Here is a 268,278-nt window from a genome sequence, read left to right on the forward strand (position 1 = left end):
ACAGCCTTCAAGGAGTTTTTCAGTGTAAAGGACACCACCCATGATGGTGGCAAGTGAGGAACTGAGTGACTAATGCAGTCCACCTGCATACCAATGAGAACCTGAGTAAAGGTCTGCTCGATTTCACCTTCAGAAACTGATTAAAGGCTCTAGAATGCTTGTCTGTGACCTTTACTGTGGAAAATGCCCCTGTAATGCTCAGGCTACTCCGTACAGTTTTACAAAGACCGGTTAATGAATGGAAACTGGCTTATGCTTAGTTAAAAACAAAACTAGCTGTGGTGGTTCACGCCTGTCATCCTGGCTACTCAGGAGGCTGAGATCTGAGAATCACAGTTAAAAGCCAACCCAGGCAGGAAAGTCCATGGAGACTCTTTTACCACCCAGTGAACCACCAGGAAACCGGAAGTGGCTCAAAGTGGTAGAATGCTAACCTGGAGCGAAGAAGAGGTCAGGGACAGCGCCTAGGCCCTGAGTTCAAGCCCCATGACCGACCAACAAAAACAACAACTGGACTGTAAAAGGCAGTCAGTGTGAAAGCATCCACTCTGGAGCCCTGTCTTAATGTCGTGGGAGCTTCCCAGTTCCCACACAATAATCATGGGTCTTTGAAATTTCAGAGTATTCCCCAAGAAAAGGAGTCTCACAAGACGGGGCGGGGGCTTGCACTCAAGGCCTTGAGGGCGCCCCACTTCCTGTGCTCAAGGCTAGCTAGCGCTCTACGTCTGGTTTTCTGTTGGAATCACACGGACTTTCCTGCCCGGGCTGGCTTTGAACCTGGATCCTCAGATCCCGGCTTCCTGAGCAGCTAGGATGACAGGCGTGAGCCACCAGCGCCCGGCTAAAATTCCGTTTTATTGACAGACCTAGGGAGCCCAGCGCGTGGACTTCCCCGCTTAGCCAAATGGCAGCTTCCGCTCCGTCCACCTTCCAAGCAAGATCCGGGGGTCACAGTGTGAGAGGGCGACGCTCAGGCCCGCTTCCGCATTTGCCTACAGTTCTTTCCCTTTCTGGGCGTTTCCGGCCCTCCCCCGCGCCTCTCCCTCCGACTACCGGAAGCTGCCGAGGCGGAAGCCACAACTCTGAGTCAGTCTCCCCACGGCCGAGGTCGAAGGCGCAAAGTCTCGCGATGCGTCTTAAAACCCACCGCGAAAAAGGGCTGGAAAAGATCTTCACTGCCCCCGCCCCAGTGCTTACGTCACCCGCCGGCGCTCGTTGGCGTGCTCACACACGCGCGCGCGCCTGCGCACTCGCCCCACCTCCGTTTCCCCCCCCCCCCCCTTGCCCCAGCGCGCGCGGGCTTCTCTGTAGCCAGTCGCGCGTGGGCTGAGGGCCCCGGGCGGGCGGTGCGAAGAGTTTGTTTGCTCGGAGGTTGTGTGTTGTGTGAGTGCGTGTGTCTTAAATCTCGGGACAGCTCGGGGTTCCCTGCCTTTCTTGGGAGGGCACACCCCCGACGTGAGGTGAAATGGGCTGTCCGGTGAGCTGCTAGGGGGAAAGCGTAGGAAGGTTGGGCGGGGGGAGGGCGGGAGGGGGGGCGGCCATGAACTCGCCCGTGGACCCTGGCGCTCGGCAGGCGCTGAGGAAGAAGCCGCCGGAGCGGACGCCTGAGGTGAGAAACCCCGGGAGGACCCGGAGGGAGTGTGGGGCGGGGTGGGGGGGGGAGAGGGTGACCCCCGACGTGCGGCCCGGGCTGGGTCCGGAACCCGCCGGCGGCTGTCGCGGGCTTCGCGGGAGCTGGCACCTGCCGGGTCCGCGGGGCGCGGGGCGCGGGCGGCTGGGCGGCCCCCGTTCCTGCCGGCGTTTGCCCGCACCGGCCCGAGTTAGGCCAGAATGTGAACTCGGGAAGTTTGTCCGAGTAGACATGGTCAGTCGTGTCAAAGGTAACTGACCCCGTACTGGAGTTTAGAACAACTCCCCCCCCCCAAAAAAAAAAAAAGATTAAGAAAGAAGTTTTCCAGTCCCTTCACAGCTCTCGCCTGCAGTCTGCAGTGCCTCGTGCTCCTCCTCTTCGGGTCCTCCCATACTGTCAGTTGAGTGGAAAGCTTACAGGACTTGATGATTGGATACCAGTTTCTTTTTTCCCCGTAGCTGTAATAGCACCAGCTGTTTTCGTTTGCCTAAAACAGTGTGTTTTCAGGCAGATAACAAAAACCTGTTAAGTCAATTGGAGTCTCCTTTACAGAGTATTCGGAGGTTTTTGTTTTGTTTTTGTGTCAGTCTTGGGGCCTGAACGCTGACCCTCAAGCGCTCTACCTTTTGAGCCACAGCGCCACTTCCGGCTTTTTCTGCTTATGTGGTGCTGAGGAATCGAACCCAGGGCCTCATGCATGCAAGGGAAGCGCTCTACCACTGAGCCACCTTCCCAGCCCCTACTTGGAGTTTTTGGAGAGGCGATTTGCTAGAGAAGTTTCCTGGTAAAGTTTCTACATCCAGTTGTGTGTTTCCTAAACCAAGATAAAATGCAACGCCAGGGTGAATGGGTTGTCTTATTTTAAATTACAGTAATTGATATAGTTCTCTCTGTCACTTGAGTTTCAGTTTTACAGTGCTTCATTTACTTAAGTTTCAGGAACTTTGGGCCCAACTTTTGGGACATGACATTTTTTTTTTAAGCTATCACCAAAGCTATAATAGGTCAAAATTTGTTATTGGAGGTCCTGAACTGTGCATTGAGCTAGGCAAAATTTACCACTTTTCTCTTTGCAGTTGTAATCTCATGTGTCTTAAATTTCCCAGTGATGACTTGGAGTTACTGCGAGCCAAGTGAAAGCAATCAATTTGAAAAGTAGAATTCCCCCAGAGTTTTTATATCATTAGGTAATTTGCAAGGTTTATGATGTAGACTGCTGGTTTTACTTTTAAACATTACTTAGGCTAAATGAGTGAATTAATGGCAAATCCTACTTTTTATGGCATAATTACCTAGTTTGAAATTGATATTTTAAAGCTAAACTGTGCAGTTATAGTTGCTAGTAGTGCGTGCTGTGGTAAGTACTGTGTCTTGTTTTACTGGAAGAGCAGCGTCGTGCAAGGGAATACTAAACAGCTGGCTACATACATAGTTCATTAAATAGAGCTCTTTCATCTAGCAGCAAAACATGTTAACTGCTTCATTCATTGGCTTTGCTTTTGAATGAGTTTAGAATTTGTGGCAAAGTGTCTGATATACGAAAATGAAAATCTGAATCCTAGTGATGATTATTTCTGGTAAATAATTTGATGGAATTCTCACAACTTTCTGCTTGCAGAAGATCCTTAGTAGTTCTGTGCACTTGAAAAAAATTGTTATGTAATTGTACAAAGCCAATGACTTTTAAAGGTCTGTTAAAAATACCTAAGCTCTGTACTTACCGAGAACCTACCTATTGAAGGTACTATTCTGTGTACTAGGACGTACTAGTAAATAAAATAAGTTCTAGTGGTTCTGACAGTCTATTGGATTGACAAGCAGATGATAAATAAGTTAAATAACATTGTGTGGGGGGGGGGAGGGGGGTAATTGATGTTTGATTTTAGAACCTCACACTGGTTGGGCTGGTGTTCTAATGCTTGAACCAGTTCACCAGCCCTAGTGTGATGTTTCTGATATTTGGATCTGATTGAATTTCTTAGAATTTATTTCCCACTACCTACATATAGATGAACACTATAAGCTATTGCTAATCGCTTTTGGGAAGTAAAAGAGTAGCTGTTTGCCATGCCAAAAGAACAGGTTAAAGAGGAAGTTAGATGAATTTAGATTACTCTAAGCATTTGAAGATGTACTTAGGGTTGTGTGGGGGGAAGGATTTAAGAAGCAGGGAGGTTTATAGTAGATACAAAGGATGAACATACAACATTTGTCTAAATTGGTATATGTTACTTTGTGAAAGTAAGATTCTTCCTGGACTATTTAAAGATAATAGGGAAACTACCAGATAGTTTTGTTTAAAGAAGTACATGCAGTAATTCAGGTGTCCTGGTTACAGTATCAGCAACTGATGGGATAATGAGATAGTAAAGAGGTAAAATGAGCCCAGCCTGGTCAGTGATTGGGAAGGGAGGGTCTGCTCTCCACTAAACTATTTTAACTTTGAAATTGAGTATAAAACATATTTAATAAAGTCTGCATACTTTTAAGTATACAGATAGATTACCTCTTGCAAATGTATTTAACTGCATAGATCCCAGTGCAGATTATAGAATATTACCAATGCTCCAGAAATTTAGCCTTTCTTTCTCTGTCAGTATCCTTTCCCAAGGGAAACTACTTTTCTGCTTCTATCACTATAGATTTGTTCTTCATGGTTTTGAATTTCATTTGAGTGGAATTGTGTGTATTCCTTCTGAGAGCCATGAGGATTGTAAGGCATCTTTGCATTTTGCCTCTGGACTGGACTTTGAATCTCCTTTCCAGGAGCTTTCCTAAGTCTTAATCTGCACATCCTTTAGCTCCTGACTTACTTTGGCCTACTTTTTGTATTGTCTACCTCACTCTGTGTAGACCTAATCTTGGAATAAGATGCTGCATTTGTCCTACATGCACTGTAGTAGGGCCAGGGCAAAGTCTATGGTAGAGTTGTCATGTCGTTTTCTTGGATTTGGTGTCAGAACAAAACAGTAATCACACGAGTTTTAGGTTTTTGAATTGTATAAATAATAGTATGTTCTTAAGATTGATCAAGGAGCAGAGTATTAGTGGATTCAGTTTTGAAGAGTTTGCAAGTCTCCCACAGGGAATGCTCAGTAAGCATTTGGAGCTTCATGCCATACCAGACTATGGGTATGAATTTGAGAGTCTGCAGTATATGAGTTATAGGTGAAATCTTGAGTGTGGTGGGAATGCCCATGGTGAAAATGCAAAGTGAGAATGTAAAAGGGCCAAGGATAGATCTCTGGTGTGCTCTAATATGAAAAGGATGGGAGGTGGGCACTGGCGGTTCACACAGGCCTGCAATCCTAGCCAGTCAGGAGGCTGAGATCTGAGAATTGCCCTTCAAAGCCAGCCTGAGCAGCCAAATCCAAGACACTTATCTCCAATTTATCAGCAAAAAGACAGGAAGTGGAGGTGTGGCTCAAACACTAAAACTACAGCCTTGAGGAAAAAAAGCTTCAGGGAAGGCCTGAGGCACTGAGGTGAAGGCCTGTTACACGGAAAGAAAAAAAAAAGAGGAATGAAAGATTATTTTGGAGATTAGGAGAACAGAAGAGTGCTATTATGGGAAGGCAGTTCAGAAAGAAGTCACTATTCACTAATGTCAGTTTCTGTGGGCAACTCCAGAAAAGTGAAGACTTTGTAAATACTTGGTACTGCCCTTGTCAGAATGATTTCAGCAATGGATTGAACAAAGAATAAGTAAGACACCGGAAAGTTCAGACAACAATTATGCCATTTATGAGCTGTATACCATTTATGAGTTTGGTTCTGTTAGGAAGAGGAAAAATACAAGGTGCTCTGTGATCCTCTGCCTGATACGTGTGCCTTACCACTCCCCACCTTCAAATACATTCATATGTCAAGTTACCAGACTCCGTAAGTGGCAGGGGTTCTATACGTTAAATTTCCTAGTAACCGTCTTAGTTTGTGTATGGCAACTAACACTTGCATGATGACACAACTTGCAAACGATAGCATTTCTGAGAACATGTCCCTTGAGTGACGTACAACTATATTTGTAAATATGCTAACACACTTTTTCTCAGCTAGGCCATATATATGGAAAATAACACCCAGGCTTACTTTCAATGCCCATGTTCACCTTTCACTTCTTAAATTAGAACCTGTACCTGTTGGAATGCTTTAATCAGCTTTAATATTTATAGATAGCTCAGTCATTTTGATTGAATGTTTCCCATTGTGCCACGTTCTCTCCTGTCTGCTTCCTATCAAATGGGAATTGTACAGTGTATTTTTATAAGCCCTGGAGATTGGGGGTTGAGAGGGTTTGTTAGATATAGGGGTCTCACTATGTAGTCCAGGCTGGTCTTATTATACCTAGACTGGCTTTGAATCTGCCGTCCTCCTGCTTTAGCCTCCCGAGTTCTGGGATTGCATGTGAGTGCCACCAGTCACCACACCCCTTGAGCCTTGGAATTTTTACTTAGAAAAGCAGAGCTCACATCTGGTGTCCAGTACTGAGAATTTGAATGACCCTAGGAAAATCCCTAAAAACAAAATGACTTTTTTGTGATTGTCTTGTGAGTAAATGAGATACTATATGTAAAGCATTAGCAGTGTGCCTTCAAAATGATACTCAGTGAACATTAGCCATGTGTATTTACTTGCTGTTTCCTTGCTGTCTGGATCATTGTCCTCTTAGCAAATTCTGGCTGTGCAGTAAAATCTTGTCCCTAGTACTGCTCTGTAGATTTGGGTCTCCTTCCTTCCTTTTCCATCCCTCTGTGTTTCCAGGATACCTTTTCACCTCCTACCACAGTGCTTACTGTGCTATACTTGCTGTTATTGCCCTTATCTCCCAGTGTGTGCCGCGTATTTACAGAGTAAATGACTTCACAGAGAAAACCAACGTGGGGAAGCACACTCGTTACTGCCTGTCTACTGCTTGAAGTGCTGGGGGGAAAAGAATTGAAGCTTGCAAATCTTGCTATTTCCTCTTATTAGAAGTTGCATAAAATAAATCATACACTGCTTTAGCTGTCAGCTCTCGAGAGACAATTCAGATGAAGGAAGCTTAAGTTTTATTTTGGAACAGGAACTAGTGTATAGCTTCAAAACAATGCAGAAAACAGAGATATAAATGTCAGTTTTCACTTTTATATTTTTTCACCAGATAAGTTAAAACTTCTGCTGGGAAAAATTTCATGCTCAAATAGGTGCTTATATAATGCCTATTAAAATCAGAGATAAATTTTTAAAAGAACAATGTCTTATTTTCAAACCAACAGAGGACAGCTAGGACTGAAAAAAACCAGTAAAGTTTAGTATTTTTGTAATCATTAGTCTGTGAGAATTTAAAATAATAGTCTTTGACTGTAAACATGTAGATGTTTCATTTGTTTCTGAACCGGCAGAAGGGTACCATTGTACTTGGAGTCATTTTTGAGTGAGTCACTGCATGTCCCTGAGGGTGGCAGAACAAAGATTCTGTTGTGTGTTTCCACAGCAAATGTACATTCAGAGGGTTCCTTGGAAAGCAAAAAACAATGTTTTTATGCTTCTAGGCCCTTGGGCCCTCATTGTAAACACAACTGGATGTACAAGGGAATGTTATCAAAAAACTTTTTTTTTTAAGTACCTTGTTCTACATGAATTGGAAATCTCCAGTGTGAGGCAAAGCTGTGGTTATCTGGGAGTTTTGACACCAAGTGGTTCTGTTTCTAAGAGGCTGAAGAACTTTCCCTCAGAGCCCCCAAAGAGGAAGAGCTATTAGTGTCCTGGCCTTGAAAGGTTAGAGCTCTACAAATTGTGTTTGCCACTTGTTTTTACCTTGGACTGGCCTCAGTAAACTAAAGGGTGGCTGTAAATAAAAGCAGGATGAACTACTTTGTTGAAAATTCTAAAGCTGGGTGCTGGTGGCTCACGAATGTAATCCTAGCTACTCAAGAGGCCGAGATCCGAGGATTGTGGTTTGAAGCCAACCCAGGCAATAAAGTCCATGAGACTCTTTATCTCCAGTAAACTGCCCAGAAAAAGCCAAAAGTGGTGCTGTGGCTCAAGCAGTAGAGCACTAGCCTTGAGTTAAAAGAGGCTTGGGGACAGCGCCTCAGCCCTGAGTTCAAGCCCCAGGACTGGCACAAGAAAGAAGGGAAAGAGAGAGAGGAGGGGAGGGAGGGAGGGAATTCTCTGTTGTGGAGAAATAAGCAGTGTTTGATGTTAGTGTTCATCTAAAAGTGAGACACATTGCTCATTACTTTTCTGTAAACTTTGGCAAATGGAGGGCCTTGGGACTTTGGCATGTGGCAGGGTCATTGGGTAGGACACTTCTTAGTATATAGTGAAAATGGCAGGTATTTGTGAACATAGCACTTTCAGCAGTACTATAGTTGTGTGTGTGTTGGTGGTGACGGGAAGCATGTCAGTTCATACAGATTCAGAAATGAACCCTGGAGACAGAAAAAGTCTTGCTTAAGGCCACATGACTCATCTGACTTCCTTAGTCCAGTAAAACAACCCTGCTGGCCTTCCCTTCTTCAGAACAGTGCACTTTAGGCTACCTGTTGAACTTTGAACTTTTGATACTATTTGACATGGCTGCATTTTCCCCCTACAAATACATATCTGTTTAGTCATGTCTTACATGTGCTCTATGATATTGGTCTCTGAGTAGCCACAAGTTTCACATCTGTAGATTCAACTAACCATGGATTGGAAATTCTTTGGGAAGAGACTGGGTACGTAACTCAGTGGTGAAATGCTTATCTGTCATGTGTGCTACTCCCTCCCCCCAAGGTTTGAAAATATTCAAGGGGAAAATTGTGTCTGTACCAAACATATTCTCCTCATGTCCTCATTCCTTCCAACCGTACGTACAGTGTAACAGTGAGTTATATAACTGTGTGTGTGTGTCTGTCTGTCTCTGTCAGTCAGTCAGTCAGTCGTGGGGCTTGAACTCTGGGCCTGGGCGCTGTTCCTCAGCTCTTCATCTCAAGGCTAGAACTCTACCACTGGAGCCATAGCGCCAATTCCGGTTTTCTGAGTGGTTTGTTGGAGATAAGAGTTTCATGGACACTCCTGCCCAAGTTGGTTTTGAACCACAATCCTCAGGTCTCAACCTCCTGAGTAGCTAGGATTACAGGTGTGAGCCACCATTGCCCAGCCTAGTTATATAACATTTTTATGGTGGTATAGGTAATATCCCAAATACTTTAAATCATCACTGATTTTTTAAAAAAAATATGAGCTTGATAAATGATTTCTCTCTCTCTCTCTTTTTTTTTTTTTTTGATCGTGGGGCTTGAACTCTGGGCTTGGGCGCTGTCCTTGTGCTCTTCAGCTCAAGTTGAGCATTCTACCGCTTGAGCCACAGCACCACTTCCGGTTTTCTAGTGGTTTAATGGAGATAAGAGTCTCATGGACTTTCCTGCCCTGGCTAGCTTTGAACCATGATCCTCAGATCTCAGCCTCTTGAGCAGCTAGGATTACAGGCATGAGTCACTGGCTCCCAGCTCTGATAAATGATTTCTTAATAGCATTATGTATTTTTGCTTTTGGATCTTTAAGTTTTTAAATCAGAGATAATTTAAAGTATTTGGGAGAAGCTGGCCATGTCTGTAGTCCCATTTACTCAGGAGATGGAGGAGAAAGGATTACTTAAGCACAGCAGCTCAAGACCAGATTGGGCAACATAGTGAGATTCCCCCTGCCATCTCAAAGTATATGGGGTAGATTAAAGGCAAGTACTGCACATTTACACATTTTGTATAAGAAACTTGAGCATCCATGAATTTTTATATCCAGCCCCAAGGATTTTGAGGTTCAATTGTGTAATTTAAGATAACTCATGTTAATTTAATAGAAGTTTTTTTTTTTTTTTTGTTAGTCATAGGGCCTAAACTGTAGGCCTGGGCACTGTCCCTCAATTCTTTAGCTCAAGGCTAATGTTCTACCACTTGAGCCACAGTGCCACTTCCGGCTTTTTCTGTTTATGTGGTGCTTAGAAATCGAAGCCAGGGCCTCATGCATGCGAGGCAAGCACTCTACCATTGAACCACCTTCCCTTAATAGAAGTTTTTAATTCTCAAGTTTTATGTAGAAAGAAAATATATGCTAGTGGCTTACACATGTAATCCTAGTTACTCAGAAGGCTGAGATCTGAGGATCAGCGTTCAAAGCCATCCCAGGCAGAAAAGTCCATGAGACTTGTCTTCAATTAATCACCAGAAAACTGGAAATGGAGCTGTGGCTCAAAGTAATACAGCCCTAGCCTTGAACAAAAAAGAGCTTAGGGACAGCCAACAAGCCCTGAGTTCATGCCCCATGACCAACAAAAAGAAAAGAAAATATATGTGCTTGATAAATGATTTCTTTTTTGTCGGTTGTGGGTCTTGAACTTTGGGCCTGGGTGCTGTTTGTGAGCTATTCAGCTCAAGGCAAGTGCTCTACCACTTGAGCCACAGTGCCATTTCTGGTTTCCTGGTGATTAACTGGAGATAAGAGTCTCATGGACTTACCTGTCCAGCTTTGAACCATGATCATCAGATCTCAGCCTCCTGAGTAGCTAAGATTACAGGCCTGAGCCACCAGCTCCCGGCTGATAAATGATTTCTTAATAACATTATGTATTTGTTTTCTGGATGTGTGTGTGTGTACGCATGTGTGCATGCATGTGTGCGTGTGTGTGTGTACGCGTGCACGCGCTGGCACTGGGGTTTGAACTCAGGCTCTTTTCATTCACAGCTAGGGCTCTGTCAGTTGAGGTATACCTCCAGTCTGCTCTTTACTGGTTAATTGGAGTGAGTTGTTTGGATTTGTCTCCCTAGGCTGGCTTTGAACTGAAATTCTCAGAACTCAGTCTACTGAGTAGCTAAGCTAAGATTATAGGTGTGAGCCTCCTGTAACCAGAGTATTTTGTTTTATAACTTTGTTTTCAGGTAGAACAGGTAGCTGGTTTTAATTTAGCTTCTTAAGAATATTCAGTTAATATAGAAAGATTTCATCACAGTAAGTTTTGTTTTTTTGTGTTTTGTTTAATAGAAGTTGGGAGTGTTACAGGCCTGGGGTGTGGATTATTTATGGACTCATCAGACAACTCTATGAAGCACACCGAATACATGGGTTTTTGTGTTTGTTTTTTTTTTTTGGAAGAAGACTTACAAATGCTTTGTAGTAAATAATTTTTAAGCACTTGTTTTTAGTGCCAGAAATAAGAGATGAAATGCATTGTTTTCATCAAGTTTTGATATAGACAAGTTGCAGACATTTACAATAAGCACCATAATATACTGTGATAATTATAAGTAGCAAGTATTGAAGAGTTTGTAGGAAGCCTGTTGGAGGAGAAAAATAATGGGTAGCAGATACCATTGGAATTGTTTGTGGAAAGAGAATCCTTTTGGGATTTTTGAGATATGTAAAAAATTAGATGAAGAAGAGGTGTGTCTCTTGAAAAAATAACATTTTTGTTCAAAGGCCACAAAATGAGCACAGTATGTACATACGGGTCACCTGGGCAGTTAGAACATTGGGCTAACTATCTAGATCATGAAGGACTGGGTTCTCTTTTCTTTTTTTTTTTTTTCTTTTTTGGGTCTGGTCGTGGGGCTTGAACTCTGGGCTGGGCGCTGTCCCTCAGCTCTTCAGCTCAAGGCTAGTGCTCTACCACTTGAGCCACAGCACCACTTCTGGCTTTTTATCTTTTTGCTTATGTGGTGCTAAGGAATCAAACCCAGGGCCTCAGGCATGCAAGGCAAGCGCTCTACCACTGAGCCACCTTCCCAGCCCTGGGTTCTCTTTTCATTAAGCAGTTTGGAATTGGCTTTCAGGAAGCTCACTCTGGCAGCCATGAAAAGAATGGTCTATATGGGACCAGAAGGGTGTATTTACTTACCACTGAGAAATGATGATTTCCTAAACTGGACTGATGAAGGTGCTAAACACTGTCACCTAAATCAAAGAACTGATCATGGAATTCTTTGGATATGTTGTGCTTGAGATTAGTCAGCCAGGTATACAGCGTTCTCCAGCAGCATCTCCTGATCCTTCTCTTTTTCTTCTGTTCTCCACTATCAGATTCTGCCTGAATCATCTATCATTTGACTGCCACGCTGATAATTTTCTGATTCTCTATTCCTTCTACATTTACTGTTGTGTGTGTGTTTTTTTCTTCCTGTAAAAGAGCTTTCCAGTTGTCATCGTGTTTCCTCCTCTTTCATCACATGAATTCACGGATTATTCTTTTATATTCACGGTTGTCATTCTTTATTTATTTATTTATTTTTTTGTCGGTCGTGGGGCTTGAACTCTGGGCCTGGGCGCTGTCCCTCAGCTCTTCAGCTCAAGGCGAGTGCTCTACCACTTGAGCTACAGCGCCACTTCCGGTTTTCTGGTGGTTTATTGGAGATAGGAGTCTCATGGTCTCTCCTGCCCAGGCTGGCTTTGAAACTCGATCCTCAGATCTCAGCCTCCTGAGCAGCTAGGATTACAGGCCTGAGCCACCAGCGCCCGGCACGGTTGTCATTCTGATTGTTAAATTGTCCCAAATTTAGCCGGTGGAAGCATTGTGAAGTCAGCTTTCATGTGCATTTCACATGGGTTCACTAGTCTTTTCAGTACTTTTTGCTCTATTGCATAAAAAGATGTTCCAAATTTACAATTTCTTTACTACTGAAATCAGCTCTTTGTTCAAGAAACTTGTTTCTATTTCTTTAGTCAGTTGTGGGGTCTGAAATCTGGGCCTGGGCGCTGTCCCTCAGCTCTTCAGCTCAAGGCTAGTACCATGGCGCTACTTCTGGCTTTTTCTGCTCTTTAATATTTTAGCTCTTTAATCTTATTAAACATTTAAAATTTTGTATCCAAAGGAAGTTATGTTCTCATTCTCATTGTACAAATAATTTGTTTTGTGCTTTATTTTGACACATAAAATTGTGTATGATATAGTCATATTTTTGAATAATAGAATTCAAGTTTGTTTTTTAATTTGTGTTCTGATTCTGAGGCTTGACTCAGGGCCTAAGCACTGTCTCTGAGCTTCTTTTTGTTCTAAGTTAACGTTTTACCACTTGAACCACAGCTCCACTTCAGCTTTTTTGGTAATTTAGTGGAGGGTAGAGTCTCATGGGCTTTCCTGCCTGGGCTGGCTTCCAACTGCAATCCTCAGCCTCTTGAGAATTAGAGTTGTGAGCCACCTGCTAGCTGGACTTTTTTTAACGAATACCCAAAAACTGCATTATCCAGACTGAAGATTTGGCTCACATCTTGCCTGCCTAGGGAGCAGGCAAACCCAGAAACACCAAATAAGTGGTATATATTTATGGGGTACCATGTAGTGTTTTAACATGGCCATTATGTAATATTCAAAGGGGTAATTTCTCTCTTCATGTTTCTTTATGGTGAAAACATTCACAATGCTTTCTTATAGCTCTTGAAATAAAAAAAAGATACTATCATCTATACTTAACCTACTGTGCAACAGCACACCAGCCCATCTTATATCTAATTCTAAGTTAGTGCCTATTATCAGTGTTTCCCAGACCCCTCCCTCCCTCTCAGTGTCCACACCTCTGCTATCCACCGTTGTACTCCCAGCTTCACAGACCAACTTCTTTAGATTGTTGTTGTGATACTTGTAGTGATGTCCTCGTGGTCTTGGCTTATTTTGCTTAACATAATGAGCTCCAGTCCCAGCCATATTGTTGAAAATGGAACATTCCCACACTTTTTAGGGCTGAATAGTTACAGTGTTATGTATCTGTCACAGTTTGTACAATCATTTGATAGAAACTTACACTGTTTCTATTTCTTGGCTGTTGTGAATATAGCATTTCAATTAATGTGGAAGTACACATGTTGAGCAGATTGATTTCATTTATTTTAGGTACATACCCAGTAGTGGGATTACTGGACCATGTAGTCATTCTTGTTTTAGTTCTCTGAGAAGTCACTATATTCTCCATAAAGACTGTACGGAGTTCCATTTCTACTACAGCATGTGAGGTTTGCTTTCCTTCACCATGTCCTGTCAGCACTTTTGGTCCTTTGTGTTTCTGATAGTTGCCAGTCTCCTTGGAGTGAGGTGGTATCTCATTTGTGGTTTTGATTTGTAGTTCCCTGGTGGCTAGTGATACTGAACATGTTTTTCACAGTCCTGTTTCCATTTGTATGCCTTCTTTTGGAAAATATCAATTTTAGGTCTGTTGTTTATTTATTGTATTGCTGTTGGGCTCTGTGAATTCCTTACATATTCTGCATATATCAAATGTATAGTTGAGAAATATTTTTTGTAAGTTGGCTCTTTACTCTTTCCTTTGGTGTGCAAAAGATTTTAAATTTATGATCCCATTTGTCTATTTTTGCTTCTGTTTCCTGTTCTTTGACATCTTATTCAAAAAGTTCTTGGCCATTTCAATGTCCTCAAATAGTTGTCTTTTCTTGTTTCATTTCTAGTTTCATGACTTATTTAGAAGCTCCCCCCCCCCCCCCCCCAGTATTGAAGTTTGAATTAAGGGCTTTAAGCCTCCTAGCCAATCACCCACTGGTAAAACCTGCTTCGATTTCTTTTTGCTCTGGCTATTTTTGAGAGATAGGGTCTCAGATTGTTTTGGCCAGGATTGCTTAGAGCATAATTTATTTATATCTCTCCCATAGCTGGGAAAACAGGTGTGCATGACCACATGTAAGTTTTTCTGTTGAGATGGGGGGTCTCATGAACTTTTTTTTGCCCAGGTTTGCCTGGAATTGTGACCAGTCCATATAGCTGGTATGACAGAAACATGGTACTGTACTCCTCTATTGGTTGAGATGGGGATCTCATGAGCCTGGGCTAACGCCAACCCCAGTCCTGCCCATCTTTGCCTTCCAAGTAGCTAGAATAAGAGATGTGAGCCACCACAGGTGGCATATTTAAGTCTTTATACCATTTTGGTTGATTTTCCTAACTACTATTGGTGGGGTCTAGTTTAATTCTTCTGCATCTGGACATCCAGTTTTCCTTACATTATTTACTGAAAACTGTTCCTTTTCCAGTGCCTATTCTTAGCATGTTTGCTGAAAATCAGCTAAAGATACATGAGTTTATTTTCAGGCTTTTTATTCTATTACTCGGGTATCTGTGTTTGATGTTATGATACTTATTTTGCGTGGATTTTTGTTGTTGTTGTTGTTTGATATTTTATTTTGATGTAACCCAGTCTATGCTATCCTGGAATTTATCATCTTCCTGCCTCAGCTTCCCAACTATTGGGATTATAGTGTTTGCCACCATTCATGCCTGTTTTTTTTTTTTTTTTTTTGTCTGTTGTGGGGCTTGAACTCTGGGCCAGGGAGTTGTCCCTCAGCTCTTCAGTTCAAGGCAAGCACTCTACTACTTGACCGACAGCACCACTTCTGGTTTTCTGGTGGTTTATTGGAGATAAGAGTTTCACGGACTTTCCTGCCTGGGCTGGCTTTGAACCGTGATCCTCAGATCTCAGCCTCCTGAGTAGCTAGGATTACAGGTGTGAGCCACCACTGCCCAGCTCATTCATGTCTGTTTTGATGGCCACTGCCATGTAACTTGATTACTGTATAGCTTTCTAAGTATGTTTGAAGTCAGGTGCCATCCTGAAACAGGACAAGAATACCCTTGCTGATCCTGTGTATTACTTTGTGTGTTCATTTCATCTCATCTTCATTTATTCTTTCCTTGGATTTCTTATTTTCCAGTTCTTTTAGATGATAGTGATAGATTGAGATCTTCCTACTTTTTTTTGTCAGGGAGGGCTGTCAGTCAAGGGGCTTGACCTTGGGGCATGGGTGCTGTCCCTGAGCTCCTTTTGTTCAAAGCTAGTGCTCTACCAGTTTGAGCTACAGCATCATTTCCCTTCTTGCTTTTTTGGTGAAGACAATGATTGCTATAAATGTCTCTCTTATCTCATAGGTGTTGGTATGTTGTGACTCCATTATCATTTGTTTCAAGAAATGTTAGAGATAGGTGCCAGTGGCTAATCCTAGCTCCTCCAGAGGCTGTTACCTGAGGATTGTGGTTCAGAGCCAGCCTAGTTAGGAGAGTCTGTAAGATTTCGATCTCTAACCACCAAAAAGCCAGAAGTAGAAATGTGCCTCAAGAGGTAGAATGCTAGCTTTGCGTGAAAGCACTCAGGGAGGTAAATGAAGGAAGGGGTTATGTTGTCCGAAAAGAAATGCAATCATTGAATTGTGAAACTGTAATCCCTCTGTACAACACCTTCAAAGCAATAAAATTATATTTAATATAAGTTAAAAAGAAAAATAAATGATTAAAAAAACGCACACCAAACGCTGAAGGACAGTGCTCAGGCCCTGAGTTTCAAGCCCCAGGACTAGCACCAAAAATAAATAAGCTTAAGTAGAAATATATATTCAAAAGAATCATTAACCTCTCATAGTGCAGAAGTCTGAATTTAATATTCCATTTAACAAAATGCAATTGGAAGTTCACAGACTGTTTCTACACGTGCTGAAGGTCTGGATTGCTTGGAAGGTACAGAAAGAGTTGTTCTGTGGTCAGTGGCAACCGTCTTGCCACCTGTTTACCCACCTTCACTCACAGCTGCCTCACTGAGAGAGTGTGGCTGCCGCACGTTAGAAAGTACAGTCACATCTGTTAACGACAGGGACGTGTTTTGAGAAATACGTTCTTAGGCAATTTTGTGGTTGTGTGAACACCACAGAGAGTACTTACACAAACCACTTGCTCTTGATAGAGTGGACAGATGTAGCAAACTGGTATGAAAGTATTCCTAGTGTAAGGTGACATAGTTAACCTTTTTTTATTATACAGGTTATGTATTGAGGGGTTACAGTTAAATCAGTCAGGCAAAGAGCATGTTTCTTTTTGGACAGTGTCTCCCCTTCCCTTACAATATTTTTCACAGTGAGCACTGTGTGTGTGTGTCTCTGTCTATCCGTCTGTGTGCACATGTGTTCACACTTGCACTAGGCGTTGAACCCCAAGGCCTTATGCTGGGCAGACACTCTGTCTGAGGCATATCTCCAGGCCATAAACTTAACAATATAATGTAAGGAGAAGTGAACTTTAAAATACCAATAAAAAGCATAGTATACATACCTCAATTGGTAAGAGTCATTTTCATTGTATCTGCTATACTTTTATATAGATGGCAGCACACTGGGTGTGTTTATTCTAGAATCATTGCAAATATAGCGCTAATGTATTGCACCACAACACTGCTACAGCTGTAAGGTAATCAAGCCCTAGGAATCTTTCATCTCATTATCATCTTACAGGCTCTCATTGTATATGCGGTCAGTTGTGGACTGAGATGTTATATAGTACATGGCTGTTCTGAGTCATCACCACCCCCTTACCTTTCTTACTGCTCAGGCGAAACCCATTATTTTGTTCTTAATCTTTGCCTGATGTTTGTTCTAATATCCCTGTATAATTTCCTCAGGGCTTTATGATTATAGTTACAGAAACAGATGTTACTTATCTGGGATATCATCACACCCTAAATGGTTATTTTCTATCTTCCTCATGACTTCCCTTTTTTGGGCTCCACAAAGTAGTTTCCCAGTATTTTCTCCCTAAATTATTAGTTTTCCCCTTGGGTCCCCTGTTTAAATTTGTGACTACCAAGACTTTCAGTCTCTGTCTCTGCCAGGGTTCTTTCTTTTCCTTTCTCTTTTTTGGAGTGGCTGAGAAGGCTTTTAATAGATTTTATTGATTTAAAACACATCAAGAACCTTATATAATGCAGTATCTCAAGCCTGTCTCACAAGCAATTTGAACAAAAGTCTGAAGAAGCCCCTTTCTAAGCCTAATATTACATTGTCAACAGCTCTTTGCTGTCCTGTATATATTGAATGCCACACCCACTCCACATTAAATAAGAGAAAGAATCAGATTGTTACTACAAATATCCTTTGCTCTAGGAGGGTTTTTTTTTTTTTTAATTATGTTTTTAAAAATTTTGTGCTGGTTCTAGGGCTTGAACTCAGGGTCTGAGTGCCATTCCTGAGCTATTTGGCTCAAGGGTAGCCCTCTACCACTTGAGCTACAGCTCTACGTCTGGCTTTTTTAGTGGTTAAGTGAAGGTAAGAGACTTTCCCACTTGGGCTGGCTTAGAACTACAGTCCTCAGATCTCAACCTCCTGAATAGATAGCCGTTGCCCAGCTAGAAAGGTGTTTTGTTTGGCCTTCTTTTGAAGACAGCATTGAAAAGCATAGGATTTACTAGTGATAATTTCCAGTCTTCAAATCTAGAGCAACACAGTCTACTTATACAGAAATGTCTTTCAAACTGTAGTGCATAGGAGCCTCTGGTAGGACTTATTAAACCACTGATTTTGGTGCCACATTCCCAGAAATTTGCAGGTAGGACCTGAGAATTTGCGTTTTTTTTTTTTTTCCTTTTATGCTAAGTTCCCTAGTGTTGATGATGCTGGTTCAGGCTTACAAGTGTTGTTACTTGTATTCAACAAAATTGAATTCTGTTAAAAGGATTTTTGGGGAGCTGCAGAGTAGCTTGGAGTACTGAAGAAACAGTCTTGGGCTGTGCAACCATGGCCCATTCCTTTTTTGTCACTATAATCTGTTGTAGTTACTATAGCACTGTATAGTGATTCCCACAGCTTACAGTACTGGCCATCTGTGCTACGTGCTGCATATGTTGCCAGACTTTACTACTATCACTAGCTGCCAAAGTAGAGTTCTGTGTAGTGCTTGTTTCTTGGTATTACTAGCTGTTGCTGCTTCCTCCTTCTTTCTTCCTTCTGTCTTTTTTGCTGGTATTCAAGTTTAAACTTGGTTCCCCATACATGCTCAGTTTGTGTGCCCAGTCAGCTGATAGTCTTTATCACTTGAGCCTCTAGACAGACTACTTGCTGGCTATTTTGGAGATGGAATCTCGCAGACTTTTCTACTCAGGCTGGCTTTGAACTACAGTCCTTTGGGTTTTGGCCTCCTATGCACCTTAGATTACAAGTGTGAGACACTGCCACCAGGCTGGTATCATTAGCCTCAGATTCAAAGTTCAACAGTGATTTATCTGATGGGTAGTAAATACTTGGATAATTTGTCCATGATTTAGTCATACAGGAGGCTTAAAAAAACAAAGTCTGTCCAGATGATGGCTCAGACCTGTAATTCTGAGAGATTGGGGGATTGTGGCTTAATACCAGCCCAGTTATAAAAGTATATAAAACTTCATCTAAATCCATGGCTGAGCATAGTGTTGTGTGCCTTTCATCCCAGTGACAAAGGGAAGCACAACTAGGATTGTAGTGCAGGCCAGTCTGGCATAAAGCAAAACTTTATCTTGAAAATACCCAATGCAAGGAAAATGGTAGGATGCCTGTTTAGCAAGTGGGAGACTCTTGATTCAAAACCACCAAAAAAACAGAAAGAAAAAGTAATGGCAAAGAAAGGGAAAGAAAAGGAAGGAAAAGTGGGTGTTTTCAGTTTCCATGTGGGAGATAGATCTTTACCAGAACTTATATGGCTTATCTTAATTGGTAGATATTTTTTATCATATATTTCAAAGATTTTGTGAAGTACTGTCTGAAGGCTGAATTAGCCTACCGTTATTTTGTTAATAAATTAGCATGGGGGTGGAAGTGGTACTGGGGCTTGAATTTAGGGCCTCATATTCCCAGTTGTTGGGGGTTTTTTTGCTCACAGCTGCTAATCTACCACTTGAATTATACCTCTACTTCTTGCTTTTTTGATAGTTAATTGGAGGTAAGAATCTTATAAACTTTTGTGCCTAGGCTAGCTTTGCACCTTATGACTCAGATCTCATTCCCCAGAGTAGCTAGGATTAGAAACATGAGCCGCTAGTGCCTAGCTTAATAAAATTTTATAGAGACATAATCACAGGCATTCATTTACTTATTATCTGTTGTCATGCTACAAATGCAGAGTTAAATAGTTGTCAGAAAAACAACATGTTTCACAAAATTTAGACAACTTTCCATCTCGTCATTTATAATTGGTCAACTCTGGATAGGAATAATGCAGATATTTTAATTAGTATGTGGTCATGTTATGAATTTTGTGGGGAAAGGGACTTCATGTTCACATGGCCAGGATGTCCATCTGCAGTAAGGAGATTTCTGGTGAATAACTAGATGAACTTTCAGATACTTGAAGAGATTCTAGGACCTTGAGTGGTAAACTTTATCCTTTTCAGGCAGAGAAATAAAACAAGTGAAACTAAGGTCACCCTCAGACTTGTGTGTGATAGTTTCACCCAGACTTTAAAACTGGGAAGTTACTTTCTAGTTCTTTGCCAGGTATTGAGTGGCATTCTTAATGATGAACTGAAGATATTCTCTCACATGAAAATGAAAATAGAAGAAATTGTATGGCATATGTTTAGTTGAGAATCTCGGAAAATTATAGTGATCTTTAATGCTAGCCTACTCTCAGCTAGTAGGTCCAGTTATGGAAGTTCTGCACTCCACAAGGCCACTTCCAGTTTTCTCCTAGTTAATTGGCGGTGAGTCTCACAGACTTTACTGCCCAGGCTGGCTTTGAACTGTGATCCTCAGATCTCAGCCTCCTGAGTAACTAGGATGACAGGCGTGAGCCACTGGCACCTGGCTCCAGGGGCTTTTGCTGAATTAAAATAGCATTTGCTTGAAGGAGCCAGCCAAGTTATTGTCTGGGTTGAACATCATAATGTATATGTCATTTACACAAGTGTTATTGTTTCATCACCATTATTCTTTCTGCCAAATTTGTGGTCTGTATATAAGTACATTTGGGATGGAGTTTTGCTTATCCAAAAACTATGTAGAAACATGGCACAGAAGATAGGAAAGTGGAATAGTAATTTTTGTGCCAGTGTATATCAAATCATAGAGGAATTTTTTTTTTAAAGAGCAGTGTGCCATGAAGAAAAATATTCTCCAAGGAGAGCATGTCCCTAAAAGAAAAAGAAGCAGCTATTCCAATGCAGCTCAAGACTCAAACTATAGCTCATGGCCTTGAAAGTCCATGAGCTCTTGCAGACTATTTTCTTGCAGTTACTCATTATCTATCCCTTCAAAACACTTAAGATGTTGAATTTTCTTTATAGTTTTTCCCATTTTAAAAATTAGCAGTTTTGGGGCTGGGAAGGTGGCTCAGTGGTAGAGCGCATGCCTTGCATACCAGAGGCCCTGGGTTCGATTCCTAAGCACCACATAAAGCAAAAAGAAAAAAAAAAAGCCAGAAGTGGTACTGTGGCTCAAGTGGTAGAGCGCTAGCCTTGAGCTGAAGAGCTGAGGGACAGCGCCCAGGCCCAGAGTTCAGGCCCCATGACCGGACCCAAAAAAAAGAAATTAGCAGTTTTCTTTTTTCTTGTTCTTTTTTAATACTGCACTTTGCATTATGCTGTATATTTATGTTTGCATCACTTCTGTTACTAAAGTATAGAAAGAGAATTCTAATTCATTATATATATGCAAACTTGGTTTCATGAAATGCATTACCACAACATTGATTCATGTAAAAGTAGTGTACATGTGCGTGGAAATGTTGAAAACAGTAAATAGAGCTTTTGTTTTGTTTTTGGATTTCTGAATTTATAAAGTGTAAAATTTCCCAAGATCTTCACTTTCTGAAGTATACTTACTTATGTTATGGTAACCCCTCACAGTTTTGTGTACATCAGAGTGGTGTTTTGTTTTTCTTTTTCACAGTACTAGAATTTGAACTCAAAGCTCCAAAGCTTGCTTAGGCAAATGCTCTGCCATTTGAGCCATGCTTCCAGTTCTTTTTTTTTTTTTTTTTTTTTTTATTGTAAAGCTACTATACAGAGGGTCACAGTTACATGAGTGAGGTTATGAGTACACTTCCTCTTGAACATTGTTACCCCCTCCATTGTTTTCCCCCTACCATCCCCTCCCTCCCTCCCTTCCCCGAGGTTCTTTTTTTTTTTTTTTTTTTGATTGTGATTAAATGATTACATAATTTCAAAGTCACAAGTTCATTCTAACTTCCCTGGAGCAAATTGTCTACCACAGTCTGTAATATATAACAGTGTTCACATGTTATATACCATATTTGTGATCAGCAGCATGAGGATATTTAGTAGTGGTTCAACCAGATGAGCGGGAGTTCTTTGTTTCTTAAGTCCTGTTAGTTTTGTCGTATCACTAACCTTTTGGATTTAGCATCCACTTATGAGGGAGACCATGTACCGTTTGTCTCTTCGTTCTTGGCTTACCTCGCTCAACATGATTCCTTCTAGCTCCATCCATTTCCCTGCAAATGCCATTATTTTGTCATTTCTAATGGCTGCATAATATTCCATTGTGTATAGATACCACAATTTTTGGATCCATTCATCTGTGGTGGGGCACCTAGGTTGTTTCCATATCCTAGCTATTGCGAACAGTGCTGCAATAAACATGGAGGTGCACGTGTCCTTGTATATTGGTTCCTGTTGTTCAGGGTAGATGCCTAGAAGTGGTATGACTGGGTCGTAAGGGAGGTCAATCTTTAGCTTTCTAAGGACCCTCCAGACTGCTTTCCAAAGTGGTTGTATAAGTGTACATTCCCACCAGCAGTGTAATAGGGTTCCTCTTTCTCCACATCCCCTCCAGCATTTGTCGTTGGCTGATTTGTGGATGTGGGACATTCTGACTGGGGTAAGGTGGTATCTCAGGGTTGTCTTTATTTGCATTTCCTTCACCACCAGGGATGATGAACATTTCCTCATGTGTTTCTTTGCCATTTTTATTTCTTCATTTGAGAAGTCCCTCTTTAGTTCCCTTGCCCATTTAGTAATTGGTTTGTTAGGTTTGGGAGGGATTAGTTTCTTGAGTTCCCTGTATATACAGGATGTTAACCCCTTGTCTGATATATTGCTGGTAAATATTTTTTCCCAATTAGTTGGTTGTCTTTCTAGCTTAGTTGCGATAGATTTAGCTGTGCAGAAGCTTTTTATTTTAAGGTAGTCCCATTTGTCGAGTCTCTCTCCAACTTGTTGTGACCCTGGGACTCTGTTCAGGAAGTTCCTTCCTGTGCCTATTAGTTCAAGTGTCTCTCCTACTCTGTCCTGCAGTAGTTTCAGAGATTCAGGTTTAATGTTAAGGTCTTTAATCCATTTTGAGTTGATGTTGGTGCATGGTGATAGGCTGGGGTCCACTTTTAGTTTTCTGCATGTGGCTGCCCAGTTTTCCCAGCACCAGCGGTTGAAGAGGCTGTGTTTCTTCCATTGTATGTCTTTGGATCCTTTGTCGAATATCAGCTGGCTGTAGGCCTGTGGATTTATATCTGGATCTTCTATTCTGTTCCATTGGTCTTCGGGTCTGTTTTTGTGCCAGTACCATGCTGTCTTTGTGATTATAGCTCTGTAGTAGAGTTTGAAGTTCGGCATGGATAGCCCTCCCATATTGTCTTTATCCCCTAGAATTGTTTTGGCTATTCTAGGTCTTTTGTTGTTCCATATAAATTTTTGGACTGTTTTCTGTATTTCAGTGATGTACGTCATTGGGATTTTAATAGGAATTGCATTGAATTTGTATATTAATTTTGGAAGTATCACCATCTTTACTATATTAAGTCGGCCTATCCAGGAGCATGGGAGGTCTTTCCATTTCCTAGTGTCTTCTGCAATTTCTTTCTTTAACTTTTTATAGTTCTCATTAAATAGTTCTTTTACATCTTTGGTTAGGTTAATTCCTAAATATTTTATTTTTTGGGAGGTTATTGTGAATGGGGTTGCTCCCTTTATTTCCCTCTCTTCCTGTGCGTTATCAGTGTATAGGAAGGCAACTGATTTTTGTGGGTTTATTTTGTATCCTGCTATTTTGCCGAAGTGACTTATGATTTCTAAAAGTTTGGGGATGGAGTTTTTGGGATCGTGGAGGTATAGTATCATGTCGTCTGCAAAAAGGGATAGTTTCACTTCTTCTTTCCCTATGCGGATCCCTTTAATGTCTTTTTCTTGCCTTATTGCCCTGGCTAAGGGTTCTAGGACTATGTTGAAGAGGAGTGGAGACAGTGGACATCCTTGCCTTGTTCCTGTTTTTAGGAGGATTGGTTGTAGCTTTTCCCCATTAAGTATAATATTGGCTATTGGTCTGTCATAAATGGCTTTTATTGTTTTTAGAAATGTTCCTTCTATTCCTATTTTCTCCAGAGCTTTTAGCATGAATGAATGTTGAATTTTATCAAAGGCCTTTTCTGCATCTGTGGCGATAATCATGTGATTCTTGACCTTGGCTCTGTTGATATGCTGGATTACATTTATTGACTTACGTATGTTAAACCATCCCTGTGTCTCTGGGATGAAGCCTACCTGATCATAGTGTATTATTTTTTTTATGTGTTTCTGGATTCTGTTAGCTAGAATCTTGTTAAGGATCTTTGCATCTGTGTTCATCAAGGAGATTGGCCTGTAATTCTCCTTTTTGGTTGGGTCTTTGCCTGGTTTGGGGATGAGTGTGATATTGGCTTCGTAGAATGAGTTTGGGATAGCTCCCTCCTTCTCTGTTTCTCTGAAGAGCTTGAGGAGTATGGGTATTAGTTCTTCTTTAAAGGTCTTATAGAATTCTGCTGTGAATCCATCTGGTCCTGGGCTTTTTTTTGTTGGAAGACTTTTGATAGCTTCCTGTATCTCATTATAGGATATTGGCTTATTTAATTGGTTAACTTCTTCTTTGCTCAGTTTGGGTAACTTGTATTTCTCTAAAAATGCATCCATTTCCGCCAGATTTTCTTCCTTTAGAGAGTATAGCTTTTGAAAGTAGTCTGTTAGAATTGTTTGGATATCTTGGGTACGTGTTGTGATGTTTCCCGTGGCATCCCTAATCCTATTAATATGGGTTTCCTCTCTTCTTTTTTTAATTAATCTTGCCAACGGGCCATCAATTTTGTTTATTTTTTCAAAGAACCAGCTTTTTGTTTGGTTTATTTTGGTTATGGTTTTCTGATTTTCTAATTGGTTAATCTCTGCTCTCAATTTGGTTATCTGGCTTCGTCTAGTAGCTTTAGGTCCCATTTTTTCTTGTTTTTCTAGCTGTTTTAGTTGCAACATGAGATTATTTACTTGGTCTGTCTCCATTCTCTTGATGTGGGCACTGAGGGCAATAAATTTGCCCCTCAGGACTGCTTTTGCTGTGTCCCACAAGTTTCTTTGTGAGGTGTTTTCATTTTCATTGAGTTCTAGGAAATGCTTTATTTCTTCTCTGATCTCTTCTGTTACCCAGGCCTTGTTAAGGAGTGTGCTGTTCAATTTCCATGTATTAGAGAAATTTCTGCGGTATGCTTTGTTATTGAGAGCTAGCTTGATTCCACTGTGGTCAGATAGGATACAGGGGATTATGTCGATCCCTTTGTATTTGCTTAAGTTCCTTGAATGAACTATGATATGGTCTATTTTGGAGAAAGTTCCATGAGCTGCTGAGAAGAATGTGTACTGTGTTGTTTTAGGGTGAAATACTCGGTAGATGTCAGTTAATTCCGCTTGAAGTATGGCCTCACTTAATTCGGTAGCTTCTTTGCCAATCCTCTGGTTGGTAGACCTGTCCTTTGGTGAGAGTGGCGTGTTAAAGTCTCCTAGTATTATCGTATTGGGATCTATTTTATTCTGTAAGTTTGAGAGCATTTGTTTAACATATCTGGGTGCACCGATATTTGGGGCATATAAGTTGATGATGGTTATATCCTCCTCTTGGATTGTTCCCTTTATTAATATGTAATGTCCGTCCTTGTCTTTCTGTACTGATTTTAATGAAAAGTTTATTTTGTCAGATATCAGGATAGCTACACCTGCTTTCTTATTGGGGGAATTTGATTGGTAGATCCTTTTCCACCCCTTCACTCTGAGTTTGTTTGTATGTTTGGCTGAGAGGTGGGTCTCCTGAAGGCAACAGATGGATGGGTCTTGTTTTCTGATCCAGTCCTCAGTTCGTTTTCTTTTAATTGGCGAATTCAGCCCATTTATATTAAGAGAAAGTATAGAGAGATGCATTGTTGTCCCTGCCATTCCGTTTTCCTAAGTTTTTCTTCTTTCCTTTCCTCCTGTGCTTGCTCAGTTAGACTTTGAGTAATGCCTGTTTGGGGCAGGTCCCAGTTCCTGGTTGCTTTCTTCAGGTTGTGTCCCCCCTCTTAGAATTCTTTGTAATGCTGGCTTAATGTTTATGTATTCATTTAGTTTTTCTTTGCTATTAAAAGTTTTCAGTTCTCCATCGAATGTGAATGCTAGCTTTGCCGGGTATATCAGTCTGGGTTGGCAGTTATTGGCTCTCAGGGCTCGTATGGTGCTTTCCCAGGCTTTTCTTGCATTCATTGTTTGTGTGGAGAGATCTGCAGTGATTCTAATTTTTTTCCCGTTGTAGTATAGCTCCTTCTTCATTTTTGCTGCATGCAGGATTGTTTCCTTATTATTCAGATCCATCATTGTTACTATTATGTGCCTAGAAGTGTTTCTCCTGGGATCTTGCTTGTTGGGTGTTCGATAAGCTTTTGTGATGTAGTTAAGATGGTCGTTTTTGAGGTGGGGAAAATTTTCATTGACTATCTTGTTAAATAGGTGTTGCATTCCCTTGCTCTGGAATTCCTCACCTTCGTCCACTCCGATTATGCGAAGGTTAAATTTTTTAGCATTATCTGCTTGCTCTTGAATTTCCCTTTGGTTTAATTTGAGTGATTTTTCCATATCTGTCACTTTTTGGTCCAGTTGGTGTATTCTGTCTTCTGTATCTGACACTCTACCTTCCATTTCATTCACTCTGTTGACCGTGGCTTCTATTGTGGTTTGCATGATGGAAATGGATCCCTTTATGGATTCAATGTTGGTTCTCAGAGTACTGATCTCACCTCTCAATGAGGTGATATCAGTATGCATTACCTCTAATTTGGCGTTTATCTCACTTCTTACTGAGGTTTGTGCAGCTTCTATTTTTGCATCCAATTTTTGTTTGATATCCTGTATATCTTTTGATAGTTCATCCTTGTGCTCTTTCAATTTCTGATCCATTTCTCGCTTTATTTCTTGAGTCATTGCCTCCAGCAACCCTTGGATGTAGTTTTTGTCTTCCATTCCTGCTTTGCTCCCACTGGGGCTCTCCCCTGCGTGGCTGCTGGCTTTTGAGGTGAGCTTGCTGTCCTGGGTAGTGGTAAACCTTGTGATTTTTCTCTGTGATTTTCGCATGGGGGTTCAGGAGACTGCTCTTCAATCTTGTTTTGGTGTGTCTGTCTTTGCTTGGTTGCTGATTCTCTATTGGTAGAGAGAGTCTGTGTCTGATCTGGATTCTGTTGGGAGCCTATTTCCAGCTGCTATTCACTTAGGATTCTCAGCTCTCTGCTGTAGCAATTCCCGCCTTTGGAAGGGATGAGCAGCCTAGACTGCTTGTGTTTGCTCCTGCGGGTGCTCTTGGGAAGATCAGATGCTCTGGATGCACTCTCCCAAATACTGGAGTCTGCTATGGGCTCCTGATGTGTTTTTGTTTGTTTTGGGCTGGTTGTGGGCTTGAACTCTAGGTTTGGGTGCTGTCCCTCAGCTCTTCAGCTCAGGGCTGGCACCCTACCATTTGAGCCACAGCCCCACTTCTGACCCTTTTTGCTTTGTTCAGGCGCCGGTCCCCTGGCCTGGTTCCGGCCCCAGCCTGGAGCGCGCTCGTTAGGCCTGTGCTAATGTGTATACCACCTTGGTTATGCAGCCTGGAGGACACAGTTCAAATTTCTTCTACTGTTGGTAGTCTTGACCCAGGGGCACTGTTCCTGGCTTGAGCATTTAAGCTCCCTTCCCGGGGCGCTCTTGCTCTGGCCTTGCCAGCAGAGTGTGCTCCACCGGCTGGTGGGGCTCTCGAACAGTTCCCAGTTTTAGTGGGTCCTGTGGTCCGGGTGTTGGGGTAGGGAGTCTAGGTCAGGGTCTGGGGATTCCCTCCAGCTCTGGTCTCCCTTGATGGATTCCCTGTCCCCTGATGGGTACTCACCCTGTAGGTCGTCAGTTGTTGTTGCAGTCCGTCAGTTGTTGTTGCAGTCCGAGTTCAGTTGGGGTGGTTGCGGGCTGGGTTGGGCGGCCCCCCGCCGGGTCGTTGCGATCGCGACAGGTCCCTTTGTGGCGCTGCTGGTGCCGGGCGGCTTCGGCGGGATGGAGCCTCTCCGCTCCGGTGGAGAGTGATGGGTGGGGTGGGATCCTCCTGGAGACTCCCGGCTGGTAGGTTTCTCTGTTCCTGGCGATCCGCTGTTCTGCAATCCGGTACCTGGTGATCTGCAAGCAGTCCCCTGTGTCTCTGTGGCTCCGGCAGCCCCCGCCGGGCCGGCTGGCCGGCGGCTTGGCGCACTGCCGCGCGGCCAGTAAAGGTTGGGGGAGGGGTCTTCGCTCTTCTCTGTTCTGAAATTCTTCTTTTCCTCTCTTTCTTTTTTTGTTATTTTCCACCTCTGGTTTTTCTCTGAGTGTTCGTCTTTTTGTTGTTGTCGGTCTCTTGGGGAGATTAAAGGTTGGAACTCGAACTCTCTTTTTGGTTGGAGAGAGCTGTGGCGTTTCCCTACTGCCCCGTCGCCATCTTGAGAACTCCCCCGCTTCCAGTTCTTTTTATTTGAGCTTGTTTTTCAGATAGGGTCTTGACCAGCCTTGACCACATAAACAAGTATATTGGTTCAATCCCCAGTAATACCAAAAAGAATTTAAAAAATTTTTTTTAAAAATGAGTTTTCACAGACTGACCTGCCAGGGCTGGCTTCAGATTATAATGCTCAGATTCTAGCCTCCTGACTAGCTAGGATTTCAGGCATGAGCCACCAGCACCTAGTAAGGACACTGGTGGCTCACGCCTGTAATCCTAGCTGCTCAGGAGGCTGAGATCTGAGGATCGCTGTTCAAAGCCAGCCCGGGCAGGAGAGACCGTGAGATTCCTATCTCCAATAATCCACTAGAAAACCAGAAATGGCATTGTAGCCCAAGTGGTAGAGCACTCACCTTGAGCTGAAGAGCTGAAGGACAGCGCCCAAGCGCAGAGTTCAAGCCCCACGAACGACAAAAAAAAAAAAATAACCTGTCAGTAAAGAACACATAACTGAAAATAGAAAAAAACACCTTAGCCTTTTCCAGCTTTCTTTATTCCTTTGTTTAGATCTGGATTCCCATCTCGTATTGTTTTCTTCCATTATAAAGGACTCTAGAATATTTTTATTGTTATTATAAAGATGATGTACAGGGGGGTTAAAGTTATATAAAAAAACTCAGGTAAAGAACCCATTTCTTCTCAGTGTCACCCCTTCCCTCTCTGTTTTTCCCTCCTGTCCCCACCCTCAAGTTGTATAGTTCATTTTCAACATAGTGTCTAGTGTCTGCTAATGTAGGACTTTTAACTTTTTTTTTTTGTAGAGCAGGTCTGCAGATAACAAAATTTTGTTGTCACTTATTTGAAAATATTTCATGTTGAAGAGTATTATGACTAGGAATAGAATTTCAGGTTAGTAGTGTCATCATTCTCTCTTTGCATACACAATCCATAATCCTCATCTCCCCCCTCCCCGCATGCCAGTCTTTAATGATATTATTTTCAGCATCTTGTTGATTGAGTTATTTTTGACAACCACTGTAATTTTAATTCTCGTTTCTCCTTATGTAATTTGTTTTCTTTCTCTGCTGCTTTTTTAGTCTTCTCTATTACTTTTACAGCAGTTTGGCTATAATGTGAAACCAAGCAGGTTCTCTAGCCCTTTTTTGCTTTACTTCTCAGATTGAGTTTTGCATTTTTGCTTGGGCAGGCCTAGAATCTCTTAACTATGCCTTCCCCATAACTAAGATGACAGGTGTAAGTGCTCAGTCGAGATGAGGGTCTTGCTAACATTTTGCCTGGACTGGTTTGAACCGTAATCCTCCTGATCTCTGCCTCCTAAGTATCTGAGATGATCGCTATGAGCCACTTCATCTGTCCCTCCTCTGATTTCCTGTGCTTGCTTCGTAGATTATTTGTGGGATTATAGTTTTCATCAAATTTGGAGAATATTTACTATTCTAAAATTTTTACTGTTTTGTCCCCCAAGTTGTGACTAGTTATGTTAGGCTAAACAAAGTTAGCCCATGTAGCTCATTGGTACTGTGTTTATATTTGGTCTTTTTTTTTTTTTTTTTTTTTTTTTCTAATTTCTGTTTTTTTGTCCTTATTAGTCTTAACACCATTCTTCGTTGTTAGTCCTATCCAGTGTATGTTTCTTTTTGTGCATTTTTTAAAATCTTCAATAGTATCTTTGTTCCCTTTTGCTCGTCTCTTTCTTTCTTGGAATTTAACCTATGACCTTGTGTAACTTAGGCAAGCACTCTATCTCTTTTTTTTTTTTTGGGTCTGGTTGTGGGGCCTGAACTCTGGGCCTGGGCACTGTCCCTCAGCTCTTCAGCTCAAGGCTAGCGCTCTAGCACTTGAGCCACAGCGCCACTTCCGGCTTTTTTCTTTTTGCTTATGTGGTACTGAGGAATTGAACCCAGGGCCTCGAGCATGCAAGGCAAGCGCTCTACCACTGAGCCACCTTCCCAGCCCCAGCACTCTATCTCTTGAGTTACACCTTTAGCCCTAATTTTTAAAAAAATGCCTCTTACATGTTTACTCTTCTTTGTATCATCTTAGAATAAGGACTATACATATAAAATAAACTTTGAAATGTCTTTTTCCCAGTTCTGTTGCCTTAGTAATTGAGTTAATTGAGTTTTTTCTTCTTGTTCATTTTCTGTTTGAGAGATCTTTATATGTAGTCCAGTTTGATCCTTCTACCTCCTCAGGGATGATAGGTATATACTACTATGCCTGGGAAGTCAGTTTTGATTTATTTTCCTTCTAAGGCTAGCTCTTTTTTTTTTTTTCTCCTGTTTCTTTATATCCAGAGTATTTGATTTGGTGCTCCAAATTGTGAATTGTATCTTGAAGTTGCTAGAAAGATATTTTTGATTCAAGTAACTTGGAAGCAGTTTGGAAGTGTAACTGTTTGAAAGGGCCTTAAGTAACTAGGAAGCCAACTTTTGGATCTTGCTTTGAGCTATGTTGTCTAGCACTAGAGTACTATTTAGCCTGGACTCTCTTGAGTCCAAAGCATTCTGAATATTCCAGGAAGAATGGTGTGAGTTTTATAGTCTGGCTGATGAGAAAAGGAGCTCTTACTGTCTCTGTGAAAGTTTTGGTCATTGTTTCACTAATCTAACAACATTGACATTTTGGCCCAGTTAATCCTTTTTTCTGGAGCCCTCTCCTGTCCACATGATTGTGGCTTGAACTTGGGGCCTAGGTGCTGTTACTGAGCTTCTGTGTTCAAGGCTTGCACTCTACCACTTGAGCCTCTGTTCTCCTCTGGCTTTTTGGTGGTTAACAGGAATTAAGGGATTTTCCTTCTTGTGCTATCTTTGAACTGCAGTCCTCAAATCTCAGCCTCCTGAGTAGTTAGCATCACAGGCATAAGCCTTTGGATTGTGGCTTTATTTTGTTTTTTGATAGCCCAAGCTGGCTTCAAACTCCTTATGTAGCCTGGGCTAGCCCTTTAACTTAGAATCTTGTTTGGCTTCTGTTTGTGCACCACCACACCCTGCCTGTTCAGGAGTTTTTTGGTTTTTTTTTTAACCTTACTTTAGATATTTGGATGTGATCATTACTACCCACTCCAAAGAGAATTTCCGTGGCTTTCTGGAACCCATTGTTTGAGTAGTACCCTTTCCTGTACCTCCTGCTGTGTAAGTTCTAGCTACTTCCTACTCCCCAACTGACAGATCACTTCAAAATGTCACCAGGCAGTAAGGTAGGGTAATCATATGAACCATCTCATTTGTTTATTCCCTCACATTTGTCACTGTCTTTTAGTTTTTGTTATTCTCTCGATTTGAAAAATAGAACATGGTTTATATATTTGTATTTATTTTTAGCAGTTTTGGGGGAGAAGGACTGCCAAGACAACTCCTTTATTTGGCTGTCTGGTCAGGCTGGAGCAGTAGCTGTAGCTTGCTAATTCACAGATCCCACAAGCCTTCACTCATACACAATTACATTGTCACACAGAGCCTTCCCCAACCCTGGGAGTCAACATCCAAGAGGAATCTTGTCTCTAACTACTTGTTACCATTCAGCACATACTACCTTTGCTCAGGCCCAACACCAGCAAGCCTCGAGGCTTGCCACCTTTTCACTGTCCAGCCCTGGGTAGGAGGAGGAAGACAAGGACTCAAGAATGCCTAGAGGCAGCTGTGTCCCGGAAGCCAGACTCAGATCCAGGAAGCTGTGGCAGCTTTCCCCTTGACTCCAATGATACAGACCCCTCAGTCCTAATGGGAGTTAGTAACACAGAAAAGTATATACTCTTTAACCTCATATAAATTACTGACAGTAGACATAGGGAACATGTGCTACAGGAGCAACATAGGCAGAGGTAATGGATCCTTATCTCTGTGTAGTACTGCTCTGTCCTGGCTGGCCACATAGCCTCTTCAGCAGTGCAGAAGCCTGTACCTTTTTATGAGAATGGTGAGTTCAATCCCTTTTCCTCCACTTTGACCTAATGCTCAAATCCCAGCAGTTGGTATTTTTCTTTGGATGGGATGTTCTGACATATATCCCACACAGTGTAGCCTTAGAAATTTCTAAGTGTCAAGTCTTGAGTCTTTTAATGCATCTATGGAGCATGTGGATGCTATCAAGTACACCAAGGGTTCCAACCACCACTGGCTTATTCTTCTGTTCATCTGCATGAGGCCATCTGTGTAGTAGGTGAGGAGATCTACATGTGTTTAGACTGTTACGACAGAATAGGAAAGTTAGAATAGCTTTAACCCAAACTCATACGTTAATATTGCCCCCATGTGAATGCAAACTGTTTCTGATAAAATGTAATTAGAATGGAAAAAATTCATTAGCCAAATATCTTCAGGAGGTTACTTCTCAAGTAGCTATGATATATAGGTCTGAGAGAGAATATGTCTGTGATCACTGCTAGAATTGGATTAAGTCTATGGTAGTTTACACAGTCATTTTACAAGGGTTTTATTTTCTCCAAGGCCCCCACAAATTACATAGAGTTGTTTGCTGTCTTGTTTGTTTGTTGGAGGGGGATGAGGTAACTTCAGATGTTTTCATTTGGCTTCCATTTGCCCAGCTCTTAGTATAAAACAGGTCATGATCCCACTGTGGAAGTTACTCTCACTTCCAAGTATATACAGGGGATAAAGAATAACCATTATTAGATGGATCTCTAGGTGCAGTGGATCTATTGTAAGCCAGGCTTTTGCCAGGATTATATTATTCCATTTAGCAGATTTTGTTTGTATGGTTGCATCTTTTGTCCCACAGACCTTTGAACTGGATCATTCTCAGTTCCATTCACTTGGTAGGATGGCTTGTCTAAGTTGACATCTCATTGGTATTATTACAGGGAGCCTTTTTCTTTCTCCGAGACTGGCTTGGATCTCTGTACCATGTTGCTAGTCTCACTGTATTAAAATCTCAGAAGTTATGCAGCCTTTCTGTCAGAGCAAGTCACAAATCCGACCCAGGAAAGCACACAGATTCCAGTTTTTGATGGAGGAGTGACAAGGTTCTGTTGCAGAAGTGTAGATATGACATGAGAAATACCTTTGTGGCCATCTTTGAAAATATAATTTGCTTTATCAAATATAAACTATTATCAATTAGTTTATCGGATACTTTATAGACCTATTTTATCTACCGTGTTTTCTTCTTTTTTTTTTTTTTTTTTTTGTCGGTCATGAGGCTTGAACTCTGGGCTTGGGCACCGTCCCTACGCTCTTCAGCTCAAGGCGAGTGCTCTACAGCTTGAGCTACAGCTTCACTTCTGGTTTTTTTTTCTAGTAGTTTATTGGAGATCAAAGTCTCACTGAGCCTGGGCTGGCTTTGAACCAATATCCTCTGATCTCAGCCTCCTGAGTAGCTAGGATTATAGGCATGAGCCTGTTTTCTTCTTTTAATCTATCCTTTTTGTACACTTAAAATCATCTTCAGTGTCAACTTAGTAAGCTTTTAACAGATAGATATATTTGTTTAACCCATTATGGTTAATACAGCATTTGAGTAGTGACCCTTAGCCATGAATGTAGAAGGAATCTTCCTTACCTTTGCAGTCTTTTGTAATTGAGAGATTACTGTGACTCTTCCATACTTAATATAGCTCTGTAGTAAATAATTGTGTGTTTACAATCAGAATTGTGAGTCATCATTACTTAAATGCCAAGATGAAAAGTAATCTAAAAACCTTTCTGTTCCACAGGACTTAAATACTATTTATTCTTACCTTCATGGAATGGAAATACTATCAAATCTCAGGGAACATCAACTGAGGTAAGTATGTGCCTTATTTAACCACACAGCATATGCTCTGTAGTTATTTATTAATAGGTATCTGTTAAACGTTTTTTACAAGCCTCCTCCTGTTTTAGACACTTGGAATATACTTACAGATTAGATGCCTAGTTTTCCTGTGTTTTATATCAGTTGGGGTTGATTCGGGTTGGGTCTTGGGGAAAAACAATCTAATACTTTGAATACAATAAATCATGGTAATGTTAAATTAATGAACTGGGTAGCTGCTTGACTTTAGGTGGTCATTTAATGCCTCTCTACTGAAGTATGTTTTCAGCAAGAAAGAGCCAAGAAAGACTGTTCATAGTTTAAAAAAAATAAAAATAAAGCAGAGTTCAGTGCTCTCTGAGTATGTGCTGGGTAGTTAAAAACAGTAGCCCTCTTTTTTTTTTTTTTTTTTTTACTTTGAGTTGATATTATGTTACATGTTTAAGATGGACATGGTATTATCAGAAATTTAGCCCTGCTGGTTAGTTTCAGTCCTTCCTGCTTGTGTGAGAAAAATCATGCAAGATGAGAACATTGTGAAAGTGACAGGAAAAGAAACACCATAGAGAAAGAGATTATGTGGCATGATCCCATGGAAATATGGCACTTTCATTCATCTTCAGGCATCTTTGGGGTACAGACTTGATTATTAGGTTTAAATAGAGGACAGTGGTATGCATAGTTTTAAGAGTCCTGGTTACAGGTATAGCCTGGCTGGACATTATCTCAGTTCTAATTTTCCCAGGTTTAAGAGAAGTTGTTAACCACTGTCATCACTTGAGAGGAATAATCTAGTTCCCATCAAGGTGAAATATGAGCATTATTGGTAATTATCCTCATTAGGGAAGAGTCTGTCCTACAAGACTGCTTTCCTTAGGGGTAGTTTTAGTTCCTGCAATAAAAATGTTATTAATAGAACGAAGACAGACACAAAATGTAAGCACAAGTGCCAGGCTTTCCTCTTGCTTTTAGTTTATTGATGGCAACAAAAATAGTATTAAATACCTGTTACAAATGTTCAATAAACTGAAAATGGGTTTTTCTCTCTGATGAGAGCACCAGGATTAGCCTTGGGGCTTGAATGATTATTGAGATTACTTATGAGAAATTCCTATCTCTAGGTCTAGTCTCTATAAGGCTATAGTTATCTGAGCGTTGGGAAATTTAATTATATTTTAGATTGCCTTTACATTTTTCCATCACTTATGGCTACTACTTATCACCATATTTTACTAAAGCGGAAAAAACAGGACCCTTGATGTAGTATAAGTTTCTGTGGACAAGACTAATACATTTTTTGAACCTTAATTGCTTCTTCTCTTACACTATTGTGATTTTATTTGTTAAAATACTTGAGGGTGCTTTAATGCACTAACTAGTAACTTTTTTTTTGGGGGGGGGGGGTGTCTGGTCGTGGGCCTGAACTCTGGGCCTGGGGTGCTGTCCCTCGGCTCTTCAGCTCAAGGCTAGCACTCTACTACTTGAGCCACAGCGCCACTAGTGGCTTTTTTTTTTTCTGCTTATGTGGTGCCGAGGAATCGAACCCAGGACCTCATGCGTGCAAGGCAAGTGCTCTACCACTGAGCAACCTTCGCAGCCTACTACTAACTTTTTCATATAACATTTATTAAACATGTTAGGTATCCATAACCCTTTTTTTAAAATTATTTTTCCTGTGTATATCTCAAGTTTCTGATTATGAACACACACATACACATATAATTCAAGTTAGTGTATATCAAATAAGTTGACAGAAAAAAAGAAAATGAAAATTGGAGTACTTATTAATATTAAATTGAAATGCAAACAAATTTACATATTTTTTTCCTGGTGTTAGTATGCCTTTGTTAGTAATACCAGGGCACTGTAGTAGAGCAGACAACTACATAGTTTTTCATAAAAAAAGAATATTATTTGAGGTAGATTGAAAGCTCTTACATCACAAGAATATTATAGTTGGTGCCACTTAATACTATTTTCTTTTATAAAACTATTATTTCACTATATATATTTTAAGCACTTGTACTTTAGTGAAAATTTAGAATTGATAATTTTCTGTTGATAGGATGGAATTTTGTAACAGGATTTAAGGTAAAATAATTTTCAAAATCTACTTTTTTTAATACTAGGTTAATGTCTGAAAGAGCACGCTATGAGAGATACAGTGGCAATCAAATACTTTTTTGGTAAGTATTTTCATGATTAGCTTAAGTTAACGACATTGGTTTAAATTTGACCTTTTTTTTGTGTGCCAGTTCTGAGGCTTGAACTCTGGGCCTGGGCTCTGTTCTTGAGCCTCTTTGTGCTCAAGACTAGTGCTCTACCATTTGAGCCTTTTTTTTTTTTTTTTTGAGTAATTTATTGGACATAAGAGTCTCATAGACTTTCTTGCCTAGGCTGGCTTCGAACTGCGATCTTCAGATGTCAGCCTCCTGAGTAGCTAGGATTACAGGCATGAGCCACCAGCGCCAGCTAAATTTTGACTTTTAACATTGAAACTATTTTGATGGTGGACAATTTTTGTAGAGCAAATTGAAATATATTCATGAACTATGAAGTATAAAACAAAAAGCCAAGTACTGGTTGTTCAGGAGGCTGAAATATAAAGATTGAGGCTCAAAGCTAGCCTAAGTAGACAAATCCAAGGCACCATTATCTCCAATTAACCAGCAGAAAAATTGTAAGGGGAGGTGTGACTCAAATGGTAGAGAGCCAGCCTTGAGCAAGATAGCAAGAGCATGAGCCCCTGAGCAGAAAACACATTTTCTAAAAATGTATAAAACACAAAAAATAGTACAGCAAAGTTTTTAAAGTATATACACTTTGTAACTGTTGCTGCTAATGAAATGAGCTTTCTAGAAGGGTCAGGAAAACTGTTTTGGAAAGATGGTCAAATATTCAAATTTCAATGACTCCAAGTTAATGTGTGTTATTTTTAAATTTAATTGTATAAAGGGGTTTCAATTTAACTTATCAGTTCATGAGTATAATGAATCTTGATCAATATAATTTGACTTCTTTTTGAATTTTGGGGTCAAAATAATTTGACTAACAAGATTTTTTTCATAGCAAATAGTTCAAGGTTCTTTAATGCTTTGCATTTGTTCTTTTTTATTGCTATAATGTAAATTTATTCATTCTACTGTCACTACATCTGTGGATTGCTTCTAGATTTTTACTATTGTAAATAAGCTTCATTGTGAACATTTTGCTTGTATCTTTTAATACTCTATCCATTCCTCCTATTCAGCTTTCTAGGAATTGCTAGAGATTTACAGTTTTCTAAAAGTTAAACCAGCCGGGCGCCGGTGGCTCCCACCTGTAATCCTAGCTACTCAGGAGGCTGAGCTCTGAGCATCGTGGTTCAAAGCCAGCTTGGGCAGGAAAGACCGTGAGACTCCTATGTCCAATAAACCACTAGAAAACTGGAAGTGGTGCTGTAGCTCAAGTGATAGAGCGCTCTCCTTGAGCTGAAGAGCTGAGGGATAGCGTCCTGGCCCAGAGTTCAAGCCCCATGACCAACAAAAATAAATAAATATCTATTAGTTGTGTATAGTAATATTTCAGTTGTTCCACTCCTATTATAACCATTTTTTGCTTATTTTGGAATTTAGCCATTCTGTTGATTATTCATTGTCTCATGATTTTATTTTACGTTTTTCTGTTTACAAATGGTATTGAATGACTTCCATATTCTTCTTGTTCGTTTGGCAATACTTGGGTTTGAACTGGGGCCATTGTGTTTCCTAGACAGTGTACCACTTGAACTATGTCTTCTAGCCTGATTTTCATGTTTTTATAGGTTATTTCGATAGCCTGTGAAATCCTAATTTAAATTTTTGATCATATTTATTGTGTTTCTTTTGATTTGTAAACAAGATTCTATCCATAAGTTCAAAAAGAGGTCAAATTACATTGATGAAGATGCATTGTGCTCTTAAATAAACACATTGAAATATGAAACCCCTTAGGACAATTAATTAAAAATAATAAATCTTTTATGAATTCTGAATACAAATCCTCGGTTAGATATTCTTACTGTATATCTATCTTATTCTATTTATGACACGTGTATGTGTGGGTGTGTGAAAACCATGGCCTGGACGCTGTCCCTGACCTTCTTTGCTCAAGACTAACACTCCTATACTTGAGCCACAGCCCCATTTCTGACTTCTTGGTGGTTAATTGGAGATGAGTCTCACCGACTTTCCTTCCTGGTCTGGTTTTGAACTGAGATCTCAGTCTCCTGCATAGTTAGGATTACAGACATGAGCCACCTGGTGGATCACCTATTTGTGATACCTTTTTTTGGGGGGGATGGGGTGGGTTTTTTTTGGTGGGTCCTGGTGCTCGAACTCTGGGCCTGGGCATTGTCACCAAGCTGCTTTTGCTCAAGGTTAACCTTCTACCACAATGATACTTCCAGCTTTTTAGAAGTCTTACAGACTTTCCTTCTTGGGCTGACTTTAAACTTTGATCCTCAGATCTCAGCCTCCTGAATAGGATTATAGGCATGAGCCACTGCTGCCTAGCTCTAGCATCTTGTAAAAGAAAATCTCTCATTTTCATGACATGTTTTTAAAAAAGTTTTCCCCATCCCCAAGATTATGATGGTGTGGTTTTTTTTCTTGAAAAGTTTTACTGCCAATCAGTATCATAGATGAAAAAATTAAGGCCATATTAAAGGACTTGTGGCTTTATAATTAAATTGGTATTTTTTTTCTAAAACATAAAGCCATTAAACATAACTTCTATATGATGCTTTATAATTTTCCTATTCAAGTAATTACTTTTTACCAAATGCTTTAGTTTTTCCAGATTTTTCCTTATTTAGAATAAATTTGATAAAAGTTAACAGTGAAATGTAATATTGGATAGTAAAAACCTAAATATTTATACTTTTATTATTGGTGGTACTCAATAAGCCTCCTTTTTTTTTTGGCCAGTCCTGGGGCTTGAACTTAGGGCCTGGGCACTGTCCTTGAGTTTCTTTTGCCCAAAGTTAGCACTCTACCACTTGAGCCACAGAGCCACTTCCGGCTTTTTCTGTTTAGTGGTACTAAGGAATCAAACCCAGGGTTTCATGCATGCTAAGCAAGTACTATACCACGAAGCCACATTCCTAAGCCCAAGCCTCCATATTTATGTGACAGTTTTTATCACAGCCTCTAAGATGGGCTGATTCTATATATTAAAAGTTTGTGGGGGATTTTTTGTTGTTGTTGTTGGTCAGGGGGCTTGAACTCAGGGTGCTGTCCCTGAGCTTTTGTACTCAAGACTAACGCTGTATCACTTTGAGCCACAGTGCCACTTCCAGTTTTCTTGTGGTTACTGGAGATAAAAATCTCATGGACTTTCCTGCCTGGGCTGACTTTGAACCATAATCCTCAGATCTCAGCCTCCTGAGTAGCTAGGATTATCAGCACGAGCCACTGGTGCCTGGCTAAAAGTATTTTCACTGTGTTCATTGCATTTCTTTTTCAAAGTAATGTGTTTTTCACATTTCTGTGACCCTGTTAAGAATTTCCTAGTTTTTTTTTTTTTCCCTCATGTGATCATGGTTTATATAAGGTCTTAACCTCTGAATTTCCAGCATTCTACTTTTAATTACTTGCAGTATTATCAGTATTTATTCTGTGTTGTATATTTCAACGTGTACTTACTAAATCCATATACAGATGAACATGTTTGTTTAATCATTTACTTTCTGTCTTTGAACAGTTCAGAAACTATTGCCAGATGTTGGTATATACTGCTTTCTGGATCTGTACTTGTGAAAGACTCCATGGTCTTGCCTCCTTGCAGGTAAGTGTATATTAACTTTTATTTAAAACAGTCACGCTATATACCCCAGACTGGTCTGCAATACTCTAGTATTATTAGCCTCCCAAATGCTGAGATTATAGGCATGTCCTATTATACCCAGCTATATTAACTTTTTTTTTTTTTGGGTCTGGTCGTGGGTCCTGAACTCTGGGCCTGGGCGCTGTCCCTCAGCTCTTCAGCTCAAGGCTAGCGCTCTACCACTTGAGCCATAGCGCCACTTCGGCTTTTTTTTTTTTTTTTTTTTGTCGGTCATGGGGCCTGAACTCTGGGCCTGAATGCTGTCCCTGAACTCTTCAGCTCAAAGCCAGCACTCTACCACTTGAGCCCACAGTGCCACTTCCAGGTTTTTCTGCTTATGTGGTGCTGAGGAATTGAACCCAAGGCCTCATGCATGCAAGGCAAGTGCTCTACCACTGAGCCACCTTCCCAGCCCCGGCTTTTTTTTTCTTTTTTTGCTTATGTGGTGCTGGGGAATTGAACCCAGGGCCTCAGGCATGCAAGGCAAGTGCTCTACCACTGAGCCACCTTCCCAGCCCCTACATTAACTTTTTGCGTTAACATTATAGCTGTTTATCTTTTATATTAAACTATTTTATGTAATATGTGTATTTTTTAATACTATATATATATATATATATATATATATTTCTTTTTTTTCTTTTTTTTTTTTTTTTTTTTTTGGGTCCGGTCCTGGGGCCTGAACTCTGGGCCTGGGCGCTGTCCCTCAGCTCTTCAGCTCAAGGCTAGCGCTCTACCACTTGAGCCACAGCACCACTTCCAGCTTTTTTCCTTTTGCTTATGTGGTGCTGAGGAATGGAACCCAGGGCCTCAGGCATGCAAGGCACGCGCTCTACCACTGAGCCACCTTCCCAGCCCTAATACTATATTTTTTAAATACTTTTTTTTAACCAAGACCAGAACACATACTTGGTACTTGACCTTTTTTGCTCATTGGCAGGATCTCTACCAACTGACGCATGCCTCCAATCACTAAATATTCTTTAAGCAATGTGAAGATATTTGACAACTAATATCAACTAATGTTTCATATTTCTGAGGCTATAATCTTTTAATTTTACACCATGATATGATATCTTTTCCCTATTTGAACTTTGTTTCATGAGAGTTGTTCAGCTTCATCTAGTGGTTTTTGGATTTATTGTTACTATTGAAAAACAATGTATTATAATAGTTAAGAAAATGGGCCTGGTCACTGTCCCTCAGCTCTTCATCTCAAGGTTAGGGCTCTACCACTTGAGCCACAGCACCACTTCCGGCTTTTTCTGCTTATGTGGTGCTGAGGAATAGAACCCAGGGCCTCATGTATGCAAGGCAAGCACTCTACCACTGAGCCACCTTCACAGTCCCTCCTGGACAGTTTTTAACTTTCATCTGTAAAATATGGAAAATAAATGTTGTCATGTAGTTCTTTATAAGCTCTCCTACTCAAATTATCAACAAAAATTTCTAAAAAGGTTCATACTCTAGAGCTGTACTGCCTGAATTCATGTTGTACTCTACCACATCTTGGACAAATTACTAAAAATCTCTTTGTGCCTCAGTTTGCGCCTTGCTAAAATGGGTACAATAGGACTGGGAAGGTGGCTCAGTGGTAGAGTGCTTGCCTTGCATGCATGAGGCCCTGGGTTCAATTCCTCAGCACCACATAAGCAGAAAAAGCCAGAAGTGGTGCTGTAGCTCAAGTGGTAGAGCGCTAGCCTTGAGCTGAAGAGCTGAGGGACAGTGCCCAGGCCCAGAGTTCAGGTCCCACGACCGGCAATGAAATAAAATGGGTACAACAATGGAACCTGTTTCATAGGCTTGTTTTGGGAAATACATGAATTAGTATGCATAAATTTCTTAGGATAGTGCCTGGCTCTTAAAAGAAGTTGTGAATTATGAACAGTTGTTAATTATTATCATTAAAAGTAAAAGAACAAGGTTTGGGATGATAGTGAAATGTGGTTTTCCTAGAGGATTTTCTGTTAACAATTCTTCAGATTTTGGAGTTCAAATTATGGTTATGGAGACTTGAAATTGCAGCTAAATTAATTTAGCAGCCTAACTATTAAATATCAAGGTTTGGACCTCTCAGTCTTGATATCATTTTTAAATATTGGCATCTAAATTCCTAAAACTTTGCTTTTTGATTAAATGAAACATTCTTGGTGAGTATAATAAAAACAATTGACTATTGTTTTTTACAAATGCTATATATATTCTTGGTTATATAAGCCTTTTGAGTATTCTTTCTTTTGTATTTGTAAAATTCACATTGCTGAATCTGTATTGAGTAGCCACTGAGATAGAAATTTGTGTTGATGTTATATAGGTTATGTTTTAGGATTTATATTTAGGATTCTTTTGATTTTTTTTTTTTTTTTTTTTGGAATCAGTCGTGGGGCCTGAACTCTGGGCCTGGGCTCTGTCCCTCTTCAGCTCAAGGCTAGCACTCTACCACTTGAGCCACAGTGCCACTTCTGGCTTTTTCTGCTTATGTGGTGCTGAGGAATGGAACCCAGGGCCTCAGGCATGCAAGGCAAGCGCTCTTCCTTCCACTGAGCCACCTTCCCAGCCCATCTTTTTAATATTTTTTTCCCCTGCTTTGGTGTTCTAAATGGTCAAGATTTTTTGTAGCCATTAATTGGCTATAAAAATGTACCCATCAGTTTGTAATCAAGACATTGAAGTTTAAGTTTTTGACATCAGTTGATAAGAATGTATGGAATTTTATAAACATGGAGATATGGTATGCATTAATGTTGCCATTGTGAATTTCATAGCACATCAAAAGTTTATTTAATTTTATAAAATACTTCTAGGTAAGGGATTTGTTTTTTCATGACAGATGTTATTGTACTGTGATTGTTATGATTTAATATAAGTAAAACAAGTCTTAGCCTATAAGTCATCAAATAAATTTTGGGCTTCTGTCGATATAGTTATAAAGGAGCATAGTAGCAGTTGGCTGTATAATCAATATGATACCAATAAGATACGATCACTACCTGATACGGACAAGGAGTAATAGTTGCATCTTAGTTTATTTAAAGATAGCCAATTTTTCTACAGGTACAGTTTAAAGAATTACTAATTGTAGAAAAGAGTAGCTACCAAAAAAGATAAGGGAGAACACACTACACCTAAGGGAGAATAAATGAAAGGGAGACCCTATCTCCAAGACTGGAATTCAGACTTGAAAATGTTAGTTGCAGCCCAGTGGAAGAGAAGGTCAGTGCTGCCTGAGGTCAGAGTTGGGCCAGACTGGTAGGAGGAGAACCCATGACCAGTCCTGAGAAACAAGAACCATACCTCCTCTCCCTCACCTTTTACCCCAAGATGCAGATGGGCTTCAAAGCTGGAGAAAAGGATGAGAAAACCTTCCTCCTTGTGGTATCCCTCTACTGATAAATCTTTAACATTCTTCCTGGGAAGGAAGAACATTTACAAAATTTACTTCATCACAAAATAGAGTAATGAAGGATAGATTTCAAGCTGAGAACCAAAAGTAACTGGCACTGTTCATTCCCTTGGCTGCTTAGCTTGTAAGTGAGTGCTTGTAATCACATTTGGTATTCATTCATTGGAAGAACAGCTTTGTTTCTACATGGTAAAGTACAGGACAAATGAGACATGTGTGTTCAACAATTAATATTGTTAGAAGTATTACCAGAAATACTAATGACATAGCTCATCATTATGTCTCTGAATATTCTGTTAACTACCATATAATTTGCTCCCAACAACTTGCATATGAAATTCTTATGAGGAAAAAAATAGTTAATATACACAAATACAGAGATTAAAAAGGAAGAGAGAGAACTTGTAGACCATTTTTTTTTGTTTCATAATTAGATCTGTAGTTATCTACAATTGATTTTGAGATGTCATATTGTGTTAGATTGTTCTCCATATGGGTACATGTCTTCCCTTTTCCAGCTCACACTTCTTTTGGAAGTCAAATACCCACATATGGGTTTGCCCGTGTGAGCTTCTAACCTGATAGATTTCATCTATCCATGCTTAAAGATCACACCAATGAAATTGCTGTAGCTCTACCTTTTACTGCAGTCGAGGGGAGTCTCTTGGCACACTTTTTAAGTTCAGAAGACACACACACACACATTTTTGTTCACAGGAGGAGAGCACCCAATATTGCAATGAGATTTGGAAGCTCATTGCCCTTCATAGGATTGGGAGACCTGGGCATCCATAGGTGATTTTGGAGACAAATGATTTTAGAGGAGATTATTATGTCTGAAGAGAAGATAGTAACTTGGGACAGTGTTCCACTGGCCTTGGGGTATAATGCTTGACCTTGAATCTCTTTTTCCTGTGATAAAAATTTAGTCTTCATGGATGGACTAAGGAGAATAAAGAGGATAATAGATTGTTTTCATTTTTGGTGGAGTCTTTAAATGGATAATGGAACTTGGGAGAAAAGCTGTTCTCTGCATTTGTTGTGCTTTGCAGGTGCTTTTTGTTTGAAGTGCACTACATATTTTCAAATCCTTTTCTGAGCCCAGCAGTATCTTAATGTTTAATAGAAGTACTGTTTATGATACGCAGTAGAACCTGCAGGCATATGGCTTCAAGAAGATCAATGTTGAAGAAAAATCATGAATGCTCAAGGTGCATAGAATTCAGTGCTCTAAAATTACTCAAATTTACCTATTCCATCTGAGGCTCTGTACTGTATGGAGTAGGTTACATTACCATCACTAAAATTACCGCTGCACAGATAAATGCTGCTCACTAAAAACTAGATCTTATTCATGCTCTATTATAAGTACTCTGCTTTACTCATTTTCCACTAAATTTTTCATTTTGATTTTTTTGTTGTTGTTGGTTATGGGGCTTGAACTCTGGACCTGGGTCTGTGCCTGAGCTTCTTTTGCTCAAGGCTAGCACTCTGCCACTTGAGCCACAGCACCACTTCCGGCTTTTTCTGTTTATGTGGTGCTGAGGAATTGAACCCAGGGCCTCATGCATGCAAGGCGAGCACTCTACCCCTAAGCCACCTTCCCAGCACCTTCACTTTGATCTAAAATTTTTTCATTTCAGTTTTTCCAAACTTCCATTAAAGATATGCTGCATTTCAACAAATCTTAATACTTTCCTTTAACAGTTCTATTAAGCATGTTGCATGCCTTTTTTGGCTTAGGAAGATTGCCATATCTGTTCTTTTGTTTGTTTGTTTGTTTGTTTGTTTTTGGGTCCAGTCATGGGGCCTGAACTCTGGGCCTGGGCGCTGTCCCTCAGCTCTTCAGCTCAAGGCTAGCGCTCTACCACTGAGCCACAGCACCACTTCCGGCTTTTTTTCTTTTTGCTTATGTGGTGCTGAGGAATGGAACCCAGGGCCTCAGGCATACAAGGCAAGCGCTGTACCACTGAGCCACCTTCCCAGCCCCGCCACATTTGTTTCTTGGGCATCATTTGCTTTCTGGAAGCCACATTTTCATAAAATTACAGGGAAGGGAACACTTAACAAATCACACAATGATATAAACATCACTGATGATAAAATGTGGAACTAAGAGCTTCTCAGCATCAACTGAGCTGCATAATGTATGTATGTGTATTCTCATTTTGACCAAAACCACTTGTAATGGCATCGACAAATAAGGAGGGAAATAAGTAGGGCTTGCTGTATACCTAAATAGTTCCACAGCGTATGTATCACTTAGACTCCCAACAGCAATATGTGGGAGTTTGAGGTTCTATTTTACATATTGCTGCCACCATTGGTGTCAGTCAGCCTTTTACTTCAGCATCTTAGTGTGAGGTGATTTTCTGATGCATAATATTATTGAACACTTCTTCTTGTGCTGATGGCCACTGCTTGTTCCCCATAGGTGCTCTCTTGTGCACTCCTTCTCCCTCCTTCGCCTCTCCTTCCTTTGCCCCTGCTGTCTCTTTTGTCTTTCTCTCCATGGTACTGGCATTTGAATGCAGAGTCTACTCAAGTATCTAGATCATCAAACACTCTACCACTTAAGTCATGCCCCTTGCCCATTTTGTTTTAATTTTCATAAAAGGTCTCACTTATTTTCCCCTCAGACTACCGTCTTCCTACTAATGCCTACTATGTAGCTAGTATATATGTGAGTTACCACTCTTAGTTTGTGGAGGGAGGAACGAAGGAAATGATTGTTTTCTGGTTTTACTTATTGATGGATTTTTGTGCCAATGTCGGGCTTGAACTTGGGAGTCTTCATGCTCTTGTTCAGCTTTTTCCGCTTATGGCTAGCACTCTACCACTTCAGCCACACCTCCAGTCTAGCTCTTTTGCTAGACTGTACTTCTCTTATGGATTTCTCTGCTCAAACTGGCCTACTGTCTTTAGATCTCAGCCCTCTGAGGAGCTTTGATAACTGATTGAAGGCACTGATGTCTGGCTGCTTTCTGGTTTTTATTTGCATAGAAATCTTTCTCTCAGACTAAGAATATAAAAATAATTTTTTCTTTTAATATTCAGTTTTTAACAAAGAAATAGCCACTGGCTTAAAGCAATTTGTTTTAATAAGCTATCTTGTTTCCATTTCTTTATACATGTGAATACTAATGTTTTCTATAATTTAATATATATAGTTTTTTTTATTTTGTGAAATATGTTACTATGCTATCATTCCTTCTTAGGTAAATTTTTCCTTTAATTCAGCAGTACTGAATTACAGATGTTTGGAATTTAATTTTGTAACTAATTTTAGGGACTAATTAAAGTCAGAAATTGAAATGGAATTTTTGTATAGAACTATATTAATATTTGTTATATCTGGATAATTAAGAGGAAAGATAGAAGACCAGCATTTTTAAATTAACCTCTCAGGATTTTTTATTTGTTTCCTATATTGAAATACTTTATAACTTCTAAAGAAATTATTTTTCTGTTTTTATAGTTTTGGTAAGCAGTTTGGAGGAAAAAGAGGATGTGATTGTCTTGTATTAGAGCCTTCAGAAATGATTGTGGTAAGAACCTTAAAGAATGCTGAATTGTTTTTGATATGCTTCAGTTTTTTATGTTAAATGAAGTAGGCATGAAACCCTCAAGGAGATTCCATTGCTGTGAACTGTTAGTGATTTTAAAAAGCATCAGAACCATATACCAAGCTTATATACTCTCTTCAAACTTTGATTCTTTGCAAAATGTAAAACATGGGATAGTTAAATTTAAAAGATACCAATTTACCTGTCCCACCAGAAAATTAAAGGCTTTGGAAAGGGACCATAATTTCAAGTGTTTGTTCCTTTCCCTTTGAATTTAGTCAGTAAATGAAACATGCAGATTCTTTTCCCTACACTAGAGGGAAAGAGCTAGAGAAAAAAATAAAGAGATATACAAATAGATCCAAGTAGGAAGTGATCCAGATGTTAATATCTTATTTGGGATGAGATTTTGTTTCAGCAATAAGTTTTCACTTTTTAAGAGAGATACATAGTTGAAGTAAATTTATAATGTCATCTAATTGAGAATTGAAATAAAAATGTATAGTAATTGATGGGATCCTCATGTATAGTACAAACAGTTGTTAGTCCTGATGTTATTAATAACTGAGTTCCTGACAGTAGAATAGCAGTTAACAAGCAGTAATGATTACTTTGAAAATTCCTAAAAACTGTTATTACACCTTGGAGGCTGATATTTAGTGGAAAAAAATACTTAAGTCTCCAAGTGTGTTCTCAGAAATCATTCATGAAGGGAAAAATCACTCCATTTCTGGTGGAATTTACTTACCATCTATTCACAGACTGACACTGAGGACAGACTATCCTATCGATGGTATGTCTTGTTAGACACAAGTCATGGGGTTGAACTCGGGGCCTGGGCACTGTCCCTGAGCTTTTCACTCAAGGCTAGCACTCTACAACTTTGATCCACAGTGCTACATCTGGTTTTCTGGTGATTAATTGGAAATAGGAGTCTTATGGACTTTCCTGCCCAGGCTAGCTTTGAACCGAGATTCCTCAGATCTTAGCCTCCTGAGTACTAAGATTATAAGCATGAGCCACCAGCGCCCAGCATGGACTATACACTTTAAATATTCCAATGTCAAGATGTACATAGAAAGATTAAGAAATAGTTCAACATGAAGTGAGAAAAGAGAAAAGTAACAAGTAAATAAAATGCTTGATCTTATTTAATACTGAATAATTGAGATAATTATAAATGATACTGGTGTTACTGATAAAATTTGAATATGGATTGCAGATTAGATAACACTGAATTCCCTGATTTTGATAACTGCACTTACTTTTAGGAATTACATGCTAATATATAGTTCAAGGTCAAGAAACATACCTTCAGATATTTTAGCCATATTGTAGCCATTACCACCACCATTGTGGTTAGTAATTTTTAAATTCCAGAACTGTTTCGTGAGCATTCAGTATTGCTTAAAATGCTTTGCATTGAACAACAAAATATAGTAGGACATATTTAGAATTTTGAACGATGCTTGATCCATGTGTTTATGAAATAGCTTCATGTATATATACAAATTTGAGTAATCCAACTGGTGACTGGAGATATCTTTTGTTGAACACTTTCTTGATCACTCTAATTTAATTTGACATGTTTGCTTTAGAATTATATTTTAAAAGACCTTGTGACATAATTACTTAACTGAACCTAAAGAGCTTCTTCGGATTTCATGCGATCATTATTTTGGTTTACCTTCTAACTTGAAAATTTTTATTATCTTCAAGTTGCCATTCACCGAAGCAGTTTACAAATACAGTGCGTCTTGATCACTGTTAACCCTTTCAACATTCTCATTCACTGTCCCAACCCACCTCTTCCCTTATTTACCTTAATTTTAGGTCACGTATTGAATTTTTTACCTTTTAACAAAGCAGTTTATGTGTACAATGCACCTTGATCTGTATTACCACTTCAACATCTTCCCCTCCCCTTCAGCCCACCTCTTCCCTTATATTTCTCAGTTCTGTGGTATGTACAGTGAATTCTTGGCTGTATTCTCTTCACTTCTCTACTTCTTTTACTCCTGTCCTCTTGGCCCCATTTCAGCATCTTGCTAACATAGCATCTTTAAATAGCATAAAAGAGTTATAAAATCAAAGATGTTAAAACTCTAGTCTAAAATTTAATACAGAATGTCAACATCAAGACGTGCCTTTTTTTTCTTTTTTTTTGGGGGGGGGGGCCTGGTCATGGGGCCTGAACTCTGGGCCTGGGTGCTGTCCCTCAGCTCTTCAGCTCAAGGCTAGCACTCTACCACTTGAGCCACAGTGCCACTTCCGGCTTTTTTCTTATGTGGTGCTGAGGAATCAAACCCAGGGTCTCGAGCATGCAAGGCAAGTGCTACCACTGAGCCACCTTCCCAGCTCGCCTTTTTTTCTTAGAAGTATTTACTACCCTGATTGGATTATTACACATTGGGCCAAATAGGTATAATTGAATTACAGTCAATTAAAAAAATCAGTAAATTTACTAAGTAGATGTTGTGAAGAAATGAAGACTGACCAGTTATAGCCATGTTGTGGCTGAGAAGTGGTGGGCTCTGCACATAGACCCTGGTACCACCTTGCTTGAGGGAAATGTTTTTGATACCCAGCTGCTCTGTTTTGTTTTGTTTTGTTTTGGTCTGGTCTGGTGGTACTAGGGTTTGAACTTGGCTTCTTTTGCTCATTCAGCCTGCTTCCTTGACTGGTGCTCTGCCATATGAGCCCAACCTTTTTTGTTGATGATTTGGAAGATGGCATCTTGTAGACTTTCCTGTTTTGCTTGCCTTCAAACCACAGTCTTTCAAAGTCTCAGCCTCCTGAGTAGCTAAGATTACAAGTATGAGTTCCCAGCATCTGTCATAGTTACTAGTTTTATTAACATGATGGCTATTAATATATTACCTGTTCGATTCTTACTCTGTGAACTCCTCTGTATTCATTAGGAATCTAATGTATGTGTGAAGTGTGATGTGAAGGAACTCCGGAAATGTGTAAAAATTAGGAGTTGCTGTGTTCATAAGGGCTCTGCCTCTACTCAGTGTGTTATTGAAATGCCCAAGCTTCTATATCAGGAAAACATGGTGAGAGGATTGCAGGCCAGATTTGTGATATGTATCTATCTATAAAGCCAAAGTGAACTGGGGAAAGCAGGTGTAAAATGATCTGTCTGGTTCCTAGTTTGACTTGTACTATATAACTTTAAATGGGATTATTGTGGCAGGATGTACGGAAACTCCCTCCTCCTGTTGCTCAGGTTAGAGTGCCCTCTAAATGCCAGTATATATTGGAAGATATTTCACAAAGGAGGCAAAAATGGCTTCAATTCTAACAGTGGACAGTGAGTATCTGCCAAGTTTGGAAGGCTGAAAAGAGATCATCTAGATCAAACAAGAGTGATTTCCCCCTCTGGAAAGACTGGGGGAACAAAACAAGAGAAGATGAAGAATAATGTCAGAAGAGAAGTAAAGCCTGATTCTTTGAAGAAAGGTAAAACTAAATGTGAAGATGGAATTTAAGGAGGGTGCTGAAAGCAAAAGGGGGAGGAAGAGGAGGAAGGAGGAAGAAGAAAAAATGGACAACAACCCATTAGAATTGATCCCTGATGAAAAAGAGATCTAGGAGAGAGGAGGACTCTAATGCACACAGTTGAGTTTATAAATGTTACTCCATTTCTTTACACATTTGTCTAGATCAGAAATTATTCTAGTGTTCAAAGTATGTGCTCACTGTTATCTCTATCCTTATCCTTCTAGCATTCATTAATTCTTATTGCCTTACCTCTGTTTCTTTATTTTCTACCAGGTTTGTTAAGTCTTAATTTTAATGCCACTGTGAAAATAAAATTTAATAAAGCATATTAAACAGTGCTGGACACATTGAGAAAATAAGTATTTGTCAAGTTATTCCACTGTAAGAAAAAATGTACTTTTTAGGACAAAAGCTTGGGAGCAGTGTGATAACCAACTATTTAAAACTATTCTTAGTGGATATAGAGCCCAGGCTATGGTGATTAAATACCATTCTGTCACTAATAAGATTGAGCCTCTAGGAATAAATAGTTTATATCAGGTGTAGTGCAGGAAATGTATTAGGCAGAAATTTCTCATGTCAGGGAGCAAGGAGATTTAAAAAATTACTGAATTTGTCAAAAGTTCATAGTACCTTAAAAGGGGTTACCTTAAATATAAAAAACATTACTAAGTATTTTTATTAGGATACTGAAACTTACCAAAAAAAAAAATTCTGCATTTCTTATGGTGATTTATGGCTTTTTCTTCCTTAATCTCTTAGTATGATTTTACTTTACTAGAGTTTTCTAACATTAAACTTGCATTCCCAATGAAAGCTCAGCCTAAGCTTTGTTAAATCTTTATTTTGCTTATATTCTGGTCTCAATTTCTTCTTTTTTCTTTTTGGTCGGCTGGGGGCTTGAACTCTGGGCTTGGACGCTGTCCCTGGGCTCTTCAGCTCAAGGCGAGTGCTCTACTGCTTGAGCCACAGCGCCACTTCTGGTTTTCTAGTGGTTTATTGGAGATGAGTCTCACGGACTTTCCTGCCTGGGCTGGCTTTGAACTGTGATCCTCAGATCTCAGCCTCCTGAGTAGCGAGGATTACAGGCGTGAACCACCGACGCCCAGCTTCAGTTTCTTAATGAGATGTTTAATATGTAATTTTAATTTTTTCTGCTTTTCTGTCATTACATTAGTATTCTGTGAGTGTTATTACTTAAAGTCTGTTTGCTCTTCTATATTTTCTAACTTGGGGAAACTCTTCTACTTATATTCTTTGGTGGCTGATAGGCTTGGATTTACTTCTATCACATTACAGGCTTTGTATTTGTTTTACTTTTTTCTACTCTTGTTGCTTTGTTCTCTTTTATAGTAAAATTTTTACTTAAGATGTACCCCTACTCCTTTGGAAATAGCATGTGGGGTTTGCTAATCCTGGCTATTTTTAAATTCCTTCTTAAAAATATCTGAAGCTAATCCAGGTGTAGTATTTCAAGAGTGGAATTCTAACACTTGGGGGGCTGAAGCAGGAGGATTTTTAGTTTGTGGCCAGTCTGGGCTACTCAGACTTAAATCTAAACAAAAGAAGCAAATATATTTGTGAGTCTTCAGTGTATCCAAATGTAATTCCTATTGTTGCCTAGTTGTGTAGTCAGCCTTTGGATTTAATAGTAGTCACTGTGGATTTAATATGGCTCATAGTTTCTGCCTGTGGTCATTTGGCTATGTGGTTCTGACTCTTTAGCTTTCAAACCTGAAGCAACTCTTCTACAGATACTTTATTTTTAAAGTAATGCTGTAGTCTGTGAAAGTATAGCAGTACAATCATATATCAGCAGCACACACTTTGAAGATAGATAGGCCTGTCAATTTAGCTTTTATAAGGATTGTTGTAGGACAGGGGATGCAGCTCAGGGTTGTATTGTCAAGGCTCTGAGTTTGATCTCCAGCAAGGCACACATAACCCAAACCAAACAACCATAAAACCAAAAGCAGCTGAAAAACGATCACTGTTGTGAGCCTACAAAGTCACTAATCTTTGGGGTATTAGGGTATAGAGTAAAAGTGTCTTTGTTTCCACTTTTTAAACAGTTCACTAAAATCTTAACCATAATCATTTTCTAAGTAAAATAAGTAATCAAGAAGTTTATAATTGGTATAATTTATAACTTGTAATTGTTGAATGTGTAGGTGTAGTCGACAGCTTTCATTTCTGGTAAGAGACTACTTAGAGGATATATGTTTATGTGTGCAAAAGAGACAGTTTCCTGAGAGGAAACTGTGGTCTCCAGATCTCTATAATAACATCGTCTAATCATTTTTAACTCACATTGTCTTATGTGGCGTTTTGATTCAGTTTCATGGCAGAAGTAAATGAAGCTTCCTTATGAACCTGTTAAGACTTCATAGACTATCTTTAACATGGAACAACTGGATATTTAATCAGGAATGTGAACATGTGTTTCAGGTAGAGAATTCCAAAGATAATGAAGATAGTATTCTACAAAGAGAAATTCCTGCCAGACAGTCTCGACGAAGGTTTCGGAAAATTAACTATAAAGGAGAGCGTCAAACCATAACTGATGATGTGGACATTAATAGCTACCTTTCTGTGAGTACATTTAGAAATATTTCAAGCCTCTTCCTTAATTTTCATACATATAGTGTCTTTGACATTTGTTTTTGCCAATATTAATAATTGTTCTCCACAGATAAATGTTTGGTGCAGGTAAATGTACTAAGTACTTCTATGTGACTGGGTTATTTAGAGTTAAATCCTCTTATCAAAGAGGTGTTTTTGTTTTCAGCCTTTGTTGTTTAAGTAATATAACAAAAAGTATTTACCTAGTACTTACTAGTGTGAGAACTCAGGTAGTAGACTCCTGGGGAGTTCCTGGTATACTATAAGGTATATAAACAAATAAAAACATGGAAGCTCTTCCCTTCAGTTGTAGAACAGATGCATATTTCTCCACTAACATATATTATGTAAGTGCTGAATGTGTGTTTTCACATACAAACAAAATATCTTTTTAGTACTTTGGGGTCAGCCTCACACTCACACTTGATCAACTTTCTTCTTCCACAGGTGCTCTACACTTGAGCTATACCCTCAATCCTGCTTTCACTGTTTTTTGTTTGGTTTTGGTTTTGAGACAGTCATATGGACTTTTCTGCCCTGGCTGGCTTTGCAAATTTGTCTGATTTCATTCTCCTGAGTAGCTAGGATTTTTTTTAAAGCATGGGCTACCAGAAACTGGATGAAATAGTAGCTTTTTGTAACACTAGAAAATAAGCTATTTCTTTAGAAATCTTTACCCTTGTAGCTGTACACAGGCTCTTGTTTTAGACTAGTAAGTAGTTAAATTAAAAAGGAACATAATCTAAGAATAAGTGTATATGTGTATGTTTGCGTGCGTGTGTTCATGTTGTGTTGAAAAATCGAACACAGGCCTTCCTATATACTAGTCAAGTGTTCGGTTACTGTGTTACCTCTCTATCTCCAGGGAAGAGTTTCCCTCAAAAACAGCAATTGTCGGAGATTCATTCCCAAAGTATAAGCAGTTACTGTAGTTTTTTCTCTTTTGTTTGTCTGTGTTTAAATTATAAGATGAAGGCCGGGCACCAGTGGCTCATGCCTGTAATCCTAGCTACTCATCAGACTGAGATATGAGGTTCGCGGTTCAAAGCCAACCCTGGGCAGGAAAATCTGTGAGACTCTTATCTCCAATAAACCACTGAAAATAGGAAGTGGCGCTATGGCTCAAGTGGTAGAGCACTTGCCTTGTGCTGAAGAGCTGAGGGATAGCGCCCAAGCCCAGAGTTCAAGCCCCAGGACTGACAAAAAATAACATTATAAGATGAAGGATAAGTGGGAGTGTTGACTTTAGGAAAAGTCACAAGAGCATGTTTAGTTCTTTTGGTTGTCAGAAGCAGGAATGTATTCCTTCTGTGTTAGGATTAAAGAAGAATAAAATTTATTTGTACAGGAATAAGAATTATTTAAGGCAACTTCTAAAGATTTTTTTTTCACATTTGCCTAGTTTCATTGATTGGATACATCCTATTTCTGTCAATAAATAATAATCCCACAATTTTCCCCAATTCAGAGCCACAGTAGCTTCAATTTCTGTTTTCATTATTATTGACATGCCACTATTTAAACTAACTTGTTTTGTTGTATTACATAAGTAATATGTATCTATAATTAATAAATAGGATTCTATGTTCTGTATTGATGCTTGCATAAAGTATGCACTAATCAAATCCAACTTATTTTGTCTCTCCTTCCCTAAGTGCCCTTCAACTTCCCAACCCTTAGTAATCAGGAGTTATTAACTCTTAGTATTTTATGTTCGGACCAACTGTTATTTTAGTTTCCACATATTAAAGCAAGTATTTGGTACTTTTCTTTCTGTGTCCAACTTTCCTTACTATAATTAAGTTTCTCTGTTTTGCTACAATGAATAGGACTTATTCTTTATGACTAAATAATACTCTATTTTCTTTATTCATCCACTGATGAGTCCCTAGGTCAATTCTGTATCTTAACCGTTGTGAATAATGCCACAATAAACATGGCCATTCAGTATTTATTCTGTATGCTGATTTCTTTGGGATGTTTACCAAGGAATGGTATAGCTCATTACCCAGGCTGGCCTCAGACTTCCTGTCCTCTTGCCCGTGTGGTATATATGTGAGTGTGCCACAGTATCAACTATTTTTATTTTTTATGAATCTATACTATCTTGCATAATGACTCTACTGATTTACATGCTGGCCCATGGTATATGAGAGTTGTCTTCTTGATAGTAGCCATCCTAAGAAGAATGAGATTATTTCTGAGGATTTTGATGTTCATATGTTAGCCATTTTTGTTTTCTGAGAAATGTTCAGATGATTTACCCATTTTAAATAGCTTGTATTTTTGGTTTTTGAGTTCCTTATGTGTTCTAGATATTATTAGTCCTGTCAGATGAGTAGTTGTCCATTTATTTCTCCCCTTCACCCTGTTGATTGTTTCTTTATTGTGTAGAAACTTAGTTTTTTATAATGCTATTCATCTGCTTTTGCTTTTGCTGCTTGTGCTTTTAGGATTGTATCTAAGCGCTGGTTATTGATGTCATCTTTCCCTTGTGATTTCTTCTGTTAGTTTTCAGAGTTTCAGATTACATTTTAAGTCTCTGATCGATTTTGAGTTGATTTTTGTATAGGATGAGAAATAGAGGTCATTTCAGAAATTGGATATCAGTTTTTCTGGCACTATTTATTGAAGGGCTGTCCTTCCTACAATGTTTTTTGCACATGTGTTGAGAATCTGTTGGCTATAGATGTGTAGGTTTATTTCTGAGATCTTTGTTCTCTTCTGTTGGTTTTTATGTCTGTTTTCTTTCTTTTTGTTGGTTGTGGGGCTTGAATTCAGGGCCTGGGCTCTGTCCCTAAGCCTCTTTGTGCTCAAGGCTAGCGCTTTTACCACTTGAGCCACAGTGCCACTTCTGGTTTTTGAGTGGTTAACTGGAGACGAGTCTCACTGGGACTTTTCTGCCTGGGCTGGCTGTGAACTGCAATCCTCAGATCTCAGCCTCCTGAGTAGCTAGTATTACATTTGTGAGCTACCCTGCTTCTAGTGTGTTTTTATGTTTGTTCCATCCTGTTTTGGTTACTCTGACTGTGTAGTATATCTTGAAACCAGGAACTACTATTCCTCCGCTTTGCTCATTTGATATAGGCTTCTATGGCTGTGGTTTTGTCGTAATTTCTATAAATTAAGATTTTTTTTCTAATGTTGTAAATAATATCATTGGTATTTATAGGTTACATCAATCCGTAAATTGCTTTGAATATGGAAGTTAATAATTTTAATTTTCCCAATATGTGATTTTGTTTCTTTAGTTGCTTTAATTTTCATCTTGCAATTGTGTGGGTGTGGGTATGCCCATGCACCAATACTGGGGCTTGACCTTGGGGCCTGTGCATTTTCCCTTACCTTTTTCACTCAAGGCTGGCAGCACTGTACCACATGAGCCATATCTTCATTTCTGGCTTTCTGGTGTTCTGGTGTTTATTTGGAGATAAGAGTCTCATGAACTTGGTGCTGGGGCTGACTTTGAATTACAAGCCTAACATCTCAGCCTCTTGAGTATCTATGATTACACATGTGAGACACTGGTACCCACCTGCTTTGCAATTTTCATTGCAGAAGTATGTCCTTTTCTTGATTAAATTTGTTCATCGGCATTTAATTATTTTGTAGCTATTACGAGTGAGATTGCTTTTATGATTTTGTGTGTGTGTGTGTGTGTGTGTGTGTCCGCGCGCGTGTGCATGCACATACGTGGATGTACTGGTCCTGGAGCTTGAACTCAGGGCCTGGGCACTGTCTTGAGCTTGTTTTTGCTCTAAGCTAGTGCTCTGCCACTTGAGCCACCGCTCCACTTTTGGCCTTTTTAAGACAATTAATTACTGGTAGTGCTGAGGGGTTTTTTTGTTTGTTTTTTGTCGTTCATGAGGCTTGAACTTTGGGCCTGGACGCTGTCCCTCAGCTCTTCAGCTCAAGGAGAGCACTACCACTTGAGCCACAGCGCCACTTTCGGTTTTCTGGTGGTTAATTGGAAATAAGAGTTTCTCAGCCTTTCCTGCCCAGGCTGGCTTTTGAACCGCAATCCTCAGACCCGAACCTCCTGAGTAGCTAGGATTACAGGCGTGAGCCACCGTCACCCGTTTGTAGTGCTGAGTTTTGCGTGTTGATTTGTGTGTGTGTGTGTGTGTGTGTCTTGTAACTTTTCTAAATTTATCAGTTCTCTAGTCTTTGATAGCATATCAAGGATTTTTTTTTTTTTTTTTTGGTCTGGTCGTGGGGCCTGAACTCTGGGCCTGAGTGCTGTCTCTCAGCTCTTCAGCTCAAGGCTAGTGCCCTGCCACTTGAGCCACAGCGCCACTTCTAGCTTTTTTCTTTTTGCTTATGTGGTGCTGAGGAATAGAACCCAGGGCCTCAGGCATGCAAGGCAAGCGCTCTACCACTGAGCCAACTTCCCAGCAGGATTTTTTTTTAATGTAGAGTCATCATTTGCAAACAGGGATAATAACTTTCTGTGTGTATGGCTTATTTCTTGCCTATAATTGCTTTGATTAAAACTTTCAGAACTGCTAGGCACTGGTGGCTCATGCCTGTAATCCTACCTACTCAAGAGGCTGAGATCAGAGGATTGCGGTTTGAAGCCAGCCCAGGCAGGAAAGTCCGTGAGACTCTTATCTCCAATTAATCACCAAAACAAAAGTGCTAGAAGCAGCATTGTGGCTCAAGTGGTCCAGCAAGCGCTACCCTTGAGCAAAAAGGAGCTCAGGGACAGTGCCCAGGCCAGAGTTCAAGCACTAGGACTGGCCAAAAAAAAAACCTTTCAGAACTATATTAAATTAGAATGACAGTGAATGTCATTTTTGCCTTATTTCAAAACTTAGAGGAGGAATACTTTTAGCATTTCCTCATTCAGTGTGTTATTGGCTATGTATTTGTCATATATCACCTTCCTTAAAGTGGGCTCATTCTTAATTTGTTCAGAGTTATAATGAAGGGATGATGAGTTATATCAAATGTTTTTTTCTGTACCTATTGAGAAAAACATAATTTTTATCTTGTTTTGTTGGTAAGATGTGTTTATTCATACATTTGCTTTTTTTTATTTTTTAAGGCAGTGACTGACTTTGTAGCATAGACTGGCTTTGAGGCATAGTTCTTATGCCTCAACCTCCCAAGCTGGGATTACAGCCATGCACTACCATACATGGCTTTATTAAAAGTTTATTAACTTGTATATGTTGAACTGTTCATCACTAGAACCAAATCCCATGTGGTCATGGTGAGTTCTTTTTTTAATTGCTTTTGGATTTGGTCTAGTATTTATTGACAGTGTTCATGATATTTATCAGGTGTATTTGACTGTACTTTCCTTTTGTTTTTCTTCTGTGTCCTTACTGGTTTTAATGGTTTTAATCATAAAATGATTTCAAGAGCTCTCTCTCCCTTTCAGTTCTCTGATAGAAGTTTGAAAAGAATTGTTAACACTAAATAAAAAAATGGAAAAATGAAAGACTGGGAAGTGGATCAGAAGCCACTGAAGGTGGTAGGTGTTACTGGGAGTAGGAGGGCTAAGTAATGGGATGAAAGGATGAATACCGTGGAAGTGGTTTACTCATGTGAACTAGAACAGTGAAATCTGTTGGGAAGGAAAGAAATGGGATGGGAAAGAACCATAGGTAAGTGTTTGACACATTGTATATATGTGTGGGAAGATTACAGTGAAACTCCCCTAATATAGGCTAATAAACTTAAGCTTGAAGGAATTGATGTATGTTCTTTTTTTTTTAAGGTTTGATAAATTTCAGCAGTAAAACCATCTGGTCCTGGGCTTTTCTTTTTCCTTTTTCTTTTTTGCCAGTCCTGGGGCTTGAACTTAGGGCCTGGGCACTGTCCCTGAGCTTTTGCTCAAGGTGAGGACTCTACCACTTTGAGCTATAGTTCCACTACCAGCCTTTTCTGTGTATGTGGTACTGAGGAATCGAACCCAGGACTTCATGCATGGTAGGCAAGCACTCTACCACTAAGCCACATTCCCAGCCCCTGGGCTTTTCTATATTGGGAGTTTGTTGTTGTTTTGCTTTTTTGTTTCTATTTGTTTTTTCAGCCTCATTATTTGATCTTATTTAGGATTTTTTTTTTTTTTGGGGTCCGGTCATGGGGCCTGAACTCTGGGCCTAGGCGCTGTCCCTCAGCTCTTCAGCCAAGGCTAGCGCTCTACCACTTGAGCCACAGCGCCACTTCTGGCTTTTTTCTTTTTGCTTATGTGGTGCTGAGTTATCGAACCCAGGGTCTCATGCATGCAAGGCAAGCGCTCTACCACTGAGCCACCTTCCCAGCCCATTATTTAGGATTTTTTTTTCTGTTCTCAGGGTTTACTTTTTGTAGATTGTTTGTGTCCAAAAACTTATCCACTTTTTATAGATTTTCCAAATTATTGACTTTGCATACTGTGTAATGATCTTTAGTATTTCCTTCTTACCCTTCTCTCACTTTAAACTCAAGCCTTTATGCTTCCCACTTGTAGTGTGCTGGAGCCCTTTTTGCTTTAGTTATTTTTCACGTAAGATCTGCTAACTTGTTCATCTTGGCTTCAAACCACAATCTTCTTTTGTCTCTCAACTAGGTTGGATTACAGGTATGAGTCACTATACTCAACCATTTTGTATTTCTATGATGGCAGTTGTAATGTCTCCTTTTTCTTCTTTGATTTTATTTATTTGCCTCTAAACATTTTCCTTGGGCTGGGTGTGTGTGGATTATGCCTGTAATCCTAGCCACTCAGGAAGCTAAAATCTGAGGAGAAAGCCAGAAGAAAAGTTCATGAGATGCTAATCTCCAATTAGAACTCCAAAAGACTCGAAGTAGAGGTGTGGCTCAAGTGATAGAGTACTAACCTACCAACAAAAATACTAAGGGAGGGGCTGGGAAGGTGGCTCAGTGGTAGAGTACTTGCCTTGCATGCCTGAGGCCCTGGGTTCGATTCGTCAGCACCACATAAGCAAAAAGAAAAAAGCCAGAAGTGGCACTGTGGTTCAAGTGGTAGAGCGCTAGCCTTGAGCTGAAGAACTGAGGGACAGCGATCAGGCCCAGAATTCAGACCTCACAACCAGACCCAAAAAAACAAACAAACAAAAATACTAAGGGAATATTTCAACCTGTTTCCAGTTTTTATTTGCATGGAATATGTTTTTCATCCTTGAGTATTGCTTCTGTCTTTACTGAAGAAGTAGGCGGCATATTATTAGGTCTTATTTTTCTTACCCATTCATCCAGTCTGTATTTTTTTAAATGAATAATTTATAGTTAAGGTAATTGTTGGTAAAGACTTACATAATTTTGTTAATTTTTCTAATTGTTTTTATGTGAGGTGTGGTACTCAGTGTCAAATCCAGGACCCCTTGTATGTTAGGCAAAAGCTTTCCTGCTAAGCTACATCCCCAGGCCTTGTCATTGTTTTGACTATCCTTTGTCTACATTTTTTTTTCTGTTGTTTATCTTTGGGTTTGTTGGTCTGCTATATTGACATGGTTTGGTTCTTTTTGTATTTCTCTTCCTGTATCAGTTCTGACTTGGTTTGATAACCTAATGTGTCTTCATTATGGTGATGTCTTTCCCTAGAAGTCCTAAGTGTCTCCTATAAGGCTAGTCCCATAGTGAATTCCCTCAGGTTTTGTCTTAGACAATCCTTTCTCCCTTTCTGAAGAATAAGTGTTCTGGGTAGAGCATTCTTGGATAGCAATTATTTTCTTTTACTACTTGAAATAAGTGATATCCTGGCCTGTGAGAGATTCCTGCTGTTAGTCTGAAGTGATAACCTTTTGTTTTGGTTTGTTTGTTTGTTTTTTTGTCATTATTGGGGCTTGAACTCTGGGCCTGGGCAGTGTCCCTCAGCTCTTCCTCTCAAGGTTAGTGCTCTACCACTTGAGCCGCAGCACCACTTCCAGCCTTTTCTGCTTATGTGGTGCTGAAGAATCGAACCCAGGGCCTTATACATGCAAGGCAAGCACTACCACGGAGCCACCTTCCCAGCCCCCATGAAGTGATAATCTCATAAGTACCGTGCACTAACTGATTGTGCTACTGGAGCTCTTAAAGTGATAATCTTGAACAGTGACTTGGCACTATTTTGTTGCAGCTTTTAGAATTTGTTTACTTCTAATAGTTTGATTATAATAGGCCACTGCAAAGATCTTTTCTGGTCATATCTGTTTGGAGTCCTGTAGGCCACCTGTGTCTAGATGTCCATCTTATTTTTTTAATGTAAATATGTAATTGAACATTTTTTAAATATTTTGTTTAACAAAATCATCCTTTTTGTTTTATTAGACAGGGCCTATGTTGCCCAGGCTGACACACACACACACACACACACACACACACACACACACACACACACACACACACACACACACACACACACACACACACACACACACACACACACACACACACACACACACACACACACACACACACACACACACACGCTGGGCTCATGTGGCCATCCTTCTTTACTTATATACACACACGCTGGGCTCATGTGGCCATCCTTCTTTACTTATATACACACACGCTGGGCTCATGTGGCCATCCTTCTTTACTTATACACACACACCACAAGCATACGCCACTATGACTAGTCCATAGCATATGTGTGCATAATGCTCCCCTGTAAATACCATTATTATATTCAGTTCCCTATAGTTGGTCATTAAAGTTGTTTCTTCTATACATGCTTCTATATCTTAATTGCTTTAGAAAAAACTACAAGAAGTAGAATTGCTAAATTATATACTGTTTAGTCAGGCACTGGTGGTTCATGCCTGTAATCCTAGCTATGTAGGAGGCTGAGATCTGAGAATCACGGTTCAAAGCCATCCCAGACAAGAAAGTCCAATTAACCAAAGGAAAACTGGAAGTGGCGCGGTAGCTTAAAGTAGTAGCATGCTAGCCTCGAACAAAAGAGCCCAGGGTCATTGCCCAGGCACTGACTTCAAGTGCCATGACCAGCAAAAAAAAAGTGTTACTATTTGGTTTTCCTTGAGAGAGTTGAATTTTGTTCTTCATCTTTTCTCTAGATATCTATGTCTATGCTCATGAATCATTGTGTTCTAACCAACTGTGAGATGAAGATTGTCTTTGGATACAGGGATTTTTCTGAGTACACATGAACAAATAGCTGGCACTCTGCTTGGGATTTTATTTGGTGTTATAACTCTAAGTAAAATGACATTTTTGCATACATAGATTTGTTTGGTAGTGTTCAGTAGTTGTCTTTACTATTGAGTATTGTCAAGGGTCTGACAAATGATGGGAAGAGTAGAATTAAGTTGTTTCACTTCAGATAAAACTGAATACCAGTGATGATTCTGGGTCAGAAAAGCGTTTTTGACCATGGTACTTTCATTTGCTATTTCTTAAATGTGCAGAATTTGTTTTTATGTATTGGTTTTATTTTGTTTTTATAAAATTAATTTGTTTCTGCCAATTTAGAAAATACAGTATTCAGAGTTTTCAATTATACTTTTTTTTTTTTTTTTAAATTTTTGTGTCCTGGGGTTTGAATTCAGGGCCTGTTTGCTTTCCTTCAGCCTTTTTTTTTTTTTTGCTCAAGGCTGGCACTCTACCACTTGAGTCATGGTTCTAGTTCTAGCTTTTTGGTGGTTAATTGGAGATGAGTGTCATGGACTTTTCCTGCCTAGGCTGGCTTTGAACCACAATTTTCAGATCTCAGCCTCTTGAGTAGCTAGGATTTCAGGTGTAAGCCACTGGCTTAAGAATTTTATTTTCTTAGAACCTGTGGGGCACAAAACCCACTGAGCGATACTGCTACCCTTCTTTTCTGTGGTTATTTTTAGGATAGGGTCTTAGTTCCTACCTGGAAGTGGAACTGAGCCACATCCTGCCTACTTTAGGCTTCCCATAATTGCTGGAATCGTAGACACATAGCACACCCAATTTCCCTTCTTGGAATTGGAGTCTTGAACTTTTTATACGATTCTTCTAATATCAGCTGTCCCTGTAGCCTGCGGTGACAATTGCACATCAGTGAGAGCCCTACTATGGGTTGAAGCGTGGGATGGCAGGGGTGTGCTACTGCAAAAGGAGTCTTACGAAATTTGCTTAGCAAGCGGGCCTTAAGCTGTAATCCTCTCCTTCTCTACCTCCCATGAAGTAATTGCTAAAGAAAGCATTGCTAAAATAACACTTTGTATGGTTGTTCAAAGGGGCTCAGTTACTAATGTATAGTATAATCTGAATGCTGATGGTTTACTGCCCTTTAGTTTGACTTACTCTGTTTAATTAACTGAACTATTTTGTATTTGGCTTTGAAAGTACTAGGAAATGTATTTAAAATTAAAGAAGAGAAAGCTAGACATGATGGCTCACACTTGTAATCGAAGCTCTACAGAAGACAGATCTGTAGGATTGAAGTTTAAGGCCAACACCACAAAGAGTTAAAAAGACTCCATCTGAACTAACAAAAAATAGCCCTGTGATTGGCACAGGCCTATCATCTCAGCTATGAGGAAACTGTAAATAGGAGGATTGTGATCTAGGCCAATGGAGTGGGGGTGGGGAGGGGATAGACGAACCCTATTCAAAAATCAAAGATAGCAAGGACAGGGATATGCCTAAAGTGGTAAAAGTGCCTGCCTGAAAAGTGCAAAGCCCTTGGATCGCCAGAAAAGAGAAATAATGAAAAGGTAATCTCTGCTGTAGTCCAGGAATTTATAGAAATGATAATATTATTGATAGCTTAGTTTTAAAGTGAGATTTTATTTTCTTGTCATGATTAGATATGACCTTTTAAATTGTTGTTGAAGAAAATTAGTAGATTTTTTTTAAACAGTAAGGTATGTAATATACTTGGCTGGCTCCTAAATATGCAAAGTATATCCCTGTCTGTGTGTATAAAGAGCCTGGATAGAACCATCCAGAGTAGGGGACAGTGTAAGCATGGTGGTGCTTTTTATTGTTCCTTCAGATTCACTGGTTCTAATTATAGAAGCTTACATCACCCTCGTTGATAACAGCTTCTCTCTCCCTCTTTGCTTTTTCTTCCTGGATGACTCCCTAAGGATGGATCATATTTCATAGTGCATATGTCTGGCTGGTGGCTTTGACAGTTTTTTTCTGACAGCATATGGGTGATTGGTTAGTGGACATACATGAGAGTATGCTGAAGCCCAGTGTTTCTTACAAAAAAAGGGTGTGGGGGGTTGGTACCCTGGTTTTCCTTCTTTCAGAAAAACTGAGGATGGATAAGCTAGGCACTTTAAACACGAATTCCTCAGGGGCACCTGTGATTAGAGTTAACCATGTCTGATAACGGGAGTCACTTCAGATGTTCACATTAAGCATGGGGGAAAGAGGTTAGAAAGGCTTGCTGTTTTCCTTTACAAGGGTTTGTGTGTTACCTCTGGCCATTGCAATATACTTTATTTCATTTATTTTTCAAAAGTATTACACATTTTATTATGTATTCGGCAGTTTATATTTCAAAGACCAAGTCTAACTAATAAACAGAAATGAGTTTTTATTTTGTTCTTTTCCTTCTTTTCAGTTTGGCTTGTCTGAATTGTAATTATAATGCTTCACTGTGTATATGGAATAAATTGTGTGATTATGTCTGACATTAGTGTAGAGCTGGCTTTGTTATTGTTGGTTTTTTTTTTTTTTTTAATTTGGCATAGTAGATATATCTTAAGGTAATTATTCCTTTATCTGTGGTAAGCTTTTCTTTTTAGTGTTATTAGTATTTGAAATAAAAGATTGATTTATATTCAGTTTAGTAATAGTCAGGACTGTACCTTTGTTTTGCTGTATGGTATCATTTCAAATATTCCAGTCTGTATTCTTGTTTGAAAATAATTTATACAGTTAACATAAATTTTGCTAACATTTACATCTTTAGAACAGTATTTTGTAGTGGTTTGAAACTTGGCAAAATCCACATACTGCTTTATGTTGCTCTAGTCCAAAGACTCTTTTAAAGCTAAGGATTTCATCAAGATGATATGAAATGTCATATGTAGGGAAAACGTATGCTAAACTGGCAGCCTGTGCTGATTCTAGGTGGTGTATAGAGCACATCATTTTTTGCTGCATTTCTTCGTTTGAATTGGTAGCATAATGAGATGAAATGATAAACTTCTGATTGTGGATGCAAGTGAAATAGTTTATATACTTAGTCAAATATTTTTAATAATTTGATAAATTACCATTTTCATCAGTAGTATTTATTTCTTCAGTATTTGAAAGGTTAAGTCACCATTTCTGAAGAAGCAGTATAGTATGTATAATCTCTTCAGAATGCTGATGAATGCATAGGCTGAGTATAAGATTTGGCCTGCTTGTTACTTTTGATGGTATTGTTGCATAGGGAGATTTTGCATGATAGATTCCCCATACCATTTTCTAGAATTGCAAACACTATGAGATGATTGGCAGAACAAGGAAAGGGATGATGTCATGTTAGTTTACAAGCCAAACTGAAGGAAGAGACTGGTTCTTTTACTGAACTGGTGTAGAGTACTGGGGGTCTAACATATGGCAATAGCGGATTGCATTTCACTCATCCAGTGAGTGAAATGCAATTTTTTTTTTTAAGCAGCTAAGCGACGACTGTCTCCCTTGCTCAACTTGAGGTTCCTCTTTGTGTGGTATCAGTATGGTTTATATATAGAAAGGGAAAAGGTACCCATTCAAATTTTGCCTTTTAATTTGTCTGTACTTCATCCTCCTAATACTATAAATGAATATAACTTTGTCTGGCATTGGAACTGTAATATTCTTAATTCTTATTGCCAATTTTCATGTACAAAATGCTTGTCTTTTGGAGATTTATATTTAGCACAAAAAACCTGTCTTCATCCATGTACTAAATGCATGTTTTACATTTAGAAATCTATTCACACTATTTGTATCAATAGTCAGATGAAGATTTCTGTATATATGTAAATTTTGTCTTTTGAAGTTTCTTTGCAAAGAAAGGTAAACCTTATGTTTTTGAAAGCCTAAATTTATAGTCAGATATTTTGAAAGTGTGACTCATCTTTCTTTAGAATATAGTTTTACTTCATTCAAGTCTAGTTTTATAAGTACCAGCGTAATTCAGATCAACATTACAGTATTGTTCACAAAGTAGCTCGGACTTTGCCCAAGGGTATTGATGAACTCACTTTTCTGTATGTATGCCTAATGATGGGATATTTCTCTCCTGTAAGTGGAGTCCTTTGTTATAACACCTGTCTCTTAGGTTAAATAATCTGATAATTTTTATGTTGAAGCTTTCCCCCCCAAAAACAAAAGTATTAGATGAATAGGACAAATAGGTATTTGATTTTTTTTCACTGATTATTAGTCTCATAATTTTGTTGTGTGGGTGTGTGTGACTATTTTACCATTGGAAACTGTTCAACCATTGGGAGGCACTATTGTAAGTGTAAGTGTGTAGGTGGGAGTAGCTGCATCTTGTAGCAGAAACATAATAAGGGTGGATACTAGAAGTACTGTGATTATTCACAGGGGAAAGGCTGTGGCCAATTTATTTCTCCGTAATTTTTAAGGAAAAATTTGTCAGTTTTCTTTGCGTCCAAGCTCATGCTGGTGGTAGCAGGTTTAATCATTTTCTACTCCGATACCCTTTGAGGTTTTTCTGGCTTGTCTCTGTCTAGGAATTGAGCTACAGGAAAGTACCATATTGTGTAAATTATTCTTCCTCAGAGGAATTGATGGCACGCTACAACTGTTGTGCCTGTGGCTTCTTCAGCTTTGCCTTGAAAAATGAAATTGTTATTTAAATTAACTATTTACATATAAATCAGTACTTTTAAATGTTTTTGGCATTAATTTAGAGATGACATGAACTGTTCATTACTTGGTAAATAGATTTGTGTGCAGAAACCCTTGAATTAGTAATGCTGTACATACGTGAGAGCTAGACTGCCTTATGTATTTTGGATTGCAGTAGTGTCTCACTAGAGCTATGGATTTTCTCTTGGGAGAACAATGCTGTGTTAAATTTGAACATTAAGAAACATTGAGCGTACAGGATTAAATAAAAGTGGATTCTTTTTAAAACTGTGAAATAGAGTACTTGAGCCAATTTTTTTCTTAACTTGCAATGTGTCTCATAGAGTAGGGTGTGTTTTGTGTGTGCGTGTGTGCGCGCGCGTGCGTACACGCGCATGTGCATGCCTGTGTGTTTTCAGTAAATTGCTCTTTGGGCTACAGCTGCAGATACAGTAGCCAATTGATCTAATGCAGTTTCCGAAGGCTTTCTGTACAGGTGATGTCATCCTTTTAGCTCTATTCTCCTCCCACTCTCCTTCCTTCTTATTAGATATTTCATCTTACTGCAGAGCATAGAATCAATAGAGGAGCTTTTCCTTAGGGAGCTGCTGTGAAGCAGGCAAGGACAGTAGGAATTAAGACATTAACATATAATCTTGCTTTAGCAAAAGATGGGATGTTTTGTGCTGTATCATATATATACATTTTTAATTAGGACAGCCAGATCAAGAGTGCTGGCTTACTGATGCATCAGAACAGAAGCGGTATTGCAGAGCTGTAAAGACTGCATGTGAAAAGAAAATAATTTGACTTTTGGAGATGCTTGGACATTTGACAGCACAGACCTGTTAGAGCATATATTTTTAACTGCCAATTTGCTCAATGGTTGGCTTTTTTTTTTTTTAAGCTAGTGGTTAAAATTGTATAAAGAAGAAACTTTAATCTTCAGGTATAGTATTCTTTCTGGTTTGCCTCTGGTGCAGAAGAATCACTGCAGTGCTTGCTCTACAGAATGAAATAACCTGAAGAAAAAAACAAAGCTGTATTACAGACAAGAATCTGAGAACAGATTTGGTGCATGCCTTACTGTTTTTGACTGATACAGCACTAACTGTCGTGCTACTACTGTGCATGTCTGTGCCAGGTGCCTGAGGAAGGACGTGTATACACGTCTGCGTGTTCTTAGTGAGAAATCTAAGCGTCTTTCTTTGCTTAGAAAGTGAACATTTTAGTGAGAATTGTTTCAGTTATTTAGAACAATACTCTAACCTTCTGAAAGCTCCTGATTTCAAATTGTAAAAGGGTTTAGAGAAAGCTGCCTTTATATAACACAACAATGGTGTATGATTTGTAGAAGGAAACTTAATACAATTTTGTCAACATACTCATCAGTGTGGCTTTGGTTTGAGAAAGAAACTACCCTTTCCAGCCTAGGAAATGGCTTTTCTTGTTCGCTGTTATGCCAATTGTCTTCAGCCGTGGGCCTCTAAAGTAAGTAATTAACTATTTCTTATTTTCTTAGAGATTGATAATTCAATTGTTAAATTTAAATTGTATTTTAAATTATAAATGAACTTTATTATGCTATTCTGTTTTGTAAACTTTAAAAATTAGAACTATAAAGCAGTCTGAAAAGCTGTCTCATTGATATTTTGTTTTGAATTCAAAACAGTCATTTTGACAATAGCCTTTACAGTCATTTTAAAATTTATCCTTTAATCTACAAACTTAAACTATAGTTCATATGAGGTGTACTCTCCTCAGACTGAATTGTCATCTGGTTATGGCCATTTCTGTACTAACCTGTGGTCATACTGGTAAATATTAGCTTATACAACATTGTTTTACTATTATGGTGCTACCAAATAAATGAGGATTGAATTGTATTTAATGAAGACTGATGATACTTAATGAAATAGGAAGAAAATGCTAAACAAAAAATAATTATGCAAAAATAATTAATATTCTGAAGTATTTTTTAAAGTAGCAATAGATCAACCACTTGTCATTTTAGATATATTAACTCAAAATAGCAAAATGGTAGAATGTTGAAAAACATACACAGTAATTCAGTATTTGTATTGTTCATAGTAGCTACTAGTAATGTCTGTAATATGATGCCATTTGAGTTTTCTTTCCTGTCTTATATTAATTTCAAAATATAAAAAGAAGCATGAAATGAAGGGTTTTTGTTTTTATTTTTTTAACTAAATGTTTCAGCGAATACTTAAAATTGTAAGAATGATCATAGATCTCTTTCTGTATCTCTTGAATGAAGACAGGCACACAGATACTTCTTTGCAAGGTGTGGATCCGTGTCTTTGTTTAAAGGTTTCCCTGTGATGGTGACTAAGGGAGAAATACTATGACAGCATCATGGTGTACTGTCTTATTTGGCTTAGCTCATTACATATTTTTCCTAAAGGCATTTCATGAAAATACATTTAAAATGTGCTATATAGCTGGCAAACAGCTGATTGTAACAGATGAAAGGGAACCTGGGTGTACTTATTTGTACGTCTATAGAGAGTGGCCCCTTTAATGCAAATGCCACCTGTGGGGCCAAGATGATGCTTGTGAGTGGCATTACTATGATTTAAAACTGAGTGGAAGAGAAATAGGTAAAACTTGAATGAACATTAAGAATGAGATACAGGGGTTGTATTATCAACAAAAATAGCCTATGTAAGTGCTGATCTCCAACTTCTTGATTTAAGGTTTAACAAGTACAGGAGTCCTTGAAAATTTAAAAAACCATATTCTAAGATTTCATTAAATGTCAGCAAATACATGAGCATTCTATCATCAGTACTTTGCTGTGTATATTAAGTATTTATGAGAGTAAATGTCTCTTTCCTGTCTCCTCTATCTTTCATGTTACTTTGATTGAATCTTAACTCTTTGCTTAAACACATTAAACTTGTTACTAATTTTTCATACTTGCTACTTTTGGATTTCTAATACATTTTACTGTTTCTGTTTTTCTTTTATGATTCATGTATTTTTCCATCTTATTACTTGTATTTCACTACTTCTGAGTTCATTTTCTTGCTAAAGTAAGTTGTTCTGTCAGCAAAGTTCTATGAGGAGATGGCTACTAAGTCCTTTTAGGTCCCAAAGTGCCTTGTTAATTCATCCTTAAAATATTTGTTTAGTTTGATAGGAAGTGGAAGTCCAGGGGCTTTTTTCCTTTACCCTTTGAAAAAGTCTTTGTCTTCTGGCATCCAGTGTTGCTGATTATGCTTATTGTAGTTCTTGTTCCTTTAAATATTGTGTTTTTCTTCTTATTAGTGATTAGTTGTATCTTGGTTTTTTATCCTTGATGTCATGAAGTTTTGCTAATGATTGTGTAATGTTCTGTTTCTCCTTTTTGCTGTTTGGAGGACTCTCTCAAGCTGAAGGTTCTCATTTATCTTCAGTTGTGAGAAGTTCAGTGATTTTTGAAAATTGTACCTCCTCCTTTAATCTCTCTACATCTTTGAAGTCTGGATCTGCCAATAATATCCCTAAACATTTGTTTCCGTTTGAACTTCTGGTTCACTAATTCTTCATTTATAGCTAGTGGAAAAATCACCTTTAAATTTATAAATGTGACCATGTATTATTTATTATCATCTTAAATGATGCTTTTTTTCATTTGTTGATTACTTTTCATCTTATGGGTGCTATTTTCTGTTTGCTGTATTTCTCTAAGAGAGTTGACTTTTTGTTTGTTTTTTTTAGTTGAGAGCTTGCTTTCCTGGTCTGGTTGGGTCGTTTGATCAACGTGACTTTACTGGGTAGAAGCGGCATTACTGCTCTGCTTTCTACTTTATTTTAGATGCTCCTATAGTCACTGGTTATTGGAAGATTTGGGCACAGCTAAATCTTTCTTGTTGGCCCTTGTTGGCCCTTAACTTCCTTTACTTGTGAACAGTGTTTGGCACAGCTTGCTGATTGCTCTCCCTTCCTTAACAGACTTGTCTTCAGACTAAAAGTCAGAGTCAGCTTCATGACTTAGTGTACTCCCTCTTCCTTTATCTTGTACTGTACTCCCTCTTCAAGTCACTGAGTTCCTTATTTGTGCTCAAATCTGACAAGCACTTTTATACTGATTGCTGCTTTTGTCAGCAAGTCTGTCTGCTTTTACTATTTTAAGGGAAGGTATGGAATTTGAACTCAGGGCCTACTTAAGGAGCTCTATCACTGAGCCATACCTGCGACCCCTCTTTTGCACTGTTTTTTTTTTGAGATAGGGATCTCACTTTTGTCCCAGCACTGGACTGGACTGTTCTATACTTTCTACCACAGCTGAGATGATAGGTATGCATTCCCACACTTAACCTTCTGTTGAGATGGATTCTCATGGCCTTTGCTGCTTCAGCTGGCCTTGATCCTCTAGTCTTTAGCCTCCCAAGTAGCTATGACTACAGATGTGTGCCTCTGGTACCTGACTGCCTACACTTTTAATAAACATGATCTACGAATATTGTTATAAAGCTTCTCTATGGTTTCCAAAACATTAAAAAATGTGCTTGTTAGCCCAAGCAAAAAAAAAAAAAAATAGTGAAAACTTGTCTCTGAAAAACAAAAAGAAAACCAAGCCATGGTTTTGCATACCTATAATCTCAGCTACTCAGGAAGGGAAAGTAGGAAGATTTGAATCAAGGCCATCCCATCCCCAGCCAAGTGTGAGACCCTATCTGAAAAATGAAACTGCAAAAGCAGAAGGTCTGGGAACATGGCCCAATGGGTGGAGAGGCCCTGAGTTCACTCTCCAGTATTGCCAAAAAAATAAGAACAAACATGTCTTAGACTTAAGAACTCTAAGACTTACTAATAATTGTGCATTCCTCTCCCAACTCTCAGCTTTCAAAAAAATAACAAGGACTGCTTCATATTTCCCTGCAATTTCATATGCTTTAGACATCACACTGTGAGCTCTTGATATGTGTATGTCCAACACGATAGGTATTGTCATGCCTACTTTTTTGTTTTTATTTTTTAATTAAGATTCTACAGAACAGACTCAACTCTTGTTTTTTGTTTTTTTCTTTTTTGGCTGGTCTTGGGGCTTGCACTTTGGGTCTGGACTGTGTCCCTGTACTACTTTTGCTTATGGCTAGTGCTCTACCACTTGAGCCACAGTGCCCACTTCTGGCTTTTTCTGAGTAGTTTATTGGGGATAAGAGTTTCACCAGCTTTCCTGCCTGGTCTGGCTTTGAACTGTGATCCTCAGATCTCAGCCTCCTGAGTAGCTAGGATTATAGGCATGAGCCTCTGGTGCCACACCCAGCTCCAAAGTCTATATTGGAATATATATATATATATATATATATATATATATATAATTTCAATCTCCTTCACTTACTCCAGCTCTGCCCTACCCTTCTTCTTCCCTCCTACTTATTGTCACCTGACAGTTTTCTGTGTATGTTACTGTCTAGTCTTAGAAGCTCTCTTATAATTATGACCTTTGCTTAAGCCTTAATTAATATCTCCTTTGCCTCATCTATGTGATTTTCTTCTATTTCATCTTGTATGTTTCCAGAGTAATTTTGTGAAAGAGCAAATCTGTTCCAATTGTTTTCTTGCTTATAATTCTTCAGTAGTTCTCTTTTAGTACAGGAAATCCTAGCACTCAAGAATGCCACATCCGGACTGGTAAAGTAGTTCAGTGGTAAAGTGTAACTAGGTTTACTATTTTGAATGGTTCTGCATCTTTGTCTGTTTAGAATCTTTAGGCTTGCTAATCCACAGAAGTCATCTTGAACATTATTGTCCCTGTTCTCTACCCAGATAAAAATAGGTCTTTCTAAATTATATTTGTTACTGTGATCATTTAAATGTGTGTTTTAATTCCCACACACTAAGGCATTTATTCTTTTTTGCTATACCTTACTTTAGATCTACACATAAATGATCATTGTCCCACAAATGAGAAATTGTACCACTGAGGATGCCAAAATTTATTTATAGATACAGCAAATTAGTATATGGTAGAACTTTTATGTCTTCGTAGAAGGAGTACACAGACTGGAGACTTTGTTATATAGCCAAGACTCATCTTCACTTTTTGGTTAACAACATGATTTCTGGATAGGCAAACTGCTTCTATAATTAAGTAACTCTTAATTTTTTTTTTTGTAAAAGTGATATACAGAGGGGGTTACAGTTACATAAGTAATGAGTACATTTAAAAGTATCATCTCTTCCCTTATTTTTTCCCAGTTTTTCCCTCCTGACCCCCCTCCTCCTCCACAAGTTGTATAGTTCATTTTCATCATAGTGTCGAGTGAGTAAAACTGCTGAGTTAGTTCACCCTTTGTCCCACCATTTTTGTGCTTCCCCTTCCCCTCCCCCAGATAAACTTAACATACAAGACAGAAGGTACAGAAATAAACAGTGACAAAAGGGGAAAAAGAGGAGAAAAAAATGTACAGAAAGTAAAATAAAAAACCTCTTGTTTTTCTATTTTTTGGAGTTCATTTTCATTTTGATAAGCATAATTTTATAAGATCATATACACATAGCGATTGAGCTCTTGTGATCCTCTCCTAAGATACCTTTCTTTGGTCTCATTGTGTAAATGTTTAGAGTCCTGTTTAATTTATCGTGTCCAAATGTAATTTCTTTATTTTACTGTCCATTGGGTTTACTTATAGATTTATATGCATACTGATTGCTACAAATAAGGAAAGCCATGCAACCTATGTTTCTTTAGGTCTGGCTTACTTCACTTAATAATTTTTTTTCCAAGCCTTTCCATTTCCTTACCAATGGGGCAATACCATTCTTTCTGATGGAAACATAGAATTCCATTGTGTTTGTATGCCACATTTCCTGTATCCACTTGTCCACTGAGGCTCAAAAGTATCAATGTAAAACAAGAAACCTTTAAAATATTACAGGAAGGGATTGGGAAAATTAGGGTTCATTGGCATGGATCGAAACTTCCTAAGATTCAAAATCACAACAAATCAAAGAATGGATAAATGAGATTGCACCAAACTGAAAAGTTTCTCCATGGCAAAGGACATAGCTAGCAATAAAAAGCCCGCAGAATGGGAGAAGATCTTTATTAGCTATGCACCAGACAAGGACCTCATATCTAAAATATACTTAGAGCTCAAAAACTTAATCCCCCCCAAAAACCCAAATCCTCAAAAAACAACAACCCAACTAATAAATGGGATGACTGGGGCTGGGAAGGTGGCTCAGTGGTAGAGCGCTTGCCTTGCATGCCTGAGGCCCTGGGTTCAATTTCTCAGCACCACATAAGCAAAAAGAAAAAAGCCAGAAGTGGCACTGTGGCTCAAGTGGTAGAGCTCTAGCCTTAGCTGAAGAGCTGAGGGACAGCGCCCAGGCCCAGAGTTCAGGCCCCACGACCAGACCCAAAATAAATAAATAAATAAAAATAAATGGGATGACTTAAAAAGAGACTTCTCAGAACATGTAAGAATGACCAGTAGACACATGAAGAGGTGTTCAATATCTCTGACCATAAAAGAAATGCAAATCAAAACAATATTGAGATTCCTGCCATTATCAAGAAAACTAACAATAACAGATGGTGGCAGGGATGTGACTGAAAGAAAAGCTACTACACTGTTGGTGGGAATGTAAACTTGTTCAGCAGTATAGAGGTTCCCCAAAAGGCTAAGCATAGAGCTTTCCTATGACCCAGCAGTCTCATTCCTGAGCATTCTATCCAGTTGACCACAAACCAGGCCACACACTAAAGCCACCAGCACAGCCATGTTCATTACATCATTGTTTACCATAGCCAAGATATGGAATCAAGTAGCCATTCTTTAAAAATTAAGTTTTACTGTAGTTTGAAATTTAGTGATTTTTGGCAAATGATGTTGGAGAAATAGTTTCAAAAATTATTTTTGACTCATGGTACATATTATTTCATATTTTAGAGTGCCTTGAATGTTCTTAAACTATACATGCCTACATTCCTGCTGATACAGATATATTCAAGTAGAAATATGTGCATACATGTACATACTGTTTTTAAGTCAGAAGCATTCTTCATAGCCATAGTTTGACTTAGCACTAATTGCCTTGTGAGCATTTCTTGGTTGGACATAGGGGATTATCACAAAACATTTGCTATACTGGTAGCATACTAAGAATATTGGAGAAAAATAAATTTAGAGAATACTGTATGGAACAGATTTCTTTAATGTGAGGCTTGTTGAACCTTCCATAAAAATGTGTGTGTGTGTGTGTATATATATATATGTATATATATATACATATATATATATTATAAGGTACTGGTGGGAGGAGGGCATAACAAATAGCATTGCTTTCTAACTTATTCATGGAATCCTTATTTAAATTTTAATCATTTTTCAGTCATTTTTATCTCCTAGAATAGTGTTCTAAGGTAGGTACACAGTTTAGGAAATGTCACTCTGTGTGAAATACAGAATGTGCCTGAGTTGAAATTTCATCTGTTGAGATATCCATGGAAACTTGAGGAGCAATGACGATGTTCAGAAAGCAAATATTAATTCTATAAATATGTAATGAGCAGATATTGTATGCAAAGTAGGCAACAGTATCCCAAGCCTTTGGTAGTAAATGGGGGGGGGGCAATATTAAAATATGTTCGTATATTTGCATATAACAGAGTTTGAATTTCATATTCAAAGGAGTGGAATGGAACACAAAAATACATACTTCCCCCTGCTAGCTGCTGGTGGTTCACACCTATAATTCTAGTTTCTCAGTAGGCTAAGGTCCAGGGATCTTGGTTTGAAGACTGCCTAGGCAGAAAATCCTATAAGACCTTATTTCCAAAATAAAATAAAAATAAAGCAAAGATAAAAGAGGCAAAACAACAGTCTAGAGGCATGGCTCAAGTAGCAGAAAAAGCTGAGTGATTGTGAAGCCCTGACTTCAAACCCTGGTACCATAAAGAACCAAGGGAGGAAGGTGGGATGGAAGGAAAAAAAAAAAAAAGAGGGAGAAACGCAAGGAGAAATGGATTGTTTCTCCCTTCCCCTCCCCCCCCTTTCCCCCGGTGTATGTGGGTTAATGCTAGGGCTTGAACTCAGGTCCTCAAGCTTTTACTTTGGCTTTTCTGCTCAAAGCTGGTACTTTGCCACTTCAGCTACAATCTGCTGGTTAATTGGAGATAATAGATAATAGGCTTATGGACTCTTCTGCCTGGGCTGGCTTCAAACCATGCTCCTCAGATCTTAGCCTCCTGAGCACCTAGGATTATAGGTACTGGCACTTAGCTCCTGGGTTACACACTTAAAATAGAGGAGCCCATTATTACTGCAATAAAATCTGAGAAGTGCAGTTATACTTCCCAGAAAACTATAGTAGCCTATGGGAATGAAATGCAGAATGCCTTGCTTGAATTTGTAATCACATTCTAGCCTCTTTTCTGTGCATCTTTTTCCTTCTGTGTTTATCTACAGTCATCAGTAAATTGTATACTTCTATAGTGTTTGAATTCAAATCCTTCTTGCCCTTGCAGATAAACCTTGGTATTTCTGGACATCTAAACTGCAGCAGATTAAATCAGATAATCTATATAAAAGTCATGTAAAATATATTTGCTATCATTCCCATCCCTTAGAGAGGCTGAGGGAAATCCAACTGAAATCTTTCATAAGGTTTCCCCATGATGTAGAAATCAGGTACTGCTTGCTTATAAATGTGTCTTCACTGTCCATGGAACACCTTGAAAGCTGGACCCATTCATTCAGTTTTCATCTTTATCACCACCTGTCTCTGCTTCCCAAGTAGCTGGGATTATAGGCATGAGCCACTGCCTTAGGACCGTTTCTATGTTTTTAAATACTCTTTCTTCTCTTTGTATGACTGATTATTCCGATTTCTTTTCTTTTTTAAGCCCAAGGGCTTGAACTTGGCCTGGGTGTTGTCTAGCACTCTACCACTTAAGCCACATCTCCACTTCTGGCTTTTTTGGTAGTTTAGTGGAGATAAAGAGTTTCACAGATCTTCCTGCCCAGGCTGGCTTTGAACCATGATCCTCAGATCTCAGCCTCTTGAGAAGCTAGGATTACAGGTGTGAGCCACCAGCGCCTGGCATCAGGCATCATTTTTCACTGCATCTCCTTTGTTCCTACCCCTTCTCTCAGGATTTATATTTGCTTCCAACAGTTGACTAGAAACACTTGTAATCCTGTGTAACCTTGGTGATTGTAAAAATCAGTATCAGTTTGCTTTTAGGTAACACTCAGAGTGTAATTCATTCTCCAGGGCCCCCTTCCACTGAAGCTTATCATTGAACATTTGTCCCTTCAACCAGTGGCTCTCAATAGTGTTTTCTCTTTATCTTAATGTCGATTACCTAACCCAACATCAAAGGGGGAAAGTCACTGTGTAATTTTTTTAATACAATTTTATTGTTACTATTTAGGTGTTGTACAGAGGGGTTACCATTTCGTAAGTCAGATAAGAGTACATTTGTTTGTGGACAGTGCACTGTAATTTTTTATTATTTGTACAGAGGTTACAATTTCATAAGTTAGGAGTACAATGCTTCTTGATCAGTGAGTCAGTGTTCTCCCTCATTTTCCCTACTTCCAGCCCTACCCTCAGATTATGTACTTCATTTTTTTATGTAATGTACTTTGGCCCTAATGACTGCATTTGCTCACTCTTTCTCCCTCCATTCATGTGCTCCTCCTTTGCCCTCCCCTCCAGAACATGTTTCATTCTGCTAAACAGTGCATATGTTGTTTAATGGAGTTACACCTTTAGATTCCTCCCCTAAGTTTACCATACTTTAGAGAATTTGTGGGTATATGCATAGAGCTCTGCATAGGTATCATGCGTGTTTGCATTTTAGATCTATATTCCATATGTGAGAGTAAACATGCACTATGTAATTTATGTGTATTTTCTATAATTATATACCTTCTTGAGTTAGTAGAATTCAGCCTTGAATATTTTCTTTTAGAACATACTTGATTTATTCTGTTCAGTGACAAACAGTACTTTAAAAATTGAATGGGCGCCTCTTAATATCCAGAATAGAAAGTTGAAGAGAAATTATTCAGAAAAAAGCCATATCTCCTATGAAAATATTCATTACGGTGGACTGCAGTGGTTTCTTCAGTGGAAGAGGGGGTTCTTTTTTACAGTGGTTTCTTCACTTCTGTAGCCCTATTTTATGAGATGGCTATTTTATGGTATGAAATATGTAACCTGCATTTGTGATATGAGTACAATCATATTAAGGATGAAGAGGTGGAGTCCTTTCCTTGTGTATGTTGTATATCTCTACATATAGCACAGCCATTCATTAAGTCATTTTGATCACTAATAAATTCCTCAGTTGCCAACTACAAAGTAAAATAAAGATGACTAAAAATTGTTGGAATCTCGAATGCAGTTACTTTTCCTGCCAGGTGTTGTGCTTTAATCCCAGGCATTGCTATTTTATCTGGTTTTAGCCATAATTTTGTATAATGGGGAGAGGAGAGAGGGAAGACAACAGGGGAAAGAAGAGAAAAGAGATTTCTACTGTATATCACGAAAGCAGCTGATACTTTTGTTTGGAAAAAAGAGAAGCCAGGTTCTTCTGAAATGCTATTAGTAATGGCAGCCTGTAGAAAATTATTCAATGGGGGCTGGGAAGGTGGCTCAGTGGTAGAGTGCTTGCCTTGCATGCATGAGGCTCTAGGTTCGATTCCTCAGCACCACATAAGCAGAAAAAGCTGAAAGTGGCTCTGTGGCTCAAGTGGTAGAGCACTAGCCTTGAGCTGAAGAGCTGAGGGACAGTGCCCAGGCCCAGAGTTCAGGCCCCATGACTGACAAAAAAAAGAAAAAAATTATTCCATGGGCTTACTACGTTAGCAATATCTCATAGTTATAGAGTGCTATTGGATTCTTAATTATTTCAAGAATTTTTTTTCTAAAAATGAGAAGTTTAGGTTAGAACAGATTTCTAACCCTTTATGCACAGCAAGGTATGTAGACCAAAAATATGCTGCAGAACTTGCACTATATCAAGAACAATTTTAAAGATACAGTTTGACATTTAGAATAACACAGGTTATTTTTTTTCTTCAGCTTCCGGCTGACCTTACCAAGATGCACCTTACAGACAACCCTCACCCACAAGTGACTCACGTGTCCTCTAGTCAGTCTGGTTGTAGCATTGCCAGTGACTCTGGGAGCAGCAGTTTGTCTGATATCTATCAGGTAATACCTTAGGTGGTATGCTGTTCAGGCAGCTTCTTTAAATTTTGCGAATGTCCTGTGCTTATGCCTTACCTTTATCTTTTAACTAGGTTGCTAAATTCAAGCATAAGTTCTTTGGGAAAGTATGCAATAAACATTGTTTAATATTTAAGAGAAGATCTATCTTTGAGAATTCAGTTTAGTCCATTTATATGACTACAGAATTCTTCTGTTTCTTTTGTCCAGGTGCATCTATATTAATACAGAATGATTGCTTGGTTTAAAAATGGTTTTTGAAACAACTGAGCTTAAACTTAGAGAAGGTCTGATTTTTATTTTAATTGTTAAAATCTTCTAAAAGAAGTCATGAGGAAAAATTAAGGTGGTTTTTGTATTGTAAAGGTTTTGTAACATGAATTAAATACAAAATTCAGAAGTATACTTACAAACTTACCCATTTTTATAAACAGTTGCAAACTAATGAGATTTTCTGAGATGGCTTGTAACAGAAAAAGGGCTCTGGAAACAACCATACACTGAGAATCCTCACACAGTCCTGTTGAAATTAAACCAAAAATTACTTTCCAGCTGTTTTATGGTCCTGATAAAGGAATTTCTATGATGTCTAATTTAGTTGCAATGCCCTATGTCCTGGATCCCAGTGGTTTATTTTTGTCATAGATTATGAATATACAACAAATCACGTTGCTGATGATGTTTTAATGCCAGTCCTAAGTCTTGAACTCAGGACCTAGACACTGTTTCTGAGGTTTTTTTGCTCAAAGCTAGTGCTCTACCACTTGAACTATAGCTCCACTTGCAGCTTTCCCCCCCCCCCCCCCCCCCCCTTTTTTGATGGTTAATTGGAGATGAGAGTCTCAGGGACTTTTCTGCCCAAAAGGCTTCAAACCATGATCTTTGGATTTCTGACTACTGAGTAGCTAGGATTATAGACATGAGCCACCAATACCTGGATTAATAATCACTTTTAGTAAAATAAAGGATGAATGACCATATTAACACCGTATTATCACTGTTTTAGCATTATGAGTGAATTAACTTTGCATTCTAAATGGCAGTGGCTGTAAGGTCACTTACTTTGTCTGGCAGTTGAGGTTAATATATTCTAGCCCACCCTAAAAGACATATGCTTTACTGTGAACTGGAGAACAGAGTGTATATAACTGCAACAGTGAGGAGTCGTCTCTGAAGCAACTCACTTACATGAGTATCTATAGATTGCTTGCTAGTTTTGTTTGGAGGTCTTTCATTGCAGAATGGTACGTGTTTTTCTAGCTCAGCTGCATATTCTACATGCAATAACCAGACACCTGTGATGTACCATTGACCCTTTTCCCTCAGTCATCACATCACCAAGCTATCTTAAGTTCTGCCTCCTAAATGCTTAATTTTGTTTTAACGTTTATTTATAATAAAATTTACTGTGTTTAATATGGCCTACATCAGACGTAGAACATTTCCATTACTCAGAAAGTACTCTATGCCTCTTTGGAGTCATTCTCTTCTGATCCCTACCTACCACCCTCTAACTACCAATGATTTTTCTATCTTTACTTTCCAGAAGATCATAATAAATAGGATCCATATAGCTTTTTTATGATCAGGCATTAAAATGTATTAATTAACCAGTAAGATAAGTTAATGAATTTAGAAGAACAGTTAAAAGGTCTATAGAAGTACTGTAATTTTGGAACCAAAATAGGAAACCAGAGATTAGAGGAAATTGTGGAAGTGCTGACATCAAAATGCAAAAACATCTTTTAAGATCTGCCTTATTTATGGATACGTTATGTAATATCACTGGAGTAAATTGTGTGTGGAAGGCTTGTGTGGAAGACTTGTTTCCAACCAGATCCTCAGGACTAGCAGGGAAGAGTTAAGTATCAGTTGTAGATCCTTGGTATTTCCTTACCCTCAAGCTACCTTGAGGAGCACCTGTTAAAGCTATGAACACACCCTGTAGTTACAGCTGTACATTGATGATGTCTAATCCAGTGTTACTTGAGTTTTCTGATTATGTGTATTTCATTATTGAAGATGGTTCAGATGAGAGCCTGTAATAGTATAAGCAAAGCAATTTCAAATTATAAAAATATTTTTAATTTGGAGATTTAGAAGAGAGCTATCTTAATAGTAACTCTTAGCAAGAAAATTACTTAGATTATTTTATATATTCAGCTCTTTATACACATCACCTGAGTTTTCATGTTTTTGTAATTTAAAAACAAAAGCGTGGTATACCTCATACTTGTAATCCCCTTTAATCAGAAGGTAAAGATCAGGGCTCACCATTGGATGCAGATCTGGGGAAATAAGGGACTTCATCTCAATAAATAAGCCAAACAGTGGTGGTGTGCACCTGACATCCTACATGGGAGGCAGAGATCAGGAGGATCATCTTTGGTGGCTATCCTGGGCAAAAGGGCAAAATTGTGAGACCCTATCCAAAAAATAACCAAAGCAGAAAGGGCTAGCAATGTGGCTCAAGTGATGAAGCACCTACCTAGCACGTGCAAGGCCCTCTCCCAACCCTAGTACTGCCAAGAAAATAATTTCTAATGGAACTCAGAGAAACTTCAATTATTTATCACAGTCAGAAAAAAATGCTAGTAGTGCTTTCAGTTTGACTATGTTTAATCAGATTAGCTTAAAATGTAGTTGAAAGTGTGCATTAAGATGTTAGAATGTTCTTGGATAGAATATTTTATGCATCTTCCAAGAGTACTCAAGAGAATAAGGAGTGCTTCTTTCTAAATTCCTTTTTCTATTTCAGTCTTGTCTAAGCTGGAAAATTGTGAAATACTGACTCTTAAACAGAAGCCTTTGTCTTTTCATTAACTCATTCTTACATAGCCCAAGGCATGCATTCATCTACCATCTTGTTTTTCGTTTGTATAGTGGATAAAAGCGAATTCCTAATATTCCTGTGTTGTAGCATGATTTCCTGACTATAAGTTATGCCAGAACTCAGGTGCCGCATCTCTACTGCCATGACCTCAGCTAGCCTTGCCCCACCAAATGTTCTTCTACCTGTCTTTAACATTTCTTTTAAGAATATTATCTTGGTTTTAGTCATACTCTGTTACCTTTTTTTAAATTACCATTTCTTAAAATTCTCACTTGAAATAATTTGCAAGAATATTGTGGCTTTATTTAATCCTCTCTTTAAACATACTTAGTATCACCATTACCTAACTTGTACTCTTCACTGCAAGTTTGAAGCCTTTCACCTCTCACCACCATCTGTAGTCTATTCCCCTACTTAGACTGTAGGATCTGACAAAATGGACATGCCCTTCTTTTAGCACATGTGCTTTGTCCTAGCTTGTGTGAGTCATGTACTTCTCCCTATGGTTCACCTTAATGATACTTTAATTTGTCTCTATGTACTTTTCCGACAGAAAATGAGTGCCCTTCCTCCACCCCATTGGAACCCCACAGCAATTTTTCTGGAGCTCATACTACTTTCCCACTGTGGGGCTTCTCTTTTCATGACTTTTCTAAACTTGACATTTGGCATCATCAGAGGAAATTTATGAACATCAGAGTTTGTGTCTTACTCATAACTCTTTATCTTCTGCTGAGTCAAGCCCAGTGAAACATTGAAAGTGTGAGGTTCTGGTTTTGTACGTGCCCTAAATTTAAAACAAAGTTTTGAAAGTTTATATAACTCTTAATCCTAGCTTGTAGTTCCTCTCATTCTTGCTTCTTTTATATCTAGAGGCCCATAGAGAGAAGATATCTTCTGATGGTTTATTTGGGAAAAGACTAGCTCATCAGAAAATCACCTCAGGCTGATTGCCTCACTAAATTATATTTACATGATCACAGGTACACATAAAACAGGAGTGAAAAATATGATTAATATTTGTCTTATCTACCAATATGCTCCCCTCCTCCCTTATTTATCGGTCTTTCTGAGGGCCTACTGTATTCTAAGACAAAGCAGTTGGAAGACCAGGACTCAACTTGCTGCATACTCTATCTTAATGAATATGGAGTGTAATATTTTTATTAAAATATGGAACACTTCACCAATATGCTTAACTTGGAGCCCTGATAGTATCTGTATCATTCTAAATGTAGTATATGGGCTGTGAATGAGCACAAAATATGGAGTATATTTTAACTCACATTTTTTGTACTGTTTGTATTTTCACATGAGGCCCTAAGATTTCTGTTAATACCTTTTGGAGGCTGGGCACTAGTCCTAGCTATGGGGAGGCTGAGGTCAGGAGGATTTGGATTCAAGAGTAGTCCAAGAAGAAAAAGTCTTTGATACTTCTTCTCAGTTGTTGGTAGTAGTATGTGCCTGTCATTCCAGCTGTATGGAGACTGAGATCTGGAAGATTGCAGCTGTGCTGGGGCAGAAAAGTCTGAGACTTCATCCTGGTGAAAAGAAGTTGGGTGTGATGATGCATGCCTTTCATCCAGGCTTGGCTAAGGAAGTCAAAAATAGCTCATGGTCCAGGCATGTACCTAGGAAGGAAGAAAGACCCTTTAAAAAAATAGCACTGAAAAAATGGCACTCGTGGAGTACCTGTCTAGCAAGTGTTAGGTCTGAGTTGAAACTCTAGAACCTTTTTTGACTCCCCCCTCCCCCCCCAACTTGAGTTTGGTTTGTTTGTATTGTCCTTAATTCAAGTTTACTTTTTTTTTTTTTTTGGTCGTGAGACTTGAACTCTAGGCTTGGGTGCTGTCCCTGCACTCTTCAGCTCAAGGCAAGCACTGTACTGCTTGAGCCACAGCGATCTTCTGGTTTTCTAGTAGGTTTTGGAGATAAGAGTCTCAAGGACTTGCCTGCCCTGGCTGGCTTTGAACTGCGATCCTCAGATCTCAGCCACCTGAGTAGCTAGGATTACAGGTGTGGGCCAGCAGCATCCAGCTTAGTTTACTCATACTTTATACTTTCTATCTGAAGTTTGTTCCTTTTTTTCTTTATAAGAGCATACCAGCTAGTATGAGATAGAATTGCCTTTCTGTATGACCCTAATTTAGGCTATTGTCACAATGTATAGCTTTTAAAAAGTAGAAATTTATTTTTCACAGTTTTGAAAACAGTGACATCCAAAATCAAGGTGTTAGTAGACTTTCTATCTATACCACTGATAGTCACGTTCACCTGTGCTTTTGTGGTAGAATAAGCTCCCTGTGGCCTCATTTATCTGGTACTAATGGCCCTCTTCGTAAGTGTTCTCATGACCTAATTACTTTCTTCATGACTTGAGGCCCTCCAACAGATCTCACCTCCTAATACCTTGGGGACTAAGATTCTAGTATAAGAACTTTAGGGGGCCTGGGCCTGTATTTCAGGGAAGAGTGGTAGCCTAGCATGTGCCTGATCTTGGTTGTTAATCTACAGCACCTTGGGAGGAGGGAAGAAGCAAACAACAACAAAAAAACGTAAGGTGAAATAGACATCCAGACTACAGTAGACTGATGAAAGTCACCTTGTCTAATTTTAAAGCTCTCAACTTGGGTATTTAGTCTTGATTGTTAACCAGCTACTACTTAAAGCTATGGAGAAATCTAAAGAAAGCACAAATCATAGTCCTATAAAGCAAAACAGCTCTGCTATCACAGCCCTAACTTGAATTAACAAAAGCCAAAGGGATAATTTATTGACTCTCAGAGAAAGCAGAAGCAGCTCTGGCTGCAGAGAATCTGCCTGTCTGTCTCTTTCTGGTCCTTTGGCTCCCTGTGGCTTTCGTGGTTTTCCTCCCTCTCTTTCTGTGATACTCTGTCAGAGATGCCTTTTGCTATATATCCTATGCCTTTTGTTTTTGTTCCTGCATGCTTTGTATTGCTTTGTTACTATGTCTATCTCTTTTCCTCATTGCTTCTCTTGCTGTTTGTTCTATTTTCTCCAACCACCAATAGGCATTTCTATACTGCTATAGATTATCTTCCCTACTCTGATTGATTGTCTTCCAAGTCTGTGGCCAAAAAGGAAAGGATGTTCTAGTTTAGCTCCACTGAGAGGAACCATCCCTTAGGGCCTTAGGTTACCTTACTAGGTAACAGGGTTCTGTTTCCCACTGGAATCTCTGGGTTGCAGATGAGAGGAACACATTCCCCAAAAGAAAATAGAGCCTTTTCTGGACAGACAAAATAGTAAATGTTAAAATCAGGAGATGAGACAAAATATTTGGAAGAAGCTTCTACAGCCCTCATTGATACTTTGAGTGTCTTGGAATTCCTGTGTGTTAACTCAGTTTTTTTTTCTGTAACTGCTTTTAATACTCATTTCTTTTCATTTATGAGTAATAATTAGAAATACTATCTAATAAGCTACTTTAAGAATTTTGTTTTCACTGGATGATGGTGGCTCATGCCTATAATCCTAACTACTCAGAAGCCTGAGATCTGAGGATCAAGCTTTGAAGCCAGTCTAGGCAGGAAAATCTGTGAGTCTTTTATCTCCAGTTAACGACCAGAAAAACCAGAAGTGGTGCTCAAGGTAGTAGAGTGCTAGCCAGACAGCAGCAAGGCCCTGAGTTCAAGCCCCATGACTGACAAAAAAAAAAAAATTCTAAAAGACATCATTATTTTCTGTGAATTAAATTTCAACTTAGTTTTGACATATTTGCTAGCTCTTTTAAAGATATCTAACACTAATATATTTCCAACTTTGTAGTTGTTAAGTATAAGTTCATTTTAAAATTACTTAGTATATGGTTGGATCCAATTATAAGGGATGGGAAGTGAAGTTTTTGTTTTGTTTCATAGTGGTAATGATTTGCTTTATTTTTTATTACCTTTAATTGTACAAAGAAATTGCCATTCACCAAACTGGATATTGATCAATATCCTAGACCTCTGTGATAGGTCTGTTTTAGTATATTTCTGCTTTAGTATATAAATATTTCCAAACTTTCATTCTCAATTTAATTCTTTACAGGATAGCCTGTAAAGAATTCTCTTAAACTTTATTTATCATTTTTGTGTGTGTTTGTGTTTGCCAGGCCACAAACTCACATACTTGAGTTCAAGACCTGAATGCTGTCACTTAGATTTTTTTATTGTTGTTGAAGGATGGCACTCTGCTAGGGCCACAGCTCCATTTCCAGCTATTATGCCTTATCTTTCTTATACTTCATGTTTTAGAGTGCTTTGTAGTTTTGAGAAAGTACAACTTTGTTCCCAGCTTTGTTGGGAAATTTATTAACATATTTAATAATATTTGAATCTCCCAGAAATTTTATATTTATTGGCTCAGATTTATCACCTAGATATCACACTATGGAAAGATAAGCCTGTATTTGGGACAGAAAGAGACCTTATATAAACATTTTTTGTTGTTGTTGTTGTTGTTCTGATGCTAGGACTTTAACTCAGATCCTTGAGCTTTCACTTGGCTTTTTCACTCAAGACTGCTGTTCAGCGGGCGCCGGTGCCTGACGCCTGTAATCCTAGTTACTCAGGAGGCTGAGATCTGAGGATCACAGTTCAAAACCAGCCCAGGCAGGAAAGTCTGTGAGACTCTTATCTCCAATAAACCACCAGAAAACCGGAAGTGGCACTGTGGTTCAAGCGGTAGAGCACTCATCTTGAGCTGAAGAGCTCAGGGACAGCGCCCAAGCCCAGAGTTCAAGCCCCATGACCGACCGACCAAAAAAAAAAAACTGCTCGCTTTTTTACTAGTTAATTGTACATACAAGTCTCACATAGTTTTCTGTCCTATCTGACTTAGAACCATGATCTTCTGATCTCAGCCTTCTGAGTATATAGAATTACAAGTATGAGCCACCAGTGCCCAATGTAGTTTATTATTTTCATCATGAAGCATACATTGTCACCTAATCTCTACGATACTTAGTAAGCAGGGTCATTTTTGTTAATTCCAGACTGTACCATAATAAATGATTGAGATTTCTTTCTGTAGGCTACAGAGAGTGAGGTAGGAGACGTAGATTTAACACGTCTTCCAGAGGGACCTGTTGATTCTGAGGATGAAGAAGAGGAGGAGGAAGAGATTGACCAAACAGATCCATTGCAGGGGCGAGATCTTGTTCGAGAATGTCTTGAGAAGGAACCTGCAGATAAAACTGATGATGACATTGGTAAGATACATGCCAGTTTACTTAAGAATCTGCAAAAACTAGTTACCTATTGCAGCTTAACTAATTATACAAAAAAAAAAATTCAATGACATGAACCAGCATGTATTTATTATTTCATGGTTTTTGTGGGTCAGGAGTTAAAGTGCATCTTAGTTGGGTAATTCTGGCTCAGTATCCTAAGTCAGAATGTCCACAGGGGCTGTAGTCATCTGAGTCTTAACTGGATCAAGTTGAGTATCTATGTCCAAGAAAGCAACTCTGAGGCTCGGTAAAGAACCTCAGTTCTTTGTCAGTTGGGTCTTAACCATAGCCTGCTTACTACTTAAAGCATGGGGCAGTAGAATCCCCTCCCCCACAAACCAATTAATCCAAGAGATAATAAGGCTGAGGCTACATGTCTTTTATGACTTGGCTTCATAAATGACTTATTTTCATTTCTGCCAGACTCATCACACCAAGCAACTGATACACTATTAGGAAGAGGACTGTATAAGAATGTAAATACCAGGAGTGTGGGATGTTGAGAACCGCCATAAAGGCTGTCTGCCAGTTGATAAAACATTTTTCTTTTCTTTTTTAAATTAAGTAGTTGTATAAAGCAGTTTGAATTCCACAAGTCAGATTATGAGGACAATGCATCTTGATCAATCCCTAAAACCTAAACTTTGATTGCATCAAACTGATTTTCTTCTTTATGCCATAAGATAGTTTATTGTTGTTGTTGTTATGCATTGGTACTGAGGCTTGAACTCAGAGCCTATGTTCTTGCTCAGCTTTTTGCTCACAGTTGACCTTTTACCATTTGAGCCATACTTCCAGTCTATCATTTTGTTGGTTAATTGGAAAAGTCTCATGGACTTTTCTGCATAAGTTGGCTTCAAACCATGATCCTTCATGTCTTAGCCTCCTCAGTAACTAGAATTACAGGGCAAGCCACTGGTGCCCAGCTCCGCAAGGTACTTACATAGCAAACTATGTTACGGGTGTATGATTTTGAAGATTTTTTTTGGGGAGGGGGAGGCTTGAACTCTGGGCCTGGGCGCTGTCCCTCAGCTCTTCAGCTCAAGGCTAGCGCTCTACCACTTGAGCCACAGCGCCAATTCTGGCTTTTTTTTCTTTTTGCTTATGTGGTGCTGAGGAATCGAACCCAGGGCCTCAGGCTTGCAAGGCAAGTGCTCTACCACTGAGCCACCTTCCCAGCCCCCTGATTTTGAAGATTTTTCCAAACAACATTTGTAGGTTTCTAATCTGAAAGATAGGTATCTATCTAAAATGTTGTTACAGGGGCTGGGAAGGTGGCTCAGTGGTAGAGCGCTTGCCTTGTATGCATGAGGCCCTGGGTTCAATTCCTCAGCACCACATAAGCAAAAAGAAAAAAGCTGGAAATGGCACTGTGGCTCAAGTGGTAGAGCGCTAGCCTTGAGCTGAAGAGCTGAGGGACAGCGCCCAGGCCCAGAGTTCAGGCCCCACGACCGGACCCCAAAAAAAAAAAAATGTTGTTACAATCTCTTGTGTAATGTATTACAGAACTAGTTACTATACTTTGATTGGAAAATTGAATGCTAAAGATACTTTTTTCTCCCTCCCATCTGATTTATTTTCTGAGACAATGTCTGTATAGCCCAATCTGGCCTGGAACTTGTGATTCTCTTGCCTCAGATGCTGGGATTTTAGGCCTGCCTCACTCCTCCCAGCAGAGAAGAGCAGTTTACATGATAAATTATATACTAGCTATTTTCAGTTTTTATAAAAGTTGTGGTATATAGCATCATTATCATATACCATTGAATGGATTAAGGAACTCATGTTCCTTAACTAATAAATATTAAATGCTGTTATGAAGTTGCTTTGACAGATCTTGAGCTCAGATTCACATTTGTTAGTCCCTAATTTAATTACTTGGCATTTATTAATACTGTTGAAAAGAAGAAAAAAACCTATAAACTCATTAAGTGATATCAATGATCCTGGTTACTCAAGAGGCTGTTTGGGAGACTCTTATCTCCATTTAACCACCAAAAAAAAACTGGAAATGGAGTTGTGGCTCAAGTTGTAGAGGGTCAGTCTTGAGTACAAAAGATCAGGGATAGCACCCTGGCCCAGAGCAAGCCCCAGAACCAGCACAAAAAGAAATACAAATAAAAAGGACCCTTTCATTAATCTAGTAAAGAGCTTCCCTAAACCACCCCACAGTGGTATCTGAAGCTTACAAATTAAACTCTCCAGCATTATCTGAACCCATGTAGTTTCCTGATTTTCTCCAAGGGTTGTAAATTCTGTTTTCGTGTGTTTGTGTGTGTGTGTACTAAAAACTGATTTCTGTTTACTTAATAGTAATTGTGTCTCGGTTTCTTTTTTTTGTGGGAGGGGATGGGGGGTCCAGTTGTGGGGCCTGAACTCTGGGCCTGGGTGCTATCCTTCAGCTCAAGGCTAGAGCTCTACCACTTGAGCCACAGCACCACTTCTGGCTTTTTTCTTTTTGCTTATGTGGTGCTGAGGAATTGAACCCAGGGCCTCAGGCATGCAAGGCAAGCGCTCTACCACTGAGCCAACTTCCCAGCCCCAGTGTCTCGGTTTCTTTAGCAACATAAATTCATAAGTTGATTAGAAAACTCGGTATTGTGAATTTTGTTGTATGTATAAGGTATTCTCTTTGATGGTCTTCATTCTAGAATTTCTACTTTTCCATAGAGCAATTGCTTGAGTTTATGCACCAGCTCCCTGCTTTTGCAAACATGACCATGTCTGTGAGGAGAGAGCTATGCTCAGTGATGATCTTCGAAGTGGTGGAGCAGGCTGGAGCTGTTATTCTTGAAGATGGGCAAGAGGTAAGTTAGCAAATAAACATCATAGGTTATTGTGATCAATATCAACTGTTTACTAATTTTACTTTTAGGAGAATTAATTTCCATAAACTTGTATAAATCCTGGGCTTTTGTGTTTTAAACTATTTCAAGTACATACCAAATTTGAGGTAGTTATAATGTATTTCCTAGCAGTGTACTTTATGGAGCACGCTGAACCAACTTTTTGTTTCTCAAATTAAGTTATAAGATTTTTTTAAAACAGTGCTTAATTATCATTCTATTTGCATTTATATTGTTGGTGTTTAAAATGTTTAGGAGGCTAGGCACTGGTGGTCACACCTGTAATCCTAGCTACTCAGAAGGCTGAGATCTGAAGATTGCAATTCAAAGACAGCCCAGACAGAAAAGTCTGTGAGACTTTTTTTTTTTTTTGGTTGTGGGGCCTGAACTCTGGACTGGGCACTGTCCCTGAGCTCTTCAGCTCAGATGGTGGCTTATAGATGGAGAAAGACCTTCATGGGGTTGAAAGTATTAGGCTACTAGGTAGTGGTGGCTATTTTTATTATAAAATTAGTAAGGATTAATGCAGAGATGTTAGTTAGTGACGTGAATACTGTCATTTACTACTAATAGGAATATAAACTGTTATGGCATTTCTGGAGTCATTTAGAAATCCTTAATGTGGCACCAAAGTATTCATTCTCTAACCTTTTGTTCTAGTTACAAATTTCTCTTCTGAGGCCCTAATATAAAACTTACTTAGAGCCCGGTGCCAGTGGCTCACGCCTATAATCCTAGCTACTCTGGAGGCTGAGGTATGAGGATTGTGGTTCAAAGCCAGCCGTGGCAAGAAAGTCTGTGAGATTCTTATGTCCAATAAACCACCAGAAAAACTGGAAGTGGTGCTGTGGCTCAAGTGGTAGAGCTCTAGCCTTGAGCTGAAGAGCTGAGGGACAGCGCCCAGGCTGAGTTCAAGTCCCACGACTGACCAAAAACAAAAAAACTTAGTTATGTCAAAACATGTTCCCTTCAGTATGTTTATAATAGAAACCACTGGGCCTACCAAAATGTAACCAAAAAAACCTAACATTTATTTATTTATTTATTTATTTCTTGCTTGCTTGCCTGCCTGCCTGCCTGCCCACCCCGGTTCTGGTGCTTGAACTCAGGGCCTGGGTGCTGTCTCTGAGCTGCTTTTTTTGCTCAAGGCTAGCACTCTTATCACTTGAGCCACAGCTCTACTTCCAGCTTTTGGAGATGAGTCTCATGGTCTCATGGATTTTTTTTTTTTTGGGGGGGGGGGGAGGTCCAGTCGTGGAGCCTGAACTCTGGGCCTGGGCGCTGTCCCTCAGCTCTTCAGCTCAAGGCTAGCGCTCTACCACTTGAGCCACAGCGCCACTTCCGGCTTTTTTCTTTTTGCTTATGTGGTGCTGAGGAATCGAACCCAGGGCCTTGAGCATGCAAGGCAAGTGCTCTACCACTGAGCCACCTTCCCAGCCCCTCTCATGGATTTTTCTGCCTAGGCTACAATCCTCAGATCTCAGCTTCCTTAGTATCTAGGATTTATGAATGTGAACCACCAGTGCCCAGCATAACAAAATTATTAAATAGCCAAAAAATTATACTATTTTTCCTCAGAGACCTTGATCAGTAATGAAAGTCCTTGATTTCCTTTGATGACTAAAAATAAACTATAATGGTTTACAGAGATATGGAATACAATGTTAGTGGCAAATTAATACTATAATCATATCTTAGTTTTAAATCATGCACATTGTGCTTTTTGCTAGACTCTGGTTCAAAGTTAACATGTAAAAAAGATTATTAAAACTTTCTTTTTTCCCTATAGCTGGATTCATGGTATGTTATTTTAAACGGCACTGTAGAAATCAGTCATCCAGATGGAAAAGTTGAAAATCTCTTTATGGGAAATAGTTTTGGAATTACTCCCACTCTGGATAAGCAGTACATGCATGGAATTGTCAGGACTAAAGTAGATGACTGTCAGGTAAGCTTCTTTTTTAGTCAGATAGTCTTTTTTTTTTTTTTTTTTTAGATTTAAAAATGGCAGAAACTGTTTTTACTTTGAAACAGGAAAATATTTGGGAATTAGGAGTTTCAATAAATTAAAATTAATAAAGCAAACTAGATTTTATGTCTGCTTCAAGCTTTTGTGGAATTAAGCAAACTGAAATTTTAAGAGACTGTATCAAATAAATGCTGGTTTAATTTTGGAATTCGGATACTAGCAAGCTCAGAATCTTTTTAGTTTTGAAAAAGGAAAGAAATAGGAACTTCTGAGTTTTTTCTGACTTAGTCCTGCTTCGTGTTTTCTATGCCTAGTGTCTATTTTGAGAGAAGTAGATGTTCACTTCTCTTTTTAAAAGAGCAGAATTCAGATGGATTTGACTTCTTATGACTCTTTGTGTATAAATTGTTTTACCTTGAGTTTTGTGTTAAAGATTGAAAGAATTGAAAGAAAAAGAACTGATGCCACTTGGTTTCTTGCCTTTGTGCTCTGCCTTGGTACGCAGTGATATATTTTTGTACTATAGATTCCTTAATTGTCCCCATATTGTTCTTGGACAGTTTGTCTGCATAGCTCAGCAGGATTATTGGAGGATTTTAAATCATGTGGAGAAAAATACCCATAAAGTTGAAGAAGAGGGAGAAATTGTTATGGTGCATGAACACCGTGAGCTAGACAGAAGTGGGACCAGGAAAGGACACATTGTAATCAAGGTGGGTGTTTTTACTTATTTTTCTAGACATTCATAAACTTAAGAGTTTTCATGTTGCTTTAGAAAGGCTTTTTTAAAGTGGGGGAGGGGAGAAAGTAATAGAAGGTTAATTTGATCAAACTATGATTCATATGTGTATTAAATATGGTATTTATAACCCCCTTGTACAATTACTATACACTATTTTTTAAAGACTTTGAACTACTTTTAAATAATGTAATAATATTTGCATACTGTAAATAAATATCTTGGCTCTTTTACCTTTCTCTAAGCTTTTCTCTCATCTTTACTATGAAAGATATGTGTTATTGCCACTTAATATCCTTATAGAGTATTATTTTAGAATATATTGATTAGCATTTTTCTTCTCAAGTATATGTTTATCCATTGATAGCTAGTTGATTCCAACAAAAAATAGCCATATTTGGGGGAAAAAATTCAAAGACTAGCTACAGAGACATAGACGTAAGGAGACTGAGATGAAAATGCTAATTGTTGCTAAATCCCTATACCGTTGAAGTAGGTGTTGACTAACACTTTGATCTTAATTTTCTTAATTGAAAATGGAAATAAACAGGCAGTAATGTTAGGGCTAAATGAGGTAGATTTAAAACTTCACCATAATTATAGGTCTGAACATTAATCCCCATACTTTTCCTTCCTCTGAGTCCCAGTCTCTATTCCTTCTCTTTCTCCTCTTGTCTCTTTGAAAGCATGTGAATGCAAAATAGAGCAATTATAGTCAGAAGGGAAGAAATTAATACATAACTTTCTCTTTTTAAATGTGTCATTATTCATTGCAAACAGTATAAGGGAAAGTGGAGAGATGATATAAATCTCATGTCATAGCTTTTCTTCCTTGGGAGTTCCTCAGATCTCTTTCCATAAACGTTTATGTGTTAAGCTTTGTAGAAAAGATGTACTACCATAGGAAAATAAATATACATTTTTTTTTTTTAAGTTGTGGGGCTTGAACTCTGGGGTTGAGCACTGTCCCTGCACTTTTCAGCTCAAGGCAAGCGCTCTACCACTTGAGCCACAGCACCACTTCTGCTTCTCTGGTGGTTTATTGGAAATAAGAATCTCACAGACTTTCCTGCCTGGTTTGGCTTTGAACTGTGATCTTCAGATCTCAGCCTCCTGAGTAACTAGGATTACAGGCGTGAGCCACCAGTGCCTGGCTACATTTTTATTAAATAACAGTTATTTTTATTTAAAATTGTATTTTTTATTTTATTTTTGTGAGTGTATGCAGTACTGAGGCTTGAACTCAAAGCCTCTTGTTCTTTTTTTTTTGCTAACAGCTGGTGGTCAGCCACACCTCCACTTTTGCCTTTTTCTGGCTTCAAACCTTGATCCTTAGATCTCAGCCTTTGAATACCTAGGATTGAAAATATAAGCCACCAGCTCAGTAAATTGCACCTTACAACTCATTTTCTCTTTTGGAGGAAACTCCTCTATTTTTTAGAGAAAAGTTTTAAGACCAGTACAGAGAGAGTTCTCTGAGTCAGATTCTCCTACTTTACAATATTCCATTATATTTGCTCAAATGGTTGTTTTAAGCCATTTGAGAACAGACTGTAAATGGGCTGCCTTGTCATGTCGACATATTCCTAAAGCAAGAACACCTCCTGCGTATGCATAATAGTCTTTCAAGTTAGTAAACACTATTGTAACATTGCCCAGAGACACAGTTAGATTTCCACCAGTGATCTCATCAGTGCCATTTTTTTATTTCTGGTTCCATCCAGGACTATAGTTTATTTAGTTATGATGTCACATTGATCTACTTGAGTTGCTTAGTTTTTCTGTTACATGTTTCCTCAGCAGGCTTGAAGAGCATAGAGCTTATATCCTGTAGTAGGTGGTGGCTTTACCTAGACATATCAGTTTCATCGTGGCCAAACTCAAGTCATGCTTTCCTGAAAGGAATTCTAGAGAAAGAATGATGTGTTCTTGGCACTGGGGTATACAAATTGTTGATCTTTACCACCACTGGTGAAATTAACCTTCCTATGCAGTCAGTGTTATCTAAGTTTCTTTACTGTGAAGTCATCATTTGACTTCTTGTAATTGATAACTACCTGGGAGAGAAATGTTCTGAGTTATTACCAATATTTTATCCATGACTATAGGTTTATGGGCAGCAACAACTGTGTGCAAACCTCTACCTACTAGTTCTTATAGCCATTGACTACTCTTGCCTAACCTATTACTACCCTGTTTCCATAATTTCTTCTGTTTATTTTAAAAACAGGCTTTCTCTTGTATAGATTCATATGTTAGTCTCATAATCTGTATCATTGTGACCAGTGAACCCTTCTTTAAGCTGACTCCTGTATTCTTTGAGCACTTCTTTCGTACCTGTCAAACAATACGCCTCATTATAAATATTTTCTATATCCATCTCTCCGTAGAGCTCATATTTCCAAAGTGGATGATAACAGCATTTGTAAAACAAGATCTACATCTGACTGTATTTATTACAACGGAGGCAGCATTATTAGGAGCTTATCATTGGATGTAGCTAGGAAATGTGCATATTTATTACACATACACATCTATAAGACCTACAGCATACCGGTTGGCCACTATGTCTGATGTGTACACATCTATAACTTTGTATACATTAAGCCACCATGAGCTTATGGTTTTTCACTTCCAGTTCCAGTACTATACAACAGTTTTCTGTTTGTTCATGTTTAGTAATACTGCCATCAGCAGTACTACTTGATATACTCTGTACTTTAATTATTTGCTCATTGTAACCAATCTCTACCATGCTAATATAACCATGCCAGTCATTTTGCCTAACATCTCTGCACCCTTTGTCCAAGCATCTACCCTTCCTGTTTACCTGTGAACGCATGCCTCTGCACAAATATGGGGCTAATCTTTAAAGTTTTAAAGTATAGCCCAGTCTCTGTGGGAATCCTGCACAGGTGGTTTACCCAGTCAGAATGATGGCCTGTCTTTAATGTTGGTCAGTTCTCATCCTTGACTTTGCTACATACGCTCTAAGAAGAGTTAGATTACCCTAAATCATGATTGGCCTGAATAATAAAGCTGTTTGGTATTCTTAGGCTTAAAGTTTTGGATCATTGATACCTAGCCATAGTTGATTTTTATAAAAAGCTTTATGATCTGGTAAGCTGTGATGGCTAATAAGTTATTAAATTGGTTCAGGAGCTCATAGAGAAGCAGTAGGAAATACTGGGAACAGCCATGCATTTAAAACTGAATGGATGGAAAAATTTATTTACAGTACCTGGGTACCAGGCTCTTGCCTGTAATCCTAATTACTCAGGAGGCTGGGATCTGAAGATCATAGTTCATAGCCAGCTGGGGTAGGAAAGTCCATGAGATTCTTATTTCCCGTGAACTTCCAAAAGCAGGAAGTATAGCTGTGACTCAGGTGGTAGAACCACTAGCAAAAAATGATCAGGGACAGCTCTCAGGCTGAGTTCAAGCCCTGAGCACCATTAAAAAAATATATAAAAATAAAACCTAAACCAAAAAAAAAAAAACTATCTAAAGGATTTTTGGTTTCCTCCAAAATGGTGATGAAGCAAAGGAAACCATAGAAGAGGAAATTTCTGTTTAAGGAAGTAGCAACTGTAAAAGTAGCTGTGTTGAACTAATATATTATTCCTACAACTTGGGGCAGAAGAGAATTTGAGGTGAATTCAGTTTGGAAGTGCTTGCTTGCTTAATTTCTTGCCTCCCTTTTTCTTTTCCTTTTTTATTTTTTGTTTTATTTAACTCTTGTTTCTTCCATCTTTGTCTTGGACAAGCAATACATGCCCTCATTGTCGCAGAAGTGGTAATAACAGCCCACAGAAGAGAGAAATGAGTGAAATGCCACTGGATGCTGTTGGGTACTTAGTGCTCTTCTTGTTCTCACTCTAAACCTCGGGGTGCTGCTGAATTACAGCTTAGAGAAGCTACCTTCTCCCGGTGGTAATGGGTTAACAATGAAACTCTACTTGGGGGATTCATTATAAGGGGCTGACTATAAAGAGGAATTACCAATAGTAGTTACTTGAATCCTGAGCTGTTTATTTTCCAAATCCTTGGATTTTTAGGCAACACCTGAGCGTCTCATCATGCATTTGATAGAAGAACATTCCATTGTGGACCCAACCTATATAGAAGATTTTCTGTTAACTTATAGAACATTTCTTAAAAGTCCTTTGGATGTTGGAGTCAAACTATTGGAATGGTTTAAGATTGACAGCTTAAGGGACAAGGTTGGTTTTATAAATATACAAAGCATGAATGTGACTTTCACCTTTACATTTGATTGTTACTTTTTTGCAGTTGTTAGGTTAAATATTTAAGTTCACTAGAAAATTTTTAGTAGGCATATATATGAAACTGATTTCTTTTATGACAGAGTAGCCTGTTTAAAATGGACATGAAACTTAAAAGGCTCATGCCTGTAATTTTAACTACTCAGGAGGCTGAGATCTGAGGATCAGGCTTTGAAGCCAGCCAGGGCAGGAAAGTCTGTGAGACTCTTGTCTCCAATTAACCACCAAAAGCTGGAAGTGGAGCTATGACTCAAGTGGTAGAATGCTAGCTTTGAGCAAAAAGGTATTTAAGAACAACATCCAGGCCAGAGTTCAAGGCCCAGGACCAGCAAAAAAAAAAAAGGCAAAACTCAAAATAACATTGTAATACAGTTTGGGGTTTGTTTTTGTTTTTGGTCAGTCATGGGGCTTGAACTCAGCCTGGGTGCCATCCCTCAGCTCTTCAGCTCAAGGCTAGTGCTGTACTGCTTGAGCCACAGCACCACTTCCAGTTTTTCTGGTGGTTTATTGAAGATAAGAGTCTCATGGACTTTCTTGCTCCTTGTCCGGCTGGCTTTGAACAACAATCCTCAGATCTCAGCCTCCTGAGTAGCTAGGATTACAGGCATGAGCTCAGCGCTATAATACAGTTTTAAAGTCAGGAAATATGATAAGTACTTTAAATTTTTACCAACATGGTTGTTTCTTAAGATCAATAAAGCATTATAAAGCTGATTAATAATTTATAGAGTATTTACCAAATAAACTTCTAGAGGTCTTAGATTGCTTTTAAGCCTGAGAATGAGAATATTCTAACAAACTCTATTAATCATTCAAAAATATTTGTCAAATCCGAATTTGTCTCTCTTGTGACATATTTAAATCTTCAGTACTTTTTTGCATTAAACATCATCTGCTAATTTAAATTGGTTATTTTACCTTATTTCATGGATATTTGAATATTTAGTGAAAAACTAATGATGCCTCCACAGATAGGTAAGAAGTAAGTTATTTTAAGAAAGTAAAAGGCAGATTATCTCTGAGTTAATAATTTTTTTTGGTCCGGTCTTGGGGCCTGAACTCTGGGCCTGAACGCTGTCCCTCAGCTCTTCAGCTCAAGGTTAGTGCTCTACCACTTGCGCCACAGCACCACTTCTGGCTTTTTTTTTTCTTTTTGCTTATGTGGTGCTGAGGAGTCGAACCCAGGGCCTCAGGCATGCAAGGCAAAGCGCTCCACCACTGAGCCAACTTCCCAACCCTCTAAGTTTAAAGGAAATAAGTTGGATGTGAGTAGACTCTGGAATTCTATTATTTAGAAACTAAGATATCTAAAACTAAAGGCTCCAGCTCCATTCTCCTCCCCTTTTCTGGAATTAAATATAGTTACTTTAGTTATTGAGAGATAAGATATGAAAAAATGAACCAGGCCCTTGAACAGTATGCAGAAATGTACTCAAAATGTATCAGAATTTACTCAGACCTACTCTGGATTTTTTGTTGTCTTTTTTTTCAGTACTGGAGTTTGTGAGCTTCGTTCTTGCTAAGCTAGTACTCATCCATATGAGCCAGGCTTTTTGCTGGTTATTTCAGAAATATACTCTAATGAACTTTTTTGCTCAGGCTGCCTTTGACATCAGTCCTCCAGGTCTCTGTCCTCCCAAGTAGCTTACAGTCGTGAGTCATCAAGTTTTTTGTTGAAATTATTGCTTGCATTTTAATGTAAAGCTTGTATTTTAAGGAGATTGCATATTTCTTTTAGTGAGTACTCGGGAGTCCTACTCTTATTACTGTGTACTCAAGGAAGCAAAAGTTGAAACTAAACCATGCTACTCTCTTAGAGATGATCCTTTAGTGTACAAGGAAAGGGTAGAGGTTTGTCCATACGGGCCAGTGCCTCTTTTTAGGACATGCTTTTGAAATTGACTTAATTCAAAATGAATATTTCTGATAACCATATGTTGCCTCCTTATGTTTCCACAGGTGACACGAATTGTATTATTATGGGTAAATAATCATTTCAATGATTTTGAAGGTGATCCTGCTATGACTCGATTTCTAGAGGAATTTGAAAAACATCTGGAAGATACAGTATGTCTCAAAAAGATTTTTTTTTCAAAGTTTAGGAGTCTTCTTACCCACTCAGTAGGAACAGAAACTCAGAACAGCAGTCTCTCTGATCTTCTCTCCTAATTTTATTTTTTTCCTTTCTTTGAGGAATTTGAACTCATGACCTCGTCTTGTTAGATAGCTGCTCTACCCCTTGAGCACACATCCCCAGCCTTTCACTTGCATTATTTTTCAAGTAAAGTCTCAGTTTTTGCCTGGGGCCAGTCTAAAATGACATGATCCTTCTTCCTGCAGTCTCCTGCATAGCTGAGACCATAGCTCACATCACCATGCTTGGCTTATCTTAGATCTCCATTAAGACTTCATAGGTCATTTCCTGCATGCAATTTCACCTTTTCAAACATACACTGCCTAAAAGAATTCACTGAAGATCTTCTCAGCTTCTGCAGTAGCTATTCATGAGTCTATTCTCCCTGTCAGATACAAAACTGGATTACGTGTTCCAAGCAAATTGGAGTTGTAGGAAAGAATGTGCAGCATATTGCTAAATTAAGATCCAGCTTCCAGTGTCTACTATATATATGAATTTAGGTGCATTACGTAACCTTTATATTTTAATTGTTTTATTTGAAAGCATAGTCCTATGGCTGAGTGCATGTCAGAAGTGGTAGAACATTCTCAAAGCACTAGATTCTCTCTCTCTCTCTCTCTCTCTCTCTCTCTCTCTCTCTCTCTCTCCTCTTCTCTCTCCTCTCTCCCTCTCTCTCCCCCCTCCCTCTCCCTCTCTCTTCCTCCCTCTTTGTCCCTCTCCCTCCCTCCCTCCACAAAAGAAGGATAGATAGTAATGGTAATTGAAAGCAGACCTAACACACAGTATTCCTAGTATTCCAAGTTGTTAATGTACGATCAGAAAAAGTGTAATACTTTCCCTCTGCATTGAAAAAAAGTTACAGGTTTGATTTCATATTCTCATATTTGCTTGGCAGGAATTCTACCACTTGAGGCCTTGTCCTTGGCCCTGAAAAAATCTGTAGCTCCTTACTGTGGGCATTAGATTTTCCTTTGTTATAGTAAACTGATCCTAGAACTTGAAATTAGAATATTATTAAGTTTAATGAAAAACTGAAATAATACTAAAAAATACCTTTCTGGAAACGGTAGAGATTTAGACAGTATTTGGAAACATGGTTTTAAACAAAGGTTTTTAAAGATTCTGGTTTTATATAGCAGTGAGGACATAAACAAGGTAGAATTAGAAAATGTATTAGGGACAGCTAGAAAATGAGAAGTAATTTTGTGTGTGTGTGTACTGATCCTGGGGGCTTGAACTCAGGCCCCAAGTGCTGATCCTGAGCTTTTTTGCTCAAGGCTAGTTCTAACCACTTGAGCTACAGTGCCACTTCTGGCTTTTTCAGAATAGTTTATTAGAGTTAAGAGACTCATGGACTTTGCTGCCCAGGCTGGCCTCAAACCACCATCTATAGATCTCAGCCTCCAAAGTAGCTAGGATTACAAGCGTGAGTCATGCACGAGCCTGAGAAGTACTTTTTTCCATCCTTTTTTTTTTTTGCCAGTCCTGGGGCTTGAACTCAGGGCTTGGGCACTGTCCTTGGGCTTCTTTTGCTCAAGGCTAGCACTCTACCACTTGAGTCACAGTGCCACTTCTGGCTTTTTTGGTTTTTGTGATCCAGGTTGAGGGATTGACAATACCACTAAGCCACATTCCCAGCCCTCATCCTTCTTGGAGACATTACATTTAAATATTTTCTATATTGTGATTGTCTAAAACTCTTAAAAATTTATTAAGATTACAGTGTACTTTTTTTTTTGGGGGGGGGGGGTCCAGTCGTGGGGCCTGAACTCTGGGCCTGGGCACTGTCCCTGAGCTCTTCAGCTTAAGGCTAACGTTCTACCACTTGAGCCCAGCTCCACTTCCGGCTTTTTTCTTTTTGTTTATGTGGTGCTGAGGAATCAAACCCGGGGCCTTAGGCATGCAAGGCAAGCGCTCTACCACTGAGCCACCTTCCCAGCCCTAAGATCACAGTGTTCTTAAGAGAACCTTCTGTATAAGTGCTTCCCCTTCAGCTTTATTTACCCCAGCTCATATAGTCTGTAGTCTCTATTTATTTATAGCTCTAATTCTAGTGATCATAGATGGTTTTAGAAGCATAAAGAAATGGATACGTATATAAAGTATATATTACTCTTTCCTACTTTTCAGAAGATGAACGGTCACCTCCGGTTATTGAATATTGCCTGTGCTGCAAAGGCCAAGTGGAGACAGGTTGTACTGCAAAAGGCTTCCCGAGAGTCCCCCCTGCATTTCAGCCTCAATGGAGGAAGTGAAAAGGGATTTGGTGTCTTTGTTGAAGGAGTAGAACCTGGTAGCAAAGCTGCAGATGCAGGGCTGAAACGAGGTGATCAGGTAAGAAATAATCTGCCTCTTAAAGTAAACCTTATGTGTAACGTGTCTGTTACTTAAGTTTTCATCTCTTGTTTTTCAAGTAAGCAATACTTTCAGTATAAGGAAATAGTTTTTCTTTGACTCTTTCCAGAGGAAGTCTATAATATTAAACATTAGATTTTTTGGGGTGGGGAGGAGGATCCGGTCGTGGGGCCTGACCTGGGCGCTATCCCTCAGCTCTTCAGCTCAAGGCTAGTGCTCTACCACTTGAGCCGCAGCGCCACTTCCAGCTTTTTTCTTTTTGCTTATGTGGTGCTGAGGAATTGAACCCAGGGCCTCATGCATGCAAGGCAAGTGCTCTAACACTGAGCCACATTCCCGGCCCCCAGATAAGATATTTTTTTAAATCAACTGGTAATTTCAGAATATGTCAGAAATGTCATTATGTGAGTTAGCAACTATACAAATTTTGAAAGAAGGGATACTTCCACTTCACAGTGCCCTCTACTGTCAGTAGCTGAAGATGACCATAAATGGTGGAATCCACTTAAATAATGTTAATATAGTTTTGTAGCTATGTTTATAAGCAGAAATAAGCAGGAAAAATGGCATGGGAAGAATTTGGTACTAATTTATTCCTTTTACATAAGCACTAAGTACAGCCTATTTGAAAGTAGTGATTTGCTAACAAAAATGTAATATAAAAATGTAAATAATGGGGCTGGGAAGTTGGCTCAGTGGTAGAGTGCTTGCCTCACATGCATGAGGCCCTGGGTTCAATTCCTCAGCCCCACATAAGTGGTGCTCAAGTGATAGAGCACTAGCCTTGAACTGATGAACTGAGGGACAGCACCCAGGCCCAGAGTTCAAGTGCCACAACCAACCCCCCCCAAAAAGTGTAAAACAGTCAGAATGTAAAAAAATAAAAAACATACTACACTACTGGGCTGCTCTCAATCCTATTAATTATATTAACTATATTATTAAGAGATAAGTTCTAGAAATCTCTCTTAACAAAGCTCAATAGATGATTCTTAGGCATACCAAAAATGTTTTCCACATCTTTTTTTGTTGTTGTTGGTCATGGTACTTGAACACTGGGTCTGGGTGCTGTCTCTCAGTTCTTCAGCTCAAGACTAGCACTCTAACACTTGAGCCACAGCACAGTTCCAGTTTTCTGGTGGTTTATTGGAGATAAGAGTCTCACAGACTTTCCTGCCTGGGCTGGCTTTGAACCGAGATCCTCAGATCTCAGCCTCCTGAGTAGCTAGGATTACAAGTGTGAGCTCCAGGCACCCAGCACATGGATAACTTTCTCCTTAAAAATGTGTTCATTTCTAATGTGGCTTTATTTTACTTTTAATTGAACCATGCTTTTTAAAATTATGATCATATTTTCATTATAAAAGGCACTGTACTTACAAACAGTGGATGGATTTTGCCGTAAGTGTCCTTGGCAAGGTCTGGAAAGACACCCATGCATGAACTTTTTGGGGAGTGGTGCTGAGAATTGAGTTTAAGGCCTTGTACATGCCGGGCAAGTATTGTACCATTGGGTTACATTTCCAGCCTCTACAAGTATATTTTTATTATCATAATCTGGGGATTATGGATATAGTTAGTAGAGGCCAAGGATTCTGGTAAAGTTTAGTGCCTAGATTTGTCTCTACATACAACAAAGTAAAGGAATTAAAGCATTAATACTAAGTTGTAAAAATCCCCTTCTTCCTGTAACAGAATTTTTTATTTATTTATTTTTTGTTGGTCGTGTGGCTTGAACTCTGGGCCTGAGCACCGTCCCTCAGATCTTCAGCTCAAGGCTAGCGCTCTACCACTTGAGCATAGCTCCACTTCTGGTTTCCTGGTGGTTTATTGGAGATAAGAATTTCACTAACTGGCTTCCCGGGCTAGCTTTGAACCTCAATCCTCAGATCTCAGCCTCCTGAGTAGCTAGGATTACAGGCGTGAGCCACTGGCCCGGTTTAACAGAAATTTTTTTTTTTTTTTTGGGTCTGGTCGTGGGGCCTGAACTCTGGGCCTGAACGCTGTCCCTCAGCTCTTCAGCTCAAAGCTAGCGCTCTACCACTTGAGCCACAGCACCACTTCCGGCTTTTTTCTTTTTGCTTATGTGGTGCTGAGGAATCGAACCCAGGGCCTCGAGCATGCAAGGCAAGCACTCTACCACTGAGCCACCTTCCCAGCCCCCTTAACAGAAATTTTTGTAAACAAATTTCTGGGATTCACCCCAGACTACTCACTAAAAATGAATAGGATCCTAGAGTCACTATATTTATTATTTTTCAAATATTTCATCATTAAACCTTTAAAAACTATCATTCTTTCAGCGGAAAAAATAATAATAAAATGCAGTGATCTCATTCCTCTTCTATTAGTTCTCAAAAGTACTGTTGAAATAATTGGAATTTTTAGATTTAAATTATTGTCATTTTTTTATGTATCTTCTCTGAAGAATATTTGACGTGCATCAGATTTCACAAGCTCATAATAAATTATTTAGACATTTTCACCAGCTTTACTGATTTCTTGGTTACTGTCATTTCCTCTATACTCTTATCTGCCTGTTATTTTTATCAGAAAAATCCAATATATTCTTTTTCTTTTCCTTGTCGGTCGTGAGGCTTGAACTCTGGGCTTGGGCACTATCCCTGCACTCTTCAGCTCAAGGCGAGTACTCTACCACTTGAGCCACAGCGCCACTTCAGTTTTCTAGTGGTTAATTGGAAATAAGAGTCTCACAGATTTTTCCTGCCTGGGCTGGCTTTGAACTGTGATCCTCAGATCTCAACCTCCTCAGTAGCTAGGATTACAGGCGTGAGCCACCCGTGCCTGGCTTTCAATATATTATTTTTCATTCTTATCCTTTTAGAATTTTCATGTTAGACCTCTTGATCTTTGCTGCTTAATTTTTACTTATTATGTTCATCTCTTTATCCTTTTCCTTTGGAATTAGTATATTTTTAAAAATCAAGCCTGTATGATACTGAGGAATCTCTACTAAGTAGAACTAGCCCTGTTCAAACAGTAGTACTGCTTGTTTGGCTATCTGATTCAATCAATGATTGTAAAAGACTTTAAATGTATTTAGAGTACTCCATAGCCAACTTCTTAGCATGCTAATCGTTGTTTACATATGACATTTTATTCAAGTTCCATTTTACTTTTTACTACTAAACTTTTAAGTTTATAGGCATGAGTAATAACTTTCTGTTTTAATTTGTATTTTCCAAAATTCTTTTCAGATAATGGAAGTAAATGGACAAAATTTTGAGAATATTACATTTGTGAAAGCCCTGGAAATTTTAAGGAATAACACTCATCTTGCACTTACAGTGAAGACTAACATTTTTGGTGAGTGTGTACAAACTGTCTGAAGTAGGGTTTTGATAAAAGTGAAAAGTCATTTTAATGAAAGCAAAGATAGTAAAATTAAACATCTTTGTCTAAGGTGTTAATAGTATTTTTTAATCTGTAATTTTCATTTTTTGCATTATTTTTATATCAAAAGTAAATTTGAAAATAGGTGCACAGCTCAGTCAGAGCATAAATGCTTGCATTTATTCTGTACTGTATTCTACTGGGGTGGGGGTTTAGTATACTGAATAAAATTTAGAACTTGAGCCAGGTACCAGTGGCTTATGCCTTTAATCCTAACTACTTAGGAGGCTGAGATCTGAGAGTTGAGGTTCAAAGCCAGCCCTGGCAGAAATATCCATGACTCTTTTATCTTCAGTTACCTGCCAAAAAGCTGGAAGTGGAGCTGTGGCTCAAGTGGTAGAGTGCTAACCTAGAGGAAAAAAAGAAACACCTCAGGGACAATGCCAAGGCACTGTGTTAAAGCCCTAGTACCGACATAATGTGTCATGAATGTACGTGTGTGTGCGCACAATACACACACAAAATCCTAGAACTCAAAATCAGGTTCTTACCAAAACCCTAATAATGTGCATTTCAATCTTAAAATCTTTACAGTAGCTTTCTGAAATAATATGAATGTCACATTAGTTTCATGAAAATAAACTTAGTAAAGCATTGGATTTCTAGTAATAACAAATCTTCCTTTCTGTGTAAAAATGTTGATTGTGGCACAAAATTATGTATGTCTGTATATTTGACAATGTTGGGGATCCAGGTTGCACATGCCAGGTAATTGCTTCACCAGTAGCTACATTTATGGCCTTAACTTGTATTTTTATCATGTTTACACCTAAATAAAGCATGTGTTCACCTTGTATTTTTAACTAGACCTACCATTTGTTATTTTAATTTTTAAGCGAGGTTTACTAATTTTTTTATTTCTTATGTGTACCATAATCCTTTTAAAGGCTGAAAATCTGGGAAAGGTAACAGTAAACATAGTACAATTATTAAAAGCTATCAAGAAATTTTAAGAGTCCTCATGAGTAGGTTATTTAAGTTGCAACTAGTGAAGAGTTGACTTGAAAGTTATGCCCATGAAAGGAAGTGAGTTTTTTTCCCACATTAACTTCTCTTTATATTGTGCTTACTCATAATGAAAAGTGAAGCATTTAGTATTTTTCTTCTTTTTTTTTTTTTTTGGTGGGGGGAGGGGGGTCCAGTCATGGGCCTGAACTCTGGGCCTGGGCACTGTCCCTCAGCTCTTCAGCTCAAGGCTAGCGCTATACCACTTGAGCCACAGCGCCACTAACGGCTTTTTTTTTTCTGCTTATGTGGTGCTGAGGAATCGAACCCAGAGCCTCATGCATGCAAGGCAAGCACTCTACCACTGAGCCACCTCCCCAACCCAGTATTTTTCTTCTTTTTGAATCCTTTAGACTGAATTGAATTACATCAGGTACATCATGGTATCTAATCATCTGTTAATAATTTCACAGTAACATATTAATCTAGCATAGATAAATAAGTAGGTCTTCACAGTTTTTGGTTTTCCTGGACTTTAGGATCAGTATTTAGAAACACCAACATTTAGATTAATATTAAGTGGTACCAATTTTGAAAAACAGAAAAGCAGAATTTGCTGTAGACCCTAAAAGGAAAAAAAAGTAAATGCCAGATCTTAAGGTCCTACTTTTTGAGTAATGTGAATATCAATTCTAGATTGAATGGACTGAAGAATGTGGGAGTTACAGTTCTGAAAAAGCAGGGATTTTGCCCCATGTAGAATGCAGTCAACCAAGCAAAACAATAGAGTATCTCAATAATTGTAGAAATGGCATATTCTATAGTGATACCTACAATAACCCCTAGTCTTTATGGCATACCATGAAGTACAGTTGAACAGTCAGATCATTTTTCATGGAACTTGCAACAGAACACCTATCAAAAAAAAGTAAAGGGGCTGGGAAGATGGCTCAGTGGTAGAGTGCTTGCCTTGCATGCCTGAGGCCCTGGGTTAGTTCCTCAGCACCACATAAGCGGAAAAAGCCAGAAGTGGAGCTATGGCTCAAGTGGGAGAGCGCTAGCCTTGAGCTGAATTGCTGAGGGACAGCCCAGGCCCAGAGTTCAGGCCTCACAACCGACCAAAAAAAAAAAGCATTAATGTGATAAATTTGTAATTGAATAGGGCTGCCAAAGGCCTAACAATAAAGTGATTATGTTTATCCTCAAAATTTGCTTGCATAAAAACTTTCTACTAGAAGAAAATAAGTGACAAACTTGTTTATTTCTTCAGTGTTCAAAGAGTTACTTAGTCGGACTGAACAAGAGAAGTCTGGTATTCCTCATATTCCCAAAATTGCTGAGAAGAAAAGTAATCGCCATTCAATCCAAGATGTACCAGGAGATATCGAACAGCCATCACAAGAGAAAGGAAATAAGAAAATAAAAGCAAATACTGTTTCAGGTGGAAGAAACAAAATCAGGAAAATTTTGGATAAAACACGATTTAGCATCCTGCCTCCAAAACTGTTTAGGTAATATCAACTATAGTCATCTAGGAACTTTAAAAAATAATAATAGGAACTTTCTTTAAAAATTTTATTGTACAGGTGATATACAGAGGTACATGTCTTTTTTAACAGTGTCACCCCCTCCCTCATTCTCTCATGTTGCAACTTCATCCTAACTGTAAAATGTTATTGTGGGAAAAGGAGATATTGAGTCCCTTGTTTTTTTTCTACAGCTGATGCATCGTAAAATCCTCAAGTAATTCATAAATGAGAAAATGAATTTTAAATTTGAAGCATTTACTGAATCTTGATTTGTGTCAACAAGGAAACTATTGGTTATACTTTAAATGCACTATACTTTAGAAATTCTTACCTGGATGCCACCTCGGGACATATTTGAGTCTGGCATTGAACCATGATTCTTCAGTCTGCCTCCAAAGTAGATAATATAGGCTTGAGCCACCATGCTCATTTCCAACCTATGACATTTTGAAAATGAAAGAATTTTCCTGAGAATTACAGTGAAAGCAGCAGTCAATTGACCTGAGAATAAGTCACAGTTTAGGAAATATAATTTGATTTTTTTTTGCATTCAGCTTTTTTAAATCACTAGTTGTCTAAATGATATCATTGTAACATTCTTGGGATTGGACTGTTTTACCTGCTTACCAATTACTTTTTCCTCCAAATTTCTTGCTGATAGACTTTTTTGTTTACTCTTAATATTAGGTGGTTTTCATGTACATCTTAATGCTATTTTGTGACCTTTTTTTGTTTTCTTACTGGAATTGTGTTATTTCATTCTGATTAAATTTGGTGTGAGAAGATTACTGAAGAATTTTTTTAAACTGTCTTATTTCTTTGTTGCATCACCTCTCAGGAGACTGTTTTGGTAAGAAATGACATAATTGCTTACCAGATCAGCTTCAAGCATGAGTATTTTGCTGATTAAATACTGTTTCATTCCTATCATAGCACGGATTGTCCATAACAGTACAGTTTTCATTTATACATGTTCTCAACTTAATTTATAACCAGTATTACATGATTGTAGCTGCATAGTATTAAAACTATGAATTAAATAGAATATTATTCAGAGCATCATTAGTAATGCAAAGACTTTACTAGTACTAGTAAAAGTCCATTTACTAGTCTTATGTAGTAAATTCCAACTTGCTGCAACTAATTCCCTTTAATAGAAAATTCTGACTTGAAAATTTCTTCTATTTTATTTGTAGTACAAGCTAACAGTTTGCTTTCTTGGTTTCATTTACCTCACCCTCTGTATCTAAAAATAGTTCTTTTGTTTTTGTTTTTGGCCATGGGGCTTAAACTCTAGGCCTGGGCACTGTCCCTCAGCTCTTCAGCTCAGGGATAGCTCTCTACCACTTGAGCCACAGTGCCACTTCTGGTTTTCTGGTGGTTTATTGGAGATAAGAGTCTCATGGACTTTCCAGCTGGGAATGGCTTTGTACCATGATCCTCAGATCTCAGCCTCCTGAGTAGCTAGGATTACAGGTGTGAGCTATTAACACCCAGCTAATACAGTTATTTTTTAAAATACTTTTTTATGTTCTACATAATTTTAAGTGTCTCTTAAAGCCCTGCTTTTATTTCCCTCTTAGCTAACCTTCAACACTTAACGCTGAGAACTAGGGATGTAATCCTAATTTTAATGAGCTACTTACTTCCAGTATCCATTAAGCACAATTGCTTACACAGTAAAATACTTCCTGTGCCCTGTCAGTCTGCTGTTTCTCCATGAGAATAAATTTTCTGTTTGAATGTTACCTTTATTGATGTATCTATATTGTCCCCATGTACTTTTTAGTATAAGTTGAAGTAAATATTTCTTTTCTATGTTCTTATTCTCATTTCAGTTTTGGTTTAAAAAAAAGTTTTAATTTTTGAAAAATATGAATCCTATTTTCCTCTCTGCCAAAGTATTCACTTGCCTTACCCTAATTTGATCCTTACAATAATTTTGGCGTAGAGTTGGTATTATTCATATTTATAAATGAAGGAAACCCAGGTCCTACAAGAAAAATTTCCTGACACCTAACAGCTAGTATCCCAAGTCTATCTGACATCAAAGGTTGCTCTTGAAATACTAATCTTTGCTTTTTTCCATACCTTCTTGCTTTCGCATGACTCTGGCTGTCTCTTGTCCTGGCACTGTCTTTCTTGTCTGGCTATTAACAGTTCTTTAATCTTTCACTTAGCTGACTTAACCATCCTCTGCTCTTGATTTTGCATTGCTTCTTAATCTACCAAAAGACTGGATTTTGCTTCTAACTTTCTCTAAATATATACACCATAGTCATTCACTTTTTAACCTGTAGTAATTATTCCTTTCTATAATAGGTATGTATTCTGTGATAACTCTGTGTGTATATAGCACAAGTACCAGGAAGAATGCTGCATCAAGTAAGATGGAAATACTGTAATGGAACTTGAGGAGCACTTTGGTTTCAAGTTAAATATACAGCATAACCCTTAAAGAGAGAAAGTGTTTTGGTTATTTATGCTAATGAGAATCTCTTAATTATTTTCCTGTGTTTTATGGAACTGAAATTTATTATAAATTGATGTTTTAGGACATATAGAACTTAAATGACAACACTACATTTCTATTTTTAGTTTTTCTTTCAGGTGGATTTACAGTTATCTGTGTTACACTTATAAAATACCTTGAAGAGTTTTGTTTGCTTACATATAGCCATTTAATTAGTACTTGTCTTTGAAAACCTTAGGGAAAAAATTAACTTTTGCTAGCTTGCCTTCTGTTCTGACTTTGATGCATTGTAGGGTAGAAGGAGAAGGCTTTCTGTGCTGAGATCATGAGTGTTGGATGCATGTATTTGAAACCTGAAGCTAGCAAACTGTTTGGACTCACCTAAACATTCAGCATCTATTGGTTTCTTTATGATATAATATAATTACATATATCATATTTGAATGTAGTTATCAAAACAATTTATTTTTGTTTTCATCATTGAAATTGAAATTGTCAGTAATGAGGCTTGAACTCTGGGTCTGGTCATTGTCACTCAGCTCTTCAGCTCAAGGCTAGTGCTCTACCAATTGAGCCACAGTGCCACTTCTGGTTTCCTGGTGGTTTATTGGAGATAAAAGTCTCACAGATTTTCCTGCTGAGGCCAGCTTTGAACTGCAATCCTCAGATCTCAGTCTCCTGAGTAGCTAGGATTACAGGCGTGAGCCACTGGCACCTGGCTGGCCTACTTTTTTAATTGGAATATACCTTAATCTAGTTGTTTAAGTTACCACCTGAAGCTGATTTTGTTAGCCCTAGTGCACATAGAATTGTTTATTATTAAGTACCTTCTCATACTTTAAAGTGACATATGCCATTCTTTTGAAGTGATGGAGGCCTGAGCCAGTCACAAGATGACAGCATTGTGGGAACCAGACATTGTAGACACAGCCTGGCTATAATGCCTATTCCTGGAACACTCTCGTCCAGCAGCCCTGATCTCCTGCAGCCTACTACCAGCATGTTGGATTTTTCTAATCCTTCAGGTAATGTTTGTTAGTAGTGTTAAATAGCCAAATTGTTGTCTACACGCACACGTAGATAGCTAAGCTTGGTACAGCAAATACTAGTTACTTGTATAGCTCTCTTGTCTGACCTCTCTCTAAATTATGACCACTTGTAAAAGATTAATGAGATTATATTTTTATCTACATTTAAGTGATAATTCCTCCAAATTTTTAAAAAATATTCATTGAAAAAGACCATTTCTGACCACAAATTTAAAGATCTTTTGGTAATCACTATCCGTGGAATAAAGGAGATGTTTCTCAGCCTATAAAATGTTTTCTACCCATATGTGGAAAAGAAGACACTTATTATTTCGTGACTTCACATATCTTACTCTATGACATACAAAAATGCATTAGTAATTTCCTAAGAGCCTTGATTTTTTTTTTTTTTTTTTTTTTAACCTAGCATTGTTTTTATCATGTGTTACCAAGATACTCCATCCTTTTCAGTGCTGTTCAAACAGTTGGTTTGGGCCCCCAAGTTAATTTGTTTACATCTATTCCTGCCCAGTGTGTGGCTTAGCTGCATAATTTAAAGTGGTGCTTTTGTTTGGTTTTAGGGTTTTTTTGGTGCTAGTCTAGGGGCTTGAACTCAGGGCTTGGGCACTGTCCTTTAGCTTTTTTTGCTCAAGATTAGCACTCCACCACTTGAGCAAAGCTCCACTTCTCCCAGTTTGGTGGTGAATTAAAGATTAGAATCTCATGGACTTTTTCTGCCTGGACTGGCTTCAGACCATGACTGTAGATCTCAGGCTTGTGAGTAGCTAGGATTATAGGTGTGAGCCACCATCACCCAGTACAATGAAACTAAGACCTTGAAGAATTAGTTACAGGGGCTGGGAAGGTGGCTCAGTGGTAGAGCACTTGCCTTGCATGCATGAGGCCCTGGGTTCAATTCCTCAGCACCACATAAGAAAAAAGAAAAAAGCCAGAATTGGTGCTGTGGCTCAAGTTGTAGAGTGCTAGCCTTGAGTTGAAGAGCTGAGGGGCAGCACCCAGGCCCAGAGTTCAGGCCCCACAACCGGACCCCCCCCCCCCCCCAAAAAAAAAAAAGTTACGTAACTTCCACTTGAAAAAAATGCCTTTCTATAGACGACACTGAGTTGAGTACAAAGAAGAGGAAGGAGGAAATGCTTGAAAATATAAGTAGTGATACAGCTTATGTTTCCTTATAGCAACAAACTCTAGAACACAGCATCAAGACATTTTAATGAAGTTATTGTATACACTTTTTCTTTTATTCAGTTATCTCTTAACCACTGACAGATTACTAAACTCAAAGAACTGCTTTTGTATATCTCACTTTCTGTATGGTACCCATATTCTTTCTGGAACAAAGATTATACTGGCTTAGAAATTTCTAGCAGTTTTTATATTCATGATACAAAAATAACTAGTTATTTAAACAGAAGTTAATATAAAGATTGTTACCAGTATATAAAGTTATCAGAAAGGTAAAAATAGTGAGCATTAAAGTATCACAGAAGTAGGAAGACTACAAATTTGATTCAGATAATGACACATAATAGAAATGCCACAAGCCCATGGTGGTAGCTCATGCTTGTGTGGTTCTAACTACTCAAGAGGCTGAGACCTGGAGGATCACAGTTCCAAGCCAGCCTAGGCAGATAGTTCTTGACACTTTTTTTTCCAATTTACCAGCAAAAAGTCAGGCTCAAGTGGTAGAGCACTATTAATAAGAGAGTCAATAAGAGTTCATGTCTCAGTACCGACACAAAAAGGAAATGGCCCTACAGCATAAAGAAATGCTTCTAGCCGCTTAGCAATGCTGAACTCTAATGTTATCTCCTTATCTGGGAAGTCCATATCCCTTTACTGCACTCATTATTTCTTTTTTCAGAAATTTCCAGCTCATTTGTATGGTCTCTTATATTGTTTGTCATGTGGTAGAATAGAAATTGATCTCTTATGTTATAAAAATCCATCTATGTTATCTCTTATTACAGTGGTACTTCTTACACTGCATCGTTCACAAATAGTTTTCACACTACTCATGCGTACTTTCATTAAGATGAGTGCTTAGAAAGCACATAAGATTTTGCATGTGCCAGTACCTGTTCTTGGATCTCATGTTCTCAGTTGTCTTTCTTGCTCATGACTGGTATACCACCACTAGTGCCATACCTCTAGCGCAGCTTTTTGCTTGTTACTTTGGAGATGGAATCTCCCAGACTTTTTTTTCCTGGATTGACTTTGAACTTTGATCTACAAAGCTCCACTTCCTTAGTAGCTAGAATCATAGTAGTCAGCCATTGACACCTAATAAATTAATGTTTTTATGGCTGTATTATTACCACAGGAATATATAAACAGTTGGGCTGTGAGAAATGGTGTGTGGAGTAGAGAGAGAGAAGCATGTTGAAGATTTAGCTAGGAGGGGCTGGGAAGATGGCTCAGTGGTAGAGCGCTTGCCTTGCATACCTGAGGCCCTGGGTTCGATTCCTCAGCACCACATAAGATAAAAGAAAAAAAAGCCGGAAGTGGCACTGTGGCTCAAGTGGTAGAGCGCTAGCCTTGAGCTGAAGAGCTGAGGGACAGCGCCCAGGTTCAGAGTTCAGGCCCCATGACCGGACCCAAAAAAAAAAAAAAAAAAAAGATTTAGCTAGGAGAACAAAGAAACGAGGTTGAAGTTACTATAATTTAGAAAGGGTTTGGCCCCATGGAACTGAAATTCAGACCTGAAGAAGAGTTACTACCCAGATTGATTCATCATTATCTGCTTGAAAACACCTGGAAAGGGTCTAAAATTCCTTTTTAAAATCTGTTCTGAGAAAATCTGATATGGCTTAGTCTGCGCCATATGCCCATATCAGTAGATAAATGGACAGATGTATCATCGAAATTTAGCTTATAAATTAAAATTTTGTATATATGTAACTTTGTGTAAGGCTTTCTACCTAGTGATAGTGTCCTTATGTTGATAAACTATTTTCAATTAAGCTCAAATTCAGTTTCTTAAATATATACATGTTATATAGACATTATATATAATTACCTATATACATCATACATTTATATTGTAGTACATGTGTGACATCAGCCAAGTTTGATTAATTTTAAGTCGAGTTCAGTTATGTTTACTCTGCATTTGTAAAGGTCTTTTTAAATCAAAATGAAAATGTGAGTGAAACTACAGAACTGTTGATTAGTTTGCTTTTGATTGCTGACTTTTTTATGATTTTGCTTTATATTTGCTGCCTACAGCTGTTGGTTTTTACTGTAAGTATTTTAGTTTTCTCTTGCTCATATTTGTTTTTAGCATTTTGTTATTTTAAGAAATCACATGGGCCGGGCGCTGGTGGCTCACACCTGTAATCCTAGCTACTCTGGAGGCTGAGATCTGAGGATCGCAGTTCAAAGCCAGCCCGGGCAGGAGAGACGGTGAGACTCCTATCTCCAGTAACCACCAGAAAAACCGGAAGTGGCGCTGTAGCTCAAGTGGTAGAGCGCTCGCCTTGAGCTGAAGAGCTGAGGGACAGCGCCCAGGCCCAGAGTTCAAGTCCCACGGCCGACCAAAAAAAAAGAAATCACATGGTATAGAAATGAATGAAGTAGGAAACCGAACTTTTCTTTCCATTTATAAGATAGTAACTGGAATGTATCCTTTTAGTCATTTTCTCTGACTATATTTATGTGTTTATATGAAATCAGAGTATACATACTATGCTATAGCATGAGAAAGATGCTTTTTTTGTTTGATTTTTTGGTTTGTTTTGCCCCAGACCTGGGGCTTGAACTTTGGGTCTGGGCACTGTCCTTGTGCTCCTTTTACTCAAGGCTAGCACTCTGCCACTTTTCAGCTTTTTCTGTGATTAACTGGAGATAAGAGTTTCACAGACTTCCTGCCCAGGCTGCCTTCAAACCATGATCCTCAGGTCTCAGCCTCCTGATGAGCTAGGATTACAGGCATGACTACCACCACCTCATGCTCTTTGGAAATTTTGACCTAATACAAGATGCTTAAAAGAACTGAGAGTGGCTACAATAAATTTGAGTATTTTTCCTGAGTTTGTATGTATAATTTATTGCTTTTTTGCTTAACAGAATAAAGCTTTGCTTGGTTTCTTTAAAGTAGCAAACCTAATTCTTTATTGAAATTCAAAAAGTTACTTTGCTATTTTTCAAGAGTCAAGAGTTTTTGTTTTTAATCCAACTACAGAGAAAGGATAGGTATAACTCTATCTGGCTTTTTACAGAATAGTGTACCAATTCTTGATCTGTATTGTCCTACCACTACCCTTTATTTGCTCCGTGGCTTTTCTCACTACATAGATTGGCTTATTAACAGAATTTTTGTTTCACTTTGAACCATCTTTTACTTTCTGAAATGTCAGTAAATCAGGGACTTCATTTCATTGGCCACTATACCTTCATCACCTGAACATCTGGCTTCTAACAAGCACACCATGAATATTTGTTCAGCAATTAACCATTTAAAGCAGGATGACAAAGAAGTTCTTTATTAAAGATCCTCTTATATACCTAAAAAGTTCTTTTAATGTAATCAGATCAATACATAATTCCTTAAAGTATTGACTGTTTATTTTACTCATGCAGGATTATAGTTGGCACTCTAGAAAAATGTGGATATCCAGAAGTCCAGACTTTCATTACCTATTTTATGTATATATTAAATTTCTTAAGAGTCATGGGATCAATTAATACTGTACAAGAACTTTTTAAAATATTAAATACCACTAAATACAACCATTTTTCTCTGCATTTTAGCTTAGTCCTAAAAGTTAGGATTAGATTTTTTTTCCTTTTTGATTGACTTCTTTCTAGTTTCATGTTTACTGTTCATCCGACACGTCTACATCTGCCATGATCCAAATGCTATGCTTTGCTGTGCTTGTTCCTTCCTTACTGACAAGTATATTTGTAAAGAACACATATGTAGGATGCATATACCAATGCTAAAATAGGGCTGGGAAGGTGGCTCAGTGGTAGAGCGCTTGCCTTGCATGCCTGAGGCCCTGGGTTCGATTTCTCAGCACCACATAAGCAAAAAGAAAAAAGCCAGAAGTGGCGCTGTGGCTCAAGTGATAGAGCGCTAGCCTTGAGCTGAAGAGCTGAGGGACAGTGCCCAGCCCAGAGTTCAGGCCCCATGACCAGACCCAAAAAAAAAAAAAAAAAACAATGCTAAAATAGCTTTACACTGTCAGCGACAGCGATGTCTGTGAAGAGAAGTTTTTTCATCTGCAGTCTTTCTTTTCTAAGTTGGCATTATTACTGCAACAGACTCACCACAGTTGGGTTGTGGCATACTCTTTGGATAATTTCATTGGCAAATCTGTTCTAGAGACACCTATTTATGATGCATGACTCCCTTAGGGTGACTACAAATCAGTTTATCTTTCACATGAGGAACAGATGGCTTTAACTGAGTACAACTTTAAGCTTGATCAGCAAGATGCACAACTGTGTTCCTTCCTAGATTTTACAGCAGCAGGGGAAAAGAACATAATGTATGTGTCAACTTTCACCTTGTCTTTGTGAATAAAATCCTCCAAAGAAAGTAACATAACAGGTGTGAGGTCATCTCACGCTTCCCTCAAGGCCAGCCTATGCCCCTTCCTGAGGTTTAGCCCTCAAAGATCCAGTTTGGGAAAAAGGAAAAAAGTGGTTCTGGAGTCCAGTACCCATTTTCACAAAGAGGGTAGAAAAAGTACAAGTAATAACATGTTTGGTTCTTTTTTTTTTTTTAAGAGTTTAGAAGGTATAGAGAAATCCTTTCCCCTAGCTGTCTGCATGCAGTAATTTTCTAGTATGGGGCAGAGAAGCGTTTCTGATTTTGGTGGATCATGTAACAGTCTGACTTAAGCCTTGTAGGTTGAGAAACCCAGCACACTAAGAAATCCACAGCACACTAAGGCCTGACTCATCGATGAGAGATCTGAACAAAAGGTTATTTGATGACTCAGATCCTTGAATTCATTGAGGAAAGATGGCTCAGTACATCCTCCGTTGATAGAAATCGGATGAGATGACGCATTCTGCTTCCCACTTGACAGCAGACCCAGGGCATCCAGCATCTAGTGGCTAAAATCCTCCCCAGAATTTAGTTTGAATATATGTTCAGTTGAAGCTTCTCATCCTGGAGGCTAGTCTGTCTCTATTCTCATTCTCAAGGAACAGGGATTCTATCTTCTTCTAGATTATTTCCTTCCATATCTGTTCCATTATTCTCATCTTTCCCTTGGAGATAAATTTGTTCATGTTTTTCTCTGAAAGTATATAACGCTAAGAAGGTAATGATGGACAAGCAAAATAAAGTCATTTGAACCAGTTTTTTTCCCAACCCAGCCACATATGGTCAGCACTGTACACAACCACAATAATAAAATACCCCTAATTTTTTTAAAAAAGAAATTTTTGTAATTGTGGTTTATTTCTGTAGGAAAAATTGGCATTAATGCTATTTAATCTCTTTTTACTTTTAAAAATCTCTGTCATCAAAGTAAACATTGTTCTAGAAGCTTTAGCTCTTGCTATATGATGAGAAAAAAACCACAGGGGGGCCGGGGGGCGGGGAATATCTTTACTTAGAATTTATCTGTAGGAGGGGGCACTGGTGGCTCACGCCTGTAATCCTAGCTACTCAGGAGGCTCAGATCTGAGGATCAATGTTCAAAGCCAGCCCAGGCAGGGAAGTCCATGAGACTCTTATTTCCAATAAACCACCAGAAAACTGGAAGTGGTGCTGTGGCTCAAGTGGTAACGTGCTGAAATGCTAAGGGACAGCACCCAGGACCAGAGTTCAAGCTGCATGAATTTATCTGTAGGGACAAAGATTAAGATAGTTTATCATGTGAACATTTTAAACTTTACTGTTAAATAGAATATAAAAAGTAGAAAAATACTTGTCATCTTACAGTAGAATAAATGTTGGTAGGGAGTATAATTTAGTAGGAAAAAGTATATAGGGTACTGATAGTAGCTTATATTGTTATTGAAGGGTGTTTACTGCGATCTCTCCACATGTGTTCACACTGAATTCCAATCAGTTTTACTCCTCTCACTCTCCTGACCCCTGCTCACCAAAAGAAATCCCAGTGGGTTTTATAATTCCATTTTCATAGTTGCAAACCATCTATTCAACCTTCACCCTCTCCACCAGCCCAACTCACTCTTACTGGTATTCACCCACTGATGATCTTTTTCCACACCCGTCTCCCTACTTATGTACACAGAACGTATGTGTGTATATGTGTGCTTTTTTTTTTTTTTGGTCAGTCATGGGGCTTGAACTCTGGGCCTGGGTGCTGTCCCTCAACACTTCTGTGCCACTTTCAGTTTTCTGAGTGGTTTATTGGAGATTAGAGTCTCACAGACTTCTGTGTCTGTGCTGGCTTTGAACTGCAATCTTCAGATGTCAGCCACTTGAGCAGCTAGGATTACAGGCATGAGGCACCAGTGCCCGGCTATATGTGTGCATTTGTGTGCACACACTTGTACAAGAACTTAAGATCAAGACCTTGAACTCTTTCTTAGCGTTTTCAGTCAAGAATGGGGCTCTACCACTTGAGTCACATCTCCACTTGCAGGTATTTTGCTTGTTAAAGAAAAGACTGATTTGTCTGCTCAAGCCAGCTTCAAACACAGTTCTCAGGTCTCAGCCTCCTAAGTAGCTAGAATTACAGGCAATGAGCCACCAGCACCCAGAAAAAATACCAGTGTTCTGTGTGTATGTGTATGTGTGGCTCACACCTACAATCCTAGCTTCTGGGGAGGTAGAGATCTGGCCTATTGCAGTTCAGGATCAGTTAGGGCAAAGTTAGACCCGCCCGCCCCCCAAAAAAAAGCTGGGGTGTTTTGATGGTGCATGCCTGTGATCTCAGGATGGGAGGGTGGAGCAGACAAGAGGATTGTCATCAAGATTAACCCTCAGCAGAAATTAAGATCCTACCTAAAAAATAACCAAAAGTAGTAAAACGGCTGAGGTTGTGGCTCAGTGGTAGAGTGCTGGCCTAGTGAAGTACAATGTCCTGAAGTCTTACCATAGGAACACCCCCTGAGGGGGAAAATAGAGAATGCCAGTTACTGATCTAACCAGTAATCAAAGAAATGGAGGGAAAAAAAGATGTATTTTTGGAGAATAGGCTTTCACAGGGGGAAACAGAATGTGATCATTTTAATAAAGGTATAACCAAATTTGTCCTCTTACATTCTAGGTTTATCTGAGAAGTGATTTGGCAATATATTGAAAATGCACATCTCTTCTTAATCATCAATTGTCTTTTTAAGAGTTCCCCCTAAGGAAATAGCTATAGACAAGGTCTGGATAATTGAAATATTTAAAATGCATAATATAGTGTACTATGCCTCCATTAAAAACTTTACAAAGGAATAATGACATTAAAATACTGGTAATATATTTTAAATGTAGCCTGTGAATCATATGAGAATATGATTAGTCTTTATCTTTGTGAATATTAGTATATGTTCACTTTAGGAAAATTGATAGGTTCTTATCAACACTCAAGTTGATAAACTGCGGAAAACAGAAATGTGTATTTTGATGTCTAAAGGGATGGTTGTATTCAAAATTGCTTTTTGAAGAATTTTAAAGATACTTTTCTTGGGAATAATAAAGCACATCTTTATATTTATATAGATATTCCTGATCAAGTCATAAGAGTTTTCAAAGCAGATCAACAGAGCTGCTACATTATCATCAGTAAAGACACTACAGCTAAAGAAGTGGTTTGTCACGCTGTTCATGAATTTGGTTTGACTGGGGCAACCGATACGTATTCTCTCTGTGAAGTTTCTGTTACTCCTGAGGGTGTCATAAAGCAGAGAAGACTTCCAGACCAGTTCTCCAAACTAGCTGATAGAATTCAACTCAATGGAAGGTGAGTAAGATTATTAGTCAGTGTGCTTTTCTTTTCCAATCCTGGGGCTTGAACTCAGGGCTGGGCACTGTCCCTAAGCCTCTCTGTGCTCAAGGCTAGCACTCTACCACTTGAGCCACAGTGCCACTTCCAGCTATTTCTGCTTATGTAGTACTGAGGAATCGAAGCCAGGGCTTCATGCATGCTAGGCAAGCACTCTACCACTAAGCCATAAGTGTGCTTTTCTGTCAGTGTGCTTTTTGAAGTTTTTTTCTGTCATCCAGATGCAAAGTCTATTTGGGTTTTTAATGATACTAATCTCAGAAATCATGCCTTACATTCAGTTTTTCATGGACTTTTCACACCAAGCTATGAGCTTTTCAAGTCTCTTTGCTTTTGTTCCTGGTACTCACTATAAGCCTGCCTAAAGGCAACCAGTAATAAACCTTACAGAGCCTGGATGCTGGATGCTGACCAGATTAATTAGTCGCCATTTTATTCAGTCTCACACAAAGCTTCAACACATGGACAAGATACTGAAAAGTTTGTACCCAGGATATAATCCAATGGCCTCTAATCCAGTTCCTCATTGTGTCTGTTTCCCATCTAAAACCCAAGTTTTTACTGTCTACATTTCTGTCTTTTTGTGACTTTTTTTTTGGTGGGCATGGGGGTGGGCATGTGGGGTTTGAATTCAGAGCCTTGAACTTGCTAGATAGAGGTCTACCATTTGAGTCACACCTGCAGACCTTACTGTCCATATTTTACCAGCGTTCTGGTCTTTTGAGGCTCCCAACACAATCTTCCCTTAAGCTGAATCTCTCTATCCCATTTCTCTAATTTATTCCAAATTCCTCTTGCAAACTAATTCCAAAGGCTTAGGTTTAGACATAGCAAGAACTCACTTCTGTGGTACCAATTTTCTGTATTAGTTTTTTGTTTGTTTGTTTATACAGGTACTGGTCTTTACACTCAGGGCCTCAAGCTCTTCCTTGGCTTTTTTTCTTCTCAAGGCTAGAGCTCTACCACATTGAGCTATACCTGTTTCCTAGCTGGGGGGAGGGAGAGGTGTGGGGGAAGTGGGGTAGGGGGTGCCTTGGGGCTTAAACTCAGGACCATGTTAATATCCCTTAGCTTTTTTGCTCAAGGCTGGTGTTCTACCTCTTGAGTGACAGCTTCACTTCTGGCTTTTTTGGTGGTTAATTAGATATAAGAGTCTCAGACTTTATTGCCTGGGCTGCCTTGATTCCACAATCCTCAGATCTCAGCTCTTGAGTAACTAGGATCACAGGTGTGAACCACTGGCACCTGGCTCACTTCCAGATTTTTGGTGGTCAATTGAAGATAAGAGTCTCACAGAGGGAGTTGTGATGGGAGGGCAGGGATGGTAAGTTGAAACAAAGGAGGCAGCAACAATGCTTGATAAGAAATGTACTCTTTACCTTGCTCATGTCATTGTAACCCCTCTGTACAGTATTTTCACAATAAACAAAAACTTATTAATTAAAAAAAAAAAAAAGTCTCGCAGACTTTTCTACCTAGGCTGATTTTGAACCATGATCTTCAGGTCTTGATAGCTAGATTGACAGGTGTGAGCCACCAGTGCCTGGCTTGTACTAGTTTCTTGTTGCTGTGACCCAATACGTGACATAAGAACGTAGTCTCACAAGGTTCAGTCCTGAGAGTGGGAAGTTGTGCAGCAGAGCAGCTCACATTATGACATCCGGGAAGGAGAGAGAGAATAAAACCAGGGCCCAGTGTAACCTGAAAGGACTGCCCCGACTGATCTGCTTCTGCCAGACAGGCCCCCCTTCTCAAGTTTCTGCCACCTTCCAAAATACTACCTCCAGCTGAGGATCAAACATTTAACACATGAGCCTGTGAGAGATTCCATAACTTGTCCTCGTTCACATATACTTTTTAATTTTCAAGACTAGACACAAGAATACTGTTGACACATGATGAATAGTTGATACAGTGACTTAATCTCATGACACTACCAATGCTGTTTACACTTTTTATAAAATAGATTTTAAATGGCAGAATAAGGAGACTTCTCAAAAGTCTTCTCTTAAAATGTGGTTTTCATTTTTTCTGTTAGCTGATATTCTGTGATCTAATATTTTTGGCAAAATGTTAACAATAAAATAATTCTGAGAGCATAATAAAGAGGGAAAGTGTTCTTACAAATGCAGTCACATTTATGATCATGTTTATTTTTTTTCCTTCTTAGGTATTACTTAAAAAATAACATGGAAACAGAGACATTATGTTCAGATGAAGATGCACAAGAGCTTGTAAAGGAAAGCCAGCTGTCCATGCTGCAGCTTAGTACCATTGAAGTGGCCACCCAGCTGTCCATGAGGGACTTTGACTTATTTCGTAATATTGAGCCTACTGAATACATTGATGATCTTTTCAAGTTAGATTCCAAGAGGGGAAATGCTCACTTGAAAGAGTTTGAGGACATTGTGAACCAAGAGACATTCTGGGTTGCCTCAGAGATTTTAACGGAATCAAATCAGCTCAAACGAATGAAAATCATTAAACATTTTATTAAAATTGCACTTCATTGTCGAGAATGTAAGAACTTCAATTCCATGTTTGCTATAATAAGGTAAGTTTGTACAAGTAGGTGCACCTATCTGTATGGTTTTGTGAGGATCTTGATATAAAGCTGTTTTCTACTTAGGTATTAATTGCCTATGAAAAGAGAAGTTCAGTTAATAAGTCTTTAATGAAGATTTCATTTGTTTTCTGTTCTGCTTTTGAGGAAGAGATACTGAGGATTGAACACATGGACTAATGACCTTGTGCTTGGTTGACAGGCACTCTAGCACTTGAGCCAGGCCCACAGCCCCTTTTACTAGTAGTTGTTTTTCCAGGAAGGGTCTTGATTTACGCCAGTGCAGCCTTGGCTTTGCTTCTCCTACTTGTGCTTTCCTGTGTCACTGAGGACACAGCACATACTATACTTAGCCATTGTTCCTCCCCAGAGCTAGGGTAATGATGAGTGCACCCAGCCACTGGTAGAGATAGAGTATGGTTCATGAACTTCTTTTTGCCCAGGCTGGTCTTAAACAACAGTCCTCCAATTTCTGCTCCCAAGTAGCTAAAATTACAGGCTTCTGAGTTGTTCTAAGAATATAAGCAATATACCAAATCAGATGGAAGACTTGAGTGAATAGTCCTATTCCTGATATTAGAAGAAATGCTTTGGCAGTTTCCCCACTCATTATAATGTTTATAGGTTTGTAATATATAGCCTTTATTAGGTTGAGGTTTGGTTCTTCTAAGTGTGTATGTGTGTAAGCTCTTAATAAAGCACTTTATTTAGAAATCATGGCAGGTCCTAACTTTTATTCAGTTGTTGACCTTTTTCTTTTTGGTCAGGTGGCTCGAACTCTTGGCCTGGGTGCTGTCCCTGAGCTCTTCAGCTCAAGGTGAGCCACAGCACCTTCCGGTTTTCTGGAGATAAGACTCACGGACTTCCTGTCCAGGCTGGCTTTGAACCATAATCCTCAGATCTCAGCCTCCTGGGTAGCTAGGATTAGAGGCATGAGCCACCTGGTACCCAGCTTTGTTGACTTTTTTTTTTTCCTTTATGTTCTTTAACTATTTGTTTTTTCTTGTTTCTATTTGTTCTAAATGCTTGCGTTCCTTCCTTATGAATTATATGAATTTGAATTATATATTTCTGTACTAGTTATTTAAAGAGGTTTGTGTAAGAGCGAAGGTAGAATTCTCAGCTTCCAGGAGTTGGCCTCATGAGTACATTGTTCTGTGCTTTGTTTTCACAGGGAATAAAGGTCCACAACTTTGGGGTTATTTACAACTGTTTTTCCTTTCATTGTGAAAAGATATTCGTGCCAAAATGTATCCCTGTGTGTACTGATTTAATCTTATTTTCTGACACCCCTTGTTAAAGGAGAAGATCCACCCTGCCTTACTCCATAAGCCTATGAAGTGTTGTTAGTCCAAATAAGAAATGTTGTTTCAGCAGCTTTGCACTTTTGTTTACCTTATCTTTTGTCAGTCATTGTAATGTACTCAATATTTAGATATCTCTTAGTTTGGGTAAAGATAATTTGCATTTATTTTGCTTAACAGTTTTTTTGGGGGGAGGGATAGGTAAGGATTCTGAGAAGCAAAGGGAACAAATGTATAAACTCCATACCTTAAAAAACAAGTCAAGAGAAAATTTTAAATGTGGTAAAAAGTCAGATGACTGAAAAAAGGATTAACTGTTAAGAAAATTAAGGCATATTGTGTATACCCACAGATACCCTTGTTCAGCGACTTACCCATGGATGGTAGTGTAGAGATATAGAGAAGGCAAGAGCTGCAGCCTAAATGGCATGAATCACTTCTCAGTTTAAGGAGCATCTGAGTCTGTAGAAAGAAGACATTGACTGTCTAGAAGTTTACAAGGCAGGATTAAGACGTAGGGATATGGAAGCCTTGGAATCAGGAATACAAATGGACTAAAAAAAAAATCTTAGAAAAAAAATGCTACCTCAGTGTTTTTGTCGTTCTCCACATGGCTTAAATCTTTCTCAAATACTGTGGTGTTATTTCTAAGTAAAACAGTATTGTGGTACGCTGTTTCTAAAGTTAAATGTCTGTTTATGATATTACTACATTTATCACTTACATGGAAACTCTAGTACATGGCTCAAGTGCTAGAGCAACAGCCATGAGAGAGAAGGCTGATCAAGAGGCCCCTAAATTCAAGCCCAGTACTGCCACCAAATGGTGGGGAAAAAGCCATTAATATACAACAGGCAAGTAAGAATCATTTGAAAGAATTTCTTTTTTAACATTAAGGTAGTCCCTTCTTTATTTTGTCATACTTCTGTTTATTTCAACGTGTAAAAATATCTCTCTTTTAGCAATAGAAAATTTGATGCATGCACTTTACTGACTTGAATCTACCCTCTCCCCCAAGTCCCTTTTTACTATTTTTATTCTTGTCTTTGACAGTGGCTTAAATCTGGCACCTGTAGCACGACTTAGAGGTACTTGGGAAAAGTTACCAAGCAAATATGAGAAACATCTCCAGGATCTACAAGACCTTTTTGATCCATCAAGAAACATGGCAAAATACAGAAATATTCTCAGTAGTCAAAGCATGCAGCCTCCAATCATCCCACTCTTCCCTGTTGTCAAGAAAGACATGACATTTCTACATGAAGGTATTTAAAAGTTACCTGTAAATTCATGTTTAGCTTCAGCTAATTATACAGCACTGTAATTACAGCATTGTAACGATTAGCATGTAACTGAATTAGTTTATTCCAGTGTAGTGATTATGTCATGATTAAATGCAGCAAATTTTGGTATTGGAAAGCCACATGGTTAAAAAGAACAAGTTGAAATGCTTATTGTATACATCCAAAATAAAAACTTTACATACAGAGATCTTTTGTTATTTGAGACAGGTGTTGCTGTATAGCCTGGGCTGGCCTCAAACTCATGATCTTCGTGCCTTCTCCCGAATGCTGGTTACAGGTGTGTTTCACCATGCCCAGCGTCATTTTTTATTTTTTTGGCACTAGTACTAGAGCTTGAACTTGGCCTCGCACTTGTTCTGCTTTTTCAGTCCTAGCTGACGCTCTACCACTTGAGACACACCTCCGGTACAAAATTTTGTTGGTTAATTGGAAACAGTGTCTTGGACTTTTCTGCCCAGGCTGACTTAGAACTGCAATCATCACATCTCAGCCCACTGAGTAGATCAGATTATAGGTGTGAGCCACTGACATCCAACTTCTCCTCAGGCTTCTTTTGTTGTTTTTGTTTTTTTTTCCCCAAGTGAACTAACACAGAAAAGTGCCTAAAACAAATGAACAGCTATAATGAACTTTGACAGAACAAACACCTTCATGGTGAACATTCCCTGACTCCTACCCAGTTACTACCCTCTTCTTCCTCCCCCAGGGTAACTACTATCCTGACTTCTAATTTTATGTTTTAGTTTTAACTGTTCCTGAACTTCTATAAATAGAATATAACACATTTGTTATCTTACATTATAGTTTGTTTTGGCCTCTGGCTTATTCTGGTCAACATTGAATTAATAAGATTCTTCCATGTTTTCCTAAACTATGCATATAACATTGTATAAAAACAATACAGTAGGTTCATTTATTTGTTTGATGTTCATTTTGTAGTTTGCTTTGTTAACCTGTTAGGTGAATAAGGTGCCTATTCTTGTATGTAACTCTTCATGCATACACGTTTTTACTGGCCATACATTACATTCGGGGTGAATTTGTGGATCCTGATATTTGTATAATCAACTTCAGGAAAACATTTGGTGTCCACTGAAGTTGATGAGTGGGTTTTCTAGGACCCATTAAAACAGATGGCTTGGTATTTTTCCTTAGGAAAATTTTCAGTAATCAGGTCTGCAAAGTTTTTTTGCCCTTCTAATTTTACCTGTTAGTCCTGATCCCTGTTCCTATATTGTCTTAAACACTTTTCATTTTTTTATGCTTCATCCCAGATATTTTCTTCTTTCCCACATTCCAATTGATTGATCCTAATCAATTACTTTGGTTTAATTAATTCAGTGACTAGTGTACTGTTAAGCTCATCATAAGTTCTTTTTTTTCAGTGTCTTGTTTATTTATTTATTTTTTTTGTCTTTCCTTTTTTGGTACTGGGGATCGAACCCAGGACGTTGCACTTGTTAGGCAAGCGCTTTGCCACTGAGCTACATCCCAGCCCTCTTGTTTATTTTTTTAGTTCCATATAACTTATCCAAGTTTTCAGTGATTTTATTTTTATAGCCTTGTCTCTGATTTTCTTCATAATCTGGATCCCCTGTGAATCTCATTATTTCAGACTTTAGTTATGCACTCTTCTCTAGTGCTTTGTATTTTTTTTTCTTTTTTTGTTGGTCGTGGGGCTTGAACTCTGGGCTTAGGCACTGTCCCTCAGCTCTTCAACTCAAGGCGAGTGCTCTGCTGCTTGAGCCACAGCACCACTTCCAGTTTTCTAGTGGTTTATTGGAGATAAGAGTCTCATGGACTTTCCTGCCGGGGCTGGCTTTGAACCGCGATCCTCAGATCTCAGCCTTCTGAGTAGCTAGGATTACAGATGTTGAGCCACCAGCGCCTGGCCAGTGCTTTGTATTTTTTGACAAAGGAATAGATGTTGTATATAAAAAGTAATTTTTAAAAAAACTGAGGTTGAATGACACTTTATTTCTCCGAAGAGAATTAAACTTTGTTCAGCTGAAGGTGCTCATAATTTCAAATCATTTAATTCGTTTTCAGATTTGAGATAATTTTTAACAATAGTCTTAAATCCCATTTTACATTTGATTCATTCTTAACTCTAGTGTATAGTCCTGAGATTTCCAGCCTAAAGCATCGGAAGATTTATTTGGATTAACATTACTCTCTCTTTACCTCAACAAGCAAAGTGTTTCAGTTCATTTTTTCTTTTTTAACTTGAACTTGAGGCCTCAAACTTGCTAGGCTTGCTTGCTCTACCAGCCGAGCTTTTAACTGGTTATTTTAGAGAAGGAATCTCTCAAGACTTTTCTACCCAGACTATCCTCAAACTGTGGTTCTCTGTATCTCAGACTCCTGAGTAACTAGTATTGTAGGTTCTGGCTCATTTCCACCTTTTGAAATCAGCAGGTTACTTAGGAAGTACCTAACAATGACATTTCTGTATTCTCTGAGGTATTTGCGGTCTTTAATTAGCTTTTTACCCCTTCACACATTTTTGTGTCCAATTTTATAACTGTTCTTGGCTGATAGGTTATTCTATTTGCCTAGTCTTATCACCTCAAAATTTCATTGTCACTTAGGAGGCTGAGATCTGAGGATCACGGTTCAAAGCCAGCCCAGGCAGGAAAGTCCATGAGACTCTTATCTCCAATAAAGCACTAGGAAACCCAGAAGTGGTGCTGTGGCTCAAGCAGTAGAGCATTCACCTTGAGCTGAAGAGCTGAGGGACAGCACCCAAACCCAGAGTTTAAGCCCCACACTGACAAAAAAGGGCTGGGAAGGTGGCTCAGTGGTAGAGCGCTTGCCTTGCATGCCTGAGGCCCTGGGTTCGATTCCTCAGCACCACATAAGCAAAAAGATAAAAGCCGGAAGTGGCGCTGTGGCTCAAGTGGTAGAACACTAGCCTTGAGCTGAAGAGCTGAGGGACAGCGCCCATGCCCAGAGTTCAGGCCCCATGACCGGACCCAAAAAAAAAAAAAAAAGAATTTTTATAGCCAGGTGTAGTATCTCATTCCTGTAATCCCAACTACTCTGGACACTAAGACTGAGAGGATTGTTATTTGAAGCTAGCCCACAGAAAAAAAAACCCTGTGAAACTGTCTCCAAAAAGAAGATGCGCTGGGGTTTTGGCTCATACCCACGGAACAAGCCATGCGAGTGGAGGCCCTGAGTTCAAAATCCTAGTACTGGTGCAGTAAATAAATAAGCCAAACGTTAATTTGAAAGCTTAAAAACTTGCTTTTATTATATGATTTTATTATACATTATAGGAAACGACTCCAAAGTAGATGGCCTAGTAAACTTTGAGAAGCTAAGAATGATTGCCAAGGAAATTCGTCAAGTTGTTCGAATGACTTCTGCAAATATGGACCCCGCTATGATGTTCCGACAGAGGTATGACACCAAGAGGCATCCAGAGTGACAGATACTCATGTGTATCATTTTTCCTGCACTGCAAGGGCCTGACCCACATCATTCTCAAATAGTTTCACAATAACCTAACAGGTAGGAAGTACATCTGAAGATGTAGAGCAGAGCAGCAGAGCAGCTTCTCTGATTTGCCGAGATTTGAACCCCAGCTTTCATTATAACTTATCTGAGTGTATTAGTAGGTCTATATTGTTTTTTAAATTTCCAGCATACACACCTAAGAAAATCTGGTTTCTAATCTAACATAGAAAGTATCCGTCAGTAGTATGTCTTTTATTTTTACCTAGTTTCTTAAAAATACAGTTCTAATTCAAACTTCATTCTTTTAAAGCAGTTCTTTTTCCTCAAGTTATAATGCTACTCTTTATTTGGATGAATTTTTTCACAGGATTTAGAAGGTACAAATTTAATTGTTATCCTTAGAAAATAATTCTACTCTATTAATCTGGTCTTCTACAAATACTTTTTAAAATTCATTTTTAATAAAATACAAAGGCTTTCTCAAATATCTATATGAAATTTATAGCAAGTAGGTTGATAAGAAGTTCCTACTAATTTTCATAATTTTTAGAGTGTCTATAGATATTATAATTTAAATTTTTCTAATTTTCTTTTGGATCTCTATATAGGATATTAAAGTGGAATAATTTACAGAAGTAGATAAAAATCTCCACACATATATATTGTCTCCCCCATTGTCTCCTTTTCTCCTCTTTCCCTCCTCTTTTTCTCCCCCCTTTTTCTTTCTCCTCCTCTTCCTTTCTCCCCCTCTGTCTCTTCCTCTCTCTTCCATCTCTTGCTCCCTCTTCCCTCCTCCATCTCCTCTCCCAAGGAAACAAAAATACCTAATCCTTTGTAATACAAAACCAGCACGTGTCTGGATTATTTTGTTTTCTTACACAGCTATTTAGACATCTTTGTTTCTGCAGTTTGTTTTTGTAGTAGATCTCACCGTTTACTCTAGTTGAGCAATTGTCAAAGTTTGAAAGGAAGGAGTGTGCCAGATCTCCTCTTCTCTACCATCCTATTTCTGCCCCTTGAGATCACTGAGAGAGCTGTCATTGCTCAAAAATGTAGAAAAAACAAAAAAAAACAGTAAGAACCAGGGACCAAATCAAACTTGGAGGAGGCTTATTTGTCTGCTTTTGTTGTGTGTGTGTCCTTTGTACAGTGGCCCTTCCACTCCCTGTTGTCATTCACTCATATTTGTTACTATTCTGGTCTCTGAAGACATGAATTTGTGACCCTGTCAGACCAGATGATAATATACCAAGTACAAGATATAATCAGGAATGAACCAAAAAAAACTGTCAGTTTCCTTGGGAAAAGCCTCAATTGAGTGAAAGGTATAAGGGAAAACAAACATATATGTTTAAATCTATTTCCCAAATCAGTTTGATCAACCAATACTAAAATATAGCATCTTTCCTTAAGCAATTGCTCATGATGGTGATGTGTACTTACCTCATATGGGCAAAATAATTCCTTTTAGCATTAATCCCATTTGTAAGCGAAATGGCATCTTTATTCAAACAGTGACACATAGCATAAAGACAGTGAGGGTTTTGGGTTTTTTGTTGTTGTTGTTGTTGTTGTTGTTGTTGTTTGTTTTTGTCCATTGTGTGGCTTGAACTCTGGGCCTGGGTGCTGTCCTTCTGCTCTTCATTCAAGGCTAGCGCTCTACCACTTGAGCTACAGCGCCACTTCTGGTTTTCTGGTGGTTTATTGGAGATAAGAGTTTCCCGGCCTTTCGTGTCCAGGCTGGCTTTGAACCATGATCCTCAGGTCTCAGCCTCCTGATTAGCTAGGATTACAAGCGTGAACCACCAGCGCCAGGCCAAGACAGGTTTTTTTAAGATGGGGTTTCACCATGTTGCTCAAGCTGGCCTCTACCACATGTACCTCTTGCCTCAGCCTCCAGGTGCTTCTAGAACACGTATCTAGGCCACCACCCTAACTTGCTGATATAACTTTCTATCCATTTTAAGTTGGATTTGCAAGCCAAAATTACTGACTAAATTCTTTGCCAGAGAAATTTCCCCACTTAGGTGAAATGTAATTTCACCTGTCAGTTATATGGCTCACATTTTTTTCAAGAATAGTATTCAGAAAGACAGTATTCAGTATATAGACAGGGGAGGTAGCTCAGTGGTACCATCTACAAAAAATATAAATATAGACAGATAAAATACAAATACAGATATAGAATAATATAGAGATATAAATATAGAAAGATCCTTTTTTTAAAAATTCCCTAGAAACTCTGAATTCTAGATTTATACTAAGTAAATGTTTACCCCTAAGCTTCTTTATTATTCACATTAACTGCTTCATGAATTAGGTATTCAAAATACATTTGGACCTAGACATTGGTAGCTCACTCCTGTAGCTACTCAGTAGAAAACTGAGATCTGAAAATTGTGGTTCAAACCCAGCCCAGGCAGAAAAGTCCATGAAATTCTTTATCTCCAATTATCCAGCTAAAAGCTGAAAGTGGAGCTGTGGCTCAAGTGGTAAAGCACAAACTTAGAACCAAAAAGCTCAGCACAGTGCCCAAGCTCTGAGTCCAAGCCCTAGAACTGGCACACACACACACACACACACACACACACACACACACACACATACATGCATTTGATCTGAAACATTTAGAAATATATGTGGAGTTTTTCTGGCCTTCAAGACCTATCATAACTTACTGTAATATTCTGCATTTCCTTAAATGTCATTTTATTGTTAAGCTGTGATTTTTTTTTCTTAATAAAATTTTTCCATTCTGTTCTGTCTGCATAATTTCTGTGACTCTCAACTGTTGTCTTTTATCTGTGCTTTCCTATTCAAACACATGCTTCAATGTTTGTGGCTCTTGCTTACAGGAAGAAGAGGTGGCGGAGTCTGGGGTAAGTGTAGAGAGAAACACAACTGAAATAAAGGTTGTGCAACTCTTAACATATATATACACGTATATATTGCATCCTTTTTTCATTAATGCACGCATATCAAATAGCATGCATTCTATTAACTCTGTCAGCCTATATTCCTGACAAGTGCCTTTTGCTAACAAGGTAAAAGCAGAGATAGAACTAGCTTTTTTGTGTTCTAATGGGTTTGGGGTATTTGTTGTTGTTGTTTTTTTTCTATTGACATGCCACAAGGCCTTTAAGATTTAAATTTAGCAGGTTTCAGTTAAATGATGATAGTATTGAATATTATATACTTAGTATATTCCATATACTACTATCCCAAGCACTCTTAAATCAGTGATCTTATTTAATTTTCCTCTCATACTATGAGTAGATGCTTTTATTCTCAAGTCACAGATGGGGAAAATAGAATTATGCAGTCTTACAGCTCATTAATAGTATAGCCAAACCTAGGCAGTTTGATTCGAGTTCACTCTTAGTAAATACCATGTTTTATAAAAGTAAGAAATACCTTGTTAAAGATGTAAACATGGATGAGAGGTCTGTTGATAAAGGTTTTATTTTCTGACTTCTCCGATTATAGGCAGCTTTTCCAAGCTATATTATGACATTCCTCACATCCACAAATGCCTGAGACTTGAAGCTGATATCAGCTCTACTTACAAACTTACCTCTCTGTAAAGCTGTGAAAGAATCAAACTGTCACTTTTTTTTTTTTTTTTTTGTTAAAGGAAGTTCAGCTCCCTGCCCTTTCATAGGGGTTTATTTAGAATCATAGAGTATTGAAGATTTTATATATTATGTGCCTACTCCTTTATTTTTAGATGAAGGAAGAAATGGCTTTTATGGGTGATGAGATGCATAAGGGGGCTTTTGTTTATTTTAATGATAATAAACTGAAGTTAGTTGCATTTATTACAGGTAAGAGGGTTTTTTGTTTGTTTTTGTGTTTGAGCCACCTCCTTGAGCCTTGTCTTATTGTGGTCTTTTCTGTTAAAGCTTGGTCACCTTGACTTTCCTGCTATTTTCTTCCTCCTACTCTGTGTTTCTTGTGTACTTTCTTCTGCATCATACATTTACGTCTTGGTCTTTTCTGGTTCTTCTTACTGAACACAGAAGTTGAAACCTGGCATTACTACTGTGCAGCATACTTGACAGTATATCCTAGTGGGTGTTTGAATGCCTTATGTTAATTACCATAGTCCCTGTTCCTTCAGCTGTAGGGTTTGCCTTGTCTGATATTGATGCTTGTGTACATTAGGTATTTTCCTTTTACAGAGAGAATTTGCTATTTTGGAAATAGTTTACAAAGGTATTTTATAGTGATAATGTTTTCATTTCTTGAGGTTTTATATTCTCCATTTATTGACCTTATTTTTTATTTGTTTTTATTTTTTGGCCAAGACTGGAACTCAGACTTGGTAATTGACAACTTTGCTCATTGGCTGGCACTCTACCAACTGGCCATGCCTCCAACCTGTTTAATTTGGAATATCCGCTAAGATAAAAATCACTAAATATTAGTATTAAAGTCTCCTAAATGTTAGACTTGATTTTTCTGCATTTGAGCCCAAGATGTCACCAGTTGGTTTTATGTACTAAGAAAAATCACTGCATTCTCCTCTAACTGCTCAAGTTTTTTACTGTGTACTTATTTAAAGCAGCTCTCATAAGCCTATGAACTTAGGTTTGGATTCTTATCACACATCACCCTCATGTATATTAAAGAGGAAAATATAAGCAAAGTACATTGATTTAGGCTTTCTAAAACTTTATGATCAGAATATGAATCTTCTGGATCACTCTGTCTTTAGCTTCTGGTTTTCATCCTCCCCACCTCCATGTACAAATACATGTGCACATACTTATACACACACATACCACAGTACTGTCCAATGTGCCTTACAGTGAGTGTATTGGCAGCACATCATTTCTAAAGCACACCATTAAAGAACTAAAAGTTCCTCAGGTTGGACTCTTTAAGTTGGCTTTACAAATACTTAAAAGCTAGTTTTTTGTTGTTGTTGTTGTCGGTTGTGGGGGCTGAACTTGGCCTGGGCGCTGTCCTTCAGCTTTTCAGCTCAAGGCACCGCTGTACCACTTGAGCCACAGCACCACTTCCAACTTTTTCTGTGCTTAGGAATCAAACCTAGGGGCCTCATGCATGCGAGGCAAGCACTCTATCACTAAGCCAACTTCCCAGCCCCTAGTTTTGTGAGGTTTTTTATGCCTTCTGGCTTAACTCTTTATGATCAAGTTCTCCCAACAGGTTGAAAATATAATTCATTAATATCTCTGGACTTTTCCCCAACCATTCTGCAAGTTTTGAAGTTTCTGCATACTGGTTTCTCTACTGATCAATAGCAATAGAAAGGTTCAAGGATCTTTAAAAGTGACACCAGATGGGCTGGGAAGGTGGCTCAGTGGTAGAGCGCTTGGCTTGTAATGCATGAGGCCCTGGGTTCCATTCCTCAGCACCACATAAGAAAAAAGCCGGAAGTGGCGCTGTGGCTCAAGTGGTAGAGCGCTAGCCTTGAGCTGAAGAGCTGAGGGACAGTGCCCAGGCCCAGAGTTCAGGCCCCAGGACCGGACCCAAAAAAAAAAAAAAGTGACACCAGAAACAATGCTGTAATAGTTGTTCAACTGTTCCACTTGATTTACAGCAAAAACATTCTGATTCAGTGTTTATTTTAGACGAGGTATGTGAGCACTGAAGAGCAACTTGTTGTACAGTGTTGGTAATGTTTTCAGAATGTGGACCTGGGCACTGGTGGCTCATGCCTGTAATCCTAGCTACTCAGGAGGCTGAGATCTGTGAATCATGGTTCAAAGTCAGCCTGGGCAATAAATTACTCTGAAAAGGCCAGAAAGTGGCACTGTGGCTCAAGTAGCAGAGCACTAACCTTGAGCACAAAGAGGCTCAGGGATAGCATCCCAATAGGCAGTGGGGGTGTGGGAGGGAGAGTGGTATAAAAAGTAGGCTGAGAGATATTGTTAATTAGCTTAGAATGGCAACTGCCTTCAAAACAGAAACCATCTAACAATCTTGCTCGCCTTATTAGGGCAAACAGCATCACAAGGCTGTTTTCCTTTATTTCTAGATGTAGTCTTTGTGTAAGGAAGCATGACAGAAAGAGCAGAGTGAAGCTGTAGCTCATTTGAATTATGATTCTTTCTAACCAGTCAAGGCCATTGCAGAAGTAAAATCTCAGATCCCTATACTTAGACCCAATGTTTTACGTTTGAATGGAACTGTTGTGTTACATCTGATGTCTGGCTTCATTGAATTAAGTATGTAAGTGTTGTTATTCTCAGCTAATTATTTTTTTGGTTACTGTCTTAATTTTTGGCCAAAAGGTGGTAATTGGTAAAATTAATCCACATGCTCAGTTGAACCTGCTGTAGACATGGTGATTGCAATAGCATGTCTCAAGTAATACAAACAAGCAAAGATGCTGTAGAAACTTCCTTGCAGAAGAACCCTTGGTGTAGGTGGCCTTGGAGCAGAGGATTTTTTTTTTTTCTTAGCACAATTGTGCCACAGATTACATAGACACCAATGCAGGTCGGATGGAGTCGTTGCTCAGGGAGGAATTGTATCTTGTTCTTGTGACTGCTGTATTTTGCTCATTCTAGTTCTTAATTCAGAACAGCGCTATGTATGCCCAATTACTTTTGCATTAATGCTCTGTCTTTTAACTCATTTCCATCAGCATGCCATAGCATTAACAGAACAAAATCCTTTACTCTTCATTCTCCTGTGCTCATTTCTATTTACAGCCTCTGACTATGATTTCCATCTTCCAGGTCATTGAGTCAAGGCAGCACAAATTCAAACATGCTGGATGTGCAAGGAGGTACTCACAAAAAACGGGCACGCCGCAGCTCTCTGCTGAACGCCAAGAAGCTGTATGAGGAGGCCCAAATGGCACGCAAAGTGAAGCAGTATCTCTCAGGTCTGGATGTGGAGACAGATGAGGAGAAGTTCCAGGTGATGTCACTGCAGTGGGAGCCTGCATATGGTACCTGTGAGTACACACTTTCCTTTCTGTGACACTAAAGATCCCAACACAATAGACACTTCATTCTCAGGAATTGTGCTGAAGCACCAGTAAAATAGTTAATTGGCTCAGAAGCCTTACTGACTACTCAAGCATCCTGGGAGTCTATTAATCATGTACAAATTCCAGTCATTGCTGATATTTACTGTGTGTGAGAAATAGATAAGTAATTTTTCTTTAAAGAGCCTTATAAAGACATCTTAGATTATAGAGCTGTATTTCTGCTTGAGAACATTTTTTGCATTCACCTGTAAATGAAGCAACAAGTGAAATTTTTACCTTTCTAAATTTAATGGAAAAATAATTACCAAGCAGAATCTGTTTAAAACATTTGAGATAATACTAGGTAGCAGTGAAGTGAAATAAGAAAAATACCAGACACATTCTGATACTGTTAATAGCTAGAAAGGACAGTGAGGCCTAGTACCAGTGTTCATGTCTATAATCTTAGCGACTTAGGAGGCTGAGATCTGAGGATTAAGATTCAGAGCTAACCCAGCAGAAAAGTCTGTGAAACTCTTAACTGTAATTAACCACCAAAAAAAGCCAGAAGTGGAGTTGTGATACAAGTGGTAGAAGGCCAACCTTGAGTGAAAAGGCTAAGGTACAGCACCCCAGCCCTGAGTTCAAATCCCAGTACCCGCTCTTAAAAACAAGATGCTTTTACTTGGTTTATATTGAGGGGAGGGGAAAATGCCATAGCTCTAGCCAGAGGATTCAGTTATTTAATAAGCCATTGTGTATGGTCTCAGGAATCCCTGTATTTTCTTTTTTTTTTTTGGGTCCGGTCATGGGGCCTGAACTCTGGGCCTGGGCGCTGTCCCTCAGCTCTTCAGCTCAAGGCTAGCACTGTACCACTTGAGCCACAGCACCAATTCCAGCTTTTTTCTTGGTGCTTATGTGGTGCTAAGGAATCGAACCCAGGGCCTCATGCATGCAAGACAAGCGCTCTACCACTGAGCCACCTTCCCAGCCCAATCCCTGTATTTTCATTCTCAGAGATGTTACCTGATTCTTGCCCTAAAAATATTCTGTAGGCTGTCATAATGAATGTCTGTCTCCTAACTATAAGGAAACACAGTCATGAGAGTATCAGAATAAAGGAAGGGCAAAAAGTGAACCCAACATACCAATGGGCTTTCTTTAGGAACGAAGCCTAGGAAGGGAAATACGTACCCTCTTCCCCCCTTACCACTCGGGTTCTTTAACTATTAGGAGAAAGAGTATAGAGTGGAGAAGAGTCGTGGGTGGAAGCAGGTGAGATGGAGGTGGAGTGGATAAGTAGTGTTATTTTGACCGAGGCGCTTCAAAGTCTCCACAGCCTCTGTGCTCATCAGGGGTGTCAGCATTACATGCGGCCTAGGTCTCCGGCCTTCTCCTCCAAAACCACAGGTATATTTGTTCAAAACCACAGGTATATTTGTTTAGTGGTGGAGGGAGGGGAGTTCCAGGATATGGCTGTTGGGGGAACATGGTGAGTCACTACTATAACTACATTGAGACAAGTTGAACGTTTATTTTTGCTTTTCTTTTGGTGTTTAAAACAAATACATCATAAAGTGCCGAGGTTGTACCTGCATGAACCATCCTGATCAGCTGTCTGAAGGATTGACAGGACTGTCTGGAGAATGAACACTTTCCTTTGGATGATAGTATTGGCTTTTATACAACAGAGGCAGTGATTTGTTTCTCTTTTCTATACTGAAGAACAAAGGGTATTAAAGAGACTTCCATGCTTTTGTGAAATTCATCTGTCACAAGGGGGAGGAATTTCCCAGCCTAGGGAATTAAAGCTGACTTAATAGAAACCCAGAGAATGTGGAGTTGAGGGAAGCAGGTTGCTGCCAGGACCTTTGAGATTTTTGTTTTCGGGATTTGGGTGCTTTCTTATGTGCAAGGCATAAGGAAGGTCAATGATGTAATCAGATTGTCGTTCGTTCCACCGTTGTCCCTAGAATGCCGTGTAGGCCTCTGGGATTGATACAGCGAGCGTGTTTAGTAATATAGATGACACCATCTTAACCTTGTGCAGAATGGTGGTGGGGGTGGAGATACTTGGTGAGTATAATGAATTATTTAAGAAGGAAGGCTGGATGTGGTAGCTCTACTGGACAGGACTGCAGCTTTAGACCAACCCAGGAAAGCAAGTTAGCAAGACCTCATCTCAAACTGAGTTGCACATATGCTTCCCATGTAATAGGTAGAAGAATCAAAGTCAGAGGCCAAACCAAACCCAAAAACAAATTTTAAAAAAAAAAAAGCCAGGGCTGGGAAGGTGGCCTGAGGCCCTGGGTTCGATTCCTCAGCACCACATAAGCAAAAAAAGCCAGAAGTGGCGCTGTGGCTCAAGTGGTAGAGCGCTAGCCTTGAGCTGAAGAGCTGAGGGACAGTGCCCAGGCCCAGAGTTCAGGCCCCACGACCGGACCCAAAAAACAAAGCCAAAAGCACTGAAGGCATGGCTCCAGTGTAGAGCAGTAACTAGGTCCTGAGCGCAAACTCCAGTAGCAGATTATTCTACAGTAATTTCAGAGGTAATATTTTAGTTAAATGAAATTCCTTGAAAATTAGTTTTAAGGGGGCTAAAAATAAGTTTTATATGTATTGTTTATATTAGTGGTAATAAGTCTTGCCTAAAAAAGTAGTTACTGTGAGGTACCAGTAATCCTAGCTAAGATCTAAGGATCACAGTTTGAAGCCAGCTGAGGGAAGAAAGTTTGAGACTCTAACCTCCAGTTAACCAGCAAAAGCCACGAGTGTTGTTGTGGAGCTGTGGCTCAAGTGGTAGAGCAAAATAGCTCAAGAACAGTGCCCAGGCCCTGAGTTCAAGCCCAAGACTAGCACAGTTTAAAAGAAAAAAAAAGTTACTTATTTCTTCTCTCTCCTGTTAGTGACCAAGAATTTAAGTGAGAAAAGATCAGCCAAATCATCTGAAATGTCTCCTGTGCCTTTGAGGTCAGCTAGCCAAACAGCTAAAGCCCACCTGCATCAGCCCCACAGGGGGAGCCAGATGCTTCCGGTGCCCGCCGTTAACCTGCATCCCGTCAGGAAGAAGGTGCAAGCTAGAGACACTGCACTGAGTGAGTATTTACAGTAAGATTCATTTCATTCACATTTCCAGGGAAATGGACAAAGGATTGTCCATAATCCAAAGATCAGATGTTAGCTTGTGTAATGTTATTTATCACTTCATGAGTCACAACTTGTTTCATTTTATTGGAATCTGTTTTTATCAACAGGAAACTTATAGCCTCATATTTTGGGTATTTACATCAAATCTTGATGTAGGTACCAAGTTCAATTCAAGATTTGGTTTCAATATATCAAGGGCTTCCTACATGCAGATAGGTGTTTAATCAATTATGTAGTTGGTTGTTATGCAAAAACCTCCTCTGAAAACCTAATTAGGAGGAAAAATGTAAAGTATTTCAGTGTAAAGTACACATTTTCCCCCTTATAGGTCATATTGACATTGTGCAACTCTGTGTGTGTGTGTGTGTGTGTGTGTGTGTGCGTGCACGCACGCATGCATGTACGTATGTGCTGGTAGTGGGTTTCACTCAAGGCTGACCACTCTACCACTTAAGCCACAGCTCTGCCTCCAGCTTTTTGTTGGTTAACTGGAGATAGAGTCTATAGAAAAATAAATAACCAACCCCTTGGGGTTGGGGTTGGAGTTGGTAGCGCGCTAGTCAATGAGTGAAAGTGGCGCAGGTACCAAGCAGATCTTGGACCAAGGAAAAAAAAAAGTCTTGTGGCATTTCCTGCCTTGGCTGGCTTGAATCATGGTCCTCAGACCTCAGCATCTTGAGTAGCTACGAGGTGTGAGCCATCAGCACCCAGCCCAAGTGACTTTTAATTATTGTTTTGATAGGATCATTATTTTTGGAGGCTAGATTGGATTTAATTTCTAGCAACGTTACATGGCCTATGAATTATACCTAATACATATTTGGTGGAAGTTTGTGAATGTAAGTTGACCTTATTTGAGATACAAAGTTCAATTAGAATCACCTTCTTTGCCACATTTTGAACCCACTGATTCAGACCCTCAGACAGATAACTTGTTAATAATGGGTTTGCTATCCTGGGGTACATGCTGCGTATGAAGAGCAAAATCAACAGGCTTTTAGCAGAGAAAAGGAGACTTCTGAAGGTTTTTTATTTTGTTTTAAGGTAACAGTTACACAGAACTTCAAGGCTCATGAAGCAGGAAGTGTCTGTGGGAACACACAGAGGGAGGGGCATACACATGCATACCTGACCACACTGACCACATAGCATTGCACATGTGTGAACACACATGGGGCGTGTGCATGTCCGAGACCACACTGACTGCAAAACATCATACATGCAGCAGGGAAAGTCCTTGGTGCAAACCTTTTAAGCTGAAGCACTGAGTGAAGTTGGGAGGAGAGGAGAGGAGGGTGGGCTAGCAGTCGTAATACTCAATGTACTGTGTGAAGAAAGACACTTGATGTGACGGGGCGGGGGGGAGGGGTGAAGAGTGGCAGAAAGTGCACTGCACACATATGTATAAATGGACATGTTAAGTCATAACCCTTCGTACAACCATTTGTAGACGAAAATTGTAGACGAAAAACATAAAACTAGCAGAACCACTGCCTCCCCCAAAATGAATAGGAAGGTTTCAGAAAGTTGATTTGAGCAGCAGAAACAGCCTGGGATCTGCCAGGGGCTCTAAGCCCTCCACAAGTGACATGCAGTGTTGAAAAGCTGTAGTGCCTGAGACTAACACTAAGTGCCCTGTGACTGTCCCGCGTGGGTCACAGGGCCTTACTGCCCTTAGATCTCTACAGAATAATCCTCTAAGACAGCCAGTAGTTACATACATACTGCTAGTAAGTGGGCAAGCTGGGGGCTGAGCCCAGGCTGAGTGGCTCTAAAGTCCTTGCTTTTAACCAACATGCTAGCAGCTTCCAGGGCACAAGAAGTGAAGCCATCACTATGTTGAAATTACAACTTGCTGGGCAGAAAGGAAATTTGTCAGTGAGAAGCCATAAAGAGATTTGAAGCTAAGTAATACGGTACATGCGTGCCTGTAACCCTTACTCTTGCGAAATGGAGGATGGAAATTTCAAAGCCTTGGCTATAACAGATATTGAAAAAGAAAGGTGGGTAAGCAGATGGAAGGGAAAGAGGGAGGGAAAAGGAAGGGCAAGCAAGTTCCAGTGCAAGTTCCCTTTTGAAAAGGAAGGTGGAGTACAGCAGGACTAGTGGTCGGAGTTTGAGAAGAAAGCTGATGGGCCAGTTTGTTCAAAGATGCTCAAGGCCTGGACTTGTTTGGTGAAAAATTGGTCGAGAACATGGAATACAAAATTGGAAAGGTTGATAGATGATTTCTTAGTTGGAATGGAAGGAGGAAGGAATTTAGCTCTGGTTTCTTACCTGGGTATCATTGCCTGAGGTGATACTGTACCAACTTTCTTCCCTTTGTTATATGGCACTGTTTATAGATCTATCGTGTTTACATTGTTAACTGCATTTAGGGGTGTGAGTATTGTTCATTGCGGAAATGCTGTTACTGTTACTCTGCTTGCTTCCTTGGTGCTGCTTCATTCAGGGGAGGATGGATATAAAAAGTTGAGCAGTGTTTAAGTTTGACCTACACTGAACAAGGCCAGCTCTTAGACAAAGATAGTGGTAGAATTTTATAAGAATGTTTCCTGTGAGCTCCATGCTATTTTTTTTCATGATTCTTTGTGTTGTTTACTTTCCTCCTGTAACATGAATTTAGAGCTCTTGCAAAATGGCTGCCGGCTCTCGTGTCCCCACAGCACAGCTGCACCACAGGGAGGGAGAGAAGACAGTACGACCCAGACCCTCACTGCCCAGGCCTCCTCTTAGAGGGCAGAGAAGAGCTTCAGTCTCTGTCTTCTAACGGGATTGCAAATAACTGTGTCCTTTGAGGGGTACTGTATTTAGACTAGTTTGAAACTGAGTTCCCTCATGCCACCAAACAAAACAGTGTTGGTAGGGCTGACCAGCTGACATTGAATGAGAAACCTAGATATAAGAATCTGTGCCATGACCCGCGGCCGTCCCTCTCCAGCATCCGGGTGGCAACACTGGCCATTGTGCACCAGTGGCTCTGCTTGTGTAGCAGTCTAGGCAGCCGCACTTCCAGGTGACTGATGTTCATTGGCTTCTTTGGTTGTAGTTTTAGGTACAAATTTACCTCAGAAAGTTTTAGGCACTGAAGAAGTCAGTGGTAAGAGACATGCAGAAGACACTGTCTCCGTGGCGTCCTCTCTGCATTCCAGTCCCCCTGCGTCTCCTCAGGGCTCCCTGCGCAAAGGTAAGTCAGCTGCTCCCATCCAGTGCTTTCCGACACACCCTTTGCTTTTCCGTCTACACACAAGTGATAGGAAAGAATACAGTCATAAATTTACTACATAGCCTGCAAAATTAAGAACTTTTGGGGGATGGGAAAGAAGTGGATGATATCAACCAAGGTACATTATGTTCATAAACTGATCTGTTGAATGGTAATTCCTTTGTACAACTACTAAAAAATCATGTCTTTTTTTTAAAGAGCAAATGATAAAAAAGCATCCAGAAAAGCATAACTCTCAAAGCCTACTTTTTGAACTTTGATGTTTCTTGTTGATTTATTCAAGTGTTCATGTAACTAGGAATCCATTATTCAAAGTGTGATAGGGTGAGAAGCATACATAAAAATGAAGACAGAAGTCATGGTTATTTTGGTCCGTGCCAACTCTTAGTGTTACTATCTGTCAAATTTTTCTATACTTGAACATTTCTATGGAGTATTTGCAAAAATATCTACAAAGTTTTTAACCAACTATAAAATATTTAGAAATGTTGAGGCTGATGCTTTGCTCTTTCTAATACAGTGTCTTTTTTTCCTTTATCAAGCTTTAAAATAACATTTACCTTTATGGGATTTATTCAGAATTTTGTGATGTAAAAAATGAAATCTTGCACATACATTTTCCTAATTCATGCCCAAACTTTTCTTAGCCTGGGCAGTACAAGGAGATGCCATTTTATGTGGCTAGCAAAGACCCAGAATGTTTGTGGGTCAAAACCAGCCCAGGCAAAAAGTTACCAAGGCCCAGAGCTGGTGGTTCACACCTGTAATCCTAGCTACTCAGGAGGCTGAGATCTGAGGATTGCACTGGGCAGGAAAGTCCAATAAACCACCAGAAAACCAGAAGTGGTGCTGTGGCTCAAGTGGTAGAGCGCTCGCCTTGAGTTGAAGAGCTGAGGGACAGCACCCAGGCCCAGAGTTCAAGCCCCACAACTGACCGGGGGGGGGGGGGTAGTTACCAAGATCCCCATCTCAAGCAGTATCTGGGTGTGGTGCACATTTGTCATCAGCTACCTGAAAAGCATAACCAGGAGGGTCACAGCCAGGCTGGCCCGAGCAAATGCACAAAACCCTGTCCCTAAAGCAAAAGAAGGACAAATGTGGTTCCAGGAGTAAAGCACCTGCCTACCACATGCAAGTTCAACCCCCAGTTCCCCCAGATACCAAACAATGGTGATTACAGCACGGGATGGTGCATGTGTCAGAGAGACAGCGTCATTCCAGCAGGAAAGAGCAACTCCTGCTCTGAGTCTCATCTCTTCAAGGCATGTTCTTACTATCTGCTCTGTGTTAGTGAAGTGTGGTAACATCAGATCTAAATTTGAAGGAACCCTGGCTCTGCCCCCTGCTGTGCCTGTTGGTATTTTACTTTTCTGGAAGCTGGGGTTTCGTTGCATACGTTGCGTAAAGCCCAGCGTGTGGTATAGTGTCTTGTCTCTTCTCCGTTGCCACCCCAGGCCAACCTGCCCTTTCTGTGCTCACACCAGAGGTGGGAATGTTCCCTCACATGTTCACTAAAGAGTGCTACAGAAAATAAACAGGACATAAAATATATGTGCAATGGGTGTATTTATAACACAAGCTTCTGCTCTGGTGGTAGATCACACTCGCTTTGAAGCACATAGAGGTGCGTCCTCTCTCATTCAGTGCTGACAGTGGGACTGGCAGCAAGGCCTCTGATTAGACAGATGATCCAAACGAACAGTGTCCATGTGCTCTTAACACTCTGGCAGAAGTGATCCACAGCCTCCTCCCCTTGGAGAAGCTGGGCAGCTGTCCAGCCCATTGTAAACAGCTCTGTGAACAGAACGGCGCCCGGCTGTGTTAGGGGAGGGGATGGAGGACAGGACAGTGCCTCCATTGCTCACTGCAACGGGAAATCCACACACTTTGGACTAGAGCGCTCCTCCCGCTGTCTCTCAGTGATGTTGACAGATCTGTGAGCTTATTAAAGTTATTTTTACTGAAGGCTGACACAATTCTCCACAGAACTGTTCGAGATTGTTATGTGTGTTTGGCCAAAACTCCAACTGACTGCAGAAGTTTGCATAGAAATGTTTTTGTCCAAATCTGTGGTTGAGCAAAAACATGTCAGTGCACTCATGACCTTGCTCATGTAACTGTAACCCCTCTGTACAGTATCTTTACAATAAAAAGTATCTATTAAAAGCAGAAATAGTTACATGGCTAAACATAAAAAAGAACATTACTAGGGTCTGTTCTTAGTTCTTATTGAGCTTTGAAATTAGTTGCGTTCTAATAATTTACTTTTTAATATAGCCTATTTCATGTTTTTCACAAGGAGAATTTTAAACAAGTACAAAGTTTTAAAAATCATAAGACCTTGAACATCGTTTTCCTTGGAGCTGAAGGAGGTTAGCTTCCATCTTGGAACACCCAGGAGCATTGGAAACGATGCTTCATTTTATATTTTTGCTAGTTGTATGTTTATAGAAAAATAATCTCCTGCCTTTAAATAGATAGGTTTATCTAAATGCAAACCTTAAAATAAAAAAAAACCTTCCCTTTGCCGTTCACATTGTCCTAATGTTTGTCCTTTTACAGTAACAAGCCTGAAATTTGATGATTTGCCCACAAAGTCAGGGAAAAACATACTTTCCGATCTTTGCATCTCTATAATTTAGGTCTACATGCTTTCTCTTTCTGTATTAAAGTATATTGGGATAAAAAAAAGGGGACTTCCTCTAGTTGCAAAGCAGAAGTGTCATCTACTCTAAAAGCAAAGGACAAGATATGTATACAGACCTCAGGGATATTGTCCAGCTCTGCCCTGTCTCTGTGGTACTACCAGAGGACTAATTCACTTCCCAGCAAGGAAGGGGAGACGGGGGAGAGGGGACTAGCAGCTCAGGTGCTTACTTACAAGTACTGAGTGAACAATTAAGCTGAAAATTTCCCGCTTAAAATGGGCAAGAAATAAACAAATCAAGCTCTATCCTGCAGGATAGCAGTGCTTTATAAATGCACCTGTTGTGCTGTATGTCCTGTTCGGGTTTTTCTTATTAAAATCCACCTGAAAATTCTAGACATAAACATCGTTTCTCTTGAGAAATGGCTATGATTACCTCACATTCTTGTCCTATTTGTCTTTAGGATTTTACCAATTGGGCTTGATTTATAATGTGTTTTTATAACAGCCTTTTCTGATCAAGGTAATCTCTCTCCTGCATTCTGTCTTGGGATAAGTAATGTGTTAATGCTATGTAGTTCATTTTCCGTGCATTAAGAATATGTTACTAGATTTTAATTTTAACAGTGTGATGTTATATAAAGCAGGTGAATTGTGATGAATTGGAAAGAATGGATTGACCATGTCAGGGTTTTTGCATCTCTCCCTCCAGTTGGCAGTGTCCTATCTGATCCCAGCATCCTGCTCCGCCCCTCAGGGCCTTCCTCATCCCCTCCCTGTGAGTCCAGCACCGAGATCAGTGGCCAGAGCTGCCCCGGAATAGGTGGGGTTTACTTGCAAAAGAAAATCCTTCAGATTACCGGGAGCACAGCCAAAAGAACAGACAGGATCAAGAAAGCCACTGAGGAGCATAGAGACAGGACATGTTGTGATGACACAACCAGAAAAAGAATGACATCCCCGTTTAGAAGATTTAGGGAAAGAGCTCTTTCAAGGGAGAGGCTAGTCCACAGCCAAAAAGAGGACGCAGATCACCATCAAGCTACAGACAGCTCTGAGAAAGTGAAGGATGTTGGGAGCAACATCAAAGATGAGAAAGGGAGTACCATCTTCAATTCCAATAGCAGAGGCGACAGTAATGCTTTACGCTGCTTCTATACACGATTCAAGTCTAAAAGGAGAAAGACGCTCTGAGGACAGTGCCTTATTTCATTAGTGTCAAGTTTGTTTCCAGTTATTAATGTAAATGTAGCTTGAATTAAGCAACTTGTTAAAGGTCGGACAGACAATTTAGTGAATTTCTCTTGCCAAGCATTTTATATGATCAGTATTACAACAAAGTAATATTGAAGTGCCTTATTTGTATATATGTTATATATTACTAATGTATTCAGTTAGTAAAGATGATGCTTTTGTTTTCTGTAGTTTGCTTTATTTCCTACTGGCAGCAGCTGAGTTTGAGTGAAATCAGAGGGAGCTTTTTGAGGAACCACGGTTCACTTTCACCATAAAACCCAACTTACAATCCCATTCCAACCTTTACCTCTGAATTTATTTGCCATCTTGGTACTTCAACTACCTTATAAACTAATGGACAGAGAAGTGATTGAGAGGCCAGAAGTTCCAAAGTACACTTCTCGTCGTCTTTTGTGGTACTGGGGATCAAACCCAGGGCATTGCACCTGCTAGGCAAGTGCTTTGCTACTGAGCTATATCCCAGCCCCTCCCTCATTCGCTTCTTACACCATCCACAGTTTACAGCTCTCAGACAACATCTGTGAAACTTACTTTAGAGGGAATTAGAGTTCCATCCCTAAGTTCATAGACATGAATTGCCAGAAATTAGCCAAGTATGTGTATTTTAATCAGCTTTTCAGAAGCTTCTCAGAATAGTGTTTGAGAAATATTAACAAAGATAATTTTTGAAATAGTGAAGCAAGGATATTCCATAAAAGAACAACTTCTTTTAAGGGAAGGTTAATTTTTTTTCATTTACCATGTTTTCTTGGAACTCTTGAAAACTGACCAATCACTCTGTGCTTTATAATAATAAAATAATTTTTTTTAATTGACAAATCAAGCTGGGCTTAGTGACTAATGCCTGTGATCCTAGCTGCTCAGGAGCTGATGATCAGGAAGATGAAAGTTTAAGGCCAGCCCAGGCAGAAAATTCAAGAGGCTCCCATTGTAATCAACAAAGCACGCTAGGTATGGTAGCATGCCTGTCATCCCAGCCATATGAGAACATTAATAAAAGGATCACCATCCGGGCCAGCCCCACCATAAACACATGATTAAAGCAAAAAGGACTGTGGGCATGGCTCAAGTGATAGAGCCACTCTACAACAATAGCCCAAAGCCCTGAGTTCAAATCCTAGTACCACCAAAAAATTAACTAAATCAGTTCATGAACACTGATCCCTTGGTTCAGGAATTCCTGAATAAACTTGGGAAGACTACCTGGCCTTGGCCGACCGGAGTCTTGGCCCCATAAGCCACTTGGCTTATTTCTCTTTGAAATAATTCTACCACTTAAGGTGATTACACAATAACTTTGTTTTTCTTGATTTGAATTGACACGTGAATAAACTGTAAGCTCCTTAAAAGCAGAAAAGGACCTTAGTGTTTTAAGGTTGCTGCTTTCCTCTTCATACATGAAGAAGCTGAGGCCCTTCAAATTCTTGCAACTTACCACCCTCTCGTTCTTACCAGGAGTTCTAGTGTTGGCCTCACTGTTGTGTGAACAAGAGAATGAATACCATTCCCTTCCCAGAGACCAAAGAATGGCTTGTTTGGGTTACTGGATCATTTTATTTCTAAACAAAAGCATGACTTCGTCTAGCGATCAGAACAGACTATGTGTACGTTTACCCGTTACACCTCCGACTTGCTTTGGGTCCTCCCACCTGACTCCATCCCTACCCCTGTCTCCCAGAAAATAAGAACTTGTAGCTTACTGCTGTGCAGTGAGTCGTAGAAGAGTTTCACACGTGTAGACGCTCTTTTTTTAATTATATATTTTATAGACTTGTTTGGGTGTTTAATGTAATATTCTGTGAAAGCTGGTGAAGAAAAGGGAACTAAATATAAAATTGTATCTAAAATATAAAAGTACTGAAACAGTAACTCTCAACTTGTGGCAAGACTTCTTAGGTGGCATAAACAGAACATCCAGGTAAGTATATATTACTTGAAAAAGTCAAAATACAGTTCTTCCCTTTGAGTCCTGACTCCCATTGCTAGCTCTACAGCAGATGGTATTTTGAATTCATGTTAGACAATGAAATGTTTATGTCAGGGCACAGGATTGCAGAGTTGAGAAACTGTACCGTGTATATTTACTTGTAATGTGTTTTAATTCCTTATTTTATTGAATAGATGAAGCTGTGTGAGAGCCTGCAGGTATTCCTTTAAACAGATTTTCTCAGTAGTACTGAGTTTTGACTTTCTGTCTTGAAGTTTCGTGGGTTGGTGTGGATAGGTAGGTGAAGGATCTGTAGGGGAATGGGGGTGGGGGAAGTGGGCACCATTACACTCACATAAGTGAAGACAAATTTGCCACTGCTTTCTTTGGTTCCTTTATTTTATTTTTTCTGTATCCATCCCTGGCTGCCCCCACCGCCTTGTCTCTTGTTTTGTAGCTTGATCAGAGTTTTCTTTCTTGTTCAGGTTACACACTTTTACCATCAGCTAAATCTGACAACTTGTCTGAATCCAGCCACAGCGAGATTTCCTCCAGGTCCAGCATCGTTAGCAACTGCTCTGTGGACTCCATGTCAGCTGCACTTCCAGATGAGCGGGGTTTGTCCCAGCCCCTGACTGGCCCCGAGTTCAGTGCCCCCTTGGAAAAGGCCGATCCCCCTCTGGGAATAGGAGAGCACAGTCAGCTTGGTTCTGGGTAAGCATCCTTTCCTGTGCCTTCTAAAACAAGCCATCTGTGCAGAAATCCCACACTTGATATTGCACCTCCTCCGCTATGGTAGACGTCAGATGTCAGACATTCCTTGAAGGGACATGAGGGCCAAGCCATACGCTCATAAAGCTGAGTATGCAAATGGGACCACTTGGAAGGCATATGGATATGAGCTCAAGTGTTACTGAATTGGGTGACTTTCTATGATTATGTGTCTTCTCCATCAATTAGAACTTGGCAGTGTGTGGGGGCTGGGAAGGTGGCTCAGTGGTAGAGCGCTTGCCTTGCATGCATGAGGCCCCAGGTTCGATTCCTCAGCACCATATAAGCAGAAAAGGCTGGAAGTGGCGCTGTGGCTCAAGTGATAGAGCACTCACCTTGAGCTGAAGAGCTGAGGGACAGTGCTCGGGCCCAGCGTTCAGGCCCCACAACCAACAACAACAACAACAAAAGAACTTGGCAGAGTGTAGTAGTACATACCTGTATTACCAGCTCCTTGGGAGGCAGAGGGCAAGGAGGATGACGATTCAAGGCCAGCCTGGGCAAAAAGTTAGTGAGACCTCACCTGAACAAGCCAGGTGTATGGTGTATGCCTGTGATCCCAACTCCTGGGGAGGAGAAGTGGCCTGAGGCCAACCCTGGGCAAAATGCATGAAAAAAGTACTAAAAAAGCTGGGCATCGGTGGCTCACGCCTGTAATCCTAGCTATTCAGGAGGCTGAGATCTCAGGATTGTGGTTCAAAGCCAGCCTGGGCAGGAAAGTCCATGAGACTTTTTTTTTTTTTTTGCTGGTCATGGGGCCTGAACTCTGGGTCTGGGCTCTGTCCTCAGCTCAAGGCTAGCACTCTACCACTGGAGCCACAGTGCCACTTCCGGCTTTTTCTGTTTATGTGGTGCTGAGGAATCGAACCCAGGGCCTCATGCTTGAAAGGCATGCATTCTACCGCTGAGCTACCTTCCCAGCCCCTCCATGAGACTCTTATCTCCAATAAACTACTAGAAAACCGGAAGTGGCGCTGTGGCTCAAGCAGTAGAGCGTTTGTCTTGAGCTGAAGAGCTCAGGGACAGCGCCCAGGCCCAGAGTTCAAGACTCATGACTGGCCAAAAAAAAAAAAAACACTAAAGTGACAAAGGGCTGAGGGCATGACCGGGGGTTAAGTGCGTCAGCCTAGCATGTGCCAGGCGCTGTCCCACTGAAAACAAGCAAACAGAAAACTTGGAAGGGTGCCTGCTGTTGACAGGGGGAAGGTGGTTCTTCATATTCTGTAAGAGTAAAGGTTGCTTCAGTGGATTGTACATAGAAGGCCACGTGCCATGTGCCCTGATTGACAGGCTGGGAGAGGAAGACTGAAACCAGGATGTCATACCCCAGGCCCAAAGTCCAGCCATAGGTGAAGTAGAGAGACACGGAGAGGGCAGAGAAAGGCAGCGTGGGAAGGCAGCACTGCAGCACACCTTCGCTGTCTTCAGAGAGCCACACATTGGCCTTCGGTTAAGTAGGGAGAGAGGGGGTTAGAAAGGTAGATGCATCCTTAAAGCAGTCCTGGTCAACCCTTTGATGGCAAGATTTCAAGATTGGGTGTCTTATCTAATGGCAGACACTTTCTTCGAAGATAACAAGCACTTTTTATTGCTAGCACGTGGGGGACACACACACACCCCCTCCCCCCACAGTTCACTATTGGTCCAAGTTCATTTTCTCCCAGATGTCCTAAGTTCCATTACTTCCTCCAGCTGGGTGATTGGCATGCACGTGCCTCTTGAAGTTGGTTGGATTGTGGAAGTGGGCTTTGCACTGTCTCCCCTGCCTTTTTTCTCCTATGGCTGCCAAGCTTTCCTTGGTACATTCTTTCTGGTACATACAGTTAGTGCCCATTTTATCATTTTTTTTGCAGTCCATTGCTCCCTTGCTAACCAGCCCTCTTCTAATCTGCACAAACTTTGGGACGTCCACAAGACACTGGTAACCTTCCACTCAAGGTCAAATGCCTTGTCTTGAAAATGGAGCGCCGCTGCCACTGTTTCTAACAGACCCATGAGTGCGGGGGAGCGGGAGGTGCTCAGCACCAGGATCCGCTCAGGTGGGTGGGGAAGTTGCCGTTTCTTGGCATTACTGGACTAATAGCTATACAAAGAAAAACAAAACATGCCGTCTAGGGGGCTGGCTCAAATGGTAATAGACTGCCTGTGTAACAAGTACAAGGTCCTGAGTTGCGAAAAAGAAGAAAAGGTTCCTCAAGTTGGGAATTCTTAATTCTATATGCAGTGAGGTAGTGGCCATGAATGAACACATCTACTCGGGACAGGAATCGGGGTGCACTCTTGCAAAACACCAGCACAGGGGAGGCTGAGGCAGGATGAGAGCTGGAGGCCATCCTGGGCTAAGACAGCAATAACAATTGTATACCATCAAGCCCCACGACCAACAACAACAACAACAAAATTACAATTGTATACCAAACCTCATTTTTGAATTTTCATTTAAAAATCACTTAAAATTGTCGAGGAAACCTTGCATTTGAGGTTTTTCAGTACTTTTTGCTGTATGTTCTGTAGCTTCTTATGCACAGTAATAAAGCAGTGGAGAGATTTTCCAGTCAGCCAGCAAGTTGATTCTGTGCGTTATCTCCAAATTAGGTGGGCACTTTCGAAGCCATCTTTAATCAAGGGCTTAGCCGTCTCATCTTCCACGAGCAATGAGGAAATTTCTCATGAGCACGTCATCATAGAAGCTGCCGACAGCGGTCGAGGAAGTTGGACTTCCTGTTCAAGCAGTTCCCATGACAACTTCCAAAACCTTCCAAACCCAAAAAGCTGGGACTTTTTGAATTCCTACAGACATACTCATTTGGACGATCCCATTGCTGAAGTTGAACCCACAGACTGTGAGCCCCATTCCTGTCCTAAAAGCTGCTCTCGGACTTGTGGCCAGTGTAAAGGAAGCCTGGAGACTGATGAGCTGCGACAGAGTTGGGCTTCATCCAGCTCGCTGTCAGACGCGAGTGAGCCCAACTACGGGACAGTGAGACGCAGAGTGACGGACAGGACCCCTGCCAACACAGCCGACAGCTCGGACCCCAAGGACGCCACTGACCCACTTTACAAAACTGTCACTTCAAGTACGGAGAAGGGCTTGATTGGTAAGTGAGGGGTGTGGTTTGGGGGGATGTTTTGTGTCTTTGGCACTCAGAGGTGGTGGCGCTGAGCTTGAGGTAGCTTGACCTAGGATTTTATGCTCACTCTCCTTTTTTTTCCTCCACAAATTATTTTCAGCATTCATGACTTCTGGAAGATTTTAGGGCAGATAGTCATTAAAGTGAAAATCTGGTGCGAAGGTGAATAATTAGGAACATGAAAGATACAGTTTGTCACATTTTTTTTTTATTTGAAGAATCTCATCACATTACTATGAAAAAATCGTAATTAAAGGGTATTCTCCTTATCAAGCATTTGGACCACAGTTAACTCTTGTCACTTCAGATAGCAAAAATGACAGAGAAGAAACGCAGAGCAGACTTGCTACAGATAGCATTGCCTCCACATGCACAAGGCCATGGGTTCAAAAAAGAAATCCAGAACATTCTCAGTCACCTTCCTGGCATCATGAATGTTCACTCATCAGTTCCATTCTGTGTTTTGTTTTTTTTTAAGATACTGGAGTTTTAACTCGGGGCCTTACACTTGCTCAGCTGGTGCTTTACCTTTCAAGCCATACCTCCAGCCCAGCTTTTGCTAGTTAATTGGAAATGGTCTCATGGACTTTTCTGCCTTGGCTAGCAGTGAACTTCAGTCCTTAGATCTCAGCCTTCTGAGTAGCTAGGACTACAGGTATGAGCTCCATCACCCAGCCCCTTCCAAATTTTAGTGTATTTAGCCATCAGATAGTTAATTATTGTGCTCCCTGATTCATACATTTAACTATAAAAGCCCTGAATCATACATTTAACTATAATAGCTCCTGCTTTTTTACTTACATGAAATGACTATGTTGAATCTATATTTTCATAATCAACTTGTAATTCTTTATTCATAATGCCACATGTAATTACTAAAATATAAAAGGGAAATTTTTAGATTTTCAAATTACATTATACATTAGGAGTTTTTGTAAGGATTTGTTTAGTAAGTTTTTATAGATTACACTCAGGATATACAAATCTGTGTGCAGAGTTATAAGACTCAGCCGGGCACACTCCTGTAATCCTGCTCAGAAAGCTGAGCTCTGAGGATCACAGTTCAAACCCAGCCCAAGCAGGAAAATCCATGAGACTTTTTTTTTTTTTTTTTTTTTTTTGGGGGGGGGGGGGGTCAGTCATGAGGCCTGAGCTCTGGGTCTGGGCGCTGTCCCTCAGCTCTTCAGCTCAAGGCTAGCACTCTACCACTTGAGCCACAGCGCCACTTCCAGCTTTTTTCTTTTTTGCTTATGTGGCGCTGAGGAATCGAACCCAGGGCCTCATGCATGCAAGGCAAGCTCTCTACCATTGGCCAACTTCCCAGCCCTCCATGAGACTCTTATCTCCAGTAAACCACTCAGAAAAGGCCAGGTATGGTGTTGTGGCCAAGTGGTAGAGCACTAGCCTTGAGCACAAAGAGGCTCTAGAACAGCATCCAGGCCCTCAGTTCAAGCCCCAGGGCCAGGAAGAAAAACAAAGACCAAAAAAAAAAGAAAAAGAAAAACCTTTCTCATCACTCTTGGTTATTCACACCCATAGTCCTGGTTACTTTGAGAGGATATGCTCAGAGTGAAACTATATCAACAAAAAAGACAGACAGTAACTCAAACATTTTGTCTCAGTTTGGGAGGTAGTGGATTGTAATCCAAGGCTGATCTCAGGGCAAAAAGAGAACCCATCTGAAAAACTAAAGCAGTAAAAAGCTGAGGGGGCATGGATCAAACATACCGAGTTTGTGGCCTTGAGTTGAAATCCCAGTACCCCTCTTCCATTCACTACCACCCCCCTTCCACCCCCAGAAAAAAACAAAACCACCTTTTTGTCTATTTGAGAATACAGATTTTAGAATCTACCATTGCTTGGCATTTGGGCAAATCAGACTTCATGCTTGTCTTCTCTTGACAACCTTACCATCACCAGCCCACCCATCTGTCCCCAAATGGAAACACATCCCTTCTGACCTTGATGTTACATAATAGAGTTTATGTGTGTTTAGCTATCTTAAGATACTTTTATAAAAAAGCCCCTGCTTTCTTACTTACATGAAATGACTCTGTTGAAAATATACTTTCATAATCAATTTATAATTGTTTATTGAAGATAGGCTTAGTGGGCTGGGAAGTTGGCTCAGTGGTAGAGTGCTTGCCTTGCATGCATGAAGCCCTAGGTTCGATTCCTCAGCACCACATAAGCAAAAAGAAAAAAGCCGGAAGTGGCGCTGTGGCTCAAGTGGTACAGCACTAGCCTTGAGCTGAAGAGCTGAGGGACAGCGCCCAGGCCCAGAGTTCAGGCCCCACGACTGGACCCAAAAAATAAAAAAATAATAAAATGAAGATAGGCTTAGTAACCCTAATCCTCTGGTGAGAAAGTTCATGTTAGAATTATCTAATGTCCCTCTGACGTATTCTGCTTATCTGCAGGCACTTTGCACACAGTCAAGGTGTTCAGAGCCTGTTATCCTGTAGATTGGAATTTCTGCTGCTTTAGGCTTTGTCCAGGGGGTTTACAAACTGAGGGAAAGCATTTAAATCACCGTGGTTCTTAATGTCCACTGAAAATCAGAAAAATAATTACCAGGAATATCAGCAAAGTTCCCTGGCCTGGATAGGAGTGCCTGAGAACAGCATTCTGCTCTCAGGGAGCAGACAGATGCAAACCGCCCATGGATAGTGATAGTATAGGTGTGTGTTTAGTGTGAATTTGGTCATCTCTGCAGACAGACAAGTTTATTTAAAATGTTTTAACCTGCTGTCATTGTATTTAGATTTATTTCATTTGTATGTTTTTAAGTTCTTTTTAAGTATGTCTTTTTTTTTTTTCATTTTTTTTATTAACGTTTCCATTGCTTATTTTTCATACCAGTATACTGTGTCACATCACCCAGGAAGGACGGTAGGTTTAGGGAGCCGCCTCCCACTCCTCCAGGATACCTGGGGATCTCTCTAGCCGACCTCCAGGAAGGACCCCACCCGCACCTAAAACCTCCAGAGTATAGTGTGGCAGTGCAAAGGTCAAAGATGATGCAGAACAGCCTCTGTAGGCCACCACCAGCTTCTCTCAGTAGCAATCCTGTGGCCTGTGGCCCCTCGAAGACTGTATCTCAGCCTCACAGGCATAATTTGCAGCCATCCCGTCCTAGACTAACAGAGGTGACTGATGCAGATAGCGGAGCAGATGGTACGTGACAATTACCTTAATGGCTCTTAAATGAATGCTTTATATACTGAATGGTCTTTATTGTGGTGGTCTATAGTCACTAGTGACGTTTTCTTAAGTAAGTGCTTTAAAATTTCTTTTCAAAAAAATAAAGTTTGCCTGGGCAGAAAAAGGTCAAAAGATTGCTTTCAGTCTCAACTCATAGCTCTGCACAGCTTGTCAGCCCGAGCTCAGCGGGAAGACAGGAATGGGAAATGACGCACAGAACAGCCCAGATAGAGAGGTCCTAAAGACTCCATCTAGTGGAAGAAGTTGGGTAGAGTGCCACATGTCTATCATCCCAGCCCCAAGGAGGATCACGGCAGTGCACCAGTATACCTCACCGGGAAGTTCAGACCCTGTCCTAAAAATAGCCGGTGTACAGTGCCTGCCTAACAAGCATGAAGCCCTGAGTTCAGTATGTCTTTTCAGTCAGCGAAGACAGGCTGTTAGGTGCCAAGCACTCTTACTCACATGGAGTTCATACAAGGGCAGCAGTCATTTAAGGGTAATTTCAGAAGATGTTTGACATCGGTGGTGTATATTAATGCATGAAAACGTTTCAAATGCCAAACTAAAACAATGCTATTTATTAGTACATCTTGCAGAGCAAAACTCTTGACTAGCTTTGTGTGACAATATCTTGAAAAACAGTCATTAAATGGTTAAAAAAAAACATTGCTAGAAGTCCAGTTTATTGTTAGCCATCAAGGTGTCCTCAGAATAAAGGTCTTGATGGGCTATCTTGGATTTCTTTGATCATTCTCTAACATATTAGTTGATTTGTTTTTCTTACTTGGCAGAAAATGAACAGGTCTCAGCAGTCTAGCCTTTGAGTCGCCCACTTGAATCTGGTCACTGGAAGTCGAGGAGCGAGCGGAGTCTGCTGGCTGCTGCTACTAACCCAGAGGCTTCATTCCCTGCGCTCCTGAATGAGACTGCCCGCCATTTAGTCCCCGCAGGCAAGTGGTTTCCGGCTGTGGATGCTGGGCCTGACTGCGCCAGACCTGCCTTAGGACTACATTTGTCAATGCAAACTCAAGTCGTCCCATGTATCACTATTGATTTTCCTTCCAGACATCTTTTAAAGCATAGTGGTGGTATTATTTCCAAGCCATAGCTTGGGCTAGTGGACACATTCAAAATGTTGGCCAATGCCAAGGATATTCTTGTGTATTTGGAAAGTAACTTATTATTGAAGTACTGTGGTTTGGGGGGGGCGGGGGGGGGACTGATGTGTGTTTGAGGCCATAAGAGTGTCTCTGGTCCAACCCGACAGAGAATCACCCTTGTGGAGGAGCTGGGTTTGACGCATGCAGCGTGGTGCCTGGGCAGTGCGGTGCAGGGGGCGGCCACAGATAGGCTGAGGGGCAGTAACTCTTCATTGTGAAAGAATGAACTCATTCATCTATTATGAGTGACAAGTAGAGAGTTTTAAGTCTTTAAAAAAAAAAAAAAAGAGCATTGGACTCATGAAGATGAATTTGCCATTGCAGAGTCTTCTGCCTGCACACCACCCCTACAGCACTGGATTGCATCAATCTGGAAAGCCCCCTGTGGCTTTGAGGCCCTTAGTGAAGCTAAGGAGCCCACCAAGGGCTTGGAAATTGGGTTGAAGATTGTGGGACAAAGAGCAACTGAGATTGTCTTGTTAGGCGCTGGTGGCCTGTAATCCTCTAAGTACTCAGGAGGCTGAGATCTGAAGACCATGGTTCAAAGCCAGCCCAGGCAGGTTGGTGAGACTTACCTCCAATAAACCACTCAGAAAAGCCCAGGAGGAGTGGCCCAAGTTGGCATAGCGCTGGTCTTGAGTAAAAGAGCTCAGGGATAGGACCCAGGCTCTGAATTCAAGCCCCATGACCAACAGAGAAAAAGATTGTCTCGATTCAAATTTTGGCCCTGGAAAAAAGGACTTAACTTTAAATATTTAATAACTGTTTACTAGATCAAGTGGATTTTTACAAATTGTTTATATATCTTTTTCATTTTTTATGTAGAGGCAAGTAAAATTTCTGTACCAAAAAAAGCCAAAGCCATTTATAGGTGTACTACTAGCAAGATCCTCTTGAAGCCAATGGGTTCACTTCAGAATGTCGTTTATATATGGCCATGCAGGGCTTAGCTTAAGACAACCATGGTTGCATTTCTCTGTTTATCACCTTCATTTAAAAATCGTAGTGTGTTTTTCTCATCAAAATGATTATCTCTGTTTTAGGAAAGTGGCATGTCTTTGAAAAAAAAATCCCTGGAGGGAAAGAAAGCATTCTGAATTGAAGCCTTAGAAATTAGTCAGTCCCAGGTGTGTTCAAATGCAAGTTACATGGCTTGCTTGTAAAAGGTAACCTGAGTCCAGAATCCTGGTTTGAAAGTCCATTCCCTCTGCTTATGAATCTACTAGTTTACCCATAATTTTGTTTTGCTATAACCATCACTGAGGTGGTTGCATTTTATTCTCACCATCCATGAGTGCAGAAAATGTACTATCTGCACAGCATGTCCATCAAATGGAAGCCTTACATGAATGGTGTAAACGATGCCCTGCACAGAGAGCTGAGGCCTTGTGGGTTGGAGCTTGCACCATGTGGCTGCCTTTGTTTGTAGCTAGCTTTAACTGTGAGTGTTTGGATCAGCTGATCATATTGATCAGAAATAAAACCAAATGCTTTGTGACCATTTAATATGTATGAATCCCTTAAAAATTCATGAAGGGCTGTGGCAGAGTGCTTGCCTAGACAAGTACCCCCCCCCCCCCAAAAAAAAAAAAAAAACTTAATTTTAATTTAGAGCACAAGAAAGTCCTTTCTTAAGTTTCTCATAGAACCAGAACAAAGGAAAGCCTTAATTAAGCCTGTAGTTTGCTTCAGTTCCAAATACCTAGTTCTTACGTTATGAATGTCTATTGAAGCCTGCAGGAACCCTGAGTGCAAACGTTTGCCAAATGGTAAGTTTCAGCAAAGTTTCTTCCAATCAAAGCTTTGGAGAACTGGTAGATCCATCCACATTTCTAGACCGAAGCTTTCGGGACAAGAGTCCTCACCTCCACTCCTAGCTAGAAGTGCAGCTGTAGTCAGCAAACTACAAGTGGCCTTTCCCTGCTGTGTTCCAGTATGTACCCTTTAGTGTCACTCGGAAGACTGAACCCTGTTCATCTTTAGCTTTTGTTGTTGTGCTTTTTTAAAAGTTTTAATATTTAGAATGCAATTGATCTTTTAAAACTCAAACATGCAAACTTATCAGCAAAAAACTACTGCACAGTTGCTATTTGATTAGTACAACTCTACTGCACAATTCCATGATTGTAAGGTACCCTGAAACAAGCAATGTTTGTCGCCTATTTTTTGATACCTCTTTAAACTTATGTCTTTTAGAAAGACAGTGCCTCTGTATGCTTTTTGTATTTTTACTGAGTGTAAATATTTGTTATATTTTTGGTTAAGAGAATGTAAAAGTATCATATCTACTAATACATTAGTTGGTGGAATCAATAAAGAATGTACACCAAACCTTTCCTGCACATTACTGGGAATTCCAGAACGCCAGGCTGAGCAGTCTCCAGAGCAATTGGAAGGGTCTGTTAAAATACTAAAGCATATGGGCCTTTACGTTTCTCTTAAAATGGTAGAGGACGATGGGCAGCCCTTCTGGTGCTGATGAAGGGACGAGTATGACCCACTCCTGAAGCGAATTCTGCAGCAATACTCCAAGCCAGGTCTGAATCCTTTTCAGTGAAAAGAGAGAGACTATAACATGGGAGGCTAGGTGCATTTGCCACAGCAAGACTGTTTTTAGTAGGTCTTGGGGACATTTGTTCCATGAGATCAGATTCTGATTTAGCGCGCTTTGTAAAATTCCCTACCAGTTAATTCCATCCCAGCAGAAACCCCGGCTTTCCTTTTAGCTGAGATATGAAGTACAAACATGGTAGGCTGAATAATGGATAAGTCAAATCCTGATGGCAAGAACATGAGTTATTCTATTGTGGATATAATTAGACAATTTGAGATAAGATCCTGGATTATCTGGTGGGGCCTAAACACCAGCAGCAGATGATGCAGATTGAAAGCACCTTGGCAAATGAGAAGAGCCCAGTGACCCAAGAGCAAGCAGATTCTTAGGGAACATGGAAGAAAGGAGAAACTACAAGGATTTTGCAAGGACTCAGGAATTAGAGAAATGATTAAAGCAGAGTAGCAACAACATGGAGTTTGGATCTGGAAACCAAGATGAAATCAGACCTGCCAAGGAACCAACAAATTCAGCAGTGGGAACAGTCAAACCACAAGCCTCATCCCCACCATGGGAAACGGTGACGTAGAAGGCTGTGCTGGGGGGCAGTCTTTGCCCTCTCTATACCAGATAGTGGGACAAGGAGCAATTGCAGCTTAACTGGTTGCCCACGGACACAGTACCAAAGAACTTTGGCATAAATCGCTTATAAAATGCACATGAGGAAAGGACACCGCAAAGCTGCAGAAATAGTGCCAGGACATGGAGGAATGAGTTCCCGGCCAGCCTCGGAGCAGAGACTGTAGATCCCACCACAAAAAGCTGTCGTCTCTGTCCCCAATCCAGTGTGCTCATGGGACACACCAACCTGCAGAAACTAACAGTTGAGGCAGCCACACGAGACGCATGAGCAGAGCCTCGCGCGAACCCAGGCCTAGAGCAGCCTCGCTGCCCTGAGAGAGGTCACGCAGTAGACAGAGAGACACGTTTCTTGCAGTTAACTTACGGTATTTCTTTTCTCTCAGATAAATGCCATTCACCTTTCAACTTACACATTCTAGCACGGACTTCTTATACCATTTAATCTGTGTTTTGCTGCTTTTCTCTGAAGTTCACATCTACACGCCATACCTGTCTTTCAATTCCCATCTGGATCAGAGTTCCTCTCCGTTTATATCCCCCTTTCTCTATAAGTAGGATTCTTCTCATACTCTTCTACCCCTGGCTCCCCCATCCCTAACTCTTCCTGATTGCCTAAATCCACCCTTGTTTCATATCTCTTTATTTTTCTGATACCAGGATTTGAACTTGCTCTGCTGGTGTTTTTCTTATTAAGCCACACCTCCATCCCACTTTTATCTCCCCACTCACTAATCCAGCATTTTCTTTTTACCTTTCCCCACCTTCCCATTAATCTCACCTATATGCAAGCATAGCACCTCACCCTTCCCATCATAAAGCAAGCTAGTATTTCTCCACTAGGACCAGCCCCTCCAGCCTTCTTCCTACAGCACAAAGGTACATCTTGGATCCTATATTCATCTAAAAAGATCAGATCTTCATTAGAGCTTGCCAAAACTGGTTTCCTTACTCAGGAAGAAGAGTTCCACACATGGGGTCTCAAGCACTGAAACTGGCTGTTTGTGATCCCACCCTTCTTCACACCACCCCAGCCATCACTCTCAACACAGCGGCAAGAAAGCACTTGCAGGCATTTTTCTGCCCATGTAATTGTAACCCCTCTGTACAGTATGTTCTCAAATAAAATAAAATAAAATTTAAAAAAAAATAAAAGAAAGCACTTGCTTACGCAGGACAGTGAAGTCTCTCAAATCCTGGACCCACATGTGTAAATCATCAGAAGATCACAAAATTCACAAAAAAGAGGCAGCGTCTCGAGACCCTCAAAAGCCAGTAATAGCACCATAAAGGACTTAGAAGAATAAATGCCGGGCTGGGAAGGTGGCTCAGTGGTAGAGCGCTTGCCTTGCATGCTCGAGGCCCTGGGTTCGATTCCTCAGCACCACATAAGCAAAAAGAAAAAAGCCGGAAGTGGCACTGTGGCTCAAGTGGTAGAGCGCTAGCCTTGAGCTGAAGAGCTGAGGGACAGCGCCCAGGCCCAGAGTTCAGGCCCCACGACCGGACCAAAAAAAAAAAAGAATAAATGCCAATGAGCTCAATAAACAAGAATGAATCTTTTTTTTTTTTTAAAGCTTTTTAACCAAATGAGAAACTGAATGAGTATAAGCAGCTGCTGAAATAAGGTAATAATGTGGGAAATTAGAGAAATTCAATGATATTGGGGGGGGGGGGGGACAAAATTCTACAGATAAACTCAACTACCCAAATAAACTTAATTGAAAAGCCTGGGGTAATCGTGCAGAAGCTGAAAACAATTGCAGGAAAATTAGGTCAAAGGCATTGGAAAAAATACCAAGAGGTCCTACAAATTTTGAGGAAGAAGCTCAGTCAAAGTGGCCAAACCATGGGGCTGGGAAGGTGGCTCAGTGGTAGAGTGCTTGCCTTGCATGCATGAGGCCCTGGGTTCGATTCCTCAGCACCACATAAGCAAAAGGAAAAAAGGCTAGATATGGTGCTGTGGCTCAAGTGGCAGAGCGCTAGCCTTGAGCTGAAGAGCTGAGGGACAGCACCCAGGCCAAGTTCAGGCCCCACGACCAACCCAAAAAAAAAACCGGCCAATCCACCCCAACCCTCATAAAAGTGGTCGTTCATGTCACACACAACCCAGCGCCCCTAGACCAGTAAAAACACTAAACATTCAGAAGAGAGAACATTGAAAGCTGGAACTTACCTTGGCACCCCAGTATAACAAAAGCAGATTTCTCAACATGATGCTAAATGCAGGAAGGATTTGTAAGACATATTTCAACTTGGAAAAGCAGATGTCAACCTAGATTATTGTAATAAGCAGAACTATCTGTAATAACTGATGGAAAAATAAAAACCTTCCATGAAAAATGAAAGTCATCCACTATAAAGCAACACTGCAAAATATACTTACATGAATCACAGAAGGGAAATGAAAACAAAAATGTAGGAAAGAAATCCTACTAGAAGAGATTAGGAAGCAGAAAGATGAAAGAAACAGCAACACAAAAAAAGGACAGGAAATACAGCATACCTTTCAGTAACATTAAATGTGAATGTACATAACTCTACGATCAAATGATAGCAAGTTGAGTCAAAGTAAGACCCAGCCAGGTGCCGGTGCTAATGCCTGTAATCCTATCTACTCAAGCCCTCTCAGCCCCGGCAGGAAAGTCCGTGAGACTCCTATCTCCAATAAGCCACTCAGAAACCTGAAGTGGTGCAGTAGCTCAAGTGGTAGAGTGCTAGCCTTGAGCTGAAGAGCTGAGGGACAGTGTGTAGGCCCAGAGTTCAAGCCCCATGACTGACCAAAAAAAACTCATGCCTGTTATCCTAGCTGCTCAGGAGGCTGAGATCTGAGGATCACAGTTCAAAGCCAGCCCAAGCAAGAAACTCCATGACCCATTTCCAGTTAACCACCAGAAAATCAGAAGTGGTGCTGTGGCTCACAGTGGTAAAGAGCACCCAGGCCCTGAGTTCAAAACCCATGACCATAAACAAACATCTCACTGATAAAGAAAGGGCTCAGGGTGATAGGATGGAAAAGGACTTTCTGAGCAAATAGACCCTCAAGGTAGGCAAGAATCACTATGTACATTTGATAAAATAAGACTTCAAGCATAGTCAAGAGACAAAATGGGTACTTAGACTAATATGAAAAGGAAATTAGATAACATGCACCAAAAGGTGGCACACCCAGGCTCACTAAACTAACACTTGTGGACTTGTATAAACGCTCATAGATACTGGTACAATAGTGTGAAATACTTCTCTCACCAATAGATGTTTCAACAACAAAAAAAAAAAACACAGAAACCTTAAGACTTAAACAACTTTTAACATCTGCAGAGTACTTCACCCAGTAGCTGCACAATACATATTCTTAGCTCCTGAACTTCCTCCAAAATAGGTCATATCCCATGACCTACAGCAACATAAGGAAATAGAAAACTGAAGTCACTCCCTGTATCCTGTCTGGCCATAATGAAGTTAAACTCGATCTCAACAGCATATGAAACTACAGGAAATTCTCAGACACCTGGAGACTGAACAACACATTGTTGAACACGTGGGTCACTGAAGAAAGAGAATCAGAGTGCCTGCAAAGCAGTGAAAATGCTATCGCCACCTGTGGCAATGTAGAGCGGGGAAAATCCTAGGCAGGGATGCTTCAAAAAGAAAATCACAAGCACAAATAGCCAGAGGGAGCAACTCAGAATTTTAGAAAAACAAGAACCCCATTCAGAAAATGTTTGGGTAGACATGAATGGAATGGAGATTTAAAACACTATGCAAAGAATTAGTAAACACAGTTGTGTGTGTGGGGGGGGGGGATATGATTGCTAAGTCCCTAGCTACTTTGATCAAAAGCAGTACATGTAGCAGCTCGCTACATGAAGAAATGTTCAAGCTGGGTGCAGGTGGCTCACGCCTATAATCCTTGCTACTCAGGAGGCTGAGATCTGAGGATCACAGTTCAAAGCCAGGCCGGGCAGGAAAGTCCATGAGACTCTGGGTTTGATTCCTCAGTATCACATTGGCAGAAAAAAAAAAAAATGCAAATGACTCTGGCTCAAGTGGTAGAGCTCTAGCCTTGAGCAGGAAGAGCTAAGGAACAGCGCCCAGGGCCAGAGTTCAAGCCCCACAATTGACCAAAAAAAAAAAAAAAAAATCAGTGTTTTAGCCATAAAGGAAATAAAATAATTCTATAAGAGACGCACTGGCAAGGATGCTGGGTGGGGTTAAAGGAACCCTCATCCAGCACTGATGGGAATGCAAAGTAGTGCGGCCACTGTGGGAATCAGAAGGGAGATTCCTGCAAACACCGAAGCAGACCTGCTCTTTTGACCCTACCACACTAGTATTGGGTGGCTGACTGGACTCAATATAGAAGAAAGACACCTGCATCCCTGTGTCCAGCTGCACCACTCACAAGAGCCAAACAATGGACTTGGCGGAGGAGCACGGCCACCGATGAATAAAAATGTGGTATAAATACTGTGGAATATTACACAGTTGGAAAGGAAAGTGAGATTTCGTTTGCAGGAAAATGGATAGGAATGGAGGAGAATATATTGAGCAACACGTGATCAGCTCAGGAAACGACACTGTGAAAGGGAGACCTAGTACGTATTCATTGACATGCATATCCATACATGCACGGGGTGTGTGCACACACGCACACGGGGAAGGGGGCAGATGGCTGTACATGAAAACAAGAACCTCCACGAAGGCTGCTGATGGATGAGGGGCTGGGAGGAGCGGAAGGACCAGCCCCGCTGGGGGTGCGGGTGCAGCCGCGAGAGGACGGGTGTGGACGGCCGCGCCCAGCGAGCGTGGGGAGAACAGTGCAACCTTGACGCTGGGGGGGGGGGAGGGGCGCCGCTGCCGCCGCTGGCTGCGGGGGGGGAGGGGGGGGGGGGCGGGGACTTCCACGGCAGAGACGCAGCCACGCCGGCTGAGGACGGCTTAGCCGGGCCGCAGGGCCTCCAGGAGGAAGGGCCGCGCTGCGGGAGCGCGGCCTCCAACCCTGAGCTAGTGGAGTCTGTCTGTCCGCGCGTGTGGATGGGCTCGGCGGTCCGGGTAGTGAGTGCTCTGACCTGGCTCCCGGGGCTCCGACGCTGACTCGGGACCTTACAATGCTGCGGGGAAGCGCAGGGGTGAGCTGCGGCGGGCGCGGGGCGGGGCGCGGGGCGGGGCGGGGCGCGGGGCGGGGCGGGGCGGGGGGCGCCGCCAGGTGGCGCCCTGGGCCGGCGCCTTCCGGGGTCACCGCGGCGCCAACAGACGGACGGCGGGCCGCAACTAATCCCCGACCCCGCGCTGGGCGTTGGGACCGGGCGGCGCCTGCGGGCCTGAGTTCCGATCCCTCCCGCGCAGCTCAGGAGGCTGAGCTCTGAGGGCCGCGGCTCCAAGCCGAAGCCGGCGGGGAAGGGAAGTGTACGGTAGAGGGGCGGCGGCTGCGCAGAGGCCGGGGCCGCCCCTTCCCCCGGGCAGGGCCGCCAGCGGGCGGCGCGCGCGGGAACACGGCACGGCGGGCGGGGGCGGCCAGCCGGGCCTCCGCGGGGACCCACCCGCGCCGCGCCGGCCCCCGCACCCCGGCGTGGGAGCGGCCGCGCGCTGAGGGGCAGCCTCCGTCCCCTCGGCGCCCGCGCCCGCGGCCTTCCCTCATCCTCGTTGGATGTTTTTAGGCCGCCAGTGACGGAGTCGGCATCTCACTGTGGGCCGGTTGGGTTGAGCGGCGTGGGGGGTCCCGGGCACCTGAACCCGGAGCCGGGCTCGGCAGCCCGGCAGGCGCTCCGCCCGCGAGCGCGTCCCCGGCGGTTCCCTGCTGCGCATGCGCAGAGCCTGCCGCGCCCTGCCTCGTCCACCGGCAGGAGGCGCCGCCGCCGGGACTCTAACCGGTTTTTGACGCCCAGAAATGTTCACCGGCTGATCCCCCCCGCTTTCCCTTCATCACCTCCGTTTGCCCCGGTGCACGGACCGTCCAGGGCAGCACCGAGCCTCACTCACTTCCTGCTGAGGCCTGACAGGCGTTCGGATTGCTCCTATTTAAACTTGCGATGAGCGGGCAGCGAGGCTCGCCTCCATGACCCCAGCTACCCTGCCGGCCCGAGACAAGGAAACAGCCAGGCACCACGCCCCGGCCCAGCGAGCAGCCCCGAGCCCCCCACGGGCCCGGCCACAGGCCCAGCGAGCAGCCCCGAGCCCCCCACGGGCCCGGCCACAGGCCCAGCGAGCAGCCCCGAGCCCCCCACGCGGCCCGGCCGAGGAGGCCCAGCCAAGGAGGCCCACGGCCGGCGCCAGCGCCCTGGGCACCGCCATAAACGGAAATGGCTGAAATCGTTAGACACGGAGTCCAGGCTTCAGATGACTTTTTGTAGAGGGGTGTTTTCTATCTGCATATAACGTGCTTTATCAAACCCGCCTCCATAATACGCTTACCCCTCTCCTCCCTTTTGAGATGGATGACTCTAGACTAAAAGCCAGGCAGCACGTTTCCCCCCCTCTGGAAGGCAGACGGGAGTCACCTGCGCGCGGACGTCGCAGGCCGAGTTCACACCGACACTCAAGGCCGGCGTGCTCGCGAGCCTCGACTACTCGAGGGCTGTACAAGGAATGCCAGAAACGGACACGGCGTGCGGGACGGGGGAGACGGGGGAGTGGGCTTGAGCACAGGAAGGCAGGCAGGCGAGTCAATGCAGACAAAAAGCGAAAGATGTAGGCTGAGCATCAGCGGCTCACGCCTGTAATCCTCCTCATGAGGCTGAGATCTGGAGATCAAGGGTCAAAGCCAAGCCAGGCAGGAAAGTCCGTAACACTCATCTCCAATTAGCTACCAAAAAGCCCAAAATGGCGCTGTGGCTCAAGGGAGTAGAGCACTAGCCTTGAGCACCAAAGCTCTGGGACACCGCACAGGCTCTGCGTTGAAGCTCCAGGACTGGCAGGTGCACACACAGAAGAGAACTACCTGAGGACAAGAAAGGGAGAGGGGAAATGGGGGAGAACAGAGGAAGGGGAAACACGGACCAAGCAGCACTGTACTCCAAACCTGAGCTATGGAACTGTAATCTCTTTGTACAACTAATGATTTTTTTAACGCAAAAGAAAAAAGTGGGCTTCATACGGCTATCTTCATATATACACTTGAGTGTGTATGTATCATACATTACATATACATAGCACATTGTATTATATACATGTATTCGTATGCACTGTGAACGTTTCAATCATGCTCACGTCTTCCTCCCCCCATTCATGAAACATGATGATCTCCAGTCCCATCCATTTGTCTCAATGACCATTTCATCCTTCTGCGTGAATAATAGTGATCAGTGTGTCAATTTGCTTTATCCGCTCCCAGGAGCTCTACACGCTGATTCTGAAGCTTGCCCACTGTGAATTACGCCATAATATGGATGTGCAAATTTACATTCAATAAATGCTTAAGAGCTGGGTCATTAGGAAGGGCTATATTTCAGTTCTGTGAGATGCTTCCATACTGACTTCCAGAATGGCTGCACTAATGTGCATTCCCAATAGCAGCATGAGTTTTTCCACATCACTTCCCATCTAGGCCGGCATGTTTTGCTGATGACAGATAGCCATTCTGACTGGGCTGCCACTTTGATTTGTATTTCCCTTTGCAGTTAGACATTGAGCATTTCTTCATATTAACCATTTAGGTTTTTTTTCTGTTGAGAACTGTGCAACTTAAACGAATTGCTTAAGTAATCCACTAAAAAGGAATCCATTATTAGTGTTTTAATTTTTGAGCTCTTTATATAAATATTAATCCTTTGTCCAGTGAAAAGTTTCAAACAACTTTTGTGCGTCACTCTTCATTCTGCTATCTCCTTTGAAGTAGATTTATCACGCTCACCTTCAACTCTTTTTAGTAACATCTGTACTTATGTCTCTGCCTCTAGTTACACTTATTCCTAAGTATTATATTTTTTCTTGCATATCTTTTATGGTGAGTTATTAAACTGTTTTTGTTTCTGCAGTTTCTTCCAGAGTATCTTTCTGTTCTTTCCAGCTGGCTTAGGAACAGTTTATTCCTTTCCAGTGAGCTTCCATACGGCTAATCCATCTGCACTTGCTGTAGTGTGGAAGGAACATGAAGCAAAAACCCAACACTCTTTGTGGGCCATGGACTCTGTATCCAACCCCACTGTCTGAACTGACCCGCCAGCTCCACTCATTACTAAAGCATCATCTTTTAGGTATGTGGTGACTTTCAGATACACACCCTTGATGACCTGGTCAGTACACAAGATCTGAACCTCAATTTGTGTGATTTTGTGGGGGATTCTCAGTCACAATGAATCTCATAAAACCTTTCAAGCTGCTATCAGAAATGTGTTTGTTGTTTTAATGTCCTTTTCAGATCATTATCACAGAAACACAAATGGTCTTCCCCCCCCCCCTTGGACACAGGACCTCACTATGCACCCTAGGCTGGTCTCAAACTTGGGATTCTCTGGTTTGCTGTCACTCTACAGGGCCATGCCTCCAGTCCAGCTTTCTGCTGGCTAACTGGAGATGGGAATCTTAAGGAACTCTCTCTGACCTGGCTTTGATCTGAGATCTTCCAGTTCTGAGCCTCCCGAGTAGCTAAGATTACAGGGTGAGCCACCAGCGCTCAGCACCCATTGGGCTGTGAGTCATTCTGAAGATTACCTTCTCAATTTTGAATAATGAAGGTATGCTTTCATTTCTTCATTTGCCAATTGTGAGTATACGTGATTTTATGTACTAAAGATAAAGCTTCTACTAGACTTGTCTGTCCTTTCAGTTTTATTAGATTTTTAACATCAAAGTGTCTTGTTGTTCACATAGTATCTGTCACACATACGCGTAAGAGAAACAGAATCCATCACTGCACAGGTACACTCTTCTCCACCTGCTCCTCCACGTTATCTTTGGCCTTCTGTCCTGTGAATTGTCTTTCATATTTTCACTGAAAAGGCAGGTGAATATTGTACATATAATTCACTGTACAGCAAGGAGATGCGATGAGCTCTCGGCTTTTTTGGAGACTGTGTCTGGCTATGTAGTGACCTTGAACTCACCTTCTGGCATTACGGACATTCACCACTACTCCAGCTTGTCACGCCACTCTTACAGCAAAAAGTGATAAACTGTTTTTATACAAAAGAGGTCATTACTGAAAACACATAAAGAATTCCCTGAAAGACTAAAATAAATGAGAAAAAAAGGTAAATCAAACAAGGATTGAAAGAAAACATTTATTGAATCAAAATCAATACTTTCCTTTTAATATCTACAAGCCAATACTGAACTCACTTTATTCAAGAATGAACACAATGTACAAAAAAATTATGCTTATAATTATAAAAATATGTCAATTTTATCTTCTGGGTGCTGAGCAGAAGTCATTTTAAACAAAATCAAGGCAAACTTGTTCTCTAGAATAAAACTGCTTATAATTTAACAACAGAGGTGAAAGCGAACGCACTCATGAGGTGTGTGTGAAGGCCCACCAATAGCACTGCCTGGGCTGGCCACGGTCAGCACCTCCGCGCTAAGCCTCCAGTGCGCTTGCTGCCTGTATGGCGGAAACGCCTTTTACAGAATGCAGGTGGCTGCCCAGAGAGCCACGTGGAGATAAAAATCTTCATTCAATTCCTCTTGCTTGCCAGGTGTTAGCACATTTCACTGAAGTAACTGTTACGTATGAACAGCCTATTGGCTTCCACTTAAAAATGACACACACTGGGTAGGGGGCAACCCCACTGACGAGGGTGAGAATCTGCCCTCTGCGTGAAGGCGCTGGCGCAGCAGTGCTCAGGCCTCCAAAAGCCTCACGTGCAGGGCTGATCTTGGTTATTTTCTTATTTCTTGACTTTCCCCGCACCTTCCCAGGCACCGTGGGCCAGGCTCTTGCTCTTGCGCCCGGGGTCGGGCCGTGCTGAGCAGTTTAGGGCAGGGGTAAAGGCAGGACATGGAGAGGCGAGGGGAGGGCCAGCCTTTGGCTTCCCATGACGCAGGCTCCAACACTTGTGGGTCTTAGAGCAGCAAAAGTGATAGTAAATCAAATCTAACTTGGGGAAAAGGAGTAAGTTCCCTGTATGGTTGTTCCAGGAGTTAAGTGACATTACCAAAACTGTACCAATTTAAAAACTTAAAAAAAACTTAAAATGCATCAGTGCTGACAATGGCAAGAAAATCCAGTCCATCTGAAAATGTTTGCTGGCAGCAGAATGCTAAGCAGAATGACAATGGTCCTCAGGCACATTCTAGAACGCAGTGTCCACACCATCAATCAAACACAACAGACCAAGTTATTAAGCAAAATGCCCAACGCTTTTGTTTGACATATTCTCCCAGTGCTATGGACGGACACCTGCAGAGGCTCAGAACTGTGACACCGAAGCATGGCGGTCACCTGGCGCCCACTGGACTGGTGAACTAATCCAGAGGAATCGGGGAGGGTACCTCCACCTTGGCCTAAGCTAGCGCTTCTTGCTATTATTCCACAAGAAGGGGAAGAGGTGAGCCAAAGGGCTAGAAGCAGGCAAGCTCTCCTCTCCTACGGAGGCCCTCCGGGAGCTCAGCACTGCAGGAACCATTCCTCGTGGCCAGCAGGTAGTCAGGCCTGAACTGGACATGGGGTTTCAACACTTCAGCAACATAAATCACTCATTTTGGCTTAACATTTCATTCTAGTAGGGAAGAGAAACATGTATAGGAATATTTGAAGTATACAAAATTGGTGAACAATGAACATCCTTTGGAACCTGAGCAAAGACCTCTTGCCGAAACCGTCAAACTCACTGCACAGCTGGCTCTCACCGGCTGTGACCTAACCAGGCACTGCCTTGATCTTGGCAACATTCCTGGCCTCCAAACTATGTGGAATACCCAAGTCCAATGACTCTACTGGTTGCCGTTCAAAACTGAGGCTAGAAGTTCAACAGGCTACTTGCAGAAACAAATGGATGCCAAAATGTGAACCAGGATACAAGTAAAAAACGAGAGACCGAGTACACAAAGAATGAATGTGCTCACAATCAGACGATGAACATTTCAGCACAACACTCAGATACGCAACCACACCTGTTCACAACCACAGGCCCTTGCTCTCCAAATAAATACACTCAACATTTACAACCAAATGAATGCCTTATGAATGCACGCTTTCTCTTATTGCAGCGCTAATCAAAAAGACCAAAAAGCTATACTTCTAAAGAAGCTACAGTTGTCTTTGTCTACAGAACTGATGTGACTCAGTGCCACAGCTAAATTATCTCTAATAGCAGCAGGATCGTCGGCCCACAGCAGCCCAGGGCTGCTTGTCTCTGCCCCGCCGTGGGCTCCCATCAAAGCAACTCCATAAAGCATGCAGACATCTGCTGACGTTTCAAACAAATAAAAATGATCATTGTGCTTGTGGGTCTTATACCTTCCAAAATATACACACCTGGTGACAAGTGAACAAAACCATCACAGGCCATTGCTTACCAGTAAAATCCTAAGGCAAAGGGTTAGAGGCAGAAAGAAAAGGTTTTAAATGGGGGAAAAAAAAACAACAACTGCAAAACAATGCTAGCATTCACAAGAAAGATCATGCTAAGATCAGATCCACGTTGGTTCAACATTGAGAATTCAGCTACGATCCAAAGAACTCTGTCCAGAGTGTAAAGGCATGCATGCCGGGGGGAGGAAGTGCAGGGTTTGCCTGGCGGCGGCGGCGTCTTCAGAGCAGAACGGTAACGTCTCACTGGAGAATCGCAAGGTGAGCGGCTGCCGTCACACTTCTCTTTTATCATTAAAAATAAAAGAAACGCAATCACAAGACCAAAAAAAATGATAGAACAGCGGACAGAGATAATACAGAAATTCACAATGACCTATAAAACCAAGAGAAAAATCAAATTATTTTTACATTTTCAGGGTTCATTCTTAAAAGCAACCTTTCTTTTTTTCATTTGACTGCTTAATAATAAAGGATTTGTAAACAATAAAGAGCTAGCTATAAAATTAGTCTACTGACTACTCAAGATATCTGCAGCATCAATACTCAAAATAATTTCGTTGTTCTTAAAAAAGGACACAAGCACCATATTGGACCAAAAAATGTCAGGACAAGCCTTCTCAATGCCATTATCTTAAAGCAATTCAAGCCTTACAAGAAAAGCAAGCCCACACCTGCATTCAAGAGGCAGTAATGCCTGTGACTATCCCCCAAAAGCGCTGAGCTAAATTATGCTTGTCCTCACAGTAAGTTTCACAAGGACACACAGCAAATGAACTTCATGTGTAAACCCCAGGCTGCCTGAGGGCTGGCGGGGCGCTGCGGGACTCACCGAGAGGGGACCAGGGCTATCCGGCCTTCGTGTCCACCAGCTGCATCTGCACGTTGGCAGACATGCCTCCTCCGTAGCCCCCCTTGGACTGCATTTGGTTCTGAATGGAGCTGACCTGCAATGGGGCAAGAGCACAGGGGACGGACACAAAGTCAGGAGCCAGGTGCAGTGCAAAAGGGACTCTTTTTTGATAAGCTACTTTTTTATGAAACTATAATTTTTTTTTTTTTTTGGTCTGGTCATGGGGCCTGAACTCTAGGCCTGGGCGCTGTCCCTCAGCTCTTCAGCTCAAGGCTAGCAGCACTCTACCACTTGAGCCACAGCGCCACTTCCAGCTTTTTTTTTTTTTTCTGCTTATGTGGTGCTGAGGAATCAAACCCAGGGCCTCAGGCATGCAAGGCAAGCGGTCTACCACTGAGCCACCTTCCCAGCCCAGAAACTATAATTTTTTAATCGACATATTTTTGTGGTTTTAAGAGCAAATGGCGAGTAGCAATTCAAGTTGGGCTTTTTTGTTTTTCAGGTTTTTGTTGGGGTTTTTGGCCGGTCCTGGGGCTTGGATTCAGGGCCTGAGCTTCTTTGGCTCGAGGCCAGTCAGCACTCTACCACCTGAGCCACAGCACCACTTCTGGCTTTTTCTGTTTATGGAGAACTGAGGACTCGAACCCAGGGCTTCATGCATGTGAGGGAAGCACTCTATTACTAAGCCACATTCCCAGCCCTAGTAATTCAAGTTGTTAAAATATCTCTGGCCCCTTCTGCTGCTTCCTAAAGAAAAAATTCACTTTGTAACTCAGCGTACTTGGTAACACTTCACAGACAGAAATAAACAGATCAACTGCCCCTTTTTTAATCTCAAATACCTTAAATTTGCAGATGTCTTATATATCTGACCACTGTAATTACTCAAAATAAAACTCCAAAGCAAGAAAATATATATGAACCAAACTGGCTATCAGCTAGACTTAAATCATAAACTTATATAGTAAACTGCAGTTTTACTATTCTGATACAGTTTTTTAAAAACTCAAATAGTCCAAATTTACTTATGAATCCTGTAATTGGGGTAAATTTTTTATCCTCTGGAAACATCAAGTGCCTTATCTATACAATGGTAAGATGATATTCCAACCACATCACTACTTTCTGATAGGTAGGGAGTACAGAGGCTTAGGTATTCTGTTGAAACAAACACACATACCATCATCTTCTGCAAACCCTGAAGTGCTTCTATTTTTTTAATTATTGTTCCAATATCATTCCTATAAATTAGGAACATGTTGAAAACAGAGAATCAGTCAGGCCAGATGCCTGGATGTGGAAACCTAATAAGCAGGAAGGGTTTGGAGGTGATTTCTCACAGTAAAGAGATAAAGCACTGACTCCATTTGTCCTGCATCTGAACCCCAAGACTCCTGCAGCCTCCACACTGCTGAGCTCTGGGAGAGAAGAGATGAGATCCAATTGCTCATCAATCTAGTTGTCAAATGCTCACAGATCACTTACTATGATACAAACAAAGCATGGCATGGAAAGCGCATTTTTAACTGATTATCCTGAGTCAAAACAGTATTTACAAGAACGGAGGAAGACTTGCCTGTGTTATTTTTGGAATAAAACCATTCTTAAACATGCTAACAGAAGATAGAAATTTTATATATATATGAATACATAATATTATTCTATATAATATATGTGAATATGTGTCTGTATATATATAAATACAGAGGTGGGGGGGGACACGAGTGCACAGAATTTATTTAGCTCCAACAAGGTTTAAGTGTAAAACTAGCTCCTAAATGGATTTTTTTTTTGGAGGGGGGCAGGGGGGCCGGTCGTAGGGCTTAAACCCAGAGCCTGGGCACCGGCTCCACTCTTTTTCACTCAAGGCTAGCTCTCTACCACTTTGAGCCACAGCACCATTTCTGGTTTCCTAGTTAATTGGAGCTGAGTGTCATGGTCTTTCCTGCGTGGGCTGACTTCAAACTGCAATCCTCAGGTCTCAGCCTCCTGAGTAGCTAGGATTAAGGCCTGAGCCACCAGCACCTGGCACCTAAATGTGTATATCTCTACTGATCTGGAAATTTTATTCGTGTTTCTACATACAACGTTACCATAGTATCTAAATTCACATTAATCACATGACTAAGAGTATAGAAAAACTGAGTTTTACATCCCATTATTTTAAGGTCTTTAAGTAAACTTAGTTTAAAGCAGTTTGAGGCAATCCCTGTGTCGATCCAAATTCATTAACTAGCACTGTTTATATAGCACCAAATAATTTCTCACCCAATATAGCATACCAGCTCTGTAATAATTTATGCCTATTTAAAAGCAAAATTTTTGAGTTTATACTGGGCATGATAATGTCACATATGCCCTAAAGAAAGTTAATAAAAGTTAATTGTACAATGCCAACTAAAGGACTAGCATTTCCTAAGAGGTGCTGGAAGTCTGGGTGCTGGGTGAATTACTTTGCTGTGGAAGCACAGTATTTGAAAGCAGGGTTATAGGACCGCAAGGATCACGGACCCCTGTTCTGTAACTTTGAGAAGAGCCATGAATTTAGAAAGGGAAGAATGAGAAGAAGTCATTGGACTACTCCATATACAGCCCAGGAAAGGCTGCCCCATCTCCACAATGCCGCTCAGCTCTCGGAGCATGCAGACGTTGACAGAAGCATTGCAGTCACTGCCGCTGGCTAGGAGCGTGCAAGTGGGAATCATCAGTGATACTTTTAGGAAACTTCCTAAGTGAAGGATCTTCCCAACAGCAAGAGCTCAGTACTGCTCAGGGCACTTATTTTTTTTTTTGGGGGGGGGGAAGAAGAGAGAGAATGTTCTTTGGTGTTTGTGTTACTGAGCTTTGCTCAGGACCTTAAAATTCCACTGGCACTCTACCACTTAATCCATGCCTCCAGCCTGGCTTTTGTTTGTTATTGTTGGTCATGGGACCTGAACTCTGGGCCTAGGTGCTGTCCCTCAGCTCTTCAGCTCAAGACTAGTGCTCTACCGCTTGAGCCACAGCACCACTTCCGGCTTTTTCGGCTTATGTGGTGCTGAGGAATCGAATCCAGGGCCTCATGCATGCAAGGCAAGCGCTCTACCACTGAGCCACCCTTCCAGCCCCCAGCTTGGCTTTTTGATAGTTGTTTTCTTTCTTTTTAGGTCCAAGATGGACTCAAACTAGGTACCTGATGCTCTCATTCATTGATTAGTGCTTTATCAACTAAGACATGCCTCCAACCCGGATGGCTGTTTGGGAGGTGGAGTCTCCCAGATTTCTATGTCCATAAGCATCTGGGTCTCAGCCTCCTGAGGAGCTAGGACGAAGGCATGAGCCACAGGCAGGTCTTCACTGCTCTCTTTTGACAGCAACGTAACCCTTAACCCACCACAAAAGCAGTCAAGAAAAACAATGTGCTTTTCCTACAGATTTAAAACTAACAAGCTGTTTCCTTTCCAGGAAGTTTCAAGCATCATTTCTTTGCTTACCTAGTAACTGAAGTAACAAAGGGCTTTGTGGTATCCAGGATACCCATCCACTATTTTCAAAGTCCTCAATCCCTTGGTTAAGTTAACTAATGCCATCCAGTATGTCAGAATAAAATAGAGCATTCTGCTTTTATAAAAAACCTTACTGATCTGAGCCAGGCGCCAGTGGTTCACACCTATAATCCTAATTATTCAGGAGGCTGAGATCTGAGGACTACAGTCCGAAGCCAGCCCTGGCAGAAAAGTCTGTGAGACTTACCAATTAATCACAGAAAAAGCCGGAAATGACATTGTGTCTCAAGTGGTAGAGTGCTACCCCTGAGCACAAAGAGGCTCAAAGACAGTGCCCAGACCCTGAGTTCAAGCCCTAGGATGGGAAAAATGTTCTGTTCTAAACAATAAGGGACCATCTAAACATCTATTTACATTAGATTTGGGGAAAAGAAACACTCAGATTTAGTAGCTGGCTTAAGGTAAAACCTGGAAGGCATTATAAGCCTTTATCTGGTCCTGCTTCTTTTATATTGCTTTCTATTTCTGACTGTCTCTCTGTGGGCAGTGCTGTCATTTGAACTCAGGGCCTTCCCCTGTGCTTTGCCACCTGAGCCCCAGCCCTTTTCTCCGTTTTCGGTTAGGGCGCATCTTTGCCAGGGCCAGCCGAGGCCTCCCACTTACTGGGGTTGCAGGCGGGAGCCTCCCGCCTGGCTCTGCCTCTTTCTTAAATGAAAATGAAAGAATAAAAGCCACTTTCAGAAGGACAAATCTTGCGTGATTTCACAGAGCATACACAAGACTGTTGGAAGGAAGAAGTGAATGACCAGCAAGAACATGGGGGAGAAAGGAAAGCATGATACAATTACAATTCAGGGGTGAATATAATCCAAACACCTGTGTATGATACATATGAAAACAGCTTGATCAGAGCTACTAAAATCAGACAGGATGAATCTGATGGATTTAGAACCTTGTATCTATGTGTGGAAATGGCTGTGAAGTCCTATGTACAATTAATTTACGCTAATAAGGACAAAGCCTGGTTCCTGAGATCTGAGGATTGTGGTTTGAAGCCACCCCAGGCAGAAAAGTCCCTATGAGATTCTCATCTCCAATTAACCACAAAAAGAAGTAGAGCTGAGGCTCAAGTGGTAGAATACTAGCCTTGGGCACAAGAACAGCACCCAGGCCCAGAGTTCAAGTCCCAGGACCAGTCAAAAAAAAAAAAAAAAAAGACAAGAAAAGAGTTCAGCTGAGTGAAACCAAAGTCTATTCTGAAATGTGCTAAAGTCTCTATAAAAGACAGCAAAGTAGTCAGTGCCAGTGGCTCAAGCCTGTAATCCTAGCTACTCAGGCAAAATAAATAAATAGCAAAGAGATTTCCTTATTTCAGGTTTTTCATTTCCTACTACCAAATAAGACCAACGATCACTGCCTTGAACTAAAGGACGTTGAGAACTTGATAATTATTCTAACCACCAGGTAAAGGGTGACACTTTACAAAGTACATGTAGTTCAAAGTTTGTAAAAGGAAAATAAGTGAACTTAGAACAAGAAGAGATGATTATCTAAAGGCTGCTCCAAGTCCCTTTGGCAACAGCATGAGAAGGAATGATAACCTCTACTCTGAACTCAAATCCTTCAGACTTTCCAAGTACTCATTCAAGAGGAAGGAGGCGGCTGGGGAAGGTGGCTTAGTGGTAGAGTGCTTGCCTAGCATGTATGAAGCCCTGGTTCCATTCCTTAGTACCACATACACAGAAAAAGCCAGAAGTGGCACTGTAGCTCTGTAGCTCAAGTGGTAGATAACTAGCCTTGAGCATGGAGAGAGAGGCTCATGGACAGTGCCCAGGCCCTGGGTTCAAGCCCCAGGACGAGCGCGGGGGGGAGGGAGGAGCAATAATAAAAACACACACACACACACACACAAAACCCAACCTTTTTTTTTTTTTTGGTCCGTCATAGGGCTTGAACGCTGTCCCTGCACTCTTCAGCTCAAGGCGAGCACTCTACCTACTGCCTGAGCCACAATGCCACTTCTGGTTTTCTAGTGGTTTTTATTGGAGATAAGAGTCTCATGGACTTTCCTGCCCAGGCTGGCTTTGAACCGCGATCCTCAGACCTCAGCCTCCTGAGTAGCTAGGATTACAGGCGTGAGCCACCGGCGCCTAGCCCCCAACTGTTTTCTTATCTGCTCTTCCAGGCTCACCTATATTCAGTCACTGCTCGCGTCTGCAGGGATGCTTCCCAGGAGTCCTAAGGAAACAACAGCCCAGGTGCTAGACTCCCTTATTTACAACGGTGGGGTCCCCACACGGAATCTCTAGCTTAACTTTTTTTAAAATAAGTTTTTATTGTGAAAATATCTCTAGCTTACTTATCCTACTTATTAATACAAGATACATAACATGTAACTAAGCTGTTAATATTGTTTAGAAGTAATGACAAGAGAAGATGCAGTGATTGAAGGACAAATGTATTTATCCTTGGTCTCTCCAAATTCATTTGGCATGGTGCTGCTCACAGGCACCGACCTGTCACTCAGGTTTCACATGACTGCGCCCCGGGCCCTATGAGCCCTTCCCAACACACTTACAGAATTCATCCCGCTGAACAGGTCTCCGGATCCCACGTGAGCCGTGTGCACAAAGTTTGTGGGCTCTCCAATCATACTCCGGTCAATCCGCCGTCGCCGTTTCTGAAGTACAAAGAATATGTTGAGAAAATGATCTTATTATTCTTCTATGGATAAATGACTCTGTTAATGACTTGTGACCACACAACAAAAATGCCGCAGACCACCACAATCAACACATCTGAAATCCACAAAAGGAGTATTCTCAGGAAGAAATGGCTAAGTAAAACAACAGGTTATTATTGAGAAGGAAGGACTGATTAGCTGTAGCTCTGGTATCCCTGTGTGATCCGCACAAAGCCCTCACGTGGCTTCTCACGCCACAGGTAACAGGGCTGACGCTGTGAAGTCCAGGGAGGTTCATCTCACACAACTGCAAACTGGATGCGTATACTTTTAAGTCTCATAGGAAGGAAGAAAGGAAGGGAGGGAAGGAGGGAGGGAGAGAGAGGGAAGGAGGGAGGGAGGGAGGGAGGGAGATAACAAAGCCAGGAAGAAAGGATTTTGAAGGCTTTCACCATAAAAGAAATAAATGAGGAAATAAATATTTAATCGGATTTAAACATTATACAAGATTTATGTTAAAAATAATTCTTTAAATGAGAGAAATGTAAAATTATGGTCACATTATCAGTGAAGGATACAGTGTGATTTGGTCTACTTAAGCATCAGCACTACTGCTCACACTTGGTTTTTTTTTTTTTTTTGGGTCCGGTCATGCTCACACTTGGATGTGATCATCTGGGTGACAGCCTGCCCTTTCCACACGGGAATGCGCCTGTGCTTGCTTGTCTGGTCTGTGCTGGCTGGGACAGACACTTTGGTACAAAGTCAACGAAGCTGAGGTGCTTACTGGCTCAGGGATACCTGACAACTACTTTTTTTTTTTGGGGGGGGGGGGGTTGGGGGGGAGGATCTTGTTATGTTTCCAGGACCGGCCTCTAACTCACATGCTCCTGCATCAGCCTCTTGGCTACAGGGATGGATGACAGGCCTGGCCGGCTCTGGCAACTGTTTACTGTTTGTTATTTGCTGTTTACTGTTCCCAGGAACCAGACTCCAATCACAGGGTTTGTTCTCACCAATCCACTCACTCACTTGCGTATTTCCTCACCCTGGCTGCTGTGTTTCAGTGATCACCTGAGATTTTTCCAGAGACAAAGGTTATCTTCCATCAGCCCTGAGTCTTCCTTCACTCCTCAGTTATGGCTTGGTAACTGCGCTCTGTTTCAACACAGGCCTTCTGTTTTAATGAAATTTTTCTTCTATTATTGCTCTAATTATACTGCTGGTGCTCTTCTTACTCTAGAGGTCCTGCTGTGTGTGTGTGTCTGTGTGTGTGTCTGTGTGTGTGTCTGTGTCTGTAAGAGACAGACAGAAAGGAGGTCATCCAAGTTTCTCATGTTTTCATCCATAAATTTCTCTTTATGATTTCTTTGTAATGGAAAATAATACAACTTCATCTCCTTCAGAAAACATCCACAAACTTTTTCTTTATTAAAGGTTAAAAAGTAAACACTCTAAGTTTGCAGGCCAATACAGCATCTTTCGTAGCTTTGTCTCAATTATGCCGCTGCGGGACACACAAAAGTTAAAACAGAGTATGAATAAACAAATGTGGCTGTGTGCCAGGAAATTTTTATTTACAGTAGGTGGCAGGTGAGATTTGGTCTATATGTATTCATTTTGCTGACCTACGCTATAAATAAGTAATCTCTTCAGTAGGAGCAACAGTTTATTTTCATGGTTATATGTTAAGAGCTTTTTCTCTGTAGGGCCATTGAAGTACTTTTTACATCTCCTTGAGGACTTGTACTACGGGTTGTCATTTTCCCCCCTATAAGTCTGGAACACTAGGGAGGAAAATAGCCTCCAAATTAAGCTCTTCTGAGAGTCCTTAGAAGGACTAGTAGGGGGCTGGGAAGGTGGCTCAGTGGAAGAGTGCTTGCCTTGCAAGCCAGAGGCCCTGGGTTCAATTCCTCAGCACCACATAAGCAAAAAGCAAAAAGCCGGAAGTGGTGCTGTGGCTCAAGTGGTAGAGCGCTAGCCTTGAGCTGAAGAGCTGAGGGACAGCGCCCAGGCCCAGAGTTCAGGCCTCACAACCGGACCCAAAAAAAAAAAAAAAGACAAAACAACAAAAAAGTCTGGTAAAGTGGGGAGCCTTGGCTCATGCCTGCAATCCTAGCTACTCAGGAGGCAGAGATCTGAGGATGCGCACAAAGCCAGCACAGGACAAGAACTCATAACATGTGACACTCTTATCTCCAATTAACCGCAGAAAACAGGAAGGAGTGCTATGCTCCAGTGGTGAAGCACTCGCCTTGAGCTGAAGAGCTGAGGGACAATACCCAGGCTGCCCAGAGTTCAAGCCCCACGACCAACAAAAACAAAAAAAAAGCCAGTATTTGTCTCACACACCATGAACATTTAAGGGCATCACACTTTTCTGGTGTGCAGTTTTAAGAATTCAAGATAGAGGGCTGGGAATGTGGCTTAGTGGTAGAGTGCTTGCCTTGCATGCATGAAGCCCTGGGCTTCAGCACCACATAAGCAGAAAAAGCCGGAAGTGGTGCTGTGACTCAAGTGGTAGAGCACTAGCCTTGAGCTGAAGAGCTGAGCGACAGCGCCCAGGCCTAAAGTTTAGACCCTACGACAAAAAAAAAAAAAAAAAAAAAAAAAAAAGCTTAAGAGATGCAATGGGAACTTCAGGTCAGGCAAATCACAGTCCAGGCATATGCTTGGGCAAGATAAAAAACCAAAAATCCAGCACACCAAAAGGATTGGAAGCTTGGCTTTAGTGGTAGAGTACCTGCCTAGCAATTACAAGGTCCTAAATTCAAAACTCAGTTCTGTCAAAATAAAATAAATAAATGATTGTTGGACCCCAGTCTCTTTCTGGGGGTCACTCTCTGTATTGATATGTAATTTACCACTGCCATCCACTATGATGTGACATTGACAGAGAGGACCCTGGTCAGGCAGCATGTCCTTAAACCTCCAGCACTGTGAGCTAAATAAACCTCCTTTGTTTATAAAGTTATCTGCCTCAGGTATTTCATTATGCTAATACAAATCTGAAGGCCCTTCCGGATAATTCTGGTCCCTGGCCAAAGCATAGATTTCTGACTTGAGGTTGTGATTTAACACCTAGGCCTGCCTGCCCCCTCCCCCTACAATGCATAATGCAAAAGTTGGGGGAACCTAGCACTTTCCCCACAACCCTGAGCCTCAGTGCCTCCTCTGTGAAAATAACTCTGATGGGTTAAAAAAAACAAAAAACAAACAGGAAGCATGCAAAGGGCGCTTTGTTCCAGTGTTTCCTGGAAACCCTTCATTCCTCACAGGGAACTTTAGTATGCCAGCCATCAAGGTAGTTCTTGCCAGATTGAAAACTTTTTTTTTTGGTCAGTCCTGGGGCTTGAACTCAGTGCCTGGGTACTGTCCCTGAGATTTTTTTGCTCAAGGCAAAAGCATCACTTCTGGCTTTTTCTGTGTAAGTGGTACTGAGGACTCAAACCCAGGGCGGGCTTCATGCATGCTAGGCAAGCACTCTATCACTAAGCCACCTTTTCAGACCTAAAACATTTTTTATTCTGTAAAAAAATCAGGAATTGGAGACATAGTTGTGTTAGTGTGGGGAGGATTAAGCTCCCATGGCATTTCTGCATTAACTATCAGAGAAACATCATCATCATCAATGAATGGGTAATTTAGAGTAGACACAGGAACAGGCAATGGAAAGGTTATTTTTCAAAGGATCTGCTACAGTTTCAATCCTGTTTGCATACAAATCTAAACCAACGGAAAGTATACTTCTTGGACAATTGACTGAATATGATGATAGGAATTCTCTCCAATTTTATTTATTTGTTTATTTTTGCCAGTTCTGGGGCTTGAAGTCAGGGCCTGAGCACTGTCCCTGAGCTCTTTTTGCTCAAGACTAGCACTCTACCACTAGCGCTACAGCGCCACTTCTGGCTTTTTCTGTGTATGTGGAATCGAACCAGGGCTTCATGCATGCTAGGCAAGCACTCTACCACTAAGCCACCTTCCCAGGCTTCCAATTTATTTTGCAATGTGGCAATAACCTCTCATTATTTCAAAGACTTCTGACTCATCAATGAAAAAGAATGAGCTACCAATAAAGGCTAACACATGAATGAATTTCAAAAAGTGAAAGCACATGGGAAGATAGTCTATTATTCCATTAATAGGAAATTGTAGAAAGTACAGAAATGGATACTTGAAAGGGGTGGGTTGAGGCCGGGCGCTGGTGGCTCATGCCTGTAATCCTAGCTTCTCAGGAGGCTGAGATCTGAGGATCGCGGTTCAAAGCCAGCCCGGGCAGGAGAGACCGTGAGACTCCTATCTCCAATAAACCACCAGAGGCGCTGTAGCTCAAGTGGTAGAGCGCTCGCTTTGAGCTGAAGAGCTGAGAGACAGCGCCCAGGCCCAGAGTTCAAGCCCCACGGCCGACCAAAAAAAAAAAAAAAAAAGAAAGGGGTGGAGGGGTTAATGAGTGAAGGGAAGTAGTGGTGGCGAGTGCAGTCAAAAAGCTCCGTGCATACCCGACAAAATTTAGAAACGTGAGGGAAAGGGAGGGTTGGGCAGGATAGGTAAGAATGTTGAAAAGGTGACACTAACCAAGACAGACTGTACTCATACCCTGCTTTATAGAGTGGCGTTTCCTTTATACAACTACTTATAAGGTTTATTTTTTAATTTTTAAATACAAACGTATCTGGTGACAGAAGGCAGGCCTGTGGCTGCGTGGAGGAGGAGGAGGGGCTGGCACGGTGGGCATGTTGTCCTGCCCGGGGCAGTTCCACAGGTTATGTCAAACATCATCAAACTGGACCCTTTAAATATGACATTTCCTTTATATCAACTACTACAAAGAGGTTAAAAAAGAATGCTTACGCTGTGAGTATAGCTCAGGGATAGGGCACTTGCTCAGCGTATTCAAGGCCACGAATGGGTGTAAGGAATCCTTTACATCGTTTGTATTTTAGAGATACACTTATGATTTGTGATCTCTAGAATGCACTTTGAAGTATCCAATGCGGGGAAGGGGTAGGCAGAAACAAAAAGCCCCCTCTGTCGAGCATTAGTTGGGTGCCGCCTAGACAGAGGGAGAGACACTCCTCTACTGCCATCCGAGCACGGAAGTTTGAAAAACTGGTGCTAATGCACTTCTCTTCCTGCTCTTCTCTAACTTTACTTGAAGACTTAGGCATCAGGTACTAGTAATACCAGAGGATAATGCACATGCATGGTGAATGTAGTATTTATTATTTCACGCCTGACTCCCATCAGAACTTACTCTTGTTCTCTTTCCTTCTCATGCCTTCCATTTCTAAAGTAACTCCCTACTTATTCCTGTCTTCCTCCCAGAACTACTACCACAAATACCTTGCTAACAGGATTTAAGTTTCTTTAAAAGTGTAACAGAGCTAACACACATGCCTAGCGACAGTCTCAGTTAACAAGGCCTTTTCTTGGGGGATGGGGGGGATTGCTGGTTCTGGGGCTGAAATTCAGGGCCTGGGGATTGTTACTAAGCTTTGCCGCTCAGGGCTAGCACTGTACTAAGTGAGCCACAACTCCAGTTCTAAGTTTTTGGTGGAAAATCCCATGAGATTTTTCCCTCCTAGGCTGGCTTTGAACCTTGATCCTCAGATCTCTGCCTCCTGCTTAGCTAGGACTATAGGCAAGCACCATCAGCGACTGGTATTCTTATGCCTCACCCAGTAGCCCACATGGAATGCTACTCTGAAAAGAACCCAGACCAGCAACAGAATGGCCGCCACAGCGAGGTGAGGGGCAGCGCGCAGTGTGGCTCAGGCCTTTCTGCTTCATCTGCCAGTTCCCTCAGCTCTGCTCTCCCTCCTCCTGAGTCAGTTGGTGGGAGGCTGGGAGCAGCAGAGCTGGAAGGGGAGGCCTTCCATCATGCCCTGGGTCTCTAGAGGATCAGCCATCCACTCACAAAAACACAGCTCCTCAGATCCACTGAATTCCCTTTGGCAACACCCCAACTTTTGTGTGCGTACCTGTTTCTGAGACAGACTCTCACTAGGTGGCCTTTAGATAGCCAAGGCCAACTCACACTTCTACAGCCTCAGCCTCAGAATGCAGGATTACAGATAAGCACCACCACACCCAGCTCTGTTCTCTTTATTTTTTAAGCAACCCCTACCGGCTGGCCTTGCATCCTACGGCCTTGCATCCTACGTGGACTAAACCGCAAGTCAGTGATGATAAGAGGCTAATCAGGGGTTGCCGTGGGCTCGCTGTTCTGCTGCTTCTCCACAAGAGAGATGGGGAGGAACACACAGTTCACTGTAGTGACAGCGTCCACAGGACAACTGGCCTGGACCGAAAAATGACTAGGCAAATTTCATATTCTAAAGTCAGAATGGAAAAATCAGACAAGATTATTATTTTTTTTTTTTTTAGGTCCGGTCGTGGGGCCTGAACTCTGGGCCTGGGCGCTGTCCCTCAGCTCTTCAGCTCAAGGCTAGCGCTCTACCACTTGAGCCACAGCACCACTTCCGGCTTTTTTCTTTTTGCTTATGCGGTGCTGAGGAATCGAACCCAGGGCCTCAGGCATGCAAGGCAAGCGCTCTACCACTGAGCCACCTTCCCAGCCCACAAACAAGATTATTCTGAGATGATTCTTCCAAGACCTTTTCTGGCTTCCTGGTGACCCCTGGCCCTTATCTGTGGCAACTGGTGCTCTCCAGGGTATTCTAGGTACTTTTTCTGTCTCAAGTATGCACCTTACTGACTCGATGCTAAAGATTATCCATCCTATTTTCTGGACTTTATAAATGTGACTGCTTAATTCGCTGTACGCTCTCCACTTGACGGTTGACAGGACAGTGAAACTTGCTGTCCCTTCAAAATGAAGTGCATCACTCGGTGTCGCAACCCCCTCTTCACTCCTCCTGTGGTAAACCACCACCCACCTCCCTCCAGCACCCTTCTGTCTGCAAAGCGGAACCTCCCCCTCCCTCCATCCCCACTTCACTGCCACACACACACACACACACACACACACACACACACACACACACACACACACACACACACACTGCCGGCGCCCCATCCCTCCTGCACAGCACAGCTCCCCCCCAACAGTCTCCATCCTCTACCTACATGTGTCTTTTAAACATGATATGTGGCTGAATCAGTGGCGTGTTAAAATGCTGCAGTGGCGTTCCCACACACTCAGGACAAATGCAAACCCCACGATCCATGAAGTCCGGTGTCTGCTGATGCTTCTGTGGCGCGCTCCCCTGCGTCCTGACCTGCGTGCGACTCACAGGTCTAAACGTGCTATGCACTCTCACCTGACTGGCCAGCTTTCCCTGCAATGGTCAGGGCCAGTGCCCAAACCATGCTCTCCGGGGTACCCAGTGCGTTTGCCTCTAACAAAGTAAAATTTGCATATCATACAGATTTAAATGGCTCCCTGGCCCATAAATGCTCCTCCACAGTCACCAACAAAATGTGAATTTGGGCCAGGGGCGGAGCTCCCTAGGCAGCATGCACTGCAGATGCATTACAATGTATCTGTTCCATTCCATTTCCAACAGGACCTAGAGATAAACTGACGGAGAGTAGGCAACAAAATGGTAGTTGAATGAAGAATAAAGGGCTTTTTAAAGAAACAAAGGTGAGGCCTGAGGTTCAAGTGGTAGAACACCCTGTCTAGTAAGTGAGGGGTCCTGAGTTCAAATCCCATCACTGTCCAAAAAGAAAACAATCCTAAATAGCTATCAACAATGTCAGATTTTTATTTAATATTATGACCAAACATTTCTGAAAGACTGTATCCTATATGGAAGGTATTAAGAATGCAGTGTCAGCTTCAGCTGAGTTTGTTTCAGCACAGGAATTGCTCAGCGTTGGGGTAGCGGTCTGTTTCACAGTGGTGCTATCTCTGTGAAGGTTTGTTTCGTTTTCCACACTGGGTGGGGATCCTCTAAAGCAGGCTTCACCACCCTCGGCGCCCTTCCGAGCCCCTCAGGAAAGGCTACCTAGCACTAGTTGCTGGGCTCTAGGCGCACAACTTCCTATCCAGCAAGTTCGGGGTGGGGCTGGAATCTGCACACAGCACAAGATTGCCACTGATGACTCAGTGGCTCGGGAACCCTGGCCCAAAGGCTGAGCGGCTCCAGCGCAGTGACGGGTGATGCTGACGAGGGAGGACCTCCCACCCGGCAGCACCACTCTTGGGAGGCTGGGGCGCCATGCTTTACTATCCCCTTCACACCCCAAGTCCCCTGACAGCCCTCACTTCCCAGCCCCTGGCCACCACTCAAGTCCCTATGTGGGCACCCAATGCCCCCCCTGGAAAAGGTTTTTAAATGCCTGTGTCATTTTGATTATTTGGAAAGTCATTAAGTTGCAGAATTCTTTCTCATTAAAATCAACTCCCCAACAATCAAGTCATTAAACCAAGTGGCTCCCAAGTTTACAAAAACCAGATCGCTTTTACTAAAAAGACTATTCCATCAACCGGAAACAGTTAAATAAACGTCAACTCCATCATTCCTCCAGATGACCAGCCTCTCGCTATTTTCATTCCTCACCTGGGAGCCCTAACCAAGTCTCCCGAAACACATTTAACACGAGTCACGGTTTTGCTCTCATACAGGTTTGGTGAGGACGGCACGGAGACGCATTCCCGCGAGGCTGTCTGTCTCTGTGCAGAGAAGCCAGCCAGGCGCTGAACCCACCATCACACACACCCAGCGGTGTCCACGCGCACGCGCGGCCAGCTCCAGAGGGAATATACAAACCACACTGATAGTTGGTAAATACTAAGAAAACCATTAAAATAGCCCAATGAGAGTTATGGAAAATCGTAAGTATCAATAACCTTATGACTTTAAAAAAAATACGGAAGAAGCCAGGTGCCATACCATTACTGGAACCTTACTGAAAGTACTGACAGTGCTAAGTCTTAGCTTCCCTTTTTGCTTTATTCTAGCAGTAAAAGGTGAAACAGGCCTCAAAGTGTTGACAAATATTGTCAAGTTTTGTTGTTTTGTGTGTGTGTGTCGGTTGTGGGGTTGGGCCTGGGCGCTGTCTCTCAGCTCTTCAGCTCAAGGCTAGCGCTTTACCACTTGAGTAACGGCACCACTTCCAGTTTTCTGAGTGGTCTAAAGAAAGTCTCATGGGCTTTCCTTCATGCGCTGGCTTTGAACCTTGATCCTCAGATCTCAGCCTCCTGAGTAGCTAGGATTACAGTGTGAGCCTCCGGAGCCTAGCTATTGTCAAGTTTTCACATTCAAAATTTCCATTACTGCCAAGTGCTGGTGGGCTCACGCCTGTAATCCTAGCTATTCAGGAGGCTGACATCTGAGGATGGCGGTTCAAAGTCAGCACAGGCTTGGTGGGTGAGAACCTTATCTCCAATTAACCACTCCAAAACCAGAAGTAGAGCAGTGGGTCAAAGTAGTAGAGTACTAACCTTGAGCTCAAAAGCTCAGGAACGGTGCCCAAGCCCTGAGTTCAAGCCCCTTAACCAACAAAAGAAAAAGATAGGCTGGGAAGGTGACTCAGGGGTAGAGCGCTTGTCTTGCATGCATGAGGCCCTGGGTTGGATTCCCCAGCACCACATAAGCAGAAAAAGCTGGAAGTGGTGTTGTAGCTCAAGTGGTAGAGCGCCAGCCTTAAGCTGAAGAGCTAAGGGGCATTGCCCAAGCCCTGGGTTCAAGCCCCTTGACCAACAAAAGAAAAAGATGGGCTGGGAATGTGGCTTAGTGGTAGAGTGCTTGCCTAGTATGCATGAAGCCCTGGGTTCCATTCCTCAGTACCACATAAACAGAAAAGGCCAGAAATGGCACTGTGTCTCAAGTGGTAGAATGCTAGCCAAAAGACACTCAGGGGCAGTGCCCACGCCCTGACTTCAAGCTCTAGGACTGGGGGGGGGGGGGGGGGGGGGGGGGGAAGGTAAAGAAAAAATTACCATGGGGCTGGGAAGGTGGCTGAGTGGTAGAGCACTTGCCTTGCATTCATGACGCCCTGGGTTCGATTCCTCAGCACCACATAAGCAAAAAGAAAAAAGCCGGAAGTGGTGCTGTGGCTCAAGTGGTAGAGCGCTAGCCTTGAACTGAAGAGCTGAGGGCCAGCGCCCAGGCCCAGAGTTCAGGCCCCATGACCAGACCCAAAAAAAAAGAAAAAAGAAAAAATTACCATTACTAAAAAAGTTTTTATAATTCATTCTTGATTTTATATGCTTTTTACTAATTTGTGTTAATGTCCATTTTGTGCTAATGTCCATTAGTGTTTTTTTTAAGTAGCTAAACAGTTTATTCTCTAGACTGACAACAAATTAAAAAAATCTTTATGGTTCTGACAAACCAGGCACTGGTGACTCATGACTATAATACTAGCTAATTCAGAAGTCTGAGATCTGAGGATTGTGGTTCAAAACCAGCCCATGCACAAAAGTCTCTCATCTCCAATTAACCACCAGAAAAATGGAAGTGGAGCTGTGGCTCAAGTGGTAGAGGTCTAACAGGGATAGCACCCACTCCCAGAGTTCAAACCCTACCACCCACCAAAAGAAAAAAGAAAGCCTAATTAATAAACAGACAAATGAAAGAGCACCAAGACTGGATATTGCAGAGACTAGAAAAAAGGGAAAACCAAATTCCATTTAGGTCAACTTCAGATAACAATAACCCTTTTCACGAATCTACTTGTAGTACACTCTTGGTGGAAAAGTAACTAATTCTACTTCTCTCTTCCAGAGGTAGCCTCATTCTGACAAAGCAAGCATCTGGCCCTCAGGTGACAGATTTTATTAAGGACCAATCGTTTTAAGAAATGAGTCACAAGGAAATCCAAACAAGCTGGACTTTCAAGCAGGAAATTATCAAAGTTTTCCAGAAAAGATCTGACCTGAGGCCAGGGGAAGGAGTTCAAAACATGTTGGCCTTCTAAGAACAAGGCAGGGGCACAGTGTGGGTGTAGTGTGTCTTCCCTCTGCTATCTGACACATTTGTCTCTAATCCCTGGAAACCAATTTTCTCCACTCCTCTGTGTGTGTGTGTGTGTACACATTTGTCTCTAATCCCTGGAAACCAATTTTCTCCACTCCTCTGTGTGTGTGTGTGTGTACATTTGTCTCTAATCCCTGGAAACCAATTTTCTCCACTCTTCTGTCTGTGTGTCGGTTGTGAGACTTGAACTCTAGGGCCTGGCTGGACGCTGTCCCTGAACTCGTGTGTGTGTGTGTGTGTGTGTGTGTGTGTGTGTGTGTGTGTTGTGAGACGAACTCTGGGCCTGGCTGGACGCTGTCCCTGAACTCGTGTGTGTGTGTGTGTGTGTGTGTGTGTGTGTGTGTGTGTGTGTTGTGAGACTTGAACTCTGGGCCTGGCTGGACGCTGTCCCTGAACTCGTGTGTGTGTGTGTGTGTGTGTGTGTGTGTGTGTGTGTGTGTGTGTGTTGTGAGACTTGAACTCTGGGCCTGGCTGGACGCTGTCCCTGAACTCGTGTGTGTGTGTGTGTGTGTGTGTGTGTGTGTGTGTGTGTGTGTGTGTGTGTGTGTGTGTGTGTGTGGTGTGAGACTTGAACTCTGGGCCTGGCTGGACGCTGTCCCCCTGGCTGGACGCTGTCCCTGAACTCGTGTGTGTGTGTGTGTGTGTGTGTGTGTGTGTGTGGTGTGAGACTTGAACTCTGGGCCTGGCTGGACGCTGTCCCTGAACTGTGTGTGTGTGTGTGTGTGTGTGTGTGTGTGTGTGTGTGTGTGTGTGTGTGTGTGTGTGTGTGTGTGTGTGTGTGTGTGTGTGTGTGTGTGTGTGTGTGTGTGTGTGTGTGTGTGTGTGTGTGTGTGTGTGTGTGTGTGGTGTGAGACTTGAACTCTGGGCCTGGCTGGACGCTGTCCCTGAACTCTTCAGCTCAAGGCCAGCACTCTACCACTTCAGTCACAGCATCACTTCCGCTTTTCTGGTGATTAATTGAAGATAAAAGTCTCACACACAATTTACTACCAGAAAACTGGAAGTGGCGCTGTGGCTCAAGTGGTAGGGCACTAGCCTTAAGCTGAACAGCTCAGAGACAGTGCCCAGGCTCAGAGTTTAAGCCCACAACCAACCAAAAAGAAAAAAAAAAAAAAAATTGAGTACCAGTGGCTCATGCCTATAATCCTAGCTACTCAGAGGCTAAGATTGAAAGATCAAAGTTCAAAGCAGGCTGAAACAAATCTTTATGACTCATCAGTAGTCTGCCAGCAAAATCCCAGACTGCAGTCACAGTTTAAGTGGTAGAGTGCAAGCAGTAAGCAAGCAAGCTGAGTGGAGTTTAAGCCACAGTACTAGCACAATAAAAAGGAAAAAAGTTCAGTATGCTGAGCCTATGCCAGTCTCAGATAATTAAGCTCTGACTTGTCTTTAATTATAGATGGTCTGTGCTATCAGCATTTTTTTCTCTACAACAGTACATGACCTAGATTTTCCCTGCCTACACTGACTTAAAATTGAAGTGGGCTTTTTTTTTTTTTTTTGGTCAGTCATGGAGCTTGAACTCTGGGCTTGGGCGCTGTCCTTGTGCTCTTCAGATCAAGGTGAGCGATCTACCGCTTGAGCCACAGCGCCACTTCCCATTTTCTAGTGGTTTATTGGAGATAAGAGTTTCACGGACTTCCTGTGTGGGCTGGCTTTGAACCGTAATCCTAAGGATCTCAGCCTCCTCAGTAGTTAGGACTACAGGTTCGAACCACCAGCGCCGATCACCAAGCGAAGTTTCTTATCAGTGTTTGCTTCTCTCCTATTTCTGTCCACTAATGACAGAATGTGAGATGAGTATCCAGCACACTGACTCTAAACAAAGGCTTAATCCTCTGCTTCATTCTTGGAGTTTGTCTACGTTCATAAAACTCAAGAAAAAAAGTTTTTTTCCATGATATTGGTGTTATAAAAGCAACTTTATTTTAGTCATTTAAAAAATTCATGACCTTATAAAAAGATGCAGACTTACACACTCTAACACAATGACAGAACTTATAACTGAGGATAAACACAACAATCTTCCAGATGTGGTCAGATGACTTGCAAACAAAGACCTTTTTAAGAAATGCTCCAATGTTCACTTAAGCTGCCAGTTAATAGCAGCTCAGAGACCCCACTTAGCACTGCTAGCTACAATAGAGAAGATTTGTTTATGAACATAAAAAAGCCAGACCATGATGGACATAAAGAAAAAAGTTAAAATCTGAGCTTATTTTTAATTATTTGACCTCAACTAGTTTTTTTCTTCTCATTAAGATGTTTTCTCTGAATTTATTTTCCTGCAAGTTGTCAAAATAAACATACTATAACCAAAGTAGTAGCACATGTATAGCATATATGTAATATATTAGCATTCAGAAGCTTTGGGAGCAAGATGTCTGAACCATCCAGGCCAGGGTAAGTTACCCAGTCAGATCTACATGAGATAGGCATTCACTAGGAGTACTCAAAACATTCTCCTGGGAATGTGTTCATGGGGCAGGAAGACTAGAACATTGCTTTTCACAATTTTTAAAAGTCAAGCTCTGTTAATGACTAGCATATAAATTGACCTATGGCTATTAGCTCCATTTAGTTTTATGAAAATTACTAAAAGCAGAGTAAGTAACAAGTGCTGAGCTTCAATTAATGCTTAACCACATTTGAAACTAAATACAAAACTGAAGTAGTTGTGTTAAAATATCTTCATTTAATCATCAGCATTTCATCTCAATGCATCGTTCAAAATACTCTGAGGGACTGACCTATGCGATACTATACATAGCATATGCAGAAGTGTGGAAGGGCTGAACTGGGGAGTTTCATTTCAAGAAGTATCTATTGTAATCCTAGGGCTGAGAAGGTGGCTCAGTGGTAGAGCGCTTGCCTTGCATGCATGAGACCCTGGGTTCCATTCCTCAGCACCACATAAGCAGAAAAAAAAAAAAAGCCGGAAGTGGCGCTGTGGCTCAAGTGGTAGCGTGCTAGCCTTGAGCTGAAGAGCTGAGGGACAGCGCCCAGGCCCAGAGTTCAGGCCCCACAACCGGACCCAAAAAAAAAAAAAAGAAATATATATTGTAATCCTGAGGCTCATCCGCTAATAGTTAAATAAGCCAATATTCCTGTTCACCAGTATTAAAATGCAAGACAAAACAAGGTTCAATTTCAAAGTGATGCTACTATAACTGTCCACAATTGGTTAAAAAAAAATTACAAGAATGATAATGCCATATGTTGATGGGGGTATGCAATAATGGAACACTCAAACTGCTGGTGGGAATATAAATGGCAACATCATATTTAGAACTATTTTGTCTTTTATGATTAAATATTCTTAAGATGTCAGTTACTTCACTGGTAAGTACATAATCTAACAGACTCTCCTCAAAGGGTCTCCTGACAACACCCACAAATGAACAGAAGTGTGATTTACAACAGGTTCATGCTGACAGCCCAGTTTTTCAAAAGATGTACAATAGAAGCTGGGTGCCAGTGGCTCACACCTATAATCCTAGCTACTCGGGAAGCTCTTTATCAACAATAAACCACCAGAAAAACACTAAGTGGCCCGATGGCTCAAGTGGTAGAGCACTAGCCTTGAGCTGAAGAGCTCAGGGACAGCGCCCAGGCCCAGAGTTCAAGCCCCATGACCTACCAAAAAAAAAAAAAAAAAAAAAGACTGAAAATGAAGTTCAGCTACCTGCATCAATATTGATCAATCTTATAAGAGTGAATTTAAAAAAAAAACAACAAAGATTAATCCAATGATTTTGTTTTAAAGTATAAACAGAAAAAAACTATGTTGTTCAGGGCTACTTGTACAGATGATGAAATTATGAAACACAACTTGAACTGATTTGAAAATTGGGATAGCTCTTCCAGATAGGTGCTGACTGGAAAGGACACAGGAGGCTCCTAGGGTTCTAACAGAGTCTTAATTATTTACCATGCTGCACATTTATACATAAAACATACCTTCCTATTCATTTGTTGGAATACAGTTATGCTGGGTCCTATCTTCAAGGGATAACTACTAAAATAATTACGGATAAAATGACATGACCTGGATCTGGTTTGAAAAGTAATACAGGAAAAGCAGGAAATGAATAGAGTAAGATTAAGGATAGACAGGAAGTAAAACTGTTCAAGCTGAGACAAGAAATGAGTGCATTATACTATTATTGTGTTCAAAATGTCTTAGGTGTACATGATGGATCAAGTCTGTAATCCTAGAGATTAGGGGACTGCAGTTCAAGGCTAACCAAGCAAAAGTTGGTCATAAGACTCCATCTCAACCAAGGTCTTGGAAAGGGGGCTCATTCCTGTTATCCCCAGCAATGAGGATCATAGGCCGAGCCAGCATGGGCACACGTTTTATTAAGTAAACCCATTCACCATTCTCATTTAATGGTTTGAGAAAATTGTAAATTTACATGAGATTAAATAAATCAAGAACATGTTTATTCGTGTTTTTAGAAAAAGTAAAAAAGGGGGCTGGGAAGTTGGCTCAGTGGTAGAGCGCTTGCCTCTCACACATGAGGCCCCGGGTTCGATTCCTCAGCACCACATAAGCAGAAAAAAGCCGGAAGTGGCGCTGTGGCTCAAGTGGTAGGGCACTGGCCTTGAGCTGAAGAGCTGAGGGACAGCGCCCAGGCACAGAGTTCAGGCCCCATGACTGACCAAAAAAAAAAAGAAAAGAAAAAGTAAAAAGGATGACTTTCCTTACCATAGTTGCATCTCATTTAAGGTGTGGAATTTGAGTCCTAACCCCCAGTGGCTGGACCTATGGAGATACAAATCACTTGCGCTATCACTATCCTGCTTCATACAGACCCCCAGAAATCATGAGGGCCACAACTAACTGAACTGTTGGCTCCTCCTGTCAGGCTGCAGTAGTGGCTTTGAGATCCTCTAGGTATTAGGCATATGGCCTCCATTTACTCAGCCACTTCCCTAAAGAAACCTAGAATCTGTTACTTGAGACTCAGGTCTCCCTGGATAACCCAGACTGACCCTCAAACTCACTATGTAACGTAGCTAGACCGACCCTCCTGACTCAGCCCCCCAAGTGCTAGGATTACAAGCATGTGCCACCATCCTAAGCAAGAAACCTTAAACTCTGTAAACTCCAAGCACTGTGTTCTTCCTCTGATTCCTCATGGCAGGTCCACCACCATCATTTATTCATTCTCCTTTTCTTTAGCTATTGTAAGTTAAAACTGAAAGTCAGAATGGCAACAAGAAATAGCAAGAAAAGTCACCCCCAAGCATAGACCGCTAACCACAGCCGAGGAGGTCTGAAGGCTGCAAACCACCTTAGAAAGTGCATGTCCAACCATTGGCTTCTTTGTTCAACACTATCCAGTGATTTCCCATTTCACAAAGAATAAAACTCCAAGTCTTTTCATGACTTGGAAGGCCAAACATGAACTGGTCCGTGGTTACCTACCTGACCTCATTCCCACTGTTCCCTTGGCTCAGGCCATGCTGTCTTCTTACTGTTCCACTCACACAACAATCTCTACTTTCAGAACTTTTGCTCATTCTTGTCTCTAACTAAAATCTGTTTGCCTCAATTCCTACTGGCTTACTCCTTGAAGTCTTTGCTTCTTTTTTTGTCAGTCGTGGGGCTTGAACTCTGGGCCTGGGCGCTGTCCCTCAGCTCTTCAGCTCAAGGCGAGCGCTCTACCACTTGAGCTACAGCGCCACTTCCGGTTTTCTGGTGGTTTATTGGAGATAGGAGTCTCACGGTCTCTCTTGCCCGGGCTGGCTTTGAACCGCGATCCTCAGATCTCAGCCTCCTGAGTAGCTAGGATTACAGGCGTGAGCCACCAGTGCCCGGCTAAGTCTTTGCTTCTTATACAGCATGTGATCAGAGGCCTTCTCTGAACACTGTTTAAGCATCCCAATTTCTCCCACATCACTATTTCTTTTTCTGCTTTCTTTACACCACAGAGCAATTACAATCACCTGACAGCACATATACTTATTTGTACACTAGACGCCTATTTGTACATTAGATACCTCTGCCACTTCATTATCTGACTCACTGCAGAAATTCCAGAAATGTTACAGGCGCCAATAATAGAGATTGTGTAGACAAGTTAAGTCTAAAGTACATTTCAGACACATAATGTTTATCAGGGCCACGCAGGAATTCAAATTTGGAAGCAGAAACATGAACATAAATGTGAACATAAATGTGTAGCACTCGTGTTCACTGATTTTTGCCGGTCCTGAGGCTTGAACTTGGCCTAGCCACTGTCCTAAGCTCCTTTTGCTAGGATTCTACCGGCTTTTTCTGTGACTAATTGGAGGTAAAGAGTCTCATGGACTTTCTTGCTCGGGCTAGCTTCAAACTGCAATCCTCAGATTTCAGCCTCATGAGTAGCTAGGATTCCAGACCTGAGTCACTGGCGCCCGGCTAATATTCAGTTTTTAAGGGTACCTTAGAAATTCACCAGGACAGGCTTGAATCCTGAAAACAGCCAACAAAACTTTTTAAAATTAAGCAGCAAGGTAGCAACCATCCAATTTAAAAATCTCCAATCTTAGCTTTATTTAGCAATAGTAACTATAACATTTTTTTTTTTTTGGTCGGCCATGGGGCCTGAACTCTGGGCCTGAGCGCTGTCCCTCAGCTCTTCAGCTCAAGGCGAGCGCTCTACCACTTGAGCTACAGCGCCACTTCCGGTTTTCTGGTGGTTTATTGGAGATAGGAGTCTCACAGTCTCTCCTGCCCAGGCTGGCTTTGAACCGCGATCCTCAGATCTCAGCCTCCTGAGTAGCTAGGATTACAGGCGTGAGCCACCAGCGCCCGGCTAACTATAACATTTATAGTCAATTAAAACATGTTGGATTAGTATTGCTTGAAATATAAAGGATTCTTACTGGATGTACTTTGCTAAAATCAAAGAGCAGGAACAGAAAAATGATTCTTAGGCTACAACTCAGAAAACTGCATTCTATTTTCGTTCCTAGATGGGGCGGTTCCTTTTTTCACACTTGGAATGTGCCAGTGCAGAGGGTGACATAGAATGTGGGAGAGCTGGCATGCAGCACTTTATTGCAGTAAATAGTTTAGAAAACTTCAAAGATGACCAAGTAGTTTTTCAAATAGGCAATCTTGTTATTTCTAATAGAACTGCAAACATATATTTTTCATAGAACATTAAGAGTCATAAAGATGTGACTGACTGCATCTTCTTCCCAGTCATTATGGGAATTGAACCCAGGACCTGATGGTACTCTACCACTTGAGCTAACATCCCCTATTCCTTTTACTTTTGAGACCATACTCTTAGCTGAGGCTGGCCTTCAATTTTCTGCCCTCCTGCCTTCACCCCCAACCCAACCAAGTCACCTCCCATGTAGTATGATTACAAGAATGCACAGCAATACCTCGCTTATGACTGAATTCTTTAAATTTGTTTCCTAATGGTAACAAGCAAGCTATCTCTCACAATGGTGAGAAAGTCTCCTTCATTTTACTGTCCCTCAGCAGCTCTACAAAAAAGTCAGATGTTTATGTAATTTTTAGAGTATTGTACATAAATATGTACTTACTAAAGAACTGATATTAAATTTCTATATAAAAACCGAGGTTACAAAGCCTTTCTACACAGAAAATGTATTTCTGAATCTTATAACTACAAGGTTCAATGCTCTACCTACTTAAATATCCAACCTATCTATCTCATTCCATGTTGGCTATGAATAAGTATAACTATACTGTTTCTGGGAAATAATTCACCTTCATTATCTACATTGTAATTATTGGCAAGAAATTATTTACTCTTTAAAAATACAACAATCTATAATGAACAGATGACACTGTATGAAAGGAAATATACTTTACATATGTAAATGTACCCCACTATATATCATCTCTACCTTAACAATAAATTTAAAAACATATATATGTATATATAAAGCAATTTGAAGTGACATTGTCCAAAAAGAAATATACGCTTTACCTTACTTATACAACTGTAACCCCTTTGTACACCATCTTTATATTAACAATAAAAAACTTAAAAAGTAAAAATATAGCAATATGACTTTGTTTCTGGTCTAGTAGCTAAGAAGTTCAGAAATAATTACTCCCGTGATACATTAAAGGCTAGAAAAACTGAAAACAACTCTTAGATCCATCAAAGAACTAAGGGCCCAGAGATAACTCTACAAGATCCAATACTCCCGGGCTGGGAAGATGGCTCAGTGGTAGAGCGCTTGCCTTGCATGCCTGAGGCCCTGGGTTCAATTCCTTAGCACCACATAAGCAAAAAGAAAAAAGCTGGAAGTGGCGCTGTGGCTCAAGTGGTAGAGCGCTAGCCTTGAGCTGAAGAGCTGAGGGACAGCGCCCAGGCCCAGAGCCAGAGTTCAGGCCACATGGTCCCAATTTAGTAAGAACCTGTGCCATGTGGAATAAGCTCCCATCATCATACTCACAGGCTGAGGCTGCTCCGCGATGCAGCAGTTGAAACACAACCAGAATTCACTCATGCTTACAGTCCCAGGCAGCAATGAGCACCAAGACGTTCCAGGCCTCAATTCAGGAAGCTCCACAATAATCCTCAGTATGGTGAGGGTCCAATCAAAATAACAATGGTATTGCACTGGAGTTTTATTCTTGTATTTTTATACAGCCAACTTGAAGGAAGTGTCAGATTCTTTCCTTTCTTTGCTTCCTCCACAGAGACACTTTCTGAATCAGCAGGGAGATATAAAATGGCTGCTGTAATCTGAGGCCTTGCAAGACAGCAGATCGTCTAGGGAAAAAAAGTCAAAGAAAAATTAACTACTTTTATTATCTTGCCATCTTTCATTTCTTCAATCTGTGATAAAAATTAAAAGAAAGTATTATCTTAAAAAGTATCAATTGAAAAACACATTTCTTTTTCCCAGCCTCTTAACAAGCTGATAATGAATTTTTTACTATTTATTGAGGGTCTAGAACTGAGGTTTTTAACAATATGAACAAAAGGAAATTCTTGCTTTCATAGAGTATTCTATATTATAACTATAAAAGTGTGAATTATTTTACTAAATTTTGGTGGGCATAAGGGTATGCACACATGTACGCGCGCGCGCACACACGAGGTCCTAGGGCTTAATCCCAGGACCCTAGGTGCTATCCCTGAGCTTTTTTTGCTTAAGCCTAGTGTTCTACCACTTAAACCACAGCTCCACTTCCAGCTTTTGGTTAGTTAAATAGCGATCAGAGTCTCACTGACTTGCAGCATTCCTGGGCTGGCTTCAAATCTCAATTCTCCTATCTCTGCCTCCTGAGTAACTACAATTAGAGGAAAGAGCCACCAATGCCTGGCTCTGTTTGTGTTTTTTTAAATCACTAATTATATTGTCATACAAAAGTCTGTATTTCCAAAAAGAAATATTAGTCATTGTCATGTTTCTTCAGGAGTCTTGTTTTCATACACAAGTGAAATAGCAGCCCAGTCTAGAAAGATAATCATGTAGCTATAGTTCATCAAAAACCTTTCGGTGGGCTGGGAATGTGGCTCAGTCACAGAGGGCTAGCCTAGCATGCACGAAGCCCTGAGTGCAATTCCTCAGTACCACATAAATAGAAAAAGCTAGAAGTGGTGCTCTGGCTCAAGTGGTAGAGGGTTAGACTCCAGTCAAAGCTCAGCGACAGTGCCGAGGCCCTGAGTTCAGGACTGGCAAAAGCATGCATATATATATATATATCGCCTTTCAGTTATCAACTTGGCACCTGTAATCCTAGCTACTCAGGAGGCTGAGATCTGAAAATCAAAGTTCAAAGCCAGCCCAAGGAGAAAAGCCCATCTTATCTCGCGATTATCTACCAAAAAGCCTTAAGTGGAGGTGTGACACAAGTAGGAGAACACCAGCCTTGATCAAAAACACTAAAAGACAGCGCCTAGGCCCTAAGTGGAAGCTCCAAGTAAGTACTAGCACACCTAAAAACAAAATAACTTAAAATTATCACCTTATCCACTGACATAAATTAGGTTAATCATTTTTCCTCCAATATTTATCATTTCTCTATGGTAAAACTTTTCAAAATCCTTTTCTTTGAATGTTTCTAGAATGAACAAGAAGTACATCGTTATCTCTAATTCTCTATTGTGCAACAGTATACCAGTTATTGCCCTAACTGTGACTGAGTGTGTACCCACTGACTCAGTGCTGATCCTAACTCCACCCTGGTCAAAGACCTTGATCACTAAGCCAAGCAGACAAGTCTCCTTGAAGCCCTTTCTTTTTTTTTTTTTTTTTTATTGTCAGGTGATGTACGGAGGGTTACGGTTACATACATAAGGCAGTGAGCACATTTCTTGTCAAACTTGTTACCTCCCCCCTCATATTCCTTGTAGCCATTTCTATGAAGACAAATGTGCCTTTGTTTAAAAACTCCTGTGCTCAACACTGTTGTAACACACAGACAGGACTGGTTATTTTCAAGCCTATTATTTGGTTTAGTCCTTGTACATCACATTTCCTCATTTACATGTAAATCACTAAAAATTATTTTCAAATATTAACGCTACGCAGGGAATTACTATACTTTCCTCTTTTTAACTATGCCTGTTTAATACTTAAAATGAAAAAATGGAGCTGGGCGCTGGTGGCTCACGCCTGTAATCCTAGCTACTCAGGAGGCTGAGATTTGAGGATCACGGTTCAAAGCCAGCCCAGGCAGGAAAGACTGTGAGACTCCTATCTCCAATAAACCACCAGAAAACCGGAAGTGGCGCTGTAGCTCAAGTGGTAGAGCGCTCGCCTTGAGCTGAAGGACAGTGCCCAGGCCCAGAGTTCAAGCCCCACGACCTACCAAAAAAAAAAAAAATGAAAATGAAAAAATGGCACTTCACAATTCATAAAAAATTTCCCAAATTCAAATTTCCTTCACATTTAGAGTAAAGGTATTATTTATTTCATAAAATTTGAAGTGTATTTTTTGCCAAGCACTGGTAGCTCAGGCCTGTAATCCTAGCTGCTCAGGAGGCTGAGCTCGGAGGATCACCACTCAAAGACAGCCCAGGCAGGAAAGTCCAGGAGACTCTTATCTAATAAACCACCAGAAAACCAGAAGTGGCGCTGTGGCTCAAGTGGTAGAGCGCTAGTCTTGAGCTGAAGAGCTGAGGGACAGCGCCGAGGCCCAAAGTTCAAGCCCCACAACCGACCAAAAATAAATAAATAAATAGATAACTAAATTTAAATGTGAAATGTATTTTCTTCAAATGTTGAGGAAAAGGAATCTTTATACACTGTTGGTGGGAATGTAAATTATTGTAGCCACTATGGAAGTCAGGATGCAGGCTCCTCAAAAAACTAAAAACAACATGATCCATCAATACCACTCTTGAGCACATACTCAAAAAAAATCCAAGTCAACATCCAAAAGAGACAGGTGAACACCCATGTTTATTGTAGCACTGTTCAAGTTATTGACTTAGCTAGGTATTCATCTGCAGATAAATGGAGAAAGAAACTATGTTACTTATGAAGTATTATGTAACAATAAAGACCAAAATTATGTCACTGCAGGAAAACAGATGGAACTAGAGATAATCACATTAAGTGAAAAATGCCAGATTCAAAAAAACAAGTATCACAAAAGCAGAGTAAGAACACTGAAGGGAGAGCTGAGTGCTGGTGACTTGCCCCGTAATCCTAGCTACTCTGGAGGCTGAGATTAGAGGATCACAGTTTGAAGCCATTTTAGGCAGAAAAGTACACAAGACTATCTCCAATTAACCATCAAAATGCTGCACTGGAGGCAAGGTTCAAGTGGTAGAACACCAGTCATGAGCAAGAAAAGCAAGCAAGAGTATGAGAATATGAGGTCCTGAGTTCAAACCCCAGTTCTAAAGGAAAATAAAAGAAGTAGAGGAGAGAGCCGGGCGCTGGTGGCTCACGCCTGTAATCCTAGGCTCACGCCTGTAATCCTAGCTACTCAGGAGGCTGAGATCTGAGGATTGAGGTTCAAAGCCAGCCCAGGCAGGAAAGTCCCTGAGACTCTTATCTCCAATAAACCACTAGAAAACGGGAAGTGGAGCTGTGGCTCAAGCAGTAGAGCCCTAGCCTTGAGCTGAAGAGCACAGGAACAGCACCCAAGCCCAGAGTTCAAGCCCCACGACTGACAAAAAAAAAAAAGTAGAGGAGAGACTATTTGGGGAGAGGAACAGGATTGTGGGGGAATGAAAATAAATGGGGCAATGGAATAAATATGATAAAAAGTACATTACATACATGTATGACATTTTACATATATGCATTTTACAATATATGCTAATAAAAAAATGTATTGTCTTCTCATTCCTTACTAGTTATTAGAATAACATTCACAACTTTACCTAAAGTTTAAGAATGGCTGTTTAGCTATTAGAATAAAATAATGTCATTTGCAGGGAAATGGATGGAACTAGAACAAATCATGTTAAGTGACACATGAGCCAAGATCAGAGACAACCTAATATGCAGAAGTCAGATCTAAAATGCGCTGGGAAAAATTACCCAGGATTCTAGATACTCATACACAGTGAGACCCAAAGAGGAAAGTTGAGAGAATCACAAAGGTGCAATATCCAACCACCTTTTCATGTGTATATAAAATAAACAAACTCCAAAGATGGAAACAAAGGATTTTCTAAATTGTTTTTTTTTAGCTGATGATTCTGTCTTCTTTACCTTATATACAGTGTATTCAGGTGTGTATCTGTGGAAGGAAGGTAAAAAATCCAAGGAAAAAGGATGAGGAAGTGCAGCGGTGGAGCGGAGCACACTGAACATGAATGAAACTGCGCTGCACACCTCATGAGTAGAGATGGGAGGCAGGGAAGGGGAGAGAATAAGGAAACAGAACACTGCACGAGAGGAAATTATTACCTGACTCACGTAAATGTAACCCCACTGTATTATCACCCCTAAAATAATTTTTTAAAAAAGAAGGGCTGTTTAAAGTACAATGTGTACATCTATACATTTCTACTAGACAATAAACCTACTGAAATGTACTTTCAAACCCACAACTCCATAAGCTTTTCATTTATTACTATTCAGATTTTAAACTATTTTAAGCATCATTTGGAATGTGTTATTAATTATACACTTTCTATCTTCTTGTTTTCCTCAACAAGCTTTCTTTTCAATGTTTTTTTCAAAAGTGTAGAAACCTCCAGGAAATGGAAATGTCAGTGGTGGTAGGAGTGTTGTTTTTACTCTGGGGTTTCTGTCTTTTGAGGGGGGCTACGGGGACACAGATGTGGAGGGAGAAAGAACACCATGAAGTCATGGGGCCCAGTAGACATTGTGTCAAAAATAAACTATCTAACCTGTGAGCAGGGATGGGAGGGGAAAACTGGGGGAAAGTAAAGGAAGGGGTTGTATTGTCCAAAAAGAAATGTACTCAGTACCTGACTTATGAATGGTAACCCTTCTGTACAACACCTTAATAACAATAAAATGTTTTGGGGTTTTTGGTGGTGGTGGTGGTGAAGGGGCCTGAACTCTGGGCGTGGGCGCTGTCCCTCAGCTCTTCAGCTCAAGGCTAGCGCTCTACCACTTGAGCTATAGGACCACTTCCGGTTTTCTGGTGGTTTATTGGAGATAAGAGTTTCACAGCCTTTCTTGTCCGGGCTGGCTTTGAACCATGATCCTCAGATCTCAGCCTCCTGAGTAGCTAGGATTACAGGCGTGAGCCACCAGTACCCAGCCTAAAATGTTTTTTTTTTTTTGGTTTTTTGTTTTTTTTTTTGGGTCCGGTCGTGGGGCCTGAACTCTGGGCCTGGGCGCTGTCCCTCAGCTCTTCAGCTCAAGGCTAGTGCGCTACCACTTGAGCCACAGCGCCACTCTCGGCTTTTTTTTTTTTTCTGCTTATGTGCTTATGAAGAATGGAACCCAGGGTTCATGCATGCAAGGCAAGTGCTCTACCACTGAGCCACCTTCCCAGCCCCTATCAGACACTATCAGAAAATACTAAGTTCTTACCCAAAAAAAAAAAAAAAAAATCACAAAAATTTTACAAAAAAATTATCCAACACAAAAATTATTAGTTACGGGGTCGGAAAAAAAAAAAAGAAAAAAAGAAAAAATTATTAGTTACCCATAACTATACCAATAGTTACTTCCACTTCTTGAGCTCCAAGTTTCTCAAAATTTATCCATCTTAAAAACCTTATACAAGGCCAGGTGCTGGTGGCTCACACCTGTAATCCTAGCTACTAAAGAGTCTAAGATTTGAGGATCACAGTTCAAAACCAGCTCAGGCAGGAAAGTCCTTGAGATTCTTATCTCCAGTTAGTTATCCACCAGAAGTGGTGTTATGGCTCAAGTGTTAGAGCACTCACCTTGAGCTAGAGCACTCAGGGACAGCGCGCAGGCCCCAGGACCGCAAACACGCAAACACACACACGCACACCTTATACACACAGGCCCAGAGTTCAAGCCCCAGGACCACACACACACACACACCTCATACTCTAGGCGTCACACACACACACACACACACACACACACCTCATACTCTAGGCGTCACACACACACACACACACACCTCATACTCTAGGCGTCACACACACACACACACACACACACACACACACCTCATACTCTAGGCGTCACACACACACACACACACACACACCTCATACTCTAGGCGTCACACACACACACACACACACACACACACACACCTCATACTCTAGGCGTCACACACACACACACACACACACACACACCTCATACTCTAGGCGTCACACACACACACACACACACACACACACACACCTCATACTCTAGGCACTGGTGGCTCAAGCCTATATGTCTAGCTATTCGGGAGGCTGAGATCTGAGGACTGTGGTTCAAACTCAGCCCAAGCAGGAAAGTGAAACTTTACTTCCACTAAAACTACCAAAAAAAAAAAAAAGCTGAAAGTGGAGCTGTGGCTCAAATGATAAAGTGATAGCCTTGAGCAAAAGAAGCTCAGGAAGTACCCAGTCTTGAGCAAAAGAAGCTCAGGAAGTACCCAGTCCTGAATTCAAGCCCCAGGACTGTCACCAAAAACAAACAAACAAAAAAAAAACCTTACAGTTTAAAAGTCTCTAGATAGCAAAAGGGATGTCATGTAATAGCATCAACATTTAAACCTGGCTTTAAACACAGCTCAGCACATTCCATACATGAATAAAAGACTAGAGTGGTCTAAAGAAATTTTACTGACTCAAAGATTCATAAGACAGGGCTGGGAAGGTGGCTCAGTGGTAGAGCGCTTGCCTTGCATGCATGAGGCCCGGGGTTCGATTCCTCAGCACCACATAAGCAAAAAGAAAAAAGCCGGAAGTGGTGCTGTGGCTCAAGTGGTAGAGCGCTAGCCTTGAGCTGAAGAGCTGAGGGATAGCGCCCAGGCCCAGAGTTCAGGCCCCACGACCGGACCTGCTCCCCCCCCCCCCAAAAAAAAAAAAGATTCATAAGACATAAGAACTTAGAAAAGGCAAGAACCTTAAACATCTTGCTGTCATTCATTAAATAGCTTGAAGTAAATTACCCAAAGCCATTTTAGTGAGTGGCAAAGCTTCCTTGAATTTAAAAGCCTCTCTCAACATATAAATGAGAGTGTCAGAAATGGAGTAGAAAATGAACTGGCAGGAGTAGCCACAGTCACAGGAGTCGCAGGAAGAAGAGAGGGGGATTATTTCCTGACCAAAATATTAATCAACTCCAGTTCCCTGTCTTCATTTCCCTACCTAAATCAAATGTTACAGATACTAGGCATTTTACCTGTCTGAACAGTTTTGCTGTTGATAATTTCAAAAAATTATGGCCTAGCATGCTATCTACAATGTAATGTGCTTTCTAAAGTGTAATTTTTTTTAAAAGGCTTCATTTGAAAAACAAGACAGAAGGGCTTACATTTAATTGGGCGATTTCTTAAACTGCTGGGGATTTTTTTTAATCTGCAGTATTTTCCCCCAGCTCAGGACCTGAGCATATTCAGTGTGTACAGAAGTGACTCAAGTGTTCGGCATTTAGACTCGGATAAAAAGATCTGTGGCATATGCGAAGCTGGGTTTCAGCCAAGCTGAGATGGGTGGCATGAGGCCATTGTTTCGTTACCCAAAGACTTTAAAAAGGATAAGGTACTGGGGTAACTTTTAGAGATGTCAACTTGGAGAACTGATAGGTTCCAGCACCCTGCCATTCTTTTTTTTTTTTTTTTAATTGTGAACATACTGTACAGAGGGGTTACAATTACATGGGCAAGATAATGAGTTCCGTTTCTTATCAAGCATTGTAGCCTCCTCCTTTGTTTCCCCTTCCCATCCCTTTCCAGCCTCCATCTCCCCCCCCCCCCCCGGCCCCCCCACCAAAGTTGTAAAGTTCATTTTCGACATGACAACTTGTACTTCTCATTGTTGCAACGGGTCCACCTGTATCCTTATTTAAAGGACTTGTTTTTCCCCTTCCCCTCCACAAATTATACCGACATCAAATACAGTGAAAGCAGGGGTTACACTGTGGGGGAGGGCACCCTGCCATTCTTTCATCTACAGCAAAGAATGTCACAGTGTCATTTCACAAGTCTCAAATAAGGACTTCATTAGAAGATATGAAGGTACTACAAAGATTATAGACCTCCACTGGTATAAGATATTCTTGTTTCCTGAATAAAATGATATATAGCAGAATACAGTCGCTTTTTTAAGATGAGATCACACTATGTTCCTTAGGCTGCTCTTCTGAAGTCCTGAGTTCAATTGCCAGTAGTGGCACATATTGAATTAAAATTTATATTTAAGCTGGGAGTTGGTGCCTCACACCTATAATCCTAGCTACTTAGAAGGTTGAGACCTGAGGTTCTCAGTTCAAAGTCAGCCTGGGAAGAAAAGTCCATGAGACCCTTCTCTTCAATTAGCCAGCAAAAAGCCAGAAGTGGAGGTATGGCTCAAGTGGAAAAGTATCAACCTTGGGTATAAAAGCCAAGCAAGAGTGCAATGAATCACAGTATCAAAGTACAGCACCACTTACTTAGACGATTATTCTCTTTTATAGCAAGGTCATAATTCCTTCAAAAGCAAATTTAAATGTATGGGTAATTTATATGTGTACGACATATACTATGATTAATAATGTTCAGCAGATGGTTAAGGAAGTAATTCTAACTTGGTTTTAATTGTAAATAAAATACACTAATATACTAAATCAGTTTCAGTCAGGATTTTTCCTCTTACAATAGAGGACCTGGGGTTATCAGAAGTTTTAAGAAATACTTCTTGAGTAGAGCTGGGAATGTGGCTTAGTGGTAAAGTGTTTGCCTAGCATGCATGAAACCCTGGGTTCAATTCCTCAGTACCACATAAAAAAAGCCAGAAGTGATGCTGTGGCTCAAGTGATAGAGTGCTACCCTTGAAAAAGAGAAGCTCATAGGCAGTGCCCAAGCCCTGAGTTCAAGACCCAGGACCCCCCACTAAAAAAAAAACAAAAAAACACCCAAAACCATTTTGACTATCTAGTTACTCCTGCAACACCTGCCAAGAGTTCTGTACAAGAAAGGAAGAGCAAAGGTAATTAAAAGCCTCAGCAAGGGAGCAGGATGTGTAGTTCATCTTTCTTGGCCAGACCACGAATCAATCCCTTGGGGGTGTGAAAGCTAGTTAAGCACAAAGTTCAGTCATTATCAGTGTAGAACAAGATACAATGAAGACTAGCCTTTAACACTGCGTTTCAGATTCACCCCAAGAGAAAACGATGAGTGATATACATTTACACCAGATTCTTTCTTCCTTTGTCTAATGACTTAAGGCTTGTACTATACTATTGTCTCCCAAAGAAATGAAGTATTTTTAGCTGTCACTGGGTTTTGGCAGAGAAAACTTTTATAAAAATTAATTTGCTGTGACAATAGAACTAAGTAAGTCTCTTTAAAGAGCTCTCTTAGCAGCCAGGAGCCAGTGGCTTACGCCTATAATCCTAGCTACTCAGGAGGCTGAGATGTGAGGATCATGGTTCAAAAGCCAGCCCTTGCTGGAAAGTCCTTGAAACTCTTATCCAATAAACCACTAGAAAACCAGAGTGGCGCTGTGGCTCAAGTGGTAGAGCGCTGGCCTTGAGCTGAACGGCTCTCTTTGCTGTTTCAAACTTTTCACTCTGAAAGTAAATACAGTACTTACTGTACTTTTTTTTTTTTACAGTGGGCCTATGTTGCCTAGGCTAGCCTTGTGCACTGGGCTAAGTTAACCCTCTTGCCTCAACCTCCTGAGTAGCTACAACTATAAGCAACCAAAATTGAACAGTGCTTCTAGGTTTCTTGCAAAATTTTTTATCCACATGTTTTATCAAAATGCTTAACCTTGCCCAGCACTGGTGGCTCACGCCTGTAATCCTAACAACTCAGGAACCTGAGATCTGAGGATCGAAGTTCAAAGAAATGAGATCTTTCTGCCCAGTCTGGACAGAAAAGTCCCCATGAGACTCTTATCTCCAATGAACCACTCAAAAATCAGAGGTGGAGCTATGGCTCAAAGTTGTAGAGTGTTAGCCTTGAGCAAAATAGCTCAGGGACAGCTCCTAAGGCCCTGAGTTCAAGCCTCCTGACCTCAACAAAAAAAAAAAACAAGTTAACCTCCGAACTGTTACAGTCAACTGACCATCTAAGATCACAGGTACTGAGTTGCTAAACTTTCTTCTTGGTAAAACATCAAACACAACGCACCTGACGTAATCTGTCCTCTCAATTTAAACTCCTTCCAAGAGATTACCTTGTAGAGAAAAAAAGCTTTCAAGTTCCACATAAAAGTCGCATGAGGCCGGGCGCCGGTAGCTCACACCTGTAATCCTAGCTACTCAGGAGGCTAAGATCTGAGGATCTCGGTTCAAGCCAGCCTGGGCAGGAAAGTTCAAGAGGCTTATCTCCAATGAACCACCAGAAAACTGGAAGTAGCTAGTGGCTCAAGTGGTAGAGTGCTAGCTTTGAGCAAAAGAAGCTCAGGGACAGTGCCCAGGCCCTAGGTAAAGATGCACTGTATTCATAAACTGCTGGTGGGAGGGAAGGGATGTGGCAGGGGAAAAACAAAGGAGGAGGCAACAATGCTCAACAGGAAATGTACTCAATACCTTGCTCAGGTAACTCTAATCCCTCTGTATTCTTACAATAAAAAACCCGTACAAAAAAAGAAAAAAATTTAAATCTTACAAAACACTTAAACTTTTCAACATGAAACAAAACATTTCAACAAGAAATGAAACAAAACCAGTGACAATTACTTCGAACTGTGTCCATCAGAATACACAAAAGCAAAATACTACATTCATTTAGAAGACTTTGTATGCTTCCAAAAGAATCATTTAACTCTTAGGTAAGACATACTGAAGATAGTCGGAATTGCTAAACTTTCTTAAAACTTAATGTCTGTGAATGCCAAATATTTCATGAAATAATGACAATAGCTGTCCTAGAATAAGTCAAAATTAAGAGCTCAAAGATCCAAATAGCTGGTAAAAGAACACATACCTAATCAATTCAAAAGGAAGAAAGAGAGGAAGAGGAAAAGGAATTTAAAAGTCCAAAACCCTAGAAGAAAGCTAGTAAATTTCTTTTAATTTCTCTGAACATTTAAAATACTATTTATTGAAAGAAACTCCAGGAAATATTGTTGTTGTTGTTGGTAGTGGTGGTATTTGTTTTTTGCTTTGGGGTTCTTTGTTTTGGGGGAGCAAACAAGGGCCAGAAAAGGAGGACGAAAGAGTGAACAAATGCAATCATACTGGTTCAGTAGCATATGTGGGGAAAATGACCTATGTAACTTTGTGGGCAGTGATGGGAGGGGAAACTGAGGGATAGGAAAGGAAGGAGAGACACTGTCCAAAAAACAAAAACAAAAAAATGTACTCTGCACTGACTTATGAAATGGTAAGCCCTCTGTACAACACAATAACAAAACTATATGTAAAAAAAAAAAAAAAATTCCAAACCCAGAAGAGGAAGCTATTAAGTTTCTTTTGAAATGTTTGATATTTCTAAAAGAAAAACACACTAAGAAATCTTTGATATTTCTAATTAAAGAAATGAGAATTAAAAGTCAAAAGAGGGCTGGGAAGGTGGCTCAGTGGTAGAGCACTTGCCTTGCATGCATGAGGCCCTAGGTTCGATTCCTCAGCACCACATAAGCAAAAAGAAAAAAGCCAGAAGTGGTGCTGTGGCTCAAGTGGTAGAGCACTAGCCTTGAGCTGAAGAGCTGAGGGACAGCGCCTAGGCCCAGAGTTCAGGCCCCACGACCAGACCCAAAAAATAAATAAATAAAAGTCAAAAGATGGTAATTGTTACGTGGTGATATTCTTGATTAGGAAGACACAAAGAAACCAACAATCCCATACTTATATGAGCTGTGTGCTAGTCATTTATAAAGTAATCAGAATTTTTATATTTAATATGTGTCACCTTCTGAAATCCAGAAATATTCAACAATCCAGGAAAAAAACCACAAAATTATCTAAAATGTTCTACGGTCAAACTTCTTATTGTTACAGGAATGATATTGAATTATGTTTTGTTCAAGCCCATCCTGGAGCTTGAACTCAGGGCATGGGTGCTGTCCCTAAGCCTTTTGTGCTCAAGGCTAGCACTCTACCCACTTGAGCCACAGTGCCACTTCCAGCTTTTTTAAGTAGTGTATTGAGACTTTTCTGCCCTGGCTGGCTTTGAACTGCAATCCTCTGATCTCAGCTTTCTGAGTAGCTAGGTTAACAGGCATGAGCCACTGGTGCCTGGCATGAGTTATGTTTTGAAGATAGATTACATAGCCATGTGACAGCGTGAAGAGAATATATTTAACTAATTTATATCTAAAAGCATCCTGAGTCCAAAAACAACAAGTAATTTATATTACAACTATTAGGAGCCAGGGCCAGTGGTTCATGCCTGTAATCCTAGATACTCAGGAGGACTGGAGTTCTAAAGCCAGCTGGGGCAGGCAGGAAAGTCCATCAGACTCTTATCTTCAATGGTTGAGTGCTACCCTTGAGCAAAAGGGACTTAGGGATAAGCACACAGGCCTAGAGTTGAAGGTTCAGAACCAGCAAAAAAAATTTAAAAAAAAAAAAAAGCCAGAAGTACAGCTGTTGGCTCAAGTGGTAGAGTGTATTAGCCTTGAGTTTAAGCCTGAGGAACAGCACACCAAAAAAAAAAAAAATATATATATATATATATGTATATATATATATAAACTATTACCAGCACTTAACTCTTGAAGCTACTTGACAAATTTGGTTCATTGTTTTAAAAATGTGTAAACTTCAAGAATGAGACAACAGTAATAGAGTATCTATAAATCAGAGAAATTTTAACATCTAAGAATATGCAGGGTATTTTTTTTAATGCTAAAGGAGGATGCAATATAGCTACTCTCATTGAATGAACAGCTTATAACAGCTTTGGACTTTTCTGATAATAAAATGTGTGCGGAAAATTTCAACAGCCTCTATGCCAAAAAAAAAAAAAGTAGTGGTCTTGTTTCTACATGATCTACATGATCTGTTTTCCTGAGCTCAGCTGCACATGAGACCACTGTCTAGATTTCTGGAACACTGCCACAATTCTTTTCTCTCAGGCCTTGTTGCCAGGGTTGCAGCTGCACAACCAATTCTTATGAAAATGGAAGCCTTTGAAATGTCGTTTATGGAAAGGGACATAAAAGATTTCATTATCTCTTCTCAAAACTCCCACCCTTCCCTAGACATACAACCAACCACTGGCATCCCTCTCTACCAGAATGCAGCAGCTCAGTCTTAAGTACATATGAAAAGCCACAAAGCAGTAAATGCATAGCCAAGAACTGTAAAGTTTAGCCAAGTTATTTTAAATGACTTCTACTTACATTGTCATATATAAGTTCCACTACTTACACTGCCACATACCCATATATTTAATTTTAGAATAATTCTAAATATTTGCAAGAAAAAAAATGGCTTTATACTAACCATTTCAGAATAATTTCAAAGAATGATGAAGTCAAAGAAAAAAACTACAAGCATTTACTCAAAATGCAAAACACAAGGTATTTTGTTGTAGAATACTCACACCACTAACATTTTCTTTAAAAAGGAAGGGAGGGACTGGGAAGGTGGCTCAGTGGTAGAGCGCTTGCCTTGCATGCCAGAGGCCCTGGGTTCTATGGGTTCGATTCCTCAGCACCACATAAGCAAAAAGAAAAAAGCCAGAAGTGGCGCTGTGGCTTAAGTGGTAGAGCGCTAGCCTTGAGCTGAAGAGCTGAGGGACAGCGCCCAGGCCCAGAGTTCAGACCCCATGACCGGACCCAAAAAAACAAAAAAAGGAAGGGAAAAAAATCACAATCTTTGTTCTCTGGATAAAATGTTTAACAAATGCTTAACTCTTGAATGACAATTTAAACTGAAATTATCCTGTGAGAAAAGCTAACAGAATAATCAAGACCATGAAGATAAAAGTACTCTTTCAGCCACACAGGTAGAAGTAGACAAGCTGCAACCCCACACTGCTGAAATGGAAGCAGGGGACCTCCAGCTCCAGGCCACAAAATAAAGCAAAACACTTTCAAGCAAAAAAGAAAATACAAAAAAAGTAAAAACATATTTTCCTTAAAACCTTTTTATTCCCAGTACTGACGATTTGAACATGAGTCTCCAGCTCCCTGACTTGCTTGCTTGGCTGACACTACCACTTCAGCCAGAGCTACAGCCCTGTTTTTCCTCAATATCTTAAGAGATGAAATCGTGTAAACTTTTCCATCCAAGCAAGCCACATGTGAACTACAATCCTCTAGATCTCAGCCTCCCCAGTAGCTACAATTAAAGGTGTAAGCCCAGCTTAAACCCTTAATATTTCTGTGTTAGTATGTCACTGAAACTCTCATTAACGTGCAGAACCTTAGAATTTCTTATTATTGTAGGGAAAACAAGATTAACATATTCCTTATAGCTAAGTATATTTAGTATATAATTCCTTCATAGTTTAAAGGAAAAAAATAGGGACTAGAAACGTGGCTTAGTGGTAGAGTGCTTGTCTAGCATTCATGAAGCCCTGGGTTCAAATCCTTAGTATCACATACACAGAAAAAAAGCTGGAAGTGGCGCTGTGGCTCAAGTGGCAGAGCACTTGCCTTGATTTGAAGAGCTGAGGGACAGCGCCCAGGCCCAGAGTTCAAGCCCCACGACAGAAGGGGGAAAAAAAGCCATACTAATTACACCAAGAGTTAGCAAGGAAACTCAACAAAATACAACTGGAAATATATTCTACCCACAATCCTAAGTAAGCCCCAGGACACATCATCAAATCTATTAAGGATCTCATAAAAAAGTAGCAGAGAACATTAACTGATGCGCACATCTCCACACTGAGATGGGAAATATAGCCAGGAGCTGGTGGCTCATGACTGACACCTGTCATCCTAGCTACCAAGGAGGATCTGGTTCTGAGGATCCTGGTTCAAAACCAGCCTGGGCAGGGATGTCTATGAGACTCTTATCTCCAATTAAACACCACAAAACTGAAAGTGGAGCTGTGGCTCAAGTGGTAGGGTACTAGCCTTGAACAAAAAGCTCAAAGGCAGTGCCCCAGGCCTGAAGTTCAAGCCCCAGGATGGGAACAAGGAGGAGGAAGAAGGAGAAGACAAGGATGATCAACATACCAGGACCAAGCTAATTTCATTCTAGGGATTCAAGAATGGGCCAATCAATACACATGAATAGAATCAAGGATAATAACTATATGATTATCTCAACGAACTCAGAAAACTTTAACAACATCTTCCATGATAAGAAAAAAAAAAAAAAAAGCCCTGAAGAGACTAGGAATAAAAGCACCACAATAAACACTGTAGCATTAAACCTACAGTAAACATTATGCTAAGTGAGGAAAAACAAAAAACACTTCTTTTAAAATAAAAATCAAGACAACTGGGGCTGGGAAGGTGGCTCAGCGGTAGAGTGCATGCCTTGCAAGCATAAGGCCCTGGGTTCGATTCTTCAGCACCACATAAACAGAAAAAGCCGAAAGTGCCGCTGTGGCTCCAGTGGTAGAGCGCTAGCCTTGAGCTGAAGAGCTGAGGGACAGAGTTCAGTCCCCATTACCGGCAAAACAAACAAACAAACAAAAAAAAAAAAATCAAGACAACTTTCTCCACTCTCATGACTCTTAATACAATATTTAAAGTTTTATCAAATCAGTAGGGCAGGAAATAAAAGCAGTCCAACTAGGAAAAGAAAAGGTCAAATTATACTTATTGGCAGAAAGTTATCTTATGCATGATTACTTTTTGTTTAATAGTACTAGGGTTTTAACTTGCTAAACCAATGTTCTGCTCTACCACTCACTCTCAACATTTTTTATTTAGTTTGTGTTTAGATGGGATCTTGTGCTTTTGCTCAGGCTAGCCTCCAATTAGGATCCTTCTGTCCCTGCCTCCCAAATAACTAGGATTACATATGTGCATCATTATCCCAGACATAAGAAATAGTTACTCTTGGGCTGGGAAGGTGGCTCAGTGGTAGAGTGCTTGCCTTGCATGCCTGAGGCCCTGGGTTCGATTCCTCAGCACCACATAAACAGAAAAAGCCGGAAGTGGCGCTGTGGCTCAAGTGGTAGAGCGCTAGCCTTGAGCTGAAGAGCTGAGGGACAGCGCCCAGGCCCAGAGTTCAGGCCCCACGACCGGACAAAAAAAAAAAAAAAAGAAATAGTTACTCTTATCAGAATTTATAACAGCATGTCGTCTGTCTACTGAGCCCAAAACAAATAGGACTTTTTTTTCAGTGCTGCTCAGAAAACACAGCTTAGTCAAAACCACAAAGGGTACTTTGTAATTTCTTCACTGAAATTATGTGAGGACATACAGTAACAGCAAATACCACAGCTACTATGGTAAGTACTGCAGTCACTTGGTAGGCCTGACATAAGGCCAACAACTCGAAAAGCATAGCACAGCCCCTTAGGTGGTAATTATTTTCAAATACTTCTAACCTGAGCCAATCAAAAACTAGCAACTAGCTGGGCACCAGTGACTCACACCTGTAATCCTAGCTACCCAGGAGGCTGAAATCTGAGGATCACAGTTCAAAGCCAGCCCAGGCAGGAAGTCCGTGAGATTCTTTTTTTTTTTTTGGGTCTGATCGTGGGGCCTGAACTCTGGGCTTGGGCGCTGTCCCTCAGCTCTTCAGCTCAAGGCTAGCGCTCTACCACTTGAGTCACAGCGCCACTTCCGGCTTTTTTTTCTTTTTGCTTATGTGGTGCTGAGGAATCTAACCCAGGGCCTCAGGCATGCAAGGCAAGCGCTCTACCACTGAGCCACCTTCCCAGCCCCTCCGTGAGATTCTTATTTTCAATAAACCACCAGAAAACCAAAAGTGGCATTGTGGCTTAAGTGGTAGAGCACTTGCCTTATCTGAAGAGCTGAGGGACAGTGCCCAGGCACAGAGCTGAAAGGAAGAAAGGAAGAAAAGAAAGAGAAAGAAAGAAAGAAAGAAAGAAAGAAAGAAAGAAAGAAAGAAAGAAAGAAAGAAAGAAAGAAAGAAAGAAAGAAAGAAAGAAAGAAAGAAAGAAAGAAAGAAGGAAAGAAAGGAAAAGAAAGGTTTATAAGGTTTTCTAGTTACAGATGAAGATATATATTCTAGTTTCCCAAGTTAAAGAGTTAATGTCAAACATTCCATTCATTAGAAATATTCCAAGCTCATTCTTTATAAGTAATTTCATTTAGAAAAGAAGATACTCAGAACCATTCATGGATAATCTTTGGAACAATATTCCATTTTACCTGTCTATAAATGAGTTCCTCCAATAGGTGTATTTCCTCATTTGGTGAACAAACTATTCCTAGTCTAGGTATGTATGAGTACTAAATATCTAAATCCACCTACAGCTTCTGCAGCTAGGTTCCCCTAGCAAAATGCTACTAAGTTAGAATAGGAAAACAGTAGAATCAGAAATTATTTATTGGGTGATTGCCCTCATAAAAAGTAGAACCTGGGCTGGGAAGGTGGCTCAGTGGTAGAGTGCTTGCCTTGCATGCATGAGGCCCTAGATTCGATTCCTCAGCCCCACATAAGCAAAAAGAAAAAAGCTGGAAGTGGCGCTGTGGCTCAAGTGATAGAGCGCTAGCCTTGAACTGAAGAGCTGAGGGACAGTGACCAGGCCCAGAGTTCAGGCCCCACGACCGGACCCAAAAAAAAAGTGGAACCTAAGTTTATGTTAAAGTATTTTTTATAAACGACTTAATATAAAAAATCAGAAATGAGCCATATAGGGCTGGGAAGGTGGCTCAGTGGTAGAGTGCTTGCCTTGCATGCATGAGACCCTGGGTTCAATTCCTCAGTACCACACAAGCAGAAAAAGCCAGAAGTGGTGCTGTGGCTCAAGTGGTAGAGGACTAGCCTTGAGCTGAAGAGCTGAGGGACAGTGCCCAGACCTAGAGTTGAAAGGAAGAAAGGAAGAAAAAGAAAGAAAGAAAGAAAGAAAGAAAGAAAGGAAAGGAAAGAAAGAAAAAGAAAGAAAGAAAGAAAGAAAGAAAGGAAGGAAGGAAGGAAGGAAGGAAGGAAGGAAGGAAGGAAGGAAGGAAGGAAGGAAGGAAGGAAGGAAGGAAAAAAGAAAGAGAAAGAAACAGAGAGAGAAATAGAGAGAGAAATAGAGAGAGAGAGAGAGAGAGAGAGAGACCATATGACCCCCAAAACAGGCGACTGTTAATACATTTCTGTTTCCTGATTACTTTTCCATCTCCAAAGTTAGCATCTTGGGGCAGGGAAGGTGGCTCAGTGGTAGAGCGCTTGCCTTGCATGCATGAGGCCCTGGGTTCGATTCCTCAGCACCACATAAGCAAAATGAAAAAAGCCGGGAGTGGCGCTGTGGCTCAAGTGGTAGAATGCTAGCCTTGAGCTGAAGAGCTGAGGGACAGCGCCCAGGCCCAGAGTTCAGGCCCCACAACCGGACCCAAAAAAAAAAAACCAAAAAAGCAAAGCTACCATCTTTTCCTATCACCAGTCAAAAAAGTCTATCCAGATGCATCGCTAATCAGGTAATTATAAAATTCAGTCCATTCAACAAATGTTACACCCTCAGAGGTTTAAAAATAAGATGTATACACCAGGTGCGCTAGTGGCTCATGTCTGTGATCCTAGTGACATAGGAGGCTGAGATCCGAGGATTGTGGTTCAAAGCCAGCCAGAGGCCGGAAAAGTCCTTGAGACTCATCTCTAAGCACCAAAAAATTCAGAAATAAGAGCAGTGGCTCAAGTAGTAAAACACTAGCCATGAGCAAAAGAGCTCAAGGACAGCACCCGGACTCTTGAGTTCAAGCCCCAGGATCAGTACAACCACCAAGATGTAACATCTAGGCACCAATGACCGTGCTCTTTTTTTTTTTTTTTTTTTGGGTCTAGTCGTTGGGCCTGGACTCTGGGCCTGGGCGCTGTCCCTCAGCTCTTCAGCTCAAGGCTAGCACTCTACCACTTGAGCCACAGCGCCACTTCCGGCTTTTTTCATTTTGCTTATGTGGTGCAAGGCAAGTGCTCTACCACTGAGCCACCTTCCCAGCCCCCTGTATTCTTGACTTTACAAAAAATTGAATTTTAAGAAATATTTTATAGGAAAATAAGCAAAGAAATGTGGCTTAGTGGTAGAGTGCTTGCTTAGCACGCATGAAACCCTGGGTTCTATTTCTCAGTACCACATGAACAGAAAAAGCCAGAAGCAGAGCTGTGGCTCAAGTGGTAGAGTGCTAGCCTTGAGCAAAAGAAGCTCAGGGACAGTGCCCGGGCCCAGAGTTCAAGCTCCAGGACTGGCAAAAAAAGAATGTCACAGACTGGCTAAAGTATAGTGTAAGTAGAATTAATTTTTAACTTGTAGTAATGGTGACATAGCAACAACAAACTAATTTATTGTCATAAAGAACAAGTATTTCATGGATCATGGAATCCTAGAACTATAGATAAACAGCTTAATAATAAACCGGTGCCAGTGACTTATGCCTATAACCCTAGTTACTCAGGAGGCTGAGATCTGAGGATCATGGTTCGAAGCTAGTCCAAGCCACAAAAAAAAAAAAAAAAAAAAAGCTGGAAGTGGAGCTATGACTCAAGTGGTAGAGTGCTAGCCTTGAACACAAAAAGCTCAGGGACAACACCCAGGCCCTGAGTTCAAGCCCTAGGACCAACACTGCCAGGCACCAGTGGCTCACACCTGTATTCCTAACTACTCAGGAGGCTAACATCTGAGGATCACGGTTCAAAGCCAGCCCGGGCAGGAAAGTCTGTGAGACTTTATCTCCAATAAACCACTAGAAAACCGGAAGTGGCGCTGTGGCTCAAGCAGTAGAGCACTCACCTTGAGCTGAAGAGCACAGGGACAATGCCCATGCCCAGAGTTCAAGCCCCACAACTGACCAAAAAGAACAAAAACAAAAACCTCTTACCCTTTGCCTCTAACTTTTTCCCTAAAATTCTACCTCTAGAAACTACATTTCAGAAAACATCCATAGACATACACAGACTGCACTTGGGAGTAGACATGGGGGCTGTGATTAGCTTTCCATATCCCTGATAGACAACACAGACAGAATTTTATTTTTAAAAATATCAAGCCAGGCACAGGTGGCTCACACCTGTATTTCTAGCTACCCAGGAGGCTGATACCTTAGAATCAAGGTTCAAAGCCAGCCTGGGCAGACAAAGAGTCCAAGAGACTCTGATCTCCAATTAAAAACCAAAAAGCCAGATGCGGAGTGGAACTGTAGCTCAATTATTATAGAACTAGCCTTGAGCAAAAAACTCAAGGACAGTGCCCAAGCCCCAGGACTGGCATGAGAGATGAAGGGGGGAGGGGAAGAGAGAGGGAAAAGAGAAACAAAGAGACAAAGAGAGACAGAGGCACAGTGATGGAAGAAACTGGAGACAGAGATTTATATACACACACACACATATACACACATATATATAGTATAAAAGGTATGTTTGAATCCCTAATTCCCCAAGAAGCTATGATATGCAAACTGAACTTTAGAAGCATGAAGTAAGCAGTACAGCTCAGTGGTGGAGTACTTACTTGCTTACCAGTCCAAGAGCCTGAGTCTCTTACCTTTCTCTGGCCCCCTATGAAAACATTTCAAGACAGTCCCTTTTGAAAGAGTTTAAGAATTCGGTGTGCAAGTGTCCAAGCTAAGCAGCAAGGCACAATGAAGAAGTCAACAGCGGTGAGCAAGGACACAGGCCTTCAAGCAAAACACAGGTCAAAGTCTTTACTTTTCCCTAACTGCATAAACCTCCCCCATCAAGGTACACTCTACCACTTGAGCCACACCTCCAAGTCTGGCATCGTACTGGTTAATTAAAGATGAAGTCACAGATTCTTTCTGCCTAGGTCTGAACCTTGCTCCTCTAGGTCTCAGCCTCCTGAGTAGCTAGGATTATAGGTGTGAGTCACCAGTGCCTGGCTAATACTGCACAAACCTTTTAATAAAACCTCTATAAATACAATAATCTCTCTAAATTATCTCAAGTATAAAAAAAGAATAAAATTCTCAACAGTGGTGTGAAGTACTTTATACACAACCTGACATTTGATAGCTCAACTAATACAAATTTTTATTGCAATTCTGAGATATGTGATCCCTATGATGCTCAGACTAGTCTAGAACTCTCCAGCTGCCCATCTCAGCCTCCCAAGTAGATAGGATCACATGTACATCATGTCCAGCTTCTTAATCTAACATATTACTATACACACTTTTAATAAAAGGCCTCTTAAGGGTTTTGGAATCATAGTGAAATTGTCACTTAAATAGATTTTATTTTTAAATTTATTAAAGAATCTAAGAATTTTAAGGAATCATAAAGTTGACTTAAGTCAATTATCAGTGCTACTTTTTTGTTTTTAGCACATAGCAGTTGTACAAGGGGCTTGCCCGTGGTCCTTTTGAGTCACTAACATGTAATGACCTCTGAAGGTAAATATCCTTAGGTGAGGGATTCTATTTTTAGGCAGCAGTGACACAGAAAGATACTTCACCAACACAAAGCTTCAACCAACTGTTCTATGTCTGTCTGATGGGATGGTGCAAAATGAACACCATTTTCTATGTGACTGTTTTAAAAATGTACAAAGAAGCCAGGCGCTGGTGGCTCACGCCTGTAATCCTAGCTACTCAGGAGGCTGAGATCTGAGGATCGCGGTTCAAAGCCAGCCCGGGCAGGAGAGACCGTGAGACTCCTATCTCCAATAAAACACCAGAAAGCCGGAAGTGGCGCTGTAGCTCAAGTGGTAGAGCGCTCGCCTTGAGCTGAAGAACTGAGGGACAGCACCCAGGCCCAGAGTTCAAGCCCCATGACCGACCAAACAAACAAAAAAAAAATGTACAATGATAGCACTGTATTTCTTTAAAAAAAAAAAGTGATACCACATTCAAGGCTATCTCTATTTCCATCTGAATACTGAAGAGACAGAATAAATTCAATGTTTTCTTAGCTGAATTTAACCATTAGTATGTATCCATCAATATGCATATATTCTCCAAGTTAATCAGCATCCACTCCATCAGACTGCTATGGAAAAAACTGTATTTTTAACTCCAAAACCTTAAGTTTAAGCTAATCATACTATAAGATGAAGGATAAGGCCAGGAATGTGTTTTAGTGGTAGAGTGCTTGCCTAGCATGCATAAAGCCCTGGATTCCTCAGTACCACATAAACAGAAAAAGACAGAAGTAGTGCTGTGGCTCAAGTGGTAGAGTGCTAGCCTTGAACAAAAGAAGCTCAGGGACAACGCCCAGGCCCAGAGTTTAAGCCCCAGCACCATCATAGATAGACTGATAGATAGATAGATAGATAAAATAAAAAATAAAAAAGAAGCTGTTTCTACAAGCACTAATTGATTTCCAACTGGAAATATGAGAATGGGTATATTACTTTATAAAAACAACGTAAGGGGCTGGGAAGGTGGCTCAGTGGTAGAGCCCTTGCCTTGCATGCATGAGGCCCTGGGTTCGATTCCTCAGCACCTCATAAGCAAAAAGAAAAAAGCCCGAAGTGGCGCTGTGGCTCAAGTAGTAGAGCCTAGAGCTGAGGGACAGCGCCCAGGCCCAGAGTTCAGGCCCCACAACCGGACCCAAAATAAATAAATAAATAGAAAATAAAAAAACAACATAAAATTAGTGGTTCACATTAAAGAAAGATAGGCTGGTCTAATCTAAATTGCATATTCTCATTCTAACCAGCTGCAATGCAAAGCCTTATCACATGGTAAACAGAGTGCTTCTGAAAGTTAGGTAGTTGGGCTAGTCAAGTAGCCCTCAGCATTCATTCTCTCTCCTACCACTCCCTACACATACCATCCTGAACCTCAGAGACAGAGAGGCTTTTAAAAGAAAAGCAAAAGGTTCATATTCTAGAATTTTCCCTACAGTTAGCACTTGGAATGCAAATAACTTCTATGAGGAAGAGGAGCAGGAAAAGCAGAAGTGACATGGAAGCTGTCTTCCTAGGGCTGATTTAAGTGGTGAGCAGTGAGCATGATTAGAAGCAGCTGCAGTGGTCAAACTCTGTCACCAGATGTGAAGATTGTACAGCAGCATCAACAGCCTCAGTGCACCTACAACTACTTGCCAGTTTCAACTTCTTGACCACTAGGTCACAGCTATGGTCCCATTTGTGACCAACTCATGCAACAATTTTTTTTTTTTGGTCAGTCGTGGAGCTTGAACTCTGGGCCTGGGCACTGTCTCTCTGCTCTTCAGCTCACGGCAAGCGCTCTACCACTTGAGCCACAGCGCCACTTCCGGTTTTCTAGTGGTTTATTGGAGATCAGAGTCTCACGGTCTTTCCAGCCCGGGCTGGCTTTGAACCGAGATCCTCAAATCTCAGCCTCCTGAGTAGCTAGGATTATAGGCATGAGCCACCGGCGCCCAGCATCATGCAACAATTTTATGAGTACAAGATATCCATAAAAAAGGTTCTTCTGCCTGAAAACTCAGAATACTGCCTTATGCAATGAACAGTGAAAGGTACTTATTATTAGGTTTAAGACAAGTATTTCCTGGGGCTGGGAAGATGGCTCAGTGGTAGAGTGCTTGCTTTCCATGCATGAAGCCCTGGGTTCAATTCCTCAGTACCACATAAGCAGAAAAAGCCGGAAGTGGTGCTGTAGCTCAAGTGGTCCAGCGCTAGCCTTGAGCTGAAGAGCTGAGGGACAGTGCCCAGGCTCAGAGTTCAGGCCCATGACTGACCAAAAAAAAAAAAAAAGGACAAGTATTTCCTATGTTCCTATGTTTATGCTTTCCCCTCTCCATTTTTTAGGAGGTATACAAGTACTGGGGCTAGAACTCAAGGGATCAAGTTCTTGCTTGGCTATTTCTCACTCAAGTGGCACTCTACCACTTCAGCCACATCCCCATGTCCAGCTTTTTGCTGATTAATTGTAGATAAGCATCTTGGGATTTTCCTGCCTGGACTGGCTTCAAGCTGAAATCCTCAGATCTCAGCCTCCTGAGCAGCTAGGATTATAGGCATGAGCAACCAAGTAGCCAACTCCTTCCCATTTCAAATGTCAAACATACCGGAATTAGTGTCATTCTATAGTACTATTATAGCTGGGCACTGATGACTCATTCTTGTAATACAAGGTCCAGGGGAGGCTGTGATCCAGAGGATCAACATTTGAGGCCAGCTTCCACATTAAACTTACTTTCTACCAGTAAATGTGTGGAAGGCTGAGAGATCAGAAGGCTCATGAAGATCACAATTCCAGGCCAATGAAGGCAGGAGCATCCAAGAGTTTCCCATATCTCAAGAGAAAGCTAGACATGGTAGCACCTGACCTGTAATCCCAGATAGGATGGAAAACTTTAAAATAGGTGAATCACAATCCAGGTGCATAGCTCAAAAGGAATTGAGACTCTACACAAAAAATACCTAATGCATAGCCAGTCGCTGGTGGCTCATGCCTGTAATCCTAACTACTCAGGAGGCTGAGATCTAAGGATCAAGGTTTGAAGCCAACCTGGGTAAGAAAGTTTTTAAGGGGCTGGGAAAGTGGCTCAGTGGTAGAGCCCTTGTCTTGTATGCATGAGGCCCTGGGTTCGATTCCTCAGCACCACATAAGCAAAAAGAAAAAAGCTGGAAGTGGCGCTGTGGCTCAAATGGTAGAGCACTAGCCTTGAGCTGAAGAGCTAAGGGACAGCGCCCAGGCCTACAGTTCAGGCCCCATGACCAGACACCCTACCCCCCCCCAAAAAAAGAAAGTAACTTTTTTAAAAGAGTATCTCCGCTAAACTACCTCAAAGAGAGAGAGAGAGAGAGACACAGACAGACGGACGGACGGACGGACGGACGGACGGACGGACGGACAGACGGACGGACGTAGAACTGTGGCTCAAAGTGGTAGAGAGCTAACCTTGAATAAAAAAGCTCAGGGAGAGCCCCCAGACCCTGAGTTCAAGCCTGACAACCAAAAGAAAAAAGCAAACCAACTCTGCAAAAAAATGGAATGGAAATATGTATACATATATTCAAATTATAAAAAGTATTCCATAGCAAACATAAAAAATTAGCAACAAAGTCGTTTTACTATCCAATATTATGCACTGTATGTTAATTGTATGTGCTAATATAATTAGCTCTTCTAGGACTACCTTGTTTTAGGTGAAATTCAAATACTTTCAGCGACAGAAACATGCATTCAGATGTTACAAAAGGCATAAGTAACAAATATGAAGGCCCAAAATGATCAATCCATTCTGTGAATGCTGGGCTTCTGCACTAAAAACAGCAAAAACAAAGCCTATCTCTATGGGCACTAGAGCAAACTAGACGTAGTCAGTTCAGGCAACCTGAGAAGGCCTAGGTAACTGCTGGACTACACCAGTGGTAGAGTGCTTGCCTAGCATGCATGAAGCCCTGGGTTTGATTCCTCAGTACCACATAAACAGAAAAAGCCAGAAGTGGCAAGTGGTGCTGTGGCTCAAGTGGCAGAGTACTAGTCTTGAGCAAAAGAAGCTCAGGGACAATGCCCAGGCCCTGAGTTCAAGCCCCAGGACTGGCAAAACAAACAAAAAGGATTTAGTTGGTTGCTCTACTGAGACGAGAAGAAAGCAGAACTAGAAAAGAGACTAATTCCAGTAGCCTTGGCAGCCACTCTGTCATCCCTCACTCAACCACTGGAGTCCAATGGTTCTTTACACATCCAAGAAGTACCCCTTAGTGCCTGCGGTATACCCCAGAACAAGTAGACATCTGGATGTCCCTCCTGCCCTGAATCCCTGGGCCAGCTCCAGGCTCCCTTGGAGAAACCTCTCAAGTCATCCACAGGGTCCCCTCACTGAACTCCACGCACCTAGGGCACAGGCCTCCCTTAGGAGGCTCGGCCTGTGGTCCGCACCCTTGTTCTGCACACTGATTTAAATATGAGCCAACCTTAAAGAGGGAAAAAAAATTAGTACAATCAATAGATAACAGCGACTTAAAAGAGGTGGCAGGGAAGTGGCGCTGTGGCTCAAGAGGTAGAGCGCTCGCCTTGAGCTGAAGAATGCAGGGACAGCGCCCAGGCCCAGAGTTCAAGCCCCACGACTGACCAAAAAAAAAAAAAAAAGAGGTGGCAGGATTTGAAGATAGCAAACAGTTTACATTTTTGTTGATGTTGTTTCTGGGTAGTACCAAAACCAAGGCTTTGCAAATGCCAGGAATATAACCTTACCCTACATCTATTTTATTTTTCCCTCCATGCTGGAGATCAAATCCATAGCCTTGCGCATGCTTGGCAAGCATGCGCCATCTTAGCTATATCCCCAGAGCCCTCACACTTATTCTACTTAACAAAGCTTGTAATGTAAAGTGTGCTTTTTTGTAATACATTATTTGAATTCAATGTGTGATTATAGGAAATCAAGAATGTCTAGTCTACTGAGTGCCAGGCTCTCAGCAGAGCAGGCAGACCTGTAATCTCAGCTACTAGGAAGGTAGAGATAGGATGGATTCAAGGCCAGTCAGGGAGGAAAAAGTTACCGAGATCCTGTCCCAAAAACAAGCCAGATGTGGTGGTGTTCATCTGTAAGCCCAGTTATGTGGGAGGGATAAGTAGGTCTAAGCCTGGTCTAGCAAAAAGTTAAGACCCTACCTGAAAAAAATAACGAAAAGCAAAATGGGCTAGGGCAGATGGGAGGGTCTTAAGTGGTCCTGAGTTCAAACCCTAGCACCACCAAAAAGAAAGCCCAGTAGTTTTTCAGCCAGAAAAACTGAAGGTGGAGTTGTTTAGTAAGATGAGGAAGACTAGACTGGGAACGGGAACAATGACTGGGGAGAGAAGTAGGAAGAGCTCAGTTCTGACATGTTAATTATTCTATAGCTAACTGAAAACACTGAGCAGGTAGATAGATCTACAAGTCTGGAGGTGAAGAAAAAGATCCACACTACAATGTTAAGTTTTAAATACATGATAATTCTCACTAGATAGGATGAGCTCACAAGAGACTAAATATAAATTTAGAATAAGTCTAAAATAGAGCCCTGGAACACTGTCTCCTTTATAGAAGCTAGGGCAACAAAAAGGAACCACAAAAGATAAGCAGGACTGCCCCAAAGGCACAGGGAAGAAAGGTTTCAAAGACAACAATTATCAATCATCAATCAGGTCAGACGCTGCCATTACCATGGAGAACTGACTAGGGGAATGGAGCGCCAGCGAGGTCACCGGTAACCAAGCTCAGGAAGAGCAGCTGTGGTGGGATGGGAGGGGAGGAGGGCTCAAAGTGATGGACCCAGAGGTAGAGTAACTGTTAACCAAAAATACCAGCTTTTTTTGGAGAACAAAAAAGATGTGCTTCGAAAAGGAAAAATCTTACCAAAGAAAGATGTGTTGCTGGGGAGGTTTCTTAAAAACAGATGGGAGCTATTTCAGCATTACCTACATGTGTGCTGATAGAATCCAGTAGGAGTGGGAAGATGTTTCTTCGGCTCCCTGGTTGCAGGCAGGCAGAACAAGCTACATACGGAAGCAAGGCAATGTCCTTGATGGGAGAAAGGGGACAGTACCCAGCGAAGAACAAATGACAGTGACACAACAGAAAATGCAGGGAATACAGAAAGAGACCAGGGACATGTAAAAGTTCTCTCCTGCTTTTCATTTTTAACATGCAGGAAGCAAGGTTGTTGGTTGAAAATGCAGATGAGAAAGGAAGTGCTGAAGATGCAAGAGGGAAGGTGACTCAACCAGAAAAGGTCCTAGGACCGTGGGACTGCATGAAAATAGAGGGAGACCTGGCAACTTTCCAGGTGGAAGCTAGAACGGTTGGTAGGGTAAGTTGGCCAGTGAGTCCTGGCCAACAGGGAGAAGAGTGGCAGGGGAACTGCGGGATGTGAATAGTGGACTGCTGTTTCAAAGCAGGACACACAGGAGGTCACTTGTTGCCTAGGCAGACCTTAAACCATGATCGTCCCAATCTCTGACTCCTGTGTAGCTGGGACTGCAGGCATGAACCACCATACCCAGATCTAATTTTATAATATACAACCAAAGTATGCAAACCCCATCATGAAAATTTCATTTAAAATCTCAGCATGAGTCTCTTAAGTAGACAAACAACAAAACAGAACTAGTATGGCTCATCACTTAATTACTGTCAAAAGCACCTGGACTTAATATGAACTCATGTAATGCTTTCTAGGAAAAAGGAATTTGTTTTATTATAATCCATTTTGATTAAAATACACTTACACCGGGCATCGGTGTTTCATGCCTGTAATCCTAGCTACTCAAGAGGCTGAGATCTGAGGATCATGGTTCAAAGCCAGCAGGGTAAAGACTACTCAATAGCAAATCTTTGGGCATTTTAGCTGAATTAACTCCCTTTGAAAGTGGGTTCTGATAAAACTGTTGTTAGTACTAACAAACAGAAAGAGTAAAATTAAGAGTATATTTAAGTTTTGAACTGAGACAACAAGATGCATAAAATTAATGATAAAACTGAATTCCAAGTATTCTCAGGAGTGAAAAATCAAGGGGGAAAAAGTCGTCATCTAATTAGTAAGTACTTAGGTGCATCTCACTCAGTTGCTCTAAGAATGCACTGAGGACCTGTAATGTCTCACCCTGAGACAGACTTAAAAAAACACAGCTTTCCATAAAATGTAAAAATATTCCTCTCATAAAAATACTGCCAACAGGGGGCTGGGAAGGTGGCTCAGAGGTAGAGTACTTGCCTCGTATGCACAAAGCCCTGATTCCTCAGTACCAAATACACAAAAAAAGCCAGAAGTGGCACTGTGTCTCAAGTGGTAGAGTGCTAGCCTTGAGCGAAAGAAGGTCGGAGACAGTGCCCAGGCCCTGGCAAAAAAAAAAAAAAAAGAACACTGTCCATAGGTCGGCACAGATAGATCACAGCTGTTATTCTAGTTACTTAGGAGGTCAACCCAGGCAGAAAAGTTCCAGCAACCCTTTCTCAACCAATAGCTGGCCCTAGAGGCACTTGATTACCATCCTGGTTTCATGAGAAGAGTGCAGTTCTGAACCAGCATAGGTAGGAAAGTTGGCATGACTATCTCAAAAGAAAGCTGGGTGTGGTGGTGTGCACCTGTCATCCCATGTAAGACAGGAAGCCTGAAAAGGCCAGAAAAGAGACTATTTCAAAAATAACCAGTGCAAAAAGGGCTAGAGTGGCCCAGTGGTAAATCACCTGCATAACAAGTGTGAGGCCCTGAATTCAAACCCCAGCACCAGCGGAAAAAAAGATCAAAAGCAATATGCTTTCACAAATGTACAAAACCTTATAAAACCTTAACAATATACCATACATTCATTTTAAAACAGGTAAGAAATCAAACACTTGTACAATTTTCTAAAAGACAACTGAGACTAAAAAAACCCAACAGCAACCTATCCTAGAGAATGTTAGGTTATAAAGCGCTTGAGAAAGTGTTTTATACTGCTAAGTCTTTCGATCTATACCAGTTAATCACAAGTATCAGTATCATTCTTTTGTTCTTTTTTATTTTGTTTTGTTTTTAAACCAGTACAGAGCTTGAACTCCAGTACAGGGCTTGAACTCAGGGCCCTGGGCCCTCGGCTGCTTTTTTTTTTTTTTTTGGTTGGTCGTAGGGACTGAACTCAAGACTTGGACCCTAACCCAGAGCTCTTTCACTCAAAGCTAACACTACCACTTTGACCCATAGCTCAACTTCCGGTTTTCTGGTGGTTAACTGAAGAGTCTCACAGCCTGTCCTGCTCCTGCTGGCTTTGAACCTCGATCCTAAGATCTCAGCCTCCTCACTAACTAGGACTGGAGGCATGAGCCACAGGCAGCTGAGCTTTGCTTCACTTCATAACTTACTGCTCGTATGCTACTACTCGAGCCACACCTCTAGTCCAGCTTTTATCTGATTATTTGGAGATAAAAGTCTCACAGACTTTCTGCCTGGGCTGGCTTTGAACCACAAACCTCAGATCTCACTGAGTAGCTAGGATTACAAGCCACAGGTGCCTGGCATCTCAATCATTCTAAATTGTTTTATCATTTACATGTGAGAAAAGAAAGGCTAAAATCATTCTTTATCACAAAAAAAAAAACACCACAACAAAAACACAAACACTGAAAAAAGAAACATTTCAAATATTTCAACCGTTTAGAAAATAGGATCATCCATGACTTTATTTAGTCTCAAACATTATTAATCACTTCTAGGTAGAAATAATACTTTGAAAATCATGTTTACGTTTTGAGGGTGGGTCCTGGGACTTGAACTCAGAGCCTGGGCACTGGTCTTGAGCTTTTTTATTTTTTTTCTTTTCTTTCTTTGTCGGTAGTGAGACCTTAACTCTGGGCCTGGACACTGTCCCTCAGCTCTTCAGCTCAAGGCTAGTGTTCTAGCTCTTGAACCATAGTGTCACTTCCGGCTTTTTCTGCTTATGTGGTGCTGAAGAATCGAATCCAGGGCCTCATGCATGCAAGGCAGGCGCTCTACCATTGAGCCACCTTCCCAACCCTATTTTTTTTTTATTTATATATTTTTTTTGCCAGTCATGGGGCCTGAACTCTGAGCCTGGGTGCTGTCCCTCAGCTCTTCAGCTCAAGGATAGCACTCTACCACTTGAGCCACAGCACCACTTCCGACTTTTTTCGCTTATGTGGTGCTGAGAAATCCAACCTAGAGCCTCATGCATGCAAGGCAAGCACTCTACCACTGAGCCACCTTCCCAGCCCCTGTTCTTGAGCGTTTGTGCTCAAGATAGCATTCCACCACTTGAGCTACAGCTCCACTTCCATTTTTTGGGGGGTACACCTGCCCCATGTGGCTTTGAACCAAGATCCTCAGATCTCTGCCTCCTAAGTAGCTAGGTTTACAGGCATGAGCCACCAGCATCTGGCTCAAAGTATTTCTACAGATGAAAAAAAGTCATGAATTCTGATTTCTTCCAAGTATTTTTTTTGTCAGTTTTGAGGGAGCCTGAACTCGGCCTGGGCGCTGTCCCTCAGCTCTTCAGCTCAAGGCTTCAGCTCTACCACTTGAGCCACAGCACCACTTTCAGCTTTTTCTGCTTATGTGGTGCTGAGGAATAGAACCTGGGGTCTCATGCATGCAAGGCACGGACTCTACCACTGAGCCACCTTCCAGCCCCAAGTTTTGTTATTTTTGCCATGTCTCAATGCTGTTGTTGACTGTCGAAGAATTCTAAAGTGCTTATCCCTCCCCCCCAAAAAAAAATCTGTACAAGCTAAACATTTTTTTTCCTCTGTCAGTTTGTGGGACTTGAACTCAGGGCCTGGGCCTTGCCCCTGAACCATTTTGTGCACAAGGCTAGTACTCTTATCACTTGAACCAAAGTGCCACTTCCATTTGCCAGTGGCTAATTAGAGATATATCTCACAGGGCCTTTTCTACCCAGGCTGGTTTTGAATCGAGATCCTCAGACCTCAGCCTCCTGAGTAGCTAGGATGCTAAACATTTTTATTTAGCATCATTATTCACAGACTGCTTACATTGTTCTTTGCCATTTCCACTGCCACTTACAAGGTTCTCAACAACAATGAACTGTACATAATCTGGTAATTCATGCTACAAAAATGTAACAGGGGGTCTGGGAAGGCGGCTCAGTGGTAGAGTGCTTGCCTTGCATACATGAGGCCCTGAGTTCAATTCCTCAGCACCACATAAGCAGAAAAAGCCGGAAGTGGTGCTGTGGCTCAAGTGGTAGAGCATTAGCCTTGAGCTGAAGAGCTGAGGGACAGTGCCCAGGCCCAGAAGTTCAAGACCCATGATGACCGACCCAAAAAAAAAATGTAACTGGAACTGGGAAGGTGGCTCAGTAGTAGAATGCTTGCCTTGCATGCATGAGACCCTGGATTCGATTCCTTAGTACCATATAAACAGAAAAAGCCAGAAGTGGTGCTGTGGCTCAAACAGCAGAGCACTAGCCTTGAGCTGAAGAGCTCAGCTGGACAGTAGTGTGGCTCACACCTGTAATCCTAACTACTCAAGAGACTGAGATATGAGGATAGCAGTTCAAAGCCCCGTGAGACTCTTAATCCATTTAACCACTCAAAACCTGGAAGTGGCACTGTGGCTCAGGTAGAGCATTAGCTTTGAGAAAAAGAGCTCAAGGATATCACCCAGGCCAAGTTCAAGCTCCACAACTGAAGAAAAATGTATCCCAACTCTATATAAATCAAATGTGAGGAATTACTTATTATTCCTAGGAATAACCACCAAGTTAAGTACATGTCAGAAAGTTTCAATTCAGAATTAGAATATACACATACTTTCCACATTATTCCTAAAATCATAAAAAGCTAATAGCAACCCTAAAATTTCAAAGAACGATTTAAATGTCCACATTGTTTTCAACAATGAATAAAGTATTTTAAGCACTGGTTAGTCAAAAAAGGTCTCACTAAATTCAATAGATAACTGAAAAAGATAGAAATCTACATTATTTTGTAATGACTAAGACTACACTGACTTCGGAGAACATTAATTTGGATTTCTGAAACAGTTATTTCTCACTCTGCAAAATGGGTCATTAGGCAAGTTCGTGGTTGTAGAACACCAGCATGTACTTACAACAACCTAGATGGTGTAGCATCCTGCACACCTGGACCATATGGTGTATGCCTCTGTGAGTGCAGAGCATGAGTTCGATGCCCCTCCACACACACACACACACAAAACAATGAAAATAGTATACAATGCATCTTTATATTCAGAATAAATTCAATAAGCAGTTTTATCAGTTGCAATACCCGAGGAAAATTCCAAATACAGTGTCACAAACTGCTAATAATCCTCTCCTTTTCGGCACTATCAAGTTCCTTTGTAGAAACTACAGGAAAAGACCAAAGTAAAAGTAAAACTCCCCTTCTACCCCTGCAAAAAAGAACCAACCCTTAGGTTGGAGGTGTGGCTCAGTTGGTAGAGCACTAACCAATGAGCAACAGTGACAGATTTCAAGTTCGGGTTCCAGTCTCTGACAAAAAAAAAAGGTAACTCCTAAAAATGTTTACACACACACACACAAAACTGGGGGAAGGTGAGATGCTAAGTAAGCACTGAGTGTGTCTACCACTGAGACATTCTTGGGCAAGCAGAGGGCGGCATTTCTTGAAAGAAATCCAGTCTATCCCTGGAGATTTTAAGAACAGAAAACAGCCGGGCGCCGGTGGCGCCTGTAACCCTAACTACTCAGGAGGCTGAGATCTGAGGATCGCAATTCAAAGCCAGCCCAGGCAGGAAGCTCTGTGAGACTTTTTTTTTTTTTTGTCGGTCGTGGGGCTTGAACTCTGGGCCTGGGCGCTGTCCCTCAGCTCTTCAGCTCAAGGCAAGCGCTCTACCACTTGAGCTACAGCGCCACTTCCAGTTTTCTGGTGGTTTATTGGAGATAGGAGTCTCACGGTCTCTCCTGCCCGGGCTGGCTTTGAACCGCGATCCTCAGATCTCAGCCTCCTGAGTAGCTAGGATTACAGGCGTGAGCCACCAGCGCCCGGCTCTGCGAGACGTGGCGATGTGGCTCAAGTGGTAGCGCTTGCCTTGAGCTGAAGAGCTGAGGGACAGCGCCCAGGCACAGAGTTCAAGCCCCACGACCAACAAAAAAAAAAAAGAAAGAAAGAATAAAGAATACTGTTGCTGCAAATAGTTACAAAAACACACCCCTGAAAGTGCATCATCTTTCAGTAAATACATTGTACCAAAATTTAATATTGGGAGAAGAAAACTCCTTCCTCTCTTCAATGTCCAAACTACTTTTATTCAGATGACAGTAAGAAGGTGCAACCCGATCATCATAGCGCTAAAAAGTTACTTTCTAATGTTTAAACGACAGACTCAGGAATTGACACTCGCGGAAGTTCCCGTCCGTCTTCGCCAACTTAAGTAGGCACCAGGAAAGTCTACCTCCTTAAAAAGAGAACCTCAAGCTTAAGGAGGGTAATTGTGGGGTCTGCCTGGCTCCATAAACGCATCATCCACCACAGGTCTCAGCACATCATAGATGTTTAATGAATATCTGCAGGGTAAATGGTGACATTCAACTAACTACAGAGTGCCGAGGTTCGGAGCTCTCCCTTGCTCAGGGGCATGCCACAGCCACGCACACACACAGGGAAACTTCGTTATTCGCCGGGGGCCGGGGGCTCACGCCTGTAATCCTAGCTGCTTAGGAGGCTGCGCTCTGGGGATCGCTCACACCTGTAATCCTAGCTGCTTAGGAGGCTGCGCTCTGGGGATCGCTCACGCCTGTAATCCTAGCTGCTTAGGAGGCTGCGCTCTGGGGATCGCTCACGCCTGTAATCCTAGCTGCTTAGGAGGCTGCGCTCTGGGGATCGCTCACACCTGTAATCCTAGCTGCTTAGGAGGCTGCGCTCTGGGGATCGCTCACACCTGTAATCCTAGCTGCTTAGGAGGCTGCGCTCTGGGGATCGCTCACGCCTGTAATCCTAGCTGCTTAGGAGGCTGAGCTCTGGGGATCGCGGTTCAAAGTCAGCCCGCGCAGGAAAAGTCCGTGAGACTCTTATCTCCAATAAGCCACCAGAGAACCGGAAGTGGCGCTGAGGCTCAAGGGGTAGAGCGCTCGCCTTGAGCTGAAGAGCGCAGGGACGGCGCCCAGACCAGAGTTCAAGCCCCACGACTAAAAAAACAAACAACAAAAGGCAAAAACGAGGCTTCACAACACAACCCATTTTTTCCTCCCACCATTACCAATGAAAATTATTTAAAGAATAAGATAAAAGTGGGCCGGATGGCCGGTGGCTCACACCTGTCACCCTAGCTGCTCAGGAGGCTGCGATCTGAGGACCGCGGTTCAAAGCCAGCCTGGGCAGGAGAGACCGCAGGACTCTCAGCTCCCGGAAGCGGCGCTGTGGCTCCCGGGGGTCGAGCGCTAGCTAGCCTTGAGCACAAAGACGGCGCCGGGGCCTCGAGTTCAAGCCCCAGGACCGGCAAGAGAGAAGAGATCAGATCCCATGCACGGCAACTTTCCTCCAAGTCAACTTCCTATTTCCAACACCACCACCGGTGCGTGATCCCGGCCGCCACCGACGGCTCCCCGACGTGTACGGTGGCAGGAAAACCCCGGACCAGCAACAAGCCCTCATCCATCCACACGCTCTTCTTCACCCACTGTTTCCCCCCGCCACCCCCCCCCCGAACCTAAATCGTCCCAGACCGGGGTAAGAATGCTCCCAAGAGCCCCTCGTCCAATCCCCCTTGCGTGGAGCCGGGTGCCCGGCCCTTTATAGCACCCCAACCCTTGCCATCTTCCGCTCCACGCATCGCCTCCCAATTCCTCTTCCGAAAAGAAAGAAAGAAAAGCCAATCAGTGGGAATGAGCCGCAGCTGAGGCATCGCCGGGGCGAGCCGAGTCCGCGGGGGGGGGGGGGGGGGGTCGGCGGGAGGACCCCCCGCCGGCGAGCCGCCGCCCACCGCACCCGGGCCGCGGCGCCGGGCTCAACAACCTGTACGAGTAGCTCGTCCGGGCTCCTCCGAGGCGGCGGCGGCGGCCGCCGGGGCTTCCCCCGCCCGGGACGGGTCCCGCCGGGCGCCTCTCGGGTGAGAGTCGGGGCGTCGGGGGCCCTGGTTCCCCCCGACTTCGACCCCCGTACCTGCTGGGCCCCGGGCCCGCCCAGCCCCCCTCCAGGCTGCCCCAGACCGGCGAGGTGCGGTGCGGGGAGGGGGCCGGTGGACGGCGCCCGCCCCCGCCCCCGCCGGCGCCCGCCCGCCCCGCGGAGACGCTCCGACCGAGCACCTGAACCTTTTCCTCAGAGGAAACGGACGGAACAAACCAACCCCGACCGGGTTCCCGAGCCGGAGGACCTCGCCCAGACCCGAACATGGAGCCGCGGGGCTCAACCCACAAGCCCCGCGGCGCGCGGCGGCCAGGGCCCGGCCGCGCTCGACGAGCCCTCCCACCCCTCCGGGCGGCGGTTGGGGGAGCCTTCGGGTGCGGGGCTCCCCCCCCCCCGGCCGGGTGGGCCTCGCGGCCGCTGCACTCACCGCCGTCGCCTTTGTCTCGGCCGGCCGCTCGCGCGGCACCGCTCTCTCCGGCGCCGGTTCCGCGGCTTCTGCCGTCCCCACGCCCGCAGCTGCGCTCCCCGCGCGCTCGCCGCTTCCTGGCCCCGCCCTCTCGCCGAGGCTCGCGCGAGGGAGGGCGGGGCCGCAGGCGACGCGCGCCCCTGAACGCCAGGGGGGAGGGGCGGGCCCCCGCTCCTCCCTCCCCCGCGCGGCTGGAGCTCCAGCACAGGGCCGCCGCTCAGCCGCGTCACCGCCTCCAGGTTGGGCGGAGCTAAAGGCGGCGCGCGCCTCCGAGCCGGGGGGAGGGGCGGTGCCGCGCGCAGCTGTACCGCCGGCACGTGACCCCGCCCCCACTAAGCCCGCCCCCACCCTGGCCTCCAGGCCGAGTGGAAGGTGCCGGAGGTGGGGGGGGGAGAGGGCGGGGACAGGAGGGCGGGGCCGCATGCAGCGGCGCACCCCGGCCCCGCCCCCTCCGTCCAGCCCCGCCCCCGCCCGGGTGGGCTGCGGGGCCCTCCCCCCGGCGTCTCGGGCGGTGGAGCCAGCCTGGGAGGCCGGCGGCGAGCGGACGGTGTGGGGGCTGGGACGCGCGCCGGCCATGGCGATGGGGGCTGCGCGCGCGCGCGCGGGAGCCCCTTCGCACCGGGTCGGGACTCCCCGGGTGGCGCGAGGGGCGGGCCTCGGGGACCGAGGCCGGGCGGAGCGGGGCCGGGCGGCGCTGCGGAGTCGGAGAGGCCCGGGGATCCTCGATCGCGGGGATGAGCCCCGTGGCTTCCCGCCGAGGACGTTCACCTGGCGTCTGGAACGTTGTGTGGAGGATCTGTGACGCCTTCGCAGACGTTCCGGGAGCGGAGAACCGGGAGAGGCTGTTTGCCCCGAGATCCGGGCAGAGCTAGCACCCCTGTACCCCCCACCGGACACCCACGTCACGGCCCGGGGAGGAAGGGGAGGCACCACGCGCTGACTGAAATCTCAAGCCTCTCCGAATACAATAATAATAATAATGCGCCTCTAAGCTGTCATCCTAAGGACTCGGGAGGCTGAGATCTGAGGATCACGGTTCGAAGCCAGCCTGGGCAGAAAAGTCCCCTTGAGACTCTGTATCTCCAAGGAACCACTCGAGAGCCGCAAGTGGAGCTGTGGCTCAAAGTGGTAGAGCGCTAGCCTAGAAGGGAAAGAGCTCAGGGACAGCGCCCAGGCCCTGAGTTCCAGCCCCAAGACCCACAAGAAGGAAAAGACAGTACCTCTCACTCATCGGGATTGACAGGCATCTTTCTAGTTGCCCAAACCAGTACTTCTTGGCGGCCCCTCTCTTCTTTTCACCTCCTTCCATAGAGAAAGCTCATTGGGTGTGCCTGCAACATTAATCAGAATCAATACTTCCTGCCCATGTTTCTCCTCTGGATTAGGCTTCAGTGGTCTACTAAATGGTCGTCCTTCACCTCAGACTTTATTATCAAAACAACAGGCACAAGATGCCCTTAACAAATCAAGGCAGCCACCAGTGGCTACCAACTCCGTTTCCGTGTGAAAGCTATGATCTTTATGAAGACCTACCTACAGCCTTTGGTTTCGTTTCTCTCCTTTTGCGTCTCAGACTTCATCCCCAAACTCTCATTTTTGCTTGAATCTTCCAGACAGACAGACAAGTGCTCAGGGCTAGAATATTGTTCCTGTACTGTCCATTTGTGTTCACCTCTTTACAAATCCTTGCTGAAAAGTCACCTAAACAATAACACTTAGTCTAACTCCTCTATTTTAAATTGCTACAGCTCCACTCCAATCCTCAACATTTCCTACCTTGTTCTGTTCCTCCAAGGCCTTCCTCCTATTGCAACAATCTTTTTATTTTTTTTTATTTATTTTTTGGTCAGTCCTGCGGCTTGAACTCTGGGTCTGGGTGCTGTCCCTCAATTCTTCAGCTTTAAGGCTAGTAGTGCGCTACCACTTGAACCACAGCACCACTTCCGGTTTTCTGGTGGTTAATTGGAGATGAGTCTCACAGACTTTTCCTGCCCCAGCTGGCTTTGAACTGTGATCCTCCTCCTGAGTGGCTAGGATTACAGGCGTGAGCCACCCACACCTAGCCTATTGCAATAATCTTATGTAATTCATACATTTATCTTTGAGTGTCTGTTTGCCCCAGTTTTGTGTTTGTGGTACTAAGGATTGAACCTAGGGCCCGGTGCGTGTTAAGCAAAACTTCTACCATTGAGCCATATCCCCATACCTTCAGAGCTGGGATTTTTTTTCACTGTTCTATTCAACTGATAACTAAGTGCCTGGGAAGGGGGAAAAATGAGGAAAAAATTAATTCCCTGGAATAAAAACATAAAACCACAACCAAAAAAATGGCCATTTTAATTTTTGTTAATTCCTCTGAATTCAAATTCCTGTCGGTTACCCAGAAGATCCTAAACTATATCATAAGCGTTTTGATTTTTCTGGTTACAGGGAATCTAACAATAACCATTTATGTAACTAAATGTCAGGTTGTTTGGGGTCACTGATATCCTGGTGTCCTATTTCACTGACCAGAAATAACGTGATCGGGTAGATGTTTATTGATGTGAGACTTAAAAGCATACTGTTTCTAAAATTTTCCTAGGGGGGAAAAAAAAAAATAAATAGAAAATAAATTTCTGAGCCTGATACCTATGTTCATTGTCTTCTCCTTTTAAACTGCAAATGTAGTCACCTTGTGTGAATGCTTTAAAATTTCCTACCATTTATAAAGAGTAAAACTCAGTATGTAAACATTTACTGATTTTTCATATTTTAGTTATAAAAGTGTGATTGAACAACCCAATCTCATTAATTCAAAAGTCAGGTACACAGTTCTATTTAGATGACATTGTATGAGAGTATGTGTGAGTAGTTATTTGCTCAGTAAGACAGTAGGAGTACGATCTCTTTGCATAATTTATCCTTCATGACTTAAAACCATTTAAATCCTGGTGCTGATGGCTCACACCTGTAATCCCAGGTATTCAGGAGGTTGACACTTGAGATTGGCAGTTTGAAGCCGGTCTGGGGAAGAAAAGTCTTTGAGACTATAATTGATCACCAAAAAAGCCAGAAGTAGAGTTGTGGCTCAAATGGTAGAGTGCTTTTCGCCTTGAGTGAAAAGGCTAAGAAACAATACCTAGACCCTAATAATAATCATAATATAAAGCTACTGATGATACATTACAATTTTAAATAGAATTAAACTTTACAAAATTACGGATAAGGGATTCTCATCAATGCCAAAAGATAGTTCATTGGTATAGTAATACCAAAAAAAATTTTTCAAGAGTCAGTTAAATCATGAGTCTGCACTGTCCTTAAATCTGTTTCAGAAAAAAGAAAAAGGGTGGAAAACAGACTTCATTATTTCTTCAGGTAAAGTACATTGAAAATACTGAGAAGTAAATGCAACTTTCATAGTCCAAAAGAAATTGTTTCGCTGGGCGCTGGTGGCTCACGCCTGTAATCCTAGCTACTCAGGAGGCTGAGATCTGAGGATCGCGGTTCAAAGCCAGCCCGGGCAGGAGAGACCATGAGACTCTTATCTCCAATAAACCACCAGAAAACCAGAAGTGGCGCTGTAGCTCAAGTGGTAGAGTGCTCGCCTTGAGCTGAAGAGCTGAGGGACAGCGCTCAGGCCCAGAGTTCAAGCCCCATGACTGACCAAAAAAAAAAAAAAAGAAGTAGACATTTTAAAACTAAGCACAACAGGAAACAGCTTGTTGGCATATTTGTTAAGCTTTTCTTAAAAGCTCTTAAATAATTTCTTTTTCCTAAAAGTGTGTCATTAATATTTTGTTACTGATTTCCAAAAGTCAATACCAGCTCTAGCATCCAGATTCACTCTGGAATTCAAATCCATGCTTTGCTACTTAGTTTGCTAGATAACTAAGCAAGCCTACCTTTTCTCTTCATTTAGTAGATCTAATGCTACCTACATTGAAAGGTGTACAAAATCATTGAGAGAACTCAAGTTCTTAGCCCTGGAGTTGGCACAGACTAAATGCTTATAAGAAAATACTAGTTATTATCTTTATGCAAGCCTGTAATTAAGCTCATTGCCCTACATTGCCATAATTCTGAGAAAAGGGCCCATAAAAGGCCCCAAATAGGACGGTTTGAGTTCTACATCAAGATAGCCTAATAGTCCATTAAATACATCTCTATAATTTTTTAATTTTTTAATTTTTTTTTTTACCAGTCCTGGGGCTTGAACTCAGGGCCTGGGCACTGTCTCTGAGCTTCTTTTTTGTTCAAGGCTAGCACTCTACCACTTGAGCCACAGGGCCACTTCCCACATTTTCTGTGTATGTGGTACTGAGGAATCAAACCCAGGGCTTCATGCATACTAGATAAGCACTCTACCACTAAGCCACATGTCCAGCCTTCCACTAAATATTTGTAAGGAGGCACTAACATCTCTTCTATTGCCATAATATGGTAGGCACCGCTTCAGGTAAGAGGAATAAGGCCTAGACTTAGAAAATCATTATACTGGGGCTGGGAAGGTGGCTCAGTGGCAGAGCGCTTGCCTTGCATGCCTGAGGCCCTGGGTTCGATTCCCCAGCACCACATAAGCAAAAAGAAAAAAGCCGGAAGTGGCGCTATGGCTCAAGTGGTAGAGCGCTAGCCTTGAGCTGAAGAGCTGAGGGACAGCGCCCAGGCCCAGAGTTCAGGCCCCACGACTGGACCCAAAAAAATAAATAAATAAAATAAAAAAAAAAGAAAATCATTATACTTGAATGACAAGAGATTCACATTTTGCACATAACTACTTTCAGCATAGTATGAATAGACTTCCTGGTTAGTCAGGGAATCTCTGGTCCTGGCTAACTAGTTATTTGTGTGCCCTTCAATTGTGTCCAGGTTTCAATGATCAATGATAACTAGAAACATGCAAATTGCTTGGGTTACAGAATGTATCAACACCAGACTCCTGTGGCTCACACCTGCAATCCTAACTACTCAGAAAGCTAAAAAGCGGGGAAGGGGAGGGGAAGGGAATCCAGGTTTGAAGCCAGCCGAGGTACACAACTCCATGACACTCTTATCTCCAATTAACCAGCAAAAAAAAAAAAAAAAAAGCCAGAAATGGAGGTATAGCTCAACAATAGAGTGCCAACCTCCAGGGAAAAACAAACAAAAACAGTCAAGCAAGAGTTTGAGATCCTGGAACACAAATAAAAAAATAATTTACTCGAGAGTCTGTGATCTAAGGATTGCAGTTTGAAGCCAGCCATGGTAGAAAAGTCCCTAAGAGACTCTTAGCTCCAAATAACCACTCAAAAGTTGCAAGTGGGGCTATAGCTCAAAGTAATAAGAGTACTAGCCTTGAGCAAAAGAGCTCAGAGACAGTGCCCAGGCCCTGAGATCAAGCCACACAACCAACAAACAAACAATTATCAGTTCTTGGCCAGGCTCCTGTGGCTCACGCCTGTAATCCTAACTACCCATGAAGCTGAGATCTGAGGATCACAGTTCAAAGCCAGCCCAGGAAGGAAAGTCTGTGAGACTTATATCCAATAAACCATCCTGAGTAGTGCTGTGGCTCAAGTGGTAGAGCGCTTGCCTGGAGCTAAAGAGCTGAGGGACAGCGCCCAGGCTCAGAGTTCAAGCCCCATGACCAACAATATATATCAGTTCTGTGTACAGCCATACAACTCAAATTAACTTCCTTTTTTCCCCTTTTCCTTGAATGACAAGCTAGGCAAGGGCTCTATCTTTAAGCTGTACTATAACCCCAGTCCTTTAATGGCTTTTTGAAAAGAAGATCGGGGGCTGGAAATGTGGCTTAGCGGTAGAGTGCTTGCCTAGCATGCACAAAGCTCTGGGTTTGATTCCTCAGTACAACATAAACAGAAAAAGCTGAAAGTGGTGCTGTGGTTCCAGTGGTAGAATGCTAGCTTTGAGTAGCAGAAGAAGCTTAGGGACAGTGCCCAGGCCCTGAGTTCAAGCCCCAGGACTGGTTAAAAAAAAGAAAAGAAAAGAAAAAGAACATCGGAATTGACCAAGTAAACCTATAGAACGAGGAAAACGCAGGTTAAGATTTTGTTATCACTACTTTGAGTCATAACCCCCAAAGGCTGTGTGTGTGTGTGTGTGTGTGTGTGTGTGTGTGTGTGTGTGTGTGTGTGTGTGTGTGCATGCACGCATGCGTGCATGCGGTGATGCTGGTACTTGAACTCAGGGTCTGGGAGCTATCCCTGAGCTTTATTTTGCTCGGGGCTAACCTCTGCTACTTGAGACATAGCTCTATTTCTGGCTTTTTGGAGGTAGTCGATTGGAGATGAGAATTTCATGGACTTTTCTGCCCAGGCGGGCTTCAAATCTCAATCCTCAGATCTCAGCTTCCTGAGTAGCTAGAATTACAGGCGTAAGCTACTGGTGCCCAACTCTAAAGGTTTTCTTTACTTGTGCTTTGGACATTAATAACAAACTTTGTAAATCCCACAGATGAATGTCAGATTGATTCATTTAGGGGATTTGGTGTTTGTTCCTAAAATATAGTAGAGGCACTCCAGGAAATATACAACATATATTGTCTTATTTATTCTTTTTTTTTTTTTGGTCGGGCGTGGGGCTTGAACTCTGGGCTTGGACGCTGTCCCTCAGCTCTTCAGCTCAAGGCGAGCGCTCTACCACTTGAGCTACAGCGCCACTTCCGGTTTTCTGGTGGTTTATCGGAGATAGGAGTCTCAGGGTCTCTCTTGCCCGGGCTGGCTTTGAACCGCGATCCTCAGATCTCAGCCTCCTGAGTAGCTAGGATTACAGGCAGGAGCCACCAGCACCCAGCTTATTTATTCTTATTATACAACATACGTCTCTTCTTATTTGTGTTGGTGTGTGTGTGTGTGTGTGTGTGTGTGTATGTGTGTGTGTGCATGTGTACCAGTACTGGTGTTTGAACTCAGGACCTCTCTCTTACTTAGCTTTTTTTTTTTTTTTTGCTCAAGGCTGGCCCTGTATAATCAGTTCCTGCTAGTAACTAGAGATAAGAGTCTCTGGAACTTTTCTGCCCAGGCTGGCTTCGAGCCAGGATCTTCAGATCTTAGGATCCTGAGTAGCTAGGATTACAGGAGTAAGCCACTCTCGCCTGGATAACATACTTCTTGAGTGCCTGCTATGTATACTGAATCATCTTCGCTGCTGTTGAAGATACGAAAAATTACAAGGCACAGTCCAATAACATAAATCCTACTGGCAATCATCAGATATCTTAGCTACTTAACCAAAATGCTCATGAGATATATGACTTGTGAATTGTGATTTGAGAAGCATGAGAAAAACCAGGAAACATGGAACTTACTGGCAAAAGATAAAACAAGCAACTCAAGACAGAATCCTATTGGTGGCCTTGTCTACGATGAAAGCAGCAAAAAAGTAGGATGAGGATTCAAGTGCAAGTTCAATTTCCACTTCTACCTAGAGCTGACCCTCACTGCTCATCAAACCACAAATATTCACTGAATGCTTGCTATGTGCCAGGTAGCATACCAAGTGTGGTGGGAAAGCTTGGTACAAAGCTTGGCCTTTGTCCTGCATGAAATATCACCCGGTAGCATTTGCATAATTAGACACAGTGTACTTATGAATGCACTCAGAATCATGGAGGTCTGAATAAGTTAGAAAAGGTTTCTCACAGGGAAAGGAATTGGAGATAAGTCTCTGGAAAGAAGGCCCTCAGCTTTTCAGACAGAACTCTTGCAGTCCGTGATAGAAAAATCTGCTGGCGTGGATGATGACGTTAACACACAGGTCATTAGGGGGTGAGGGCAAGAAGAGAGAAATAGATTAGGGTACTGCTGCTTCTGTAGCTTTAGCACCTAGCCTGTAATCTAATAGCATTTGTAGCTCCTCAACTCTTAAGAAAAGCCAGGCATAGGGGGCTCATGTAATCCTAGCTATTCAGGAGACTTAGATCTGAAGATCAATGTTAGAAGCCAGCCTGGGCAGGAATGGCTGTGAGACTCTTGTCTCTAATTAATCACCAAAAAGCCAGAAGTGGAGGTGTGGCTCAAATGATACAGTGCCAGTATTGAATGAAAATGCTAAGAGACAGCACCCAGTCCTGGATCCAAACCCCGGTTCTGGCATCAAAAATAAATAAATGGGGGCTGGGAAGGTGGCTCAGTGGTAGAGTGCTTGTCTTGCATGCATGAGGCCCTGGGTTCGATTCCTCAGCACCACATAAGCAAAAAGAAAAAAGCCGGAAGTGGCGCTGTGGCTCAAGTGGTAGAGTGCTAGCCTTGAGCTGAAAAGCTAAGGGACAGCTCCCAGACCCAGAGTTCAGGCTCCACGACAGGACCCAAAAAAAAAAAAAATAAATAAATAAATAAATAAATAAATAAATAAATAAATAAATGAAAGTTAAGAATTTTAATAAAATGTCTCTGGAATAGACAATGAGAAAAACAAAAACAAAAATCTCAGGGACAGTGCCCAGGCTTTGAGTTCAAGCCCTACAACAACAACAACAACAACCGCAAAGAACACAATAGATTTTAAGCTAAGGATTGGCAGACTGACATACAAAAGCAGGGAAGCCAGACTAAGAGGAGTGGACTTTTTCCCCTCTAGATGAAAATTCAAACTTGCCAACATCTTTTTTATTTGCCAGTCCTAGGGCTTGAACTCAGGGCTTGCCTGGGCACTGTCTCTGAGCTTCTTTTGCTCAAGGCTAGCAATCTACCACTTGAGCCACAGCACCACTTCCAGCTTTTTCTGTGTATGTAGTAGTGAGGAATGGATCCCAGGGCTTCATGCACACTAGGCAGGCAGGCACTCTACCACTAAGCCTCATTTCCAGCCCCACTTGCCAACATCGTGATTTCCTTGGAGTCTGTGCTGGCCTTTCTGACTCAGACCCTGAGCAAAGGATGCTCCTGGCTTCACCTTAAGGAGGCTCTTTGGCTCAGAGGAAATGAGCAGAACTAGCTGGAGGAGCCTAGGAGAATGCTGACAGGAAGCCATGCAGAAGGCACTAGCAGCATTCCCAATCTCCAGGGTTCATCAGGGCCCCAGCAAGAGGGGATGCGCAGCATCTGGTAGCCCTCAAACACTTGGCAGTTAATCCCTTTATAACAGGTAGGCTGGCACTGGGGGCTCACACCTGTAATCCGAGCTACTCAGGAGTCTGAGATCTGAGGATCAAAGTCAGCTTAGGCAGGGAAGTTAGTGAAGCTTTTATCTCCACTTAACCACCCAAAAAGCCCTCAGAAGTGGAGCTGTAGCTCAAGTGGTAGAGTGCTAGTCTTCAGCATACACACACACACACACACACACACACACACACACACACACACACACACACACACACACACACAATGCCAGGTGCTGGTGGCTCATGCCTGTAATCCTAGCTACTCAGGAAGCTGAGATCTGAGATCACAGTTCAAAGCCAGCCCGGGCAGGAAAGTCTGTGAGACTCTTATCTTCAACAAACCACCAGAAAACCAGAGGTGGCATTGTGGCTCAAGTGGTAGAGCACTCACCTTGAGCTGAAGAGCTGAGGGACAGCACCCGGGCCCAGAGTTCAAGCCCCACAACCGACAAAAAAAAAAAGGAAAGAAATGTTAGCACTTCTTCCTAGCACAGAGATCTACATGTTGTGTCACCAAAGATGAGTACAAATTAGGAGTAAGTCTGGATCTAGCCTAGATCATTCCCAAGCCATCAGCCCTCTCCTGCAGCATTTCTGCCTCATATGACTCAGTTCCCTTGCATGTGTGTGTGTGTGTGTGTGTGTGTGTATGTGTGTGTGTGTATTCGCACACGTGTACGCCTGTGTACTAGCCCTAGGGCTTGAATTCAGGGCTTGGGCACCATTCTTTAGCTTTTGTTGTTGTTGTTATTGTTGGTCGTGGGGCCTGAACTCTGGGCCTGGGCGCTGTCCCTCAGCTCTTCAGCTCAAGGCTAGCGCTCTACCACTTGAGACACAGCGCCACTTCCAGCTTTTTTCTTTTTGCTTATGTGGTGTTGAGGAATCGAACCCAGGGCCTCATGCATGCAAGGCAAACACTCTACCACTGAGCCACCTTCCCAGGCCCATTCTTTAGCTTTTTTTACTCAAGGCTGACCCTCTATCATTTGAGAGACATCTCGACTTCTAGCTTTCATTGAAGTCTCACAGATTTTCCTGCCTGGGCTGGCTTTGAACCATGATCCTTAGCTCTCAGACTTCTGAGTACCTAGAATTACAGGCGTGAGCCACCAGAACCCGAGTGACTCAGTGCTTGCTATGTTTTTGTCCCTACCACTAGCTCTGCTAAGTAGCGGCTGGTGCTTTGCTCTCTGGAACACAGCAGTACACATACTCTATACAATATCATGGGTTGTGATAGGCAGACTGCAAAACTAAGTGCCATCCTCTCTCCCCAGCATTCCATACCTCAATCCCCACAACCTAGGAATCGGACAAGCTAGCATGACCATAATTCAGTTTTGTTATGTTGTTGGGTTGGCCCTAAATAAAGACACTACTGGACGAGCCACGTAGAGAGCTTTCTCTGGCTAGTGATAGAAAGAGAAGCCAGAGAGGTTCAAAGCCAGTCCTGGGACTTGAATTCAGATCCTAGGCACTGTCCTTGAGTGTTTTGTTTTGTTTTGCTGGTTCTGGGGCTGGCTTAAACGCAGGGACTGGGCACTGTCTCTGAGTTCTTTTGCTCAAGGCGAATGCTCTACCACCTGAGTCATGGTGACACTTCTGGTTTTTAGGTGGTTCTTTGGAGATAAGAGTCTCGAGGACTTTCCTGCCTGGACTGGCCTTGAACCACAATTCTCAGATCTCAGCCTACTGAGTAGGGATGATTATAGGCGTGAGTCACCATCACCTGGCTCTTTCTGAGCTTTTTTGCTTGAGGCTAACACTCTACCGCATGAGCCACAGCTCCACTTCCAGCTTTTTGGTGTTTTACTAGAGATAGTAGTGTCGTGAAATTTCCTGCCCAGGCTGGCTTTGAACCCCGATATTCAGATCTCAGCCACCTGAGTAGCTAGAATTATAGGCATGAGCCACTGGCACCCAGCACAAAGCATAAGGATTTGACTGACATTTGGTGCTTTTAAGATTGCAGTGAGGCTGGGTGCCAGTGGCTCATGCCTGTAATCCTAGCTACTCAGGAGGCTGAGATCTGAGGATCCCCATTCAAAGCCAGCCTGGGTAGAAAAGTCTGTGAGACTCTTATCTCCAATAAACCACTCAGAAAACTGGAAGTGGTGCTGTGGCTCAAGTGGTAGAGTGCTAGCCTTGAGCTGAAGAGCTGAGGGACAGCATTCAGGACCAGAGTTCAAGCCCCATGGCCGACCCCCCCAAAAAAAAAGATTGCAGTGGGGCCCCTAGAAACAGATATTTCCCCTCCAGATGGATACTCAGACTTGCAAACATGAGCAGAGAACCTGGTAACTTCATGCTGTACTTATGACCTACAGAGAATACAAACTAATAAATGGGTGTTGTTGCAGTTTGTATTATTGTATTATAAAGCCACTATCTTTGAATCAACCCTTCTCATGACCTGTTAGAAGGTAACTATTCAGCATCTGGAATAAATCTGAATTCCCACTTGATTCGCAAGCCACAGGAACAGGTATAGGCATCAAGAAATGAACCTAGGTTTATGATTTCATGGAGAACTATGAAAAATGTCTTCCTCTCATTTGACATACAGAGACTCATATGTTCATTTCTTTTGTGTTTCAAAAAGAACGTGGCTGGGTGCCAATGGCTCAAACCTGTAATCCTATCTATTCCGCAGATTGAGATCTGAAGATTGTGGTTCGAAGCCAGCCTGAGCAGCAAAGTGTGTGAGACTCTTATCTTCAATTAACCACCAAAGGGGGAAAAAGGCAGAGGTGGAGCTGTGGCTCAAATGGTAGAGCACCAGCCTTGAGCCAAAAAGCTAAAAGTCAGTGCCCAGACCCCCTCAATTCAAGCCCCAGGACTGACACACACACAGATAATTTTTTTTTTTTTTTGCTAGTCTTGGGGTTTGAACTCAGGGCCTGAGCACTGTCCCTGAGCTCCTTTTGCTTAAGGCTAGCACTCTACCACTTTAGCCACAGTACTACTTCTAGCTTTTTCTGTGGATGTGGTACTGAGGAATTGAACCCAGGGCTTCATGCATGCTAGGCAAGCTCTCTATGACAAAGCCACATTCCCAGGCCCACAAATGATCTTTAAGAGAGGGTTAACAGCACCCAATTCAACTCAACAATGTGGCTATCTATGTATTGCTAGGCTGGCTCCGTAGTAAGCAGTGGAGATTTAGTGATGGAAATGGATGGGAATGCTTCAAGTGAGGTCAAGTCAATTCACAAATGCAACACCTTTCGAGTTCCAAGAGCTCTTTACTCCTCTGCCTCTCTGCCTCTGAGATCTTCCCTAGGCTCACCTCTGGTACTCACAAGCAGCTTCCTACCCCCTTTTACCTTCCTTCCTGCCTTCTAACGCACTGTTGAGAAGATGACTTTGGGTCTTGACCTAGTCCTCAAGCCAGCCTCACCGTGGGATGAGTAGTTCACTATGTCCTCCGACCTCCTCCTCCTCCTCCTCTCTGGCTCTACATCAGGAAGCTGCTGAATCAAGCTGTTGCCACCACAGCTTCCGGCTCCTGCGTGGCTCTGTGTGAAGAGGAAGTTGGATTGCTTAGAAAATTCTAGAAAACTCTAGAAAATTCTAGGATCCAGCCTGCCAGAGTTCAGAAAGGGATAACCCACACAGTAGGTACTGTAGAAGAACTACCCAAGAATGAAGGAAGGATGGATTTTTTTTTCTTCTGAGGTATGGAAGAACAGCATGAGAGGAGAGAGAGATAAGAGACTCTGTGACACCCTTAAAAGGTGAAGAATGAAAGCAGGTGGCAGGTGCATGTGGGCGCGGGAGGAAATGGTGTAGACCTGCAGAGACAGAGCATTTTATTTGCAAGTTGATAGAGTCAGGCAGAAAACAAAATGATGTCGTGTTAAGGGTAACGTGCATATGTGTGTGTGCATGTATATGTGCATTTGAAGATATAATTCATGATTTTTTCCCTCCCTCCATCCCTCCCTCCCTCTCTCTCTTTTCTTCTCCTTTCTTTCTTTCTCTTTTTTTTTTTTTGGGGTCCGGTCGTGGGGTCTGAACTCTGGGCCTGGGCGCTGTCCCTCAGCTCTTCAGCTCAAGGCTAGCGCTCTACCACTTGAGCCACAGCGCCCCTTCCAACTTTTTTCTTTTTGCTTATGTGGTGCTGAGGAATCGAACCCAGGGCCTCATGCATGCAAGGCAAGCACTCTACCACTGAGCCATCTTCCCAGCCCATTTTCTTTTTCTTTCTTTCTTTCTTTCTTTCTTTCTTTCTTTCTTTCTTTCTTTCTTTCTTTCTTCCTTTCTTTCTTTCTTCCCTTTTTTTTTTGTCATGGGGCTTTAACTCGGGCCCTGGCCACTGTCTCTGAGTTTTTGCACTCAAGGCTAGTGCTCTACCAGTTTGAGTCACAGCTCCACTTCTGTTTTTTTTTTTTTCTTTTTTTTTTGGTTGGTCATGGGGGCTGAACTCTGGGCCTGGGCGCTGTCCCTCAGCTCTTCAGCTTAAGGCTAGCACTCTACCACTTGTGCCACAGCACCACTTCTGGCTTTTTCTGCTTATCTGGTGCTGAGGACTCGAACCCAGGGCCTTATGCATGCAAGGCAAGCACTCTACCACTGAGCCAACTTCCCAGCCCCACTTCTGGTTTTCTGATGATTAACTGGAGATAAGAGTCTCACACCAGAAGTGGTGCTGTGGCTCAAGCAGTAGAGCACTCACCTTGAGCTGAAGAGTACAGGGACAGCGCCCAAGCACAGAGTTCAAGCCCCACGACTGACAAAAAAAGGGAGGAGGCTGGAAAGTTGGCTAAGTGGTAGAGCACTTGCCTTGCATGCATGAGGCCCTGGGTTTGATTCCTCGGCACCACATAAGCAGAAAAAGCCGGAAATGTTGCTGTGGTTCAAGTGGTAGAGCACTAGCCTTGAGCTAAAAAGTTGAAGGACAGTGTCCAGGCTGAGTTCAAGCCCAGGACTGGCAAAAAAAAAAAAAAGAGTCTCACACCCCTCTGTACATCACCTTTGCAATTAAAACAATGCTAAAAACACAACAACAACAAAAACAAAACCAAGAGACTCACAGACTTTCTTACCCCAGATGGCTTCAAACTATAATCCTCAGATCTGTCTCCTGAGTAGTTAGGATTACAAGTGTAAACCACCTGACAATTATTATTATTATTATTTTAGTTTTTGGTGGGTTGTGGGGCTTGAACTCTGGGCCTGGGTGCTGTCTCTCAGCTCTTCAGCTCAAGGCTAGTTGCTCTACCACTTGAGCCACAGTGCCACTTCTGGTTTTCTTGTGGGTAACTATAGATAAGAGTCTCATGGACTTTCCTGCCCAGGCTGGCTTTGAACCCTCAGATCTCAGACTTCTGAGTAGCTAGGATTACAGGCGTGAGCCACTGGCACCCAGCTAATTAATATGTTTTCTGCATAACCTTTGAACATTCAAATCTTCTTGTTTCACTTTACCTCCTTGGTAAGCTCCATGCAGAATTTACTCATAAAAGCTAGAATGTGACATTTTGATGTTTTTTTTTTTTTTGGGTCCGGTCATGGGGCCTGAACTCTGGGCCTGGGTGCTATCCCTCAGCTCTTCAGCTGAAGGTTAGCACTTGAGCCACAGCACCACTTCCGGCTTTTTTTTTTCTGCTTATGTGGTGCTGAGGAATCGAACCCAGGGCCTCATGCATGCAAGGCAAGCGCTCCACCACTGAGCCACCTTTCCAGCCCTAGAATGTGACATTTTGAAAGGAACATTATAGCCAGGTGCCAGTGGCTCACCTTTGTAATCCTACTTATTGTGAGGCAGAGATCTGAGGATCACAGTTCAAAGTCAGGAAAGTCTGTGAGACTCTTATCCCCAATGAACCACCAAAGTGTAGGGTGGGGGGAGCCAGAAGTGGCGCTGTGGCTCAAGTGGTAGAATGCTAGCCTTGAGCAAAAGAAGCTCAGGGACAGCGCCCAAGCCCAAACCCAGGACCTGCACAATAAACAAACAAACAAACAGGGTTATTTCATGCTTATCTGTTTTCTGTGGTGTTTTTTCTAAACAAACAAACAGGATTATTTCATGCTTATCTGTTTTTTGTGGTGTTTTTTTCTTTTTTGGTGCTGGTGCTAGAGCTGAAACTCAGACTTTTGTGCTCTTATGTAGTTTTTTCTACCTGAGTCTTACACTCCACCACTTGAGCCATACCTCTGCTTTGTTCATGCATTTTTTGAAAAGTCTAAAAATTTCCTTTTATCACTTAAATTAAGAAGGAGAACTTTTTCTTGGAGCTAGGAATATGGCTTAGTGGTACAGTGCTTGCCTAGTATGCATGAAGCCCTGGATTTGATTCCTCAGTACCACATACACAGCAAAAAGTCAGAAGTGGGGTGCTGTGGCTTAAGTGGTAGAGCACTAGCTTTGAGCACAGAGAGGCTTTGTTTTGCTTGCTTTGATGGGAGGTGGTGCCATTTGCTTTTTGGAAGGCATAGTTTTACAAAATTAAGAACAGGTAAAGGGCTGGGAATGTGGCTTGGTGGTAGAGTGCTTGCCTAGTATGCATGAGGCTCTGGGTTTGACTCCTCAGTACCAGATACACAGAAAAAGCCAGCAGTGGTGCTGTGGCTCAAGTGGTAGAGTGCTAGCCTGGAGCAAAAGAACCTCAGGGACAGTGCCTAGGCCCTGAGTTCAAGTCCCAGGACTAGCAAAAAAACAAACAAACAAACAAACAGGTAAATACTCAACACATTAAGTGATTTAAACACAACTGATCATTAGAAGGGAGTGACTTTAATGCCTGTAGAATTCTGCAAATAACAAGGACACCCCTAATAGATCCTGCATAGATGAGAGAAAGCATGCCAAGCTGCATTAACTTCTCCCAGGTCTGTTAAACTAGAAGACAGCAGTGTACAACAACCCCACCCCTTTCCCCTGCTAGGAGAAAAGGAAGTACTTTTTGTCTTTTCTCTATAATACATTCTTTCAAAGTACAATCTGGGCAAGAACAGGCTTGACTATGAATCTGGCCAATTGTTAAAGAAATCACAACCCAAGGATACATTTACTAAATCTTAATTCAGTATGTCCTGTACCAGGAACACCCAGAAACATTTAGAATATCTTTAACAATTATAATAAGTGACTTAGGAACAGTGACCACAGTGTAGTCCAAAAAATAAGTAAGTTAGAAAACAAACGTGTCTAATTGTGTGTATGTGCATATTTGGTAGTTCTGGCGTTTGGACTCAGATTTCTGCTTGTTAGGCAGGTGTTCTACCATTTGAGCCATGTCCCAATCCTTTTAGCTTTGGTTGTTGGTGTTTTTCTGTTTTGTTTTTTTTTTGTCAGTCATAGGGCTTGAACTCCAGGCCCGGGCGCTGTCCCTCAGCTCTTCAGCTCAAGGCTAGCACTCTACCACTTGAATCACAGCGCCACTTCCAGCTTTTACTGCTTATGTGGTGCTGAGGAATCGAACCCAGAGCCTCATGCATACAAGGCAAGCGCTCTACCACTAACTTACATTCCCAGTCCTGCTTTGGTTATTTCTGCGATAGGGTCTCTCTTTTTGCCTAGGCCAGCCTGAATAACAGTCCTCCTATGTATGTTTTACACCTCAGAATGATATACACGTATGGTCATGCTCAGTATAGCCCTAGCTATCCAGGAGGTTGAAATCTGAGGATCAATGATCAATAAGTAATGTACCCATTTCCTTACTCATGTAACTGTAACCCCTCTGTATAGCATCTTTACAATAAAATAAAATTTACAAGAATGATTTGAAGCCAGCCCAAGCAGAAAAGTATGAAAGACTCTTATAGCCAATTAACCATACACACACACACACACACACACGCACACACACACACGCACGCGTGTGCACACACACACACACACACACAGCCAGCAGTAGAGGAGTGGCTTGAGTAAGAGAATGTCAGCCTTGAATAGATAGAGCTAAGGAACAGTGCCTAAGCCCCAAGTTCAAGCCCCAGTAATGGCATTTTTAAAAAACTCATGTTTTGTTTTGTTTTACTGTTTTTATTAAAACCAAGGAATTGCTATGTAAGACCTTACAAACAAGAGGGCATGATGTCAAATCTTAGTAATGGAGGGACGAAGTCGCTTGTTCCTTAATAAACTCAAAATAAGTTATTGGTTAAGAAACTTTCTAAAGTTCTGAAAAAGAACTACATCCAGAAGGCTAAGAGTTATGTTTAGATACACCTTCAAATATCAATGTACTTTTTTTTGTTGGTGATTAATTGGAGATAAGCGTCCCACAGACTTTCCTGCCTGGGCTGGCTTTGAACTGTGATCCTCTGATCTCAGCCTCCTGAGTAACTAGGATTACAGGTGTGAGCCACTGGCACCCGGCCTCCATGATTCTTTTTAAAGATCCTAAAATAAATGGGCAGCTTGACACATACCTGGGCAAAAATAAGGGCCCCAGGGAATGATGGGAGCAGAGACACTCAATACTGATATATTTATGAATGAATGAATCACATGGAAGAAAATGCTACACCATGATGGTTCATAACAAAAGGTCATGAGTTTTTAAATGCAAAAAAAAGTTGTATCAAATATAGAGAAATGCTTGAAATCTGTAACTGAAACTACCAAGAAAGAGGGAGAGGGAGAGGGAGAGGGAGAGGGAGGTGAATTAAGTGAATTGAATACAAATGTGGACCCATAGGCAGCAGCTGGGGTTGAGAAGGCCCAGAGGAAGGTGTCTGCCAGTCTTGGGCCCTGGGAGATGGGAAAATCCAACTGAGAAAAGCAATGGTCTACAGTAGGAATCTCCCGCCAAGTAAGAGGAACAAAAACTGTCAGATTGGGAAAGAGCCAGGGCTCTTTGGGACAGTAAGCTTTCTCCCCAAATAAGAAAGCAGAAATTGAACATGACACCTCTCCAGGCTATGGAGTCTGAGTTCATCCTCCCTCAGGGGGAGAGAAGTCCAAGCTGAGACATGACTATTAAACCTAGTGCCGGACCCAAGTGACAAACACCTGGACAAATGCCTGGCAGACGGGGCAGAAAGTACCCCTTTGGGGTGCACCTCCAATTATAGGCATACAGACTTTAGACTCTCTAGGCTCATAGGAAAAAAAAACAATGAGGGACTAGGAAGTTGGCTTAGTGGTAGAGTGCTTGCCTAGCATGCATGAAGCCCTGAGTTCAGAAAAAGCTAGAAGTGGCACTGTGGCTCAAGTGGTAGAGTGCTAGCTTTCAGCAAAAGAAGCTCAGGGACAGTGCGTAGGCCCTGAGTTCAAGCCCTAGGACTGGCAAAAATAAAATGAATAAATAAAAGAAATCAAGAACCAAAGTTACCAGATAATATATATCAAAGGGAATAGCAAAATTTTGTAACATTTTTATTAGGTTTTTTTTTTTTTGTCCAGTCGTGGGGCCTGAACTCTGGGCCTGGGCGCTGTCCCTCAGCTCTTCAGCTCAAGGCTAGCGCTCTACCACTGGAGCCACAGCACCACTTCCGGCTTTTTTCTTTTTGCTTATGTGGTACTGAGGAATCGAACCCAGGGTCTCATGCATGCAAGGCAAGCACTCTACCACTGAGCCACCTTCCCAGCCCAGCTTTTTTTTTTTTTTTGACAGACCTGGGGCTTGAACTCAGGGCCTGGACACTGTCCCTGAGCTTCTTTTGCTCAAGGCTAGCACTCTATCACTTGAGCCACAGCGCCACTTCCGTTTTTTTCTGCGTATGTGCTACTGAGGACTTGAACCCAGGGCTTTTCATGTATGCTAGGCAAGCACTCTACCACTAAACCACATTCCCAGCCTTTTATTAGCATTTTTATTTGCATCAATTTAATTTTGAAATATCCTTACATGAATACAATGTATATTAATCAGACTCACCTCCTTCAGCAGGTAATCTTGGCTTATAAAATTAAAAATTCCTAGAAAGGAAAACAGTCATTTGAATTGAAAAACTCAATGAACTTGTTGTTATTAAAGTACAAATCATAAAGCAGTGCCCCTGATGCGCACACCTATAATCCTCAGGAGGCTGAGATCCAAGGAGTAAGATTCAAAGCCAGCCAGGGCAGGAAAATCTGTGACACTCTTTTTTTGGTCAATCATGGGGCTTGAACTCTGGGCCTGGGCGCTGTCCCTCAGCTCTTCACCTCAAGGCTAGCGCTCTACCACTTGAACCACAACACCACTTCCTACCACTGAACCACCTTCCCAGCCCCTTTGTGAGACTCTTAGCTCCAATTAACCAGCAAAAAGTCAAAAGTGGAGCTGTGGCTCAGGTGGCAAAGTGCCATCCTTGAGGGGAAATAAAGCTAAGGAACAGCACCTAGGTCTGAGTTCAAGCCCCAGTACTGGTACACATAAAAAGAAACAAAGTACAAACTACATGAAGCTGAAAAATCAGTGAAAAAATAGTACAGTGAAAAATCAGGCAGAGAAAGCCATTCAGGATTCACCATAGAGAAAGGAAAGAATGGAAAAGAATGAGGTAACAGGATAGCCTGAAAACCCAATCTATGCCCCTAACTACTTTCATAGAGTCCAGACTGCCAGAGAGACTATCCATGAAAACATAAAGACTGAGAAGTTTCCAGAAACAATGAAAGAAATTCCCAAACAGAGGAGCACATTGAGTCTGGAGAAGAATAAATAAATGTTAAAACAAATGTGATATGTATGAGCCAAACACATCCCAGTAAAACAACAAATATTTCAAATAAAAAGATATTCTTGGGGCTGGGAAGTTGGCTCAGTGGTAGAGTGCTTGCCTTGCATGCATGAGGCCCTGGGTTCGATTCTTCAGCACTATATAAGCAGAAAAAAGCCGGAAGTAGCACAGTGGCTCAAGTGGTAGGGCGCTAGCCTTGAGCTGAAGAGCTGAGGGACAGCGCTCAGGCCCAGAGTTCAACCTCCAGGACACTCTGAAGGCAATCTTGAGAAAAGAGAGACACTACAGCTTAGATGAAGAGAATAATTAGCAAAGCAATCTTTAAGGACAACTTCCCTAACAATAGATACATTAGTAACCATCGCAGAATCCAGAAAACAAAGAACAATTCTTCAGACCAAAGGAAAAGAATTGGCCCCACAGAATTCTCTATCAAGTGAAACCATTATTCAAGAATGAAAGGGAAATAAAGGCATTACACACAAACCCATCCAGGCCCTCTGCTTCTCCAATATTCTCACAGCGAGAACTCTCTCCACCAAAAGAAAAATGAACAAAGGAGAGCCAGAACAATGGTGATTAGATTACTGACCAAATAAAACCCTCACAAACTCGATTTTTATTTTTTTTTATTTTTTTGGATCTGGTTGTGGGCCTGGACTCTGGGCCTGGGCACTGTCCCTCAGCTCTTCAGTTCAAGGCTAGCGCTCTACCACTTGAGCCACAGCGCCACTTCCGGCTTTTTTCTTTTTTCTTATGTGGTGCTGAGGAATTGAACCCAGGGCCTCATGCATGCAAGGCAAGCGCTCTACCACTGAGCCACCTTCCCAGCCCCACAAACTCAGTTTTTAAAAGAGGGTAAAGGCCAGGCATTAGTGGTTCACACCTGTAATCCTAGCTACTCAGGAGGCTGAGATCTGAGGTTGGAGGTTCAAAGCCAGCTGGAGCAAGAAAGCCCATGAGACTCTCATCTTCAGTTAACCACTAAAAAATGGGAAGTGGAGCTGTGGCTCAAGTAGTAGAGTGCTTGCTAGCCTTGAGCAAAAAAGCTCAGAGACAGTGCCTAGGCCCTGAGTTCAAGCCCCAGACTAGCACCCTCCAGCCCTCCCCTCCACCAAAAAAAAAAAGTGAATCTTGGCAACAATGGCTCATACCTTTTAATCCTCGCTATTCCGGAGGTAGAAAGCTCATGATCATGATTCGAAGCCAATGCAGGCAGAAAAGTCTGAGCCTCCTGCCTCCAATGAACCAGCAAAAAGCAGGAAATATAGGTGTGGCTCAAATGGTAGAGTCCTCGCCTTGGGTGTGGCGGGGAGAACCAAGTGAGCAGAAGGCCTTCAGTACAAGCCCCAATACTGGCCCAAAATAAAATAAAATAAAATAGAAATGCAAGTTTATTTCTTCACCACAAAGCAGAGAGGAAGAAACAAACGGCACGAATGTGGGTGGAGTAGGAGTGATCACCAATCAGAGTAAGGACTAATTAAACTCACAAGTAAAAGGCTAATTTCAGACAGGCTGTTCTAGATCAACCAGCCCTACCAACGACCCAGGGTATGAGAAAAGTCAATCCAACTAGAAAAAAAAAACAAAACCCACAGCCAACCCACAGGACTATCATTAATAATAAATGTTTGCTGTTTTCAACCTCTATGTTTTGGCATAGTTTGTTTTGCCACAAAAGCTAATTGACAGAGGGCTTTTAAAAATATAATAAAATGTTTTTTTTTAATATAATCAATGTATACCATTAGATTTGAAAACCTTTTAAAAGGCACTTTTCTTGGAATATATTAATTCCAGGAACAGATTCAAATTCAAAAAGAGAGAAAAATATTAATGAGCTTGACAACATTCATCTAAATATATTCTCACTTCAAAGCACTGGGTTTAAAATTTTTTTTTAAAAAATAAAGCCTCTGGGTTTAGAGATTGACAGGATTTAAAAAAAAAAAAAAACGAAACTGAAAATAAATTAATCTTCTACTGAATAAGAAAGTAGGAAACGCACTGGTGACTCACACCTGTAATCCTAGCTATTCAGGAGGATGAAAACTGAAGGATATCAGTTTGAAGACAGCCTGGGCAAAAATAACTTCAGTTTCACACCCTAATAACACACACACACACACACACACACACATAATTGTTAAGTGTATTTTACCATGATCAAAAACAAAACAGTATCCCTGGCTTTAACTGATTGAAAGCTATGGCCTGTGAAATATATAGTCAGTCCTGGGGCCTGAACTCTGGGCCTGGGCGCTGTCCCTCAGCTCTTCAGCTCAAGGCTAGGGCTCTACCACTTGAGCCACAGCGCCACTTCTGGCTTTTTCTGTTTATGTGGTGCTGAGGAATTGAGCCCAGGGCCTCATGCATGCAAGGCAAGCACTCTACCACGGAGCCACCTTCCCAGCCCCATGTGTATTTTTTTTTTCTGGTCATGGGGCCTGAACTCTGGGCCTGGGCGCTGTCCCTTAGCTCTTCAGCTCAAGGTTAGCGCTCTACCACTTGAGCCACAGCGCCACTTCCGGCTTTTTTTTTTCTGCTTATGTGGAATCGAACCCAGGGCCTTAAGCATGCAAGGCGAGTGCTCTACCACTGAGCCACCTTCCCAGCTCCCCCATGTGTATTTTTTGACAAACAAGATGTTGTTCTCAAGTAGAAACAATAATCAGAAATTAAGATTTTGACCAGGGGACAATGAATAACTTTATGTCTGATGCAAGTGGTCATCCCACAGTTCTTCTCTGTAAATTGGTCAATACTGACTCCTCAATTTCCTCCCACAGCCATCTCCCCAAGTCCTAGATCCCTGTTAAGGAGATAAATATACCTCTAAGTCCACATTCTGCCTACATTTGTACATGTTAGATTTTCTAACTTCTCGAGATTACACCACTGGGGCTGGGAAGGTGGCTCCGTGGTAGAGTGCTTGCCTTGCATGCATGAGGCCCTGAGTTCGATTCCTCAGCGCCACATAAGCAGAAAAAACCGGAAGTGGCGCTGTGGCTCAAGTGGTAGAGCGCTAGCCTTGAGCTGAAGAGCTGAGGGACAGCATCCAGGCCAGAGTTCAGGCCCACAACCAACAAAAAAAAAAAAAAGAAAAAAGATTACACCACTAAACCTGGTGCTAGTGGCCCACACCTGTAATCATAGCGGCTCAGAAGGCTGAGATCTAAGGATCAAGGTTTGAAGCCAGCCAGGGCAGACAAATGTGAGAGACTCTTGTTTCCACTGAACCAGCAAAAAGCTGGAAGCAGAGCTGTTATTTATAGGTATGGGAGAGTGATTTTCTCATGGAAATTAAGTTGATCTCGTTTACTCTAGACATTTGCATTCTGGGGCATCAGAAACTTCAGGATATACATGAGAAAGGACTTCAAGATTGTATCATGTTGCTCAGGCTGTTATAACAAAAGAGCCCAGACTGGATGTCTTAAGTAGAAGAAATGTATTTTTTCAGAGAGCTAGAAGACAAGGCACTAATCTAGCTGATTAGGTCTGGTTGGCTTATCAATGATCCTTTCTTGTGTGTGAGCACTCTGTTCCCCACCCCTTATTTTTTGCCAGTCCTGGGACTTGAACTCAGAGCCTGGGCACTGTCCCTGAACTTCTTTTGCCTTTGAACCACAGCACCACTTCCAGCTTTTTCTGTTTATGTGGTACTGAGGAATCGAACCCAGGGCTTCATGCATGCTAGGCAAGCACTCTACCACTGAGCCACATTCCCAGCCTGTGTCCCTTCTTCAAGGTACATTTATGACCACCTAATGCCAGTCTCTTTTTTTGTTTTGTTTTGTTTTGGTCAGTCATGGGCCTGAACTCTGGGCCTGGGCACTGTCCCTCAGCTCTTCAGCTCAAGGCTAGTGCTCTACCACTTGAGCCACAGCCAACTCCCGGCTTTTTCTGCTTATGTGGTGCTGAGGAATTGAACTCAGGGCTCATGCATGCAAGGCAAGCACTCTACCACTGAGCCACCTTCCCAGACTTAATGCCAGTCTCTTACTTCAAGGCCTCTGGCCAAATTCAGCCACACTGAGGCCAGGGATACAAAATTTAGTCTATAATAATAATATACACTCTAAAAGACAAGAGAGACACTAAAGCTGCTGGTGCTTCTTTTTTTTTTTTTTTTTGGGTCCAGTTGTGGGGCCTGAACTCTGGGCCTGAGCGCTGTCCCTCAACTCTTCAGCTCAAGGCTAGAGCTCCACCACTTGAGCCACAGCGCCACTTCCGGCTTTTTTCTTATGTTGGTGCTGAGGAATCGAACCCAGGGCCTCAGGCATGCAAAGCAAGCGCTCTACCACTGAGCCAACTTCCCAGCCCCTGGTGCTTCTTAATTACTTCTAGAGTTCAGGACTTTGTATTGCAGGGAGCAGAACCTTTAAATAAATAAATACATATAAGGCTCACAGGATCAAAGACTGAAGTCCAAATTCCAAAGGATTTGATAGGAACTTAGAAAGCCATCAGGTCCTCAGCAAGGCGGTTTCTTTCTAACTGCTGCATTCGTCAGCTTGCCGTTACTGTGACAAAGGCCTAAGATAGCCATCTTAAAAAGCAGAAAGATTTATGCTGGCTCACAAAATAAACTGTTCGGCCTGCAGTGAGATCGCACCTTCCTGCAGCAACATGCTGCAAAAGCATTCACTTATGACCAGGATGTGAAAGAGAGGAAGAGGAAGGCGCTGGGCTTCAACGTCCCCAGCATGAGCATGTCCCTGGAAGACCTTCTAGTAGATTCTACTCTCTAGAGGTTTCACTATCTCCTCAAAGTGTCACAGTCTAGCCACTGAGAATTGAACACAGGAGCCTTTGTTTCTGGGGACACTCATTCAAACCATGACAAGTCTATGGTTTGCTAGGTGTAGCTCACACCTATAATCCTGGCTATTTGAGAAGCTGAGATCTGAGAATCTAGGTTTCAAACCAGTCCATGCAAATCTGAGACTCTTTAGCTCCAATTAACCAGCAAAAAGTGGAAGTGGAGGTGTGGCTCAAAGAGTAGAAGATCAGCTTATAAGAGACAAATGAGGCCCTGAGTTATCAAAAACAACAACAACAAAAAACCCAGCAATGCTATGAATATTCATGCGGTGGTGTCCCCTCGGAACTGGCTAGCTGCTTAACTGATCAAGTTACCCATTTTTTTTTCTTTTTCTTTTATTGTGCTACTATTGAGGCTTGAACTCAGAGGCTGGGCATTGTCCCTGAGGTTTTTTTTTGTTTTTTTGTTTTTTGTCGGTCGTGGGGCCTGAACTCTGGGTCTGGGCGCCATCCCCTGAGCTCTTCAGCTCAAGGTTAGCGTTCTACCACTTGAGCCACAACGCCACTTCCAGCTTTTTCTGCTTATGTGGTGCTGAGGAATCGAACCCGGGGCCTCATGCATGCAAGGCAAGCATTCTTATCACTGAGCCACCTTCCAAGCCCCTGTCCCTGAGTTTCATTTGCTCAAAGCTAGCACTCTACCACCTGAGCCACAGAGCCACTTCTGGCACTGTGGATTTGAACTGAGGAATTGAACCCAGGGCTTCATGCATGCTAGGCAAGCACTCTACCACTAAGCACATTTCCAGCCGGGCCTTGCACTCTTGCTGGCTTTTCATTCAAGGCTGTTACTCTACCACTTGAGCCACACCTCTACTTTGAGTCTTGTGTACTGGAGATAAGAGTCACACAGACTTTGAACCTCAAGTTAGCTTTGAACCTCAGTCCTTAGACCTCAGCTTCCAGAATCACTAGGCTTACATACCTGAGTGACCAGCACCTGGCAAAGCTATTCCGTTTCTTAGGCTAGAATCTCTGCTTTATAAGTCATTCCCCATTGGGACTGGGAAGGTGGCTCAGTGGTAGAGCGCTTGCCATGCATGAGGCCCTGGGTTCGATTCCTCAGCACCACATAGCAGAAAAAAAAAGCCGGAAGTGGCTCTGTGGCTCAAGTAGTAGAGCACTAGCCTTGAGCTGAAGAGCTGAGGGACAGTGCCCAGGTCCAGAGTTCAGGCCCCACGACCGGACCAAAAAAAATAAAAATAAAAAAAATAAATCGTTCCCCATAAATTGGACCTGATCCTATTTCATATATTTTCTCTCTTGATCTCTCATTTCTGGTTCCCAAATGTCTTTTGTACATTTTGTTGTTGTTGTTTTGTCAGTTATGGGGCTTGAACTCACAGCTTGGGTGTTAGTCCCTGAGGTTCTTTTTTTTTTTTCTGCTCAAGGCAAGCAGTCTTACCACTCTTTTTTTTTTTTTTTTCGGTCAGTCATGGGCCTGAACTCTGGGCCTGGGTGCTGTCCCTCAGCTCTTCAGCTGAAGGCTAGCGCTCTACCACTTGAGCCACAGTGCCACTTCTGGCTTTTTCTGCTTACGTGGTGCTGAGGAATTGAACCCAGGTCCTCATGCATGCAAGACAAGCGCTCTACCACTGAGCCACCTTCCCAGCCCCAGTCTTACTACTTTTTTTTTTAACTAGGCCTAAGGTTTGAACTCAGGGCCTGGGCTCTATCCCTGACTGCTCAAGGCTAGCACTCTACCACTTGAGCCACAGTACCACTTCTGGTGCTGGTGGTACTGAGGAATTGAACCTAGGACTTCATGCATGCTAGGCAAGCACTCTACCACTAAGCCACCTTCCCAGCCCACTCTTAACACTTTGAGCCAAAGCTCCATTTCTGGTTTTCTGGTGGTTCACTGGACCTAAGGGTCTTACCACCTTTCCTGCCCAGGTGGGCTTCTAACAACGATCCTCAGATCCCAGCCTCCTGAGTAGCCAGGAGTATAAAAGCATGAGTCACCAGCACCCAGTACTATAGTGTACATTTTGATCAGTCAAAATTGGGAAATGCAGCTGGGCGTTGGTGGCTCATGCCTGTCATTCTACTACTCAGGAGGCAGAGATCTGAGGATTGAGGTTCAAAGCCAGCCTGGGCAGGAAAGTCCAATGAGACTCTTATCTCCAATGAACCACCAGAAAACCAGAAGTGGTGTTGTGGCTCAAGTAGTAGAGCACTAGCCTTGAGTTGAAGAGCTGAGGAACAGTGCCCAGGCCCAGAATTCAAGCCCCATGACCTCCCCCCCCCAAAAAAAAATTGGTAAATGCATGACCTTGTTTTGGTGTGTTTGGTTTCATTCTCATGATCATACTTTGTAACAAAGCTCCTGAGGTCTTCCCAGCTTAAATCTGGTTATGATGTACAGACAATAAGACAGTGTGGCTGGTGGACAGCAAGGCCCCTAGCTCAGGTTCTTCAGGCAGGATCACTGACCTGCTCAGATCGGGAAAGAGAAAAGCTGCTCCAAGCAAAGCAAGCTTGGCAGAATCTAGGAATCAAAGGCCAAACTCCTTTCAACCTGGTCCACCTTCACAGGCCTACTGCTTCCCTAACAATGCCTTCCTTGAGTAAAACGGACTCCTCCTCCCCCACCCCCAGGGTGTAATTGCCAGCTGTCATATAATTTCGCCACCCATGGGATCGGCCTCTGTTAGTCTTTCAGAAACCTGGATCTCGCTACTGCAGGAGATAGGATTTCTTTTAGGTCCAAAGCAAGGGTGTAATTCTGAATGCCCCTGGAACAACCCGGGCTTGGAGGTGTTTTTAACTTGTGATTCCAGACTTTCGTAGACAGCTGCCACAAAATAAATGCCACTGCAAACTGATATGGTGGAGGACGTAAAGATGGAATATGATATTTCACTTGGATTGTGTAAAATGGATAAGGAATGATTTTAAGATATAAAGGTAAGTGTGCTGTGGATAAGACTTCCCTGGTAACGCATTGCTTTAGCTAATAACTGTAATTGTAACTCTGTAACTCCATAACCCTGCAACTCTAATTCTGCTTCTGCTGTTTTCTGAGCAATGCTCACCCTAACCCAGCGGAACCATCACCACCCTTTTTTCTATTCCCCTGCTTCCCACCAGCAAAGCCTTGGCAGGGAATTTAAACTTAAGGTGTGCATTTCTTGTAACAATCATTGGCTAAAACCAACACCCAGCCTCCCCCTTTCCCCGCCCTAGCCCAAAATGCTTAAAAGCCCCTATGGGCTGGCACTCAGGGCCATTTCCTGGGATCCCAACTCCAGGTACAGTCCTGCACATCAGCACTTTTCGCTCAATAAAATCGTTTACATTTTCACTGAGGACTGAGTGGTCTCACTGCTTAAACCACCGCGTAAACCACTACGTAAACCAAAAGTCATTTGTGCAGCATGAATTGTCATCTGAGGATACCAAAGGCCCATATGGAGGTGGTTCCAAGAATAGAAAGTTGATCATTTAAAAGGAGAGAAAGCCGGGAGCTGGTGGCTCACGCCTGTAATCCTAGCTACTCAGGAGGCTGAGATCTAAGGATCGTGGTTCAAAGCCAGCCCGGGGAGGAGAGACCGTGAGACTCCTATCTCCAATAAACCACCAGAAAACTGGAAGTGGCGCTGTAGCTCAAGTGGTAGAGCGCTCGCCTTGAGCTGAAGAGCTGAGGGACAGAGCCCAGGCCCAGAGTTCAAACCCCACGACCGACAAAAAAAAAAAAAAAAAAAGGAGAGAAATGAGGGAGAGAAGATAGAAAATGAAGAGTAAGGGGCTGGCATGTGGCTTAGTGGTAGAGTGCTTGTCTAGCATGCATGAAGTCCTGGGTTTGAGTCCTTAGTACCACATACACAGAAAAAACTAGAAGTGGCACTGTGGCTCAAGTGGTAGAGTGCTAGCCTTGAGCAAAAAGAAGCTCAGGGACAGAGTTCAAGGCCCTGAGTTCAAGCCCCAGGACTGGCAAAAAAGAAAAAGAATAAAAAAGGAAAATGAAGAGCAGGCTGGGAAGGTGGCTCAGTGGTAGAGCGCTTGCCTTGCATGCTCAAGGCCCTGGGTTCGATTCCTCAGTACCACATAAGCAAAAAGAAAAAAGCTGGAAGTGGCGCTGTGGCTCAAGTGGTAGAGCACTAGCCTTGAGCTGAAGAGCTGAGGGACAGCGCCCAGACCCAGAGTTCAGGCCCCACGACCGGACCAAAAAAAAAAAAAGAAAATGAAGAGCAACACAGAGACAGAGGAGGAAGAAGGAAGAAGAAAGAAGGAAAAGTTTGGAGACAGTTGGCAGAACTGGAACGAGGAAATTTAGCTGTTCACAGCTCATTTGGAGCTGTGAGAAAATAGGTGAAAACAGGCCAAAAGGAGTTGTTTTGTTCATTTTATTGAAGATGACACAAGTGATTGAATCCTTGTAGGCTGACGGCATTGATTTATCAGAGTCAAACATCGATAAGATGGGCTAGCAGCAGGCAGTCCTGGCACAAATGTCTCTAAGGGAATGACTTGAAGACAGTATAGAGACAATTCATCTATAGTAATAAGTCATTTGGGGGCAGCTTTTGTTTTATGGAGAAAGCTGCATTTCTGTAATATGTATGTGTGTGTGTATGTGTGTGTGTGTGTGTGTGTGTGTGGTTCTGGGACTTAAACTCAGGGTCTATCTGGGAGCTTTTTTTTTTTTTCCTTTTCTCGAAGCTAGTACTCTACCAATTTGAGTCACAACTCCATTTCTAGCTTTTTTTCGGGGGGGGGGGGGGGGGAAGGCCAGGGGATACTTAATTGGAAATAAGAGTCTTACAGACCTTTCTGCCCTGGCTGGCTTCAGCCATGATTCTCAGATCTCAGCTTCCTGAGTAGCATGTCATTGAGACCAGGCTAGCATTCTTGCTTTCTATGATCAGTATTTAAATTATTATTTATTTTATTTTCATTGTCGGTTGTGGGGCTTGAACTCTGGGCCTGGGCGCTGTCCCTCAGCTCTTCAGCTCAAGGCGAGTGCTCTACCACTTGAGCCACAGTGCCACTTCTGGTTTTCTGGTGGTTAATTGGAGATAAGAGTCTCATGGACTTTCCTGTCCAGGCTGGCTTTGAACCATGATCCTCAGATCTCAGCCTCCTGAGTAGCTAGGATTACAGGTGTGAGCCACCAGCACCCAGCTTAAATTCTAAACTCTGGGCCTGGGCACTGTCCCTCAACTCTTTAGCTCACGGCTAGTGCTCTACCACTTGAGCCACAGTGCCACTTCCGGCCTTTTCTCTTTATGTGGTACTGAGGAATTGAACCCAGGGCCTCATGCATGCAAGGCAAGTGCTCTACCACTGAGCCATCTTCTCATCTCCTTAAATTCAATTTTTTAAATGCAGCTTTCTGCCGGGCATCAGTGGCTCATAGCCTGTAATCCTAGCTCCTCAGGAGGGCTGAATTGTGAGGATCTCGGTTCAAAGCCAGCTAACCACCAGCAAACTGGAAGTGGAGCTGTAGCTCAAATGGTAGAGTGCTGGCGTTGAGCAAAAAAAAAAAAAAAAGCTTAGGGACAGTGTCCAGGCCTGAGTTTAAGCCCCAGGACAGACACACATATAAAAATGAGGAAGGGGGGGGAGGGAGAGGGAGGGAGAGGGAGAGGGAGAGGGAGGGAGAGGGAGAGGGAGAGAGAGATCAAATAAGCAAGCTTATCATATCAGGGGAACAATCAGTCTCAAGCAGCATACCCTGTTCCAGAAGGGAGAGCCAGAGGAGGATGGGGGGGGAGGGAAGGTGAGTTTCTGAAGGTCACTGATGAAGGTCATTGACTTCTGATCTGAAGAGGCTCAGGATGAGATTTACATGCTACGTGGGAATAGAGGCAAGCAAGAAATGATTATATTTTACACCCAATCAAAGTTCCATTTAAAAAACGAGAGAGGAAGAAGAAAGGAGTGGAAAACAGCTTTCTATTTTAAGTAAATGGACGGGAGTGAGGATGAGTCAATTAACTGAGCAAAGCAACAGTGCCCGGAAGAAGGAGAGAAAGTAATCTGCTATTTTAAGAAAATAGATGGGGTGACAATGATTTCATTACATTAGCTATGAAACCAGGTAGGTGTTTGTTATACCTTTCAAGGTGAGAGGGCATGCATTAAGAATGGAATCTAGAACAAAGCTGGAGGCTTGTGTGGCAAGAGGCAGTGCGAAGCAAAGGGGGAATGGCGGAGAGAATCACATAGAAAATGATGCCACTGCCGGGCGCTGGTGGCTCACGCCTGTAATCCTAGCTACTCAGGAGGCTGAGATCTGAGGATTGCGGTTCAAAGCCAGCCCGGGCAGGAGAGACCGTGAGACTCCTATCTCCAATAAACCACCAGAAAACCGGAAGTGGCACTGTAGCTCAAGTGGTAGAGCGCTAGCCTTGAGCTGAAGAGCTGAGGGACAGCGCCCAGGCCCAGAGTTCAAGCCCCACGACCGACCAAAAAAAAAAAGAAAAAAGAAAATGATGTCACTATCCAAAGGGATATCTGAGCGAATCGTGGGGAATGGTACTGAGCAGTTGGACATTCTGTGTATTCTTCTTCTTTTACAGATGTGGAAACTGAGGCAGAGGTAGCTTGCATGAGAGGCAATCCAGGCAGCCTGGTGGCAAAACCACTTAGACTTTTACACAAGATTCTACCTCAGGATTTCAGAACTTCCTGTATTATTTTTTTTTTGGGGGGGGGGGGGGAAGCTCCTTTGGATCTTTGTATGGTCAGATTCCATCCCAAATTAGTGAAGTTGGATTGAGTGGAAATTTCTTTTTTTTAACCCTCTCTCTTTCCTTCCTTCCTTTCTTCCTTCTCTTTTCTTTCTATCTTTCTTTCCTTCCTTTCTTTCTTCCTTCCTTTCCTTCCTTCCTTCCTTTCTTTTTCTTGCTTTCTTTCTTTCCTTCTTTCTTTTTCTTTCTTTCTGTCCTGGGCTTGAACTCAAGGCCTGGGCACTGTCCCTGAGCTTCTTTTGCTCAAGGCTAGCATTCTGCCACTTGAGCCACAGCACCACTTGCCACTTCTGGCTTTTTCTGTGTATGTGGTACTGAGGAATCGAACCTAGGGCTTTATGCATGGTAGGCAAGCACTCTACCACTAAGCCATGTTCCCAGCCTTTTCCTTTCTTTTTGAGTCGGTCAGTGTCTTGCTACATAGACTGACCTTGAAATGGTCTTCCTTCTGCCTTAGGCTCTCAACTGCTGGGATTACAGGTGTGTGCTAGCACACCTGACATAACTACTTTTTCTTATGAATTCAAACCATTTCTGGAACATTCATCTATAGAGCATTATGTGATGAGGAATAAGAAGAGCTGGAAAGGTTGGGGAAGTATTAATTGCTACTTGTTTAGTGGTGTTGAATTGTAACTGCAATATCTAAGGTATATATAAATATGTATATAATATATATATATATATATATTTACACACATATAATCTTTACAGAGAATATTCTTTGTGTTAATTATTTGAGTTGTTTCTTTTTCTCTTTTTGCCAATCCTGGGACTTGAACTCAGGGCCTGGGTACTGTCCCTGAACTTCTTTTTGCTCAAGGCTAGCATTCTACCTCTTGAGCCACAGTGCCACTTCTGACTTTTTCTGTTTATGTGGTACTAAGGAATCGAACCCAGGGCTTCATGCATGCTAGGCAAACACTCTACCACTAAGCCACCTTCCCAGCCCCTTCCCAGCCCCGACTTCATGTGTGCCACATTCTTTTCAATACCAATGTCAAACAATTAATGACGTGTTAACATTCACATACCTTTCCTAAGGGAATACCAGTAGATGCAAAGCGGGAAATGGTAGAGAGAAAAGCACTGTGCAAGAGGAAGGGAGGGGAAAAAAATGGAAGAAATTCAGTTTGTTTCTCTGATGGGTTTTTGAAACAGGTTCTTGCTGCTCAGACTTGAACTTGCTATCCCCCTTCCTAAGCTCCCAGAGTGTTGGGAAAGACTTCAGTTCTGCTAGTAAGTAGAAACATGTTCCTCCCCACCCCCTTTAGAAATGACTTGTACAGGAGGGAAACGCTGAAACAAAGAAGAGAGAGGAGGACTGGGAAGAGAGGTACAGTGTGTGCTTAGCTGGCAAGCCCCTGGGCTCATTTCCAGCAGTACAACACAACACAAAACAAACCCCACGCCCCGAAGCTATTCATTCTGTGCCTGGAGCTATTCATTATGTTAGGCTGCCATTCTGTCACCGAAGGAGTCTAAGAACGCTTGCTTCCTTGGGGAAAAAATAAAAGAGAGTAGAGAGTTCATGGGCTTCTTGTCATCTCATGCACTTTCTCATCCACACTGATATGCACCCACAGAAGAGGCTGAGAAGCCAGGGGCTGGTGGCTCACATCAACAATCCCAGCTACTCAGGAGGCTGAGATCGGAGGATCATGGTTCAAAGCCAGCCTGAGCAGGAAAGCGATCTTCAATAAACCAGCAAGAAGCCACAAGTGGAGGTGTGGCTCAAGTACCAGTACCAGCCTTGAGCAAAAAAAAGCTAAGAGACAGCACCCAGGCCCTGAATGCAAGCACCAGTAGTCACACACACACACACACACACACACACACACACACACACAGAGCATATGACAAAGTGAATTCTGAGAATGGAATTGCATTGCTTACATCCTTTGAATTTTGCATTTTGCACTGTGTCTGGAGCTGTGCTTTGGGCCTAGGTGGAGTCAATAAGCAGGGATTTGGGTGGACAAAGGAATGGATGAGCAGGATATGTGGAGTTTACGTGTAGGAGACCTTAAGGCATGCACACATATATACCCACAAGTGTGTACGATTGCAGACTGCAGTGAAACACGCTGCAAAAAATGAGGCCACAGCTCACACAGCACAAAAACATTACTTGATAAATGGCTCATTCTGAGCAGAATTCCACTAGCAATTATGCCCAGATTTGCTTTACAGATTATCTTCTGCCATACTTTCTCTCCCACTTGCTACATCTTGCTAGGTGCTGGTGTTCATACCTGTAACCCTCGCTAATCTGGAGGCTGAGATCTAAGGATCAAGATTTTCAAAGCCAGCAGAAGCAGAAAAATCCCTGAAATTCTTATCTCCAGCTAATCATTCAAAGAGCTGGAAGAGGAGGTGTGGCTCAAGAGGTGGAGTGCCAGTCTTGAGTATAAAAAGCAAAGAGAGGCTGGAAACGTGGCTTAAATAAAGTGCTTGCCTAGCATGCATGAAGCCCCGGGTTCAATTCCTCAGTACCACATAAACAGAAAAAGCTGGAAGTGGTGCTATGGCCCAAGTGGTAGAGTGCCAACCTTGAGCAAAAGAAGTTCAGGGACAGTGCCCAGGCCCAGCGTTCAAGCCTCTGACTAATGAAAAAGAGAGAGAGAGAGAGAGAGATGCTTTTTGCATACTACACATGCAAATAAATGGTATTTGCAACTTGCTTAGAAATATTTTCTGAGGAAGCAAGTCAAAAGTATTTTTTTAAATACAAAGCTATTCTTAAAACAAATGACATAATGAAATACAGAGCAGCATGAGCTGACACTTATAAATGTCAATACTTGTAATTCCTGTATCAATGATTACTCAGCCACAGTGACAAAAATTATAGAGGAATTAGAGTGATCATAGCAGAGATAATCAAACAGGTTAGAGTTACTATGGCAACGGCAACTTTTCCTGCAGTGTATATTGAAGCCACAACCCGATAGTTTCGTTTGTGTGTGTGTGTGTGTGTTGCCAGTCAGGGCCTGGGCACTGTCCCTGAGCCTTTCTGTGCTCAAGGCTAGAACTTGAGCCACAATGCCACTTCCAGCTTTTTTTTGGTATGTGGTACTGAGGCATCGGACCCAGGGCTTCATGTATGTAAGGAAAGCACTCTACCACTAAGCCACATTCCCAGCCCAACCCAATGCTTTTCCAAGTGATATTTTAGCTCCCTGGAGTTATGGGCACAATAGTTCCTGAGCCATGCCACTGAAATGTGCTTCTCTGGCTTGCTCACTATGAAGAAAGAAATTGCCCCAGTTCCTTGATAAACTGGTCTGACTTTATTTTTAGTGTAAAGGGTCAGCCTCTCAAACCTTCTGAAAAGGAGATGGCTGTATTTAGAGCAAGCTGTGAATGTGGGACCATACAGACACCACCATGGCCGTCTACCATGCCAGCCAGGCCCCATTCATATAAGAGGAGAGCAGCCTACCATTTGGAGCTGTAATCTAGAACACTGTAATGAACAAAAGTTGGTTTTCTAATATGCATGATGTGAAAGTCACTAAAATGCCAATTTTGTACATCTATTAATTTTTTTTTGCCAGTCCTAGGGCTTGAACTCAGGTCCTAGGCACTGTCTCTGAGCTTTTTTTGTTTAAGGCTAGCACTCTACTACTGGAGCCACACTACCACTTCTGGCTTTTTCTGTGTATGTGGTACTGAGTAATGGAACCCAGGGCTTTGTGCATGCTAGGCAAGACTCTACCACTGAGCCACATTCCCAGCCCTCATATTGCCTACTTTTTGAACATTGTAATGATGTTAAGAGGTACAGCTAGTGGCTAAACTAGAACTGATTTTTAAATCAGTTTGGCTGAAACCTCAATTGTAATATTCTGAATTAGGTGTTATACAAACTATATGCATTTTTGTCTAAATTCAGGTCTTCAAGGAAGGATTCTTCTCCTATATACTTGCCAAATCTAACTCTCCTACTACATTTATTTTCTTCTTTCTTTCTTTTTGGTGCCAGTTCTGGGGCTCAAACTCAGGATCTTAGTTCCTTAGCTTTTTTGCTCAAGGCTAGCACTCTATCACTTGAGCCACAGTTTTATTTCTGGCTTTTTGCTGGTTAACTGGAAATAAAAATCTCATAGATGGGGCTGGGAATGTGGCTTAGTGGTAGAGAGCTTGCCTAGCATGATGAAGCCCTGTGTTCAATTCCTGAGTACCACATACACAGAAGGAAAAAAAATCTCATGGACTTTTTCTTCCCAGGCTGGCTTTGAACCTCTATCCTCAGAACTCAGCTTTCTGATTAGTAGGATTACAGGCATTAGCCACCAGCACTGGTTTTGGTTTCTAACTTCTCACCAAAAGATTAAGTTCTAGTCCTGCTGGGCCTCCGAACTTGCATACCTGCAATTAGAATGGACCTGTTCATAACAGCCAATGTTA

General features: G+C 41.7%; 2 protein-coding genes across 11 annotated transcripts; one reads left to right on the forward strand and one right to left on the reverse strand.

The window, feature by feature from the left end:
- Positions 1–1,281: 1,281 nt before the first annotated feature.
- Rapgef6 (Rap guanine nucleotide exchange factor 6) lies at positions 1,282–157,559 on the forward strand. Of its 7 annotated transcripts, none has more exons than XM_042688796.1 (29): positions 1,282–1,609; positions 33,777–33,847; positions 35,986–36,042; positions 39,578–39,661; positions 46,582–46,651; positions 52,625–52,768; positions 78,584–78,715; positions 86,601–86,778; positions 89,470–89,606; positions 91,435–91,593; positions 92,175–92,327; positions 96,412–96,576; positions 98,599–98,706; positions 100,907–101,110; positions 104,350–104,458; positions 106,761–107,001; positions 110,360–110,517; positions 119,180–119,420; positions 121,633–122,016; positions 124,383–124,594; positions 127,915–128,038; positions 130,951–130,974; positions 134,806–135,026; positions 137,948–138,136; positions 141,238–141,375; positions 147,731–147,959; positions 150,612–151,114; positions 154,010–154,324; positions 155,146–157,559. In XM_042688796.1, exons 1-29 carry the CDS (start codon positions 1,541–1,543, stop codon positions 155,169–155,171), a joined length of 4,845 nt encoding a protein of 1,614 aa, XP_042544730.1. In that variant the 5' UTR covers positions 1,282–1,540; the 3' UTR covers positions 155,172–157,559. The 7 variants fall into 7 exon arrangements, with proteins under 7 accessions (XP_042544730.1, XP_042544731.1, XP_042544734.1 ...); XM_042688797.1 differs by having other exon boundaries at positions 141,244–141,375; XM_042688800.1 differs by lacking the exon at positions 154,010–154,324.
- A 10,352-nt stretch (positions 157,560–167,911) lies between these two features.
- Cdc42se2 (CDC42 small effector 2) lies at positions 167,912–234,073 on the reverse strand. 4 transcript variants are annotated; one of them, XM_042688807.1, is made up of 5 exons: positions 233,853–234,073; positions 196,584–196,903; positions 177,091–177,192; positions 171,007–171,121; positions 167,912–170,550 (listed from the first exon to the last, which is right to left on the reverse strand). In XM_042688807.1, exons 2-4 carry the CDS (start codon positions 196,635–196,637, stop codon positions 171,023–171,025), a joined length of 255 nt encoding a protein of 84 aa, XP_042544741.1. In that variant the 5' UTR covers positions 196,638–196,903; positions 233,853–234,073; the 3' UTR covers positions 167,912–170,550; positions 171,007–171,022. The 4 variants fall into 4 exon arrangements, with proteins under 4 accessions (XP_042544741.1, XP_042544740.1, XP_042544739.1 ...); XM_042688806.1 differs by lacking the exon at positions 233,853–234,073 and adding an exon at positions 232,594–232,710 and having other exon boundaries at positions 167,912–170,459; XM_042688805.1 differs by lacking the exon at positions 233,853–234,073 and adding an exon at positions 232,594–232,710.
- Positions 234,074–268,278: the final 34,205 nt, after the last annotated feature.

The sequence above is a fragment of the Dipodomys spectabilis genome, unplaced genomic scaffold, assembly GCF_019054845.1.
Source record: "Dipodomys spectabilis isolate Male_0828 unplaced genomic scaffold, ASM1905484v1 ptg000119l, whole genome shotgun sequence".
Lineage (NCBI taxonomy): Eukaryota > Metazoa > Chordata > Mammalia > Rodentia > Heteromyidae > Dipodomys > Dipodomys spectabilis.

Excerpts from the sequence above, each read along its gene's own strand:
- Rapgef6 (XM_042688796.1), top strand. The coding sequence starts at position 1,541 with ATGAACTCGCCCGTGGACCCTGGCGCTCGGCAGGCGCTGAGGAAGAAG. Across the intron at positions 33,848-35,985 it reads CTCAGGGAACATCAACTGAG|GTTAATGTCTGAAAGAGCAC; the intron begins GTAAGTATGTGC and ends TTTTAATACTAG. Across the intron at positions 151,115-154,009 it reads TACGGAGAAGGGCTTGATTG|TATACTGTGTCACATCACCC; the intron begins GTAAGTGAGGGG and ends TTTTCATACCAG.
- Cdc42se2 (XM_042688807.1), bottom strand. The coding sequence starts at position 196,637 with ATGAGTGAATTCTGGTTGTGTTTCAACTGCTGCATCGCGGAGCAGCCT. Across the intron at positions 177,193-196,583 it reads TCGCGGAGCAGCCTCAGCCT|AAACGGCGACGGCGGATTGA; the intron begins GTGAGTATGATG and ends TTTGTACTTCAG. Across the intron at positions 171,122-177,090 it reads TGTTCAGCGGGATGAATTCT|GTCAGCTCCATTCAGAACCA; the intron begins GTAAGTGTGTTG and ends GCCCCATTGCAG.